Source organism: Oncorhynchus nerka, linkage group LG21 (assembly GCF_034236695.1).
Source record: "Oncorhynchus nerka isolate Pitt River linkage group LG21, Oner_Uvic_2.0, whole genome shotgun sequence".
NCBI lineage: Eukaryota > Metazoa > Chordata > Actinopteri > Salmoniformes > Salmonidae > Oncorhynchus > Oncorhynchus nerka.
The window spans coordinates 19,900,151-20,188,508 of NC_088416.1; the positions used below are offsets into that span (position 1 = coordinate 19,900,151).

The 288,358-nt window shown below is 45.3% G+C and overlaps 4 protein-coding genes across 8 annotated transcripts; all 4 read left to right on the forward strand.

Moving 5' to 3' along the window:
* Positions 1-24,257: 24,257 nt before the first annotated feature.
* LOC115104038 (retinoic acid receptor alpha-like) lies at positions 24,258-202,654 on the forward strand. 2 transcript variants are annotated; one of them, XM_029625188.2, is made up of 10 exons: positions 24,258-24,506; positions 65,982-66,079; positions 100,437-101,314; positions 180,235-180,383; positions 195,049-195,190; positions 197,107-197,270; positions 197,468-197,644; positions 198,082-198,286; positions 198,653-198,811; positions 199,367-202,654. In XM_029625188.2, exons 3-10 carry the CDS (start codon positions 101,128-101,130, stop codon positions 199,570-199,572), a joined length of 1,389 nt encoding a protein of 462 aa, XP_029481048.1. In that variant the 5' UTR covers positions 24,258-24,506; positions 65,982-66,079; positions 100,437-101,127; the 3' UTR covers positions 199,573-202,654. The 2 variants fall into 2 exon arrangements, with proteins under 2 accessions (XP_029481048.1, XP_029481049.1); XM_029625189.2 differs by lacking the exons at positions 24,258-24,506; positions 65,982-66,079; positions 100,437-101,314 and adding an exon at positions 148,865-149,964.
* Positions 202,655-210,678: 8,024 nt separating this feature from the next.
* On the forward strand, positions 210,679-222,906 carry LOC115104040 (deleted in malignant brain tumors 1 protein-like). 4 transcript variants are annotated; one of them, XM_029625194.2, is made up of 8 exons: positions 210,679-210,962; positions 216,418-216,447; positions 216,659-216,976; positions 217,117-217,431; positions 217,716-218,012; positions 221,731-222,051; positions 222,325-222,377; positions 222,509-222,650. In XM_029625194.2, the coding sequence occupies exons 1-8, from the start codon at positions 210,926-210,928 to the stop codon at positions 222,560-222,562; spliced, it is 1,425 nt and encodes a 474-aa protein (XP_029481054.1). In that variant the 5' UTR covers positions 210,679-210,925; the 3' UTR covers positions 222,563-222,650. The 4 variants fall into 4 exon arrangements, with proteins under 4 accessions (XP_029481054.1, XP_029481055.1, XP_029481052.1 ...); XM_029625195.2 differs by having other exon boundaries at positions 222,328-222,377; XM_029625192.2 differs by having other exon boundaries at positions 210,680-210,962; positions 222,240-222,377; positions 222,509-222,906.
* Positions 222,907-244,038: 21,132 nt separating this feature from the next.
* LOC115104039 (uncharacterized) lies at positions 244,039-257,434 on the forward strand. Its single transcript, XM_029625191.2, has 8 exons — positions 244,039-244,263; positions 251,115-251,144; positions 252,810-253,130; positions 253,271-253,585; positions 255,400-255,696; positions 255,872-256,192; positions 256,403-256,534; positions 256,737-257,434. The coding sequence occupies exons 1-8, from the start codon at positions 244,233-244,235 to the stop codon at positions 256,931-256,933; spliced, it is 1,644 nt and encodes a 547-aa protein (XP_029481051.2). The 5' UTR covers positions 244,039-244,232; the 3' UTR covers positions 256,934-257,434.
* A 13,161-nt stretch (positions 257,435-270,595) lies between these two features.
* On the forward strand, positions 270,596-276,287 carry LOC115103597 (leucine-rich repeat-containing protein 3B-like). The gene is made up of 2 exons (XM_029624437.2): positions 270,596-271,000; positions 273,576-276,287. The coding sequence occupies exon 2, from the start codon at positions 273,623-273,625 to the stop codon at positions 274,475-274,477; it is 855 nt and encodes a 284-aa protein (XP_029480297.1). The 5' UTR covers positions 270,596-271,000; positions 273,576-273,622; the 3' UTR covers positions 274,478-276,287.
* The last annotated feature ends 12,071 nt before the right edge of the window (positions 276,288-288,358 follow it).

Here is a 288,358-nt window from a genome sequence, read left to right on the forward strand (position 1 = left end):
TCTATGATTGGGGTGGCAGGGGTCTTTGACCATTTTCAGGGCCTTCCTCTGACACCGCCTGGTATAGAGGTCCTGGGTGGCTGGCAGCTTAGCCCCAGCGATGTACTCGACCGTACACAAAACCCTCTGTAGTGCCTTGCGGTCGGAGGCTGAGTGGTTGCCGTACCAGGCAGTGATGCAACCGGTCAGGATGCTCTCGAATTTGCAGCTGTAGAACCTTTTCAGGATCTGAGGACCCATGCCATATCTTTTTAGTTTCATGAGGGGGAATAGGCTTTGTCGTGCCCTCTTCACGTTGGTTTGTTGGTCAAACTAGAATGGTCCAAACGACACCAAGGAACTTGAAGCTCCCAACCTTCTCCACTACAGCCCCGTTGATGAGAATGGGGGCGTGCTCAGTCCTCCTTTTCCTGTAGTCCACAATCATCTCCTTAGTCTTGGTTACGTTGAGTGATAGGTTGTTATTCTGGCACCACCCGCCCAGGTCTCTGACCTCCTCTCTATAGGCTGTCTCATCATTGTCAGAGATCAGGCCTACCACTGTTGTGTCGTCTGCAAACTTAATGATGGTGTTGGAGTCGTGCCTGGCCATGCAGTCGTGGGTGAACAGGGAGTACAGGAGGGGACTGAACACGCACCCTGAAGGTTCCAGTGTTGAGGATCAGCATGGCAGATGTGTTGCTACCTACCATCACCACCTGGGGATGGCACATCAGGAAGTCCAGGATCCAGTTGCAGAGGGAGGTGTTTAGTCCCAGGATCCATAGCTTAGTGATGAGCATTGAGGGCACTATGGTGTGAATGCTGAGCTGTAGTCAATGAATAGCATTCTCACGTAGGTGTTCCTTTTGTCCAAGTGGGAAAGGGCAGTGTGGAGTGAAATAGAGATTACATCATCTGTGAATCTGTTTGGGGAGTATGCAAATTGGAGTGGGTCTAGGGTTTCTGGGATAATGGTGTTGTGAGACATTACCAGCCTTTCAAAGCACTTCATGGCTACGGACGTGAGGGCTACGGGTCTGTAGTCATTTAGGCAGGTTGCTTTAGTATTCTTGGGCACCGGCACTATGGTGGTCTGCTTGAAACATGTTGGTATTACAGACTCAATCAGGGACATGTTGAAAATGTCAGTGAAGACACCTGCCAGTTGGTCAGCACATGACCGGAGCACACATCCTGGTAATCTGTCTGATCCCACGGCCTTGTGGATGTTGACCTGTTTAAAGGTCTACTCACGTCGGCTACGGAGAGCGTGATCACCCAGTCATATGGAACAGCTGGTGCTCCCATGCATGCCTCAGTGTTGCTTGCCTCGAAGTGAGCATATAAGTTATTTAGCTCGTCTGGTAGGCTTGTGTCACTGGGCAGCTTGTGGCTTTGATTCCCTTTGTAGTCTGTAATAGTTTGCAAGCCCTGCCACATAAGACGAGCGTTGGAGCCGGTGTAGTACGAATCAATTGTAGCCCTGTATTGGTGCTTTACCTGTTTGATGGTTCGTCGGAGGGCATAGCAGGATTTCTTTTAAGCTTCTGGTTAGAGTCCCGCACCTTGAAAGCGGCAGCACTACCCTTTAGCTTAGTGCGAATGTTGCCTGTAATCCATGGCTTCTGTTTGGGGTATGTACGGTCAATGTGGGGACAACGTCCTCGATGCACTTATTGAGAAAGCCAGTGACTGATGTGGTGTACTCCTCAATGCAATCGGAAGAATCCCAGAACATCCCAGTCTTTGATAGCAAAACAGTCCTGTAGTTTAACATCTGCTTCATCTGACCACTTTTTTTCACTGGTGCTTCCTGCTTTAGTTTTTGCTTGTAATCAGGAATCAGGAGGATAGAATTGTGGTCAGATTTACCAAATGGAGGATGAGGGAGAGCTTTGTACTCGTCTCTGTGTGTGGAGATTCTTTTGGTTGCACATTTAACATGCTGATAGAGATTAGGTAGAACTGATTTAAGTTTCCCTGCATTAAAGTCTCCGGCCACTAGGAGCGCCGCCTCTGGGTGAGCGGTTTCCTGTTTACTTATTTCCTTGTACAGCTGACTGAGTGTGGTCTTAGTACCAGCATCCGTCTGTGGTGGTAAATAAACAACCGCGAAAAGTATAGATGAAAACTCTCTAGGCAAGTAGTGTGGTCTACAGTTTATCATAAGATACTCTACTTCAGGCGAGCAAAATCTAGAGACTTAGATTTCGTGCACCAGCTGTTATTTACAAATATGCACAGACCGCCCCCCCCCTCGTCTTACTAGAGTGTGCTGTTCTATCTAGCCGGTGCAGCGTATATCCTGCTAGCTGAAAATCCATGTCATCATTCAGCCACGATCCCGTGAAACATAAGGTGTTACAGTTTTTGATGTTCCGTTGGTAGGATATCCGTGATCGTACCTCGTCTTATTTATTGTCTAATGATCGTACGTTGGCGAGTGATATTGACGGTAACGGCAGCTTTCCCACTCGCTGTCTGCGGATCCTTATGAGGCACCCCGCTCTGTGTCCTCTGTACCTACATCTCTTTCTCTTGCCAATAACGGAGATGTTGGCCTTGTCGGGTGTTAGCAGTATATTCCGTGCGTCCTGCTTGTTGAATAAAAAATCTTTGTCTAATCCGAGGTGAGTGATCGCTGTCCTGATATCCAGAAGCTTTTTTCCCCCTGTAAAATACGGTGGCAGAAACATTATGTACAAAATAAGTTACAAATAACGCGGGAAAAAAACACATAATAGCACAATTGGTTAGGAGCCCGTAAAACTGCTGCCATTTCTTCCTGCACCATTTTATTATGTGTGGTTGTTTGGGTTGTGTAGTCAATAAGAGGGTAATTTGTGCCCACAGTGAGGCTGACAGGTGTATTTGGAGCATCATTGAAAATACTGTACATACTGTAGGTGGTCCCACACAAAACTGGGTGTATTATAGGCTAAAGGTATGATCAATTTGCCTATAAACTCCCAACACACACACACAAACATAAGCCACCCCCTCTCCCCGACACACACTGCATCAAACTTTCACTCCTCTTCGTTTTACAAGCTGTAGTTTCCACCTAATTAGTGCCCAGGGTTTTAATTGTGGTTTACTGAGCTGTTGGCTTTTATAGGGCTTGTGAAAGGGATCTCTGAGGCTACATTCCAAATAGCACCTTATAGGGCCCTGGTCAGAAGTAAGGCACTATGTAGGGTATAGGTTGCCATTTTGGACACAACCAGAGTGCACTAACATGCCAAGTAGCTCCCACAGTCTCATGTCAGAACGGGACGTGTTTCTCCATGTTTCTCAAAGTGGTTAATTTTAAGTTTAGTCATTAACTAAGATTAGGGTTAAGTTTAGTCATTAACTAAGATTAGAGTTAAGTTTAGGCATTAACTCGGAAATCTTAAGGTTAGGTGTTAACTCCAAATGGTTAGGGTAAAGGTTAAGGATTGGGACAGGCTTAAAACCAAAATCTCAAAAACAAATTTCTATCGCTGGATTCAAACTGGCAACCTTGGAATCAGAGGCAGATGTTTACGCCCATCCACAATCCCCATCCACAACAGCACAGCAAAACCGAAACCTACTTGAAGGTAAGAGCTCTGACAATTGACCCTGGTGGCCGCTTTCCACATCATCCCACATCATCCCACATCATCCCACATCATCTCCCGTCCTCAGACGTGGATGGACGTCGAATACTGACTTATATCACCTGGATGGACATGCAGCACAGCACACTGGCTTGTTGCTCATTTACCCTCGTTTACACACCCTGTGCAACTGTTGTGTTTCCCTTTGAGAAGACTTTGGTGGTGCTCATCTGTCTGTGTGTCTGACTCAGCATACTTGTTCATTTTCCAGCTCCGTGTGGACACACACACACACCACTCCAGTCACATGACCTAATACACACACACACACACACACACACACACACACACACACACACACACACACTGACTGTTAGATGCCAGTCAGTCCTATTCAATGGCAGCAGAGCCTCCAGTATGTTTCCATGGAGTCTGAGTGATCAGGTTAGTCATTGTTATTGGTTCTTTCCACAATGTGGGTCAGCAGACAGCAAGCAAAGCAAGACAGAGAGATGAACGAAAGACAGAATAAATGAAAGAGAGACACGAGGAAAACGAGGAAGAGCGGTGCCAGGTGTCCTCAATTATTCATCACTACCCCCTCTCCCCTCTACTTTCCTCCTTCTTCTATCCAGCCCCTCGCTCCATCCCTCCATCCATCCACCTCTCCGTATTTCAGCACCCTCATTATCTCTGTCATCACCCTCCTCTCTGCTTCCTCTAATGGATGACGTGGTGCTTCTCTCTGTGACACGGCGATATACTCCATTCTAAGGGCTCCAGTTTCACCAGATTAGGTTCTCATCAGAGCAACTATGCAATGTGGGACAGAATGGAGGACTGAGGGGGAGCAGATAGACACAAGATGACAAAAGGATTTTGTGTCTCGAATGGAGTTGGTTTCACTTGCTGGGGATGGTGCCCACAATGCACAACATTGCATGCTGTGCCACCTGAGCTACAGAGGACCACACAAGATGTCGGGGACACCTCACGTCCTTCCTGTTAGATGGCTATTGTGTGATGTGCTGTCTTCTCGTGATCGGGTGACATGCCAACTGTGAGAATCGAATTTCTAAAGCAAGAGTTTACTGCTTTTTCAGCATTTCATAATCATTCATTGCGGTTTTCATTCCAAAATACTGAAATAGAAGTCCTTTATTCATCTTAGAAATACATTCAGAGCGTAAATGCTATGGGCGTGGCTCACCCTAGTCCCAGCCCCAGCCTCAGCCAAAGCCCCAGCTCCAATCCACCACGTGAGTCCAGTCTGTCTGGATAGATGTCCGGTGTCTGGGCTGAGGTGTCTGGGATCTCAGGAGGCAACGGGGTGGAGGCGTTACATTACACCACTACACTGCAGTACCGTACTGTACAGTTGGGTACGTTAAATATCTTCCTCCTCTCCCCCTCTCGAACTAAAGGGGCTTCTTTGGCATGGGAAACATATGTTAACATTGCCAAATCAAGTGACGTAGATAATATACAAAAGTGAAATAAGCGATAAAAATGAACAGGGAAACATTACACTCACAGAAGTTCCATCTCTCTCCCTTTCGCTCTTTGTTTTTATATATCTCTGTTTCTATGCCCCTTACACCAAATAGTGTTTATCTTTCTCCTGCTCCCTCTCACTTTCACTCCCCTCATTCTCCTTTGCTCCCCTCACTACATCCCTCTCTCACACTCCTTCCCTATCTTACTGCCTGAGCTCCCAAAAACTCCCTCAACCCTCCTACCCAGCAGCTCTCATTCCCTGCCCCTCTCTGATTCAGAGGGGTCGGGTTAATTGCAGAATTGCACATTTCAGTTGAAGGCATTCAGTTGTACAACTGACCAGGATTCCCCCTTTCCCTTTCTTTTCACTCTCTCTCTCTCTCTCTCTCTCTATCGCTCTGTCTCTCTTCCTCCCTCTCTCCATATCCCTCCCTCCCTTCCTCCCTCCATATGTCTTTCTCTCCCTGTCTTATTCTGTCATTCCCTCTTCCTCTTCTCCTCCTGCTTACTTGTTTCTGTCCATTGTTATTAGGCAGGGTAATGGGCCTCGATCCAGGGCTTTGTTCTGGCAGGCAGACCAGCGCTGCAGCTTCCAACTAGTACAGAGAGAGAGAGGAAGAGGAAGGAGGGAGAGGAAGAGGAAGGACGGATAGAGAGGGAGAAGGAGGGGGGACACAGAGAAAGGGAAAGAGAGAGATTGAGATGAAATGAGTGAGTGAGTGAGTGAATGAGTGAGCACAAAAGAGCGAGAGAGTGCGATAGGAGCAGAGAGCGAGTGAGTGAGAGAGAGAGAGAGAGAGGGCACTTGAGTTCATAGCTCAAGGGGAAATCAATCAGCTCATTGTGTCCGCCCTCTGTGCAGTCGACTCACTCGCATTCTGCTCCCTCTTTCCCACTCTCCCTCTCTCCTCTCCTTCCTCACTCCCTTTGGCGTCCCTTATGACTGTAATAAAACAGCATTGTGTTTGTTATTACGCCCATAAAAGAACAATATGTGTGTTATCATGCCACTAAATCATGCTAATAAAACCACCACAACAAAACAAGCTACAATGCCTACGGCAGTAAAGTTAGGTTAACTCTCAGGGATTTATAAGCGGCATTTATCCCACTTCAAATCCCTGCCAATATCTGCTACAGAGGGAAACCTTCCAACCGCAGGCGGTATTAGGTGACATTTCACTGCAACCATGCGATGTACATGCGCATTGAGCATGGGAAATGCGCTCTACAAATTAAATATCATTAGGGTTCACTACAAAGCTATTGTTTTTCTCTGAATTCTTATATTAAAAAAAGAAATCCTTAAGAAGGTCAAATAACTCAAGCATATATTGGTAACTTTTTTCTGATTCGGCACACAGAAACTGGAGGCCATGAGTGACTTGGTCAAAAAGAATGGCCCCAATTGGCCTATAGGGGGCGCTGTTATTTAAGCAGAAACTCAAACCCTCATACCCATATCTGTCGCAGCGTTTGACCTAGAGACTTGAAACTGTGTATGTATAAGACACACACTTGACTTCAGTTGTTCACATGCATTCAATATAGAATCCTCGTGTTAACGCCACCTTTTCGCACGTGTGGAGAATAACATGCTTTCACCTGACGTGTGAAATAGCATTTTCACATCTGAGAAACCTTCACGTGTAAAAAAAAAAAAATCGAATTTGCACGTTCACGTGGCAATTTCATATCACGTGTTGAAATTTGGCATCCACATGTTGTCACGTTTATTTTAACATGAGATCAGGTTTTCACGTGTAGTTTCATGTTATCGCATGTAACCGCATTAACTTCAAACGAGATCACAAAATTGTTGCTGCGTTCAAACATTTGCCCCACTGTAACTATCAATGTACGTCGATACATGCTAATACTTGAAAATGCTTTGAAAAATCTCCTTCTCATGAACCATACATTCGATTGACTCTAGATGTGGCATGTACATTCAATGAATTAGCCTCCAATTCCTTTGAGAATGATGAGTTGCTGCATTTAAAGTCGCCACGCTACACCCCTATAAGAACTGGACCAATGGACATGACATTTGGTATGTAAAACCTTGTGTTTGTGTCATTAGCTGTGTAAACATAAAGTCACTGCAACCTTAGATGGCTGCACCAGGCTAGTTGGTGGCACTATTGACGTCATTGGCACCAGTGGCATAATAAATTGACATCCTATAAGAGTTGAACCATAATGTGTCTTATTTTCACCTTTGTCACACCTGCTCCCGCTCCCCCTCTCCGGCACTCGAGGGTGCCGGGCTGCCCTTCAATACGCACACCTGTCACCATCATTACGCGCATCCGCGCTTCATTGGACTCCCCTGGACTCCATCACTGCCTCCTCTATATCTGTCTATTCCTCAGTTTCACCCCCGTGTCAGCGTTAACGTCGTTATGTTTGCCTTGTCCAGACGTCGTCCGGGTTTTGTTTCATGTCTGTTATTGATTAGATATTCACTCCCTGTGCTTGCTTCTCGTCTCCCGGCGTCTGTCCTCACAACCTTGTTGTGTCTGCACAAATTGGCTTGAGAAACTCTGGAGAATCCCAGTTGCCTTATTAACTAATGGTGTAGGTCCGTGGTGGCTGCTGAGGGGAGAACGGCTCATAATAATGGCCGAAACGGAGCAAATGGAATGGCATCAAACACCTGGAAAGCATGGAAACCATGTGTTTGATACCATTTCACCCATTCCGCTCCAGCCGTTACCACGAGCCCGTCCTCCCCAATTAAGCTGCCACCAACCTCCTGTGGTGTACGTACTTACCTGTAGTGTATTTCAATGTGCATATTACAATCAATACAAATCCTAATCCTTACCAAATTCCCACCATAACACAGGTAACTACACAATGGACACGCTCAAAAGGATTCACAAGGAGTCAAGAACAAAACATTTAAGAGACGAATTCTAAAAACCACAAATCATATTCAAACCATATTTGGTATGTAGACATAACAAATTCATCTCTAATGACGTTAACAAAGTACAGTCCCAGAATTCAAAGATGACCGCAATTTACCAATACACGAACGCTGAAATTATTTCACAAATCTTAACTTAAACCATAAGTCAAATTGACCCCAGAATTGCTATACCATTACATTAAGTCAGGACCTTAAAGATGATTTCCTGCTGCATTCAAAGATAACCAACATACAGCACTAGATGAAACTTCTCTTGCGTCATGCTTAGTATTGAGAGATAAATGGTGATGATTTTGCTGATTGGACGTAAAGGAAAATGGTTATATCATGTAGGAACTATCTTTGTTTTGCTTTGTTATCCAACTGATCTTGTGTCTTTTCTGTCATCCTGTGAACCCCCGTTAATCGCAGCTATATATTTTATTATTATTATTATAATTTCATCGCTTTACCAGCTATTTGCAGGTGCTCAATTCCTTACCTACTACTGAAGAGATTGATGGCTACAACTAGTCAGTTAATTTAGTTTCAGTCATTTATCTCATACTGTTGCAGTATTTGCATAATTACCGTAATTGCAACATGTGACAACCAATGGCAACCGACGAGGGACCATGTGAACCTACATGCTACTGCCAAGCAAACAGAAATAATCCACAAGGTCAGTGAGGCTGAATAGGGAATACATGTTCCTGTTCAGGTTGTGGAAAGGTACAGTCTGTATCTAAAAACATTCCCCTTTTCTCTCTCTCTCTCTCTCTCTCTCTCTCTCTCTCTCTCTCTCTCTCTCTCTCTCTCTCTCTCTCTCTCTCCCTCCCTCCCTCTCCCTCTACCTCTCCCTCTCCCTATCTCTCTCTTTCTTCAGGTCTGGTTCACTCTGATGTATGATGCCCACTCAGGTAGAAAGAGACACAATTCCTCCATGGCCCTCCCTCTCTCTGAAGTGCACATGGAACACCACACGCACACACACACACGCACGCACACACACACACACACACACACACACACACACACACACACACACACACACACACACACACACACACACACACACACACACCAGACATACCTCACCTTTTCTCGTTCAGCTGACAAGGGAGAGTGAGGGAGACAGAGAAATAACGATAAAAACAATAAACAGAGGGAAAAGACCCACATGCTTCCCTCCAAATCTCCCACTAACTTCCCCTCTTCTCCTAACTGAAGCACCTTCTCTGGGTTACATCCCAAATAGCAACCTGTTAAGTGCACTACTTTTGATCAGGGCACATAGGGCTCTGATCAAAAGTAGTATGGGCCCTGGTCAAAAGAATGCACTAAATAGGGCATAGGGTGCCATTGACATTGGAGCTGAGGGGTTAACTGTGTCAGCGCTAGCTTCCACATCTGGGAGTGATTTGAAACATTCCACATGGCTTACCACATGCTTTCAGATGGGCTCAACCCCACCAAGCGGCTTGCACTGCGCTGCACTGTCCAGAAATGCTGGAAAAATGATGTATCTTTCTCAACGTGTGTTAAAGAAAATTAAATGGCATAATGGCCTCTGGCTATGTGTGTGTGTGTGTGTGTGTGTGTGTGTGTGTGTGTGTGTGTGTGTGTGTGTGTGTGTGTGTGTGTGTGTGTGTGTGTGTGTGTGTGTGTGTGTGTGTGTGTGTGTGTGTGTGTGTGTGTGTGTGTGGGTGTGTGTGTGTGTGTGTGCGGGTGTGTGTGTGTGTGTGTGTGCGGGTGTGTGTGTGTGTGTGTGCGGGTGTGTGTGCGTGTGTGTGTGTGTGTGTGTGTGTGTGTGTGTGTGTGTGTGTGTGTGTGTGTGTGTGTGTGTGTGTGTGTGTGTGTGTGTGTGTGTGCGAGAGAGAAGCAGTGAGAGAGGCGTAGATTTGTGAGCCTGTTTTCTTTTATGTGGATTCCCACTTCAGAAGGGGAGTCTAAACTATGCCTGTTTTAATCCCCCAAAAGCAGATAGGATCTCGACCAGCCTGTTATTTCCTAAGGCCAAGTGGTGTGACCTTTCACAAACACACATGAATAGAGGCTCAGCCGCACACACTCACACTCACACAAACACACACATTTCTCATTAAAAAACTCCACACAATACAGACAGTTCATGCACATACACTGAGTGTACAAAATGGATCTTTCTATGACAGACTGACCGGGTGAATCCAGGTGAAAGCTATGGTCTCATATTGACGTCACGTGTTAAATCCACTTCGATCAGTGTAGATGAAGGGGAGGAGACAGGTTGAAGACGGATTTTTAAGCCTTGAAACAAGTAAGACGTTGATTGTGGTATGTGTGCCGTTCAGAGGGTGAATGGGCAAGACGGAAAATATTTAAGTGCCATTGAACGGGGTATGGTAGTAGGTGCCAGGCGCACCGGTTTGAGTGTGTCAAGAACTTCAGCACAGCTAGGTTTTTCCCGCTAAACAGTCTCCCGTGTGTATCAGGAATGGTCCACCACCCAAAGGACACCCAGCCAACTTGACACAACTGTGGGAATAATTGGAGTCAACATGGGCCAGCATCCCTGTGGAACGCTTTTGACACCTTGTAGAGTTGATGCCCTGACCTTTTGAGGCTGTTCTGATGGCAAAAGGGGGTGCAACTCAATATTGGGAAGTTGTTCCTAAGAATTTGTGAAGACTGTGAAGAAAAATTGCGCCAGAGGGTGTGGCTGCCGTCTTATCGGCTTTTAACCAACCATGCTATTTTGTTTGGTTTTTTGCGTTGTTCGGAACTTGTTTTGTACATGATGTTGCTGCTACCGTCTCTTATGACCGAAAATAGCTTCTGGACATCAGAACTGCGATTACTCACCTCAGATTAGACAAATAATTTTTCTTCAACGAGTCGAACGGGAGGGAGATACTACAGACACCCGACCAGGTCCAGATCCCGGGCATTCGCTGGAGAAGGAAACTGAGATTTCGCTGAAAAAGATCAGGGTGCCTTGTGAGGATCAGGCGATGAGTGGCTAATCTGCCTTTGCCTTCCGTCCTGCTAGCTAATGTTCCATCGCTGGCAAGTAAATGGGACGAAATGAAAGCACGTATATCCTACCAACGGGACATTAAGAACTGTAATATCTTATGTTTCACAGAGTCGTGGCTGAATGACGACATTAAGAACATAAACTGGCGGGTTATACACTCTTTCGTCAGAATAGAACAGCAGCCTCTGGCAAGACACAGGGCAGTGGCCTATATGTAAACAACAGCTGGTGCACGATATCTAAGGAAGCCTCAAGGTTTTGCTCGCCTGAGGTAGAGTATCTCATGACAAGCTTTAGACCGCACTATCTACCTAGAGAGCTTTCATCTGTATTTTTCGTAGCTGTCCGCACTCAATGAGCTGTATACCGTCATAAGCAAACAGGAAAACGCTCATCCAGAGGTGGCACTCCTAGTGGCCGGGGACTTTAATGCAGGGAAACTTAAATTAGTTTAACCTCAATTTTATCAGCATGTTAAATGTGCAACCAGAGGGAAAACATTTCTAGACCACCTTTACACCACACACAGAGACGCATACAAAGATCTCCCTCGCCCTCCATTTGGCAAATCTGACCATAATTCTATCCTCCTGATTCCTGCTTACAAGCAAAAATTAAAGCAGGAAGCACCAGTGACTCGGTCAATCAAAAAAGTGGTCAGATGAAGCAGATGCTAAACTGCAGGACTGTTTTGCTAGCATAGACTGGAATATGTACCGGGATTCCTCTGATGGCATTGAGGAGTACTTGAAAATAAAAGAGAGCCGCACACTCTAGGAGCTCAGATGCAAAAATGTAATTACCAAACGTTTCGACAGCCAAGCTGTCTTTATCAGGGAGGAGTACACCACATCAGTAACTGGCTTTATCAATAAGTGCATCGAGGACCTCGTTCCCACAGTGACAGTACATGCATACCCCACCCAGAAGGCATGGATTACAGGCAACATTCACACTGAACTAAAGGGTAGAGCTGCCACATTCAAGGTGCGGGACTCTAACCCGGAAGCTTATAAGAAATCCTGCTATGCCCTCCGACGAACTATCAAACAGGCAAAGCTTCAATACAGGACTAAGATCGAATCGTACTACACCGGCTCCGACGCTTGTCGGATGTGGCATGGCTTGCAAACTATTACAGACTACAAAGGACGCACAGCCATGATCCGCCCAGTGACACGAGCCTACCAGACGAGCTAAATAACCTCTTTGCTCACTTCGAGGCAAGTAACATAGAAACATGCATGAGAGCATCAGCTGTTCTGGACGACTGTTTGATCACCCTCTCCCCAGCCGATGTGAGTAAGACGTTTAAACGGGTCAACATTCACAAGGCCACAGGGCCAGACGGATTACTAGGACGTGTACTCCGAGCATGTGCTGACCAACTAGCAAGTGTCTTCACTGACATTTTCAACCTCTCCCTGTCTGAGTCTGTAATACCAACATGTTTCAAGCAGACCACCATTGTCCCTGTGCCCAAGAACGTGAAAGTAACCTGCCTAAATGACCAGCACTCACATCTGTAGCCATGAAATGTTTTGCATGGTTGGTCATGGTTGGTTCACATCAACACTATAATCAAAGAAACCCTAGACCCACTCCAATTTACATACCGCACCAACAGATCCACAGATAATGCAATCTCTATTGCACTCCACATTGCCCTTTTACACCTGGACAAAAGGAACACCTATGTGAGAATGCTATTCATTGACTACAGCTCAGCATTCAACATAATAGTGCCCTCAAAGCTCATCACTAAGCTAAGGACCCTGGGACTAAACTCCTCCCTCTGCAACTGGATCCTGGACTTCCTGACAGGCTGCCCCCAGGCGGTAAGTGTAGGTAACAACACATCCGCCACGCTGATCCTCAACACGGGGGCCCCTCAGGGGAGCGTGCTCAGTCCCCTCCTGTACTCCCTTTCCACTAATGACTGCATGGCCATGCAAGACTCCAAGACCATCATTAAGTTTGCTGATGACACATCAGTGGTAGGCCAGATCACCGACAACATTGAGACGATCTGACCGTGTGGTGCAAGGACAACAACCTCTCCGTCAATGTGATCAAGACAAATGAGATGATTGTGGACTACAGGAAAAGGAGGACTGAGCACGCCCCCATTCTCATCGACAAGGCTGTCGTGGAGCAGGTTGAGAGGTTCAAGTTCCTTGACGTCCACATCACCATCAAACTAGAATGGTCCAAGCACACCAAGACATTTGTGAAGAGGGCACGACATAACCTATTCCCCCTCAGGAGACTGACAAGATTTGGCATGGGTCCTCAGATCCTCAAAAGGTTTTACAGCTGCACCATCAAGAGCATTCTGAAGGGTTGCATCACTGCCTGGTATGGCAACCGCTCAACCTCCGATCGCAAGGTACTACAGAGGGTAGTGTGTACGGCCCAGTACATCACTGGGGCCAAGCTTCCTGCCATCCAGGACCCATATACCAGGCGAAGTCAGGCTCTAAAAATTGTCAAAGATTCCAGCCATCGTAGTCATAGACTGTTCTCTTTGCTACCGCACGACAAGTGGTATCGGAGAGCCAAGTCTAGGTCCAAGAGGCTTCTCAACAGCTTTTACCCACAAGCCATAAGACTCCTGAACAGCTAATCAAATGGCTACCCAGATTATTTTCAACGCCCCCCCCCCCCCTTCTACACTGCTGCTACTCTCTGTTATTATCTATGCATAGTCACTTTAATAACTCTACCTACATGTGCATATTACCAGAATTACCTCGACACCGGTGCCCCCCACACATTGACTCTGTACCGGTACCCCCTGTATAGAGCCCCGCTATTGTTATTTACAGCTGCTCTTTAATTATTTGTTATTCTTCTCTTGAACAGATTCTATCCCCAAGCAATAAGACTGATAAATAGCTAACAAAATAGCTACACGGACTATCTGAGTTAACTTTGTATCCTCACCCAAACATAATATGCACACACATTTATGCTGACTCACACATGCACACCCACTTATGCTGACTCACACATGCACACCCACTTATGCTGACTCACACATGCACACCCACTCGCATACAAGCTGCTGCTGCTACTCTGTTTATCTTATATCTGATACCTAGTCACCTTACCCCTATGCATACAGTGCATTTGGAAAGTATTCAGACCCCTTACGTTTTTTTTTTTTTTTTTTTACATTGTAGCCTTATTTTAAAATGGATAAATACACATATATATATATATATATATATATATATATATATATGCAACGTATAAAAAAAAATATATATATATATTTGCCTTTTCTGTGATATCCAATTGGTAGTTGCAGTCTTGTCCCATCCCTGCAACTCCCGTATGGACTCGGGAGAGGCGAAGGTCGAGAGTCATGTGTCCTCCGAAACACGACCCCGTCAAGCCGCACTGCTTCTTGATACACTGCTCGCTTAACCTGGAAGCCAGCCGCATCAATGTGTCAGAGCAAACGGCGTACAGCTGCGACCGAAGTCAGCTTGCATGCGCCCGATCCGCCACAAGGAGTCACAAGAGAGCAATGAGACATCCCAGCCAGCCAAATCCTCCCCTAACCCGGACTGGGCCAATTGTGCAACGCCACATGGGTCTCCCGGTCATGGCTGGCAGCGACACAGCCTGGGATCGATCCCGGGTCTGTAGTGTGAAGTGCCTTAAACCACTGCGCCACTTGGGAACCCCTTTGTTACAGCCTTATTCTAAAATTTATTAAATAAATTAAAATATCATCAATCTACACACAACACCACACATTATGACAAAGCAAAAACAGATTTTTATAAAAAGCTTGAAATTGAACTCAGGTGCATCCTGTTTCCATTGATCATCCTTGAGATGTTTCAACAACTTGATTGGAGTTTATTTGTGGTAAATTCAATTGATTGGACATGATTTGGAAAGGCACACAACTGTCTATATAAGGTCACTCAGTTGACAGTGCATGTCAGAGCAAAAACCAACCCATGAGGTCGAAGGAATTGTCTGTAGAGCTTCGAGACAGGATTGTGTCGAGTCACAGATCTGGGAAAGGGTACCAACAAATGTCTGCAGCAGACGGAAGCAACTCTTCAGTAAATGGCACATGACTGCCATCTTGGAGTTTGCCAAAAGGCACCTAAAGGACTCTCAAACCATGAGAAATAAGATTGTCTGGTCTGATGAAACCAAGATTAAACTCTTTGGCCTGAATGCCAAGCATCAAGTCTGGAGGAAACCTGGCAACATCCCTAAAGAGTAGCATGCGGGTGGCAGCATCATGCCGTGGGGATGTTTTTAGCTGCAGGGACTGGGAGACTAGTCAGGATCAAGGGAAAGATGAACGGAGCAAAGTACAGAGAGTTCCTTGATGACAACCTGCTCCAAAGTGCTCAGGACCTCAGACTCAAGCGAAGGTTCACCTTCCAACAGGACAACGAGCATAAGCACACAGCCAAGACAATGTAGGAGTGGCTTCGGGACAAGTCTCTGAATATCCTTGAGTGGCCCAGCCAGAGCCCGGACTTGAACCTGATCGAACATCTGTGGAGAGACCTGAAAATAGCTGTGCAGTGATGCTCCCCATCCAACCTGACAGAGCTTGAGAGGATCTGCAGAGAAGAATGGGAGAAACTCCCCAAATACAGGTGTGCCAAGCTTGTAGTGTCATACCCAAGAAGACTCGCGGCTGTAATCGCTGCCAAAGGTGCTTCAACAAAGTATTGAGTAAAGTGTCTGAATACTTATGTAAATGTAATATTTCAGGTTTTTATTTTTAATACATTCAAAGATGCAGTCGTCCTTCTGAACTGAGATGCAGGACTGGAAGGAAACTGGTTAGGGATGTCACCATGATTGTAAGGGTTGCGGAACTGTTGGCAGTGAAGTCAGACACAGGAGAGCAGAGATAGGTAATAGCCGGAGCAGTTTAATTACAAAACCCACGGCAATACAAAAAGAACCTACATGGGTACAAACAAACAATTCCACACAAGGACATGGGGGGAACAGAGGGTTAAATACACAACAATTAATGATGGAACTGGAAACCAGGTGTGTAAGAAAACAAGACAAAACAAATGGAAAATGAAAAGTGGATCGACTATGGCTAGAAGACCAGTGACGCCGACCGCCGAACACCGCCCGAACAAGGAGGGGAAACGACTTTGGTGGAAGTCGTGACAATGATGCCATTGATGATTTTAAAACAGCTCAATGGCTGTTATGCGAGAAAACTGAGGATGGATCAACAACATTGTAGTAATTCCACAATAATGACCTAAACGACAGAGTGAAAAGAATAATACAAAATGTTATATACACAATAAAAAATATTCCAAAAACATGCATATGTATGCAACAAGGCACTAAAGTAATTTTGCAAAAAAACACAGCAAATTAATATACCTTTTGGCCTAAACACAAAGGCTTATGTTTGGGGAAAATCCAACACATCACTGAATAATTTCCTCCTTATTTTCAAGGATCATGGTGGCTGCATCATGGTATAGGCCTACTTGACATCGGAAAAGACTGCAGAGTTTTTAATTATGAAAAGAATGGGATGTAGCTAAGCACAGGCAAAATCATAGAAGAAAACCTGCATCAGCCTGCTTTACACCTGACACTGGGAGAGGAATTCACCTTTTAGCAGGAGTAAAACACAAGGCCAAATCTACACTGGAGTCGCTTACCAAGAAGACAGTGAAAGTTCCTGAGTGGCCAAGTTACAGTTTTGACTTAAATCTGCTTACAAATCTATGGTAATACTTGAACATTTCTGTCTAGTCATGATCCCCAACAGGATAGAGCTTATATTGCATAATACAGGTGTGCAAAGCTCTTATGAGACGTACCCAAGAAGACTCAGATGTAATCGCTGCCAAAGGTGATTCTAACAGGTATTGACTCAGTGGGTGAATACGTATTGTCACGCCCTGGCCATAGAGAGGCTTTTATTCTCTATTTTGGTTAGGCCAGGGTGTGACTAGGGTGCGCATTCTATGCTCTTTTTTCTATGTTTGTATTTCTTTGTTTTTGGCCGGGTATGGTTCTCAATCAGGGACAGCTGTCTGTCGTTGTCTCTGATTGAGAACCATACTTACAGTGGGGCAAACAAGTATTTAGTCAGCCACCAATTGTGCAAGTTCTCCCACTTTAAAAGTTGAGAGTGGCCTGTAATTTTCATCATAGGCACACTTCAACTATGACAGACAAAATTAGAAAATAAAATCCAGAAAATCACATTGTAGGATTTTTTATGAATTTATTTGCAAATTATGGTGGGAAATAAGTATTTGGTCAATAACAAAAGTTTATCTCAATACTTTGTTATATACCCTTTGTTGGCAATGACAGAGGTCAAACGTTTTCTGTAAGTCTTCACAAGGTTTTCACACACTGTTGCTGGTATTTTGGCCCATTCCTCCATGCAGATCTCCTCTAGAGCAGTGATGTTTTGGGGCTGTTGCTGGGCAACACGGACTTTCAACTCCCTCCAAAGATTATCTATGGGGTTGAGATCTGGAGACTGGCTAGGCCACTCCAGGACCTTGAAATGCTTCTTACGAAGCCACTCCTTCGTTGCTCGGGCGGTGTGTTTGGGATCATTGTCATGCTGAAAGACCCAGCCACGTTTCATCTTCAATGCCCTTGCTGATGGAAGGAGGTTTTCACTCAAAATCTCACGATACATGGCCCCATTCATTCTTTCCTTGACACGGATCAGTCGTCCTGGTCCCTTTGCAGAACAACAGCCCCAAAGCATGATGTTTCCACCCCCATGCTTCACAGTAGGTATGTTTTTCTTTGGATGCAACTCAGCAATCTTTGTCCTCCAAACGCGACGAGTTGAGTTTTTACCAAAAAGTTCTATTTTGGTTTCATCTGACCATATGACATTCTCCCAATCTTCTTCTGGATCATCCAAATGCTCTCTAGCAAACTTCAGACGGGCCTGGACATATACTGGCTTAGGCAGGGGGACACGTCTGGCACTGCAGGATTTGAGTCCCTGGCGGCGTAGTGTGTTACTGATGGTAGGCTTTGTTACTTTGGTCCCAGCTCTCTGCAGGTCATTCACTAGGTCCCCCCGAGTGGTTCTGGGATTTTTGCTCACCGTTCTTGTGATCATTTTGACCCCACGGGGTGAGATCTTGCGTGGAGCCCCAGATCGAGGGAGATTATCAGTGGTCTTGTATGTCTTCCATTTCCTAATATTTGCTCCCACAGTTGATTTCTTCAAACCAAGCTGCTTACCTATTGCAGATTCAGTCTTCCCAACCTGGTGCAGGTCTACAATTTTGTTTCTGGTGTCCTTTGACAGCTCTTTGGTCTTGGCTATAGTGGAGTTTGGAGTGTGACTGTTTGAGGTTGTGGACAGGTGTCTTTTATACTGATAACAAGTTCAAACAGGTGCCATTAATACAGGTAACGAGTGGAGGACAGAGGAGCCTCTTAAAGAAGAAGTTACAGGACTGTGAGAGCCAGAAATCTTGCTTGTTTGTTATTGACCAAATACTTATTTTCCACCATAATTTGCAAATAAATTCATAAAAAATCCTACAATGTGATTTTCTGGATTTTTTCCCCCTCGTATTGTCTGTCATAGTTGAAGTGTACCTATGATGAAAATTACAGGCCTCTCTCATCTTTTTAAGTGGGAGAACTTGCACAATTGGTGACTGACTAAATACTTTTTTGCCCCACTTTAGGCAGCCTTTTCCCATCTGTGTTTTGTGGGTAATTATTTTTCCATGTGTGTTTGTGTGCACCTCGGTTGGGTCACGTTCTTTGCTGTTTACCTGTTTGTTATTTGGTTGTTTCGGTTTCACTTTCGTTAAAGGATGTGGAACTACATGCACGCTGCGCCTTGGTCGATTTATGACATTGAGTTTGAGGATAGCGAGCGTGACACTTATCTAATCAAGGTAAGTGTTTGATTTTTCATTAATCACATTTTTTCAATTACAGAGTATTTTGTGTAGATCGTTGACAAAATAATGACAATTAAATCCAATTAATACCACTTTGTAACACAATAAAATGTGGGGGGGTTGTAGTAGACTTTCTGTGGGCATTGTACATACACAATCCTAATATACCTACAACTGTACATATCATTATATTTCCAAATAATATACTGTCTGAGGTGTGGACTTGAGTCACATGACTTGGACTCGAGTCAGAATCGAGTCACAAATATGATGACTTGCAACTCGACTTTGACTTTAACACCAATGACTCGTGACTTGACTTGGACTTGAGCCTTTATGACTCGACCTGACTTGATACCCTCCCCAAGCCCAAATATGTAAAATTATGCTATTAAAAAAGTGTGCAACGCATCAACTCTTCATTTAATGGATTACAGTTTGAATCGGACAGCAGCCAATCAAATTGTGCCAGCTGAGAAAAAGTTGTGCGTGGCAGTGCAGAGGAACGTCGGCGGGTGAATTCAGATGGAGCCCTTGGAAAGATGATACCCCAAATTATTATTTTCGGATATAAAGATGATGCTGTATCAACAAAAAACAGATTGCAACTTGCAAAACATGCGGGAAGAAAATTACAGACGGAGGCGCAACAATTTACAACTTTGTTTGACATTTGAAGCTGCACAAAGAACGGTAAGTCGTGGCTAATATAGCCGACAGCTATATATTTTATTACTTTACTAGTGTATCAATGTAGGCTAACGTAATGTTAAATCAAAGAGCCTCCACACAGTCAGTCAGTGTGGGAACGTGATCATTGCAGCCTAGATTGAGCTACAACTGGCTAGGCAGGGCTCTGTTCTAGGCCCTCTCCTATTCTCGCTATACACCAAGTCACTTGGCTCTGTCATAACCTCACATGGTCTCTCCTATCATTGCTATGCAGACGACACACAATTAATCTTCTCCTTTCCCCCCTCTGATGGCCAGGTGGCGAATCGCATCTCTGCATGTCTGGCAGACATATCAGTGTGGATGACGGATCACCACCTCAAGCTGAACCTCGGCAAGACGGAGCTGCTCTTCCTCCCGGGGAAGGACTGCCCGTTCCATGATCTCGCCATCACGGTTGACAACTCCATCGTGTCCTCCTCCCAGAGCGCTAAGAACCTTGGCGTGATCCTGGACAACACCCTGTCGTTCTCAACTAACATCAAGGCGGTGGCCCGTTCCTGTAGGTTCATGCTCTACAACATCCGCAGAGTACGACCCTGCCTCACACAGGAAGCGGCGCAGGTCCTAATCCAGGCACTTGTCATCTCCCGTCTGGATTACTGCAACTCGCTGTTGGCTGGGCTCCCTGCCTGTGCCATTAAACCCCTACAACTCATCCAGAACGCCGCAGCCCGTCTGGTGTTCAACCTTCCCAAGTTCTCTCACGTCACCCCGCTCCTCCGCTCTCTCCACTGGCTTCCAGTTGAAGCTCGCATCCGCTACAAGACCATGGTGCTTGCCTACGGAGCTGTGAGGGGAACGGCACCTCAGTACCTCCAGGCTCTGATCAGGCCCTACACCCAAACAAGGGCACTGCGTTCATCCACCTCTGGCCTGCTCGTCTCCCTACCACTGAGGAAGTACAGTTCCCGCTCAGCCCAGTCAAAACTGTTCGCTGCTCTGGCCCCCCAATGGTGGAACAAACTCCCTCACGACGCCAGGACAGCGGAGTCAATCACCACCTTCCGGAGACACCTGAAACCCCACCTCTTTAAGGAATACCTAGGATAGGATAAAGTAATCCTTCTCACCCCCCTTAAAAGACTTAGATGCACTATTGTAAAGTGGCTGTTCCACTGGATGTCATAAGGTGAAAGCACCAATTTGTAAGTCGCTCTGGATAAGAGCGTCTGCTAAATGAGTTAAATGTAATGTAAATGGTAGCCTAAATCCTTTCTGATGTTACTGCTGTTCCTAAAACCATTGATATGTTAAGGTTGGGCGATTGTCTACAAGCCTACATCGCCCGATTGCGCCCCATGGTGATTGTTGATAGTCGATCACAATTGGGGGGGGGGCTCTTTCACATGGCTACCCATGTATTTCTATGGAAATATAACGTTTATTTGGAAAGTAATAAATATATAGATATTTTTAAAAGCATTCATGATTTGCGTAAATGTAATATACTAACTATTACTCTTGTTAAAATATGAAATGGTATTACATTTGGTGAAGAGCACATTATGATTTGTTTCGAACTCGTAACTCAAAAGTATAGGACTTGAGACTTGACTTGATACTTGCCTCTCTTGACTTGATACTTACTTGGGACTTGTAAAACAATGACTTGGTCCCACCTCTGCTGTCTATACACACCATGTATTTATATTCTGGATCCTAACATTTCTACTCTGGTTTGTTTAATTGGACCCGTTCTGTAATTTCTTGATTTCTTGTTTAAATTTCTTGTTTAGACTTTTAGAATATTTGTGTATTTCCGAGACATTCCACTGCACTGTTGGAGCTAGAAACAAGCATTTTGCTGCACCTGCTATAACACCTGGATATCTGTGTATACGACTAATATACTAATATATTCAAAAGTTTGGGGTCACTTAGAAATGTCCTTGTTTTTGAAAGAAAAGCAATTTTGTTGTCTGTTAAAATTACATCAAATTGATCAGAAATACAGTGTAGACATTGTTAATGTTGTAAATGACTATTCTAGCTGGAAACGGCTGATTTTTATGGAATATCTACATAGGCCCATTATCAGCAACCATCACTCCTGTGTTACAGTGGCACGTTGTGTTAGCTAATCCAAGTTTATCATTTTAAAAGGCTAATTGATTATTAAAAAAACCTTTTGCAATTATGTTAGCACAGCTGAAAACTGTTGTGCTGATTAGAGTAGAAATTAAACTGGCCTTCTTTAGACTAGTTGAGTATCTGGAGCATCAGCATTTGTGGGTTCGATTACAGGCTCAAAATAGCCGGAAACAACGTCAACAGTGAAGAGGCGACTCCGAGAATGCTGGCTTTCTAGGCAGAGTTGCAAAGAAAAACCATATCTCTGTCAAGTGTCTGTGTTCCTTTGCCCATCTTAATATTTTATTTTTATTGGCCAGTCTGAGATATGTTTTTTTCTTTGCAACTCTGCCTAGAAGGCCAGGATACAGAGGGTCGCCACTTCACTATTGACGTTGAGACTGGTGTTTTGCGGGTACTATTTAATGAAGCTGCCAGTTGTGAGGCGTCTGTTTCTCAAACTAGACACTCTAATGTACTTGTCCTCTTGCTCACACACACACACACACACACACACAAAGACACACACACACAAATAAGCAGAAATACACACACACACAAATAAGCACAAATACACATGCATTTGCTTACGGCCACATCTGTGCTCAAGCCTGTGCTCCTGCAGTCCCAGACAGATTAAGGAGAGGAAGGCTTAGACCAGGCAAAGACACCCATCTGCTAGTTTAGTCTCCGTGGCCCATAAACCTCCTATCTTTCTGCCCTGGGATGCTCAGTTTCCTGTCCCAGGAGACACAAACACACACTCTGGATCCACTAGACCTAGGCTGAAATACTATTTGAAAATCATTCCAAATACTAGTTGGGCTTGTTTGAGCTTATCCTGGCATGATTGAGCCAATAGAAGCGTCTCCAATGTGCAAATGACGCCCACATGACACTCCAGGTTCAAAGTCTTCCACAGTTCAAATAGTATTTGTACCCAGGTCTGTAGACACTCTCCCTGGAACCTGCGCCGGCCAGCCAGGCCATAGTGCTGTGTGGATAAAAGGTCCTGGCAGTCTCCTGCTGTCGCTCTCCTCATACATCTTGGCAAAGGGAGAGGAGAGGAGAGTAGGGAGAGATGAGAGAGGACACCCAGCCAGGGATGCCTGCCCAATGGCACACCCTGTCCGGCAGTAACAAGTGCGGACTGGACGGGCCCGTTGCGCTCACTTCCATTTCAGGAATAGATTGGATTGTAGCCCACTACAGTCTGCCATAAACAGAGGAGAGGGAGACCAGGCGAGGCCAGGAGAGGAGAGAGGAAGACACTAGCCAGGATGAGTGTCAGAGGAATCATCTTTGAAAGCCCCTTTGAAAGATTACATTGTGGGCGAAAGAAACAAGGAGAGAGAGAGAGAGACGTCTAGCAGGAATATTGTAACGTAGTCCCTTAAAATGAATGGCGTCAGGGATTCCTGAGAGCATGTGCTGTATAAGCCCTAGCTGGATCAGGGTCGTATCCCTTCACTTGTCAGTCAAAGCGTTGGACTGGGAGAGAGAGTGGGGGATGTGAAGATGATAGCAGTGAGGCGACATGTTACCGACCCAGCACGGGACAGTTCCCAGGAGCCCCTCCTGGTTGGCAGCCAGGCCCCATAAAAAATGCCTGTTTTCCATCCTTGCTGAGAAAAATGGATTTTACAGGCATGTTTGATCAGGGGGAATGGGGGGGCGCGGTCCTCAGTGATACATACAAGTAGGCCTATATGCTTCGGTCTGCTAGTCAGGGCATGCCAAAATCAGGCTTAGACAAATGGAAACCGATTGCCCTACCGCAAAGTAACCAAATCATCATCACAATATACTTCTAGTATCACCAACAAAATGAAGTTAGGAGCGAGCTTGTTCACAACGGGCAAAAAATGTTTTACGCGCCTCACGCTGGTTTGTCACAAAACCCGGTACTGCTGTTCTGCAGGATCTTGTACACGCTACTCACGCAGATCCACGATTCGTTTCAGCCAGGGTTTGTTTGCGTTTCACACGTGCTTTATAGCGTGGATTAGGGTACAAACGCTCCAGGGTCTGGAGCATACAGTGACATGTGAAAGCGCCCTTAGATTGTACACTAAGAATTTGGTTCATTGACAGTTGACACAGATAGGATTCATTCTTGATGAGAAAAAAAACTAAACCAATCTAATATAGATAGTGACATTGATGCCACATTTATATTCAAAACAGCAGTACACGTAATGTATTCGTTTGATTATGAAAGGAATATTATAAACATTTGATGCATGTTGCACTTCCAATGTCCTAGTTAGAAGAGCAATAGTAGGCTTCTTAGCAGGATGGAGTTTTGATGTACAGTACAGCTGATTCAAATAACCAACTCATCATCAAGTTTAGATTATTTGAATAGCTGCGCGGTGCTAGGGCTAGGGCATAAACCAAAAAAAGTGCACCCCAGGGGGGCCTCCGGGACCGATTTTTGCGAAACCCTGTTGTAGATGACATAATTGACATGGTAGATATGAAACGTGGGAGTGGACTTCTCTAGGCTGGCCAGTGTTGGGTTTCCCGAAAATGCACGTGACCGCAATGGCTGCTGCTCTCTAAGCCTTGCATCCATTTGCGCGGCTCCGTGAACACCAGTTTCTTTGCAGAAAACTCGCAGAGCTCTTGTCAGACTCACACCGTCTGACGAAGCAGACCGTCCTATACCGGGCCACTCCTCGTCTAAGGACTTCGGAAAAGAAGCACAGGACAAAACATAAACGGCTCGGTTCGGGACTTCCACCAACCAACACGTCGGTAGGAGGAGTCAACAGGTATTGACTGGCTATTTATTTAGGCTACTGACAATGCGGTTGATCGGACGTGTGACAGGTAGACCAGATTCGGTAGAAGCCTCTACACCGACTAAAATCCGTCTGGTAGTCGGTTAGTTCGAGGGGAGAATTTAACGTGGTCTTTCAATCTGTGTGCTGTCACGACTCCGTTTTCCTGTTCTGTTGTGCAGAAATATCAAACCGAAGCTTTAGCCAGCCACATCCCGCCATTGTGTAAACTGTTAAAATGTCATTTGTTGCGAGCCTTGACAGTTTTATATAGGCTGCCGCTACAATGTAACAAGCTTTGTCGATAGATGGAATCGTTGCACAGTGTGTGCTTGTTCAGCCAACACCTGTCTACAAGGTTTTGTGCAATTTTGTTTCAAAATTGAACGATTTAAAAGCTTGAAAGACATTTTTGAATGTTTAGATGGCACATTTGATGGCCACTCGAAACAGTTCTCAAACAAATTCACTGTCAACGGCTGTCATGGGGTGACGTCCGCTTTTTCTCGGGAGTCAGGTAAATTATGTCAGTTAAAAATAAAACAAGGACAACCCCGACGTCCAGTCACAAAGCTCTCACAGATTGATCAGATTTGTTGAAATATTTCCGTGTTGGCCGTCATGTGAGACTGGTCCAACCTACTAGACATCAACCTACTCCATGGTCTGTGAGTTGTGCTGCTTTCGTAACAAAGTGGGAAATGGGAATTTACTACATTGTGAAGTGGTGAATACCAGTTGGATGCATTCATATGCATTGTACTCCTTGATAAGAGCAGGTTTGCTAATGGCCAACAAACTGCATAAACTAAAAGTACAGCTAGCATGCTTGCAAACTAATTATAGTGTTCAAATACCACATTACCAGATAGCTTTTTATGACTAATGTTTTGCTGCATTTAACTGCAGAAAATGTTATCAAAGTCATTTCCTTAGTAGGTGACGTCAGAGCATGTGAGAGGAGTGAGCGCTCTGGATGATGAGTTTCTCACTAGTAATCACCAGTTGGAGGCTTTTCAAGTGGATTTTCCCCCGTCGTATGTGGTACATTTCCACTTCCCACTTTGTTACGAATGCAGCATAAAGGGTTTCTTTGTAGTCCTAAACGTGTATGCATATGCACAGCAGTGTTGTAGAATATTGGACCGTTGGCATTCATAATTCTCAGCGCAGCTCAAGCAATTTCTCCACCTGTCAGCACATTCAAATAAATAGAGGAAGTGGAGAGGTGCGCGTTCGGGCTGTGCGTCCACGGTGGATGGAGGTCTCGAGAGACGAGTATCAATGTAGCAATGGGACGCTGGACTATCGCGTCTGTGGACTATGATTTATGCTTTAGGCTGCCTGATACAGCCTACTTATGTGTCGGGGTAGGTTTTTATCTGCCTTTCAATAAGCATGTCACGATGGGTTGACTTGATAGGTTGACTAGACTATGGGACTTGGCAGTAGTGCACTCCCCTTTCGACCAAAAAATGTGCAGCACCTCCAAACATCTTCCTGCTGCTATGGGACTTGGGCCATTTGACCTTTTTTATATTATGGAATTTAGCCTAATTCTTATATACTCTCACTGTGAGTCAATGAATTCTGGGAAGTTACACTGCATGACACAACATTATGTTTGTATGTTAACTACTGAGTGTGTAAAAGAGCTGATTTTTTTGTGTTCATTCAACACTCTAAAGGTACTTTTTGGGGTTCCTCATATTGCAACACCGGTGGAATCCTTAAAGGTGCCTCAAGGAACCTTTTCCCTAAATAACTTTTTCAAACGGTTCCTCAAATAACTTTCTAGGGATCGATACCCTGAGCTGACAAGATAAAAAATCTACCGTCCTGCCCCTGAACAAGGCAGTTAACACACTGTTCCTAGGCCGTCATTGTAAATAAGCATTTGTTTGTTCTTAAATGACTTGCCTAGTTAAATGAAATAATTCTAAAACTCACAGGCATGTAGAGACACATTGAACAACAGCGTTGTACGTGGTTTCTAGTTTGAGTAATGTGGCTGTTACAACTGACCTCGCATTACTTTGCTCTAGTCTCCCCTGTCCTTCTCTCTGCAGCAAACACTTTGCCATTCAACATTTGTTGGTCATTTACCCCCCTCATCAATTCCCAGAACATATTTCTGAATGCAAAGGCATAGTGCTTTTCACTGATGCTGCATACTAAATATAAAAAAGGAAATGGACCCCCATTGCTACTCCCAATCCCATGGAGATGTCCTCAGGCTCTTTAGTGAGTAGCTCCTCTCCATCCAGGAAGAGTTGGACGGGGCTCTCATCCGCAAAGGGATTCCCATCTCTTCTTATGGTAGGCGATGGGAGCTTCACACAAAAATGTGTCCGATTTTTAGGGTTACCCAAGTCATATTTCCAACAGTAAGTTAACAACTGAGTACACCTTACACAGTATGACTTCTAACTTTGCATTTACCTTTTTTAAATTGGAGGGTGTTTAGTGAGAAGACGGGATTAGAATGAGTAGAACTAGAGCAGCTGCATACTGTCAAGGGTACATGACAAATGTCATGATGGATTATTGGGACCGAGGTCAGAGGGGCAGACTAAGTCAATTACGTAACTAGCGATTGTCTCGTTTATGCTGCTACAAATGTGATGGAATAAACCACGTGAGAGGAAACTATCCAAGCCAGCACATGGTCTGGATAGGCGCAATCTGGTGTAAAAAAAAAGAAGAAAAAAAGGTTATTAGTGTGTGAATTAATGTGAGTAGGAAAATGTCATAATTCTTACATATTTCTTCCCCCGTGTGGTCTCTCAACGAGGAGTACTTCTGAATGAGCGCTGTGCACGCATCCATGTATTTCTGGGTAGTGGAGAGAAGACAAACATACAAGATTACATTTAGACTAGCAATTCTGTTTGGTATACAAATGATATTGATTGATGGTGTTGATTTATCAAGTACAAGTTGAGTATGTGCCATCAGCTGCGGTGATTATGACAAGACGGTATGGAGGACAGAGACGGGAGAAACAGAACACACGCTAATCACACTGCAACGACATCCTTAAGACTTTGTAGAGGCCAAAATGTTGGTAGATCCATAGTGAGCTTTTAAACACAGTCTTGCTTTGGTCTGAATTGGAGAGGACAGAGCACGCCACCCCGATACACCAACATGAAAGACATCAATTAGAAACATAAACATCATGAGTATTCAATGTCAAATGATTCTGAATTGTTTTATTTTATTCTTCTTTTTGTCAAGTTGAACATAACATACATTGGGTCATCTCTCTCTCTCTCTCTGTGTGTGTCTCTTACCTGTTTGTGGAGGTTGACACATTTCTCTATCACACCTCCTGAACTCTCCACCACTTAACTGGACAGGGGCAGGATAAGACAGGCACTAAAGGGAGGAGGATGGAAAGCGCGAAAGTGTATCGTGGGTTTTAATCTTTTTTTTGTCAAGTTTTACAACCCAGTATCCTGGGTTGCAAGTTTAACAACCTCGATTGGGTCGTCTATGTGTGTCTTACCTGTTGGGAGTGTCTCTATCAAAGCAGGCCACCCTGACACAACAGCCTGAAAGACACACTCCCGTTCAAAAGTTTGGGGGTCACTTAGAAATGTCCTTGTTTTCGATCGTCCTTTAGCTCAGACCTCCACTGCCGTCTCAAAGCCTTGTAGGCAGAGAACACAATACCAATTGAATTAAGGCATGGCCTTGTGATGCAATCCCTGCCAGTTAGGAACACTGTCCTGTGAGTGTTCCAGAGCTGGTGTGGCATCTGCAGCTCAGGGCCGTGTGTGGGTGGGTGGGTGGTATGGATCTTTTTTTCAGACTAACACGTAGGCTACAAGTGCACATATTGATGTTCCCGTGTGCATGCATGTGTGTGCGTGTGTTTGTTGACTAGTGTATACATAGATTTCTGTCCTGTTTTTCCCGGTGCTTTAAGGCCTGTGTGTTCAAAAGCTTTTGATCAGTTATTAATTAGGTTTTCGTTGCTTGGTTTCCATATAATGCATCTCGTCTGAATGATAAACAAGGCCAAGCTTTTGTTTTGTTTGTTACAGAGAGCCCACATGCATTGCTGTCCTGAATATTATAAACTCGGTGATCCAAATTCAAGCCGCATAGCTTCTTGAAAACTGAGTGTGAATCATTTGAGGCTAATTTTAAAAGCAGCGGTGGGAGAAGTTCCCAAGTGTCATACTTGAGTAAAAGTAAAGATACCTTTTTAATAGAAAATGACTCAAGTAAAAGTGAAAGTCAGCAGGTAAAATACTACTTAAGTAAGTCTGTGTTTAGTGAGTCCGTCAGATCAGATGCAGTAGGGATGACCGGGGATTTACTCTTGATAAGTGAGTGAATCGGACAATTTTCCTGACCTGCTAAGCATTCAAAATGTAACAGGTACTTCTGGGTGTCACGGAAAATGTATGGAGTTAGAAAGTAAATTGTTTTCTTAAGGAATGCGTTGGAGTAAAGTGAAAGTTGTCAAAAAAAAATCAAATCAAATCACAAATACCCCAGAAAACTACTTAAGTAGTACTGTTTTAGTATTTGTACTTAAGTAGTTTACACCACTGTTTAAAAAGGCTTCTCAAAACACTTTGGCTCGACTAATGAGACCACGAAACTAATTAAAATGGCGAATTGTATCAATCATAAAAAAATGATGTAGTACACACAGTATCTTGCAACGAGTAAAGAAATCTATGTATTAGCAAAGGAGAGGAAACAACTAAGTTTTGTATTTGTTCCTACTCTGTGAGTATCCCCAGGTCCCCGTCCCCGTCAATGTAATCTTATTCATTATGATCTAAAGGGGACAACTGATCCTTGAACAGCACTCCTACTCTGTGACCCTTTGTGAATACTGGCCTGATTGATAGATAAAACATGAGGCACGCTTGTACTTGCACCGTTCTAAATGTGTCCCTGCCTGGCAGCAGAGAGCATCAGCAAGACGCTCTTCTCCTACTGTATGTGTGATGCTGACTGATGAGATGAGACCCAGGTGATGACAGGGACCCGTCTGCACTGTGTGTGCATGGTGGGGAGGCATGTGTACTCGCAAGAAGACACTGTAGCGCGCGCGCACACCAACCATAGCATATTGTAGGCTACCGATACGTGTGCACATCTACTGTATGCAAAGAAACGTAACGTTGACTCCAAGCTGTACGTAATTGTTTTCCTTGCTAACTTGCTCAAATCCAACTTTACTTGTCACATGCGTCGAATACAACCAGTTTAGATCGTACTGTGAAATGCTTACTTACAAGCCCTTTTAACCAACAGTGCAGTTTTAAGAAAATACCTAAAAAAAAGTAAAATAAGAATAACAAATAATTAAAGAGCAGCTGTAAATAACAATGGCAGGGCTCTATACAGGGGGTACCGGTACAGAGTTAATGGGCGGGGCACCGTTGTCAAAGTAATTGAGGTAATATGTACATGTATGTAGAGTTCTTAAAGTGACTATGCATGGATAATAAAAGAGAATAGCATTGCAAATAGTCTGGGTAGCGATTTGATTAGATGTTCAGCAGTCTTATGGCTTAGAGGTAGAAGCTGTTTAGAAGCATCTCGGACCTAGACTTGGCTCTCCGGTAACGCTTGCCGCGCGGTAAGCAGAGAGAACAGTCTATGACTAGGATGGCTGGAGTCTTGGCCTTCCTCTGACACCGCCTGGTATAGAGGTCCTGGATGGCAGGAAGCTTGGCCCCGGTGATGTACTGGGCCATACGCACTACCTTCTGTAGCGCCTTGGGGGCTTAGGCCGAACAGTTGCCATACCAGGCAGTGATGCAACCCATCAGGAGGCTAGTGAACAGGGAGTACAGGAGGGGACTGAGCACGCACCCCTGAGGGGCCTCCGTGTCGAGGATCAGTGTGGCGGATGTGTTGTTACTTACCTTTACAACCTGGGGGCGGCCCGTCAGAATGTCCAGTATCCAGTTGCACAGGGAGGTGTTTAGTCCCAGGGTCCTTAGCTTAGTGATGACATTTGAGGGCACTATGGTGTTGAATGCTGAGCTGTAGTCAATGAATAGCATTCTCACATATGTGATCCTTTTGTCCAGGTGTGAAAGGGCAGTGTGGATCTGTTGGAGCGGTATGCAAATGAAATTGGTCTAGGGTTTCTGGGGTAATGGTATTGATGTGATCCATGACCAGCCTTTCTAAGCATTTTATGGCTATAGACATTTAGTGCTACGTGTAGTCATTTTAAGCAGGTTACCTTAGTGTTCTTGGGCACAGGGACTATGGTGGTTTGCTTTAAACATGTTGATATGTCAGACAGGGAGAGGTTGAAAATGTCAGTGTAGACACTTGCCAGTTGGTCTGCGCATGCTTTGAGTAAATGTCCTGGTAATCCCTCTGGCCCCACGGCTTTGTGAATGTTGACCTGTTTAAAGGTCTTGCTCACATCGGCTACCATGAGCGTTATCACACAGTCACAGAACAGCTGGTGCTCTCCTGCATGCTACAGTATAGCTTGCCTCGAAGAAAGAATAAAAGGCATTTAGCTCGTCTGGTAGGCTCGCATTATTGGGAAGCTCGCGTCTGGGTTTCTCTTTGTAGTCAGTAATAGTTTGCAAGCCCTGCCACATCCGACGATCGTATGAGCCGGTGTAGTAGGATTCAATCTTAATCCTGTATTGACGCTTTGCTTGTTTGATGGTACGTCTGAGTGCATTGTGGGATTTCTTATAAGCGTTCGGGTTAGTGCCCCGCTCCTCGAAAGCGGCAGCTCTAGCCTTTAGCTCGATGCGGATGTTGCCTGTAATCAAATCAAATCAAATGTTATTTGTCACATACACATGGTTAGCAGATGTTAATGCGAGTGTAGCGAAATGCTTGTGCTTCTAGTTCCGACAATGCAGTAATAACCAACAAGTAATCTAACTAACAATTCCAAAACTACTGTCTTATACACAGTGTAAGGGGATAAAGAATATGTACATAAAGATATATGAATGAGTGATGGTACAGAGCAGCATAGGCAAGATACAGTAGATGGTATCGAGTACAGTATATACATATGAGATGAGTATGTAAACAAAGTGGCATAGTTAGTGGCTAGTGATACATGTATTACATAGGATGCAGTAGATGATATAGAGTACAGTATATATGTATGCATATGAGATGAATAATGTAGGGTATGTAACATTATATTAGGTAGCATTGTTTAGAGTGGCTAGTGATATATTTTATATCATTTCCCATCAATTCCCATTATTAAAGTGGCTGGAGTTGAGTCAGTGTCAGTGTGTTGGCAGCAGCCACTCAATGTTAGTGGTGGCTGTTTAACAGTCTGATGGCCTTGAGATAGAAGCTGTTTTTCAGTCTCTCGGTCCCAGCTTTGATGCACCTGTACTGACCTCGCCTTCTGGATGATAGCGGGGTGAACAGGCAGTGGCTCGGGTGGTTGTTGTCCTTGATGATCTTTATGGCCTTCCTGTAACATCGGGTGGTGTAGGTGTCCTGGAGGGCAGGTAGTTTGCCCCCGGTGATGCGTTGTGCAGACCTCACTACCCTCTGGAGAGCCTTACGGTTGTGGGCGGAGCAGTTGCCGTACCAGGCGGTGATACAGCCCGCCAGGATGCTCTCGATTTTGCATCTGTAGAAGTTTGAGAGTGCTTTTGGTGACAAGCTGAATTTCTTCAGCCTCCTGAGGTTGAAGAGGCGCTGCTGCGCCTTCTTCACGATGCTGTCTCTGTGAGTGGACCAATTCAGTTTGTCTGTGATGTGTATGCCGAGGAACTTAAAACTTACTACCTTCTCCACTACTGTTCCATCGATGTGGATAGGGGGGTGTTCCCTCTGCTGTTTCCTGAAGTCCACAATCATCTCCTTAGTTTTGTGGTTGTATGTAAGGTCAATGTGGGGACGTCGTCGTCGATGCACTTATTGATGAAGCCGATGACTAAAATGGTATACTCCTCAACACCATTGGATGAATCCCGGAACATATTCCAGTCTGTGTTAGCAAAACAGTCCTGTAGCGTAGCATTCGCGTCATATGACCACTTCCATATCGAGCTGTTACTTCCTGCTTTTAGTTTTTGATTGTAAGTAGGAATCAGGAGGATAGAATTGCGGTCAGATTTGCCAAATGGAGGGCGGGGGAGAGCTTTGTATGCATCTCTGTCTCTAGAGTAAAGGTGGTCTAGAGTTTTTTTCCCCCTCTGGTTTCACATGTGATATACTGTTAAAAAATGTGGTAAAACAGATTTAAGTTTGCCTGCATTAAAGTCCCCGGCCACTAGGAGCGCCTCTTCTGGATCAGCATTTTCTTTTTCCTTATGGCCTTAGAGTTGGCTGAGTGCAGTCTTAGTGCCACCATCGGTCTATGGTGGTCAATAGACGGCTACGAATAATATAGATAGTGTGGTCTACAGCTTATCATAAGGTACTCTACCTCAGGCGAGCAGTAGCTCAAGACTTCTTTAATATTAGACATCGCGCACCAGCTGTTATTGACAAATAGACACACATCCCCACCCTCGTCTTACCATATGTTGCTTCTCTGTCTTAAATCAAAATATATTTTCTATTTGAGATTCTTCAAAGTAGCCGCCCTTTGCCTTCATGACAGCTTTGCACACTCTTGGCATTCTCTCAACCAGCTTCATCAGGTGACTACCTAGAATGCATTTCAATTAACAGTTAAAAAATGTATTTGAGCCAATCAGTTGTGTTGTGACAAGGTAGGGATGTTTTACAGAAGATAGCCCTAGTTGGTAAAAGACCAAGTCCATATTATGGCAAGAACAGCTCAAATAAGCAAAGAGAAACGACAGTCCAACATTACTTTAAGACATGAAGGTCAGTCAATCTGGAACATTTCAAAAAGGTTGAAGGTTTCTTCAAGTGCAGTCGCAAAAACCATTAAGCTCTTATGAGGACCGCCACAGGAAAGGAAAACCCAGAGTTACCTCTGCTGCAGAGAATAAATTCATTAGTACCAGCCTCAGAAATTGCAGCCCAAATAAGTTCAAGTAATAGACACATCTCAACATCAGCTGTTCAGAGGAGACTGCGTGAATAAAGCCTTCATGGTTGAATTTCTGCAAAGAAACAACTACTAAAGGAAGGCTATAAGAAGAAGAGACTTGCTTGGGCCAAGAAACACGAGCAATGGACATTAGTACCTGTGGAAATCTGTCCTTTTGAGATTTTTGGTTCCAACCGCCGTGTCTTCGTGAGACAGAGTAGGTGAACGGATCACCGCATTTGTAGGTCCCATTGTGAAGCATGAGGTGTGATGGTGTGGGGGTGCTTTGCTGGTGACACTGTGATTTATTTAGAATTCAAGGCACACTCAGCCATGCTGGCTACCACAGCATTCTGCAGCGATACACCATCCCATCTGGTTTGCTCTTAGTGGGACTATCATTTGTTTTTCAACAGGACAATGACCCAACCCACCTCCAGGCTGTGGAAGCGCTATTTGACCAAGAAGGAGAGTGATGGAGTGCTGCCTCAGATAACCTGGCCTCCACAATCACCCGACTTTAACCCGATTGAAATGTTTTGGGATGAGTTGGACCGCAGAGTGAAGGAAAAGCAGCCAACAAGTGCTCAGCATATGTGGGAACTCCTTCAAGACTGTTGAAACATAATTCCAGGTGAAACTGGTTGAGAGAATGCCAAGGGTGTTCAAAGCTGTCATCAAGGCTACTTTGGGGAATCTAAAGAAAATGTGTTCAACACTTTTTTTTGGTTCCTATATGATTCCATGTGTGTTATTTCATTGTTTTGATGTCTTCACTATTATTCTACAATGTAGAAAATAGTGTAAATAAAGAAAAACCCTTGAATGAGTAGGTGTGTCCAAACTTTTGACTCGTACTGAATGTGTCATTTAACCTTATAGAAAGCAAAGTGTCATTCGTTTTCAATTGTTACATTATTACCGTTTTAACAACTCATTTCTAATTGACTACCTGGTAAATAGCAGGCTGTTACCCCGTCGTTTGGACATTTAGTCTAGATTCTAGCCTTTTAGATGTTTTACTTATGGCTCCGGGGAGACTTGACACTTGGCCATTTCCATTCGTGACTGCTCTATTGTGGCGCTAGCCTTGTGTTCCCCAATTATGTAAACTGGATCGAAAGGGTCTCTTTTGAGTCTAGTCAGTTGGCCCAAGGCATTGGGGTTCAGTTTGTGTGGGAACACTCTGTCCGTCTCATTAACCATGTTTCCATCCAGCGAGGTAAAGTCACACCATCCAAATTGAAATCACAACAGGTGTGATGGAAACGGGTAGTTTCGGTAAAATGTTATAAACGCCGACAGATAATTAGTTCGTTTGACATGGTGGGATCTTTTTGTGCCGGTAAAGTTAATTATGTGAGAAATGGTGTTGGAAAACGTCTTTATGCTCAAATGTTGATATAACAACCATCCTATCGAAGTGAACTTGGGAGTCATGCGATGATGATATGGTGTGTGGTCCTCCCACTATGACTCGGGAAACCAGGTAGTTTATTAGGTTACAGATGAAATCAACTATGATTAACTTCACATGGTGGTGAAAGTGCACAGTGATCTTGACTTTTGTTTCCAACACATATTGAGGGTCTTATTCTGGTGACAGGATGATTGATGCTTGACTGCCGTTTGATAAATAAAGAATATTCTCGCTCTTATCCATAATAATCTCATCAAGTAGACTAGCCGACATTGTAGCCTATCTGCGGACGATGGAAACACATTGAACTTTTAGAATTGTATTTTTAAGCAAAGAAGCACATTTCGTGTGCACTACGTCATCAGGCACTGAATTTTTATCTGCAACAAATCCATTTGGTGGAAACACAACTGATGGGAAAATGCACATTTTCTTTATGCAGATTCTTGTATATTTGCTTGAAGATCTGTCACCAATTGGATGGAATCCTAACTAGTGATCGCTCATCTGCTCTACGTGGTCCAAATTTTCGTGAGGTTAACAAATCCACTGCCCCTCATCCAGTCGCATTTCGGTCTGCCATTGTCTGAATATCTGCCTTTCCATATGATAGAATGCGTCCTTTGCTTAGCTGTCTGACTGAATGATTATCTGTCTATTGTCTGCTTATGTTTATCCATCTAGCCATTATTCTAGTTTCCTTGCCTATATTTCTACCAGCCCTTTGTCTCTACTTTTTTATTTCCTCATCTGATCCCTTTGTTGATATTCTCTGCGTGTGTTTGTTTCGCTGTCTGTTAGCTTGTCTGTCCATTTACCTCGTTCACCTTTTTGCCTATTTACTTCTGTCAGTTGGCATCTTTTTGTCTTTTAAGCTTCTTGGTCAGTTAGCTTCTATGTCAGTCAGCATCTTTGCCTTTGAGCTTCTTTTGTCAGCCCATTGTGTCCATGTTTTGGGACCAGATGTAGGTGGAGACGTTTCCTGTCACTTGAGACTTCATCGCTTGACAACTGTTTCGGGAGCCAAACAACTCATGAGCCAATATCAACTTCATCATCAATTGTCTTCAGATTTTTTTGTTCCCGGCACATGCAAAAACTTGAGGAGTTGGCATCTTACTTGATTGTCTTCAAGTCCATATGGAAAAACAGAGGCATGAAAACGGTGGCAAAAATCTAATATAAATTGTGATGACTTGCTGCAAATAAAAACAGGAAGTGAACAACAGGAAATATATGTGGGTGTTATGAACTAATGCCCGTGGTCGATGCCAAAAAAACATAGGGCACACTTTGTGCGTGACTGTAGGTGACGAGCTGAACTCACAGTAACGTAGTTATCTACCTGTTCATTTTTCAAATAACGTTACATCTCCCAGTGTTTAGGATTTAACAAACCTAATTTGTAGAATGGACTTCACAAAAGAACCCCAACTCTATACTGTAGGTCTATTTGCACATTATACAACGGTTGGGTCTAATCCAGGCAAAATTGTGTCTCATTAGCTCATCGTTATGGATGTATCCAAATAAATGTCACGAGAAAACAGCTTGAACAAATGCAGCTACTGTTGTTATTCTGGCTGCACTGTTTGCCGTTACTGTAAATTAGCCCTAGTTGGCTAGCTAGCAAGCAAGGGATAAGAACGTTGCCAGCCATTATGGCAATGGAACATTTAGAACGAACGACTGGGTCGCATCCATAGATACAGAACAAAAAGACTGAACGACTGGGTTGCATCTATGGCAGCCAAACCAATAGAACAAACCACCAGCCGGCTTGGGTAGCAACCCTAGATTTGTTTCGGAACTATATCTGTGGAAGGATGAAATAGTATTAATACATTCATCAAAACAACGTTTTTAAAGAAAATATGTCAATCATTATTTGAATATGTTTGTAACCCGTTGTATAAAAGTGATAGTACCCTCGAAGCCGGTGTTTGGAGGATATATTGGCATGCTTAACCCGGAAGCCGCTGTTAACCCGCAGAGCAGCGAACAGCGGGAACTGTACTTCCTCAGTGGTAGGGAGGCGAGCAGGCCAGAGGTGGATGAACGCAGTGCCCTTGTTTGGGTGTAGGGCCTGATCAGAGCCTGGAGGTACTGAGGTGCCGTTCCCCTCACAGCTCCGTAGGCAAGCACCATGGTCTTGTAGCGGATGCGAGCTTCAACTGGAAGCCAGTGGAGAGAGCGGAGGAGCGGGGTGACGTGAGAGAACTTGGGAAGGTTGAACACCAGACGGGCTGCGGCGTTCTGGATGAGTTGTAGGGGTTTAATGGCACAGGCAGGGAGCCCAGCCAACAGCGAGTTTCAGTAATCCAGACGGGAGATGACAAGACAAAACTGTTCGCTGCTCTGGCCCCCAATGGTGGAACAAACTCCCTCACGACGCCAGGACAGCGGAGTCAATCACCACCTTCCGGAGACACCTGAAACCCCACCTCTTTCAGGAATACCTAGGATAGGATAAAGTAATCCTTCTCACCCCCCCCCCCCCCCTTAAATGTAAATGTAAATGTAAGTGCCTGGATTAGGACCTGCGCTGCTTCCTGTGTGAGGCAGGGTCGTACTCTGCGGATGTTGTAGAGCATGAACCTACAAGAACGGGCCACCGCCTTGATGTTAGTTGAGAACGACAGGGTGTTGTCCAGGATCACGCCAAGGTTCTTAGCGCTCTGGGAGGAGGACACAATGGAGTTGTCAACCGTGATGGCGAGATCATGGAACGGGCAGTCCTTCCCCGGGAGGAAGAGCAGCTCCGTCTTTCCGAGGTTCAGCTTGAGGTGGTGATCCGTCATCCACACTGATATGTCTGCCAGACATGCAGAGATGCGATTCGCCACCTGGTCATCAGAAGGGGGAAAGGAGAAGATTAATTGTGTGTCGTCTGCATAGCAATGATAGGAGAGACCATGTGAGGTTATGACAGAGCCAAGTGACTTGGTGTATAGCGAGAATAGGAGAGGGCCTAGAACAGAGCCCTGGGGGACGCCAGTGGTGAGAGCGCGTGGTGAGGAGACAGATTCTCGCCACGCCACCTGGTAGGAGCGACCTGTCAGGTAGGACGCAATCCAAGCGTGGGCCGCGCCGGAGATGCCCAACTCGGAGAGGGTGGAGAGGAGGATCTGATGGTTCACAGTATCGAAGGCAGCCGATAGGTCTAGAAGGATGAGAGCAGAGGTCACAAAACTGTGACTCTCCTACTCAGGAACATTCATTGTCTTCTTGGTAAGCAACTCCAGTGGAGATTTGGCATTGTGTTTTAGTTCATTGTCCTGCTGAAAGGCAAATTCCTCTCCCAGTGTCTTTTGGAAAGCATATACCCATAACATCATGCAGCCACCACTATGCTTGAACATTTTGAAGAGTGGTACTCAGTAATGTATTGGATTTGCTCCAAACATAACACTTTGTATTCAGGACAAAAAGCGAATTGCTTTGGCACATTTTTTGCAGTATTACTTTAGTGCCTTGTTGCAAACATGATGTATGGTTTAGAATATTTATATTCTGTACAGGCTTACTTCTTTTCACTCTGTCAATTAGGCTAACATTTTGTGAAGTAACAATGTTGTTGTTCCATCCTCAGTTTTCTCCTGTCACAGCCATTCAACTCTGTAACTGTTTTAAAGTCACCATTGGCCTCATGGTGAAATCCCTGAGTGGTTTCCATCCTCTCCGGCAACTGATTTAGGAAGGACGCCTGTATCTTTGTAGTGACTGGGTGCATTGCTACACCATCCAAAGTGTAATGAATAACTTCACCATGCTCAAAGGGATATTCAATATATGCTTTTTTTAAAATATTTAATTTTACTTTGACCCATCTACCTAGAAGGTGCCCTTCGTTGTGAGGCGTTGGAAAACCTCTCTGGTCTTTGTGGTTGAATCCGTGTTTAAAATTCACTGCTCGACTGGGGGACCTTACAATTATCTGTATGTGTGGGGTACAGAGACGAGGTAGTCATTCAAAAATCATGTTAAAAACAATTATTGCACATATTGTGACTTGTTAAGCACATTTGTACTCCCGAACGTATTTAAGCATGCCATAACAAAGGGCTTGAATACCTATTGACCCCAGACATTTCAGCTCTTCATTTTTTATTAATTTGTAATAATGTCTAAAAACATAATTCCACTTTTAACATTATGGGGTTATTTTGAAACGAGGCTTTTACTACAATGTGTACAATGTCAAAGGGGTGTCAATAGTTTCTGAAGGCACTGTAGTTCACACGACACTTTGGAGTACTCCACAGTGTTCAATACCGGCGGAGGTATTTGCAATTGAAGCCGTGCAGGCCTGGCTAAATTGCATGTGGAATAGAACAGCGTGTCCATTCTACACAGTCCATTACTATGGAACTAATGTCTCAGCCTGCTCACATACATGCGTACTAACGGGCAGGCGGAGCGGCGCAGGACAGGCTCCTGGGAGCTGCAGTGCGAGACAGATGGGCTGCAGTAAATTAAACAAGCCATCTCCTCCTCTCGCTCTCTTCGTCCTCCTCTCCGTGTCGGAGCGGGGGGCGCTGGGAGAGTTCTCGTCATTATTTAACGGCGCTGTTAGTGGTGTCTTTTGTGCCTGCTGGCGGGCGTGTAATGGATGTGTATGTGTGTGTGTGTGTGTGTGTGTGTGTGTGTGTGTGTGTGTGCAGTAGATGTTTGGTTTTAATGCATGTGTCCTTGGTGCTAGTGTGTTTGTACGCCATTGTACTTAGTCAATGTGGCTTGAAGGAGACCGGAAAGTGTGTGTGTGGTGTAAATCTTTCCTCTTCAGGAGTCACATGCTCACGTTAATGGTGTTTATTTAGATTTTTTTTTTAAAATGTTACCCCTTTTTTTTCTCCCCAATTTCGTGGTATCTAATTGCTAGTTAGTCTTGTCTCATCGCTGCGGCGAAGGTCGAGAGCCCTGCGTCCTCCGAAACACAACCCAACCAAGCCGCACTGCTTCTTGACACAATGCCCACTTGTCAGAGGGAACACAGTACACCTGGCGACCGTGTCAGCGTGCAATGCGCCTGGCCCACCACAGGAGTCTCTAGTGCACGATGGGACAAGGACATCCCTGCTGGCCAAACCCTCCCCTAACCCGGACGGCGCTGGTCCAATTGTGCTTCGCCCCATGGGCCTCCCGGTCGCGGCCGGCTGCGCCAGAGCCTGGACTCGAACCCAGGATCTCTAGTGGCACAGCTAGCACGTAGACCACTGCGCCGCTCGGGGGGCCCTGCGTTAATGATATTGAGGTAGATCTGGGATACATGGAGTGTTATGAAGATTCAAATTAAAAAGCTTGCTCTAATTTAGCGTACAATCACACACACACACGTTTTACTCATCGCCCCATTTTCTGTTGGGACCAGTTTATCACTTTAGTTCCATGGTCTACAGCCGTATGTGCCGAGATCAACTTTGATGGTATCGTTAATCTATGCGATCCCAATGCTGGATAAAGACACAGGGCCGTCCCAGATTAAAGCGGCACGGGGAGCGGAAAGGAGTGGGAGATTAACAAGTCTACGAGAGGGATGGGAGAAGGAAGAGACTGGAAAAAAAACAAAAACGTGAAAGCTTGATGCCTGAGTAGAGGCATTTTTCTCTCTCTCTCTTTCTTTCTCTCTCTCTCTTTCTTTCTCTCTCTCTCTCTTTCTTTCTCTCTCTCTTTCTTTCTCTCTCTATCTCTCTCTCGCTCTCGCTCTCGCTCTCTTTCTTTCTCTCTTTCTTTCTCTCTTTCTCTCTCTCTCTCTCTCTCTCTTTCTCTCTTTCTTTCTCTTTCTTTCTCTCTCTCTTTCTTTCTCTCTCTCTATCTCTCTCTCTCTTTCTTTCTCTCTCTCTTTCTTTCTCTCTCTTTCTTTCTCTCTCTTTCTTTCTCTCTCTCTTTCTTTCTCTCTCTCTTTCTTTCTCTCTTTCTTTCTCTCTCTCTTTCTTTCTCTCTCTCTATCTCTCTTTCTTTCTTTCTCTCTCTCTCTCTTTCTTTCTCTTTCTTTCTCTATCTCTCTCTTTCTTTCTCTCTCTCTTTCTTTCTCTCTCTCTTTCTTTCTCTCTCTCTTTCTTTCTCTCTCTCTTTCTCTCTCTCTTTCTTTCTCTCTCTCTATTTCTCTCTCTCTATCTCTCTTTCTTTCTCTCTCTCTTTCTTTCTCTCTCTCTTTCTATCTCTCTCTCTCTCTCTTTCTTTCTCTCTCTCTTTCTTTCTCTCTCTATCTCTCGCTCTCTCTCTCTTTCTTTCTCTCTCTCTCTCGCTCTATCTCTCTCTCTTTCTTTCTCTCTCTCTCTCGCTCTCTCTCTCTCTCGCTCTCTCTCTCTCTCATATTTAGTGGTGCTAAGGCCTGCTGTATCAAAGATCCATTCCCCCTGGACACTTTTCAATGCCTGCTGGAACACAGACAGCTGTGAGAAACCCACTACCATGATCCTATTCAGACGAGAGAGAGACAGAGAGGGAGGGGGGGCAAGCGTTTGTTTGTCTTATCTCAAATGATTTCTGATTTAAGATCTGAAGTATTGAGTTGTGTAGTTCCAGGGTGTAGTGTGTGAATCAGCCTGACTAACCGGTGTCTATATGTAGCCTCGCTACCATATACAGCCTCGCAACTGTTTTTCACTGTCTTTATGCTGTTGTTTTTATTTCTTTACTTCCCTATTGTTCACTTAATACCTTTTTTGCACTGTTGGTTAGAGCCTGTAAGTCTACACCTGTTGTAGTCCACGCACATGACAAATAAACTTTGATTTGAATCTGTACTTCACTGGAGATCTTTACTGTTTTGAATGAGTTTGTGTTGACGTGGGTGTTTGAGGGTACAGACTACAGTACGTGTGTGTGTGTGTGTGTGTAAGCACACCGGTGTGATTTACTTCTTTGTTTAACAATGTCCTCAAAGGTATGTATGTACAGTACGACGAGTACATACAAGGTGAGTAGGGTAGCCATCATCATTTTTAGGCTAAGTACAAAGGTTTACATTGTGTGTGTGTGCGTGGGTAGGTGTGCGCACGCCGCATACACATCTCTGTGTGTGTTTCTGAGGGTCGACTGCAGCCAGGAACATACCGAGGCCACTTTTACAGGGACAAATCTTCAGGGTGGCTTCTCAGTGCGCCTCGTCCTTCTCATCTCCGCCCTGTGTCTCTGAACAGGGACACGGTGTTGCGTTCAAAGGCTCCTCCACTTGTTCAACCTGGTCGTGAAAGCCTGGTTACTGCGTGTACATTTCCACCCTATAGCGACACCGGTGGCCTCAAACCTTCCAACGTGATTTACCTTTCGGGAATTATGGCGTACAGCGTTTCTAACTTCTAACCCACCGTGGTCGGAGTTTTCCCCTTCCTCTTGCATGGAGGACCGTACAACACTTAAAAAAATAAAATCACTTTTGAAAGGGATTAAATACTTTATAGGTGTCATTCCTTTCCTAGGCTCGTTCTTTTTGAAGGTCTTGTCATTATTGGAACGGTTATCCATTTTAGTCTGACTGCAGCAGTTTCGGTCTCTCTCACGTCTCGTTCGTTTAGCTCGGAAGCCATGCCTACGATAGACACAATGTCGGAAAAATCGATGGCAGACTGTAAAATGATACACTGAAGAGATTCTTAATTCCATCAGCACTGTTCCATTTAAAATCCTGGATGATAATAAGAAGTTAATTTTTTGACTCGCCTCAACCCTTCACTCTAACCGTGTGTTCCTATCCTCTTAATGAGATGCAATTTCTGCCGTCAAATCAACCCGTCTGTAATATTCATCCTTTTTGCCGAGTAACCCGTCGTGATTTACCTCCCTTCCCCTTTAAGCACCCACCTTCAGACAGGTCGCAACGAGAGGAGAGTCTTAACCACACTCGTAAAGCGCTGCTTTATTGTTGTGATTGGCAGGTGTTTAAACGGCTTGATGTGATCCAGACCTGAGTACTTAAAGTGAGCGTTGCCTGCGGGACACAGTTTTTCCACACAGCCATCCCAGGGCTCATCCCTCACTCATTAGCGCCTGGCATACAGTACTACTGTGTGTATGTGCTGGCAGCTTTCGTTGCGTGCGTGCTACTGATTGTTAGCGCTTGAAATCGCAGCTTCCTGTGATGAAGTTGAAGCTGCACACCGTGGGCGTGCATGGGTGCTTATTCACGCGGGAAATCTACATTGTAGAAGGGCAATTCTACGGCAACGCTTTGACTCAGTTTTTCACCTTTTTTAAATTGAATGCCAAAACAAAAACTATATCGATGTAAAAAGTCGACCAGAACATACAAATCTATACACAAGGCCTACTTTGAAGAATTTCAACGGGAAAATGTACAAAAAACTAATTTGGTTGAAGAACTGTGCAGCTGCAAACTTTGGTAACTTTGGTGTACTCTACTGAGTATTGTACTCTACTCACTGTACTGTATTCAGTACTACTGTGATCTACTCAGTTTACAGTGCTGTACTTTAATGTACTGTACTCCACTGTTCTCTACAAACTGTGCTATTTAAACTTGTAAAACACACGTCTATGATAGGTTCATATTTGCTCCAGTCCGGTCCGTCTGTGGTCGTTAACATCAAGGCCAAATTTCAACTACTTTTCAACATCTGCGGACATCCGGTGTCAGTCGGTGCTCAGTGGGTGCTGGTTAAAGTGAATGGAAGGTGAGGGGGCTTATGGGTAGGTATCAGTAAGAGCTGGGAGAGGTGACATTAAGTGGAGAGAGAGAGGGGTTGTCCAGACTCTGACTGTTTTAACCATTAGGAAGCTGCTGACGGGAGGCTCATAATGGAATGGCATCAAACACCAGGAAACCATGTACTTTCAAAAACAAGGACATTTCTAAGTGACCCCCAATTTTTTAAACTTGTACTGTGTGTATATATTTAATGTTTTTTTATAATTATTTTTTAAATGTTTATCCATGTGACCTCTGCCCTGTTGCGTCACTAGCACTGTGTTTTGGGTCAATTCACAGGAAGTAGGTTTTATGGGAAACTATGAGTCCTAGAGAGTAATCTGCTGTCTAAGCGTGGGAGGGGATAGAGAGGAAATGGGTTGGTTATAGGATAGGGCATTGGAATGGTCTGATAAGTACTTCAAACTCCAGAACAGATAATGGACGAGATGCTGTTTTGTCAGACTTTTTGAGGCTCAAAGCGGCAGTCCTTAATGGCGAAACGGCTACAACCCATTTGCGATGTTACAGCCCAAAAAGTTAAGGAAAAACAACGCACTGTTTTCTTCTCCGATATGCGTGCGTTAGAGCACAATACGTGTTGTAATTTAAAAAAATGTTCCCCCATGCTGCATGGCGCTCCTCTGCTCAGCTAACAACGTTGGTGGGGTGGCCATGACACTCTTTCCCGCTACTGCGGATCTCGCCTTTTTAATAAAGGAATCACAATTCCAAGTATTCAAATCCTTCTTCATATGGTTTTAAACTCCCTATTTAGAGATGTTCCTGGGACCACATTTTGTGTCTTTAAACTCTTCTAGCCCAGCCTAGAACTAAGAAAAGAAATGTTGATCCTAGTACCTCATGAGCTTCGGGTTAAAGTTGGACTTCCCAAGTCTGCATGGGAATAGATTTGCAAAGTCGTTGTCGTCGTCATCATCATCACCTAGCAACGGAGTAGAGAGAGGAATGCCCTTAGTGGGCGAGTTCTCCAACAGGTGGCTGAGGGGGGCGGGAGGACGATTTATGATTCCCCTCAACAACTAAAGATGAAGGGTACAATAGTTCTCCCCCCTTCCTCTCCCATCTCCTCCCAAGCCTCACCAGCCCTTGGGGAACAGAGTCATTAGGGATATTATCATGACAATGGGGAGGACGGGGAGAAGAGCCATAGATGGAGGGAGTTTGACAAACTATCCACCATGATGGCACCAAATATTTCTTAATAATAACAGTGAATTTTGCATTCTAACTAAAACAATGTATTTGTTTTGGAGCTTTTGGCGCCAACATAGTCTTTGCATAGTGTCCATGGAGCAATGTCATAGTGCAACCACAAACAGAAGTATTTTATCACCGTGTTATGGGTGTACATGTTTATCTGTGTGTCAGATGCTTTTGAGGAATCTTTGCTGACTCTTGTAGTGTCCTGTTTGCCTTGGCTGCAGCCTGCAGTCTTGTGCTGCCGTTTCTGTGCTCAGTCCCTGTTGTCATTCCAACTGGAGGAGCTTGGCCTCACGTGCACCCGTCATCACGGCGTTGCGTGCCACGCTGACTGGCGCCGTCAAGGGTAGCGTGTACCATTTGAGCGCTGCAGCTTCCACTGATATGAGGGAGTAACTAAGGACTCCTGAAGTTGAGTGTGTGTGTGTAATGTGTGGGTCACAGAGCTAGAGGGCTTGAGGTTGCCTGTTCAAGTTGGTGTGCATATTTCTTGCTGTGCCACTCTCCTGTCTGATGTGTTATTAATGCAAGTCTGAGTGTATGGTTGTATGCATGTCTGAGTGTATGGAATGTGTGTTTAGTATGCATGCTTGATTGTGTCTCCCTCTGCATTACAGACTGTGTGTGTGTGTATATGCATGTCTGAGTGTGTCTACCTCTGTGTGTGTATGTATGTGTGTGTGTGCTCATGTACACTCGACTCGTGACTCGTATCCCACAGGGGATGCCTGATTTCCAGACGCAGGCCAGGGCCTGTATTCGCGCCTGACTACATCGCCCGCAGTACTCTGCCTCATTACCCGTACGGCCAGGCAGAGACGAATACAGCCACATAGCCAACGTGGGCTCAGCCACATAGCCAACATGGGCTCCTTCCCTCTCGAAGTCCTCAGTTGACTCAGTTGACTCACCTCGTCTCGCTGCTCTTTCATCAAATCCATTTCCTCATGTCCTGTCACATCTCTATGGACTCATGTGACTCCCACATACCAAAGAACATCACCGAAGGGAAATTGGGGGGGGTGGTGATGATAAGTTTCTCTTCTCCTCACGTGTCCTCCTCCCTCTCCTTGCATTTCTATGTCTAATGGCACTCTCTCTGTACATCCAATCCTGGGCAACTGCCGATGCTGTAGGTGGGTGAGCGACTCAATGAGAGCGAGGGTCGGCTTGGGTCACATGAGCCCAGCCCACTGACTGCACTTCCAGTCATTGTCAACATGCTCGGTGCTCTATCTTTAGCTCGGGGTGGAGATGAGTGAGAGGATCCACTGGGATCTCCTTCTCACGGGAGTCCAGCCAAGCGAAACCCATCTATAACCCATCTACCTCGAATGGCACTTAGTACATACAGTCCACTGTGCTGTACTTGTGGAAGACGTTGGCTTGCATACACGATGAGTGTGAGGGTCTGCCCGGGGTTATTTTCTTCACCTATCCCCAGCCAAGAGGAAGGAGAATGTAGCAGCAGAGGTCCTTAAAGGACCGGAGACGCAGGATATCCTCGGAGGCGGAGCTGCCGGCAGTGGTGACAGGAAGTCCCATGAGCTGAAGAGGCCTCTGGGAGTGTTCTGTTCTTAGGGACAATATCTTAGGAACTCCGCTGGGTCGGGCGATCCTCTCCCCTCTTTGTTTAAACAGGGACTTCCCCAGTCAGACACTCAGGAAAGGAGAGGCTTCCCCCTCCCTCAGCAGGACCATCCCAGCCCTAGCATACAGCTAAGATGACTTTTAGCTCATCTAGTGCCACTTTTTGTAATATCTTTCATTAATTAGCCATTACAGTACAAGACTCTTGTAAACAAAAGTTTATTAGAATGTGTTTACCTCTTCTGACCCTTCGCGCCTCTCTACTCGGCTGGAGTACAGCCCCGATTGATGACTTAAGTAGCCAGACACACACACACACACACACACACACACACACACACACACAGTCACTGCCACCCCAGAAAGGGTTACACAGCAAAGTGATTCCACAACAACTGGTTCTCAGGGAACAAAAAAAATACTTCCTGGAGGTCAGAGTGAAGGTGACCCGGCTGTGACAATTTCCTCTCCGAGCTGAGGAAGGCCTAATTACCAGGCACACGTTTAGAGTTATGGACGTCATTGGGGGCAACTGGGTACACACACACACACACACACACACACACATGCATGAACAAATATTTTGGCTACTACTTTGTTTTGGCTCTCTGTTCAGCGCCTGTCAGGAAAGGTGGAGCAGAGGAGGTTCTCAACAGTGGAGGATGCCATTTTATAAACACACAAATGTGTGTGTTGTGGGGGTTCACTCTGAGAAAATCATTCACAGCATTCTTTGATGTGTGTTGTGTTACTGATACTCTCTCTCTCACACGCACACACACTGACTCACTCACACACATATTTATTGGCAGCTAGCGAACTAGATAATAAACAATTACAAATGAACACTTAACATTCTACTCACAAAAGTTCCAAAAGAATAAAGACATTACAAATGTCATGTGCAAATAGTTAAAGTACTAAAGTGAACCCCCTTTCCTCTGTCTACTGTTTTGGCCACCCTCTTCCACCTCTTCTCCCCCTCTCTTACTTAGCTCTGCCATTTTGTGTCGACCCCACAGTAGGTCTAACGGTGGCAGCGCGATCCTATTGTCCAGTGTGACCGTTTCGAGTATTGTGTCAAGTATACCTTTTCAGCACACCCTTTCGTATGCAGCTGTTGTATCATGTCAAGGTACAGTACTTAGCAGATACTCCGAGCTCTATAACAAACATTTATTCAAGTTTTGTGAACCACATTCTTGAATCGCAATGTATTTTTTTGGCACCTACTCTGCACCTGATCTGCTATTGGCCTCGGAAGGGTTGGATTAAGACCGTAGAGAACACGGCGAGAGGAACATCAAGTACTGATGGACACGGCAACGACGGCTGTTTCAGTGGCTCTTTTTGTTGTTGTCATGTCTGCTTGTGTGTTTTATTTCGGTGTATTGGAGATGAGTGGGTGTGCGTTTTTTTAATTGCGATTGTCTGCCTTTTTTTGTGTGCTTTGTGTACTTGTGTCCTTGGTTACATTTGCGATGCATTTGGATAACTTGATGAATAGAAGATACTGTCCGTGTGTGACAGTTGATACAGTAGTAGGTATTCTGGGTCGTTAGCCTGCTTTAGCAACGATTTCCTAATTTGACATCTAATTAAGTTTTGAAGTCAGGGACAGTCATTACACACACACACACACACACATTGGTTGGGTAAATACTAGACTTTCTGGTCAGTCAGCCTTTGTCGTAATCCGTTGTGGGAGAGGGGCTCAGAGAGCAGAAAAGCTGGGAAACTCCTCAGACACACATGCTCACACACACACACACACACCAGGCAGATCACTAGAAGTAGACTTCGATTTCGGACGTTTGAAAAGGTCCTGAAAATGTTCTCGGTGGTTAAATTTTTTTTTTTTTTTTTAAACTTGCCCAGCACTGGCGTGAACTCATGATGCTCGGAGGCAAAGCGTGCTGCTTAGACCACTGACCAGCAGCAGTTCACAAAGCTCCAGCAAGCCAGGAGAATACCTGATGAAAACAGCACATTATTTTATTACCTAGTTTTAAGCCTTACTCATAACCTTAACCACTCGGGAACTAATACCTAAACTTAACCCATTGAGTTGTGTCTGTTTGAGCCCTTGTACCCAGGTGGAATTAACTGCGTAGCCACGCAGAATTATTCTCTCAAAAATGCATTCATCCATAATAGGTCAAATTGTGAAGTGAAACTATGAGATCTTGGTGCAGGCCGCGCACACACCCCTCGCTCCACTTTCACCGAAGTGTGGAAAATCCAAGTTGGTGCCCAGCTTGGCTAGTTACCTTGGTGGAGAGGTGATTTGAATCAGTGTGACCACTAGAAGACGAAGAGGAGAAGGAAGGGGCTGCATGGTGTGTGTGGTTACAGCCTGGAGAGGACAGAGGACTCTGGTTTGGTTCAATAAACAGTCCTCCCCTGATCTGCTTTGTCCCCCTTGCCCCAGAGATTACACACACTGTTGAATTAGTGACACATCCTTCTGGAGAACACTTCACCACAATTTGGTGGTGTGTGTGATTGGTCAGTTGTATTTGTTTTGGATTGTGCATCTGTGTTCGTCCTTCCGTCTGAATGTGCATAGTTGCTTGTGCGCGTGCCTGCGACTGTGTGCCTAGCACATCAACGTCCCCCCACTACTCCTTGAAAGCAGTGGGGTTATCTTGTGACCGCGAGCACAGCTTGCAGTGTGCGCTCGACATTCTCTGCCGTGGTTTTCAGACATGATGCAATGCAGCTGCTGTAGCAACATCTGCCCATCAGACCTGGCTTGTATCAGTCCTGTCTGCCAGTCGTGCTGCAGATAGGTTAGATAATGATCACTTAGTGAGGCTCCCGCCCAGCGCTGACAATCACTGACACACACATACTACTGCCATCCTCTCACACTTCCTTTTTTTGGTCTAGTTTCTGGGGTGACTTGGGGTCAGAGTGTGTGGGCCTGGATCCTGGATCTTCCCAGTCCTACACCCTCCTCAGTCCTCGTCGAACTGAAGACATATTCCAAATAACAATGGGGGGAGAGCGAGTGTGGTTATTTCAACGGTCGTGTTTGCAGAAGTAAGAAGTCTGCAGTTCCTCTTTCTTCTGAGTCCGTCCCTCTCCCCGCGCGGACGGATTTTGGCGTAGGGAAATTAAAACAAACTCCCACCCGTCCCGACCCTCCTTTCCTCCCTCCTTCAAGTCTTCCCGGCCAGTCTCGGCACAGCAACACAGCCCAGCCTGTCGCCAAGTATACGGTAACTGGGTCTCCCGGTAACTGCTTTGCTATGCCGTTGGTCTTAAAGGGCCAGTGTTCCAGGAAGATTAGCTGATGTTGTGGGTATCCTAATATACAGCCTTTATTCCCAAGTCTCATAACAAAGGGTCTGAATACTCATGTAAATAAGGTCAGTCATTATTGGGTGCTGTGTGTAGATCGCTGAGGATTTTCAATTGATTTAAGAACATTTTAGATTAAGGCTGCAACGTAACACAATGTGGAAAAAAGTCTAGGGCATCTGAATACATTCCAAAGGCACTATATATACTGTATTTATATACCCCCCCCCCATTTATCCCTAAGGACCTGCCTCACTCTGTTACACCCCTCCCATTTCCCAAGACCAACTCAAGCAGTCCCAGTTGAGCTCGAATGAAGCCTTTGTTTAACACCGTGTGGATGAAAGCCATGTTGTGACGGCAACTCCATCAGGCTGGTCCTTGGAGCTGGACAGTTGGGACAGCTGGGTGGATGGCTGCCCTGCTCTGTCCTAGGCTAGGCCTGGCTAGTACTGAAGGTTCCGGATTGATTTGATTCGGCTGGTCTGAGAAAGATGTCTCGTCTTCAGCTGCGTTTTTGGTTGTCATTTGCCAAAACGCGCTGGCAGTCATGCTCCGTTTGCCAGCTGTATAATTGGAAAACACTCATTGCCAGTGGTGTTGAACAAAGGGGAGGTAATTGTCACTGTAGAAATGAGTGGAAACCCAATCCTCTCTTGATGGGTTGCCCTTTAGGAATGGTGCACGCAATGGTGCCTGGGTGTAGAATGATTTCAAACCGGTGTCAAGGAGCAGTAGTATGGAGAAGATCCAGGAAATGTTTTACATGGACTAGCAATTCAGAGCTGCAACAGAGTGGTAATATTAAGCAGATGTATGGGGGAGGTAGTATCTAGTCCTTTTTTATAGTATTGAAACCAGTGTCGTGCAATGATATCTAGCAGAGCAGTTGTAATGGAGCGATAACACTCTTGTGTCCTTGGCAATGGATATAGCACATCTATTGGGTGGCATCGGTACGTAGCACTAGCATCTCGGAAGGTATACAGAGTATTTAGTGAAAGACGAGCTCTTGCTTAATAAAATAACTGATCAAATATTTTCCAACGGGCTGTGGGCGCTGCCTTTTGATCAGGCTGCAGGTTTGGAAGCGAACGTGGAACCACCGCTCACCGCAACTCCACTTTATTACCACTGCTAAATGCATTGGCCTTTTTTCCTTTTTAACAGGCCTGGCTTCTCCTGGGCCCAAACCTGGCATCCCCTACTCATCTGTCACTTAATGATGGAGAGAGCAGGTACTCCACTGCCAGGAACCTGAAACTTGATGACTCTGTATGGGCTTGAAGTGATTCCAGGCCAACCACGCCTGGGCTTGCCGAGCCTGGCCTCTTCTCCTCTTCTCTCCCCGTTTTGGTTGGCTCTGGTAAGAAGCCCTGTGGTGCTTGTTCTGATGTGTTCTGGTCGGGATGAGTTGGTTGGATAACTGGTCTGGTTGTGGTTTGCGGCGCAGCCAAGCTCCTAATTGAGTGCTGTGTGGGAAAGAACTGGACTGGGTCTGTAGTTTGTAACCCGAATGACCCATTTTTATATATATGATCATTTAGCAGACTTTTTTTTTAATCCAATGCCAGTTCGCTCATAACTCACAACATTTTCAGTATGTGGCCATTGCCAAAATACAACCATAAATGTTGTGTGGCCAGCGCCGTGCTCCAATCAGCCATGGAAATTGGTGTAACCGTGATGAACTTTTACAGTATTGCCCTTGGTATAAAGCAACTCTTACCTAAAGAATCTACAGACACAATTTCCAATATTCCCGCTTTAACAGACCAAAACTCTGAAGACTATCTCCCCCTTCCTGTGACTGTCATAACGTCAGTTGTGGGTAATCTCTTTCTGCTCTCCTATTAGTTGCAGCAATGCGCACAGACAGTCAAATGAGCCAGAAGCTCCATTTGTTCCATTCCATTCAGTTAATGTGACTTTTTGTAATTATTCCCATAATGCCCTACATTTACTGCTATTACACTATCTCATCCATCAGCTACTCTCTAATGGAACCGTGGATGTTATGGTCTGACGGGCCCTAACGGGCCACGGGGGGGGGGGTTTAACCTTGTGGGTTGTGTCAGTGTGAGCGAGCACTTGCTGTTAGGTTTCATCATGCGTGATTCTGGCACCCTGTGGAGAGAGACTGAGAGTTAGTTCCTGCTTCCGCTAGGAAGGATCTGCCCTGAATCCACAAAACCCTGGACACGCACGCATGCATGCACACGTTCAGAATACCGATCCCATCTACCCTTCACCATAGGCCAGCATCATCACCTCCCCTCACCTTTAACACATTAGACCTGATAGCAGGGTTACATGAGACGTCTACATTGGTTGTGTGAGATCGCCATCTCCTCCCTGCCAGTAGTACATAACATTCTCGGAAGGAGAGGAGAGGAGAGGGAGGGAGGGAGGGGAAGGGGGTTATTCTCGATGAAGTCCTCAGTATTTATATTCCTGGGTGCCAGAGGGGGCTTACATTTTTCATTGCGGTTGATTCAATCGCTGCCCCACTTTTAGGAGTTTAGACAATACAGTTGGAGCTAAAATGAGGAGATTAGTCATGCCTTCAGTTTGCTGCTCTCGTCTGTCTCTCTCTGGGTTCCCACATAATGACCATAAGCAAGATGGCAGCCGAACTGAACCAATGCTCAAGTTACTGTAGACGGAACTAAACTGGCTTGAGCTGTCTAAGAAATGATTTCAACATCCCCTATAACTGTTATTACATGTTGTTTACAATGTTTATGGGTGTTGTAGGTTATTGACTACGCCTGCCTGACATGTATACATTTTCAATTGATCCTTCATTTAACTAGGCAAGTCAGTTAAATAACAAATTCTTATTTTCAATGACGGCCTAGGAACGGTGGGTTAACTGCCTTGTTCAGGGGCAGAACAGCTGATATCTTTACCTCGTCAGCTCGGGGATTCGATCTAGCAACCTTTCGGTTACTGGCCCAACACTCTAACCACTAGGCTACATGTGAGCTACTTACTGCCTACCCACTTTGACTTTCTGTACACAAATATTTCATATTTTCCCAGATATGCATGTAGAAGGAAGAATAAATGCATTTGGTTGTAATTTTCATGTTTGAGTTGAGTAATTTTTTGGAGAGGAGACCTTGTATCATTTGTAGAGAGGTAGCACGCATTGAATGTGTATATAGCAGCATGGCAGTATATTAGCCATAAGGGCTAGCTAGTGTATCAAGTGTCTGCCGACAATCGGTGCCATTGCATTTGAGTCAAGTAGGTGCTGAGGTGAGGGGTACTGTGTATTTGACGAGTGTCACTGTGTTCGATCACCTTCACACACAACAGGCGGAGACGCCGAGCGGAGAGTAGCAAACAGACGAGCAACGCAGACCACGCTCGACTCCACTCCAAATGCTTTGCCTCGCAACTTGACACTTTGAAATGTCAACCGCTGTAAACATTTTAGTCGATTGACTCGTGGGAGATATCTGTACATGTTTTTCTCCTGGCTGTTCTCCAGTCAACTTCTTTAAAGTGAGCGCGCTCACACACACACACACACACCGCCCTCCGCACACACACACACACACACAGACACCTCCTCCCTCCCTCCCCCCACACACACCTCCCTCTTTCCAACTGTCTCCCCTGCTTTTGTCTGTTCTCTTTCTCAGCCTGGGTCTGTTGATTAATGAACGGCCCAGACAAAGGCTCCAGTCAGTGCCAGATAAATACAAACACATGTTCCTCGACTACCACCCAGCTCAGCAGAGCGGAGCAGAGGGGGGGAAGGAAAGGAGCGATAGGGACAATGGAAGGTAGTGGGGATGGGATTCCCCCCCATTCCATTCCTTAGTAAAGCACCACCCACATTGATGTGCTGTAGGTGATGGAGTGTGTATGGAAACACACAAGCACAAGCTTGTGCACAGACACACACACACAAGCACACATTTGAAACTGGCACGCACTCTCTCACACACACACACACACACACACACACACTTCAAGCTGCATGTGTCTTGTGACCCACCACCACAGAAACAAGAGGCATGTTTCGAGTCACAACTCTTCAGTCGTAACCCATGACCCAGCAGGATTTGGCTCCGGCCCACCGCTTGGTAAAAACAACTCTGAACAATGGAAAGCAGTTTTTTTATTTTTTTATTTGAAGGATTAGACTGATTTAGCAAGGTGTTATAATGCCTGGATAGGCCTTGCTTTATACTGGCCGAGCATGGGTTCTGTCATTCATAGGCCTTTCAACTGTATGGCCACTTATTCATGGACAGGCTACTTGCAGTATTCATTTCCTCAGGCGTGCTGCAGATGCTTTTTTGAATGGCATGTGTACTTACATATGAAGAAGGAAAATGATTGTTATACCCAATGCTTACTTCAGTCAGATGATGTACTTCATTTCTGGCCATCAAGTGGGATTCTTTCCAGATTTCTCTTGACATTTTCTCACTATTTGACATCTAGGATTGATCTAAGTGTTAAATCGACAGCAGAGGAGATTCTGTGACACTGACACTACTCAAATACGTAAGGGCAACCAGATGTCAACTCGCCATGTTGCACCCACATGTTCCCAAAAAACGCCACAGTGTTCCCGTACCCCAAGTGTAGGAGTAGCTCCTAGGATGCTCGGGACAAGCCCATAGTGGAGGCTGGAGGAGGAGGCGATGGTGGAAACACTCTGGAGGACAGGACGGTGGATGGCACGGTGTCTGGACTTTCTCAGCAGTGATATGAAAGCAGCCTTGGAGGAAGGCCTAGTCTCCCGCGTCAGTCAACAGGCTGTAGGCGGGGAGATGGAGTGGAACGCACACACACACACACACACACGCGCATTCTGGTGCAGATGTACGCACCAACTTATACTCATTTGCAAAAACACACACATGCCAGTTAAAAGGCAAGAACTTTGGGCATCGTACACACATGCGCACGCATGCAGTTGAAGTCGGAAGTTTACATACACCTTAGCCAAATACATTTAAACTCCGTTTTTCCTAGTACAAATTCCCTGTCTTAGGTCAGTTAGGATCACCACTTTATTTTAAGAATGTGAAATGTCAGAATAATAGTAGAGAGAATCATTTATTTCAGCTTTTATTTCTTTCATCACATTCCCAGTGGGTCAGAAGTTTACATACACTCCATTAGTATTTGCTAGCATTGCCTTCAAATTGTTTAACTTGGGTCAAACGTTTCAGGCGGCCTTCCACAAGCTTCCCACAATAGGTTGGGAGAATTGGCCCATTCCTCCTGACAGAGCTGGTGTAACTGAGTCAGGTTTGTAGGCCTCCTTGCTCAGACACTTTTTTTTCAGTTCTGCCCACAAATGTTCAATAGGTTTAGGTCAGGGCTTTGTGATGACCACTCCAATACCTTGGCTTTGTTGTCCTTTGTTGTCCATTTTGCCACAACTTTGGGATCATGTCCATTTAGAAAACCCATTTGCGACCAAGCTTTAACTTCCTGAATGATGTCTTGAGATGTTGCTTCAATATAGCCACATCATTTTCCTACCTCATGATGCCATCTATTTTGTGAAGTGCACCAGTCCCTCCTGCAGCAAAGCACCCCCACAACATGATGCTGCCACCCCCGTGCTTACATTTAACATTTACATTTAAGTCATTTAGCAGACGCTCTTATCCAGAGCGACTTACAAATTGGTGCGTTCACCTTAAGACATCCAGTGGAACAGCCACTTTACAATAGTGCATCTAAATCTTTTAAGGGGGGGGGGTGAGAAGGATTACTTTATCCTATCCTAGGTATTCCTGAAAGAGGTGGGGTTTCAGGTGTCTCCGGAAGGTGGTGATTGACTCCGCTGTCCTGGCGTCGTGAGGGAGTTTGTTCCACCATTGGGGGGCCAGAGCAGCGAACAGATTGCTTCACGGTTGGGATGGTGTTCTTCAGCTTGCAAGCCTCCCCCTTTTTCCTCCAAACATAATGATGGTCATTATGGCCAAACAGTTTTATTTTTGTTTCATCAGACCAGAGGACATTTCTCGAAAAAGTACGATCTTTGCCCCCATGTGCAGTTGCAAACCGTGGTCTGGCTTTTTTATGGCGGTTTTGGAGCAGTGGCTTCTTCCTTGCTGAGCGGCCTTTCAGGTTATGTTGATATAGGACTCGTTTTACTGTGGATATAGATACTTCTGTACCCGTTTCCTCCAGCATCTTTACAAGGTCCTTTGCTGTTGTTCTGGGATTGATTATCACTTTTCGCACCAAAGTACGTTCATCTCTAGGAGACAGAACGCATCTTGACACTTTGACTATGAGGAAAGCTGTGTGGGTGGAGAGGATTAAAGACATGGGGAGAAGGAGGGATTGAGAAAATGTTGAGGAGGAGGGTGCAGGTGTGTGTATTTGTGTGTGTGTGTGTGTGTGTGTGTGTGGTTTTTATCACTCTAATTCCCATCAATCGTGCTGTTCCCAAGGACGACGTGTCCTGAGTGCCTGGCTCTCCCTCTAGGGGCCTGCCTTACCCTTTCAACATCGCTCATCATCTTTCTATCGATACGTACCCCTCTCCTCTGAGCTCCTCCTCATCCCCAAAATCTGTGACGTCCCGTTTCGTTACCAACTCCATCCCTCGTGCGCCACCCTTCCAACCCCTCCCTCCCCTTCACTCACTCCTTCCTCTGTTCCCTCCCCCAAGGCGTCTCTCTATCCCTCCCTTGCCACCCGTTCTCGCGGGTTGCCCTGATCTGTTTAGGTCTGGTGTCGGGAGCTATCACTGTCACTGGCGGGTGCACTCTTCCCGCTGTGTCTGTCCGTCCATCTGTTTCTTGCTGTCTGTTTGTCTGTCTCTATGGTGATGTACTAGTTATACTGAGTACAGCCGCCTGCTCCACCCTTTTCCCTAGATGCCATGCAGAGCGTGACAGCCTTTTGTCCGTGCTTGTCCCATGTTGACAATGTGTGCACGCACGCACAAACACTCACTCACACACAGACACAGTCACATACAGCTATAGACGTTAGACCGGTGGTCACCAACCTTTTCTGCGCCAAGAACACTTTCTGCGTCCAGATCACTCTCTGTGTCAACATGCAAGCCGAGCTCAATTAAAAACATTACTTTATCAGTGAGTTTGTGCAGTAGGCTATAAGCCCAATACATTATCACTGCATATAGTCTTTGCTTGAATTGCCCTGCCAATGCACTGTTGTTTGGACTCAGATAGCAAAATTATCACCCGACCACTCAAATTAATTTGGGAGATTTCTCACTTAACCCAAAAAATATACATTCGTCTTCACCCCCGCTTCCCCCCTTTAATTTGGGACTATACTCTGGAACCCTCCATAATCCTCTCCTTCACCCACCCTCCTCCATTCTACTGTGGGACCCCCATGGAGTCCAGACCGATAAGACAGGAATGTTCCTGGGGAGAGCTCCTCTTCCATCTTCTGTCACGGGGGGGTTGAGGTCTGGGAGAGCTGTTTGGATAGGCTGGGGTTACAGAGGGAGTAGGCTAGGCTGAACAGCCCACTGTCAGCCCCCCCGGGGCCTGGTTACCCCTGACCCCTGGGGGTCAATGCTCATTAGGGCCTTATGCATGAATGTCAGTGAGCAGCCCAACCGGCTGGATGGCCCTCCTGCTGCAACCATTAGTCTTCCCTAGGCCAGGCAGGGTCAACTGACCACAGGAACAACCCCCCACTACCCTCCTACACCCCCCACAATAACACACTGCCTCCACAATGGGGTCCAAGCCCTCCCTCCTAGTAGAGGCATCAAAAAGTTTCCAATTGTATTTCTTTGTGGTGTGTGTGTGTGTCTTTCTTTCTTTTCACTGTCTCCCTTCATTGAATTTTGTCTTTATACTTGGATGATATCATTAACCGCCCCCTCTCCCTCCTCTCTCTCTCTCTCAGCAGACGATGCCTCAGAGTGAGTGATGCACTCCCGACATCCCTCATAACCGAGGTTGGCATTTAGAGCTTTAAATGTTACCCTCTGCTTTCTTCTCATGCATCACCGTTATGAGCCCATAATACCAGCCGCTCCCCATCCCACATCATATTCCCAGCCCAATGTTACCGCACCGCTCAGGCTTCAAATGCCAACCAGGTCAGTCACGTACTGTATAACCCTCTCCTTCCTCTCCATAAAAAAAAAATGCCTGCATTGCCTCAAAGCTGCATGGAGAGTTGGTGAACTGATATAAGGGGCTTGCATAATGTGTGTGTGTGTGTGTGTGTGTGCGCGTGTTTATCCAGGTATCTTTACATTAGAGAGGATGAGTAAGCATGTTGTTAGGGAGAAATTCACATTGATTCTTCGAAACGCCATTACCTTGAAACATCAAGTCGCGCTCTTATGGGGAAACATATTTTAAAAGGCTTTGAAAGTGACGAGTGCTATGTTGATGTCTCTGTCAGCGAATGGTGTTTATGTTGTCTTCGTCCTCTTGGCCCGTTAGTGGAACATAGCCTACAACATTTCCTCATGTTGCCCTTCCTCGCCTCAGTGAGGGTCATATGGTGGCCTGATGGTGAATCTGACGGGCCTTAGGTGATCTGCTGACACAAGCCTCTCCTTCGTGATCTGATCTGCCGCTGAGTAGAGCTAGAGACTCCATGGGTAGCCCACAGGACTGCTGGGAATAGCCCTGTAGATAGCCAATGAGAGGCCTGCTCAGAGTCGCACCACCATGGGTCTGGGTGACCTCTCGTCTGGTCTGTTGCGCGGTGCACAGTCAGCAGGAGACACAGTGGGTTTCAGCGCTAACTGGCTGGCCAGTTTTGGGGTCATGACTTTATGACATTATAGAGGAGGGATTTTCTAAAAGAGAACAGCGTGTCCACACACAGTGTTCAGAAGGGGCGCCATGTTCCATGGTTGCCTTTTACAATTTCTCATTGTTTTCATTGGTGTACAGTTGAAGTCGGAAGTTATGTAAACCTCCGACTTCAACTGTAAGTGTTACGTACACTTAGGTTGGAGTCATTAACTCGTTTTTTCAACCACTCTACAAATTTCTTGTTAACAAACTATAGCTTTGGCAAGTCGGTTAGGATATCTACTTTGTGCATGACACAAGTCATTTTTCCAACAATTGTTTACAGACAGATTATTTCACTGATATTCATTTCACATGAATATCACAATTCCAGTGGGTCAAAAGTTTACATGACTGTGCCTTTAAACAGCTTGGAAAATTCCAGAAAATAATGTCATGGCTTTAGAAGCTTCTGATAGGCTAATTGACATAATTTGAGTCAATTGTAGGTGTACCTGTAGATGTATTTCAAGGCCTGCCTTCAAACTCAGTGCCTCTTTGCTTGACATCATGGGAAAATCAAAAGAAATCATTCAGACCTCAGAAAAAAAGTGTAGACCTCCACAAGTCTGGTTCATCCTTGGGAGCAATTTCCAAACGCCTGAAGGTACCACCACGTTCATCTATACAAACAATAGTATGCAAGTATAAACACCATGGGACCACGCAGCCGTCATACCGCTCAGGAAGGAGACGCGTTCTGTCTCCTAGAGATGAACACACTTTGGTGCAAAGCAGTCCCAGGACAACAGCAAAGGACCTTGTGAAGATGCTGGAGGAAACGGGTACAGAAGTATCTATATCCACAGTAAAACGAGTCCTATATCGACATAACCTGAAAGGCTGCTCAGCAAGGAAGAAGCCACTGCTCCAAAACCGCCATAAAAAAATCCAGACTATGGTTTGCAACTGCACATGGGGACAAAGATCATACTTTTTGGAGAAATGTTCTCTGGTCTAATGAAACAAAAATAGAACTGTTTGGCATAATGACCATCGTTATGTTTGGAGGAAAAAAGGGGGAGGCTTGCAAGCCGAAGAACACCAACCATGAAGCACGGGGGTGGCAGCATCATGTTGTGGGGGTGCTTTGCTGCAGGAGGGACTGGTGCACTTCACAAAATAGATCATAGATTCCGACTTCAACTGTACATTTAAGGGCTAACTTGGGGATGTTTCACAGCCTCGGAGGCATGTGCTGTACTGTGGTTTAACAGGAGAGGTCCTAGCCTTCACCCCTTTGGCGACCATGAGGAGACTTAACCTGCTGATAGCTTGAATTAGTTAATTGTTTTCCTAACCAGCTAATCAAATGTTTCTCTTGCCCTGAGGGGGGACATCATTTGGGATTCTGAGGCGTCTCGGTGGGGACTGTGTGGTGAGGGGTGAATTGTCTTCAATTTTTCTTCTCCGTCATCAATCTGCTTAGGGAGATAGCCAAGAGGGGAGTTAGAAGTCAATGAATCGATGGCCAGTGGAACGGAGGTACAGCACACTCATTATCTGACTCAACGAGATCATCGTTTACCACATCAAGTAGTGAGGGGGGAGAGAAGAGAGAGGGATAATATAAATAGAGATATTGGAGAGGGCTTGGAAAAGGGGGACTATGAAAGGAGGAGAAGTTTAAAACAGAGGGATGTGGGAAGAGGAGTGGGCCTATCGGGGGAAGACGGAGGATTCTGACAGATATCGAGGAAAAAATTGAGCGAAAAGAGTAGAAAGATGTATGGCAGGATAGAGGGGAAGGGGTGTTAGTTTGCCCATTCAGCAAATCAGTCTAGCGGTATCACACCGCTGAGGTTGAGGGTCTGTGTAGAGAACACCAGTCGGCTGATAACCCTGAACTGTGGTCTCTTTGTTTCTGTGTCTGTGTTTGCGATAAAGTTCATATAAATGTGTTGCGTTGTTCAGGTTTTATGGTTGGCAACCAGAGGTAGCCTTGCCAACTTGGCCTCTAGCTTTCAAGACTGGTGACAAATAGTTTATAGTGTGACATTTCTATTCTAAGATGTTCATTTGAGATGTTCAAATGTAATTGTCACCCAGGAAGCTCCATTTATACACTATATATACAAAAGTATGTGGACACCCCTTCAAATGAGTGGATTCAGCTATTTCTGCCACACCCCTTGCTGACAGGTGTATAACATTAAGCACACAGCCATAGACAAACATTGGCAGTAGAATAGCCTTACTGAAGAGCTCCGTGACATTCAACATGACACTGTCATAGGATGCCACCTTTCCAACAAGTTAGTTTCCAACAAGTTAGTTCGTCAAATTGCTTCCAAACTGCCTCTGGAAGCAACATCAGCACAATAACTGTTCATCTGGAGCTTCATGGAATGGGTTTCCATGGCCGAGCAGCCGCACACAAGCCTAAGATCACCATGCGCAATGTCAAGCGTCGGTTGGAACGGTGTAAAGCTTGCCGCCATTGGACTCTGGAGCAGTGGAAACGTGTTCTCTGGAGTGATGAATCACTCTTCATCATCTGGCAGTCCGACGGGCAAATCTGTGTTTGGCAGATGCCAGGAGAACGCTACCTGCCCGACTGCACAGTGCCAAGTCTAAAGTTTGGTGGAGGAGGAATAATGTTTTGGGGCTGTCTTTCATGGTTCGGGCTAGGCTCCTTAGTTTGAGTAAAGGGGAATCTTAACGCTACAGCATACAATGACATTCTAAACGAGAAAATGTTTGACGAGATTATTATCGATGAGCTTGACTGGCCTGCATGGAGCCCTGTCCTCAACTCCATCAAACACCTTTGGGACGAATTGGAATGCCGACTGTGAGTCTGGCCTAATCGCGCAATGTCAGTCCCCGACCTCACTAATGCTCTTGTGGCAAGTCCCAGCAGCAATGTTCCAACATTTTAGTGGAAAGCCTTCCATGAAGAGTGGAGGCTGTTATAGCAGCAATGGGGGGACCGACTCCATATTAATGCCCATGATTTTGAAATGAGACGTTCGACGGGTGTCCACATACTTTTGGCCGCGCAGTGTATCTGTGACAGGAACCGTGTATAAAGAATCTCTTCTCCCAAAGGCGGACGACCTTTCCGATGTCCACTGGCCCTTGCGGACTCGAGAAAAGGATGCTCCGTTAACTACATTCGCAGACAACAGACTGCTTTTTCACTTTGAACAGACTACAATCGAGGGGCCTTGTCTCGTGTCACTCGCCTCTCTCCTCCTATTCCTTTGATGTGTCATCATGCGCTCCACTGTGTGGCTGACTTCAAAGCCTCCATCGTTTCAAAGCAGCCAAAGCGAGAAACACTTAAGACACCAATCAGACACTTTAATCAAGCCCAATTTGACCGAATTTCCCCGACCAAAAATAAGTTCACGACACAGGTCATGTCTTTCATGTCTGTTGTTGAGCGAAATTAACTGGTATGCTAAATGTAGCCTTTAGCAGCGATAGACAAGTAGTGTTTCTGAAACTTGGAGGTGAGTGTGGCTATAGAAAGGCAGTTTATCGCTCTTGTGATTTCCAAATGAAATTTCCAAATGTCTGTTGAGTGGACTAATTGTTATGCTTTGTAAATATGTAGCTTTTCAAGATATTAGCGAGGCTACGGGAAGGCTAAACTCTCAGTAAATGTATTTGGCGCGGTTGCAAACACATTTATTTGCTTACCCATGCTTACCTGGTCTACGACAAAACATTTGGCATCACTATGTCTGCAGGCTTGACCGTTGTATGTTGTGGTGGAGGTTGTGGTGGAGGTTAACGGGGCTAAATGGCTGGTCTGGCCAACACTGTGTTCCTTTCAAGAGCCTAACTCACTTTCTTGCCAATTGTCTGGCTGAGGAGAAATGAAAAGAAAAGCGGGGTGCTGAAACCAGACCTAGAGGCTATCCCTCCGTTTGTTGTCCCAGGACACTCCACGACATGACCATCTCTGAAATAGAAAGAGGAGCACTCCGATGTCTGCAATGGGATTTGGGTTTAGTCTCTGTTTATTTGTGTTATTGACTGTATGTTTGTTTATTTTATGTGTAACTCTGTGTTGTTGTTTTTGTCTCACTGCTTTGCTTTATCTTGGCCAGGTTGAAGTTGCGAATGAGAACTTGCTCTCATCTGGCCTACCCGGTTAAATAAAGGTGAAATATACATAAATAAATAATAAAAAATGTGGCTTTTTAGCCACATAGCTCTTGGGCGACAGGTAGCCTAATGGTTAAGGGGGTTGTTCCAGTAACAGAAAGGTCGCTGGTTTGAATCCCTGAGCCAACTAGGTGAAACTTCTGTTGATGTGCCCTTGAGCAAGGCACTTAACCCTAACTGCTCCTGTAAGTCGCTCTGGATAAGAGCATCTGCTAAATGCTTACAAATGTAAATGTAAGCTTGTGGGCCGGCGGTACTGTTTGTTAGCTATGGTCCGGCGGGCTGGACATTGACCTCGACCAGCGGCATCATTAGTCGTGGACGGGCCGTCGGCGGCTGTCATTGCCCACTTGACAGAGTGATTCGCAGTAATTGCCCTGACCGCCGCGGGCTTGTTTGGGGGATTGGAAAGGCGGATGGATGGAGGGGGGAGGAGTGGTGATGCGATGTGTTTTTGTGTTTTTTTGTTGGTGGATTGGACAGGGGGGAAATGGATGGATGAAGGGAGGGGGAGCAGGGTTGCTATGGAGGTAGGGCGGTAGGGCGGTGGTGGGTTGTCAGTGAACTGACAGAGAAATTACTTTCTCTCTTTTCGCATCTGTATAATGGAGCTGGAGAGGGGGAAGGGAGGGCGAGTATGTAGCTGATGAGACCGACCCACGAGACCCATTCTCTGTCTGTACATGTCATGTACTCGTTCATTGAGTCACAGCCCCTAGGCCTGCTCATGATGCCATGTATATGCGTATGAAGACTACATGTTGTGTGTATTCTGTGCTTGTCATGTAAGAGGCTTTTCACTTGCCGGCACGTTCAACAACGAAAATGAATGCATTCAAGTACTTCTATAGGATATGATTATGTGTGTGTGGGGGGCGGGTTATGATATGTGTGTCGGTGTTCTTTGTATTTACTACATATTTGTCGTTACTAGAGGTCGACCGAATATGATTTTTCAACGCCGATACCGATTATTGGAGGACCAAAAAAGCCGATACCAATTAATCGGCCGATTTTTTTTTTAGAATTTATTTGTATTATTATTTTTTTTTTTTAACATGTATTTTTTATTTTTTTATATATTTTTTTAACATGTTTTATTTTTTATTTGTAGTAACGACAATTACAACAATACTGAATTAACACTTATTTTAACTTAATATAATACATCAATAAAATCAATTTAGCCTCAAGTAAATAATGAAACATGTTCAAGTTGGTTTAAATAATGCAAAAACAAAGTGTTGGAGAAGAAAGTAAAAGTGCAGTATGTGCTATGAAAGAAAGCTAACGTTTAAGTTCCTTGCTCAGAACATGAGAACATATGAAAGCTGGTGGTTCCTTTTAACATGAGTCTTCAATTTTCCCAGGTAAGAAGTTTTAGATGGTAGTTATTATAGGAATTATAGGACTATTTCCCTCTATACCATTTGTATTTCATTAACCTTTGACTATTAGATGTTCTTATAGGCACTTTAGTATTGCCAGTGCAACAGTATAGCTTCCGTCCCTCTCCTCGCCCCTACCTGGGCTCGAACCAGGAACACATCGACAATAGCGATGTGCTGTTGAGAGCAAGGGGAATAACTACTCAAGTCTCAGAGCGAGTGACGTTTGAAACGCTATTAGCGCGCACCCTGCTAACTAGCTAGCCATTCCACATCGGTTACACCAGCCATTAGGCTGATGTGCTTGCAAAGAGCTGCTGGCAAAACGCACAAAAATGCTGTTTGAATGAATGCTTACGAGCCTGCTGCTGCCTACCATCGCTCAGTTAGACTGCTCTATCAAATTATAGACTTAATGATAACATAACACACAGAAATACGAGCCTTTGGTGATTAATATGGTCGAATCCGGAAACTATCACTTCGAAAACAAAACATTTATTATTTCAATGAAATACGGAACCGTTCGGTATTTTATCTAATGGGTGGCATCCCTAAGTCTAAATATTCTTGTTACATTGCACAACCTTCAATGTTATGTCATAATTACGTAAAATTCTGGCAAATGAGTTCGCAATGAGCCAGGCTGACCAAACTGTTGCATATACCCTGACTCTGCGTGCAATGAACACAAGAGAAGTGACACAATTTCACCTGGTTAATATTGCCTGCTAACCTGGATTTCTTTTAGTTAAATATGCAGGTTTAAAAATACACTGCTCAAAAAAATAAAGGGAACACTTAAACAACACAATGTAACTCCAAGTCAAATTTCCATTGATTATTTTTGTTTGATTTTGTTGTCAGCACATTCAACTATGCAAAGAAAAAGTATTTAATAAGAATATTTCATTCATTCAGATCTAGGATGTGTTATTTTAGTGTTCCCTTTATTTTTTTGAGCAGTGTAATTACTTCTGTGTATTGATTTTAAGAATGGCATTGGTGTTTATGGTTAGGTACAGTCGTCCAACGATTGTGCTTTTTTCGCAAATGCGCTTTTGTTAAATCTTCCCCCAGCGTTGATTATATGCAACGCCGGACACGCTAGATAAACTAGTAATATCATCAACCATAAATAGTGATTATGATTGATTGTTTTTTTATACGATAAGTTTAATGCTAGCTAGCAACTTACCTTGGCTTCGACTGCATTTGCGTAACAGGCTTGCTCCTCGTGGAGTGCAATGAGAGGCAGGTGGTTAGAGCACTGGACAAGTTTACTGTAAGGTTGCAAGTTTGGATCCCCCGAGCTGACAAGGTGAAAATCTGTCGTTCTGCCTCTGAACAAGGCAGTTAACCCACCGTTCCTAAGCTGTCACTGAAAATAAGAATGTGTTCTTAACTGACTTGCCGAGTTAAATAAAGGTATAACAAAACAAAAAAAAGGCAAAAAATTTGTTAGGAAAACTTGAAATTGGCCGATTAATCGGTCGACCTCTACTATGGATCGATGTGTACGACAGCGTGTTCCAGTTCACGCCAATATCCGGAAACTTCGCACAGCCATTGAGGGGTGAAACAACAGTCCATAGACCACAATCAACAGCCTGATCAACTCTATGCGAAGGAGACGTGTTGCGCTGCATGAGGCAAATGGTGGTCACCCCTACCTTTTTTTAACGGTGTCTGTGACCAACAGATGCATGTCTGGATTCCCAGTGATGTCAAATTCATAGATTGGGGCATAATGAATTTATTTCAATTGACTGATTTCCGTATATGAACTGTTAACTCAGTAAAATCTTTGAAATTGTTGCATTTATATGAGAGAGACTGTGTGAGAGAGAGAGAGAGAGACTGTGAGAGAGAGAGAGAGAGAGAGACTGTGAGAGAGAGAGAGACAGAGAGAGAGACTGTGAGATACTGACTCTCGTGGAGAGCTATGCGTACTAAAGCTAATATCTTCTCTCTCTTTCTTATTATAGATGCCTATGTCACTGCCATGGCAGACCACTGCTTTTGGAGGTTAATAGCAGCCTGACACAGCTGTTTCTTCGGGGTTAGGGCTTCGCCACGGTGCAAGGTAAGCCTCTTCCATGGTGCTTGGCTGTATGCCAACGATATGCTCTAATCTATGCCAAATAATCAGTCCGCTTTTAGAGTCAGGTGTGGCATTGGGAATGGGTGTGTGTGTACACTATGTGAACAGGTGTGTGTTCTCATGCATATAAAACACGTTTTTGTCTTTCTGTTTGTGGAAGGAGTGCATGAGTGAACTCCTATGTAGTGTGTGTGTGTGCGCAAGCATGTGGTACTTGTGTGTGTTTATCCTCAAATAACCTCTCTGGATGTCGTTTCGCCACACCAAAATATGTTTAGTTGCCTGGGAATGCCAGGGGGGGAGAGCGGAGACGAGGAAGAGGGGGGAACGAGAGGAAAGCATGAAAAAGACCGTTGGAAAAGGAACGAGAGTGGGAGAAAAAGAGGGAGTCCCTCTATCCCTTGGCTGTGTAGTCCAGCCTGTTCTAGCCGGATTTCCAGCCTGTTCTAATTTCAACTTTGTTCTAATTTCCACTCTCCCAGGAACACACACACACACGATCCCAATCACGATCCCAATCGCGGACTCACACAGACGAATCCAGACTCGAACGGACACGTGGATACAGGAACACACCAAAAATACACTGTCACCCTGCACTCACAGGGACCAATTCATACAGGCCGCGTCAATGCATTTTTCCAAACCCATTCAACCTACAGTGTAGTGTACCCACAGGCAACCAGACATATTCATTCACATGTATCGGTCTTTCACTGGCCGACCTTGCACCAGCAGGAACAACTCAACTGACTAGAGCTGCAAGGCTTCTACAGCTACGGCCAGCGACGGCTAGCGCAGCCGTTCTCTCATTCTCATGCCCCCGTCCCCCCCCGTCCCCCGTCCCCCCCCCCCGTCGTGTATAAAGGTGAGCTCAGCGCTATCCCTCATCTCGCTGTCCCCATCCTATGTTTATCACTACACACACACACACTGGCAAACTCTGGTGTTATCATCTAGGCTTCCTCCCCAGCCCCACTGGGACTCGTGCCCAGCTTTTGATGTTGCTCAGCTCAAAAAGAGCTCTCTCACACTGACGACGACACACTGCTGTTAGACTTGAGGCCCTGTTCCCCGCCTACAAGAGGAGGGGAATCTGAGGAGCGGAGTGATGAAAGAGATCTACTTTTCAATTCATACTACATCCTTGCCTTACCGTTCGTTGTGGCAGGCAACGCGCCGGTCGTGGTCCGCAGCTCCAGTTGACAAACGCTTAAACAACCTGAGTGACTTTTCTCCTGAAACGTCTTAGCACTCTTGAACACTGCAAAAAAAAATCACAAGGATGTCCAGACAAAGGGTTTCTTTTCTTGTCCGTACACGTTCGGTTAGCTGACAATACACAGCCGACTCTTGCTAGCTAGCTAGCTAGCTAGCTAACGTCATGCTTCATGATCAAGTAACGTTAGCAAATCAATAATGACCGTTTACCCCTCCCGTTCGAATAAAAAAAGGAAAAGTTGAGTAAAATGTCTTTCTCTCTTCAATTTACTCTCTTCATTCTCTCTCTTCATTTAGCCCCCCTCTCTCTCTTTCTATACCTAAATTACTAACCCTTTCCCTCCACTCTTCTCTCTCTCTCTAACCCTTTCCCTCCACTCTTCTCTCTCTCTAACCCCAACCCTTTCCCTCCACTCTTCTCTCTCTCTAACCCCAACCCTTTCCCTCCACTCTTCTCAATCTCTAACCCCAACCCTTTCCCTCCACTCTTCTCTCTCTTACCCCAACCCTTTCCCTCCACTCTTCTCTCTCTCTAACCCCAACCCTTTCCCTCCACTCTTCTCTCTCTCTTACCCCAACCCTTTCCCTCCACTCTTCTCAATCTCTAACCCCAACCCTTTCCCTCCACTCTTCTCAATCTCTAACCCCAACCCTTTCCCTCCACTCTTCTCTCTCTCTTACCCCAACCCTTTCCCTCCACTCTTCTCTCTCTTACCCCAACCCTTTCCCTCCACTCTTCTCTCTCTCTAACCCCAACCCTTTCCCTCCACTCTTCTCTCTCTCTTACCCCAACCCTTTCCCTCCACTCTTCTCTCTCTCTACCCCAACCCTTTCCCTCCACTCTTCTCAATCTCTAACCCCAACCCTTTCCCTCCACTCTTCTCTCTCTCTCTAACCCTAACCCTTTCCCTCCACTCTTCTCTCTCTCTCCAACCCTTTCCCTCCACTCTTCTCTCTCTCTTACCCCAACCCTTTCCCTCCACTCTTCTCTCTCTCTTACCCCAACCCTTTCCCTCCACTCTTCTCAATCTCTAACCCCAACCCTTTCCCTCCACTCTTCTCTCTCTCTTACCCCAACCCTTTCCCTCCACTCTTCTCTCTCTCTAACCCCAACCCTTTCCCTCCACTCTTCTCTCTCTCTTACCCCAACCCTTTCCCTCCACTCTTCTCTCTCTCTAACCCCAACCCTTTCCCTCCACTCTTCTCTCTCTCTTACCCCAACCCTTTCCCTCCACTCTTCTCTCTCTCTAACCCCAACCCTTTCCCTCCACTCCACTTCTCTCTCTCTTACCCCAACCCTTTCCTCCACTCTTCTCTCTCTCTAACCCCAACCCTTTCCCTCCACTCTTCTCAATCTCTAACCCCAACCCTTTCCTCCACTCTTCTCTCTCTCTCTAACCCTAACCCTTTCCCCACTCTTCAACCCTTTCCATCCACTCTTCTCTCTCTCTAACCCCAACCCTTTCCCTCCACTCTTCTCTCTCTCTCTCTCTCTCTCTCTCTCTAACCCTAATCTTTTCTCTCTCAAATCAAAGTTTATTTGTCACGTGCGCAGAATACAACCGGTGTAGACCTTACAGTGAAATGCTTACTTAAAAATGTGTGTGTGTGTGTGTGTGTGTGTGTGTGTGTGTGTGTAGGTAAGTAAAGAAATAAAACACAAAAAAAGAGCAGCAAGGCTATATACAGACACCTGTTAGTCAGGTTTATTGAGGTAGTATGTACATGTAGGTATCGTTAATGTGACTATGCATATATAATGAACAGAGAGTAGCAGAAGCGTAAAAAGAGGGGTTGGCGGGTGGTGGGACACAATGCAGATCGCCCGGTTAGCCAATGTGCGGGAGCACTGGTTGGTCTGGCCAATTTATGTAGTATGTACAGGAATGTATAGTTAAAGTGACTATGCATATAAGATAAACAGAGAGTAGCAGCAGCGTACAAGAGGGGTTGGGGGGCACACAATGCAAATAGTCCGGGTAACCATTTGGTTACCTGTTCAGGAGTCTTATGGCTTGGGGGTAAAAACTGTTGAGAAGCCTTTTTGTCCTAGACTTGGCACTCCGGTACCTCTTGCCATGCGGTAGTAGAGAGAACAGTCTATTTAATTTTTTAAATTTGACCTTTATTTTACTAGGCAAGTCAGTTAAGAACAAATTCTTATTTTCAATGACGGCCTAGGAACAGTGGGTTAACTGCCTGTTCAGGGGCAGAACGACAGATTTGTACCTTGTCAGCTCGGGGATTCGAACTTGCAACCTTTCGGTTACTAGTTCAACGCTCTAACCACTAGGCTATCCTGCCGCCCCGATTGGGGAGGCTGGGGTCTTTGACAATTTTTATGGCCTTCCTCTGACACCGCCTGGTGTAGAGGTCCTGGATGGCAGGCAGCTTTGCCCCAGTGATGTACTGGACCGTACGCACTACCCTCTGAAGGGCCTTGGGGTCGGAGGCCGAGCAATTGCCGTACCAGGCAGTGATGCAACCGGTCAGGATGCTCTCGATGTTGCAGCTGTAGAACCTTTTGAGGATCTCAGGACCCATGCTAAATCTTTTTAGTTTCCTGAGGGGGAATAGGCTTTGTCGTGCCCTCTTCACGACTATCTTGGTGTGTTTGGACCATTCTAGTTTGTTGTTGATGTGGACACCAAGGAATTTGAAGCTCTCAACATGCTCCACTACAGCCCCGTCGATGTGAATGGGGACATACTCGGTGCTCCTTTTCCTGTAGTCCACAATCATCTCCTTAGTCTTGGTTACGAAGTTATTCTGGCACCAAACGGCCAGGTCTCTGACCTCCTCCCTATAGGCTGTCTCGTCGTTGTCGGTGATCAGGCCTACCACTGTTGTCGTCAGAAAACGTAATGATGGTGTTGGAGTCATGCCTGGCCATGCAGTCGTGGGTGAACAGGGAGTACAGGAGGGGACTGAGCACGAACCCCTGGGGAGCTCCAATGTTGAGGATCAGCGTGGCAGATGTGTTGCTACCTACCCTCACCATCTGGGGGCGGCCTGTCAGGAAGTCCAGGATCCATTTGCGGAGGGAGGTGTTTAGTCCCAGGTTCCTTAGCTTGGTGATGAGCTTTGAGGGTACTATGGTGTTGAACGCTGAGCTGTAGTCAATGAACAGCATTCTCACATAGGTGTTCAGGTTGGAGTCCATTAGAGAATGCATCATATGTCGATCTGTTTGGGCGGTATGCAAATTAGGGTGGGTCTAGGGTTTCTGGGATAATGGTGTTGATATGAGCCATTACCAGCCTTTCAAAGCACTCCATGGCTACGGACGTGACTGCTACGGGTCTGTAGTCATTTAGGCAGGTTGCCTTTGTGTTCTTGGGCACAGTGACTATGGTGGTCTGCTTGAAGGATGTTGGTATTACAGACTCAATCAGGGACATGTTAAAAATGTCAGTGAAGACACCTGCCAGTTGGTCAGCACATGCCCGGAGCACATGTCCTGTTAATCCTTCTGGCCCCGCAGCCTTGTATATGTTGACCTGTTTAAAGGTCTTACTCACGTCTGCTACGGAGAGTGTGATCACAGTCGTCCGGAACAACTGATGCTCTCATGCATGCCTCAGTGTTGCTTGCCTCGAAGCGAGCATTGAAGTGATTTAGCTCGTCTGGTATTCTTGTATCACTGGGCAGCTCGCGGCTGTGCTTCCTTGTGTAGTCTGTAATAGCTTGCAAGCCCTGCCACATCCTACGAGCGTCGGAGCCGGTGTAGTATGATTCAATCTTAGTCCTGTATTGATGCTTTGCCTGTTTGATGGTTCGTCACAGGGCATAGCGGGATTTCTTGTAAGCTTCCGGGTTACCCTTTAGCTCAGTGTGAATGTTGCCTGTAATCCATGGCTTCTGGATGGGGTATGTACGTACAGTCACTGTGGGGACGACGTCCTCAGTGCACTTATTGATAAAGCCAGTGACTGATGTGGTGTATTCCTCAATGTCATCGGAAGAATCCCGGAAAATGTTCCAGTCTGTGATAGCAAAACAGTCCTGTAGTTTAGCATCTGTTTCATCTGACCATTTTTTTAATAGACCGAGTCACTGGTGCTTCATGCTTTACTTTTTGCTTGTAAGCAGGAATCAGGAGGATAGAGTTGTGGTCGGATTTACCAGGGAGGGAGAACTCTGTACGCGTCTCTGTGTGTGGAGTAAAGGTGGTCTAGAATTGTTTTCCCTCTGGTTGCACATTTAACATGTTGATAGAGATTAGGTAGAACTGATTTAAGTTTCCCTGCATTAAAGTCTCCGGCCACTAGTAGCGCCGCCTCTGGGTGAGTGGTTTCCTGTTTGCTTATTTCCTTATACAGCTGACTGAGTGCGGTCTTAGTGTCTGCATCTGTCTGTGGAGGTAAATAAACAGCCACGAAAAGTATAGCTGAGAACTCTCCAGGCAAGTAGTGTGGCCTCTCTCTCTCTAATTTTTTTCATTTTTATACTGTGTTATTGACTTGTTTATTGTTTACTCCATGTGTAACTCTGTGTTGTTGTCTGTGTCACACTGCTTTGCTTTATTTTGGCCAGGTCGCAGTTGTAAATGAGAACTTGTTATCAACTAGCCTACCTGGATTAAATAAAGGTGAAATAAATCAAATTAAAACCTTAACCCTTTCTCTCTCTCTCGCTCGCTCTCTCTCCCTCTCTCTCGCTCTCTCTCCTCTCTCTCCTTTCTCTTTCTCTCTCGCTCTCTCTCTCTCGCTCCACCTGTCTTTCTACGAAGTGTACAGATCAGATCTTTCCTAGAAAATCCTTGTCCTAACTATTATGTATGGAGTGCATTTTAATGGTACTGTGTGCTAATGGTACAGGGTTCTAATGGTTCTCTTCAAGGACAGTCTATTATGGTTTGTTCTAATTGGTATGCACTCAGTTGGAGTTTTCCTTTCAGGTGCATATAGCCTTTTACTGCCTGCATGTAGATTGAATTTACATTAGTGCGGTGTGTTCCCATTGCATTAGCATTCAAATACACTCACATATGGAAGGATGTGCCTGTATGCATGGTAACGCAATGCCCAGAACAATGCCATGGTGGCACAGTGTAGTACCACACTTTGTTTGTTTACACACACGCACGCACATGCATTCGGTACAGACAGGCAGACAGAGACAGACAGACAGGCATGCAGGCAGACAGACAGACAGGCAAACAGGCAGACAGGCAAGCAGGCAGACAGACAGAGAGACAGACAGACAGACAGGCAGACAGGCAGGCAGACAGGCAGGCAGGCAGACAGACAGACAGACAGGACAGACAGACAGACAGACAGACAGACAGACAGACAGACAGACAGACAGACAGACAGACAGACAGACAGACAGACACTGCTTGAGCGCGAAGCTGTGGCCATTACGTTACTGTAGGATGTTGAAGGGGGTCTGTTTTAATAAGACGTCTCTAATGACAGTGTAAACCCTCCCGGGCAGAATCTCTCCACTTCTCCCTCAGTCAGAACACACACACACACACACACACACACAGCCTGCACTGTTTTGGCTCTTCACACCACACATCCAGCTTCTGTTTTGGGTTTTCTCTGTACTCTTAGCTTTAATCCGACCATGACACACACACACACACACACACCCACGTCGTACACACAGCAGTTCTCTCTCTGCGGGGCTTATCACACCACCCCTACCCTGTGTTTACAGTGTGTTTGAGGTATTTGCTGTGTAAGCCAAGACAGGTTGACCTTGAGTTAGAATGTCACCGTGTAATGTAGTTCCCTGACTGCTCCACGTGGCTTTGCTGGGTCGTGTTCAGGTGGGCCTTTTTTGTGTCTGGTCCTTCTATACACACATTCACCATCAAGCCATATACGATGCTGTGTGAATTCGGGAGGTATTTTCTGGCCTGTGTTCAAAAAAGGGGAAAGTCCTCTCTTCTCCAGCCGTCCCTCGAGGTGACAACCACGAGTGGGATGGCTTAGGGTGAGGTTCTCTTCACCCTCATCTCCCCCTCCCTCCCTCCCTCCGTCCCCCACCCTCTAATCTCTTATGTCTATCCAAGACTGATTGTTGTGTGGGAATCCCGGGGTTGTCGCGGAAACCGTGGTCACATGACGCGGCGGTTGGTGACGAATGATCCAATAACCCTCCTCACCCCCCCCGCCTCCACTCCTAAAAAGCGCCACGGGCACTGCTCTGATTTAAACTTCACCCTTTCTATCTATCATCAGCTCCCTCCCCCCTTCCCTTTCTCTCCTGGTCCTCCCTTTCTCCATCTCACTTCCTCGCTCCGCTCCTCGCCTCTCGTCCCTCCCTCTCTTCACATAATGGATACCATTTCCAAAGTGCAATATCGAGAGCTGGGGGTGGAGGGGACGGCAGGAAGGATGGAGGGAAAGGGGGAAGGATGGGGAGAAAGGGGGAAGGATGGGGAGAAAGCGGGATTTGCCTTAAGCCATCATCCTCCTTCAATGTCAGACAGAAGAGGCAGAAGGGTCTTCTCTCTCTTTCTCGCTCTTGCTTTCTCTTTATCTCTGTCTCTCTCTCCTCTATTCTCTCTCTCTCTCTGTGCATGTGCGTGCATGTGTGTGTGTGTGTGTGTGTGTGTGTCATAGCAAAGTGAGTTGGGCTCTCTGTTCAATTTCAGGTCCTCTCAACTCAATTAGACATGGCATTTCCAAATGGGTGGCATTTCAATGCCTGAATTGAAATGGAACGCAGCCCAGTGCTGAAACTGAATTTAGCTCAATTCTGAAATTAAACGGAGGCCGCAGCTCCTATTATTTCCCTGGGTGAATGAGGTCTCGGTGGCTCTGCTAGCTTGGCTTAGTTTGGGTTGGCTTGGTGTGATCTGACAGGGTCCTAAAGATATGGGGGAGAGGAGCAGAGTAGACAGACCCTGTAACAGGATTATCTGTGTGTGAGCTGGGTGACACTCTAAAAGAGATGTCTGCACTCTGCACACACTGTTCTGGTTTCTTTCTGGCTCTGCTCAGGCACTAACTGGAGGGGAGAGATTTCAGGAGAAAGATGTGAGGACACACAGGCTTGTACATACTCAGGTGATCACATACAGCGTCAGACACACAGGCTGCGTTTAGACAGGCAGCCCAATTCTGATCTTTTTTTTTTCTTCCACTGACTGGTCTTTTGACCAATCAGATCAGCTCTGAAAAGGGGCTGGTGTGAAAAGATCTGATGTGATTGATCTGTGCAGTCACATACACACAGTTTACTCACACAAATTCAAATTATGGAAGATTACACACACACAGTGTGTCTCTATTCAGAACCAATAATTACATCTGAAGCTCAGTTATCTCTCGCCCCCAACCTCTCTGCCCCCCCCCCTCCACTCCGCCCCCTTCACAAACAAATTGTGTAACAGGCTTTGAAGTGAAGGATGGCTTTTTTGTCCCTCTCCCCCCATCCTGCATTCCCATGTTATATAATGTGCCCAAATGCTTTATTTCATTGTGCTGCTCATTGCCGCTTCTCTCTTCTCTCTCTCTTCCTCTCTCTTCTCTCTCGTTTTCCTCTCTTCTCTCTCTCTTCCTCTCTCTTATCTCTCGTTCCCCTCTCTCTTCTCTCTCGTTCCCCTCTCTCTTCTCTCTCGTTCCCCTCTCTCTTCTCTCTCGTTTCCCTCTCTCTTCTCTCTCGCTCATCTCTCCTTTCTCTTCTTTCTCTCTCTCTCTCTCTCTCTCTCTCTCTCTCTCTGCCTCTCTCGCTTTGCCTCTCTCTGCCTGTCTCTCTCTCTCTGCCTGTCTCTCTCTCTCTCTCTCTCTCTCTCTCTGCCTCTCTCGCTTTGCCTCTCTCTGCCTGTCTCTCTCTCTCTGCCTGTCTCTCTCTCTCTGCCTGTCTCTCTCTCTGCCTCTCTGCCTCTCTCTGCCTCTCTGCCTCTCTCTCTCTCTCTGCCTGTCTCTCTCTCTCTCTGCCTGTCTCTCTCTCTGCCTGTCTCTCTCTGCCTCTCTGCCTCTGTCTCTCTCTCCTCTCTCTCTGCCTCTCTCTCTCTCTCTCTCTGCCTGTCTCTCTCTCTCTGCCTGTCTCCTCTCTGCCTCTCTCTCTGCCTGTCTCTCTCTCTCTCTCTCTGCCTCTCTCTCTCTCTCTCTCTGCCTCTCTCTCTCTCTGCCTCTCTCTCTCTCTCTCTCTGCCTCTCTCTCTCTGCCTGTCTCTCTCTCTCTCTGCCTGTCTCTCTCTCTCTCTGCCTCTCTCTCTCTCTCTCTCTGCCTCTCTCTCTCTCTCTCTCTGCCTCTCTGCCTCTCTCTCTCTCTCTCTCTCTCTCTGCCTCTCTCTCTCTCTCTCTCTCTGCCTCTCTCTCTCTCTCTCTCTCTCTCTCTCTGCCTCTCTCTCTCTCTCTCTCTCTGCCTCTCTCTCTCTCTCTCTCTCTGCTGCTCTCTCTCTCTCTCTCTGCCTCTCTCTCTCTCTCTCTCTGCCTCTCTCTCTCTGCCTGTCTCTCTCTCTCTCTCTCTGCCTGTCTCTCTCTCTCTCTGCCTGTCTCTCTCTCTCTCTGCCTGTCTCTCTCTCTCTCTGCCTCTCTCTCTCTCTCTCTCTGCCTCTCTCTCTCTCTCTCTCTCTCTCTCTCTGCCTCTCTCTCTCTCTCTGCCTCTCTGCCTCTCTCTCTGCCTCTCTCTCTCTCTCTCTCTCTCTCTCTCTCTCTCTCTCTCTCCTGTCTCTCTCTCTCTGCCTGTCTCTCTCTCTCTCTCTCTCTGCCTAATTAGGTCAGAGACTGTTCTGTCTGCACAGCCCCTGTTCCCGTTGTTGTTTTATTTGCCTGTTCTCTATCTCCCCCCCTTTCTTCTTTTTGGGACATTGGAATGTTTTGCTTTTAACCCTTAGTCGGCCATTTTGTTGCTCAAAGACAGACATATTATACTGTCTTATAATACGATTCAAAACAGTACAAATGTGTTATCCCTTCAGGCGATATTCACCCATTTTTACACCGAGGTCTTCAATGGGCGCACGCTGCAATAGAGAGTAACCCTGCAAAACATTTTCCCTTGGTTTCCTATGTAATATGTTCACAACATGAACCTCTTCCCTATCTTTTGTTCCCAGTTGTAATTCCGGGTTTAATATTCCCTGAGTAGGTTCAGTCTTGGCTGGAACGTGTATTTTTTTGGGGGGGGCGATTGTTTGTCATTTCCCGTCCACTGTTTAATTATCCTTATTAGCAACTTGGCACTTTCATAGTAAGCAGAAAGAGGAAGATGCCCGGCGGTGTCAATCACATGACATGAAGGAATGTAGGCCATGCAAAGCGTTTCATCGGTTGTCCTCTTGTTCACCGTTTGTACCATGAGGATGATCGAGACCTCGCTCCTGTGTTTCACGCAATCTATTGCTTTTTACCACGTCAAATTGATGCCTTCTGGAATTGTCTCGAGACCTGTGTGATTAAAGGCATACACACACACACATACACACACACACGCATAGTAGTACATGCATGATATTGTGCTCCGACTGTTTAAAAAAAAAAAAAAAAAAAAAAAATGTAATTGCTCTGAGTTATTATGAATCATATTGAATTGAATTTGATTGAAAACCCACTGCTGCAGTATGTTTGACTGTCGCTATTCATCCTCTGTCATTCACACCGATTGGATGTCACCACATGTGGGTGGTGCGTAATGTCCTCCGCCCGATCATCTACATCGGGTGTACAAAACGTGAGACACACCTTCCCTAGGATAGAGTTGCACTCCCTTCTGCCCTCAGAACAGCCTCGATGTGTCGGGACATGGACTCTACAGGCCGTCGAAAGCATTCTACAGGGGACGCTGGCCCATGTTGACTCCAGTGCTTCCCACAGTTGTGTCAACTTGGCTGGTAGTAGATCTCGACCCTGAAAAGCCCGTTCCCATCTCATCCCACAGATGTTCAATTGAATTGAGATCTGGTGGCTGGGCAGGCCACTGCAGTAAGCTGAATTTACTGTCCTGTCCGCGGGACCGTACCTGGACAGTCCTAGCCTTGTGGCGTGGGGCATTATTCTGCAGGAGAAAAATCTATTCGCAAATGGGTACACTGCTGCCATGAAGGGGTACACTGCTGCCATGAAGGGGTGCACTGCTGCCATGAAGGGGTGCACTGCTGCCATGAAGGGGTACACTGCTGCCATGAAGGGGTACACTGCTGCCATGAAGGGGTGCACTGCTGCCATGAAGGGTGCACTGCTGCCATGAAGGGGCACACTGCTGCCAAAGGGTGCACTGCTGCCATGAAGGGGTACAAGGGGTACTGCTGCCATGAAGGGTGCACTGCTGCCATGAAGGGTGCACTGCTGCCATGAAGGGGTACACTGCTGCCATGAAGGGGTACACTGCTGCCATGAAGGGGTGCACTGCTGCCATGAAGGGGTGCACTGCTGCCATGAAGGGGTGCACTGCTGCCATGAAGGGGTACACTGCTGCCATGAAGGGGTGCACTGCTGCCATGAAGGGGTGCACTGCTGCCATGAAGGGGTACACTGCTGCCATGAAGGGGTACACTGCTGCCATGAAGGGGCACTATGAAGGGGTACACTGCTGCCATGAAGGGGTGCACTGCTGCCATGAAGGGTGCACTGCTGCCATGAAGGGGTACACTGCTGCCATGAAGGGGTGCACTGCTGCCATGAAGGGGTGCACTGCTGCCATGAAGGGGCTGCCATACACTGCTGCCATGAAGGGGTGCACTGCTGCCATGAAGGGGTACACTGCTGCCATGAAGGGGTACACTGCTGCCATGAAGGGGTACACTGCTGCCATGAAGGGGTGCACTGCTGCCATGAAGGGGTACACTGCTGCCATGAAGGGGTACACTGCTGCCATGAAGGGGTACACTGCTGCCATGAAGGGGTACACTGCTGCCATGAAGGGGTGCACTGCTGCCATGAAGGGGTGAAGGGGTACACTGCTGCCATGAAGGGCTGCCATGAAGGGGTACACTGCTGCCATGAAGGGGTACACTGCTGCCATGAAGGGGTACACTGCTGCCATGAAGGGGTACACTGCTGCCATGAAGGGGTGCACTGCTGCCATGAAGGGGTGCACTGCTGTCATGAAGGGGTGCACCTGATTGGCCATGACGTTCAGATATTCTGCTCCATACAGAGATAGTGCGGCCAGTGACCGAGACGATGCCCTATGGACGGAGTTCTGTTCTATGTTGTTGGAACTGTGCGGCCAGTGACAGACAGACACACACACAAATTATGTATTCTATTTCCATAGCGCTTTTCGTAGAATCTCAAGTCTTTGAAAGCTGCATGCTCCGAGAGTCAGTTCATGACTTGAGTGGAGGGAGCTGGACAGAGGATGGTGATGGAGTCTGCTGATGATCTTGTAGAGGGCAAGTCTGGGAACCAGCCTGAGTCTTATAGCCTCTTCCAGTCTGTGTAGCACCACTTGGCTGATGCCTCAGCAGCTCTGGATGCCAGAAAGCTCGTCACGCAAAGTTCAGAATAGTAGCCAGTCGTCCTCACTACGAGCCCTCTGCCTCGGCGCTGCTGTATTCCACTGTCTCCCGTTACTCTCAAGCTTCGGGCGACTCCTCAAATGATGTGGAATCGGCAGCCCAGGTGAGACCATGGTACTGCGTCCAGATGTATTTTTCAAACAAAAGCTTACTAGCCAAGCCAAAAGGTGTTAACCAGTCGGGTCAATCTGGAGAATCCATGGCTCAGAAACACCAGATATATGAAATTAAAACTCAACCTTATCATAAACAAAGGAGCTGACACACACACACTCACACACACTCACACACACTCGCATACTCCGTTGCATCCACATTCACATTACATGCATTGCCATTGACTCACTTTTGTGCTCACTCATCCACTTAATCTGCGCTCTCTCTCTCTCGCTCACACACACACACACACACACACACACACACACACACACACACACACTAGGGAACATGCTGTTCCTCAGCAATGGCACAGTAGGGATCAGCGGTGTGCGGTGGGACCTGGTTTTAGGGGCGGAGGAGTCGTACTTGGGTGGCTACGTCAAATCACATTTGTGTCTAAATGAAGAGTAGCTCTTCCTTTTATCTCCGTCCCTCTCTTTCGCTCCCTCTTTCTGTGTGTCCCCCCTCCCCTCCCGTACACTAGCTCTCTCAGCAACCGTCTTACATTGGTGTCTGGTTATGAGTTGTGAATACCACTGCGGGGAGGTGAGCTCCAGAGTCTTGTCGGTTTACGACATTGTGTGAGTGTGTGAAGGAGAGAGAGAGGCGGGAGTGTCTCCTTCTTCCCTTTTCTCCATTGGTCACCCATGTCCTTCTCTCACCCTTTCCTTTGCTGTCCTCCCCCACTCTCTCGCTCGATCTATCCATTTCCCGGTCTTTCCGTTTGCCTCTCCCCCTCTACTTTCCCTGTTGTCTAACCCTTTCTCTCTGGCATGCCTCTGTGTTCTGTGTGAGACAGGAAAACACTGGGTCACAAACTAAATCGCACTGGGACCCGAATCCTATCACCGATACACTGCATGACCAAAAGTATGTGGACATCTGCTCGTCGAACCAGTTTGGCACTGGTTTCGGGCGGATAGGCCTGGCTCGCAGTTGGTGTTCCAATTCATCCCAAAGGTGTACAATGGGGTTGAGGTCAGGGCTTTTTAATTTTTTAAACATTTAACTAGGCAAGTCAGTTAAGAAGAAATTCTTATTTTCAATGACGGCCTAGGAACAGTGGGTGAACTGCCTGTCCAGGGGCAGAACGACAGGTTTGTACCTTGTCAGCTCGGGGGTTTGAACTTGCAGCCTTCCTGTTACTGGTCCAACGCTCTAACCACTAGGCTACCCTGCCGCCCCGGCTTTGAGCAGGCCAGTTCTTCCACACCGATCTCGGCTAACCATTTCTGAATGGACCTCGCTTTGTGCACGGGGGCATTGTCATGCTGATGAAACAGGCCCTTCTCCAAACTGTTTCCCTTCACTGGAACTAAGGGTAGCTAGAGTTTCCCTTCACTGGAACTAAGGGTAGCTAGAGTTTCCCTTCACTGGAACTAAGGGTAGCTAGAGTTTCCCTTCACTGGAACTAAGGGCAGCTAGAGTTTCCCTTCACTGGAACTAAGGGTAGCTAGAGTTTCCCTTCACTGGAACTAAGGGCAGCTAGAGTTTCCCTTCACTGGAACTAAGGGTAAGGTTTCCCTTCAGCTAGAGTTTCCCTTCACTGGAACTAAGGGTAGCTAGAGTTTCCCTTCACTGGAACTAAGGGCAGCTAGAGTTTCCCTTCACTGGAACTAAGGGTAGCTAGAGTTTCCCTTCACTGGAACTAAGGGTAGCTAGAGTTTCCCTTCACTGGAACTAAGGGTAGCTAGAGTTTCCCTTGGCATTCGTAAAAAACAGATTTGTCCATCGGACTGCCAGATGGTGAAGCGTGATTCATCACTCCAGAGAACGTGTTTCCACTGCTCCAGACTCCAATGACAGCGAGCTTTACACCCCTCCAGCTGACGCTTGGAATTGCGCATGGTGATCTGACGCTTGTGTGCGGCTGCTTTGCCATGGAAACCAATTTCATGAAGCTCCCGACGAACAGTTATTGTGCTGACGTTGTTTTTGTCTGTGTGTGTGTTTGTGTTTGTGTGTGTATATAATATATATATATAGGGTATATCAACGAAGTTAACCCACTGTTCCGTTCAATGATGGCCGGTTCCTAGGCCGTCATTGAAAATAAGAATTTGTTCTCAACTGACTTGCCTAGTTAAGTAAAGGTAAAATAAATAAAATAAAATCTGATCGTACCCCAGATCTGGTTAGTGTGGGTGTGTGTGTATCCGCCCCTCTGCCACTATGCAGTGGTATGCCGACGTTATAGAGTTAGATTATGACTGTGTTTATTTATATGTCAATAGCTATGCACTGGTGTATATTCTGTATATTCTGTATATTCTGTATATTCTGTCTGTCTGTCTGTCTGTCTGTCTGTCTGTCTGTCTGTCTGTCTGTCTCAACCTATATGTGCAATGTCAGCTTCGTCATCATCATTCATCTCCAGTGTATATGGTGTTTGGTCCATACAGTCTCCTCCATGGTGGGGATCTTATAGCTTTATTACTGAGATTTACAGCCTCTTTATGGAGCATACTCCCACTAGAAGTGCCCCTCTGCTCTTAAACCAATGGCTCCTCATACTCAGTCTTTCCCACTGGAGGGGGGTGTGTGTGTGTGTGTGTCGTCATCCTTTAGGGCCTCTTTCTCAGCCCCAGCCCTCCTGGCCTCACTTCATTCCATTTGATTTCATTTCCTCCTTTAATGGCTGCCGAGCTTGGGAATGGACCATTACCCTCCCTCTACCTCCATCAACGCTACCTCTACCTCTCTCTACCTCCATCAACGCTACCTCTACCTCTCTCTACCTCCATCAACGCTACCTCTACCTCTCTCTACCTCCATCAACGCTACCTCTACCTCTCTCTACCTCCATCAACGCTACCTCTACCTCCATCAAAGCTACCTTTACCTCTCTCTACCTCCATCAACGCTACCTCTCTCTACCTCCATCAACGCTACCTCCCTCTACCTCCATCAACGCTACCTCTCTCTACCTCCATCAACGCTACCTCTCTCTACCTCCATCAACGCTACCCCTCTCTACCTCCATCAACGCTACCCCTCTCTACCTCCATCAACGCTACCTCTCTCTACCTCCATCAACGCTACCTCTCTCTACCTCCATCAACTCTACCTCTCTCTACCTCGCTCTACCTCCAACGCTACCGCTACCTCTCTCTACCTCCATCAACGCTACCTCTACCTCTCTCTACCTCCGTCAACGCTACCTCTACCTCTCTCTACCTCCATCAACGCTACCTCTACCTCCATCAAAGCTACCTTTACCACTCTCTACCTCCGTCAACGCTACCTCTACCTCTCTCTACCTCCATCAACGCTACCTCTACCTCTCTCTACCTCCATCAACGCTACCTCTACCTCTCTCTACCTCCATCAACGCTACCTCTACCTCTCTCTACCTCCAACGCTACCGCTACCTCTCTCTACCTCCATCAACGCTACCTCTACCTCTCTCTACTTCCATCAACGCTACCTCTACCTCTCTCTACCTCCATCAACTCTACCTCTCTCTACCTCCATCAACGCTACCTCTACCTCTCTCTACCTCCGTCAACGCTACCTCTACCTCTCTCTACCTCCATCAACGCTACCTCTACCTCCATCAAAGCTACCTTTACCTCTCTCTACCTCCATCAACGCTACCTCTACCTCTCTCTACCTCCATCAACGCTACCTCGCTCTACCTCCATCAACGCTACCTCTACCTCTCTCTACCTCCGTCAACGCTACCTCTACCTCTCTCTACCTCCATCAACGCTACCTCTACCTCCATCAAAGCTACCTTTACCTCTCTCTACCTCCGTCAACGCTACCTCTACCTCTCTCTACCTCCATCAACGCTACCTCTACCTCTCTCTACCTCCATCAACGCTACCTCTACCTCTCTCTACCTCCATCAACGCTACCTCTACCTCTCTCTACCTCCAACGCTACCGCTACCTCTCTCTACCTCCATCAACGCTACCTCTACCTCTCTCTACCTCCATCAACGCTACCTCTACCTCTCTCTACCTCCATCAACGCTACCTCTACCTCCATCAAAGCTACCTTTACCTCTCTCTACCTCCATCAACGCTACCTCTACCTCTCTCTACCTCCATCAACGCTACCTCCCTCTACCTCCATCAACGCTACCTCCCTCTTCCTCCATCAACGCTACCTCTCTCTACCTCCATCAACGCTACCTCTCTCTACCTCCATCAACGCTACCTCTCTCTACCTCCATCAACGCTACCTCTCTCTACCTCCATCAACGCTACCTCTCTCTATCTCCATCAACGCTACCTCTCTCTACCTCCATCAACGCTACCTCTCTCTACCTCCATCAACGCTACCTCTCTCTACCTCCATCAACGCTACCTCTCTCTACCTCCATCAACGCTACCTCTCTCTCTACCTCCATCAACGCTACCTCTCTCTACCTCCATCAACGCTACCTCTCGCTGCCTCCATCAACGCTACCTCGCTCTACCTCCATCAACGCTACCTCTACCTCTCTCTACCTCCATCAACGCTACCTCTACCTCCATCAAAGCTACCTTTACCTCTCTCTACCTCCGTCAACCTCCGTCAACTCTACCTCTCTCTCTACCTCCATCAACGCTACCTCTACCTCTCTCTACCTCCATCAACGCTACCTCTACCTCTCTCTACCTCCATCAACGCTACCTCTACCTCTCTCTACCTCCAACGCTACCGCTACCTCTCTCTACCTCCATCAACGCTACCTCTACCTCTCTCTACCTCCATCAACGCTACCTCTATCTCTCTCTACCTCCATCAACTCTACCTCTCTCTACCTCCATCAACACTACCTCTACCTCTCTCTACCTCCGTCAACGCTACCTCTACCTCTCTCTACCTCCATCAACGCTACCTCTACCTCCATCAAAGCTACCTTTACCTCTCTCTACCTCCATCAACGCTACCTCTACCTCTCTCTACCTCCATCAACGCTACCTCCCTCTACCTCCATCAACGCTACCTCCCTCTTCTTCCATCAACGCTACCTCTCTCTACCTCCATCAACGCTACCTCTCTCTACCTCCATCAACGCTACCTCTCTCTACCTCCATCAACGCTACCTCTCTCTATCTCCATCAACGCTACCTCTCTCTACCTCCATCAACGCTACCTCTCTCTACCTCCATCAACGCTACCTCTCTCTACCTCCATCAACGCTACCTCTCTCTACCTCCATTAACGCTACCTCTCTCTACCTCCATCAACGCTACCTCTCTCTACCTCCATCAACGCTACCTCTCTCTACCTCCATCAACGCTACCTCTCGCTGCCTCCGTCAACGCTACCTCGCTCTACCTCCATCAACGCTACCTCTACCTCGCTCTACCTCCATCAACGCTACCGCTACCTCTCTCTACCTCCATCAACGATACCTCTACCTCTCTCTACCTCCATCAACTCTACCTCTCTCTACCTCCATCAACTCTACCTCTCTCTACCTCCATCAACTCTACCTCTCTCTACCTCCATCAACTCTACCTCTCTCTACCTCCATCAACGCTACCTCTACCTCTCTCTACCTCCATCAACGCTACCTCTCTCTACCTACATCAACGCTGCCTCTACCTCTCTCTACCTCCATCAACGCTACCTCTACCACTCTCTACCTCCATCAACGCTACCTCTACCACTCTCTACCTCCATCAACGCTACCTCTACCTCTCTCTACCTCCATCAACGCTGCCTCTACCTCTCTCTACCTCCATCAACGCTGCCTCTACCTCTCTCTACCCCCATCAACGCTACCTCTACCACTCTCTACCTCCATCAACGCTGCCTCTACCTCTCTCTACCTCCATCAACGCTACCTCTACCTCTCTCTACCTCCTTCAACGCTGCCTCTACCTCTCTCTACCTCCATCAACGCTGCCTCTACCTCTCTCTACCTCCATCAACGCTACCTCTCTACCTCCATCAACGCTACCTCTCTACCTCTATCAACGCTACCTCTCTACCTCCATCAACGCTACCTCCCTCTTCCTCCATCAACGCTACCTCTACCTCTCTCTACCTCCATCAACGCTACCTCTCTACCTCCATCAACGCTACCTCCCTCTTCCTCCATCAACGCTGCCTCTACCTCTCTCTACCTCCATCAACGCTACCTCTCTCTACCTCCATCAACGCTACCTCTCTCTGCCTCCATCAACGCTACCTCTCTCTGCCTCCATCAACGCTACCTCGCTCTACCTCCATCAACGCTACCTCTACCTCACTCTACCTCCATCAACGCTACCGCTACCTCTCTCTACCTCCATCAATGCTACCTCTACCTCTCTCTACCTCCATCAACTCTACCTCTCTCTACCTCCATCAACTCTACCTCTCTCTACCTCCATCAACTCTACCTCTCTCTACCTCCATCAACGCTACCTCTCTCTACCTCCATCAACGCTACCTCTCTCTACCATCAACGCTACCTCTCTCTACCATCAACGCTACCTCTACCTCTCTCTACCTCCATCAACGCTACCTCTACCTCTCTCTACCTCCATCAACTCTACCTCTCTCTAACTCCATCAACGCTACCTCTCTCTAACTCCATCAACTCTACCTCGCTCTACCTCCATCAACGCTACCTCTACCTCTCTCTACCTCCATCAACTCTAACTCTCTCTACCTCCATCAACTCTACCTCTCTCTACCTCCATCAACTCTACCTCTCTCTACCTCCATCAACTCTACCTCTCTCTACCTCCATCAACACTACCTATACCTCTCTCTACCTCCATCAACGCTACCTCTACCTCTCTCTACCTCCATCAACGCTGCCTCTACCTCCATCAACACTACCTATACCTCTCTCTACCTCCATCAACGCTACCTATACCTCTCTCTACCTCCATCAACGCTACCTCTACCTCTCTCTACCTCCATCAACGCTGCCTCTACCTCCATCAACACTACCTCTACCACTCTCTACCTCCATCAACGCTGCCTCTACCTCTCTCTACCTCCATCAACGCTGCCTCTACCTCTCTCTACCTCCATCAACGCTGCCTCTATCTCTCTTTCTCTCTCTCTGTCCATCGGCGAGGGTTGCTAATGAATCGGGACATATTTGTTTAATGGCAAATTGCGGAGGCGAATGAGGGGAGAGAGATTTTTATTTTATTTTCACCCCCTCTTTCTTTCTCTCCTCTTTTTCTCTCTCTTTTCTATGGTTGAATGGTGTGTGTGTGTGTGTGTGTGTGTGTGTGTGTGTGTGTGTGTGTGTGTGTGTGTGTGGGTGTGTGTGTGTTTTTAAGCATGGGTCTGCTTATATGTGTCTATGTCACCGCAATAGGGCTGTTGCGGTGAACATATTATCGCCACACCGGCAGGCATGAGTCATTACCAATTCCACGTGACCGTTGAGTTTACGGTAAACTTTTTTATGCACTCGGGACATGCGTTGGTAGTACCCAACTCGCTAACGACCATCAGGTCGCTACTGGCCTGGTACTCAGGGCTCTGTTGTCCCTCTAACCACTCTGGCGTCAATCCAAATGCAAACAAAAAATCAAACACTTCTCATCATGACGGTGCTTTTAAATCTCACCTCACTGTGATTGAGCAGTTTGAAGGAAACTTCAACGACAGGTTGAAACTGAGTGGAAAACATGGTACTTGTGGATGTTGTTTCAAAGCCTAACAGAATGAAATGGACAGCGCTTTCTAAGGTGAGGATTCATTCAAAACAGCCGTAGGCATATTAGAGCTTATGCAAGCGCATACCAAACAAACGGAACTCAAATAATGATTGTGCCTTTAAACAACACATTGCCCTACCACATGTTACGCATGTTACGCATTGTTGTTAATCCACCTGGCGTGTCAGATTTTAAAAAAGCTTTTCGGCGAAAACTATCCAAGCGTTTATGTAAAGACATCTCTCTCAGTAGACAAAACATTACAAACAGCTAGCAGCCAAGTAGATTGGTCATGAAAGTCAGAAAAGCAATAAAATGAATTGCTTACCTTTGATGATCTTCGGATGTTTGCACTCACGAGACTCCCAGTTACACAATAAATGTCACAGTAAATGTCACCAGTGTCCACCATATCAGCGAAGGCTGCGAATTGCCAGGGACCTAACAATACGATATTATCACGATACTTTGGTGCCGATTCGAAATGTATTGAGATTCTCACGATTCTACATGTTTTGCGATTCCATACTGTGATTTTATTGCGTGTCGGTGTTCCAAACATATTGCTCACCATATATCTGCTACAGAGAGACGAGAGGACATGAGAAAACAAGTTTTGATCAGTCAGGGTAATAAAAGTGTGAAAACAAATGGTCTCCCTATTTTAAAAAGCAGAACAAGCTATGAAGGACAAATACTGGAGTTTTGGTGCAGGTATAGCCAACAATAAAAATATTGTACTGAAATGTAACTGAATCGATTTGTTGGCTTCAATCTCTTTTTTATTTGATGTGTTTGTGCATGTACTGTATATTGATAAATTAATCGTATGCTATACAAACATAAATAACATACATTATTCTTAACAAATCCAATCTGTTAGTTGGACTTATTACAGCCATTACTGAAATGGTTGATCCAGTTTAGATGGTTTGGGTAATGTAATTTATTCTTAATTCTAACCCATTCTGAATGCATATTGTGGGCGAAGACCAGTTCCAATTTGTGGATATCCCCACTCTGGCTGGATTCCAATAGAAACTGACATTGTTTTGCAAGCCAGCATGATGTGACTTGATGCTGGTGTTGTTGGTGACCAGCTTATGATGGTTACCAGTGTCCAAAACAGTGAATGCTGGTCACCAACAAAAAAAACATACACTTTGCTTATGTATGTATGTGTATGTGTTAGTGATGGGGGGGGGTCGATATAGTTACATATCGGGGTATTCTTTTTGACTATAGCAATATTGTTTTTGCGCTAGTTGGCTGTACTGGCACCAAAACTCCTTTTACAAATTTCTCTCCATCCCCTTTTTAAAAAGGGAGCCTATTTGATTTCAGCACAGTTATTTCCATGACTGATCAAAACTTGTTTTCTCATGTCTCTCTCTTGTCCCTCTGGTGTGGACATATGGAGAACAATATGTTCGGAACATCGATTTGGATTAAAATCATAGGGTCAAATCGCAATATATATATACATAATATATATATATATATAGTATTGTGATAATATCTTCAGGTCCCCTGGCAATTCCCGGCCCTAGTATGTGTGCGTGCATGTGTTAGCATGCGTGTGAGCGTGTGCACGGCTTTCTCATTTGTGGTCTTGCCCTGAGGAAACGGCTCCATGAAGACCAATTATGTCCCTCCGCCTTTACCTCCCACAGATGCCAATCAATCAATTAACCAATCGATACTCATCTGCTAAGCTCATCTGGCCCACGAGCCAGATCCATTGAGCACTGCAATCAATTACTTTTCACCTTGCAGTTCACTGGAGGGTTGCCAGATCTTCATCGTTTATTCCTTCCCCCCCCTCCCCCTCCTCTCCTCCTTCCATCAAGACCCCTCCCTCCTGTGTATGATGACCACAAATGTTTATTTTCTTCCTCCCAAGGTTCTGGGCTTGGAACAGCTACACCGCAGTGCAGCCAAGGCTAACTATAGCTGTGGGAATAGTGTGAGAGGGAAAGGAATAGCGTTTTCCTCCCCCAGTTCCCTTTCGACTCCCTGGCTGAATTTACAATCTACAGTTAGGCCACCCACTTTGATGGAGTGTTTATTTATGTGTGTGTATGTGTGTTTGTTCAGGTGTGTTTTTTTTTCCAGAGGTGGGGACGGTGAGGGTAAATGACAGCTTTCTTTATCGATGGTGGCAGGATTACCCGGTGTGTTTTACAGTCTTGCTGTTTCTCATCTTACACACACACACACACACACAAGCGGGAACGGGGCCATATGGGTCGTTTGTCATCAGCGTATCGATTGGCTTAGTTTGATGTTATTCCGCTTTGTCACAGAAATGAGTGGACACTGTAGAACGGAGGGTGGAGGACGTGTGTGTTTTGGGGAGTCAGTGAGTTTGTTTGTGGGTGTCTTTGTTATGAGTTCAGGTAGGCCTCCGCGCTACAGCAAACAAATAATAGTACAAGGGGTTCTCGACAACGGTGACAAAAATCCAACAAAAGGGCTTTTTTAAAAATATATATATTTTGGGGTTGGTTGGTAAGCCCTCTTGTTGTCTGTGGTTACCTGAGGGTTAGCAGGGTCAGTAACAACATCAGGGTATCATCGTCACCATCGCCACCACCATTATCATTACCTTTTCAGTATCACTACCTCACACCACCTTGAAATTATCACAGCTGTCTGCACTTCATGTTGCACCGTCCGTCAGCAATGTACTACCAACGTTACTATCATCGCCGTGTTCCCGTCATCATCATCATCATCATCATCTCTCACAAAAGGCATACATACTCATTTCCCCCTTTTATTTCACCCTTTTTCTCCAGGATTTTTTTTTTTGCCTTTTTACCCTCTACTACAGAAACATATTCTCACTCTTTCAGGATATCAGAGCCCCTTCTAAAGCCTAAGATGTCTTTATCAAAGATGGCGCCTCAGGGTGAGAATGTGAAGACATCCTCAGTCTCACCTCTGCCTCCCTGTGATCTCACATCTGAGGGAAGAAGGAAATGCCTGGAGAATGAGAAGCCTAGCTAGCTCTCCCCTTTACCCTTTTAGCACTACTGTTTCTTCCCTTCTCCCTGTTAGCACTAGCTAGCGCATCTGAAGCTTTTTTCCCCCTGTTTCTTTGTTAGCCTCCATTAGCCTGCTAATATTGCTAGCACTGATGGCCCATTGTCAACCCCAACCAGGCGCATTAGCCTTGTAATGTAAGCCCACAATACGCCTAGCCTTGATACATTAGCCAACGAAGCTCCTTCAGCCTGCTAGGCATTGAGGAGCCTTGGGGAGAGCCCTCGGCCACATTACCAGGTAGTAGCGGCTGGCAGCAGGGATCCTCTCCATCTCGCCCTCCACTAGGCCTGACTTTCAGGACCGTTAGTGGGTTGTACTGTACTGTAGGTGATACCGCGACCAACAGCTGCATTGGCTTGTAGATTATAGTACAGCAACGGAGGAAGTGGGAGGATGACGTACTGCATAGTGGATATTACAGGATAGTAATGGAGGGAAATGGAGGAGTGGGTGGACGACCCACAGGGGGACGTACTGTACAGCAGGATAGGGATAGTGGTGCCAATGTGTCTGCGTACATATGCATGAAAGCGTGAGAGCGTCTGTGTGCACATCCATGTGTATGTAATATAGGCATACTGAATTATGTATGTGTGAAAAGGGCTCTGTGTTTTTGTGTGTGAGAGAGAGAGAGAGAGAGATTGTGTGTGTGTGTGTTAGCTGTTGATTGCTGCAGTGACTGATAGGAACAGCCAAGGGTGTGTCTGGCGGTCTGTGAGGGATCATGGGGGGGGGGGGGGGGTCAACGTCTTCTAACCTATGACCTCTAACCCCCATGGCTTTGCCAGTTTCAGGGACAGATGGTGCCTCCCCACTCTCAGGCCCTATGAAGGGCCCCTACATAGTCACCTCATAAATCACAACTAACACTATAGGCCACTTCCTTTACACTGAAGATTTGACTAAGGCTTTTCTTCCGAGAGGGAGGGAGACTTACTTACTTTTTCTACAGTGGTTCCCAAACCAATGTTTCCAAGTGTCCATTGTAAGAAACATTGCTACTACGACTGGCACTAGATCAGTCGTTATAGGTGGGATATAAGTGACTAGTGAAGACCTGGACTAATTCACCTCGTCATCACCATTCCTCTCCACTTCCTCGTTCCTATAGAGGAGTTTTACGCTGGCAAACCCCATCATGCTGGCAAACCCCAAAATGCGCACGCGCAGACATGTTACTCAATCCACCATGCTTTAGGGAACACCGTGCTGACTCATTTCAATTGACTCCAAAACACTGCTGTTTGTGTTTTTTTCCTTGATACCTCAGCTGACGAGCCCTATGCATGCTGACTGTCATGTGCGTGTGTTAAATCTGTGTGTGTTCGTGAGTGAGTTTATACTATTTACATGCCTCACAGATGTTTCATGCATGCGCAATATGTTCTCTAAATGTGTATGACTGTTGAATGTGTTTAGTTGTCTATGCATACAGACTGTTAATGGTTGGGGCTTTTGTGATTTTGTATGCTAGGACGGTCATATCTTATTTATGTGTTTTATGTAATGTTTGTGTTTGTAAACATGTTGGTGAACGTGTTTGTGTGCGTATACATGGTAGATATCCAGCACTCACTGGGATCTCTGTCCTCAGTCACTAGTCAGAGGAAGGGGAAGGGTTACAGCCTACTGTAGCTAGAGGAGCACTAGCTAACCCGCCTAGCTGTCCTTGGATGTTAATAACCCACCACTCTGCCACTGCACACACACATCATTATGTACACTCACACATATAAAAACATACACACACACACATCATTATGTACACTCACACATATAAAAACATACACACACACATCATTATGTACACTCACACATATACAAACATACACACACACACATCATTATGTACACTCACACATATAAAAACATACACACACACACACATCATTATGTACACTTACACATATAAAAACATACACACACACACACACATCATTATGTACACTCACACATATAAAAACATACACACACAAATCATTATGTACACTCACACTTATAAAAACACACACACACACATCATTATGTACACTCACACATATACAAACATATACACACACACACATCATTATGTACACTCACACATATAAAAACATACACACACACACACACACACATCATTATGTACACTCACACATATAAAAACATACACACACAGTTACGCAAGCACACATGCATACATTCAATGACCCCTCTCTTCCCATGGATGACTCAATTTCAGCACACCACACATTTCATACAGCGGAGGCACTTATGGAAGCCATGTCGACTGAGGGTAGAAGAGATGCTGCAGCGAGAGGCTATATACACTGAACAAACGTATGGACACAACGTGTAACGTGTTGCTCCCATGTTTCATGAGCTGAAATAAAAGAATCCAGAAATGTTCCATACGCACGTAAAGCTTATTTCTCTCAAATGTTGTGCAACAAATTGATGCCAAAACAATCCATGACAGGTGTGGCATATCGAGAAGCTGATTTAAACAGCATGGTCATTACACAGGTGCACCTTGTGCTGGGGACAATAAAAAGGACACTCTAGCGCATGCAATTGGCATGTTGACTGCAGGAATGTCCACCAGAGCTGTGCCAGAGAATTGAATGTTCATTTCTCTTCCATAAGCCGCCTCCAACATCGTTTTAGAGAATTTGACTGTACGTCCAACAGGACTCACATCCACAGACCACGTGCATGGCGTTGTATGGGCGAGAGGTTTGCTGATGTCAACGTTGTGAACAAAGTGCTTCATGATGGTGGTGGTGGGGTTATGGTGTGGGCAGGCATAAGCTACGGAAACGAACACAATTACATTTTATCGATGGCAATTTGAATGCACAGAGATACCATGACGAGATCCTGAGACACATTGTTGTGCCATTCATCCACTGCCATCACCTCAATGTTTCAGCATGATAATGCACCACCCCATGCCGCAAGGATATGTACACAATTCCTGGGAGCTGAAAATATCCCAGTTCTTCCATGGCCTGCATACTCACCAGACATGTCACCCATTGAGCATGTTTGGGATGCTCTGGATGGACATGTATGCACTGGATCGACGTCAGCGTGTTCCAGTTCCCGCGATATCCAGCAACTTCGCACAGCCATTGAAGAGGTGTGGGACAACATTCCACAGGCCACAATCATCAGCCTGATCAACTCTATGCGAAAAAGATGTGTAGCGCTGCATGAGGCAAATGGTGGTCACACCAGATACGGACTAGTTTTCTGATCCACGCCCCTACCTTTATTTTAGGTATCTGTGACCAACAGATGCATATCTGATTTCCAGTCATGTGAAATCCATAGATTAGGGCCTAATTTAATACATTTCAATTGACTGATTTCCTTATATGTACTGTGACTCAGTAAAACCTTTGAAATGGTTGCACGTTGGGCTTTATATTATACAGTATTATTCAGACATACACTGGGGCAGGCCCGATAGGTTAAAGAAACATTGGGTAAGAAATGGTCAGAGATGCACAAGAACTTTGGGTCTGAGATGCAGCGCAAAACTTGTCCTACCCCTGTGATTGCATATTTATTATAGGTTGCTAGTCACCGGCTACCGGTGTGCAACCAACAGCTCGATGTCACATGCGTCAAATACAACAGGTGTATAATTTAACATGAAATGTTTACCTTTCCCAACAATGCAGAGTTCATTCAAAAAATGTAAATAGATTTTATTTTTTGGGGGGCAAAAAATGTAATTGTGTTACTATTTCCTAACATTAAGGAGATTACATACAAGGAGATGTGAATTAACGAGGAGGCGGAACACACCTCAATTCAAACTGTTGTTAGAAAATCATTTGAAATTGACAAATTGAAATAGCCTATAGATAATTAGCAGGTTTGCCTTGGTTAGAGGGCAGCGCGGGTAACTGTCTTGTTGCGTAACAATCACAGTTTGGAACAGTGAGAGCATTCTGACGTCACGCCTATGACAAAACGCACGCAAGGGGCTACGGTTAGAGATATTTGCAACTCGCGCGTGAAAAGGTTAAATAGGCTATTCAACAAGTGTTTTTCTTTCACTCTGTTGAGCCATTTTCTTTTGCCAAATTGAAGTTCATGTTGTGTTTGCCACAATATAATAAAATGACCGTTAGGCCTATAGGGCTGCTCGCAGTCAAACCATGAAAAGGAAAAACCAAGGAGGGCGAGATGCAAAACGTCATTTAATGCGGCAACATCATAACCTGTTCGTATTTTCCATATGAACAATGACTTGACTTAGGCCTACTTTTGATATTACCCTAATAAAGTTAAGACACTTTTGTGAAGGTGTGGTATGGGTATTCGAATTAGCTATGTAGGCCTGTAAAGGCAAAATGTACGAATTAGCCTCCTTCTGTACGTCAATATTTGTACAGCGGTAGTAGCCTATTTGACAAGTATAAAGCAATGCGTGTCGGGAACATAGCTCTGTGTTTTTCTCGGTCACTCTAGGACTAGGCCGAATCTTCTCTTCCATTTTATGGAATTTTAGTGGAAATTCATTCCAGTCCCGTATAGTCCGGTCAAAAAAAAATTCCCCGTACTGTCCTTAATCCCGATAACAGTTCTGTAATCCCAGAACTTCTCACCTGTCTGTTCCCGCTCTGCGCGGGAGTAGCCATAGCGACTGCTCCGTTTTGCCTGCTGCTCAGCGCTCACGAGACAGTCGCCTGCATCGTGCACACCGCTGATAACAACCACATTACCACATTTTGGCAATGAAGGCAGCCCTTCTAGTGACCCAGAGTCGGATGAATTTATGGACATGTGCAAATGTGTATATCTCTGCGTGCATCTGAGGTAAAGTAGTGACTGGCTACAACTGGAGCAAGGTACGAGAGAGAGCCGACGGACGGGGGAGGGGATCATTTATTTGTATTAAGGAAACTATTTTAGGCCTACTGCCAGTTCCTGTGGAATGTCAACCCTGTCCTGTCCCGAATTTGACTCTAGAACTTCATTCCCATTCCTGCCGGAATCCAGCGGACCCCACTAGACCCGCAGGAGTCTTGTTCCTGTGTCAATCTCTGGTGTGTGCGTGTGTTTTGCAGTGTGTGAGTGGTTTGCATGTACAGTGGGGTCTGAAATGATTCACACCCTTGATAAAGATGCGCAGAAATGACTGTATAAAACACATCGTTCAAATACTGAGCTATGTTGTATGCTCAAAAAGCATGTACTACATATTTTTTCTCCTGAAAGATGAGGGTCAAACTGATTTGACACCCTTTGTTTTCAACACCTCACCTTGCGAGGATTATGGCACTGAGCCTTTTTCTCTAATGTTTTATGAGTTCATCCAAACAGAGTCCTTTCAGATCCTTTGTCTGCACTTACGGTATGGACTTGGATTCAAAGCACAGGCTTTTCAAAGGATTTTAAGTCCGGAGACCGAGATGGCCAAAGAGCTCTATTTTCATGTCATCCTACAAATGTAAATGTAAACAACATTGGCACTTGGATTGGAACCGGTGCTTTGGTTAGATAACATGAAAATAGAGCTCTTTGGTTACGCACGCCAGTGGTGGGTTTGGCGTCAAAATGAGAACGCATGAGCAGAAAAGAACCCCATACCTACTGTAAAATATGGTGGTGGGTCATTGATATTATGGGATTATTTTCCTTCCACTGGTCCTGGGGCCTTTTATTAAGGTCAACAGCATTAAGAACTTTCCCCAGTACCAGTATTTTAGCCAAATGCCTGTTTGTCTCTGACAGGAGGTTGACACTTGGCAGCCGGTGGATCTTCCAGCAAGACGATTCACCCCAAACACACATCAAAATCCTTTTTGCAATGGCATCTCGTTCTCCAAACTTGATACCCATTGAAAACCTGTGGATTGAATTGAGGAAAAGGATAGGAGGGCAGTCCATAAGTGCAGACAAAGGATTTAATTTCAATTTTTACATTTATTTCACCAGGTAGGCCAGTTGAGAACACGTTCTCATTTACAACTGCGACCTGGCCAAGATAAAGCAAAGCAGTGTGACACAAACAACAACAACACAGAGTTACACATGGGATGAACAAATGTCAATAACACAATAGAGAAGTCTATATACAGTGTGTGCAAGGGAGGTTAGGATAAGGGAGGTAAAGGCAATAAATAGGCCGTAGTGGCGAAGTAATTACAATTTAGCAATTAAACATTGGAGTGATAGATGTGCAGAAGATGAATGTGCAAGTAGAGATACTGGGGTGCAAAGGAGCAAAAAATAATAACAATATGGGGATGAGGTAGTTGGATGGGCTATTTACGGGTGGGCTATGTACAGGTACAATGATCTGTAAGCTGCTCTGACAGCTGATGCTTAAAGTTAGTGAGGGAGATATGAATCTCCAGCTTCAGTGATTTTTGCAATTCGTTCCAGTCATTGGCAGCAGAGAACTGGAAGGAGAGGCGGCCAAAGGAGGAATTGGCTTTGGGGGTGACCAGTGAAATATACCTGCTGGAGCGCGTGCTAAGGTTCATCCCAATGTGTTTTCCAATTCATAAAATATTTTCCAAAAAAGCTCAGTGCCGTTATCCTTGCAAGGTGAGATACTGAAAACATGGGTGTCACTAATTTTGACCCCTAACTTTGAGGAAAAATGTATTACTTGTTAAGCAAAATCTATGTCTTTGAGTAATTATTAGTACAAAATAATCGAATTTCCTATTTTTATTGAGCACACAAAATAGCTCAGTATTTGAATTATTTGATACATATTTGCTCATCTTTATCAAGTGTGTCACCCCACTATATGTGTGAGTAGGTGCCTGCGCATGCATGTGTCTGGGTTAACACATATAGTTGAAGTCAGAAGTTTACATACACATTAGCCAAATACATTTAAACTCAGTTTTTCACAATTCCTGACATTTAATCCCAGTAACAATTCCCTGTTTTTAGGTCAGTTAAGATCACCACTTTTTATTTTAAGAATGTGAGATGTCAGAATAATAGTAGAGAGAATGATTGATTTATTTCAGCTTTTATTTCTTTCATCACATTCCCAGTGGGTCAGAAGTTTACATACACTCAATTAGTATTTGGTAGCATTGCCTTTTAAATAGTTTAACTTGGGTCAAATGTTTCGGGTGGCCTTCCACAAGCTTCCCACAATAAGTTGGGTGAATTGTGGCCAATTCCTCCTGACAGAGCCGGTGTAACTGAGTCAGGTTTGTAGGCCTCCTTGCTCGCACACGCTTTTTCAGTTCTGCCCACACATTTTCTATAGGATTGAGGTCAGGGCTTTGTGATGGCCACTCCAATACATTGACTTTGTCGTCCTTAAGCCATTTTGCCACAACTTTGGAAGTATGCTTGGGGTCATGTCCATTTGGAAGACCCATTTGCGACCAAGCTTTTTACAAGCCTTCCCTTTTCCTCCAAACATAACGGTGGTCATTATGGCCAAACAGTTCTATTTTTGTTTTATCAGACCAGAGGATGTTTCTCCAAAAAGTACCATCTTTGTCCCCATGTGCAGTTACAAACCGTAGTCTGACTTGTTTATGGCGGTTTTGGAGCAGTGGCTTCTTCCTTGCTGAGCGGCCTTTCAGGTTAAGTCGATATAGGACTGTGGATACTGATAATTTTGTACCTGTTTCCTCCAGCATCTTCACAAGGTCCTTTGCTGTTGTTCTGGGATTGCGTTGCACTTTTTTGCACCAAAGTATGTTCATCTCTAGGAGCGGTATGACGGCTGCGTGGCTCCATGGTCTTTATACTTGCATACAGATAAACATGGTACCTTCAGGCGTTTCGTAATTGCTCCAAGGATGAACCAGACTTGTGGAGGTCTACAATTCTTTTTCTGAGCTCTTGGTTGAGTTCTTTTGATTTTCCCATGATGTCAAGCAAAGAGGCACTGAGTTTGAAGGTAGGCCTTGATATACATCCACAGATACACCTCGAATTGACTCAAATGATGTCAATTAGCCTATCAGAAGCTTCTAAAGCCATGACATCATTTTCTGGAATTTTCCAAGCTGTTTAAAGACAGTCAACTTAGTGTATGTAAACTTTTGACCAACTGGAATTGTGCTACAGTGAATTATAAGTGAAATAATCTGTCTAAACAATTGTTGGAAAAATTACTTGTGTCATGCACAAAGTAAATGTCCTAACCAAAACTATAGTTTGTTAACAAGACATTTATGTAGTGGTTGAAAAATGAGTTTTAATAATTCCAAGCTAAGTGGATGTAAACTTCCGACTTCAACTGTAGATGCATGTCCCTGGTGTGTTGTCAAATATGTACATTCATGCTTATATGAGAGAATGAATGAGTTCGATACATATTTGACATGTGTACATCCAGTGTAATTTTCCGTTTGTTTCCCGATAATTCTACGTATTATCAGGAATATCTATGAATCTTCACCGATTCGTGGACAAAGCGGGTGATTTAAATGCTTCTTGTCCTTACATTCCATTTTCCATTTTATTCCGCACAACCCCCCACCACCACCGTTCTATGTTGCCTCTCCTCTGTGATTGGCTGTGAAGTAACTGACAGTCTGATCAAAGGATTTGGTCACAAAATGTAATATATTCCCACTGGAAAGATCAAGTAGTTTGTCGAGGATGTGCAGACACACGCTCTTCTCCTCTTCTCTTTTCCTACTACTGTCAGGTGCACGTATTCTGAAGCAGACAGTGTTGGTTACATACTGTACATGTATAGAGATGGATGTATTTATGAACTCCCACTTCTTTATGGATGGACTGGCTTATGCCGCTTGTGTGGGCACGCCTTCTTTTCCTCTCTCAGTATAGTTGTCTCTTTTCTCTCTCTCTCCTTTCTTTCTCTCTCTCTCTCTCTTTCAGTATAGCTGTCTCTTTTCTCTCTCTCTCTCTCTCTCTCTCTCTCTCTCTCTCTCTCTCTCAGTATAGCTGTCTCTTTTCTCTCTCTCTCCTTTCTTTCTTTCTCTCTCTCTCAGTATAGCTGTCTCTTTTCTCTCTCTCTCTCTCTCTCTCTCTCTCTCTCTCAGTATAGCTGTCTCTTTTCTCTCTCTCTCCTTTCTTTCTTTCTCTCTCTCTCAATATAGCTGTCTCTGTTTTGTCTCTCTCTTCTCTCACACACTGATACAGATACATCGATACGCACACACTGATGCACTGGTACACAAGCCCCATGATTCAATGAACGAGTGTATGGCTATGTAAAGGGGACCTCTGGGGTGTAACCTACTTAGTAGGGCGTTTTTCATAATGTATGAGCGAGATGGAAAGCGGCGAGCGCCGACGAGGCATCTTCATCCGCTTCCTCTCGCTTTGATCTAGCCCCCCTCCTCCCCCCCGCGCTCCCTGTCTCTCTTTCCCCCTTTCTCGCCATCACTCTCTCTCTCCCTCTGTATCATTTGAACGTGTTCTACCCAGTGCATTGTGCTAAAGCTCAGGGTAGAGACCGCTGAAAGCTCATATTCCCAGGTGGGATCTGTGAGCGGCACGGCGGATGTAGCCAGGCCTTTATGCAAGTTACTCCTTCTCAAGAACGGACAGATGGGTGGGTTGGTATATGGATGGATGGAGGGCTGAATGGATGTATTTGAATCATTTCAGCACGACAGCCATATGTACCAAATACAGGAGCTGCTGGAAAGCAATGCGTGGTCTGAATCCACTTGTTCTGTTTTCCTGTTCTGTTCCTGTAAGGGTACTTCATCATGTTTTAGAGGTTTGATAATAATGCTCTGGTGCACTGATCACGTCAGTCTTGTTCTTATCCCAGACCTTCACCAAGTCTCTCTAAAAGGCCTCTTCATCTCTCCCCCTCCTCTCCTCTCGCCCTTCTAACACAAACATGTCTGAAAGCCCAGTGGTGTCTGGCTGTTTTACGACGGGGGCTAGCCGACCTGTGTGTGTGTGTGTGTGTGTGGGGCCGACTTCACAACGGGGAGGGGGGCTAGCGGCGGTGGAGCACTATGCAGGAGATCGCACATACGCACGCAAACACGCACGCACACACACCCCTGTCGGCGGAGGGCTTCACAAGGTGAGGCCTGTCGGCGGAGGGCTTCACAAGGTGAGGCCTGACGTCGGAGGGAGCAGCACTTTGCGGGAGATCTAGAAAAGTCCCATGACCCTGTAAAAACGGGCCCTCGTGCACCCAACGCCCTCCTCGCTGGGGCCAGGGCAGAAGAAATGCCTCTCAGACGGCTACAGACATGACAGACCGGGAAGGAGAAAAAGGCACTCAAATGATGTTTTCAACGTTCAGACCGTTCCGGTCCAGACTCAGAACAGTAAACGGTTCACTCCTTTGGCATGTCAATGTCAGATGGGGGAAAGAGATGGAAGCAAAGCTGTCAGTTGTGAACTACAATTACAGTGCAAAGTAGTGGATGGTCTTACAGACATTATAGCTAGTTGCTACGGTGTGTAGCAAAGCAAGGGGTTTTGGGTTTATATAAGGCATGTTGTACAACATCAGCATTGAAAGGCAGAACTAGGTTACTCTTCCTCCCTCCCTCCCTCCCTCTCTTGGAAGGTTGCGTAAGCTCGTCTCCTGTTTATTGAGGAGCAGAGAGAGAGGTTCAGACGGACTCCGTTAATGAGCCTCAGCATCTCTGATGATGATTCACCCCACAACGTGGGGGGGGCTAACTAGAGAGGACCCGGGCTCTGTTTTTCCCACGCTGTCTATGTAGAGATGAGCCCTGGCAAAAATCAACGCCACCCCACTGAATATGCATTTGCACCCCCGTCTCTCTGTCTCTGAATATGCGCCAGTGAGTGAATCTCTATCTAACCCATGCCTCTGTTTCTCGCTGTCTGTCTGTCTCTCTCTCTCTCTCTCTCTCTCTCTGTCTCTGTCTGTCTGTCTCTCTGTCTGTCTCTCTCTCTCCGTCTATCTGTCTCTGTTTCTGAAGGAGGAAGGTTGCCAGTCCGCTACAGGTGCGTTGCCGAGACTGAAAGTGAGTCCACCACGGCGATTAGGGGCTGACCTGGGGCAAACCGGGCTACGGTGAGAACTAAAACCAGACGTCGTCATAACGATCCTCCTCCTCCACTCCGTCGTGTTGTTGTATGAGCTCTGCTGAGTCACTGGAGAGAGAGAGAGAGAGAGAGAGAGAGAGAGAGAGAGAGAGAGAGAGAAGCTGTCATCATCCAATCCTCCCAAGGCCTGAGAAGTCTATCCAATCCTGGACAAGGTGTCTGGAGTCCATTGGTGCCAGATGATTCTGCCTAGCGACCTCCCTTAGTATTTATGTAATTGGGTGTTTCATTCATGGTATAAAGCTTAGTGGCCTAGTCTACCTCTATCTATCTCAGTGGGACGCTCTTCACAACAAGGCAGAGGACCAGCCTTTTGGAAGAGAATAGCCTATAAGTTTCTCTGAAGTGTCCACCTGGAACATCAGCGTACCCGAGCAGCTCTATTTCACACACCTACCCAAATCCCTGTTGTTGTCCACCGTCACCCACCACCACCCACCTCTTCTTAATTCATTGGATTACGTCGTCACCGGCGGTTGAGGTTGGGGGGGGATGTAGACCGACATCGCCACGGATACCTACAGGAGACTCTTTGGACTCGGCTCAAGGTCCGCCGAGCAGAACATGGCGGGCAAGGGTAACCCCCGCCACCCCCCGGGGGGGCCAGGGAGTGCGGGGGGCCCCACTGTCTCTGTGGGGGGATTCCCCATGCCTCACTACTCCTACTTCTTCCCCCACATGCTGGGGGGGCTGTCCCCTCCCACCCTCTCCGGACTGCCCGTCAACGGATACAGCACCCCGTCGCCAGCCAGTAAGTACCCAATCACATTCTGTTGGTGTATGTTGACATTAGTGAGTGATTAGAAAGGTTGTCAGGTACTGCTGATTGGCGTTTGGTTGGTTGGTTGATGCCTTTTGGCCCAATGACTGACTTGATCCATCTTATATTTATACCAAAAATCAGCTTTTGAAGTTTGACAAAGTTCGATCAATTCAGGGGGGAAAACGCAGAAAGTAAAAAATGAGCCACACAAGTTTTAACTTGGCTGCTTTAACTTTCCAGTTAACTTTAACTTTCCAGCGTCTCCTGTGTTACGTACATATGGCTGTGATGCTGTATGACTTAATCAGATCAAAGTGGAGTGGAGTCTATATAGAACTGAGAACCGATATAGAACTGATGTGTAAAAGGTCTATTACACCAATTACATAGAACTGACCACATTAGAGGTTTGGTTGGTGTGGAACATAGCCTTGACTAGTTGCTCCTGGCAATCTGGATCCCGGCCAGTTGTCATGCGGCGATGTGTCGAACTGAGCGAGCGGATTGGTCTGATCTCAATGAGGCAGCTCGAATAACCAACAGAATGTTCCTGGGCACAATGCCTCAGGAGGTGTGTGTCCTCGCTTGAACTGGCGGGTGGGCGCTCTCTCTGTGTGTACATGCATTAATGGAGGAAGTGTGTGTCTGTCTGATTTTGTGAAAATAAGGTGTTGTTCTGACTGTAAGCAGGACTCTTGAAGCAGTTGTGATGGTAGTTTTTTAAAGTTGTTTTATTTTTTATTTCACCTTTATTTAACTAGGCAAGTCAGTTAAGAACAAATTCTGATTTTCAATGATGGCCTAGGAACAGTGGGTTAACTGCCTTGTTCAGGGGAAGAACGACAGATTTTTACATCGTCAGCTCGGGGATTCGATCTAGCAACCTTTCGGTTATTGGCCCAACGCTCTAACCACTAGGCTACCTGCCCCCCCACCTGGAGTAATATTCATTTAATATTCAATATTCATTTCAGTTAATATTCATTTAGCAAGTATAGTGTAGGTCCATCACTACCACAGTACCCATTCTACCAATAAACTGCCCAATCACAGCCAAGATTACATCCGCTTATGCCTTGCTGGGTGGCATCCCGGCCCCCTCTCCTTTCCTCTTCCTCTCCTCCCTCTCTTCCCATGTATGTATGGGGAAAGCAGCTAATGTCTCTGTCCATCTACCCACCATGTCCCACCCCTTGTGGCTTCCATTCCCCAGATCCAGGCTGGAGCTCAGTCGGCAGGCTGCCGCAGAGACACGGACAGAGACGGACAGAGACGGACAGAGACGGACAGAGACGGACAGAGACGGACAGAGACGGACAGAGACGGACAGACAGAGACAGACATTGACAGACGGACAGAGACGGACAGAGACAGAGACAGACAGACAGACAGACAGACAGACAGAGACAGACAGACAGACAGACAGACACAGACAGACAGACAGAGACAGACAGAGACAGACAGACAGAGACAGACAGACAGACAGAGACAGACAGACAGAGACAGACAGACAGAGACAGACAGACACAGACAGAGAGAGACAGACAGACAGACAGACAGACAGACAGACAGACAGACAGACAGACAGACAGCAGAGCCTAGAGTACAACAGCCTCTCAGAGCAGAGGGGTTCCCTGCTTTCCTGTGTGTGTGTGTGTGTGTGTGTGTGTGTGTGTGTGTGTGTGTGTGTGTGTGTGTGTGTGTGTGTGTGTGTGTGTGTGTGCAGAGATGGAGTGTGTTCTTCTGCCTGCCTGTCTGGCTGGCTGGCTGGCTGATGAGCGTGCTCCTCTCTTGGTGCTGAGAGACTAATCCATAGCTCCTGCATAGTGTTAGCTGACGAACAGCCCTCCCTCGCTGCCAGGGGCTAATTATTACACAGCCCCCCGCCACGCTAGGAGATGGCCTGGGTGAGCTGTCATGCGGGACGGGGACTCTCCGGAGATGAGAGGAGCTGGCGGGGGATAGGGGGGGGGGGACTGCGATATACACAGCCCACATGCTGTGTTTGAGGAAGCACTGAGGGGGAGAGGGGGTGAGAAGCAGCAGTGGCATGTCCTACATAGAGACGTGAATTATCATTTGAAGAGGTAGCATGAGGCAAAGCTGTGTGAGTGAGTGAGAAGATGGAGTAAGTAAAAAAAATATATATATACATGTTACCTTTTATTTATCCGGGTAGGCTAGTTCCGAACAAGTTCTCATTTACAACTGCGACCTGGCCAAGATAAAGCAAAGCAGTGCGACACAAACAACAACACAGAGGTACACATGGAATAAACAAACGTACAGTCAATAACACAATAGAAAAAGTCTATATACAGTGTGTGCAAATGGCGTAAGGAGGTAAGGCAATAAATAGGCCATAGTAGCAAGTAATTACAATTTAGCAAATTAACACTGGAGGGATAGATGTGCAGATGATGATGTGCAAGTAGAAATACTGGTGTGCAAAAAAGTAAATAAAAACAATATGAGGATGATGTAGGTAGATTGGATGGGATATTTACAGATGGGCTATGTACAGCTGCAGTGATCGTTTAGCTGCTCAGATAGCTGATGCTTAAAGTTAGCGAGGGAATAATATATCGCTAACTTCAGAGATTTTTGCAATTCTGGAAGGAAAGGCGGCCAAAGAAGGTGTTGGCTTTGGGGATGACCAGTGAGATATACCTGCTGGAGCGTGTGCTACGGGTGGGTGTTGCAATGGTGACCAGTGAGCTGAGATAAGGCGGGGCTTTACCTAGCAGAGACTTATAGATGACCTGGAGCCAGTGGGTTTGGCGACAAATATGTAGCGAGGGCCAGCCAACAAGAGCATGCAGGTTGCAGTGGTGGGTAGTATATGGGGCTTTAGTGACAAAACGGATGGCACTGTGATAGACTGCATCCAGTTTGCTGAGTAGAGTGTTGGAGGTTATTTTGTAAATGACATCGCTGAAGTCGAGGATTGGTAGGATAGTCAGCTTTTCGATGGTATGTTTGGCAGCGTGAGTGAAGGAGGCTTTGTTGCAAAATAGAAAGCCGATTCTAGATTTAATTTTGGATTGGAGATGTTTAATATGAGTCTGGAAGGAGAGCTAAAGGCTATCAAAACTGGTCTTCTAGTGCATTGGGGACAGAGAATAAAAGGAGCAGATTTCTGGGTGTGGTAGGATAGATTCAGGGTATAATGTACAGACGGGTATAGTAGGGTGTGGGTACAGTGGAGGTAAACCTAGGCATTGAGTGATGAAAGGAGAGGTTGCATCTCTGGACGCACTAGTTATGCTGGGTGAGGTCACCGCATGTGTAGGAGGTGGGACAACAGAAGTATCTGAGGCATGTTGAGTGGGACTAGGGGCTCCGCCGTGAACTAAAACAATGATAACTACCCTAAACAGTATACAAGGCATATTGACATTAGAAAGAGACATAACGCAAGGCATAAAGCAATCACAGGTGTTGATTGGGAGAGCTAGCTAAGACAACAACAGGTAAGACATAACAACAGCTAATCAGCTAAGACAACAACAACAACATGTAAAAATGAATGGGCAGAGAGGGTCAGTTAATTACACACAGGGCCTGAGTTCGAGGCTGGGGCCGACAGATAAACAAACAAAATGTAGTACCACGATTAGTGAACAGTCCAGCAGGCATCAGCTATGTAGCCACGTGATCATAGGGTCCAGTGAACAGCAATCGACGGAACCTGGAAGCCGTTAGGTAGTCATTACTTCGCTAGCAAGCGGGAGACACGGCGTTAAAAAATAAATAATAATTTGCAGGTTGGGGCTAGTAGAAGCGTCTGCTCCGACGTCCGGCAAAGGCCGGTAGAGGGCACAACTGATGGAATAATGTCGGCAGACCAGTCGTGATGGAACGGCGGGGCTCTGTGTCGATTAAGGGTCCAGGCCAGTTGGCAAAAGAGTTATTGTAGCTGGAGAAATGTAGTTTGCTAGTTGGCAGATGCGCCTGGCTCGCAGCTAACTGGTGCTAGCTTCGGGACAAGGGCGTTAGCCACTATAGCCACTCGGTAGCAGCTAGCCAGCAGCGATGACCCGATGCAAAAGTCCAGAGCTTACGGCAAGAATCCGGTGGTGTAGTGGATTCTAGTCGTGTTAGTGAAGAGTCCGGGAGGCATCAGCTGTGTAGCCGAGTGATCATAGGGTCCACTGAGCAGGCCGGGAGATGGTCCTGGCTCAAGGCTAGCTTCGGGGCTGGGCCTCTCGGTGGCAGCTAGCTAGATGCGATGACCAGGAATAATGGTTCAGGGCTTACGGCAAGAATCCGGTGTTGTAGCGGATAAAACAGACCGATATGATCAGGATTGATAACGCGCTGTGCAGGCTGGCAAGTATTATCCATGCTAAAAGCGGCTGGTGTCTGTGCTAGCTAGTCTGTGCTTGCTAGTAGCTAATTAGCTGGTTAGCTACTGATGGCTAGCTTCTGATGGCGTTTCTGGCTATAAGGTCTAAAAATAGCAGATCCGTATCACATTGGGTGAGACGGGTTGCCGGAAGGTATATTTAATTTAAAAAATGGAAAAAGATATATACATATAGAAAAAGATGGAGAAAAAAAAACACATTTACACGGGAGAACGACAAACAACGTCTGCACTGCTACGCCATCTTGGAAAGTCTTGGAAAGAATGTTCTTCCCCTATTTTGCCTCTTCTTGACATGTTGTTGAAAAGACCCTGTCAGTCAAAGCCTCTACTCTGTCCCTAGAAAGTTGGTTCCACGTGCTAATTGTATTTTCCACAGGTATGGAAATATCACAGATTCACACCCTCTGCATAAACCACACCTAAAACATGTTACTCAAGAATATGTGAAATTGTGGACTTGCCGCTCCTCCTCATCCTCTTCCTCCTGTCATACCACCCCATATTATCTATTCTAACCTTGACCCGAGTTATGTCCTGTATATTGCGCTAAGGTATACAATTTCCTGCCAGCATTATTGGTTAAAGCAGGGATTAAGGTCTTATTTCCCAATAAACTGGGATAAAAATCTACAATTCCAGGGATATGCCAGCCGAGCGGAGGTCGTTTTCATCACATCAAACCCCCCTCTCTCTCTCCTGTTCAGTCTCCCCCTCGTAACCGTGGAGATCATCCCAGATTCGCCTCGACAGGGCAAGGAGTGTTAACGCGACCCCGCAAAACACTCCATGACAAAAACCCACACCTCCTACTCCCCCCCCCCCCCCAAATAAAAACCTCACACCCTCAGCAGGCTGTATAACACCCTCAGCCTCTGAAATGTCAGACTGTTTCCCTCCTGTTTCTCCTGTTTCTCAACTCCCGCTGCCTCCTCTTCACCCCCTCCCGCCATTGCCAGCCCTGCGGGTTATGGCACGCACTTTAAAGTGGGCTAATTGAATGCAAGGGAAGGGCTGGCTGGCTGTGGAGGCTGTGTTCTCCAGGTCCAGACCCCAGTGGGACTGGGGAATGGTTAGCGTGCTAATTACTGATAAGACCTAGCTGATGTGCTCAGGCTGGGATTAGTTGGAGCAGTAAGCAGTGGCAGAGCTGGATCAGCTAGCCCCAGGGTACTCCCTCTTTCAACACAGCTCATCTTCTCTCTCTCTCTCTCTCTCTCTCTCTCTCTCTCTCTCTCATCACTCCTACCCTCTTCCACATGGCTCATATTCTCTCTCTCTCTCTCCCTCTCTTTCTTTCATCACCTCTTTCCTTCGACTTCTTTTTCCTCACTTCTTTCGTTCTACTCTGTATTTCTCTGTGATCCCAGTGTAAGGCTCAGCCGGGAGCCAGGTGTAGCGAACACCACGCAGCTGTGGTGGCGCCAAATGCCCTGTGGTTACTACGGTGGTTCTGTGTTCTCTGAGTGATGTCAGGAGATATGAGCTGTGTGTGTGTGTGTGTGTGTCTGTCAGATAGGAAGCTGCTAGAGCAACAACAAACACTGCCTGATGCCTCCAGACAGCCCTGTGAGGTTAAACAGGCTTTGTTTTTGAGCCCGTGGTGCTGTTGCCCAACGTGTGATCCGCCTTCTAGTCTTTTACTGTCAATGTCAATATGCTTTTGGAACTACACGTGTTTCCCAGAAAGTTTGTTTGAACAAATCCAAGATCTGATGCGGAGAGACTTTGATCGCAGCCATTAGACTTTTCACCTAGTCATGCAGTGGTGGTCTCCGATGGTGGTGTGACGCCACTGCCGGTACAGCCGACCACACGCGATAGCAGGCGTGAAGTCAGCCAGCTCTGCCTCCCGGAGGGATCTTCCACCACCGTGGTAAAACGGGACCCAGGGGCAGTTGGCTAAGGCCGGGTGGGTGCATCATCTCCACCGTCACCACGACCAGCTTGGCACGGTCCACATGGATGACACTGCACCCTCCCCCATCAGCGACTGTATACCACCCCAGACGGAGCTTTTATCCCGATTCAGACTGGCAGGCGATGCGCCTTTCTGTACGCAGCTCTCGGTTTATGCTGATCAGCTCTCCCTCCAGTTTTCAAAGGAGGGACTTGTCCCTATAATCCGGGATGGCTCCATTTCGATTTCGTCACCCCCCCCATCATCCCCTCCAGAAATAACAGAGTTAAATATAGACCGCCACATTATTTAGCCACAAAGTATCCCATGTTGAGTACTATAACACCCCCCCACATCCACCAGCTTCCTCTCCTCAAACACTGTATCCTCTCGCCGTCCCTCCTCTCCTCTCTCCACTGCCACCACACACACCCTCTCCTCTCCTCTCCTCTCCACTGCCACCACACACACCGTCTCCTCTCCTCTCCTCTCATTCCTCCACTACCACCACACACACCCTCTCCTCTCCTCTCCTCTCCTCTCCCCTCTCCTCTCTCCACTGCCACCACACACACCGTCTCTCCTCTCCTCTCCTCTCCTCTCCTCTCCTCTCTCCTCTCCTCTCCACTCCCTCCTCTCCTCACCTCTCCTCTCCTCTCCTCTCCTCTCCTCTCCTCTCTCCACTGCCACCACACACACACACCCTCTCCTCTCCCCTCCCCTCCTCTCCTCTCTCCACTGCCACCACACACACCCTCTCCTCTCCTCTCATTCCTCTCCTCTCCTCTCCTCTCTCCACTGCCACCACACACACTGTCTCGTCTCGTCTCGTCTCCTCTCTCCTCTCCTCTCCCTCTCCTCTCCTCTCCTCTCCTCTCCTCTCCTCTCCTCTCTCCACTGCCACCACACACACCCTCTCCTCTCCCCTCCTCTCCTCTCCCGTCCTCTCCTCTCTCCACTGTCACCACACACACCCTCTCCTCTCCTCTCCTCTCCTCTCTTCGCTCCACTGCCACCACACACACCGTCTCCTCTCCTCTCCTCTCCTCTCTCCACTGCCACCACACACACCCTCTCTTCTCCTCTCCTCTCCTCTCCTCCTCTCCTCTCCTCTCCTCTCCTCTCCTCTCCTCTCTCCACTGCCACCACACACATGCCTGCAGCAAAGAGTCAGAAGTACCGTTCACTTTCTTTGGGTCGGTTCATTTGGATGTCTCTCTCTTTCGCCACACACAAAAACAACACAAAGCCTGGTTACTAACACAGACAAGCTTGTTGTTGACAGGCTGACCTGCCACGTGACATGGTACGTTATAAATGTAAATATGAAAGAGGACGGATGACCACGATGCAAATGCAGGTGTGCCTTTTTTTTCTTGTTTAGCATGTTTTTGCCATGTTTAAATTAGGTTTAATGTCTACTGCCAAAAATATAATAATAGTAATGTATTTAAACCATCTCAAAGTGCTACAGTGAGTGCATGAAAAGTAAAGACAAAACAATGACACAACTAGACTGACATAAAGAACACAGCTGACTCTCCAAGTGTCCCATCCGAACAATGACCCAACTTTGTGTCGTGTATCCTAACCACTCCCCAGCTGCATTCGCTAACACTTTACATTATGAAATGCGTATGTGCTGAATGCAGTTTAGTGTGGGTTAAATAGGACTCTGACACTGTTGACCTTGCCGTGTCTACATCCATCTCTTTCTCTCCTCCCCTCCCTCTTCTCCTCTCTGCTCACCCCGGTGTGAAGGGAGACGGTTTGTTATCGCTGGTAATGACTGTGCTGCCTCCACAGGTCCCGCTGATACAGACACCTACTTAACATGCACGCATACACACATACACACACATATTCAAACACACACACCCTGCCTCGGAGGTCCCGCTGATCCTAACACCTACTTAACGCAGCAAGCACTTCGTTAACCCCCCCCGGTCATTCAATTCAACTTCCCTCTTCCATTCCCCTTTAATCTGCTCGGGGCGTTCAATGTATCGACGCTCCCGCGTGCAGCTAGATTACAGCACAGCCCTACGGGCCCTGGTCAAAAGTAGTGCACTACTAGCGGGTGCCATTTGGGCCGCATTTCTCTCACAAGTGTGTCGCAGCCCCGACACTTGACAGAGTGTCAAGCTAGGAGCATGCTTATTGTTTTTCACATGATTCAAGCAGTGTTAGGATTTGATGACTTCTTTTGTAGTTCGTGCTAGTGTGACCAATGGGGTTCAACCCTAGAACCACCTCTGTAACAGTCGGTATTGGCGTAATGTGTTTTATTATTTTATTTATCAAGATTGCTGGGAAGAAGATGAGGACAGGTGTATAGCAACTCTTGGAGGACGATGAAAGTCGTCTCGTTTTGATACAATTAAAACCAACGCTGGAATTGTTTTTTTTTGTAACAATGACAACGGTCCTCCGAGAGCTGCTGAATCCCCACTCTACTTCAGTTTGCTCCTCAGTGCATGCACCTTGGCTGGTGGCAGCGGTGCTCCCTTTCCTTTACACGTACAAACAGACATTATTGAAAGTAACGACGCCAAGTGGTTGTCGAGGCCTGTTCCTTAGTCTGGACAGGCATGTTTTCAACCCTGTCCTCAGCCTCGCTCTCCGACAGGCCTGATGTACATCTGCAAACAGTTTCCTTCACGCTCCTTCTGAAGGTGTGAGTTGGCTCTGGCATTGCAGCTCCACCCGAGCCCAGTCAATGTCTGGCACAACAGAGGTGTTGGAGAGCTGTCGACCCGCACGCACGTACGCTCTCTGTCTCTCTCTCTCTCTCTCTGCCTGTGTCTCTCTCTCTCTCTCTCTCTGTCTCTCTGTGTCTGTCTCTCTGTGTCTGTCTCTCTCTCTGTGTCTGTTTCTCTGTCTGTCTGTCTGTCTGTCTGTCTGTCTGTCTGTCTGTCTGTCTGTTTCTGTCTGTCTGTCTGTTTCTGTCTGTCTGTCTGTCTCTGTCTGTTTCTCTGTCTGTCTGTCTCTGTTTCTCTGTCTGTATGTCTCTGTCTCTCTGTCTGTCTCTCTGTCTGTCTCTCTGTCTGTCTCTCTGTCTGTCTCTCTGTCTGTCTCTCTGTCTGTTTCTCTGTCTGTCTGTTTCTCTGTCTGTCTGTCTGTCTGTCTGTCTGTCTGTCTGTCTGTCTGTCTGTCTGTCTGTCTGTCTGTTTCTCTGTCTGTTTCTCTGTCTGTTTCTCTGTCTGTTTCTCTGTCTGTGTCTGTCTGTCTGTCTGTCTGTCTGTCTGTCTGTGTCTGTCTGTCTGTCTGTCTGTCTGTCTGTCTGTCTGTCTGTCTGTCTGTCTGTCTGTCTGTCTGTCTCTGTCTGTTTCTCTGTCTGTCTGTCTCTGTCTGTTTCTCTGTTTCTCTGTCTGTCTGTCTGTCTGTCTGTCTGTCTGTCTGTCTGTTTCTCTGTCTGTTTCTCTGTCTGTTTCTCTGTCTGTTTCTCTGTCTGTCTCTGTCTGTCTCTGTTTCTCTGTCTGTTTCTCTGTCTGTTTCTCTGTCTCTGTCTGTCTGTTTCTCTGTCTGTTTCTCTGTTTCTCTGTCTTTCTGTCTGCCTGTCTCTGTCTGTCTGTTTCTCTGTCTGTCTGTCTGTCTCTGTCTGTCTGTTTCTCTGTCTGTTTCTCTGTCTGTCTCTGTTTCTCTGTCTCGGTCTCCGTGGCTGCCGTGGCTGCCTGCATGTCTCGTATCACCATGGTGTTTTACATTGTTGCGTTGCGTGTTGGGAGCTGCCAGTCCCTGTGTTCCTGTCCACATCACCACAGTGATCGTCTCTGACTGAGCTCCATTTTGATTATTCCACGTTTGGCAGGCACCAACTGGGACATGCCCAACCGGTGTTTTGTCTTCTGGAGGGTTGCTCTGATGTCTACGTCGACTCGCAGACCGCTCACCTCTACTCGCTGCCAAGGGCTGCGTGGCGCATGTTGAGGACAACGAAAAGGGTTTCAATTGGAGGGGAATAACTCTGACAAGTGAGATTGTCAAATTTGGGGATTTTCTCCATCACAGTTTAAACAGTGTTAGTTAAATATGCTGACCACACCGCTCGCGTTGCAAAACACATTTACACACGCATGTTATTCAATCATTTAATCTAAACTGCTTGCGCGCGTCAACGAGCGTCTGCTTAGCCAGGCGCTAGAATACAACTTAGTTCCATTTTTTACGCTTGACGCGCAACAAGTCCCGCCTCTCCTATCTCCTCTTTTTAGGAGCTTATACCCATGTGTGGGGATTGAAAGATGAACTGAGGTCCACACTCCAGTCCAGTTGGTGGTGGTAATGCACCTTAAAGTTGGTTGCCAAGCGACATATAAAGTCCGCAGAAGAAGACTACTACTACTAATACCACTACTAATACTACTACTAATACCACTACTAATACTACTACTAATACTACTACTAATACCACTACTAATACTACTACTAATATCACTACTAATACTACTACCACTGGAGGAGAGATTACTAGAAACTAACTAGGTTTCCCCTTTTATCTGTGGATTACATTTCATTTCATTTTGACTCAAAATGGGTCAAAATTCTACAAAGGTCCAGAAAAAAATGACCTTTTTTTTCATTTCCGGTAAAATAACAACCCAGTGTTTTTTATCCCAGGACAAATTAGCTAGCAACAGCAAGCTAGCTAGCTAAATGTCCATGAATGTTTCACGTTGTTTCGACCTGTCCCCAAAATGAATAGAGTTGGTTCGGAGTTCATTTTTTTAAATATTTCAACCTGCGTGTCTGGATCGCGTCTGGTACGGATGGACAAAATCCACACGCGGGCGACGGCGGACGCAAGCGCGTTCCCGGTTGAGACAGCATGTCAGTTCTTCTTCACCATCTTAAAGGCATCTTCTCTTTCCTAGACCCCGAGTTCTCGTAGCGTGAGCACATTGGATGATATTCGCTCTGTCGTTGTCCGTGGCTCTGACAGAATCCACGCTCATCCCGAATGCGTCTGACAACATTCACCGTGCCGTCGTTTGCTGAGGTCTGACCTTATCGCCTCTGTTATCTCTGTCACAGGTCTGACAATATCAGACCTGACATCTGTTAAACTTGTCTGATGGTGTTCTAAAGAACATGGGCTTGTTGCTTACCACCCTATTCCCTGAATAGTGCACTACTTTTGCACCGAAAGTGCACAAAATAGGTAATAGGGTGCCATTTGAGACGCACACCTGTCTGCTTGTTGACAGAGCTGATATAGGTCGTTGTGACTCGCTGTTGCTCATTGGGTAGGGATGACGATGGTTGCTATGGAGCAGATACAGGTTGTTATGGTGACTGTTGCACCACTGGTTAACTGATTCAGGTTGTTGTGGCTGTTCTTGTGTTGTGACTGGTTTAGGTTAGTCATTGTGATGACTGCTCTTTCCATAGCGCTGGTGTTTACTTGACTTTGTTAGCGCTTTTGTGGAGGACCGTGTGAAAGGTCACTTGGCAAACTCGACTGACATTTTGCGAAGGTGTGTGGGATGGAGCTTCATCCATTATGGTCCTATCTAATTTCAGATAGGCCTGTCATTTAATAATAATGCTTGACAGTAATGACAGTAATTTCAGAATAAGTAAGTACTGTGAACTTCAAACAGACTGATGCTCGTCACATGACTGTCTGACTGAGACTTTAAAGCCAACCACGCCCAATGGTGGAATGACCGCAGCCGCTGACATATACGTACCTATTGCCAACTGATATATGGATCATAGACAGACAGACAGACAGACAGACAGACAGACAGACAGACAGACAGACAGACAGACAGACAGACAGACAGACAGACAGACAGAGAGACAGACAGACAGACAGACTGCCTTTGCATTGTGCGGCAGCCTGCTGTCCCGGGGTGGAACGGTGGAGGGGTGCAGGAGAGGCCCCTGGAAGGAGACAAGGAGGCGACCTTGGAGCCCCGAGGCATCTTAAATCAACCTGGGTCAGGCGTACCCTTCACACAAGATTCTTTCCTTTGGGTCTTAAATTTCGCCTCCTCTACCTTTTTATTCTGTTCAGCTTTTCTTGTTTTACTGTCTTGCAGACAGATGGCTCGGTCCTCTTGCGTTGCAAGGCCCCAGATCTATCTGTCTGTGTAGGCCTACGTCCTGTGGCCCTGCCGGTTTTTATCTGGACTGCCCTAGCGGGCGAGCGCTCTGTGCGACATGTCAGCACGTCAAGTTGACCTTTTTAAGAAGTTCCGTTTGACGGTGGCGTCGCCACGCCTACAGCAAAACAAAAGAATAAATGCTCCCTCATAATCCCCCATATCCTGACAGAGATCTCTCTCGTCTGCGGAGGGATGGGCGGATGGTAGTCAAAGGGAGACGGGCACTGACAGCAGGCCAGAAGGCAGGACAGTCACTTGGAAAGACCCCCAAAGCGTATGGTGAAGAATCTAAAACAGACACAGTTGTGGTGTGGGTCATCATCTGGGCAGAATCTCTGTTGTCTCAGAGCTGTGTCACGCCCAAGGAAAAAGAGGAGGAGGGCCGTTAGTTCCCATCCACAACCCAGAGAGGGAGAAAGGGAGGGGGATTGAGGAAGAGAAATAGGGTAGGAGGGGGGGGTTGAAGGAGGGATGGAGGACACAGAGGGAGGGAGGGGGTAAATGGAACAAATGATGGGGAAGGCGGAGGGAGGGGGGGGGGTCAGTGATGGAGAGAATGAAGGGAGTGATGGTTGTCTTGAAGGAGGGACTGAGGGAGGGGGTAGGATGAGGTGATGAGGGTGAGCCTGTTAAAGTATGCTATGATGGTAGTGTGGCTGCTTTGGCGGGTGCTAAAAGCCTGTTAAAGGGACTTGACTGCTTTTACTGCCTGACTGCCTCTCCTCTGATCACTTAAACGCACGACCTTCAGGACTCTATCTGATGAGAAACGCTTAAGACCACTCTGCATTAGAGGTGTGTGTGTGTTTTTGTGTGAGCGCCTTTGAAAAACTGTGTGTGTGTTTGACCCTTGGGGGAAGTGTGTGTGTGTGTGTGTGTGTTGCCTCTGTCTGTCTATACAGATACGGTCCAATATATTGGTACACTTGCATGATTCTAACTTTTTTTCCCCACTATAATATAAGTTGAAATTCAAAACACATTTGGTCTTTACGCTTGTTTTTGTTTGATTTACAACTACACAGGACCAATTCGCTTTTTCTTTTTTTTTAATCAAAAGTGAAAGTAAAGATTTTTCACTTCAAAGTAATAAAAAAAATGGCCGGAACTAAATCCTTCAGAATTCTAATTAATTTGGTTGGATGCAGTGATTCTCGTTTACTGTGTAATTTATCTCACCTATGGTAAATTGCAGGTGCCTACAGGGTAAAAACCCGTTTTGAAAATAAAAATGTAACACTCCATTCTAAAGTGCAAGTTTGCCAATATATTTGACAGCATCTGTACAGTTTGTGTGTGTGTGTGTCTTTCAGTGCATGTATGTCTATGGAACAGTAGTGTGTGTGCGTGTGTGTGTGTGTCTTCCAGTGCATGTATGTCTATGGAACTGTGTGTGTGTGTGTGTGTGTGTGTGTGTGTGTCTTCCAGTGCATGTATGTCTATGGAACAGTAGTGTGTGTGTCTTCCAGTGCATGTATGTCTATGGAACAGTTGTGTGTGTGTGTGTCTTCCAGTGCATGTATGTCTATGGAACAGTTGTGTGTGTGTGTGTGTGTGTGTCTTCCAGTGCATGTATGTCTATGGAACAGTAGTGTGTGTGTGCACCTTGCCAGTGGGGAGACACCCTTCCAGTGTCACGGTGTGCAAAGCCCAGCTGTTTCATAGAGGGAGAGATGGATGAAGAAAGAGAACAATGGAGAGACAGAGAGAGAGATCCCAAGGGATTTTGGCTGAGGGACAAACGCTGCTTTCCTTTCATAATGGCTTGTCAAGTCCAAGACTCCTAATTGGTCTGTTTAGACGGCACGCGCCAGAAGGCTGGTCAGCTGGTTTGATTTAACCAGAATTGTCTTCGTTTGAATGTCGGTACGACAAGGTGTTCTGTCAGTCTGTCTTTAAACAGGCGAGGACAGGTGTGTATATCCAAGTCCTCGTTTGTCTTTCACGTTGAGGTATCCACCGCGATGTCACACAGCGCCACCTTATCTGTGAGTGTGTTTTTTTGTTCATTGCGAACTGGCTGGACAGTTGCTGTGGTGTGGCTTCGCGCTATTCGCCTCTGGTGTTTTGGGATGTAGAAGTTTGCTTTCAACCATTTATCGACCTATGAAACACGGAGGGAGCAGAGAGAGAACATTCAACAAGTCCCCTCTCGATTTCTCTCTCTCTCTCTCTCTCTTGTGAAATACCAGTTTTTTTTTCTATCACCATGGTTATGGTTATTCATAACTCTCCTTGTTATTGGACCTAGTTTGTGCGTAGTTTAGTTTTCATATTGAAATATAACAACCTTCAAAGTGGAGCCTAGTTATTCAACGGCAACACTGACGCACTTTGGCGAGAATGATTGAATTTCCACGAAAATTGTAAGATGCTGGCGCTCTGGTTTTATATACCCTCTTCTGTCTGCTTTCAAGGAGAATCCTACGAAGCGGTTCTATCATATGAACCTCAAGGGGCCATGTTAAAAAAAGGCCTAAGGACTCTTTCTTCCCTGTTCCATCCTCTCTAGAATTTTTTATTTTATTTTTTTGTATAGTTTTTATCTCGCAAGGCCACTTTGGGAATGCAGGTCTGAGTGTTCATTTCCTCTGCCTCTCTCCCTTCGGTCTGTCGTTCTTTCTGAAAGCTAATTACTGAGAGAGGTCTCTGAGTGGTGCTTGTCTGCCTGTGGTTGACGTGCTTCCTGGGCTTATTTAAGGTGTTGGTTTGTCACGGTTTAGTGTGAGAACGTGTTTGTTTGCGTGGATGTAGTGTTCCTTACTACAACCTGCGGGGTTGTTCAGTGCCCCTCCGTCCCATTCCAGACCATCCCGACTATGCCGATCAGACACACTCTTCCTCCTCCTCTCTCCGCTCTTTCAACCCCTCCAAACACCACCACACCTCTACCCCTCCCCCCCCCGCCCCCACACTGACAATAAATAACTTAACAAGCAGAGTGAACCATAAAGTTTATTTTTATTTTTATCAGTGGTGCAGGTAGCAGAAAAGAGGAGGACGGAGGGAGGAGGTGAAGGAATCGGGGAGAGAGAGGAGGAGGAAGAGTGTGTCTGATCGTCATAGTCGGGATAGTCTGGAATGGGACAGAGGGGCACTAAACAATCCCCCATTTTCAAACATACACACACGCATGTACAACCTAAGAGTTAACGATCACGTCTGTTACAGTAGCAAACACACACCCCTCTACCTCTCTCAATCAGGGCTCCTCAGGGAGCCTGGTCTGTTATCTCCGTTGTGTGTTTTGTAGTCATGTTTGCCCTTTATTTATAGGATCATTTATTGAACACTGGGACTGGTAGATTTTGAACTATTGTTTATCTATTATTTGAAGGTTCGGGGGAAGGGCATGTCTGTGACATGACTTTTCCAGGGTCGTCTATGGTTTAGGAAACATACACAAAACAAAAATTGAAATGCAGCATGCAAAAATGTCAGTTCATGTACGGAGTCTATGGATTTCACAGATTTTGCATCTGTTGGTCACAGATACATTTAAATATGGGCCTCACAATGGGCCTCACAATGGGCCTCAGGATCTCATCACGGTATCTCTGTGCATTCAAATTGCTATCGATAAAATGCAATTCATTGTCCGTAGCTTATGCCTGCCCATATTATAACCCCACCGTCACCATGGGGCACTCTGTTCACAACGTTGACATCAGCAAACCGCTCGCCCACACAATGCCATACAAGTGGTCTGCGGTTGTGAGGCCGATTGGACGTACTGCTAAATTCTCTAAAACAACGATGTAGGCGACTTATGGTAGAGAAATGAACATTCAATTCTCTGGCAACAGCTCTGGTGGACGTTCCTGTGGTCACCATGACAATTGCACACTCAACTTGAGACATCTGTGGCATTGTGTTGTGTGACAAAACTGCGCATTTTTAGAGTGTCCTTTCATTGTCCCCAGCACAAGGTGCACCTGTGTAATGAGCATGCTGTTTAATCAGCTTCTTGATATGCCACACCTGTCAGGTGGATGGATTATCTTGGCGAAGGAGAAATGCTCACTAACAGGGATGTCAACACATTTGTGCACAAAACTTTTGAGAAATAAGCTTTTTGTGCGAATGGAAAATTGACTGACTGGCTGACTAGATGACTGATTGGCTGACTGGCCTCTTGCTATTCCTGTTCCAGAGACTAAAACAGCCTGGACGTCCTGCTACAAACACAGGGACGCACAAACAGAGCGAGAGAGAGACACACAAACAGAGAAGCAAGGAATGCAAATTGGTGGTATGCACACACATGTACAATGCACACGCGCACACAGTCCGATACATTCTTTGTAGTTAAATGTATGGCCGAACACACACACACACACACACACACACACACACTCATTCACTGTTTCCCAGCGGTGAGATTGAGAAAATTGTCTAGTCTTTTCTTCCAAAGTTCCAGACCAATAGGTCTCCCTCTCCTCCCACAGCCAACATCAAATCTCTCAACCCCTCCTGCTACTTCAGACTGGGCAGACGTGTCACAGCACACACTCTCCTTTTCTCCCAGGTAATGACTTCTTTGATTGACAAAAATGAGACCAAAAACCCAAATCACTTACCAGAGAACAGAAATTGCTACCAGGTGTGTTTTTACTAAGGCAGCCATCTCTCTTTTTTTTCTCTTGCTCTCTCACTTTCTTTCCCTCTCTTGAAGTCGTTAATTCTCCACAGTGGAGGAACTCCAATCAGAGGGGTGTGTGTGTGTGTGTGTGTGTGTGTGTGTGTGTGTGTGTGTGTCCGTGTGCAGAAGTGTGTGCTGACAGCCAGTCTCAATCCAGATGTGACACTACCCCCTTCGTCCCTCATCCCCGATCATCAATTCTCATTCCTCCTCCCATCTCTCTCTAAAGTCCTGGAGGAAAACAAAGGTGGCGGTATAGAGGGAGGGAAAGCGAGATGGATGGCTGAAGTAGGCTTTAGTTTTAAAGCCTCCTCCTGTACACTCTCTTCACTCTGGATTTAAACGCATAGAATACATACTGCACAGTACACACACACACACACACACAAACACACAGGCGACGGTCTGTGGATGAGTCCGACTCAGTCTGGGTCTACTAGTGGTGCTGTCCTGATGGAAAGGATGTGTGAACGAGGAGAGGAGAGGAGGAGAGGAGAGGAGAGGAGACGAGAGGAGGAGAGGAGAGGCTGGCTAGGTGTTTTGAGGCTCATGGCGGCACGATAACTCACTGGAGCAGCTGTCAGTGAAGCGAGCGGCGACACGCGGAGGAGTGGGGTGAACGGTGAGGAGAGGCGCTACTAGCCCCATTAACACTAGCTAGCTAGCCCCATTAACGCTAGCTAACAGTTACCCCACTCAAGTGGGACTGGGGGGGGGCTAGCTTAAAGTGAGGTGCCTCGTGTCACTCTTTTTAATTAAAGCAATGAAAGTGACAGCCAGCCGAGGTTAGGCGCTCAATTAGGGAGACAGAGCGAGGGAGGGAGGATTCAGATGAGATAGCAGGGAGAGGTGTGTGTGCGTCCGTCCGTCCGTGCGTGCGCTCGTGCATTTGCGTGTGTGCATGCGTCTGTGTGTGTGTATACCCCGTGTGTGTGTGTTTGCATGATCTCACTTCCTATGGGCCTCCAGACCAAAGGCAGTTTCTGTGGGAGAGAGTGGAGTGTTTTATAGAGGCCCTGTCAGCCTGCCTCAGGCCCCAGCCTGGATTTACTGGCCACAGACAATGTTTATCACTCAACAGAGAGTAATGTGAGCAGGAGGGAAGGGGGAGAGCGAAAACGAGGGAAAGAATGAGTTGGGCAGAGAGAACTGGAGACGGAGAAACAAGAGAGAGTACGGGAGACCGAGGAACCAGAGACGAGAGTCTGGTGAAAAGGAGGGGGGAGAAGAGAGAGGGTTATTGGCGGCTTTTTTCTCTGTCTTCTCTGTCCATTCCTCGGTGCTCCCTATAAATCCATGCAGAGATAGATGTACCTAGAGAGCGAGAGAAAGAGGGGGATGGGGGGTGGGAGGGAATGAGAGAACGATGGGGGAGGACAGAGAGCGACAGACTTCAAAGATTTCCAAAAGCCCTGAAGTGATTTAAAAAAAAAACTGAAACTGAAGATGTTCAAGCTCCGCCCTGGTTGCTTTAGAGCAGAAGGGACTCTTCCCATACTTCTTCAGTATTTATTTTAAGCACCTAGCTTTTTTTGTCTTCAGTCTTCTATCGTCTTCACGTGGTCTTTTACAGAGTCTTTGCTGAGCTAACTTGGTAGCGAATAATATGTTTTGCAACTGCAATACCCTCCACGCGTACGGCATCTTTTGTATAGTGTCTTTTATAGAGTATCCGTCACAGTGTATTTGCGGTATCGTCGCTGTGTGCCCACAGTACCTCCGTAGGATTTTCACGGTGTCTTAGCTGTGTGCCCACAGTACCTCCGTAGGATTTTCACGGTGTCTTAGCTGTGTGCCCACAGTACCTCCGTAGGATTTTCACGGTGTCTTAGCTGTGTGCCCACAGTACCTCCGTAGGATTTTCACGGTGTCTTAGCTGTGTGCCCACAGTACCTCCGTAGGATTTTCACGGTGTCTTAGCTGTGTGCCCACAGTACCTCCGTAGGATTTTCACGGTGTCTTAGCTGTGTGCCCACAGTACCTCCGTAGGATTTTCACAGTGTCTTAACTGTGTGCCCACAGTACCTCCGTAGGATTTTCACGGTGTCTTAACTGTGTGCCCACGGCGCTGTCTGGCACCTGGCATCCAGCGGAGAAGCCTCTGATTGGAGGTGTGAAAACTCCCTGGTCCAAACCCCTCGCCTCGCCGCTCCCTCCCTCCTCCCTTTCACACGTTCACACACACCCCGTCACGGCACACACCATGCCCGCTGACATTTAGCCACAGCACATCGCTGAGTTCACTGAGGTTGGATGAGATGGAAGGGACGGGCAATGTGTGTGTGGAGGGGAGGGGGGGGGGGATAGGGTTGACTGCCTCTGTATGCTCAACAGAGAGGGTCCCATTTGGGTGGTTGGTTCAGGGGAAAGACCACAAGGGACGGCTTGTTCTCCCAGGAAGGTCCATGTAGAGGGGGAAGGTTACCTTGACAAGGAGAGCGAGTTTGACACCAAGACCACTTTTACCCTCGGGAACTTTGTGCATGTCACCATCCAAGTCTCTCCTTCCTTCTGTACTTCAGACAGCTGACATGATTGGATAAGCATAGGCAGTAAGTACTGCCCATCCAGATCTTTTAAATCCAAAAAGGTTAGCAGGGGAAAGGAGGCTGAAGTATTGGACTGGAGTCCTTCCTTAACCGTCAGCAGCTGGGCTGAGAGAGATGAGGGTTCCACAACTTACTCCTCGGGCCTACATGTGGGGTGCCCACTTTCTCCTGCTTCCCACCTCTCCTCTTCCTCCCACACTCTCTCTCTGTCTTCTTGTACACCTCTGTATTCTTCCTCCCACACACCCTCTCTGTCTTCTTGTACACCTGTCCTCTTCCTCCCACACACCCTCTCTGTCCTCTTGTACACCTCTGTATTCTTCCTCCCACACACCCTCTCTGTCTGCTTGTACACCTCTGTCCTCTTCCTCCCACACACCCTCTCTGTCTTCTTGTATACCTCTCTCCTCCTCCTCCATCTTGTACAACTCCTCAGCAGGCGCTCCTCCTCTTCCCCCCCCATGCTTCCCGTGTGCCAAGGTGTTGAATAATGAATGGAGGCAGGCTGGGTTGATTAAAACAACACTTCCGTCCAACCTCATTTAGTAAAGGTCTGACTCAGTGAGAGGGGCCAGCAGTGTCCTCACCAAGACTGATTACTCCTGACAGCGACACGCACACGCATCATCGCTAGCATCCCAAATTAGGCACTCAACACATTACAGTACCAACAGAAAGGTGCCTTGCCCCGCCCGTGCTTGCCTGACACGAGAGTAGACGTGTGCTCCTCCACACGTGCGCAGACACACACGCCTCCCTCGTTCGCGCCAGTTGCCGGCTCCCGCCCCCGTGAACAAAGCATCGATCCTGTCCTCTTTAACATGCCCCAGCCCATTCCCTTACAATATGAACATCAATCACACTCCAGTGGGCAACTACTACTTCTACACTGCTGGAGAATGTTGGGGGGGAGGCAAAAAACCTGCCTCCTTCATCTATTTCAGGGGGGAAAATCTCATTCGCTAATCGCTTGTGGCACATGGTGCGAGTTCCCTTTCGCTAATTATGTCTGTGAGATGCTATTAATGTCTGCTTTGATTCCTGCTCCGCCGTATCCACAGCAGCTGCCAGACAGGCTTTTTTTAAAGGTCCGCGTGAGAGTAGAGAGAGCCTGCTTTTGAAGAACAAAAGTGTGTGTGTGTGTGTGTGTGTGTCTAGTAAAATATGTCCAGTGTGTTGAGGGGTGGCGTCTCATTAGAGGAGGGGAAATAGCCGTCACAGCTTGACAGACCGGCGTTAGCCTAGCGCTCCTTCGCTAGCGCACAGCTCACCGCTTGCCTCTGCGGGGGGCCTCCCCGAGACGGAGAGGTGGAGGGAGAGAGAGAGAGAGAGAGAGAGGTAATTTTCTTTGACGTGACCTCTCTTGATGGGCCTGCCTGTGTGGGTGGGAGGGAGGAAGGAAGGGAGCGAAGGATGGGCAGACAGATGGAGGGAGTCCTGGTGTGTGTGCGCTAGAGTGTATGACGGGGTTAAACGATGCCTCACCATACTCCCAGACTTTCAGTGCCCTGCTCTCCGTGAGGTGGAGAAGCTAGCTGCTAGCGCATCGCTTAGCGTACTAAGAGAAGAGCGTACCCGGGCCTGGTGGGGAAGGAAGAGGAGGGCTACGACAATAAGACTGGAGGAACTCTTGTCAGATAACCAAAACGCCTTATGACCTTTGACATGAGCAGTGCGGAGTGGCTAGAACGGTGAAACAGGTCAATGGCGGGTTAGGGCTCTGTGAACCTAGATTACTGCACTAGACAAGGCTATATCACACTGTCTCCAGTACTACCAATATACACACACTCTGTCATACAATACCATGATACCAAAAGCACATTGACACCATAACATTCATAGCAACATTATGCCACGTGATCTGACGTTCTGCGTTATGTCCTCCATTGACGTCCTACATGCAACTTTGCCCAATAGACCAGATGCCTTATTTTGTCTGAATGAATCACAGGATGAACCGGTCTGGAAACTAAAGCAGCTGACGAGAGAGAGAAGAGAGAGAGAATAGAGAGAGAGAAAGGTTGCCGCGCACACACAGAGACTGGTACATGACACACACACACACGCTCAGTTAGGAATGCAGCTGCGGCGGCCTCGTTCTGCTCGCTAGTGCAATTTCTTAGCATGAAGTGGCTCTGCCGCCATAACAGGGCTGCTGTTTAATCAGCTGGACACACAAACAGTTTAGTGAAGTGTGCAGTGGAGGGTTACTGAGTGTTTAGTGCAGTCGGGAACGGAGCACAGTGCCACACGTTCTTGGTGTGTGTGTGTGTGTGTGTGTGTGTGTGTGTGTGTGTGTGTGTGTGTGTGTGTGTGTGCGTGTGTGCGTGTGCGCGTGCGCGTGTGTGCGCGTAGTGTTGTGTTTACTGTTCATCGTTCACCTTTTGCCTGAAACTTCTCTGGCAGTGGGCATCATCTCGGGGGACGGTAGGGATGCCAGATATTGGAGTGTAGCGGTCTAGGTGGTTTTGCTGTGTCGATGATTTGAGCTCTGAGACTGTTCGAGCAGCCAGAGAGGAGTGATCAGCTTGATCAGCTCGTGGCAAACGGCTTCATGGACTGGCAGGATGAGTGCCGGGGTGAATGCTTGGTGACGTTTACACCAGGTTGGACCAACTCCGCGTCCCAAAGGGCAGCCTGTTCCCCCTGTTTTCATGGAGCGCTACGTTTGACCAGGGCCCGTAGGTTTCTGGTCCAAAGCAGTGCACTATATAGGGAGTGGGGTGCCAATTGGGACGCACCATTATACTGGAGGCCAAATGAAGATGAAATACTTTTGTATAACTTGTGTTTGTTTCCGTAAGAGGATAGACCTCTGTCATCCTTAGATCTCGACCCATAGGCCGTTTCTTTGTGATGATTTGCGTGAAAACAACTGTAATAATTTGGACATCTCGTGTGCCTTTCCATGTGCTCATTCAAAGAGCAGAAATGGCTCAGATTAGAGGGGGGGGGGTGTACGGGGCGGAAATAAAACTGCACACCTTTTGTGTATATTTTGCTGAGCTCGGCTGCTCTGGTCCAGTGTTTTGGCTGCAGCCCTAAGCATTCTGGGTATTACTATCAGCCAACAGAAGCGTCTGGCCACTCTGCCATGTGTCTGTGTCTGTACGAGTGTTACTGGAATGTCTATCTCGCTGATAGCTTTTATATGGAGAGGCGATAGTAATTCAACATGTTAATGCAGTACTTTTATGCATGATGCATATTTTATAGTCCTTTCATTGTGGCTGTGGTATCTCTGATGGTATCTTATCGGAGTGTGTGTGCGCATGGCTGCGTCGGCCTATGTGTCTATTGGCCCTGTGTGTGTGTGTATTGGCGTGTGCATTAATCTGAGCGTCGCAGTGACATAATCACCTATCAGATGGGGCTGTTGTCTGCCCCGTTGTTCCCGTGGGCATTGTCAATATGTCGCTTCTGTTTTACAAGACCTTGACTATCTTCTCTGTCTCTCTCTCTCTTCAAGGGGCTTTACTGGCATAGGAAGCATATGTCAAGTGAAGTAGACAATAAAGAATATAAAATGAACAGTAAACATTACACTCACAGAAGTTCAAAAAGATAAAAGACATGACGAATGTCATGTTATGTGTATATATAAAGTGTTGTGACGATGTGCCAAAACACTGGATCTCTCACACACACACACACACACACACACACACACACACACACACACACACGGCCTGATTTGCACACAGTGTTGGCAACATGCACTTGACCCCCCGACCTCCTAGATGTTGGTCTCTATTAAGGGATGTGACGGAGGGAAGGATGGGGCATTCTGTCTTTCCAAAGCCCAAACGCCCGCACCTCCATCCACACAGCACTGGTAGAATCGGCACAGGAGGGAAAAGAGACTGCTTAAAAGGCTGTAGTAAAAGTCAATATTGGGCCAGGCTGGTAAACTGTCTGGTAAATAGTCAACATTATAGTCCAGACTCGGGTCAACTGATGTGAACCAACCAACAATGGTACTGTAGTGCTTCAGTGTTGTGTCTATGGAGCCGTGTTGTAGTGCAGCTGGTTATTACTCCAAGTTTAACGAGAAAGGAAGCTTTGCTATTGGTAGAGTGGTCTGCACTTCAGTCTCTGGGCCCAGCTGGTCACAGGAGCTTTACCGCTGGTGAACTTTGGCTAAAATATGCACCTTAAAAGCCCATTAAAAGAATGTGGAGCTGGTGCTACAGCATGGCTCTTTCAGAGTGGTCAGCTGCCCACTCTGCTGTCCAGGGTGGTTCTAGGTCAGTTTCCTCCGTTGTGGCTCAGAGCATGGTGTTTTGCAACGCTAGGGTTGTGGGTTCGATTCCCACGGGGGACCAGTACGAAAAAAAGTATGAAAATGTCTGAGCTCTGGATAAGAGCATCTGCTAAACGACTAAAATGTCAATGTGAAACGAGGACGTGGATGGAAGGCAAACTATAGTGGCTCTCCTAGTGGGAACTGACCCGGTGCGGAACGAGCCAAGTAGGCCAGGGGTCACGCTGTTTGTTCCTGTCCTCCACAGACACGCGCACATGTACGCAAGAACACACACACTTCTCCCCCCTGGTCTGCAGCTGCTAGGCTGGCGGGAAGTGACCCGCCGAAGAGGTGACTGGACGTGTGTGTGTGTGTGTGTGTGTGGGGGGGGACTGAAACAGGCAGGATGCCATGTGCTGTGGGGATTCCCCATCCAGCACTAATGCATTTCTCAATACACACATGTTACATGAGTCTGCCAAATTAAATGTGCCCTTTTGTCGAAACACCCACTGCATGCTTTTGCTACGAAACCCTTCCGTGCTGGACAACCTTAGTGTCTAGTTATTCCACTCACAATGACTTCACGGTTGGTTTGATTGTAGGGCAAGATAAGGACCTGCAGAATGTCTGTTTTCATTTCAATTTTTTGTCAACTTCACCTATAGGTGAGAATTGTTTTGAGGCAGCTGGCTTTGTGTTAAGGGTTGAAATTGTGAATGAATAGAAGAGAGAGAGAGAGGAGGGAGTGAGAGATTTCAAGCGGCTGGCTGGCTGGCTGGCTGGCTGGCTGGCTGGCTGGCTGGCTGGCTGGCTGGCTGGCTGGCTGGCTGGCTGGCTGGCTGGCTGGCTGGCTGGCTGGCTGGCTGGCTGGCTGGCTGGCTGGCTGGCTGGCTGGCTGGCTGGCTGGCTGGCTGTGTGTGTGTGTGTGTGTGTGTGTGTGTGTGTGTGTGTGTGTGTGTGTGTGTGTGTGTGGCTGTGTGGTGTGTGTGTGTGTGTGTGGCTGGCTGTGTGGCTGGCTGTGTGTGTGGCTGGCTGTGTGGCTGGCTGTGTGTGTGTGTGTGTGGCTGGCTGGCTGGCTGTGTGTGTGAAATGGCTGGCTGTGGCTGGCTGGCTGGCTGGCTGGCTGGCAGGGTCTGGCTGTGCTGGATAGTGTGTGTGTGTGTGTGTGAGGCCTACAGCCAGGAAACGTGGGGTAGTGTTGTCCTGTGAGGCCTACAGCCAGGGAACGTGGGGTAGTGTTGTCCTGTGAGGCCTACAGCCAGGAAACGTGGGGTGGTGTTGTCCTGTGAGGCCTACAGCCAGGAAACGTGGGGTGTGTTGTCCTGTGAGGCCTACAGCCAGGAACGTGGGGTGGTGTTGTCCTGTGAGGCCTACAGCCAGGAAACGTGGGGTGGTGTTGTCCTGTGAGGCCTACAGCCAGGAAACGTGGGGTGGTGTTGTCCTGTGAGGTCTACAGCCAGGGAACGTGGGGTAGTGTTGTCCTGTACAGGTCTACAGCCAGGAAACGTGGGGTAGTGTTGTCCTGTGAGGCCTACAGCCAGGGAACGTGGGGTGGTGTTGTCCTGTGAGGCCTACAGCCAGGAACAGCGTGGGGTAGTGTTGTCCTGTGCGGTCTACAGCCAGGAAACGTGGGGTGGTGTTGTCCTGTGAGGCCTACAGCCAGGAACGTGGGGTGGTGTTGTCCTGTGAGGCCTACAGCCAGGGAACGTGGGGTGGTGTTGTCCTGTGAGGCCTACAGCCAGGGAACGTGGGGTGGTGTTGTCCTGTGAGGTCTACAGCCAGGGAACGTGGGGTGGTGTTGTCCTGTGAGGTCTACAGCCAGGGAACGTGGGGTGGTGTTGTCCTGTGAGGCCTACAGCCAGGAAACGTGGGGTGGTGTTGTCCTGTGAGGCCTACAGCCAGGGAACGTGGGGTGGTGTTGTCCTGTGAGGCCTACAGCCAGGAAACGTGGGGTGGTGTTGTCCTGTGAGGCCTACAGCCAGGAAACGTGGGGTGGTGTTGTCCTGTGAGGTCTACAGCCAGGGAACGTGGGGTGGTGTTGTCCTGTGCGGCCTACAGCCAGGGAACGTGGGGTGGTGTTGTCCTGTGAGGCCTACAGCCAGGAAACGTGGGGTGGTGTTGTCCTGTGCGGCCTACAGCCAGGAAACGTGGGGTGGTGTTGTCCTGTGAGGTCTACAGCCAGGGAACGTGGGGTGGTGTTGTCCTGTGAGGCCTACAGCCAGGAAACGTGGGGTGGTGTTGTCCTGTGAGGCCTACAGCCAGGAAACGTGGGGTGGTGTTGTCCTGTGAGGCCTACAGCCAGGGAACGTGGGGTGGTGTTGTCCTGTGAGGTCTACAGCCAGGGAACGTGGGGTGGTGTTGTCCTGTGAGGTCTACAGCCAGGGAACGTGGGGTGGTGTTGTCCTGTGCGGCCTACAGCCAGGGAACGTGGGGTGGTGTTGTCCTGTGAGGCCTACAGCCAGGGAACGTGGGGTGGTGTTGTCCTGTGAGGTCTACAGCCAGGGAACGTGGGGTAGTGTTGTCCTGTGCGGCCTACAGCCAGGGAACGTGGGGTAGTGTTGTCCTGTGAGGCCTACAGCCAGGAAACGTGGGGTAGTGTTGTCCTGTGAGGCCTACAGCCAGGGAACGTGGGGTAGTGTTGTCCTGTGAGGCCTACAGCCAGGGAACGTGGGGTAGTGTTGTCCTGACAGTAATATATGGCGTTGGAAGGAAGTCAACAGGAGAAAGATGGAGGAGCTGTGTGGGAGGGGAGTTGATGTAGACTTGAACAAAAGCCTAAAGTTGAAATATTGAACCGGGGAGGGGTGAGCCAGTGAAAGGGTTGGAAGCCACAATGGGCAGGCCCAGATGTGTATTGAGAGGGGGGTGAAGGGAAGGGAAGGGAAGGAAAGAGACTGAGTGAAGAAGGGAGGGAAGGAGGGGAGTTTTGTGTTGTGTTTTCAGATGGTCTGGTTAAACATTAGCAGGCTAGTGAATGTGTCAGGGTCCACCACCACAGAGGCAGGACTAGGGAGGTATGGGATAGGTGGTTTCCTCCCATCTCTGTCCCTCTGTTTTGTAGTATAGGCCTGCTAATGCTGCTTCATCGTCAATCAACCTTCTCTCCTCTACCCCTCTGTCATCACTCCTTCTGTTCTGATCTCTCCCTCAGTCTTTGAAACACTTTGCAAACGTGAAAAGCCACTAAAGTCAAATGAAATACACTAAGAAAAGTATTTGCCGTGTTTCACAGTTATTCACCTCTTGCTGCGGTTACTGTTGCCGGAGCCGCTCATGTAATTCTGCCTTCTACTTGGCATTGAGGTTATTCACGATTAGGAGAGTATCGTCTCGACCCGGCAAAGTGGCCATTTTGAGACGCCGTAGCCTCAAAATAGTCCGAGTTAATATAAATGAACTAATGAAATCTGTCATTATTTTTTAAAACATTTTTGCAGAGGAAATCTCAGTCACACAATTGTACATCTAACTAAGTTGTTTGGTGCAGTGTTTCTCATCCAGGCTGTATGACGACCGGCCGTGACACGGAGTCCCGTGGGGGCGGCGCACAATTGGCCCAGCACCGTCCGGGTTGGGCCGGTGTAGGCCGTCATTGTAAATATGAATTTGTTCTTAACTGACTTGCCTAGTTAAATTAAACCATTTTCTTTATTTTTTTAATTAAAGACTTAGGCTGCCGACTTCTGCTTGTTTTTGTGCCCGGACAGTCGGGAAAGAAAACCTGTACCGAAGTCCAAAAACGCCACGGTGTCGTCATAATATATGCGCAAACTCTCCCCAACAGTTTTGACTGGGAAGCTTGCGGACGCCTTAAATCCACAGACGTTAGGAGCTCGGGTGAGAATCAATGAGATGATACCTTCCGTGTCTGAATGCAAATCGCGAGCTACTGAGCTCAGCTCCTATTGATATGCACGGCTCTGAGGGGTTAACCAATGCTGCTGCTCACTTTCTCTCTTCTCTCACTGGCCCTGGCTGGGTTGTGTATTGTCCCCCGTGGTGGGCCCCGAGGCTCTGGGCCAGGGCCCCCCGCTGATGCTGTTGTTGACAGAGATCAGGGGCTTTATGGGAGGTTGTTGTCCTTTTGATAAAGGATGACCTCTCAATCCCCTGGCCAGCGTCCTCTATTGACCCGTACTCTAAACCACCACTGACACGTACTGCTGAGAAATATAGGTATAGGAATATATTGTATCTGCGTAGAGAGGGACGTTATCAGTGTGGTCCTCTATAAATCTTGACACGCCAGGGTTGTGGGTTCGATTCCCAGGACCACCCACATTCAAAATGTATGCACGCGGGACTGTAAATCGTTTTTGGATAAAAGCGTCTGTTAAATAGCATATTCTCTTATTCTGTTCCATTTTGTGACAGGGTAACAGAAAAGCCTCTAGCTATGAAAAGCCTCTGGCATGCTGTCATCTAATAGACCTAGAGCTCATAGTCCTGCAGCGCACATGTGTAACTAATGAATATCTTATACCGGAATCTGCACTGCTTTGCTAGTCACCAGAGAGCTGCAACAATTTCCTGGGTCAGTCTGGTACAGGGTATATGTGGAGTTGAGGTCTGTGTTTTTGTGGATGTGCCCCCCCCCCCAGTGTGATGTCCATAATGAGTGATTTAACGGTCTCTTCCTGCTCGGGCCCCCATTACAAAGCCTCCCCACAGGGCCTTTCTCTCCTCTCCGGGCCTGCTGGCCCAGCTCTAGGGGGGCACTGTACTACCGACAGGGGTGAGGTGGGGGTCAGGCTAGCAGGTCTGTTTGTGGATTTTAAAAAAACATATAAAATCCCTCCTGGTTTCTCTCTCCTTGCTCACCGGCTCTTTTTTTCTTTTCTTGCGCTGTCTTTCCCTTGTCTCTCCTCCCTCCTCATCTTCTCTGTGTCCAGCGGGAGATGATGTGGGGGTGTCGTTTTCATATCCATCCACAGAGGTGGATTAGTCCAGCGGGACCCTGGAGGTAGAGGAAGGGACAGGGAGAAAGAGGAGAGGGGAAAGGGAGTTCACCCCCTATACTCCCCCCTGACTTTGAAATGGTGATGATATGACTCCCTCCACTCTAATCCCCCTCCCCACCCCATATCAATATCTCCAGGCCTTCATGGGTTTGGGGGGGGTCCTCTTCCCCCCGCCCCAGCGTTGGGTCCCAGCAGCATTTGTCATGTTCAGGGCCTGGAAGGCTGCAGCTCTATGGGGCTTTTGTTCCTCGACCTGCTGGCTAAGCAGGGGATTTCACATGTCCCATTACCATTTGAACTGGCTCGGCACATTTCCACATTTCTAAATCGCTTGCCGGGGCCATTACCAGTGAAAAAGCCCACCATCCATAACACCCGGCGCAGGAGGTGGTCGTTTCTAAAGTTTTGCTCTCTCTCCCTCTAAATATATATATATATATATATATATATATATATATATATATATGTGTGTGTGTGTGTGGGCAATTCTACAGTAACAGAATTAGGCTTTTGACTCAATGTTTCACTTTAAAATGTATTTTATTTATTTAACTTTTTTTATTTAACCTTTATTTAACTAGGCAAGTCAGTCACGAACAAATTCGTATTTACAATGGCGGCCTAGGAACAGTGGGTTAACTGCCTTGTTCAGGGGCAGAACGACAGATTTTTACCTCGTCAGCTCAGGGATTCGATCTAGCAACATTTCGGTTACTGGCCCAACGCTCTAACCACGAGGCTACCTGCCGCCCCATGTATGCCAAATAAAAAACATTGATTTCAAAGTTTACTAAACCATACAACTCAATTTACACAGAAAACACATTTATTGGAAGAACTGTGCAACGTTTGGTAACAGAATTACAGTACAATATGCTTCAGATTCTTTCTCTCCCAAAATCGGCTCCGAATTAACATTCAAAGATGTTGGCAGAAAAAGATGGAGTGTCGGCTATGACATGACACCTTGAGTTTAAAGAAAAGTGGATTTGCATCCGGTAAAGGATTTACGGTAACGGAATTACATCACGGGAGCCTGGTCTGTACTGTACAGAAATGCGTAATTATACACAATTAATATCATTCTCTTCATGTTGATGTATCCTGAATAGGTACCCAAAGGTAGAAATATGCAGTATCCTTCTTTTGCATATTTGGGTATGATTCTACACACCGGCTATTATTGTAATGAGCTCCGTCTCCAAACAAGACCACATTTGGTTGGTCCGGACCGGACCAAATCTGAGCCAGTCATAGCCATCTATGTCTCACAAGTTTGGACAGCACAGTAGAATACAGGGCAGCACAGCACACTCGAGTGCAGTAGATATGTACTGTACAGAAGAGTACAGTCATGTACTGGTTTCTTACTGTGCTCTACTGTATTGTACTGTGCTGTTCAAACTTGTGAAACATAGACGTCTACGATTGGTTCAGATTTAGTCTGACCAGGGTGGACTGCTTTCCAACGTCCGCGGATGTCCGGTCTCGGTCGGTGCTCAGTGGGTAAGGATGCGTGCTACAGTACATGGAAAGAGGGTAGGAGTCATGGTTGGCGTCCGTAAAATTAAGGAGAGGTGACATTAACTGGATAGAGTTTAATTTAGCTTATTAATTCGACCAGTTGAGAAGAAACAAGCACATATAACACTTGAAAAAGCCATACACGCACATGAATAAAATCATGGCGGACAACACACAATAAAGTCTGGGACTTGTTTCCATTGTGGTCCTCTTGAGACAAGATGGCTAGACAAGATCCAACACAGTATGGCTGTGAAATAATACAACAACAACAGAGAAGAAGAACATCTATCTCCTCATTCCAGTTACATCATAGGGGTTATTCATATGGGCACAGAAGACATCAAACATATTTTGACTTTATTTTTTAAAAGTTGCCCAGAGAGGACGTTGTTTTTATAGACAGAGGCAACTCATTCCATTCTGAGGCTCCAGTTTACAAGAAAGTACCTTTCCCAGCATTACTCCTGAACCTGTATAAGCACACATCAGCAACACCTGATCTGGTGCTGTGATTGTGTGCATCCCTAACACGAGGAAAGTCATCACTTAGATATCTGGGCGCAGGACCATAAATACTCCTGTAAACCAAACCTAGTCTAAACCGGGACACCCTAGCCTCAACAGGCAGCCAGTTTAGTTCCTGAAAGCAGCGAGAGAGAAGAGCGAGGAGTGGTAAGTCCAAACTGTTTTCACAGTCTCGCTTTGACCACCAGATGACAGAAAAAAAAGTATTGAGCTGAACTTAACAGTATGCCAGAGGAAGGGAGGACTGTAGCAGGTGACCCAACTGTGGTTTGTGACTAATATGATTTCCCATTGTGGCCAATTCAACTGCAGTAGTTCCATTACAGATTTTCTGGAAAATTCTGTTACCAAGAACTAATTGGTAGGTCTACCTTGACTTATTACTTCTGTGAACTTTCATTATCCTCTCTTCTCATGAGGAAGGGAAATGTAGAAAATATCTTAAAGTTATGTGGGTTTTTTGGTAACGGAATTACAAGGCACAAGGCAATGTTTCTTAAAATTTCAGAAGGTAAACAATTTCTCCAAAACAAAAAATACAAGTGTTTAGTTGGCAGGGGACTTTACGTTATTGTGTTTTTATGTATTTTTGATACCTTTCAATACTTTTTCTTGTAGACGTTGTCTAAGACCCCTTTGACATCGGTTTTATAAGAAATCAAAGCCTTTGCTTCTTTGTAATTTTTAGAATGGAAAAGGGTTAAAAAATGTATTATGTCTTACTTTCTCAAAAATATATATCCGTGTGTATTGTGCCGTTACAGCGCATTTTGCAGACAGACACACAAGTACACTTGCACACACACACACTTATACACATACTCCTACACACCTGCTGCCATGTAGCACGACTCATTGTAATCTGTCAGTACAAAGACTATTTGCAGACACACATAAACACACACAATCCTACAAGCATGCTCATATGTACAAAGGGTCATTGTGTGTGTGTAGCCTAATCCGGCAGCAGAAGCCCCCCCCCCCCCCCCCACACACACACACACACAGGGGTATGATCAGGCTTTAAAGGCGTCAGGACGGAGGATACATCTGGTGTTTGGGGTCAGTACTGTAGGTCATCAGGGTGTTATAAAGCCCTGGCCTTGGAGCACGTGGTGCACATCCACTTACACACACTGCACTCTATGCCCTTTCCCTCCCTCCCTCCATCTCTCTCTTATCAATCTCTCTCCATCCCTCCCTCCACTTCTCTCTCCCACAATCGCTCTCGCAATCTCCCTCCTTTTCATCCGTCCTTCCCTCTATCCCTCCCTCTATCCTTCCACAACACTCTCTCTGGGCTCCATCAATCAATCAAATATATTTATAAAGCCCTTTTTTACATCAGCAGATGTCACAAAGTGCTGTACAGAAACCCAGCCTAAAACCCCAAACAGCAAGAAATGCAGATGTAGAAGCACAGTGGATAGGAAAACTCCCTAGAAAGGCAGGAACCTAGGAAAAAAACCTAGAGAAGAACCAGGCTCTGAGGGGTGGCCAGTCCTCTTCTGGCTGTGCCGGATGGAGATTATAAGAGTACATGGCCATTTAAGGCAAGATGTTCTCCACAACTCGCACCAAACCAGAAACCAAATGCATATTTTATAATGCTGTAACTACACTATCTTACTTGAACATTTTACGCCCCTCTATACCCTCTCCCTCATCTCTCCCTTCCCACCCTTTTTACCACACTCTCTCTGGGCTCCACAACAAGTAACAAATCGGAAACCAAGATCATATTTTGTGGAGATCTGTTTTGAATTCAGCGGCGAGGATAGAAGAATATCCACCTCTCAACTATCCTTGAAAAATGAATCACTGAGAAACGGGATACTCCAGAGATATTTTTTTTATAGAGCTCTATCATCCAAAGACACACAAAAGTCCACATATAACACTCAGAAATGGGGAATGCAATTTGAATTAAATCACTTTTTGACAGCATCCCTTTTCATTTTAACAAAACCTTCATGTTTGCCCGCGGAAGAAGTGGTCATAAAGTGACTTTTTGGACGTGAGTGCCAAAACATTCAGGAGATAAAGGTGCTCAAATGTGACCCATTTTGCATACCCCAGTATACCATGAAACATGCCTCCACCACTGGAAGATGCTGGAGGAAACGGGTACAGAAGTATCTATATCCACAGTAAAATGAGTCCTAAATCGACATAACCTGAAAGGCCGCTCAGCAAGGAAGAAGCCACGGCTCCAAAACCGCCATAAGAAAGCCAGACTACGGTTTGCAACTGCACATGGGGACAAAGATTGTCCTTTTTTGAGAAATGTCCTCTGGTCTACCTAAGCAAAAATAGAACTGTTTGGCTATAATGACCATCGTTATGTTAGGAGGGAAAAGGGGGAGAGGCTTGCTAGCCGAAGAACACCAGCCCATCCGTGAAGCACAGGAGGGACTGGTGCACTTCACAAAATAGATGGCATCATGAGGTAGGAAAATTAAGTGGATATATTGAAGCAACATCTCAAGACATCAGTCAGGAAGTTAACGCTTGGTTGCAAATGGGTCTTCCAAATGGACAATGACCCCAAGCATACTTCCAAAGTTGTGGCAAAATGGCTTAAGGACAACAAAGTCAAGGTATTGGAGTGGCCATCACAAAGCCCTGACCTCAATCCTATATAAAATTTGTGGGCCGTACTGAAAAAAGCAAGAAGGCCTACAAACCTTACTCAGTTACACCAGCTCTGTCAGGAGGAATGGGCCAAAGTTCACCCAATTTATTGTAGGAAGCTTGTGGAAGGCTACCAGAAACATTTGACCCAAGTTAAACAATTTAAAGGCAATGCTACCAAATATGAATTGAGTGTACGTAAACTTCTGACCCACTGGGAATGTGATAAAAGAAATAAAAGCTGAAATAAATCATTCTCTCTAATATTATTCTGACATTTTCACATTCTGAAAATAAAGTGGTGATCCTAACTGACCTAAGACAGGGAGTTTGTGCTCGGATTAAAAGTCAGGAATTGTGAAAAACTGAGAATAAATGTATTTGGCTAAGGTGTATGTAAACTTCTGACTTCAACTGTACAGTATGTGAATATGAACAAAAAAAAAGTAACTTCCGTTAAAAAAAAGTATTATACAGTTTGACAGCCCTGTTTGTAAGCTTTTAAACAATCTCAACCGTTTCTCTTTCCCAATGATGAAGACATGGATGTCTCATGGTCTGGTGGGGTATGTAAAATGGGTCAACTTTGAGCATCTTTATCTCTTGAATGTTTTTACATTCAGGCCCAAAACGTCACTTTTTGAGCACTTCTGCAATGGGCAAATACGTATGGAAGGTTTCGTTCAAATCAAAAGTGGTTCTGTCAAGAAGTGATTGAATTCAAACGTTTTTACCCAAATACAAGTTTGAGAAGAAAGAAAAATAAGAAAATACATTTGAACAACTTGGGCCAATTGACACAAACCAAGGATCTTCTCATTCAGAGATTTTTCTCTTTCAGAGGGTCAGTCATTTGCTCTCAGAAACAGTGAGCCATGATGACCTTGGCTTCCATCTGAGAATGGAAAGGCATGTTTGGAAAGGCATGTGGAGGCCAGGATAAGAAATTATAACCAAGCGATTTTCCTTCCAAAGAGAGCCTTTTTGTAAAGCATTTCTCTCTCTCGCTCTTTCTCCTTGTAAGAATGACTTTTCAAGCACTTTACAGTTGCTGAAGTTCATCTTTTTAACAGGTCATTTTAACAACCAGTTAATTATTTCTGTACATTCGGCTCTTTTTCTCCATTTCATAAGAGATGGCCAGGGTTACTCTAGCTAGGTTTCTTCTAAGTGCTATAGGAACAAGGTCATTTATCTCTCGTATCACGAAAATAACCTGTAATTCAGCTGATATTTGCATCCCCCTTACTTTCACACAACACACTGACCCCAGTTGGCCCACCGGTAAACGAGTCGAGCATGAAAGCGTGTGTCAAAACAAAGATAAACAAACACGTACAGACGTTAAGATTACAAGACAGCTCTGGCCTCTTCCACACGTCCTCTGGCCCATTACGGAGATAATGAGACTAGGCTTTCACGGGCTCGAAACCTCCCAACGTAGTGTGTGCATGTACGTGTGTGTACTACCCTTCCTCATCATGCCTGCAGTGTGTACTCGGTACACCCTCATAGCCGCTGCCTGGCTCCTCCAGATGTGCAGAGGCTAACAGTAGCTAATCCACGCCACATGCTAACAGCTAACTCAAGCCATCACCATTACCCTTGGCCTAGCTACAGAGTTCTCCGACGGAGATGTCACGTAACCACTTTTCTCGCAGGTAAAAGCTCTTGTTATCATTCGGAGGTGTTTGGACAAGGGGTTTGGGGGGATTTGCTTGTAAAAATATATATATATATATTTGATTTCACGCAATGCAATATGGTCACGGATTTAGAAATGTACACACACACCCAATTCACACACGTACATGAATATATACTGAAGCTGTCTTTCCCATACAGCTATGTAGCTTATAACAGGTCACACACCCCCCTCTCTTCTTTCACCCTTGCCCTCAGCCACATGTGCACAGACTGAGTGATGAGCAGGGTGATAAGGGAGGTGTGAGGCAAGCGATTGAGCAACATGTCAAACCCACTCTGCTGTCAGATAGGGGAGGCTCTTCCACTGCATCTCAAATGGCTCCCTATATAGTGCACTAATTTTGACCTATCCCTAAATACAGAATAACATGCCATTTGGGACTAGGGCTGTGCGGTAAACTGTATTTTACGATATACCGGTATTGATGCACGGACTGGTGTGTGTTTTTTACGTTACATTTTATAACGGTATTTGAATGTTTAGGTGTGTTAAATGTTATACGCTGTGTGTAACATCCATTTTTGTTAGTTTACTTCGCTACTTGAGTCATCTCTCTCCACTCTTTCTCTCCGTGCCACTTTCCACACAGACCTAGCCACGCCCCCTGTCACTCAAGGAGCGCTTTTGATGTTCCTCAACCAAGAGACACTTGCGTTCAGTCTGCATGGTCAATGCAGCACATGCAACAATGTTGATGCTGTTTTCAATTCATACTACTTAATATGAATCCACTAGCGTAATATATTGACACTATTGGTTTGTGTTTCTTACATCTGCAAACGGCAAGTTGGGTCTGAATCGTGTTAGCCGCAAATGCTAATCGCTAGCTAGCTAGCTAATAAATGTACTGAGTCAGAGCAAGCGTAACGAACTACACAGCCTGATAATACCAGTGATGGTGTAGACTTAAAATCAGTATGTTGTTTGCGCAACAGTATCTTCTAAATCAAAGAGAAACACGTGAAGCATGAATATGTTAGCTACGTTAAGTTGCTATGAGAAAACATGAAATGTAGCCAAAGAGTATAGGGTCCTCTAGGAAACACTTGTCAACAACACTCTGGTTCCTAACCTGTCACAATAACTCCTGGCATTTTCACTCATTGTCATGTCAAATAACACTGTATTCAAAGAGCCCACTATTATATTCTAACTATAGAATTAGAATTGCCATAATGCCAACAGTTCACCCAAGTGTTTTTCTCTAAATCGCAAGTCAAATCACAATTGCAACATTTGGTTACAAATAAGGCCTAGATTGTTTGCCGATATCTTGCAGCCCTATGTGGCAGTGTGGAAATGACCCCAAATGAGTGCAGGAAATTGATGAAAATGCTGAACATGATTTTTGGTTGAATTGAACAGTATAAAACAATCAGGATGGAGAAGACCCATTGAAATCACTTAGAATGTATGTTGCCTCTGTAGGGTCATGTGCTACTCATGAAGCACATTTTGAACTTTTATTATTAAAAAACATAAAATACTGTCATACCGTAATTGTTTTTTGAAATACCATCCTAGGATATTTTGGCCTTATCGCACAGGCCAGCTCTTCAAAGTGGAACTCTTTAATGTGTTCGTTACACCACCGAGAGGAGTGTGTGGTGTAATGAACCCATAGCCGAGCTGCAATGCATGCTGGGAGTCCGACATCCTACATACCCATGCACATAACCATGATAAGCAGCTAACCCTTCACTGCTGTTTGTAAGGACAGGGAGAGAAACGCACACAGGGACACGTTCGTTCTTTTCTCTCCTCTCAGCTAGTTGATGTTCTGAAGTGTATTATATTAATGGAAGTGACAGAAATGTCACAAGTTGACTCCTCCGACTGTCTTGTGTGAAAAACACGATACTGGGCAGCTTCTTCCTGTGGCTATCAATCTATGTCATTAGTGGTTAGGCTAATCCGCTAATGAGCTTGTGTGTGTGTGTGTGTTGTGCTGCAGCAGAGAGCTAGATAGCCCATCCTCCATTTGTGGAGGAGAAGGTAATTACTGTAACGGAGTTGACCTAACGCTAATGACTTGTATTCTGTCACCTCGAAGCAACTGATCTCATAAAGGAAATAACGTAACATAATGACGGCTGGTGTGAGATTCACAATGATACTTAATTGGTAGAAACACCATGAGACCAATGTCTCTGGTAATCCTCAGTTAAAAAAGGGGTGGGGGGTGGGTGGGGGGCTGCTATGTCTATGTTGAAGTGGGAAGGGGGGGGGTCAGAGATGAAAGGGAAATACATAGTTTAGTGCTTTGAAGTTACAGTCAGGTTTTCCCACGCATTTCCTCCCATCACATCATAAACCTCTTCAACCCCCCCCAAAATCCCCCATCCCATCTCCCTCCCTACATCTCAACTCCCCCATCCCTCCCAGCACCACTTGGACTCCAAAGACCAATGCTAATTGCTCTTATCAAGGACACCATGTAATCTCCTCTCATTAACTCAAGTTCATCGGGCCGCAATTCATTTGAGGGTTGTAAAAGTAGCTTAGAAGTCAATTTCTTCAATATCTACTCAATTTTTCATCAGAACACTACAATTATCTCTTTGTATGTGAATGATAAGGTGTATTGCCCTAAACTTGCCATATCAATGTGCAACTGCATTTCACTTGTACAAAATAGCCAATTCTTTCTCACTTCTCCTTAAAGCCATAGTGGTGAAACTGCCATGTCCGTTTGCGATATTACAAAGATGTTACTTCAAACAATTAACACCCCCCCCCCACACATCATTGCACACACGATAGCACAGCATTGTATGTACTACGATTACATTTTTACCACGATGTGGGATGCTCATTTCCTCAAAACAAAACTGACCGCCCCGTGCCTGGGGTGCTGTTTCACCTATCGCGGATCTCATTTTTAACCGAAGCCAATTTGAGGGTTGACCTTTTTAAGGTGGTTTAAAAAACGTGTAAGTGTTCCTAATTGGCATCATCAGGTCCAATATGTTGGGATATGTATCACTGTTTCCCCTACCCATGCCCAGGAAGAGCCCGGGCCGCTCTCAAAGTGGGCATCGGTTCAGACGTTTTAGCTCTTAAGAGCAAGAAGAATTACCGCCTGGTCTACACCCAGCAAAAAGCCCTCGTCCTTCACAGCCTTCCTTCACAGCCTTCCTTCACAGGTTCCAGAAAGTGATTAGTGGCGTTTTAATGTTTAAAAGTGTCAGTGCGTTTCTCAAAGTCAGATCCAGCCAGGACGTATTCCGCAAGATGAGAAATTAGCAAGAATAATGGCTTCAGTTCCATGCCTTTCTCTGTAGAACTCCATGAGTCATTGGGTTGTCCAGGGCTCGTGTTCAAAAGGTAGGAGCGCTAATCTAGGATCAGTTCCCACCTTCTGTGTAATCTTACTCATTCGGATCAGTTTGGCCTTTTAGATCTTATCTGAGCACTCCTACTGGGAGGCTATTTGTGAACACAGGCCCTGGCTTCATCATCTAGTTCTTGGTGTGCTGTTTCTTGCCAATTGACACACATTCCATGAAGGGTTATCTGTAGGAGTAAAGAGTACTGGCCCATATGTTGAAATAGTGTCACTGAACAGGCAGCTTAAGGTTACTGACCTGATTTGACATTTTAGGTTGATAACGAGACCCTTTAGAACTCCCGTGCACCTCATCCATTGGAAAGCAGTGTTTTTATGCTTATAGTGCGAAACCTGTGAGACTGACTCCGAGCCAACAGTCGAAAGGGCACATTCTCAAAGCAAGCGCAGGCCAGCTGGAAAGTGTCTTCACGGACATTTTCAATCTCTCATTGTCCCAGTCCGTCATCCCAACATGTTTCAAAGCTGACCACCATTGTCCCTGTTCCCAAGAGCTCCGAGGAAACCTGCCTGAGTGACTTATCGCCCTGTAGCACTCACATCTGTAATTATGAAGTGCTTTGAAAGGCTGGTCATGACACACATCAACACCATCATCCCAGACACCCTAGACCTCCCTAGACACTCCAATTCACGTACCGCCCCAACACATTCACAGAGGATGCAATGTCAGTTACACTTCACACTGCCCTCTCCCACCTGGAGGGGAAATAAATGAGAATGCTATTTATAGACTGCAACTCAGTGTTCAACACCATAGTCCCTTCCAAGCTCATCATCAAGCTAAGGACCCTTGGAGTGAACCACTCCCTCTGCAACTGGATCCTGGACTTCCTGACGGGCTGGCCCCAGGTGGTGAGGGTAGGCAGCAACACCTCCTCCCCGCTGACCCTCAACACGAGGGCTCCTCTGGGGTGTGTGCTTAGTCCCCTCCTGTACTCCCTGTTCACCCACGACAGGGGTAAACCAACGACGACTCCTGATCACCGACGGCGATGAGACAGACTACAGGGAGGAGGTCAGACACTTAGCAGTGTGGTGTCCGGACAACAACCTCTCCCTCAACGTCAATAAGACCAAGGAGCTGATTGTGGACTGTCGGAGAGAGGGGGGAGAGCACGCTACCATCCTTATCGACAGGGCTGTTGTGGAGCATGTCGAGAGCTTCAGGTTCCTTGGCATCCACATCACTAAGGACTTAACATGGTCCACACACATCTGCACAGTCGTGAAAAAGGCATGGCAGCACTTCTTCCCCCTCAGGAGGCTCAAAATATTTGGCATGTGCCCTTGTATCCTCAAAAGGTTATACAGATGCACCATCGAGAGCATCTTGACTGACTGCATCATCTCTTGGTATGGCAAATGCACCGCACTTGACTGCAAAGCTCTACAGACAGTGGTGCGGACAGCCTAGTGCATCACTGGGGCCCGAGTTCCCTGCCATCCAGGACCTCTATCATGCTGTGTCAGAGGAAGGCCCGAAAAATTGTCAGACTCCATCCACCCAAGCTATAGACTGTTCACTCTGCTACCGTCAGGCAAACAGTACCAGGGCATCGGCTCTCGTACCAACAAGCTTAGGGACAGCTTCTACCCCAAGCCATAATTCTGCTAAATAGCCAGACTGCTAAATAGTCAATGAATGGTACCTAAACTATCTGCACTGACTCTATCTGTGATTGACCCTACGCACACTCACTAGACTATACATATACACCATATACACACTCACTCACACACAACTACATTGACACTCCCGCAGAAAAACCACGCACGCACGCACGCACACACACACACACACCAACACGACACAAACATACATATGCATTACGCGCGCACACGCACACAGACACACTTTTACACTCATCCTTTGCTGCGGCTACTCTGTTCTTTATTTTAATCATATTATTATCTATCCTGATGTCTAGTCACTTTACCCTGCCTTCATGTACATACAGTGCCTTGCGAAAGTATTCGGCCCCCTTGAACTTTGCGACCTTTTGCCACATTTCAGGCTTCAAACATAAAGATATAAAACTGTATTGTTTTGTGAAGAATCAACAACAAGTGGGACACAATCATGAAGTGGAACGACATTTATTGTATATTTCAAACTTTTTTAACAAATCAAAAACGGAAAAATTGGGCGTGCAAAATTATTCAGCCCCTTTACTTTCAGTGCAGCAAACTCTCTCCAGAAGTTCAGTGAGGATCTCTGAATGATCCAATGTTGACCTAAATGACTAATGATGATAAATACAATCCACCTGTGTGTAATCAAGTCTCCGTATAAATGCACCTGCACTGTGATAGTCTCAGAGGTCCGTTAAAAGCGCAGACAGCATCATGAAGAACAAGGAACACACCAGGCAGGTCCGAGATACTGTTGTGAAGAAGTTTAAAGCCGGATTTGGATACAAAAAGATTTCCCAAGCTTTAAACATCCCAAGGAGCACTGTGCAAGCGATAATATTGAAATGGAAGGAGTATCAGACCACTGCAAATCTACCAAGACCTGGCCATCCCTCTAAACTTTCAGCTCATACAAGGAGAAGACTGATCAGAGATGCAGCCAAGAGGCCCATGATCACTCTGGATGAACTGCAGAGATCTACAGCTGAGGTGGGAGACTCTGTCCATAGGACAACAATCAGTCGTATATTGCACAAATCTGGCTTTTATGGAAGAGTGGCAAGAAGAAAGCCATTTCTTAAAGATATCCATAAAAAGTGTCGTTTAAAGTTTGCCACAAGCCACCTGGGAGACACACCAAACATGTGGAAGAAGGTGCTCTGGTCAGATGAAACCAAAATTGAACTTTTTGGCAACAATGCAAAATGTTATGTTTGGCGTAAAAGCAACACAGCTCATCACCCTGAACACACCATCCCCACTGTCAAACATGGTGGTGGCAGCATCATGGTTTGGGCCTGCTTTTCTTCAGCAGGGACAGGGAAGATGGTTCAAATTGATGGGAAGATGGATGGAACCAAATACAGGACCATTCTGGAAGAAAACCTCATGGAGTCTGCAAAAGACCTGAGACTGGGACAGAGATTTGTCTTCCAACAAGACAATGATCCAAAACATAAAGCAAAATCTACAATGGAATGGTTCAAAAATAAACATATCCAGGTGTTAGAATGGCCAAGTCAAAGTCCAGACCTGAATCCAATTGAGAATCTGTGGAAAGAACTGAAAACTGCTGTTCACAAATGCTCTCCATCCAACCTCACTGAGCTCGAGCTGTTTTGCAAGGAGGAATGGGAAAAAATGTCAGTCTCTCGATGTGCAAAACTGATAGAGACATACCCCAAGCGACTTACAGCTGTAATCGCAGCAAAAGGTGGCGCTACAAAGTATTAACTTAAGGGGGCTGAATAATTTTGCACGCCCAATTTTTCAGTTTTTGATTTGTTAAAAAAGTTTGAAATATCCAATAAATGTCGTTCCACTTCATGATTGTGTCCCACTTGTTGTTGATTCTTCACAAAAAAATACAGTTTTTTATCTTTATGTTTGAAGCCTGAAATGTGGCAAAAGGTCGCAAAGTTCAAGGGGGAATACTTTCGCAAGGCACTGTATCTACCTCAAATAACTTGTATGTCTGCACATTGATTTGGTACTGGTACTCCCGTATATTGCTCCAGTCTTGTGTTTTATTTGATTTCTCTTGTGTTACTAGTTTTATTATTTTTAAACATTGCATCATTGGGAAGGGCTCATAAAGCAAGCATTTCACGGTATAGTCTACACCAGTTATATTCAGCGCAGGTGACAAATAACATGTGATTTGAATCTGTCAAAGGTCAGACAGACTGTGTGCACATGTGACTGTTACATTGTAGGCCTTCACCTCGACCCTATGAGAGCTCTGAGCAGTGTCTCAGAAACAAAGGCAATATTTGGCTGTTCCACTTTCCTGAATTTCTTGTTGTGCAAGACGTGTTTCTATACTTAATCATCAACTGACCTCGAACGAAATGATGTTGTGAAATGGTAACAGGAAAACTGGGCTAAAGCCAAAGGCAATGATGTAAGTGTAAATAATAGCAAATTGCTTTGTCGTACATTTACAATGAAGTCAATTTTCATTTCGCAACTTGCCAGGCACTGCTCGCTCGCTTACATACCCATCAGGAAATTGTAATATCCTATGAAAGGGCCCATATCTGTGGCTAGCACCCCTGCCGCCACTCTCAATGGATTTAATGCCTCCTATCAATTAACAAATGTGTATTTATTTGATGTGTGGTCTTTTATCCCGAGCAGCTAATATTTTAAACTGACGAAAATCAATACCCAGGCACTTTCACGTCAAGGGAAAAAATGGGATCAGCCAAGGCATTAAAGAATAGGTTGATACATTGTTCTGCTTACGAATGTGGCCATCTTTCACTCGCTGACAGCAACCTTGGTTTAGCTCGTTGACTGATGCAGAGTGGCGCCACGACTTGACTATTCATTGCCTTATGTGTACACTGCTCTACCCCCTAGCAAGTGTGTGTGCAACCTGCCCAGTGAAAGTGAAACCAAGGAGGAGGGGGGGACTTCCTACCGGATTACAGGAGAACATTGGGGTGATTCTAGTTGCAAGGTGCAGAGGAGCGAAGTGAGAAGTTGAGCGTGTGTTGGGCCAGCACGAGGTGAGGCTTTTGCCTGGTTTGTTGGGTTCACAGAGAGTTCAGCTGCACTGTGAAAGGTGTGTGTGTGTAATTGGTGGGCAGTCAATGGGCGTATTTACGGTACAGGGACAGGGATGGATGGAAAGGTTGAACAATATTGACAAGTGTCTTGTTTTGTCTCAGAACAACAGCCGCCACACTTGTTTTCAGTAAATAAATGATTTTGCATTCAGGCTTAACACTACTGATTTGTCACTCATATTTTAAACTGTTCAAACCTTTTTTTGTTTTTGAATAGAATTAAACTTTATTAAAGCTGCAATATGAATTTTTTTGGGGCGACCTGACCAAATTCACATAGAAATATAAGTTCAGGCTCTGTAATTCTCATTTAAAGCAAGTCTAAAAAGTGGTAAATCTGTTCTCTGTGTGCTATTTCTATGCTTAATGTTCTTACGTTTTGTTTTTGCGTCTCGGGGCCCCGAGTAGCGCAGGGGTCTAAGGCACTGCATCTCAGTGTTTGAGGCGACACTACAGACACCCTGGTTCGATTCCAGGCTGTATCACAACCGACCGGGATTGGGAGGCCCATAGGGCGGCACACAATTGGCCCAGCGTTGTCCGGGTTTGGCCGGTGTAGGCCGTCATTGTAAATAAGATTTTGTTCTTAATTAACTGACTTGCCTAGTTAAATTTAAAATAAAAAAATTACCCCCGGTTTTGTAGACCAGCTTCAAACAGCTGAAAATATACTGAACAAAAATAGAAATGCAACAAATTCAAAGTTTTTACTTAGATACAGTTCATATAAGGAATTTCACATGACTGTGAATACAGATATGCATCTTTTGGCCACAAATACCTTTAAAAACAAATAGAAAGGTCATAAATCAGAAAACCAGTCAGTAACTGGTGTGACCACCAATATTCTTTAAAAAATAAATATTTTTAAATAAATGTAACCTTTATTTATCTTGCCTCATATAGCGTGACACATCTCCTTATCAGGCTGTTGATTGTGGCCTGTGGAATATTGACCCTCTCCTCTTCAATGGCTGGGCGAAGTTGCTGGATATTGGCGGCAAGTGGAACACGCTGTCGTACACGTCAATCCAGAGCATCCCAAACATGCTCAATGGGTGACATGTCTTGTGAGCATGCAGACCATGGAAGAACTGGGACATTTTTAGCTTCCATGTATTGTGTACAGATCCTTGCGACATGGGGCCGTGCATTATCATGCTGATACATGAGGTGACGGCAGCAGATGAATGGCACGACAATGGGCCTCGAGATCTTGTCACGGTATCTCTGTGCATCCAAATTGCCATCGATAAAATGCAATTGTGTTTGTTGTCCATAGCTTATGCCTGCCCATGTCATAACCCCAACTCCACCATGGGGCATTCTGTTCACAACGTTGACATCAGCAAACAGATCGCCCACACGACGCCATATACGTGGTCAACAACATCAAATACCCCCTATATTATATGTATGTACTCTTATTCCATTCCTTTACTTAGATTTATGTGTTTTGGGTAGTTGTTGGGAAATTGTTAGATTACATGTTAGATATTAGCTGCGGTCATCCCTCTCTTCAAAGGGGAGGGACACTCTTGACCCAAACTGCTTCAGACCTATATCTATCCTACCCTGCCTTTCTAAGGTCTTCGAAAGCCAAGTTAACAAACAGATTACCGACCATTTCGTATCCCACCGTACCTTCTCCGCTATGCAATCTGATTTCAGAGCTGGTCATGGGTGCACCTCAGCTACGCTCAAGGTTGTAAACGATATCTTAACCGCCATCGATAAGAAACAATACTGTGTAGCCGTATTCATTGACCTGGCCAAGGCTTTCGACTCTGTCAATCACTACATCCTCAGCGGCAGACTCAGTCTTGGTTTCTCAAATGATTGCCTCGCCTGGTTCACCAACTACTTCTCCGACAGAGTTCACTGTGTCAAATCTGAGGGTCTGTTGTCCGGACCTCTGGCAGTCTCTATGGGGGTGCCACAGGGTTAAATTCTTGGGCCGACTCTCTTCTCTGTATATATCAATGATGTCGCTCTTGCTGCTGGTGAGTCTCTGATCCACCTCTATGCAGACAACACCATTCTGTATACATCTGGCCCTTCTTTGGACAGTGTGTTAACAACCCTCCAGACGAGCTTCAATGCCATACAACTCTCCTTCCGTGGCCTCCAACTGCTTTTAAATGCAAGTAAAACTAAATGCATGCTCTTCAACCGGTTGCTGCCTGCACCTGCCTGCCCGTCCAGCATCACTACTCTGGACGGTTCTAACTAGAATATGTGGACAACTACAAATACCTAGGTGTCTGGTTAGACTGTAAACTCTCCTTCCAGACTCAAACAAAACATCTCCAATCCAAAGTTAAATCTAGAATTGGCTTCCTATTTCGCAACAAAGCCTCCTTCACTCACGCTGCCAAACATACCCTCGTAAAACTGACCATCTTACCGATCCTCGACTTTGGCGATGTCATTTACAAAATAGCCTCCAACACCCTACTCAACAAATTGGATGCAGTCTATCACAGTGCCATTCGTTTTGTCACCAAAGCCCCATATACTTACCCACCACTGCGACCTGTACACTCTCGTTGGCTGGCCCTCGCTTCATACTCGTCGCCAAACCCACTGGCTCCAGGTCATCTACAAGACCCTGCTAGGTAAAGTCCCGCCTTATCTCTGCTCGCTGGTCACCATAGCTGCACCCACCCGTAGCAAGCGTTCCATCAGGTATATCTCACTTGTCACCCCCAAAGCCAATTGCTGCTTTGGCTGCCTCTCCTTCCAGTTCTCTGCTGCCAATGACTGGAACGAACTACAAAAATCTCTGAAACTGGAAACACTTATCTCCCCCACTAGCTTTAAGCACCAGCTGTCAGAGCAGCTCACAGATCACTGCACCTGTACATAGCCCATTATAAATAGCCAAAACAACTACCTCTTCCCCTACTGTATTTATTTAATTATTTTGCTCCTTTGCACACCAGTATTTCTACTTTGCACACTCGTCTACTGTCAAATCTACCATTCCAGTGTTTTAATTGCTATATTTTATTTACTTCGCCACCATGTCCTATTTAAATAAAGGTGAAATTAAAAATTAAAAATTGCTGCACTGTCGGAACTAGAAGCACAAGCATTTCGCTACACTCGCAATAACATCTGCTAACCATGTGTATGTGACCAATAACATTTTATTTTATTTGCTCTGGGGTTGTGAGGCCAGTTGGACGTACTGCCAAATTCTCGAAAACGATATTGGAAGCGGCTTATGGTAGAGAAATTAACATCAAATTATCTGGCAACAGCTCTGGTGGACATTCCTGCAGCCAGCATGCCAATTGCATGCTCCATGAAAACTTCTGTGGCATTGTGTTGTGTGACAAAACTGCACATTTTAGTGGTCTTTTATTGTCCCCATTTACAAACTGAGAACATTTTGAAACCTTCATTAAACTAGGCAAGTCAGTTAAGAACAAGTTCTTATTTTCAATGAGGAACAACTGCCTGTTCGGGGGCAGAATGGCAGATTTGTACTTTGTCAGCTCGGGGATCTGAACTTGCAACCTTTCGGTTACTAGTTCAACGCTAGGCTACCCTGCCGCCCCGTGTAATGATCATGCTGATTAAATCAGCTTCGTGATATGCCACACCTGTCAGGTGGATGGGTTATCTTGGCAAAGGAGAGATGATCTCTAACAGGGATGTATACTAATTTGTGCACTGAATTGGAGAGAAATACGTTTTTTGAGTGTATGGAACATTTCTGGGGTATTTTATTTCAACTCATGAAACATGGCACCAACACTTTACATGTTGCGTTTATATTTTTGTTCAGTGTACAATATTTTTGGTTATGGAAAATATATTTCAAAGCTGTTTAGATGGCACAACGATTTCGGCATAGTGCACTTTTAAAGGGCCATTGGCCGACTTCAGTCATTATATTATTTTTATTTTTTTAAATACCACCCAGTTGCTGTCAAGTCCCACTACAGTCATTAGATCAATTAGGGCTGTTAGTATCATGTAATTGTCATGTTCCACTTCAAATCTCATGCAGAATAGATACTTGGTATAGATCTGGTGAACACCTTCAACAACATCAAATACCTCCCTCCCCTCCCCTCTATGATTTACAAACTGAGAACGTTACATTTGGCCATAGCCAGAGGAAGGATAACCTAAGGTAGCAGGCGTCGTTTTACGGGCTTCGTCTCTTCTGTTATCCTTTCCCCCTAAACGGGATGCTTCCGGTTTTAGACACCCAACTGAGGATTTAAGGACGGAAAAGTGAGGCTGGGTAGGTGGAGCTAAAACGCAGCTGCTGAAACTCGTCACACAAAAAAAAACACAAAAAAAATTGCAGGGCAGGATTTGGAAACCGAATGAACTGTGAGCAGAGGTCTCTTCACAAGACATGGACGCCGGCCGTCAAGTGTCCTTATGTAACGCAGCGATCACGAAAACAACAGGATGCTCAACATATTCTCGACGAATTTTAAGCCTGTTGTATTTGAGATGAACTTAGTATAGCGCTCTCCGTCGTCTATCGAAGAGATCGGATATTACTCCTGGACATGTTATCCGTTCTGGTGTTGCCGTGGTAGGGGTGATTTGGAATTGATATACATATTTCTACTTGATTCGGTTGTTGAGGCAACATACGGTACTGTATCTCTAAATATGAGATTGGGGGGGACACGTAACTGACGGTGGGAGCGTGATGGACAAGAAGTTGTCATAGACGACTTTTCTATGGGACTTGTATTCCACACATGCTTGCATTGGAAGGACAAGGCAGATCGACGGGGGATAGCGTGGTCCACTTGAATCCATGTGTCGCCCGAGTTGGTCTACAGCTTTGGAAACACCATTCAACAACAGTGAATCGTGGACTCATATTCCCAAAACGAGCCGAGCAAATAACAGACGAAATCATTTGTTTTAACATTTATAATTTTTTGGGTGTAGTTCTTTTTTTCATAATCACAACAGTTTGTGCCCACTGAATTAAACCACAATATAGGTCGGTTGCGTCACTTTATCGCGCGGGCTGGAGAACAAGAAGTTGTTACGTTGTTGTAATGTTGTTACAACTCTGTTGGGGAGGACACCCTCTGATGCGTTCTTTCCCTGCGACATGTGATGACATCCCTCGTTGCGCTCGGTGTTTTTGAAAACCCCTCTCTCGTCTTCTTTATTCGAACCGGAGGAGATCAGAGGACAGTTGCTGTCTATTTCGGGCTTGCAGCTCGTTTTGCGTGATGTACGACAGTGAGGATGTGGTGGGACTCACCCCTAGTCCGAACCGTTTTTTAACTATGGATTACTTCCACCAGAACCGAGGATGTCTAATCCCCGATAAGAGCCTCGTACCTGCGGCGCACCGTCCCTTCAGTTCGTCCATCAGAAATCAACACTGGAATGGATCAAACCACTGTATGTTACTTTCCACTTTACTTGTTCTTGACCAAGCAGTAATTGATTGTCGTAAGAAATCATGCATGTACCAAAGGCGCATACATAATGTAATCCGTAGATATTGATTGTTGGGCGATATGAGCAAAAGCATTACTCCAAGTTGTTATGTTTCACTCTTCCGTAGGCTTCATGCTCTGTCTCTGTTTGAAGTTATTGCATGTAGGCCAAATTTACCTTTGTCGACAGTTTTTACTTGATTTAATTCATCTGAATTGGTATTCTCAGCCAACTCGTCACGTTATGTCGCCCTGCAACAGTTTATCTTTGCAAAAACATGTAGAATCTATTTGCAACATCACAGGTAACGTTGTGGCAAATCCATTCTCGCCGCCGTATTACATTGCTTGCAAAAACGTAAACCATGCCATGCTTGAGGCCCCGTGTGACTCATTACGATGTGGCCATGTCTGTGTTGCTATACTAGTGTTTATGTATACAACGACGTGCTATATAAAGCTTAGGCCTACTTTCTCACGTGGGAGAAAAATGTAGACTTGACTGTATCGCGTAACTTTGCCAAACAAGTACATTTTCAATGATCTTTAATGATCAGTATGACCAAATAGATACACAATCCTTGCAGTTCTTTGCTTGCATTTTTTTTTTACAGCCTTCAGTGGAGTCTAATGTCCAATGACCATATGTAGGATAGTAAGGTAATGTATTGGTAACATGCTGAATCATTCATCTTTTTTTTTTTTTTTTATCGTAGCCAACAAGTCAGTGTCTGTGACTTATGAGGAGAAACTAGGTTTATATTTAGAACATGTCTGCTCCAAATTCACAAGAAGTGTGATGATGGAACAATTTTGCCCAAATTCACGCTTCAGCGCTTTTAGAGGTCACCTATCACAATGGTTGATGATGTTTTGCCCTTGATACACTACTTTTCCATCCTAACATTCAATTAGATTGTCAATTCGAAAACAACGCCAGGCTATCAATGGTAAATGTGGAATGAGTCGTGCTTGAGTCACCCATGTAACACAAAATCCCTGCTATGGGCTCACAGTGCAACGTGTGTGACGTTTTGATGGTCATAGTCTGCCTGGAAACTCGGTCCTCCGGCGATTGTTCGGACATGTCAACAATGCTAAGCTTGTGTAAGCCCGTCGGAGGGATCATTTGTTCACTGGCTCAGCTCTGCTTTCTAATGGAGATGGCTACAATTGACCAAAGTATTTATGCCCCTCGGATGGGGGTGCAAAGAGGTTCAGGAAGACACGGAGAGAGGTTAGGATTTAGCCCTAAGCTCAAAGATAATGTGGTGGCGCCCACAGTAAAAAAGTATATACAGTTGAAGTCGGGAAGTTTACATACACCTTAGCCAAATACATTTAAACTCGGTTTTTCACATTTAATCTTAGTATTTAAAAAAATCCCTGTTTTAGGTCAGTTAGGATCACCACTTTTTATATTCAGAATGTGGAATGTCAGAATAATAGTAGAGAGAGTGTTTTATTTCTTTCATCACATTCCCAGTGGGTCAGAAGTTTACATACACTCAGTTCATATTTGGTAGCATTGCCTTTAAATTGTTTAACCTGGGTCAAATATTTTGTGTAGCCTTCCACAAGCTTCCCACAATAAGTTGGGTGAATTTTGGCCCATTCTTCCTGACTGAGCTGATGTAACTAAGTCAGGTTTGTAGGACTCCTTGCTCGCACACGCTTTTTCAGTTCTGCCCACACATTGTCTATAGGATTGAGGTCAGGGCTTTGTGATGGCCACTCCAATACCTTGACTTTGTTGTCCTTATGCCATTTTTGCCACAACTTTGGAAGTGTGCTTGGGGTCATTGTCCATTTGGAAGACCAAGCTTTAACTTCCTGAGATGTTGCCATCTAGATGATGCCATCTATTTTGTGAAGTGCACCAGTCCCTCCTGCAGCAATGCACCCCCACAACATGATGCTGCCACCCCCGTGCTTCATGGTTGGGATGGTGTTCTTCGGCTTGCAAAGCTCCCTCTTTTTCCTCCAAACATAACGATGGTCATTGTGGCCAAACAGTTCTATTTTTGTTTCATCAGACCAGAGGACATTTCTCCAAAAAGTACAATATTTTGTCCCCATGTGCAGTTGCAAACCGTAGTCTGGCTTTTTGTATGGCGGTTTTGGAGCAGTGACTTCTTTCTTGCTGAGCAGCCTTTCAGGTTATGTTGATATAGGACTGGATAATTTTGTACCGGTCTGCTCCAGCATCTTCACAAGGTCCTTTACTGTTGTTCTGGGATTGATTTGCACTTTTCACACCAAAGTACGTTCATCTCTAGGGGACAGAACGCATCTCCTTCCTGAGCAGTATGACAGCTGAGTGCTCCCATGGTGTTTATACTTGCGTACTATTGTTTGTACAGATGAACGTGGTACCTTCAAGCGTTTGGAAATTGCTCCCAAGGATAAACAAGACTTGTGAAGGTCTACAATTTCCTTTCTGAAGCCTTGGCTGATTTCTTTTGGTTGTCCCATGATATCAAGCAAAGAAACACTGAGTTTGAAGGTAGGCATTGAAATACATCCACAGGTACATCTCTTATGTCAATTAGCCTATCGGAAGCTTCTGAAGCCATGACATAATTTTCTGGAATTTTCCAAGCTGTTTAAAGGCACAGTCAACTTAGTGTATGTAAACTTCTGACCCACTGGAATTGTGATACTGTGAATTATAAGTGAAATAATCTGTCTGTAAACAATTGTTGGAAAAATGACTTGTGTGTCATTCACAAAGTAGATGTCCTAACCGACTTGCCAAAGCTATAGTTTGTTAACAAGAAATTTGTGGAGTGGTTGAAAAATGAGTTTTAATAACTCCAACCTAAGTGTATGTAAACGTCTGACTTCAACTGTATATATATATGTGTATATATATATATTCTACTATATATATTCTACAATCTGAAAAAAGCTTGTTCTTAACTTGGGTATCTTTCATTTTAAACTCCGAGAGATATTTTTGTAGCATGCTCATCCCTACACTTTTAGGTCTATTTTGATATTGATAGTTGCTTGTTGTGGTCATGGAGAGTGAAAGTTGACCAGAGCCCTTTCTCAGTTTCAGCTGAGTCAGTCAGACAGTCAGAGCCGCTCTTTGAAGGTCTCCCATAATAGCAATGTCCCCATGAGAGAACAACACTGCTGGGATCCCAACAGGGTGTTGCGTTGAGTCACAAACCAGGGTCCTGTTCAGTAGAGACAAAACGTTTTGGAAATGAATGGAACAGGGGAGTTCTTGCAGACGTGAACTTGTCCGACAAGTAGATGACTGTTTTGCGTTGCAAAACGTTGGGCGACTATGGCCTAAAAGATGAGCCTTTCACCTCATAATCACTGATCTGGATTTCAAGTCTCTTTATGAAAATGCCCCTTTTTGTTTAAACAACCTGAACCACTCATAATCATTTCTTTCAGTGGGCATTATAGAACATGAACGCAGGTCTCATAAACAACCTCTCAAGCCCACATGCTCGTGAGTAGCCAGCTAATATTAGTGCTTTATGCTTATTGCACATTTATACGAGCTGTGTAGTCTGTTTTAGAAGTCTTTGGCTATAATGCTGCTAGCGGTAGTAGGCACCGCACTGCCGCGTGTGACAAACTGAGCATACGTTTTCCAGAATCAATGTTCATTGATACTCTCGTTTTGGTAGCGTCTGCTCTGCTTGCCATTCCAGGAGTTGAGGCATAAAAAGGGGTATCTTTAGAAAGGATAACTTCTCTGTTATTACAGTAAAATAGTGTTTCAATCTGCTTCGGTGGCCATATGAGCAACGACTCCGTTGGACCAAAACTCAAATGCAAATAGTGAGTTGTATCCGCTTGTCAGAGAGGAAGGAGGGATTTTTAATCTTTGTTGTTGTGAGTGGCAGGTGGAGGGGCTTTGTGTGTGTGTGTGTGTGTGTGTGTGTGTGTGTGTGTGTGTGTGTGTGTGTGTGTGAGAATTGGAAGGTGCACAGCCTATAAGCCATTGCACGCAGCACAGAAGGAGCACAGGAGACGAGACCAAAAAGACAGGAGAACAAGAGGACATAAACACTCATATGAACGAGAAAAAATTTGAACGTTGATTCTTGCCAATATAGGTATTTGGAATATCGCACAAAAACACAAATTAGATGGTGTATGACCCAGCCCTACTATACGTGTGCCCTTCTGAACAAGACCCAGGGATATCAGCCTCCCAGTCTTATGTGACTTTTTGGACGATCCGACCAAATTCACATAGAATTTATTTAACCTTTATTTATCTAGGCAAGTCAGTTAAGAACAAATGATTATTTACAATGACGCCCTAACCCGGACGAAGCTGGGCCAATTGTGCTCCGCCCTATGGGACTCTCAATCACAGCCTACTATGATACAGCCTGGAATCGAACCAAGGTCTGTAGTGATGCCTCTAGCACTGAAATGCAGTGCCTTAGAATGCTGCGCCACTCAAAATGTGAGTTGTCGATCTGTTCTATGTGCACTATTTCTTCCCGTTCTTAAGTTTTGTTTTTGTGTCTTATTTTGGTTTTGTACACCAGCTTCAAACAACTTAAAAAAGATATAGTTCATAACAGTTTTTATGGTACAATGCTTCTCTACACAATACTAGCTTATATTGTCAAATGAACTGAAACTATTAGAGTATTAGGAACCAGGAAATCGCAGAGCGATTTCTGCATAGTGCAACTTTAAAAACAGCTCAGAGATCCAGACAAACTTTGATGTGGAGACGGGCCCAGTGCAAAGTTGCTTTGCCCCCACCATCTCTCTCGCTCTCGCTCATATTGTGCTCTGTGTGAAGGCTGAGGATGACTAACTATGTTGTTTTGTGCGCACAGCAACACTCACCAAATATGCAGCAGCCACCTTGCTAAATTGAACTATAGCCCCAGCTTTTGCCAGACTTTTTGAAAGGAAGAGAAGCCCCCATTCGATTCAGGAATGTTTGCCGGGCACCCTGCCGCCGACCATTTCATGCCAAAACAAACCTGTGGCAATCGCAGCTCACAAAGAGGTAGACAGCCATTCAGTCCCGGCAGTAAAGTGCTATTGAGTGAAGTGCCATTTACTTCAGCCCTCCTCGGGATAATCCCCCAGAGCACTCGAGTCAGAAAGCATGGTTATTTTGAGCTTAAGTCTCCCCCCCAAGCCGTTCCCACGTCAGTGTAGGTCACTTTGGCGTAGAATGGAAGTCGTTGGGTTGACAGACACTTTAGTGTCTTTTGTTTAAAACAACGTCTATTTGGGATGGGTTTTATTAAAGCAAGACTTAACTATTATTATTGAATTGAGTGATATTGTTTGTCTTAGGATAGGACGGGGAGGGGAATAAGCCACCAAGTCTGTCTGTTTTATCAGTGTTCTCCTTGAGGTAGTGACTGACACCTGTGATTGGATAGCCTCGATGCCTGAGCGAGCTCAGACACTTTCCCTGGCATGAATGCGCTCCCCTTTAAAAAAAGAAAATGAAAAATCCTTGTTGGAGTGTGTGAGCAACGCCTAGTAAAAGTGGGTACTCAACTCAAGCACCCTTGCCTCCACTGTTGGCAAAGTCCCCACACCTCATCCGGGCAGCGAGAGGCACCACCCAGCACAACGGAACTCGGGGCACGGCACGTCAATCACAGGCTGTTTGAAATGTCCTCCATCATGCCCGACTGCTGCTGCTGCCCAGAGAAGAGTCTTGCAGGCAGGGGAGGAGACTGGAGCCTGGAATGAGACGGCCCTTTAGAGCCTGGAGTATAACCACAGACCAGGACGTTGATAGCCTGGTCCCATATCTGTGTGTGTGCTTTTGCTTACTCCATTGGCAAGGTAAACATTTTGTCATGACAATTCCATTGGGAGTTGAGCAGAAACAAAACGGGCACCCAGGCTTCAATAATTATTACACTGTTGTTCTTCACTCTGTTGGCCAAAGGAAATGAGTTTGTTAGACTTTCAGCCCATCTCCTCAATTCCTGGACTAAGTCTACCTTTATGTCCACGTCTTCACCGTAAGTTATATTTAGCTTTTACATTGCATTAGCGAGCATGCGGAAAGACAAGCACAGTCAAGTCTGGTTTGGTGGCGTGTCATTCATCTTTAAAAAGTCCTGGCATCCAAAGAGGAAACCGTGTCACTTTGAATTTCCCTCTCCAGCTGCCTGCCTAGATTCCTCCAGCTGCCTCTGGTCTAGGGGCTCTAGGTGTGTGTGTGTGTGTGTGTGGCTGGCTGCTGGGAGCCTGATGGCCGTCACAGCACTCCTGTGCCGCCTCAGAAAGGAAGTCCGTACTAAGGAAGACCATGTGGCGTTTAATTGTTTCCCATGGACAGCGCCGCGCCGGCAGGGAACGATCACCCGGCAAGGAGGAAGTGGAGAGAAGGAAAGACAGAGGGGGGGGATGAAAAGCGTGGTAAGTGAAAGACGACAAGAGAGGAAGCGAGAGAGGGTGCAAGGGACAGCCAGAAAACGAGGAAGCAGGGAGTGAGAAGAAAAGGAAGGGGTCGTAAAAAGAATGTTCCGGTCTACTTGGCCTACTGTGGCTTTTCGGGGGTTGCAGTTTGCGTGGCAGAGACCCGCTGTCAAATGCAGATCTCGCGGACAGTCAGGCGGGCGGCCTCTCTGAACCTGCCAACAGCCCAACATGGCTGGCAGCGTCTGCTCGGTGTTTCCGTGGTTTGGCCGACCAGTAGTAGCCTGGCTCTGCATTTTTAAGAGACGCGAGGAATAAGCAGTCTGGCAGCAGACACTCGGTGCAGTCAACAAAAGCGGTAGCTCACTCTCCTCTTGGCCACAGTGTGTCAATAAAGCCGCCGTGTGGCCCTACTCCCCCTCCCACGTCTTTGTCATGCAGTGTGTGACGTCTGAGACGGGGGTGCAGTGCTTTCTTAAGGGATTGCCAGCTGGTATAGGATCTAGCTGTGTTTTTTTTAAAGCGAGGGCCTCCTCTACTGTTGCTGCTGCAGCTCTGTGTTTCGGGGGCCTCCCCTCTTACCATGAGTAATAAGCCTGTTGTGTAGAGCTGGGCTCCACACTCAGAAGTGGCTACTCGAACTTCAACGGTCTGTGTCCAAAACAAAGGAGATACTGTTGTGTGAAGTGTCCGAGCGCGCAACTTTCTTGTGTTGCGGAACGCTCAAACTCTTGCACTTTCGAGGATTGGAAAAGTTCCTCGCGTAAAGTGCGTTTTGGAAACGTAATTGATTTCCGTCTCGTTCACTTCCCTCTTGTGCTCATGGTTCTTACACCCATCTCACATTTCAGCCGAAAACGTATGATCCCATCTTTAGTACGACTCAACTTTATTTACCACACGCACACACGCTCGCACACGCACACACACACGCTCACACACCACACACACACACAGTTCCCTCTGTGGCGGCGACAGACACTCCCGTACCTGCAGGCTAACCATTAGCCTAGCTCCTCTGTAATCGGGGGAAGGCTGACAGACACTCCCGTACCTGCAGGCTAACCATTAGCCTAGCTCCTCTGTAATCGGGGGAAGGCTGACAGACACTCCCGTACCTGCAGGCTAACCATTAGCCTAGCTCCTCTGTAATCGGGGGAAGGCTGACAGACACTCCCGTACCTGCAGGCTAACCATTAGCCTAGCTCCTCTGTAATCGGGGGAAGGCTGACAGACACTCCCGTACCTGCAGGCTAACCATTAGCCTAGCTCCTCTGTAATCGGGGGAAGGCTGACAGACACTCCCTCCTCTGTAATCGGGGACCTGCAGGCTAACCATTAGCCTAGCTCCTCTGTAATCGGGGGAAGGCTGACAGACACTCCCGTACCTGCAGGCTAACCATTAGCCTAGCTCCTCTGTAATCGGGGGAAGGCTGACAGACACTCCCGTACCTGCAGGCTAACCATTAGCCTAGCTCCTCTGTAATCGGGGGAAGGCTGACAGACACTCCCGTACCTGCAGGCTAACCATTAGCCTAGCTCCTCTGTAATCGGGGGAAGGCTGACAGACACTCCCGTACCTGCAGGCTAACCATTAGTCTAGCTCCTCTGTAATCGGGGGAAGGCTGACAGACACTAGCGGTCATTATCACATCATATACCTCACCCGCACAGAGACAGAGAGAGAGGACCAGAGGGCAGGATTTCGTAACCCATCGGGCGGCTTATCTTCCACCCTAGAGCCCAGGCCCTGTGCCAGCCAGTATGCTCCACAATCACGCCTGCTTCTTTTAACATGCCGCCTCTTTTAAAGAGGGGGGGGGGAAACTAATTGCAGCGAAACCACAAACTCCCATTTTAAACTCCCACTGAACAGGCTGTTGGTAGTGCTAAGTCTACTTACTAGCAGACGGTTGTTGCACAACTTAATGATTTAATGGCCTGACAGCCCTGTTGTTGTGCTGCCTGGTACAGGATATGGCGCGGTGTGTTTGGTATTATAGAGTGGAGATTGGGAATTGTTCTGTGTCTGTTTTAGTGAAGGGAGTTTGGGAGTGTTGCGTCTGGTGCTTGGGCTGGTTGGCCCGTGATTCTGTTAGTCCTCAGCTGTGTGGTCTAGACAGTGTTCGAATGGAACTACGGGGGTCCTTCACTTGAAATGAAATATTATAGCATATTATTTGTGGTATACTTTAGTAAGGATTTGTAAAGGGTTTATAAGTCCAGTTTGGTTGTAGTCTATATGCAAAAGTATACCTACGTTTGTTAAAGTTTTATGAAAGACTTGTGCAAGTGTACTTACTTTTCTATTTTGTCCATAAGTTTGTATTATAAGGTTTGTACGGTCATGGAAAGTCAATGGAATTTAAAAATGGTGTTTTCCAGGCTTGGAAAAGTTTAGAAAAATGATCAAATCCAAAATGTTTTAGGAAAGTCGTGGAAATGAATTTCTGGTAATGTACTATTTTAGCAGTCAAATAAAAATCGACACACCAGCCAGGATGGGAATGACACGGGTGCATCTCCGTTTGTGCGCATCCCCTGCACGTTCCACCGACGGTCACCTTGAGAATCTGGCTCTGACGTGTTTTGAGTAGGGCTGTATCAAAAGCCTGCACACCCAGTAGCTCTCCAGATTGAGGGTTGACCACATGTGTTTTATACAGTTGCCTAACAGGTGTTCTACTTTGCGGGAGGTTAAGTGTCTTGCTCAGTGACAGGAGATGGTACATGGGTTCAGAGAGCAGCCTCCCCGTGTCCATAACATATAACCTGACTTTCTTTGTGCGTACAGTTGTTGGTCATGGAAATCTGGTTGAAAGTCACGGAGAAGTCATGAAATTCCATCTGTCAAAATGTCTATGAACCCTGGTATTAGGATCGGTCCACTCCAAGTTAGTGTTTGGGTTGCAGCGAGCTTAGCTTGTGGTGGAATGTAGGTCTATAGCATTTGGCCTAGAATAAGCCCTAAAGTGTCTGATGTCTGTTTTGGTCTGAGGGTTTGTTTTTCCTCTCAATAATCCACTCCTCTCTGTCCTCTGTCTCCTTTTCTTGATCGGGACTTTACTCAGAAGTGGGAGAGCTAAGGGAAGGGAGCTGGAGCGAGATGGATGTCTATTTGTGCTGTGCTAAGGCGGATTTGAAGAACGCTGTGCCCAAGCTCACTGACAGTTTCTGGGCTGTGGATAAACCTGCCTAAGCCACTCTCAGCCTGTGGGCTTGGTCTGCTCGCATACCCCTAAACCACCGACTTCCATTCTATCTTTCTCTCTTCTGTGTGGATTGCGCTGAGTAAGGAAGGTAGGAAGGAAGGAGGGAAGGATATGGTATAAGTGATCGGATAGAATGAAGGAAGTGAAGGTAAATAAGGGTGATGCAACAGTCTTATATAAAAAAAGAATCTCCAAAAAATGTAGGCTATAGCGAAAAGGTTAGCAAATTACAAATGTATAGGTTACAATAAATGTAGGTGCAGCCAAGACTGTACACTTAGCCAGCTATCAATCCATATGATATTCCTTCCCTCCCATGGAATTCCCCTGGCTGTACTTAGTGGCTTCCCTCAACACCACCACTAAGTAATATACATGTGCTGCTAATGCTAAGCGCTAACTAATGTGATTTGGACATGAGGCTTGAATTCCACACAGGCATAACTTGCGTGGTTGGAGCAGCACTTAGAAAGAGCAGACCAGACGGTGGGTGGGGGGGGGGGGTCTTCTCTTCTGTTTACACGCCGTTAAAACACCAAGGAAAAGAGGGCAAGAAAGAGAAACCGAAGAGCGCTTGTAAAATGCGGCTGTAAAAATAGGGGAGGGAGAACAGCCTGCCGGCCAAAACCTGGACTGGCAGGAGGCCCAGGGGGGAATGAAGATGGGTGGTGGTGGGGGTGGTGTCTGCTCAGTGGGGAAGAGGGCATCAGGAGTGAGCAAAGGGAGATATATGGGGGCAAAGGGGGGTGGAAAGGAAGGGTGGCTGCCCATCATGGATATAATGTCAAACAGGAATCCCAGAGAGGGTCAAAGGTCAGAGGATTCAGCCTGTAACCACTGCTTATCACCTCGACTAACCTGAACCCCCGGCACATTGACTTGGTACCGGTACCCCCTGTATATAGCCTCGGTATTGTTATTTTATTGTGTTATTTTTTTAATAGTATTTTTACTTTATTTAGTCAATATTTTCTTAACTATTTCTTGAACTGTATTGTTGGTTCAGGGCTTGTAAGAATTTCACGGTAAGGTCTACTACACCTGTTGTATTCGGCACATGTGACAAATACAATTTGATTTGATATAGTCAAATCACCAAACTTCGATGTCGAGTCCCAAGTCCCCAGTGTTTGAGTCCGAGTCCTTTAGACTTGAGTCACAAGTCCCTTGGTTCTGCTAAAAGCTACGGTCCAACCATTTAAAAAGAAATCTAAATTCTGTTACGTTGTTGCACATTTTAAGGGATGACTAGATAACACAGCTCTATAACATTTGCTGCTGTATTTAGTCTATTAACTTATGCTACATTCAGAGATTTTCTGATTCCAAGCCTGAGTCACGAGTCATGTTCGAGTCCTCGACTCGAGTACTACAACACCACTGGTTATCCGCACACAGACCAAAAACTCCATTCCAAACTCACTAACACATGTAACCACACACACTCAATCCCAAACACACATACACACACACACACGCACTCTGTGCCAACCCGATCCCATGAAAGCACCCGTCGCCCTCTCACCTGCCAGTTAATGAATTATGCAGATGAGCTCCGTAGGGTACTTCAAATTAGCACATTAGCCTAATGAGCCGACAACCTCCATCGAGTTACCGCAACAACCCATCGACCCGGGGAGTCGTTTGAACACCACTGTCTGAACCGATGCGGTAATGAACAGGAGACTGTGTGGCTCAGTTGGTAAGAGCACGGCGCTAGCAACGCCAAGGTCGTGGGTTCAGTTCACACAGGGATCCCATGCACATACTCAAGTGTCTTCGCGAACAGTAGCCTGTACACCGCTGATTGGAGTATCAGTCCCCGGAAGGAGAATGCACTAATACGTGTGTGTCCTTCTCTTGTTCCTGTTGTTGTGTTGACAGACATCTGTCAGGGTGATTCTGAATGGCATCGGTATCGAGGTGTCTCTCTACCTGGCCCTTGTAGGTAAGAGGAGCTAGTGTAAACATGTAGCGTACTGTTATTGACCAGAGGCCTTCGGAAAATATTCAGACCCCTTGACTTTTTCCACATTTTGTTATTTTAAAATGTATTAAATAAAAAGAAAACAAAAACAATGTAATACATTTTTGAATAAGGCTGTAACCTAACAGAATGTGGGAAATGTCAAGGGGTCTGAATACCTTCTGAAGTTACAGTAGGTCGGTGTGGTCCCTATAACCACAACGCGATATAAAGACGTACTTTTGATTGAAAAGACGCCGTTCAACCAATATAGCTCACTGGGGTGGTGCTACTTGTCCTGATCAAGTATAGACACAAGTTTATCTGTTAAGGGGGAACAGCGTTTTTTTTGTGTCAGATCTGCAAACGTGTGAACATGGAGAATGCCATTAGTCACCAGCGGCGATGAAAACGCAGCGTGAGTTAGGCGCTCATTCGAGCGAGGACTCGGGTGAGCGTTTGTAAGCACTTCAAACTTTGGATTAAGGAGCCAGAGAAACAACTCGTGACAAATGTAATAGTGGCTGGTGTCACCTCCCAAAGACAGAATCATATAATACTATTTCTGCTGTTTTGATAAAGCTCATCTTCACATGTTTATTCTACTTATAATCTCTCACACACACACACACACACACACACTACTTACCGTATACTAACAGAGGCACAGACACTTCACCTTGGGGTCGTGGTTGCCTTAGGTTAAAGCTGTGTGGCAGTTGTTGGTGACTAAGAAAGTTGTTTCTTAACTTCCCGCTTTGGGCTGGATGTGTCTGTGTAGTTCATGCATGCATAATCTATGAGCAGAATTATTGCCAGTTTTTCTTTAAACTGTGCCGTGCCAACCCCCCCCCCCACACACACACACGTGGGCCATTCCCTAGCAATTTGAGTTCTAGCCAATGAGCTTCAGCCGCTCGCATTTGAGTGACGTCTATCAAGAGGCCTGCCCAGCGTTATCCTTTGAGGTTGCAGGGCAGGCCCAACGGCTCAGTGAACACAGCCAATATCGAAAGGGAGAGAAGTGATGCGGTGCACATATCTGCACCAATGTGAACGTAGTATGCAATTATCCGTGACCACTTGGCTAAAAAGTGGTCCGCCGGCTAAAACCTAAACAAAAGTACAGGAGTATCTCTTTAAATGAAGAGCTAATTAAAGGGATTGTAGGTTTTAAGCCACACTAAAGACAGTGTAAACAGACCAAGCCGGTCGGCCTGCCAGCCGGACACCCAACCCCCCCTGCTCTCCCCAGACCCGTCTCCCCACACTGAGGAAGTTGACCTTTGCACCACTTTGATTCTATCCCTCTTTCTCCCTCCCTCCCCTCATCCTTCTTTTTTTTCACCCCAAAAATATTTTTGGGAGTTTACGGCACCTGGTGTCGGAGGAAACTCCGTTCGACTAACGACCAGGGTCAGCTTCATGGCGCCCGGCCAAGGAATGATGAGCCAAGGAAAACCCCTACCCCCGGACAGGGCTGGGCCAATTGAGCGCCGTCCTATGGTTGTGACACAGCCTGGGATCTAACCCCACTGTGGTGCAGGGCTTTTGACCGTTGTGCCACCCAGGACCCCTTCTCCTCTTTCTTTGTCTCTCTCATCCAACTCCCCTCTGTGTCTCCCATCTTCCAACATCCAACTTCCCTCGGTGTCTCCCATCTTCCAACATCCAACCCCCCTCGGTGTCTCCCATCTTCCAACATCCAACCCCCCTCGGTGTCTCCCATCTTCCAACATCCAACTACCCTCTGTGTCTCCCATCTTCCAACATCCAACTCCCCTCGGTGTCTCCCATCTTCCAACATCCAACCCCCCTCGGTGTCTCCCATCTTCCGACATCCAACCCCCCTCGGTGTCTCCCATCTTCCAACATCCAACCCCCCTCGGTGTCTTCCATCTTCCAACATCCAACCCCCCTCGGTGTCTCCCATCTTCCAACATCCAACCCCCCTCGGTGTCTCCCATCTTCCAACATCCAACTCCCCTCGGTGTCTTCCTGGCCCCCTCTTCTCGCAGTCCCAACCCCTTTCTTCCACCTCTGTTCTGTCTCTCTCTCACTCACTCGTCCCCTCTTTCCACCTCTCCTGTCATACCCTTCTCTTCCTCCCTTTCCCCTTTTCCCCCTCCTCTCCTTTATGCCCTGCAGAAAGCCACTGTCCCCGTTTGGGTGTCAGGCTCAGTAGCCCCACCCTCCCACTGGGTTTTTGAATGTGATCATTCCCGTCTATCCCAGGAGGGGTGGGGTGAGGGGGGTGTAGGTGAACGGTCGGTTCTCGTTCGTTATGACAAACCAACCCACACTTCTTCCTTCCACACGCTCAGATACACACATTCGCTCTCTGTCTGTCCTTTACGAATGAACACTCTCATTGACATTAGAGGCGTTTCAACATGCCCCTTTTTAAACAGAAGAATAACAACGCCGTACCCTTTGGGAGGGAGACGTTTGCAGACTTATTTACAGTTGATACACACAGTGATGCACATGACTGTATACACATGACACAGCGCTTGTAGGAGAGTCAAGCTGCGCTGAAGATGCTTCGGGGAATTGAAAGGGTGTTGCCGTTGAAGCGGGTTCTGAGTCTCACACGCATGCTTACTTATAGAGGCACACACACATTTGCTAAAAGACTCAAACACATTCCTATATCCATTCAGTCTCTCTCTCTCTCTCACACACACACACACCCCTACCTCTGGAGAAATCCCCCAGTGCTGCCTCCCTCTCTCAGACACTGCAGCTGAATGTAGGTCAGTGGCTGTCGCTGAGAGATTGCAGATCTCCTCAACTGTGACTGGGCTGTTTTAACATTACCACTGATCCTAGGTCAGTCGCCTCAGCCGTGGCTGTACTGTTTCTTCATTAATACAAACTGTGAGACTGGCCCTAGGTCAGTTATGTTAGTAGTGACTGGGCTGTTCTAACATTACTACTGATCCTAGCTCAGTTTTGTTAGTTGTGACTGGGCTGTTCTAACATTACTACTGATCCTAGCTCAGCTATGTTAGTAGTGACTGAACTGTCATTGCTAGTCTCAGACTTATCCAAGGTCAGTTCCCTCAGCTGCAACTGCTCCCGAGTGGCTCAGCGGTCTAAGGCACTGCATCTCAGGGCAAGAGGCGTCACTGCAGTCCCTGGTTCGAACCCAGGCTGCATCACATCCGGCCGTGATTGGGAGTCCCGTAGGGCGGCGCACAATTGTCCCAGCGTCGTCCGGGTCTGGCCGGGGTAGGCCGCCTTTGTAAATAAGAATTCTGTTCTTAACCGGCTTGCCGAGTTAAATGCACAAATTAAAAAAGAGACTGGTCCTAGGTCAGTACTGTTAGTCGTGACTGTGCTGTTTCCTCTTTACTGTGAGACTGATTCTAGGTCAACTCCCTGAACTGGGACTAAGCTCTTCCCTCTTCACTAGAGCCCATTGCTCTGTTTCAGGGTCAGCCATCTAAAAACATGCAGAAAGCCAAGCAACGCTTGTATGTTAAGAGAGGCGCTGAAAATGCCTTCTCTGGATCAGTTTCAGACTCGGAACAGATTAGTGTTTGTTTATTAGTTTCCTCTGTGTATTTTCGGGCTAAGATCTATATCAAGCTATCACGTTTATTCTATTAAGGGGACAGGGCGTTACCATTGAACTCCAGGCCCGGGTCCCTGGGTCAGCCCTCGTGGTGGTTTTTACCACACGTACGCTCACACACACACTCACACACGCTTGACACACATACTCGACATACACAGGGCTAATCTCATTACTAATCTTGATCTAATTAAACCATTTCCCCGTTTGGCTCCTATTTCCTCCTCTCAGCTTGGTTGTGGAGGAGGAGACAAAGTTGTCTCTGTTTTTAGCAACTGTTCTGTTTTGGTTTCAGCCTTTAATAGACAGACAGATATAGACTGATCCCATCTCACGTGTTCCTTCTCCACACTTATCTGTTTGTTTTCTTGTCTTGGCTTCTCTTCTCTCCTCGTTCAAAACAAAAAAAATGTGCCTCAGTTGGGAATTTGGTGCTGGTCGGTTTTGGCTGAGGAGTGGACGAGCCACTGGCAGTCACTTGAGTCTTACCCAGCTGAGCTTGGCCACGCGATGATATTGGCTATTTCTGCCCACGGCGGCTGGCCTCTGTACATGCCTGAGTAAAAACCATTACACAGCCACACTGAGGCCTCCAAGGCTTTGCAGAAAATGAAGAAAAAGCATAACAGTTTTCTCCCATTCAGTTACTTTAGTCCCTGAATGATTTCAATATACTCTTGTATGTTCTAGACATTTGAAGTGATTTGTTTTGCGAACATATGTTTTTTTAGTTAAAGGTCTGTCCTGATTTGTTTTGGGAAATGGGAACGCTGTTTCTGTTGATTGTAAAAAATATATATATATATATATATAAAAAATATGCCCAGCCTATTGCTCCAGACCCTTGTTTTTGAAAAGTATGGACACATTTTCTGAAACAATTAGCAACGATCGCTAGTATTCTTGTTTGAATGTTCAACTTTTTTGTGGTTACCACGTTTGTCTGTTGCAAGCAGGGAATTAATTTCCCTATTTGCCCCATAGCTACCGACCATTGCTTTTTCCAGACACAATCGAGAACACAAGTGGCCAGTCACAGTTTCCCCCCTCAGAGAAGATGGCGTGTTAAAGACACAAGCCAGCAACCAGCCCCTTGGTGCACGTTCCACTCTGCAGTCATGCATGAAACGATGTGAGTGCTCTGGCATTTCACCAGGCCTCGTGGGGGTCTCTTCTTCTCCAGTCAGACTCCGAGAAATGCCCTCTAGCCCAGCCCTGAGCCTTGCTCCGAGGCAGATGGTACACTCACGGCTGGAAGGAAGGATGTCGATCTAGCCCAGCTTTGGGGTACAACACGCTGCTGGCTGTGAGAAGTTGTAACCCACCTCCTGAGGCACATGGCATGGTACACTGCTGGGTGGGTGGAAGTAGAGGGGGGTTGGTTGAAACCATGCTGTTATCTCCAAGCGCCACGGCTCAGACGCTAACTTATGTCCCCGAGTCCAAAATCCCAACTGAGTCGTAGAAATGGGTTAAAGTGTTAACAACAGAAATAAAACTGTTTCAAAAATGTAGTGTAACTCAAGATGTTGTTGATGGTCACTGATGGTCATTTTTTTGCAGCAAAAGGAGCGTCTGTGCTGTTTGTGGTTACAGACCTGATGATTGTTGTCATGGCTTTAAGTTCTGTAATGACAGTTGTAGCTTAAGTATAGTAGTAAAAGCATTGGTTGTAATTATTGGTTGTTGTTGTGATTGGAAGTAGATGTACCGAAAGAGAGAACATCGCCATTTATTCTCTTCTAAAACACAGGACAGTCTTTCCCTCTCCTTATCACACACACACACACACACACACACACACACACACACACACACACACACACACACACACAGGTGAGTCAGCCAGCACCAATAGCTCCAAGCAACACCCCCACTCTCCTCCCCTCCTCCTCTTCTCTCCCTATATCTCTTAATTCTGGCTCTGAAGAGGGGCCCTGGAGAGGCTGGCTGGGGCGATCAGTGGAGGGGAAGAAAAAGGCGAGGGGGGGAGAGATGGCCGACTTAAAGTGGAAGATGGGAGATACTAGAGAGCTGAGTAGGGCAGGTCTGAGGAAATCATTGAGCCCATTGTTCCCTGAGCTCCTCTAGGAGAGAGGGGGAGCGCACGCGAGAGAGAGAAGAGGGAGACACTGGCGTGTCACAGCAGCAGAAATGGGAGCATCACTGGGGTTTCCTTCTGTCCCCCTGAGGCTGGCTAGCTAGTGTAGCATCTGCTATACTTAGCTGGTATTGCTAGGCTTCCATAGCTTCAGTTTATGAACTCTGAACTCGATGACCAGGGTCAAATATGAAATTGTACAAATTTACAAAAACATTTTGAACAGTTAAAAAAAATGTATCTAGATTAAAGGTCGACCGATTATGATTTTTCAACGCCGATAGCAATTATTGGAGGGCCAAAAAAAGCCGATACCGATTAATCGGCCGATTTAAAAAAATGTAAAAACATTTAAAAAATGTATTTGTAATAATGACAATTGCAACAATACTGGACGAACACTTATTTTAACTTAATATAATACATAATTAATGAAACATGTTCAATTTGGTTTAAATAATGCAAAAACAAAGTGTTCGAGAAGAAAGTAAAATTTCAATATGTGCCATGTAAGAAAGCTAACGTTTAAGTTCCTTGCTCAAAACATGAGAATGTATGAAAGCTGGTGGTTCCTTTTAACATGAGTATTATAGGAATTATAGGACTATTTCTCTCTATACCATTTGTATTTCATTAACCTTTGACTACTGGATGTTCTTATAGGCACTTTAGTACTGCCAGTGTAACAGTATAGCTTCCGTCCCTCTCCTCGCTCCTCCCTGGTCTCGAACCAGGAACACAATGACAACAGCCACTCTCGAAGCAGTGTCGCCCATGCAGAGCAAGGGGAACAACCACTCCAAGTATCAGAGCGAGTGACGTTTGAAATGCTATTAGCGCGCACCCCGCTAACTAGCTAGCCATTTCACATTGGTTACACCAGGCTAATCTCGGGAGTTGATAGGCTTGAAGTCATAAACAGCTGCTGGCAAACGCACGAAAGTGCTGTTTGAATGAATGCTTACGAGCCTGCTGCTGCCTACCATCGCTCAGTCAGACTGCTCTATCAAATCATAGACTTAGTTATAACATGATAACACACAGAAATACAAGCCTTAGGTCATTTAATATTTCAGTGAAATACGGTGGCATCCATAAGTCTAAATATTCCTGTTACATTGCACAACCTTCAATGTTATGTCATAATTACGTAAAATACTGGCAAATTAGACTGCCCAAACTGTTGCATATACACTGACTCTGCATGCAATGAACGCACGAGAAGTGACACAATTTCACCTGGTTAATATTGCCTGCTAACCTGGATTTCTTTTAGCTAAATATGCAGGTTTAAAAATATATACTTCTGTATATTGATTTTAAGAAAGGCATTGATGTTCATGGTTAGGTACACATTGGAGCAACGATACGCACCGCGTTGATTATATGCAACGCAGGACACGCTAGATAAACTAGTAATATCATTAACCATGTGTAGTTAACTAGTGATTATGATTGATTGTTTTTTATAAGATAAATTTAATGCTAGCTAGCAACTTACCTTGGCTTACTGCATTCGCGTAACAGGCAGGCTCCTCATGACGTGCAATGTAATCAGGTGGTTGGACTAGTTAACTGTAAGGTTGCAAGATTGAATCCCCCGAGCTGACAAGATAAAAATCTGTCGTTCTGCCCCTGAACGAGGCAATTAACCCACCGTTCCTAGGCCGTCATTGAAATTAAGATTGTGTTCTTTAACTGACTTGCCTAGTTAAATAAAGAATTAAAAAATAAATAATAATAATACAATCGGCCAAATCGTTGTCCAGAAATATGGATTTCCGATTGTTATGAAAACTTGAAAACGGCCCTAATTAATTGGTCATTCCGATTTAATCGGTCGACCTCTAATCTAGATACATTGTTAAATGACTGAAACCCAGTATTTTGAAAAGTACAGGATGGCAACAGACATTTCAGTTAAATATAACCCACCAATCCTTACTAGGAAATTGAATTTATTCACAAAAACCAAGTAGGCTAATTGCCCCAAAACCTCTATACTTTGGGATTGGACCAATACCCAGGTTACTCTAATTCGCAGAAACAGAGTTCCACTCTGTCATGCAAGGTGATTAATCCTGATTACCTCTGTCCAATATCCTACCACTCAACACAGCACCACAGATAACAGCTCAAATGTTACGCAACAAAAAAACAACGCACAAATATCCAAGAACGAGGTCCTAACCTCCCGAGCCAACAGCCCGAATCAGCCCAGACTGGCCCTAACCCAGCCTGGCCTAATGGACCAGAGTACTGACCCCTGGTACTCCCTCTGGTCGATATGCTGGGCTCAGATGGTGGGATTACCATGCCATTGTCTGCTGGGGCGCAAAGCCCAGAGATGACATGGTTGTTAACCACCCGGTTCCCCCCAGTGGACTATGGACTGGTGCCAGGCTTAACCCTTGTCCCAATGGCTTCGCTGCCAGGCTTAACCCTTGTCCCAATGGTTTCGCTGCCAGGCGTTAGCCCCGGTCCCTATTGTTTCGCTGCCAAGCTTTAGCCCCGGTCCCTCTTGTTTTGCTGCCAAGCTTTAGCCCCGGTCCCTGTTGTTTCGCTGCCAGGCTTTAGCCCCGGTCCCTGTTGTTTCGCTGCCAGGCTTTAGCCCCGGTCCCTATTGTTTCACTGCCAAGCTTTAGCCCCGGTCCCTGTTGTTTCGCTGCCAAGCTTTAGCCCCGGTCCCTGTTGTTTCGCTGCCAGGCTTTAGCCCCGGTCCCTGTTGTTCCGCTGCCAGGCTTTAGCCCTAGTCCCAATGGTTTCACTGCCACTCCTCTCCCCTACTGCTAGCACGAAAGGGGGAGGCACTGATTGCTCACTCTGGTGGGGGGGTCAAGGTGAGGAAGAAGGGAAGAGATGCACAACGGGCAGAAATAACTGCAGATGCAGGACAGTGCAGGAGAAGGCAATTGCGCATTAAAACATGCCTACTGTTTTTTTCACCAGTCATTGCAATCAACCCCTCTGGCATATTCACACTTTGAGCCATGACCTTGGTTGCATACTGTAACCCTTTTGGTCTGTTTACATACAGTGTAATGCTCTGCAAAACAAAAGGATGTCTCTCTCCCCGTTTTCCCTCCAACAGAAAGTGTTCTCTGCCAATAGTACGAGCCCTGGGGACCATTCAGGGTTATCTCATGTACTTTTTCTGCCATGTAAACAGTCCTCCGGCCCACCAATCAGAGGCTGGGGGCCAGAGGCTGGAGCTTGGAGCGATGAGTCACCCTGTGTGTTTGTGTGTATCTGTAAATTGGGGGTTTGTTGGGTTGGATCCAGGCCTGTGACTCACACAGAACTGACAGTCTAGATCTGGAGTTGGCCTGGCTGCCTCATTGAATGACCTAAATCCTGGCTGCCTGCCTGCCTGCCTTTTTTTCTCTCTATCTCTCTTTCGCTCTCCCTCTGCCTTGCGCTCTGCCTCTCTTTCTCTCCCTCTGCCTCTCTCTCACGCTGCCTCGCTCTCTCTGCCTGCCCATATGAGCTGCACTCTGTGCTGTCACCTCATTGACCCCCTTTCTCATTCCCTTTTAGCTAGTTCTCTCTTTTTCCCCTCCGCTCTCTCACATACGGTCACACGCGTTCTTATACACTTAAGCAAGCACACCTACGTCAATGTACACGGGCGCCTCTACCCAGGTCTAACGTGACGAGGACAGCAATGAGGAACTCTGATGAACGTTTCAACCGTGACGAGACCGTTTAGATTCTGACAGCCATCGCTGTCCAAGACTAGCCTTCATCTGACACCGCCCAGTTAGCTGAGATGCACAGTATATAGTGTTGTCACGGTACCAGGATGTTGACTTCGGTACCAGGTTCAGTATCACGATTCGCAATACCGTCACGATAGTCAATTCCACAACGATACCACTGCAAGAACAACAAGGCATATTAGACAAAGTCACAGAATGGCACTTGATCCAGACAGATACACTCAGCTTCTGCTCTGTTCAATCGTTGGGAATCTTTTGAGTTAAATATCACCACGTTTGACGTTTTTCAGAGACCGTCATTTATGCATTAATGAATCATCTATACAGTCAGACACTCAGTTTGTTTTTACCAATCTAACTCCATGACAACATCATGGTAATAATGTATTTGAATTATCAATCTTTATTGATAAACTGGGTAAATCAATAGGCCTATTGACGATAGAGGTAAATTAATATGTGTGCATGACCTTTGTTGTTGAGCTTACTTTTGGCTGATTTCATGGGGCCACAGATGATAAGCAATCTCTTACCCTTCCATTTGGGACCAATTTTATTGTACTGATCAACAACATTTACATAGAAGCTTATTTTACAAAAGTGCTCGCTGTCTCTTTAGGAGTGGCAGGTAGCCTAGTGGTTGGAGCGTTGGACTAGTTAACCGAAAGGTTGCTAGATCGTATCCCCCGAGCGGACGAGGTAAAAAATATGTTGTTCTGAAGAAGGCAGTTAATCCACTGTTTCTAGGCCATCGTTGTAAATAAGAATTTGTTCTGAACTGACTTGCCTAGTTAAATAAAGGTTTAATTATTATTATTTATTTTTTAAGCAGCAATGACGTCATTCACGAGGCAAGAGGGGGGCAGCCCGGAGTCAGTTGGCGGAGGCAATAGAGATAAATAGTAATGGTGTCTTTTTGTAGGTACCAACTCCACCATGGTTCATTGGACAAAGCCTATGGTGAAATGAATGGCCGGTGGTGAAATGAATGAAGGTCTGTGGTAAACACGGGCTTAGGAGATAATGTTTTGTTCTATGAGCTCATTTTCTTCATCTAGCGTCGCTTTTTGTGAAATTTTTAAGCATTTATGTAATAAAAAAACACACAATAATAATAATAATAATTCATAAAGTTCATGTTAACTGACTGATATTATCTCATAGAACAAAACATATAAGATTTTCTAAGCCGGTGTTATCCCCAGACCTTATATCCGGCCTTTATCCCGAAACCCTATTCTTTCCCCATTAATTGTCTCCATAGGAAGGGCTGAATGAACCAGAGGTAACTCATTTCCGTTTTTTTAGAACTACAAACTGACGATCTCTATAGATCATCTTTGGGAGAAGCGTGAGAAAGAGACCAATTTTAAGTGAATTAAAAAAAGTTTTGGTGGCAATCAGCTTTGAAATCAATTGATAGCTTCAGCTACACGCTAGAAGAAAATTTTGCCTACAAAGCTGGAATCGACCGGTATCTTCTTGCATTGTAAAGTGTTCTAGCCTGTATGGGACATTGTTTTGCGAACAGTAATGAACAGTTTCAACATTCCCGCATGCATTATATATCGCATTATTCAAGTGTGTTAACTTCTGTGCAGCATGAGTAGGGCGCTAACATGATACCGTATTGAGAAAGTAACAAAGTTCCGATATACTGTGCAACACGAGGCGTTATGTTTAAAAAAAAAAAAATGTTTTGCATCATCCTTGTTTTTAGTTTCCTCACTCCGTGAGTTAGTCTTGATATCTGTCCCGTGTCTGTCCCGGGTTCCCCGCTTGCATGACAAGACTGAGAGAAGAGCCGAATGTTGTCTGCGAGAGAAGAAGAGTGTATAGTACAGTCACAGTGAGTCTTTTGAAAGGAGAGAAGAGAGAGAGGCTTAACAACTGTACCAGGATCCTCTTTCTCCCCCAGGGACTACCGCCAACGCTGCTGCTGCTGCGAGGTATGCAGCCGCTTCTCTTTCATGCTCTGCCCTATTTTTTTCTCTCTTTATCTCACTCTCACACACACACACATACACACACACCCCTCTGATTGACACGTTCACTTGTACACACACACACACTCGCAGACAAACTCACAGACAATCCCTCTTCTTCCTCTGCTTTTTTCCACTTTCCCCTTCTACTTTTCTACTCTACAACACAGACACCCCCGCCCCCTCACCAACTCCTCTGCTGGCCTCATCCATTTACCTTGTAGCACTACAATTATTGGGGCGTTTAAATATTTCAGAGGGAACAGCGGCCTCTATCCCATCCAGGCTGTTCTCTGGCGAGAGGGTAAATGGCGGGAGTGTAGCACTGGGAGACGTACGTTCACTAATTCATAGCTCCCTCCGGGTGATCTAATGGCCCATATTCTCCCTCCGGGTGATCTAATGCCCATATTCTCCCTCCGGATGATCTAATGGCCCATAGACTGCCTCCGGGTGATCTAATGGCCCAGATGGGTGTGTGGATATCAGTAGTATATGGTACTGTGGGTTAACTCCACAATGTATCAGTTTGTTTGCCATTTTCTTCAACTTCAACGTGTGTGTGTATTGTGTGTACGTGGTTAAAAAAACAGTTGAAGTCGGAAGTTTACATACACTTAGGTTGGAGTCATTAAAACTCGTTTTTCAACCACTCCACAAATTTCTTGTCAACAAACTATAGGTTTGGCAAGTCGGCTAGGACCTCTACGTTGTGCATGACACAAGTCATTTTTCCAACAATTGTTTACAGACAGATTATTTCACTTATAATCCACTGTATCACAATTCCAGTGGGCCAGAAGTTTACATACACTAAGTTGACTGTGCCTTTAAACTGCTTGGAAAATTCCAGAAAATTATATCATGGCTTTAAAAGCTTCTGATGGGCTAATTGACATCATTTGAGTCAATTGTAGGTTTACCTGTGGATGGATTTCAAGGCCTACCTTCAAACTCAGTGACTCTTTGCTTGACATCATGGGAAAATCAAAAGAAATCAGCCAGACCCCAGAAAAGAATTGTAGACCTCGACAAGTCTGGTTCATCCTTGGGAGCAATTTCCAAACGCCTGAAGGTACCACGTTCATCTGTACAAACAATAGTACGCAAGTATAAACACCATGGGACCACGCAGCCGTCATACTGCTCAGGAAGGAGATGAGTTCTGTCTCCTAGAGATGAACTTACTTTGGTGCAAAAAGTGCAAATCTATTCCAGAACAGCATCAAAGGCCCTTGTGAAGATGCTGGATGAAACAGGTACAAAAGTATCTATATCCACAGTAAAACAAGTCCTACCTATATCGACATAATCTGAAAGGCCGCTCAGCAAGGAAGAAGCCACTGCTCCAAAACCGCCATCAAAAATCCAGACTACAGTTTGCAACTGCACATGGGGACAAAGATCATACTTTTTGGAGAAATGTCCTCTGGTCTGATGAAACAAATTTGAACTGTTTGGCCATAATGACCATAGTTATGTTTGGAGGAAAAAGAGGGAGGCTTGCAAGCCGAAAAACACCATCCCAACCATGAAGCACGAGGGTGGCAGCATCATGTTGTGGGGGTGCTTTGCTGCAGGGGCGACTGGTGCACTTGACAAAATAGATGGCATCATGAGGTAGGAAAATGATGTGGATATATTGAAGCAACATCTCAAGACATTAGTCAGGAAGTTAAAGCTTTGTCACAAATGGGTCTTCAGAATGGACAATGACCCAAGCATACTTCCAAAGTTGTGGCAAAATGGCTTAACAAAGTCAAGATATTGGAGTAGCCATCACAAAGCCCTGACCTCAATCCCATAGAAAATTTGTGGGCAGAACTGTTAGAGCAAGGAGGCCTACAAACCTGACTCAGTTACACCAGCTCTGTCAAGAGGAATGGCTACCAAATAGTAATTGAGTGTATGTAAACTTCTGACCCACTGGGAATGTGATGAAAGAAGTAAAAGCTGAAATAAATAATTCTCTCTACCATTATTCTGACATTTCACATTCTTAAAATAAAGTGGTGATCCTAACTGACCTAAAACAGGGGATTTTTACTAGGATTAAATGTCAGGAATTGTGAAAAGCGGGGTTCAAATGTACTTGGCTAAGGTGTATATAAACGTCCGACTTCAACCTTATACATGATTGTTTTTTTGTCTGTACTCTGTCTCTCTGACGCGACCCTCAGATCCGACACTAACACTAATGGCCCTCTCAGCCAGCCAAACAGGCCCATCTGTCAGCTAGGGGTCAAATGGTGCAAGCACAAGGTCACGCCAGGCAGACAGACCGGTCAACAGGGCCCAGGGGGGTTAAGGGAAATATGAGAGCCCTCTGCCACTCGCCGTCCCTCTCCCTCTGACCCCTCCCCCTCTCTACCATATAACCCCCGCACCGTCACAGTCTGGTCAGGTGATCAGCACTCCGTGTGATCGGCTCTTACAATGAGCAGCTAAGGAAGCGGCAAAAACACGTTTTAACCTATATTTAACCCTTAAATGAACAATATGTAGAAATCGCTCCGCCATTACATGGTTGATCAAATTCTTGTGCGCCTAATTTGGGTTTATGTAGCAAAACAAGCAGTGTATAGTGTGGAGGGTCACTGCGCAATCTAAACCGCTGTGAAATGTATTTTCAACAACCAAAGATATCATATTTTTAGCTGTTTTGAAGCCGGTGTACAAAACGGAAACAAAAAATATGCAAAAGCTAAACTTAGCAACGGGAAGCATAGAAATGGAGCACAAACAACAGATCTGCTGCTTGTCAGACATGCTTTCAAAGAGAATGAAAGATCTATAACTAATATTTCTATGTGAATTTGGTCCGGTCACCCGGAATGCGCCGTACTGGACCTTTTTAACAATCGCTCTTTTGGTCAGTGTTGTGCTGACATCACCAGGGTTGCTGCTTATTATCTATGCATAGTCACTTTACCCCTACCTACATGTCCAGATTATCTCAATTACCTCGACGGGGTACCGCTACCCCCTTAGCAAATATTTGCGCACTTTGAAAAATAATAATTCTGCATTGTTGGTTAGGGGTTTGTAAGTAAGCAATTTCACGGTAATGTTTAGACCTGTTGTATTCGGCGCTTACGACAAATACAAATTGATACGATTTGTTAAAGTAGACGTCAGTTTGACTGAGTGGGGAGATCTCTCTGAGATCCAGGTCAAGATGCACTTTGGAGCCATTCATTAGAGTCCAGCCATGTCCTTGATCAGGGGGAACTGCCATAGGCATCTTGTCGGCCTCTTCTCAAATGTCTCCATTTTAGCTGAGATGACCAGAAAGCTCGCGGAGGCTAGTCGTTAGCGACACTGGCTCACTGTAGCCGGTGGTCATCGCCTACCTGGGAGGATTGATTAGTGATGAGCTGATCGGTTTGTCTTTCATCTCGTAAAATCCTGGGTTTTGTTGTTGCACATGGTTTAATTCAACCCATTGGTGTCTGGGACCAGTTTGGGTGGCGCACAGCCCCCAGGCGTGCAGGTCGAGGTCCATGCGAGGACGAGGACGTCCCGATTTCACCCTCTTAATGTGCCACTCCTACACGAGTCAGGATTCACACAAGGACAGCTTGGCAGAAAAAAGAGGTCAGACCAGGGAACAGGGGGCTGGCGAGCACACAAAAAGACTGAGTGCGAAGGCAGGAGAGGGAAGGAGAGAAAGCGAAGAAGTGTGAGAGGAACAGCGAAGGCAGGAGAGGGTGAGAAAATGGACTGAGTGTGTTGTGAAATAAACAAGGGGAAAGAGGAGGAAAATGTCTTACTTGTTTGAAATGTCTTACTTCCTGTGTTTTTTGTTGTTGTTGTTCTTTACCTTGAAACGTGTTGGTTTGATACCGTATAGCAGCACAGCATCAGCGTGTGTCCCCCCACCCTCCCCCTCCCTTTTCTTGTCACCTACATCGTATCTCTCACCACAGCTCTCTTTCATCTAGTTTCTGAGCCCGCGTTCTCTGTCGCCCCTTTTTTGCCTGTGTGTCTACCTGCCCAAAATACCTCCCTTAGCTGGCACAAAGACGGCACTGAAGCCTCAACCGTCACTCGCTTCCTGTGCTGTGTGTGTGTGTGTGTGTGTGTGTGTGTGTGTGTGTGTGTGTGCACGTGCGCACGCACGCCTGGAGAGGAGATAAAGACTTCACATCCTCCTCTCTCTAGTCTTCTTTCTGTCTCGGTTAGGGCTGGTGTATTTTCAGTGACACCCTGGTTTATTTTGAACCCAGGAAACACCGGCTGGTTTAGGCGGTGGATATACTTGGAAAGATGCAGCTGGGCATCGACCGGAAAAGTAGATGAGGCTCAGGTTCAAATGGGATATAGAACTGGTACCATTCATCATAGTGATCGACTAGTATCTAGACATCCTATAAAAGGTTTAGTAGACTAGTATCTAGACATCCTATAAAAAGTTTAGTAGACTAGTATCTAGACATCCTATAAAAAGTTTAGTAGACTAGTATCTAGACATCCTATTAAAAAGTTTAGTAGACTATTATCTAGACATCCTATAAAAAGTTTAGTAGACTAGTATCTAGACATCCTATAAAAAGTTTTAACTAGATCCCACACAGTAAATCCTCAGTTGTTCCCGGGAAATCAATTGGCAAATTGACCTGCAAGGAAAATGCATTCACTCTCCCCCCCCCACACACCTGAACCACTGTTCTCGGTGTCCAAAACTGAACGGAATCCTCCAGTTAGCATCGTAGAGACGCTGTCGTTACCTCTGATTCAGGATCTGTGCTAAATGACAAAGAGTGATGGGGTGATCTGGTAGCATTTGGGCTAGTCTGAATTCCAGCATCCCGAGACTCAGAGAGCCAGACCTTTTCCATTGTATATTTGTCGAGTTTTATTCCTTTTCTTGTTTTTCTATGTTTTGTATTTGAGCTATTCAGGGCGACCGAGGACACTAGAGGAAGTGCCTTGGCAGGACAACAACAGGCAGTGAATGCATTGTTTTCTCATCTATTTTTTTTTGCTTCTCTCCCCTGTCTTTATGCTCCCGAGTGGCTCAGTGGTCTAAGACACTGCATCTCAGTGCAAGAGGTGTCACTGCAGTACCTGGTTCAAATCCAGGCTGCATCACATCCGGCCGTGATTGGAAGTCCTATAGGGCGGCGCACAATTGGACCAAAGCGAATATAATGGTGCTTTGGCGTGCAATGTTTTCTAGTGGTCCTGTTCTTCGTCTGTTCCCGAACCCAGCGAGTGATCCTAGATGGTCTCTATCGTTTTTCGTCATCCTCGGTTTTGCTCTCTTTCTCTTTGTCTCTCTCTCATGTTCTTCCGGACTCTCCGCGTCTCCCCCCCCCCCCCCCCCCCTCCTCAACTTTCTCCTCTCGTTTCATTCTCACACACAGCGAAAACGTTGTCTGTTTTGAAAATAATACTTTGTAGACCTAGGATGATGTACCGTAAGTATGGACGCCCACTCCCCAACTGACTCTATCACCACACACACACGCATTCCCACACACACACATTCCCACACACACACACGTGCGCACGCACACACCCCCACACGCGCGCGCGCACACACACACACCATTTTTTTATGGTTTTGGAATCCCCCCCAGCCCCTATACCGGTGTTATTGTTGGCACCTATCCAGCACTTATGGACTGAGCTTGCAGAAAAAAGAGGGGGGGGGATGCAGACACTGGAATGTGTGTTATGTCAGGAGATATAGAGGGGAAGCCGGTAAGGGCGGGGACCGGAGATGACTGGGGGAAAGGTCAAAGGGGAAAGGGCAGGGGATTGGAGGACAGAAGGACAGGGGGGAATAGCAAATGTGGGGGGCAGGGTGTTAGGTATGTAGAGAGAGAATGGAAAGGATCTGGAGAGGGGGAGAGAAAAGGAGAGATGCAGGGGGAGTTTAACGTAGCGAGAGGGAAGGAGATGAGAGTGGAAGGTAGAAGAATGTGTGGGAGTTTAGTGTGGTAATGATGGAAACAAGTACGATTGTACGCTGAGAAGTCTCTCACAAACACACACACATACTAGAACATGTAGGACAGATTCATGCATCAACTTTCACATGGTGGGTTAGGGCCAGAAATATGTGTGTTATTGGGTTGTGTGTGTGTGTGTGTGTGCACGCGTGTTCCTTTCCCTTTTTGTTCTCTCATGCTGCCTTGCAGGTTCTTTGAGTCCTGGGGTAAAAGTAGAGCACTTACTGACACTCCAGTGTTCAGTCTGACCCCTAAGCATAACACACACATACTAGGAGAGCTCTGAAAGATTGAAGGTGTGTTGTGTGTACATGAATGTAACCTGTATGTGAGCCTGCGTGTCTGTGTGTGCGTTCAGGGTCTGCCTCTCACATTCTTCCACGTGATGTAAGCCCCTCTTCCAAGAAGTGGAGGAGATTACACGATGGACTGTGAATACAAAGATGACTGTTTCTCATCACACTGAAGGCATGTTCCCCCTTTTATAACGCATACAGTCGCTAGTGAAAGTCTACACGCCTTAAAGTCTTCACATTTTGCTGCCTTAAAATGTCATCTAAAAAAGGGATTCATTTAGATTTTTCCTAATGATCTACGCGACCTACTCCACATTTTCAAAGGGAAAGAAAAATGATAGAAATATTTATAAAAAATAAAATAAATAAAAAATGGAGAAAAAAATGAAATGAGGAAGTATTGATTGCCTTCCCACCCCAGAGTTAATATTTGATGGAAACACCTTTTGGTAGCCATTACATGAAAGGGAAGTGGCTCTTATTGTCTTTCACTCTCTTTCATCCTAATTCTCTTTTGATCTATTTAAATCTCTCACTTAAACTCCGTCTCCCTCCTCTTTCTCTCTCTCTCTTTCTTTCACTCTCTTCTCTCTCTCTTTCTTTCTCTCTCCCTCTCTGCCTCTCTCCCTCCCTCTCTGCCTCTCTCCCCTCTCTCTGTCTCTATCTCTCCCTCTCTCTCTGCAGTTACATCAGAAAGTGTGGCAATGATTTAAGTGAGCTGTGTTACAAGTGACCTACCAATTACCAACTGTGGTTCCACTGAATCTTTCATACGGTCCACTTGTTGCAATGTGCCGTTGTCACTCATTTCCACCATGTCTTAATCGGTGATTAGGCTAAGTAATAGCATAGTTGCATGTCTTTAAGATCATCCAGCCCTATAGATTAAGCTAACCTAATCTCCCGCTCCTCTCTTGTCTCTCTGTCTCGCTCTCTCTGTCTCTCTCTCTGTCTCTCTCTGTCTTTCTCTCTGTCTCTGTCTCTCTCACTCTCTGTCTGTCTCTCTCTTTTTCTCTCTCTGTGCAGCCATAGAGACCCAGAGCACCAGCTCGGAGGAGATAGTCCCCAGTCCTCCCTCGCCGCCTCCTCCCCCGCGAATCTACAAACCCTGCTTCGTTTGTGCGGACAAGTCCTCGGGATACCACTACGGGGTCAGCGCCTGCGAGGGCTGCAAGGTGAGACACTTGGCCGTGCTCTTTTTCTTTCCATCCATCTCACGCTGTATCTCTCTGTCTTCACCTACCTCCCTATTTGCCCCGCTCGCTCGTTCTCACTCTTCCCTCACCTCTCTCTCGCCCTCGCCCTCTCTCTGTCTCTCTTTCTCTCTCTCTCTTTCTCTCACTCTCACTCTCTCACTCTCTCTCTCTCTCTCTCTCTCTCACCCTCTCTCTCTCTCACCCCCTCTCTCTCTCTCTCTCTCTCTCTCTCTCTCTCACCCTCTCTCTCTCTCACCCTCTCTCTCTCTCACCCTCTCTCTCTCTCTCTTTCTCTCTCTCTTTCTCTCACCCTCTCTCTCTCTCACCCTCTCTCTCTCTCTCTCACCCTCTCTCTCTCTCTCTCTCTCACCCTCTCTCTCTCTCTCTCTCTCACCCTCTCTCTCTCTCTCTCTCTCTCTCTCTCTCTCTCTCCCTCTCTCACCCTCTCTCTCTCTCTCTCTCTCTCTCTCTCTCTCTCTCTCTCTCTCTCTCTCTCTCTCTCTCACCCTCTCTCTCTCTCACCCTCTCTCTCTCTCTTTATCTCTCTCTCTCTCACCCTCTCTCTCTCTCTCTCTCTCACCCTCTCTCTCTCACCCTCTCTCTCTCTCCCCTCTCTCTCTCTCACCCTCTCTCTCTCTCACCCTCTCTCTCTCTCACCCTCTCTCTCTCCCTCTCTCTCTCCTTCTCTCTCTCCCCTCTCTCTCTCTCTCACCCCCTCTCTCTCTCTCTCGACCGAGATGCGCTTTGTGCCCCAGGACTTGGGGAACCTGGACTCTCAGGCCAGTGAATTACTTTAAATATCAGTCAAGTGCTGAGGAGAGATTCAAGCATATACCAGAGATATACACCACTGCCATAACTGTGTTGACTGCCTAATCTATACTATATTGCCTGGAAAAGCCTCCCGCTACCAGATTGAGCACCAGCTTGCTATCTAAAGTATCCTCAATAATTGAAGTCTGCCAGCATCTACATGTATATTGGCCTTCCACTGGGACTGTGGGAAAGCACAGGTTGGTGCTCGCCTAACTAGTGCGACGACACAGTTCCCCCTCCCATGTGTGTGCGTGTTTGATGGTTAGGTAGGCGCACAGTCCTCTCCTGTTCCCACGCAAACCCTTCTTCTGTCTCTCCTGGAAGAAAACGCACGTCTTCATTAAATTTGCATGGTTGTTTTTTTCCCCCTTTTTTCCTTTCCTTGGTTGTTTCTCTCTTTTGGGTCCCGGGAGGACGTGTATCTGTGGTCTACTTTTCATTTTTCTATTTTTTTGTTTTGTTGCTGGAGGCTTCTATCTCTCTTTTTCCATTTTTTGTTGTTGTTGCAAATTGGAACGCTCATTCCCCCCACACACACTCATGCCCTTCCCCCATATTTAGGGAAATTGGCTGTCTGCAAATGTGCAGTCGTTAGTTGTCATCCCTCATAATAGAGCTGTCAAAACAGCAGAGGGACACGAATCAGCATACACAACCAGTCTATTGATGTACACAGGCATCCAGACCTGATGAGTACGTCCACAGGCATCCAGACCTGATGAGTACGTCCACAGGCATCCAGACCTGATGAGTACGTACACAGGCATCCAGACCTGATGAGTACGTCCACAGGCATCCAGACCTGATGAGTACGTCCACAGGCATCCAGACCTGATGAGTACGTCCACAGGCATCCAGACCTGATGAGTACGTCCACAGGCATCCAGACCTGATGAGTACGTCCACAGGCATCCAGACCTGATGAGTACGTCCACAGGCATCCAGACCTGATGAGTACGTCCACAGGCATCCAGACCTGATGAGTACGTCCACAGGCATTAAACATTTTATACGAACACAACAGATTTTGTTTAACAGCTGGTCATTTTTCTTCTCAAAAAGGTAGGGGTCAAAATGATTGACACCCATAAAGATTGTTGTATGTAAAGTAGTCAAAAGTTGAGTATTTGGTCCCCTATTCCTAACATGCAATGACTACGTCATCGTTGTGACTCTACAAGCTTGTTGGATGCATTTGCAGTTAGTTTTGGTTGTGTTTCAGATGACTTTGTGTCCGATTTAGAAATGAATGGTGAATAATGTTTTGTGTCATTTTGGAGTCACTTATATTATACATCAGAATGTTTCTGAACACTTCTACATGAATGTGGATGCTACCATGATTATGGATAATGAATTGTGAATAATGATGAGTGAGAAAGTCACAGAGGGTCAAAGATCATACCCCCAGGACATGCCAAATAACAGGGGAGGTTAGCATGTATACAGCCCACTCCAAAATGACACTACATTATTTACCATTCATTTATTTTGGACACAAATTAATCTGAAACAAAACCAAAAACGAATTGCAAATGCATCCAACAAGCATGAACAAAACATAGACCATAGAAAATAAAAGCCTATTTGTATTATTTAACCTTTATTTAACTAGGCAAGTCAGTTGAGAACAAATTCTTATTTACAATGACGGTCCTATGGGACTCCCAATACAGCCTGGAATCGAACCAGGGTCTGTAGTGACGCCTCTAGCACTGAGGTGCAGTGCCTAAGACCGCTGCGCCACTCGGGAATCCTAAAAGAGAGAAGCGTTTTCATAAATCCCTTTCGCAATGGCAGGAGAAGAGCAAACAACAGACCTTCATTCCATTTCTACCAGATCTGACTTGTTTGTGTTGAAAATCAATGTTTGACCAATCCACAGATTTAGGTAATAAAACTAAGATATCCAATCAGATGGAACCAGCCGACATCTTAAAGAAAGGGGGTCACCTCGACGTGTGAAGACCTGAGGTGGTGGGCTGGGTACAATAGAGATAAGACCGCATTCCTGAGAAGGCACAAAGGACATCCTTGCATACCGTGTCATCAGAGTTCACTCTGAACCACGACAGATAACCACAGAGATCATACACGCGTGTAGATGGCATCACATTCCAATAGTCAGTCCGCTAGATACTGTGCGAGAGAGAGCCAAGATTTTGGCCCCTCAACAGGGGGAAGGGCTGACTGGCCCTTGAGTATTTCACTTGTGTTCCTTGGCCATTTGCCATGCAGACCCAGAGGTGACAGAGAGCACATAGATTAGGGTAGAAGATTTAGCCATGTTACATACACACAACATACTGTGACCCCTGTGCATATACACATGTAATCTGTTTTGTACACATGCACACACACACGCGCACCCCCCCCCCCCCCCCCCCCCCAGGCTGTTACCGGGGGCTAGGATTAGTGGTGCAGCTAAAGAAGCTTACAGGATGGGGAAGGCAGGACACGGTGTGATGTATGGAGTGGAATGGTGTACGGGTGTTGACCCCCCCCACGGTAAAAGGTCACCGTAACGTGAGTTGATCCCCTGTCCCAGGTCGCACGAGGGTCAATCGCAGGCTCCCGTGGGTCGGCCGGTGGCCAGGAAGAGATCAAGGATCCCATATTCCCATGTTCTCTCTCTCCTCTCCTCTGTCTCACCCTTCTCTGCATCTCTCTTTTTCTATCTCTCTCTGATACTCTTTCTCTCTGTATTTTCATCTTTCTTCTGCTCTTTATCTACCTGAACACTTCCCCATGTCTCTCTTCATTCTATCTCGCTCGCGCTTTCTGTCTCTCTCTCTCTCTCTTGCTCGCTCTCTGTCTCTCTCTTCCTATCTCTCTCTTTCTGTCCTCCCCTCTTTATTTATAGACCCTTAGCCCATGGGTTCCACTGGGAATTCTGCCTGGCTGTAACCGGTGTGTGTGTTTTAGGTGTGTTTATGGACTGTGTCGTTTGTGTTCCCGACATATGTATGTGTACTTTCATCCCTCACCAAACGTAGACCTTCGATCTTCCTCCCCCTTTCTTAAATTCGCACACTAGACGCTCTGGCAGAGGAGTAGGGTTGATCCGAGCGCTCTGACCATCACAACGGTAGTCAAGCACCCAAGCTAACTGGCTAATGTTGGCTAGCTACTTTCAGACACAAATGAGAGAACACCTCACTCCGACCATTTTACTCGCTGTAACAGAGCCGGTTGGGCTGTTTTCATGTTATCCAGAGCGTTGGTGACTGTAACTGTTCTGCTGGCAACAATTTAATTAGGCTTTTTTTTGCCGACGTTCATCGGGTGTTGAGCGTTCGTAAATGTAGCACTTATTCTGCTCTCTGGCACTCAGACCAGAGTGCTCTGAAATCGGAGTAGATGGACAGAATTAACCATGTCCATTGAGAACGCACAATGACTGTACATCTTAGCTAAGAATGATGTGAATAATCAAGTCAATACATGTTGGGTAGTTAGATAGCATATAGTTAAAATACTGCCTGGCAAGTTCGATGTATTAGTAGCCAACAAACTTTAGGTAACTAGCTAACATTTTTTATTTCACCTTTATTTAACCAGATAGGCCAGTTGAGAACAAGTTCTCATTTACAACTGCGACCTGGCCAAGATAAAGCAAAGCAAAGCAGTGAGACACAAACAACACACAGAGTTACACATGGAATAAACAAATGTACAGTCAATAACACAATAGAAAAGTCTATATACAGTGTGTGCAAATGAGGTAGGATAAGGGAGGTAAGGCAATAAATAGGCCGTAGTGGCGAAATAATTACAATTTAGCAATTAAACACTGGAGTGATAGATGTGCAGAAGATGAATGTGCAAGTAGAGATAATGGGGTGCAAAAGAGCAAAAAATATGGGGATGAGGTAGATGGATGGGCTATGTACAGGTGCAATGATCTGTACGCTGCTCTGACAGCTGATGCTTAAAGTTAGTGAGGGAGATAAGAGTCTCCAGCTTCAGGGATTTTTGTAATTCGTTCCAGTCATTGGCAGCAGAGAACTGGAAGTAAAGGCGGCCAAAGGAGGTTTTGGGGGTGACCATCCAATTTTGGATTGGATATGCTTAATGTGAGTCTGGAAGGAGAGTGTGCAGTCTAACCAGACACCTAGGTATTTGTAGTTGTCCACATATTCTAAGTCAGAACTGTCCAGAGTAGCGATGCTAGATGGGCGGGCAGGTCCGGCAGCGATCGGTTGAAGAGGATGCATTTAGTTTTACTTGCGTTTAAGAGCAGTTGGAGGCCTCTGAAGGAGAGTTGTATGGCATTGAAGCTCGCCTGGAGGGCAGTGTCTGAAGAAGGGCCAGAATTATACAGAATGGTGTCGTCTGCATAGAGGAGGAGCAGAGAATCACCAGCAGCAAGAGCGACATCATTGATGTATACAGAGAAAAGAGTCGGCCCGAGAATTGAACCATGTGGTACACCCATAGAGACTGCCAGAGGTCCGGACAACAGACCCAGATTTGACACACTGAACTCTCTGAGAAGTAGTTGGTGAACCAGGCGAGGCAATCATTTGAGAAACCAAGGCTGTTGAGTCTGCCGATAAGAATTTGGTGATTGACAGAGTCGAAAGCCTTGGTCAGGTCGATGAATATGGCTGCACAGTATTGTCTTTTATCGATGGCGGTAATGATATTGATTAGGACCTTGAGCATGGCTAAGGTGCACCCATGACCAGCTCAGTTCATACCGGTACATACTGCTGAAATGCTATGCGGCTCGTAAGGATAGCGTAGCTAACAAATTGTCAGCCAACATAATGTGTAACGTAACTTATTTGAAAGGTCATTACTTTATTACCATTGCTCAACATTTTATTAACATTTGTCATAATTAGATAACGCAATGAGTTTGTATCCGCTCTCGTCGGACTTCGGCAGCATATTTTCCGCCGTTTTCTTCAAATCTGAAAACATTGCGAAGCCACGCCCATTTTCTGAAGAATAGCGTTATGGGCCTTAAAAGCACGGAAATAGTGTCGACCGCATGTATACTTCGTATTATGGCGAATTTAATATGACATCCGGGAACTATTGGCATACTAACTATATCCATACTATGACCAATAAGCGTACTACGTACTCAATTTATTTCACAAATAGTGTGGTTAGTGCGGTTAGTGTGAGTATCCAACACCGCTTTAGGCCTCGTATTAGCATACGCACTTATCTCCTGTAAAGTGCTAATTTCCCCTCTCTTTTATATTGCTGTAGCTCCAGTATTTTAAAGTCCAGCTCCTGTAGTTTAGCCACAGTGTATTGTTTAATTCCAGAGCTGTAAGGTCTAGCTCCTGTAGTTGTTTACCTGTGGTTGTAGGTCCAGTGCTGTAAGGTCTAGCTCCTGTAGTTGTTTACCTGTGGTTGTAGTTCCAGTGCTCTAGGCCGGTCTTCGACCACGGTACCAGCCCTCTGCTGACAGAACATTCTTCACACCTTGTAATTACTGAGCTTCAGTCCAGGGGGGATTTCAGGCCACTAACATCTGTAGCTGTCAAAAGACAAGAGAGAGGAAACAGACTATTTCGGACATACTATTTAGTGGGTGCATGTGCATTTGTGTGTGTGCGCCTAGTACACCTCTCAACAGAGGTCCATATGTATCATAGGGACTCCCATGTGCACAGAAGTGCTCTCCACTCAACCTATCCCTGTCTTCTATACCATTTTATCCCTTCTCCTCTTTCTCCTTTCACATCTGCAAATGCACCCTCTGTGGCTTGGCGGCTTGGAGCCGTCAGAGGTCACTAAGAGGGCTTTTCCACTGAAGGGCCGTGCTGTGAATATCACGGTTCCCATTTAATTTCCGTTTGCCTGTGGCCCACTTGATTCCTTGGAACCAAGCGGGATATTCAGCTTCGTTTGATATCTGGTACTGTCCTCGAACCAAGTAGGCTGGTGGGTGGGGTTACAAATGCCTGTATTCAATGATTGATCTCACGCAATGATGTCACAGTGTGTGTCTCGTATGTTGTTAATACTCATGCACGAGTCAATGGTTCGAGTAAAGAGAAGGAAAATCTGACTACGAACGGTACAGCGACACGGACGAATAACTCTAGAGCAAAAACAGAATAATGGAAGGGCTTTTGAGCATCTAGGCAGAGCCTTTCGACACTGGTCTTTCAACAAGCTGAAACTATTCCCTCTTCGCATGACGATACATTGTGAATTTCTCAGGCTCATTTCAGCTGTCTCTTCTATTCTGTTCACTCTCCATTGCTGGCCACAAACAAAAATGTAAAAGGATGGCACAAAATAGCCAGGATAACGCCTCCACTACATCTCTCTCCTCCATACATAAAAATGGCAGTCCCCAAGGATCACAACATTGTCGCTGTCGAATTGCGTCAACGGTCGCTCTCCTAAAATCGTCACTAGCAGTTTTTCCAGCAAATTATACCTAGTCCTGTTTCTCGTTCCACTGCAAATGTAAAACAACCAAGAACAAACAAGGCTAGTTCTAGCTGCTTCCGGCAAGGCCCATCGCGATCTGGTTCTTCTAGTACAGATTTCCCAAACTGGAAATACCGCAATGGCGTCCGGGGGTACGCTGAATAAAAATGTGATTCACATACTTATTTTCCACCATAATTTGCAAATAAATTAATTAGAAATCCTACAATGTGATTTTCTGGATTTTTTTCCCCCTCATTTTGTCTGTCATAGTTGAAGTGTACCTATGGTGAAAATTACAGGCCTCTCATCTTTTTAAGTGGGAGAACTTGCACAATTGGTGGCTGACTAAATACTTTTTCTGGGAGACATAATGGATTGTTAACTCGCGTGTAGTTGCTCCCGATGCCAGTTGGGTACACTGCAGCATCCACCGAGAGGCTCTTGCTGCCAAGGGAATGCCTGACCGCTTGAAATGCATTTTGGACACTACAGTGAAAATGGTTAACTTTGTTAAAGCAAGGCCCCTGAGCTCTCATGTATTTTCTGCATTATACAATGATATGGGCAGAGACCATGTAACGCTTTTACAACATACCGAAGTGCGCTGGTTATCAAGGGGAAAAGTATTGACACGTTTTTTTTTTAATTGAGAGACCAGCTTAAAGTTCTCTTTTACTGACCATCATTTTCACTTGTCTGACCGCTTGCATGATGATGACATTTCTCACACGACTGGCCTATCTGGGTGATATTTTTTTTTACGGCTGAATGATCTGAATCTAGGATTACAGGGACTCTCCGCAAACTATATTCAATGTGCGGGACACAATTGAGGTTATGATTAAGAAGTTGGAGCTCTTTTCTGTCTGCATTAACAAGGACAACACACAGGTATTCCAGGTTCCATTGTATGATTTCTTTTGTGCGCAAATTAACTCAAGCTTACAGACAATGTCAAATGTGATATAGCGAAGCCCCTGAGTGAGCTGGGTGCGCAATTACGCAGGTAATTTGCCGAAACGGACGACACAAACAACTGGATTCGTTAGGCTGTGCTCAGAGTTTCTTTCCTTGGCAAGTCGCGCTGTTAAAACACTGATGCCCTTAGCAACCACGTACCTATGTGAGAGTGGATTTTCGGCCCTCACTAGCATGAAAACTAAATACAGGCACAGACCGTGTGAGGAAAATGATTGAAGATGGAGACTCTCTCCAATACATCCCAACATTGCAGAGTTATGTGCATCCTTTCAAGCACACCCTTCTCATTAACCTGTGGTGAGTTATTCACCATTTTTGCTGAACAAATAGTTTTATATGTAAGATGGTTAAATAAAGAGCAAAATTATTGATTATTATTATTTGTGCCCTGGTCCTATAAGAGCTCTTTGTCACTTCCTACGAGCTGGGTTGTGACAAAAACTCACTCCCATTCTTATGTTTAATAAATGTTTCGTATAATGTGTGTGTGGCAGGCTTACAACGATGGCATAAAAACGTAATTTGAGAGTGTTCTGACCCTGGTGCTAGAGGGGGTACGCAGCTGGATGTTTAATGTTTGAAGGGGTACGGGACTATAAAAAGTTTGGGAACCACTGCTCAAGTGGAATTGTGCCGCCGAGGTATCCTGAGGTGTCCTTCCTCTCTGACTTCAAACCCAGGACCTCTCTAGTAAGAGTGTCAATAAGGCAACAGCAAACCACCCAGCTGAATGCGAGATGGCCACGTACAGGTTAGAACCCTCATTCCGGCTAGAACCCTCACCCTCATTCCGGTTAGAACCCTCACTTATTGAGACACCATAATAAAACCACAGCCCCGGACTGCATGAAGAGTGGTAGGGGGAGTTTCACGGCCATGGCGTTTCCAGCGGGGCGAAGTCACCTGAGAGGGTATCACTCTCGCACTCTCTTTGTAGGGAGTGTTGACCTGCGCTAGTCTTTCTAGATCAGTCCCCAGATACAGTTGAAGTCAGATGTTTACATACACATTAGCCCAATACATTTCAAACTCAGTTTTTCACAATTCCCAACATTTAATCCTCGTAAAAATTCCCTGTCTTAGGTCAGTTAAGATCACCACTTTATTTTCAGAATGCGAAATGTCAGAATAATAGTAGTGATTTATTCCAGCGTTTATTTCTTTCATCACATTCCCAGTGTGTCAGAAGTTTACATACACTCAATTAGTATTTGGTAGCCGTTAAATTGTTTAACTTGGGTCAAATGTTTCTGGTAGCCTTCCACAAGCATCCCACAATAAATTGGGTGAATTTTAGTCCATTCCTCCTGACAGAGCTGGTGTAACTGAGTCAGGTTTGTAGGCCTCCTTGCTCGCACACGCTTTTTCAGTTCTGCCCACAAATGTTCTATGGGATTGAGGTCAGGGCTTTGTGATGGCCACTCCAATACCTTGACTTTGTTGTCCTTAAGCCATTGTGCCACAACTTTGGAAGTATGCTTGGGGTCATTGTCTATTTGGAAGACCGATTTGCAACCAAGTTTTAACTTCCTGACTGATGTTTTGAGATGTTGCTTCAACATATCCACATCATTTTCCTACCTCATGATGCCATCTATTTTGTGAAGTGCACCAGTCCCTCCTGCAGCAAAGCACCCCCACAACATGGTGCTGCCACCCCCGTGCTTCATGGTTGGGATGGTGTTCTTCGGCTTGCAAGCCTCCCGCTTTTTCCTCCAAACATAACAATGGTCATCATGTCCAAACAGTTCTATGGAGGATGTTTCTCCAAAAAGTACGATCTTTGTCTCCATGTGCAGTTGCAAACCGTGGTCTGGCTTTTTTACGGTGGTTTTGGAGCAGTGGCTTCTTCCTTGCTGAGCGGCCTTTCAGGTTATGTCGATATAGGACTCTTTACTGTGGATATAGATACTTTTGTACCTGTTTCCTCAAGCATCTTCACAAGGTCCTTTTGCTGCTATTCTGGGATTGATTTGCACTTTTCGAACCAAAGTACGTTAATCTCTAGGAGACAGAACGTATCTCCTTCCTGAGCGGTATGACGGCTGCGCGGTCCCATGGTGTTTGTACTTGCGTACCATTGTTTGTACAGATGAATGTGGTACCTTCAGGAGTTTGGAAATTGCACCCAAGGATGATCCAGACATTTGGAGGTCTAAAAATGTTTTTTTTTTCTGAGGCCTTGGCTGATTTCTTTGATTTTCCCATGATGTCAAGCAAAGAGGCACTGAGTTTGAAGGTTGAAATGCATCCACAGGTACATCTCCAATTGACTCAAATGATGTCAATTAGCCAGAAGCTAATTAATTAATCAGAAGCTTCTAAAGCCATGACATAATTTTCTGGAATTTTCCAAGCTGTTTAAAGGGACAGTCAACTTAGTCTATGTAAACTTCTGACCTACTGGAATTGTGATACTGTGAATTATAAGTGAAGTAATCTTCTGTAAACAATTGTTGGAAAAATGACTTGTGTCATGCACAAAGTAGATGTCCTAACCGACTTGCCAAACCTATAATTTGTAAACAAGTGTGTGGAGTGGTTGAAATAAACTAGTTTTAATGACTCCAACCTAAGTGGACGTAAACTTCCGACTTCAACCGTATCTGTAGCTCGAGGAGTCGGGTCTCGCTCTACTGTTGTATCTGTGCCTTGTGTTTGATGCTGATTGGCCCTGTGTTTGATGCTGATTGGCCTGTGTAGCGCAGCATGATCCCATAAAGCATCAAACACACACCACTAGCACAACAATAGAGACCTTTCTGTTTTACTTAGTACTTATACTGCTAGTTTTCCATGGATTCCAAGTTGGCCTGATACCAATGCCAGATGTTATGAAGAATTTTGCTGTTCGAATCAGTGGGAGTTGAGTCTATATAAATGTGATAGCACGGAGACTTACCCAGTAAAAGGGCTTAACTGGAATGGAGAGATTTTCATGGTTGTGCCACCTGCCATGCCAAGCAGTGCCGTTGCCAAACTGGGCACAGGAATCTCCTCTGGCATGTGGAGAGGGCATCACCCACCACATTGGCAGTGCCCCTGTCGTGACATGACTAACTTCTGCTGGGAGGGTAGGCTTACATACAGTATGTTCACTATGTGACCGCACCCAGTGAAGCGGGGCTAGATTCACGCCCCATCATGTCCACGCGGACTCCATCCCCGGCTGCATTCAGTTGCTTTTCTCTGCCTTCACAAAGCCCACAAGTCAACGAAACCAGGGCCATTTGGCTCAAAATCGGATGTGCTATGTTTGCTAATGTATGGTACATTTCGAGTCATCCATGTTGGCTCTGCTGATCCTGGTTGAGGGCGAAGGGAGGTCAGGGAGGGGCTCGACAGGTCACCTGACCTTCATACAGGGCTCCGAGCAGAGGAGTGTTTGGCCTGGCCTGTGCACACTGCCGAAGCCATACCAACTCTGCTCTGCCACCACACACACACACACACACACACCAGCTCTGGTCTGCCGACATTAGGGGCTGTCGCCACTTAATCTCCCCCACAATTGTGTGTGGGCGTGCGCGCTGGAGTGGATTAGTGATATTGCTGGGCAAAGCGCAGCACCAGAGGGGCACACAAATCGCCGCCACGAGCAGTACTCTTAGTTGCTGCAGGGCGTCAGTTCATTATCCTGTGCATCTGGCTGCAAATCTGGCCGTGTTTTGCTCTCCGTTTCTCTTTCTTTACAGCCCGTTTACTCGTCCCTTTCTGTCCGTTTGTAATTTGCCCTCTGTTTACGTTTGATATGTTGTTTTGTCGGCTTGCCTGTCTTGTCTATTACCCTCTACTCGTCTGTCTGTCTGTCTGTCCGTCCGTCCGTCCGTCCGTCCGTCCTTTTTTAACGGTGTTTTGTCCATCTGTATGTTTTCGTTCTTTTCCTGCCTTTTCAGATATTCATCTGTGTTTTCTGTACAAATCTGTTTTCCTATTTATTTCACATATCACCGTATCCTCTGAGTGTACAAAACATTAGGACCACCTGCTCTTTCCAGGGCATAGACTGACCAGGCGAATCCGGGTGAAAACTATGATCCCTTATTGATGTCACTTGTTAAATCCACGTCAAATCAGTGTAGACGAAGGGGAGGAGATGGGTTAAAGAATGCTTTTTAAGCCTTGAGACAATTGAGACATGGATTGTGTGTGTGTGCCATTCAGAGGGTGAATGGGCAAGACAGGTTGTCGGTGCCAGGCGCACTGATTGGTGTCCAAAAGTTTTTTCATGCTCAAACAGTTTCCCGTTGTGTATGAAGAACATTCCACCACCCAAAACACATCCAGCCAACTTGACACAACTGTGGGAAGCATTGGAGTCAACGTGGGCCAGCATCCCCGTGGAGTCCACTGTGTTCTGTGGCTGTCCTGAGGGCAAAACGGGGTGCAACTCTATATTAGGAAGGTGTTCCTAATGTTTGGTATGCTCCGTGTGTTTCTGTCCAGCACCCTCTACCTCTCTGGATGCCACCACTGACTCACCCCGTCACGATGACAGGTTCATAGGTCAGCAACAAAGGCTCTCCACTTCTGTTGGTCTCTGTATGAATGACTCCAACACACAAACGCTATGAAATCGGCACTATTCATTGTCAATGTTCTGATCGGTAAACCTTGATCAAGACATTTACAACATGCCTTGTGTTTAACGAACATGCGTTGTATTTGCCAAACGTCTCGCGCGCACACGTACCGCACTTCAACACAACAGGCTGAAAGCTTCCCACACGACCTGCCTGTCAGTCTCTCGCCGTCATCGTCTCTGTGGGCGAGGAGGGCAGCAGCTGGAGCTTCGTCTTCCCTTTAGAGAGTGATTAAGAGGAATGGGAGTTAATTTGAAGCTCCCGCAATGCCACCAGGCCCTGCCTACCCATAAGCCCCTTAAGGGATTAACCAAGGGGAGCTCATTGGCGCTTAGGCTGGTGAGTTAATGCCCACCCAGTGTGGCACAACTAACCTGGCCAAGCTAGGCCCACACAGCCGCATAGACACACACAGACACATGCGCAAACACATTTAATGGTCCCATGTAGCTCAGTTGGTAGAGCTTGCAACGCCAGGTTTGTGGGTTGGATTTCCCACAGGGGACCAATACAACAAAAAGAAGGTACGAAAATGTGTGCACTTAGAGCGTAAGTCGCTCTGAATAGAAACATCTGTTAAATGACTAAACTGCCAACTGTTAATGCCCCGCGAACGTTCTCGTACAAACACTTTTCCCCTTCAAATTGCGCTATTGGCACCTAAAGTGTGCACGCGCTGCCAAAGCTTGCACATGGTCCCTCAGCTTAGTGGGTTGTAAAAGTCAAGTCCTGAAATATGTTAACAGCCTCGTTTTAAAATGCCCAAATAGCAGAGTGTGATCGGGCATGATTCAGAGTGGAGCGTAGCACGTGCGGCGGTGGTGCCACGGTTAGTCACTGTGGAGAAACACGTGGCTGGACAATACGCTCCGTGACACAGACACACAGAACGGGAAGTTGAACACTGTGCGGGCACTCATTTTAAGGAAGTCGTGTGTGTGCGTGTGTGCGTTACATATTAAGGCTGGGAATTGCAAAGGACCTCTCTTTACGATATCACAATACTTAGGTGCCGATATGATACGTATCAAGATTCTCACACTTCTATATGTATTGCCACTCGATACCGCGATTTTTATTGAGACTCGAACGTATTGCTCATCGTATGTCCGCTGCAGAGAGACGAGAGGGAGAGAGAGAGAGACATGAGAAAACGGGTTTTGGCCAGTCGTGGAAATAAATGTGCCCGAAAACAAATTGGCTCCCTGTTTAAAAAGGAAGAAGATGGGAGGACTGAGCTATGAAGGAGAAATACTGGGTGCAGGTACAGCCGACCTGGAGCATAAAGAGTATTGCGGTATTGTTAAAACGATACGACATATCGTCAAAAATAATATCCTGATATGTAACTAATCACTATTACCTACGTACCAATGTTATTGTCACTCGCCCTCCATAGGTCAACATGAGAGCTTTGGGCCAATACACTCCCACAGGTTTGGACGTCACTCACCAGCACGTTGAGCGCCGTTGGATGTTGTCGCCGATGCGGGTGTCCTTTGTCATGTGACTTGTTGACACCGTTGGTCGTTTTATCCTTCCGTCTTCCACACATAAGCTGGCCTACTCTCGTTGTACTATCTCAATGACGCCGCTGCTATCAAAAAACGAGCCTTTTAGGTCAGTAACCTATTATTGCTGCTCTCTCTCTCTTTCAGTTCCGCGACGCTACGTTGGGCATCGAAGCATGTCATTCGTAGGCGTATATTGTCTAAGCAAAACCAGAACATAACAGCAATCTTTCTCCCCTTCTCTCCCACTTATTATTATTATATATTTTTTTTATTTACAATTATCATTTTTTTTTACGAGCAAATAAAGCAAATGTTAACACCCGACCTCTCTTCTCCCCGCAGGGTTTCTTCCGGCGAAGCATCCAGAAGAACATGGTGTACACCTGTCATCGAGAGAAAGGCTGCATCATCAACAAGGTCACCCGCAACCGCTGCCAGTACTGCCGCCTGCAGAAGTGTTTAGAAGTGGGCATGTCCAAGGAGTGTGAGTACTAGTACCTGTCTCTCTCTCTCTTTCTCACCCCAATCCCCACTATTCAATTTAAGGGGCTTTATTAGCATTGGAAACATGTTTCTCTCTCTCGTGTCTCTCTCTCTCTCTCTCTCTCTGTGTGTGTGTGTGTGTGTGTCTCTCTCTCTCTCGTGTGTTTCTCTCTCTCTCTCTCTCTCTCTCTCTCTCTCTCTCTCTCTCTCTCTCTCGTGTCTCTCTCTCTCTCGTGTCTCTCTCTCTCTCGTGTCTCTCTCTCTCTCGTGTGCCTCTCTCTCTCGTGTCTCTCTCTCTCTCTCTCTCGTGTCTCTCTCTCTCGTGTGTCTCTCTCTGTGTGTCTCTCTCTCTCTCTCGTGTGTCTCTCTCTCTCTCTCTCTCGTGTGTCTCTCTCTCTCTCATGTGTCTCTCTCTCTCTCGTGTGTCTCTCTCTCTCTTGCGTTGCTCTCTCTCTCGTGTTTCTCTCTCTCATGTGTCTTTTCTCTCGTGTGTCTCTCTCTCTCTCTCTCTCGTGTGTCTCTTCTCTCGTCTCTCTCTCTCTCTCGTGTGTCTCTCTCGTCTCTCTCTCGTGTGTCTCTCTTCTCTCTCTCTCTCGTGTGTCTCTCTTCTCTCTCTCTCTCGTGTCTCTCTCTCTCGTGTCTCTCTCTCTCTCGTGTCTCTCTCTCTCGTGGGTCTCTCTCTCTCGTGGGTCTCTCTCTCTCTCGTGGGTCTCTCTCTCTCTCGTGGGTCTCTCTCTCTCTCGTGGGTCTCTCTCTCTCTCGTGGGTCTCTCACTCTCTCGTGGGTCTCTCACTCTCTCGTGGGTCTCTCTCTCTCGTGGGTCTCTCTCTCTCTCGTGGGTCTCTCTCTCTCTCGTGGGTCTCTCTCTCTCTCGTGGGTCTCTCTCTCTCTCTCGTGGGTCTCTCTCTCTCTCTCGTGTGTCTCTCTCTCGTGTCTCTCTCTCTCGTGTGTCTCTGTCTCTCGTGTCTCTGTCTCTGTGTGTGTCCGTCCCATGTGTGTCGGTCTCTTCTGAGTGAAATACTGTCTCCCATGAAATGTCTTCCCGAAGTAGGTGTTCAAAGCACCACACACTGACGTGACAAAAAGTGATGGTTCCAACCCATTTCAAGACATTTTCATATCAAGGAGCTATAATGCACAACCCACCATGATGGCTTCCCTCCCTTAGTCCACGTCTACACTTCCACCACACACACGCTCACACGCACTGTATATCTATCTCCCTATAGGTTTCCATGAGGCTAAGCGCCAAAACAATCTCCTAGCACTTCATCCTCTTTGCCCCCCTGTAAGTGAGTTATCCTCCTCAGTGCTCCGAGCCGCTGGTTTACAGCAACATTCATCCCAGTCAAGGCCGCTAGGGAAATCAACCACTGCCATCTAGTGGTGGGGAGCATGTTACTACACCTGGGAAGTAGCACTGTGTTGTTGTTGTTGTTGTTTTTCATGTATTAATTTGACAGAATCAGATGTGTGTGTTTGCTCTTAAACTGGGATCTATATCGAGTTGTGTAGCTGGGCTGTGCGTGTGTCCAGGACTGTCTTAAATCCTCTTGACTGACCTTTGTGCCCTGACCTTGACATCCCGGTCAACCTGTCATCCTTTTAGACATAGAACCACGGACACGAAGACTCTCTGAAGGGGGTTGACACACTGACGCTATTTACTCCGTCCTGCCCCCCTGGGTGCATGTTTTGGTTTTTGACATAGCACTACACAGCTGATGGGGGGCGGGGCATCTCCGTTTTCCTGTGTGTGTGTGTCAGGACTGATTGGAGCGCCAGGCTAATAGTTATTTAATGGCTTCATTAGGTCGCTCTCTCTCTCTTCTCTCTCTCTCTGAGCCTAGAGGATAACTCTCTCCGTCTCTCCCTCTCTCTCTCTCTCCATCTCTTCATCTCCTCTCTCGCTCTCAGCGGTGAGGAACGACAGGAACAAGAAGAAGAAGAAGGAGGAGAAGAAGCCAGAGTGTACGGAGATCTACGTGCTGAGTACCGAGACGGAGCAGATGATTGAACGCGTTCGCAAGGCCCATAAGGAGACTTTTCCCTCGCTCTGTCAGCTGGGCAAATACACCACGGTGAGTTATATATACACACACAAGCACATGCACACACACCGACAAGTTACACGTACACAAACATTACCCTCACTCTGCCAATATGTTTTGGGTACACCAAGCGCTGACAAACATACACTCCTTTCACTCTCAACATGCCAACCGGTGTATTTGTAGAATCACAGAATAAAATGCAATCCTCTTTCCCCCCCCTATAGAATAACAGTGCAGAGCACCGCGTGGCTCTAGACGTAAACCTGTGGGATAAGTTCAGTGAGCTGTCCACTAAGTGTATCATCAAGACGGTGGAGTTTGCCAAACATCTGCCAGGCTTCACCACCCTCACTATCGCTGACCAGATCACCCTGCTCAAGGCTGCCTGTCTGGACATACTGGTGAGGAGACGCATCAGGACACACACACACACATGTAGGACATACATATATTTATTACAAACAGCAAAACATCTACAAAAAGGGAACACCAATATACAATATCTTTGTGCTCCACCTCCCTTTCCAACTAACTCCGTGGCCTTGTGGTTAGTGTCCGTCCTGAGACTGGACGGTTGGGAGTGTGATCCCCGGCCGAGTCATAAAAAAAATGGGACCCGATGCGTCTCTGCTTGGCACTCAACATTAAGGAGATAGATTGAGGATAAGGCCCTGCGGTAGTCCAGCATCCTGTCCAGGGGGTGTACTTGCACATCAAGCTTCCTCACGCCACGGAATCAGGAGATCTACTCCGATGGGCCAAGGCTCGTCGCAAGACTGACTAACTTCCTCCTTTTCCCCTCCTTCCCTCCCTCTACATCTCAATCCCTCCATCTCAGATTCTGAGGATCTGCACGCGCTACACTCCAGACCAGGACACCATGACCTTCTCAGACGGGCTGACCCTGAACAGGACCCAGATGCACAACGCAGGCTTCGGCCCGCTCACAGACCTGGTGTTCGCCTTCGCCCAGACACTCCTCCCCCTGGAGATGGACGACGCCGAGACCGGCCTGCTCAGCGGCATCTGTCTGCTGTGTGGAGGTACTGCACCTCTGCCCGGATCCCAACCCAGCGCTGCACTCCTGTCAGGGTCCGGGAGTTGAGCTCAAAAGAGGCCGATTTGTCATTGTTTTTCCAGCAAATTAGTACAAACAAGTCTCGGCAACTAGTGTGTTTTGTCAGCTGTGTGTATTACTGGTGTGAAGACGTGAGTTTGCCTAATACTGCATGTGGGTAATGCTACTGTTATCATGCCACTGTGTGAATCATGCCACGGTTGGGCGTGCTCTTTGAGTGTAAAGATTGGGTAATAAGGACATGTTTTTCATTGTTTGTGTGTGTGTGTGCGTGCGTGTGTGTGTGTGTTTATGCGCGTGTTTGTGTTTGTGCGCGTGCTTGTGTGTGTAGACCGTCAGGATCTGGAGCAGGCAGACAAGGTGGACTTGCTACAGGAGCCCCTACTGGAGGCTCTGAAGATCTACGTGAGGAAGAGGAGGCCTCACAAACCGCACATGTTCCCCAAGATGCTGATGAAGATCACGGACCTCAGGAGCATCAGCGCCAAGGGTGAGAGAACACGCCTGTACACTGCGTTGTTTTTTTGTATATAGGGTAGCTTTAGTGTAGCTTAAACTTCTTCCAGTGTGAAGTCATCGGTAGCTTGGGAAACGGTATTGTTTTATGTTGGTGTTGACTTGATATTTTGGCAGTTACCTGTATGTGCTTGTTATACAACTTAATCCACAGTTATTTTTTTATTTTTTTTATAAACTATTGATCCTCTGTGGCTAAATTATGTTATTTTGGTGTATTTTAAACTTTGAAAGTTGGCTCCTGTGATTGTATATTTGTTATTTTTTGCCTCTTGGGCACCCTGCGGGGTTGGGCCCAGGGAATTCAGCCTCTGTAAACCCCTGCGTTAGTCCAGCCCTAGTCTCAGTGCAGCAATACTGCCGTTTATAGCTACATCATGCGTCATTTATTTGAAGATAAATGTTTATGGTCTTACATACGACATTTTGCTGTAGTGGCCGAACCTTGTGGAACACATAACACATGACCCTCTCTCTCTGCCTCTCTCTCTTCTCCCTCCCTCCCTCCCTCCCTCCCTCCCTCCTCCAGGAGCGGAGCGAGTGATCACTCTGAAGATGGAGATCCCAGGCTCCATGCCCCCTCTCATCCAGGAGATGCTGGAGAACTCAGAGGGTCTGGAGGGCCAGGGGGCCAGCGGGGGCCGCTCCAGCGGAGGAGGGGCCCCACCAGGCAGCTGCAGCCCCAGCCTGTCCCCCAGTTCAGCTCGCAGCAGCCCCCCTGCACCCTCCCCTTAGACGGGGGTCCACCACCACCCCCCAGACAGGGACAGCCAGAAGGCGTGACTACAGACTCCCACACTGTGACAAACCAGGCCAGAGTGGAGTGGGGTTAGGAAGAGGGCCAAGCCTGGGCCCAACCAATATGGACTTTGACACTTTGGGGGCAAACGTAGGCCTCGATGGACAGCCGTCCCCCCCACTCCCCCTATCTCAGACCCAGACCGGGCACCGAAACGGGGCCGAAACCGACCCCATCATACTTGACTGAACAATACGGGGGGCGGGCGGGCAGGCGGGCATCTCACTTGGATGGCACTATCCCCATCACCCCCCCCACCACAACTATAGACATGCCTCAGAACCAACACCAGGGAACGGCTGCCCCGCCACGCAAGGAGTTTAATCTGAGATGTTCTGTTTACTCTCCTCAGTGACGACTCTGTGTTCCTCCTCTCTCCCCCTTAAGGCATTGGAGAGGAATTCAGGCTCGGTGCCCGTCAGACCTGGGGTGAAGGGGTCGACAAGACACACGTCTTTCTGCAGGGAACTAGACAGACAGACGGACAGCTTGACATTGGGCACGAGTCATCCCTAAATGTTGTCAGGGACAGCAAACGGGGGGGCCCGAAGGGGTGCCTGCCTCACCTTCTCCTATACAAAAGACAGATTTTTTTCTTCTTACAAAAGATATATGGAAATATAAATATATATATTGAAAAAGTAATGATTGCAATTTGAATTGTCCTAGGTGGAATGATGCATAAAAGAGGAGTTGCTATCTTTTTTCCAAATGTTTTCCCTCACTGTTCTTTCGAACTTGTGATCCCCCACCTCCCCAGACCTAGTGTTTTGTTCTCTCCGTTTCACCCAGGAATATCGGCACACTAAGTAGTCACAGTGGAAATGTGTTTTTTTTCTCTCTCCTCTATCAAATCAATAGATAAGTAGAACAAAAATGATTTTCAGATGCAATTCACTTTATGCACTAGACCTCTTGCACTGTCACGTTCACAGGTTGGATCAAATTGATACACAAAACACAAATTGGACCAGGTTGGGTTGGCATCTCTCTGTTCTGTTCCGTTTACAGTATTTCGTTTTTTTTCGTGGGTGGAAAATAAAAGAAAACATAGTGGCTCTAATGATCGAGAGTCAAGTCGTTGTGGAGTTATGAAGATGCTCTGTGAGATAATAGCAGCCGCGACAAAATGTACATAAGATGTATTCCTTCTTTTTAAAAGTACACGGAGTCTAGACCTTTTTTTGACATTGTCAAAGCCTTTTATGTTCAGCTTTTTTGTTCTCGTTTTGGTTTCTGCAGTAAAGGCATTGATCACTAAATCGACTGTTTGGACCACCTAAGGAAGGGGCTGACTTCTAAGGACCACTACGGCCGTTGACAACCAGTAAAGAGTTACATTTCGAGTTACACCTGAAATAAAATGGAAAGATTTATGACAATTTGTTGACCGACAGCTCCGTGATCCCCTTCTCCCCCTCTTTTCCCAAGGTGGTCCCTCCCTCATTCCACGTCTGGATAGTGTATGTGTTACCCCCCCCTAACACCACTGCCTCTGTGCACATTCTCAATATCTATGCCCCCCCCACCCATCAGTCCAAAAATGTCCCACGTTACCAGTATGCTCACAACACCACTGCCTCTGTGCACGTTCTCAATATCTATGCCCCCCCATCCGTCAGTCCCAAAATGTCCCACGTTACCAGTATGCTCACAACACCACTGCCTACATGTTCCCCATCTCTCTCTAGTCCCCCACCCCCCCACCACCACACAACACAACAGCACTGCCTCTCTAAGTCTGTTTCACAGTATCAGCACCTCTCTCTTTATCTATCATGACAACGCAACTGCCTCTGTTTTACACACTATCAGTATTTATCTGCCTGTCATCCCGGACTCTTGTGACACATCCGAGTACCTAGCTGTTCCCTAGCCTGGCCTTGGATCAGTTTGTGCCGTCTTGCCGATGCATGACAACAAAACAGGAGTGGGCAAGACCGTACAAACTGTTCTGGTATCAGGCGAGCTATTCGCCCCGCTCTCTACCGCTGTTTACACACTAGTGTGACTTACACTTACCCATCTCCTTTCCCCCCACGACGCCACTGCCTCTGCTGTTCAGTAGCAGTGGACCTGTCCTTCACAACGGATCGAACGGGGCCAACCTCACTGCAGCCAGTATGACAACGCACAACTGCCCCCCCCTGCACTCTCACTTGTAATGCAATCGGATGCACAACCAGCATTTGCGGATAAAATAAATAAATAACTGTTTTGATTATGCCAGATCATTGGACGAAGAGAATAATGTTTAATAAAGAACCATGTCTGTGTGTTTTTTAAAAATGTTTCTTAATTAACTCCACCATTTATACGTTTGTGTATAGCAGCATTTTGGTGGACCTGGGACTATAGCAGGTCTCGTTGCAAAAAACAATACAAGATCCAGACACCCTTTAATGGTTATACTACAGTTTTCTTCCCTTATTGGCCCCTCGATTTAGTTCAGACAATACACGGAGTGTGCAAAACATTAGGATCAACTATTTCCCTGACAGACTGCCCTATGTGAATGTTAGGATTTCTTACAGATGTCACTTGTTAAATCCACTTCAATCAGTGTAGATGAAGGGGAGGAGACGGGTTCTAAGAAGGATTTTTGTGCCATTTGAGGGTGAATGGACAAGACAAAATATTTAAGTGCCGTTGGGTTATGAGAATAAGAAATACACTTCTTCGTGTCACTGGGGGAGACTAGGGGAATAATGTTCACCTTCTGTCCGGATATGTTATGGTTGGCTATCAGGGATGCTATGGGAGCAGAAAAGAGTCTGGTACGAGTCAACACGACCCCCCGTGAGTTGAGGAGGAGTGAGCACTTTGGGGCAGAGGAAGTGAGGAAGAACAGATATCACGAAGGTTCTGCCTAGCAACAGCGATGCATTGGCTGTTCAGATGTGTAGGAGGAGACTCGGCATAGGAGAAAGGGTTCAACATCGGTGCTGGTGGGAATGTGTATTTTGTCTTACGCAGCTGTATTGACCCAATGGGTGAATAAACTTGGTTTAAGCTTTACCGATCGTCCATGAGTTTTAATAGGTTCATTTAGAACCCAACAGGGCCTTTTGAACGGGTTATGGTAGCAGACGCCAGGCGTAGCGGTTTGTGTCAAGAACTGCAATGCTGCTGGGTTTTTCACGCTCAACAGTTTCCCCCGTGTATCAAGAATGGTCCAACACCCAAAGGACATCCGACCAACTTGACACATCTGTTGGGCGCATTCTTGGGGGGTGCAACTCAATATTAGGAAGGAGTTTTTTTTAACATTTTGTACACTCAGTATCTATGCGTATATACACTGCTCAAAAAAACAAAGGGAACATTAAAATAACACATCCTAGATCTGAATGAATGAAATATTCTTATTAAATACTTTTTTCTTTACATAGTTGAATGTGCTGACAACAAAATCACACCAAACTTATCAATGGAAATCAAATGTATCAACCCATGGAGGTCTGGATTTGGAGTCACACTCAAAATTAAAGTGGATAACCACACTACAGGCTGATCCAACTTTGATGTAATGTCCTTAAAACAAGTCAAAATGAGGCTCAGTAGTGTGTGTGGCCTCCACGTGCCTGTATGACCTCCCTACAACGCCTGGGCATGTTCCTGATGAGGTGGCGGATGGTCTCCTGAGGGATCTCCTCCCAGACCTGGACTAAAGCATCCGCCAACTCCTGGACAGTCTGTGGTGCAACGTGGTGTTGGTGGATGGAGACATGATGTCCCAGATGTGCTCAATTGGATTCAGGTCTGGGGAACGGGCGGGCCAGTCCATAACATCAATGCCTTCCTCTTGCAGGAACTGCTGACACACTCCAGCCATATGAGGTCTAGCATTGTCTTGTATTAGGAGGAACCCAGGGCCAACCGCACCAGCATATGGTCTCACAAGGGGTCTGAGGATCTCATCTCGGTACCTAATGGCAGTCAGGCTACCTCTGGCGAGCACATGGAGGGCTGTGCGGCCCCCCAAAGAAATGCCATCCCACACCATGACTGACCCACCGCCAAACCGGTCATGCTGGAGGATGTTGCAGGCAGCAGAACGTTCTCCACGGCGTCTCCAGACTCTGTCACGTGCCCCGTGTGAACCTGCTTTCATCTGTGAAGAGCACAGGGCGCCAGTGGCGAATTTGCCAATCTTGGTGTTCTCTGGCAAATGCCAAACGTCCTGCACAGTGTTGGGCTGTAAAGCACAACCCCCACCTGTGGATGTCGGGCCCTCATACCACCCTCATGGAGTCTGTTTCTGACCGTTTGAGCAGACACATGCACATTTGTGGCCTGCTGGAGGTCATTTTGCAGGGCTCTGGCAGTGCTCCTCCTGCTCCTCCTTGCACAAAGGCGGAGGTAGCGGTCCTGCTGCTGGGTTGTCTCCTGATGTACTGGCCTGTCTCCTGGTAGCGCCTCCATGCTCTGGACACTACGCTGACAGACACAGCAAACTTTCTTGCCACAGCTCGCATTGATGTGCCACCCTGGATGAGCTGCACTACCTGAGCCACTTGTGTGGGTTGTAGACTCCGTCTCATGCTACCACTAGAGTGAAAGCACCGCCAGCATTCAAAAGTGACCAAAACATTAGCCAGGAAGCATAGGAACTGAGAAGTGTCTGCTGAACCACTCCTTTATTGGGGGTGTCTTGCTAATTGCCTATACTTTCCACCTGTTGTCTATTCCATTTGCACAGCAGCATGTGAAATGTATTGTCAATCAGTGTTGCTTCCTAAGTGGACAGTTTGATTTCACAGAAGTGTGATTGACTTGAAGTTACGTTGTGTTGTTTCCCTTTATTTTTTGAGCAGTGTATATACAGTACCAGTCCAAAGTTTGGACACACCTACTCATTTCAGGGGTTTTCTTTATTTTTACCATTTTCTACATTTTAGAATAATAGTGAAGACATCAAAACTATGAAATAACACATATAGAATCATGTAGTAACCAAAAAAGTGTTAATCAAATCAAATGTATTTATATAGCCCTTGGTACATCAGTTGATATCTCAAAGTGCTGTACAGAAACCCAGCCTAAAACCCCAAACAGCAAGCAATGCAGGTGTAGAAGCACGGTGGCTGGAAAAACTCCCTAGAAAGGCCAAAACCTAGGAAGAAACATAGAGAGGAACCAGGCTATGTGGGGTGGCCAGTCCTCTTCTTGCTGTGCCGGGTGGAGATGTTAAAATGTTCATAAATGACCAGCATGGTCAAATAATAATAATCACAGGCAGAACAGTTGAAACTGGAGCAGCAGCACGGCCAGGTGGACTGGGGACAGCAAGGAGTCATCATGTCAGGTAGTCCTGAGGCATGGTCCTAGGGCTCAGGTCCTCCGAGAGAGAGAAAGAAAGAGAGAATTAGAGAGAGCATACTTAAATTCACACAGGACACCGGATAGGACAGGAGAAGTACTCCAGATATAACAAACTGACCCTAGCCCCCCGACACATAAACTACTGCAGCATAAATACTGGAGGCTGAGACAGGAGAGGTCGGGAGACACTGTGGCCCCATCCGATGACACCCCCGGACAGGGCCAAACAGGAAAGATATAACCCCACCCACTTTGCCAAAGCACAGCCCCCACACCACTAGAGGGATATCTTCAACCACCAACTTACCATCCTGAGACAAGGCCGAGTATAGCCCACAAAGATCTCCGCCACGGCACAACCCAAGGGGGGGCGCCAACCCAGACAGGAAGATCACATCAGTGACTCAACCCACTCAAGTGACGCACCCCTCCAAGGGACGGTATGAAAGAGCCCTAGTAAGCCAGTGACTCAGCCCCTGTAATAGGGTTAGAGGCAGAGAATCCCAGTGGAAAGAGGGGAACCGGCCAGGCAGAGACAGCAAGGGCGGTTCGTTGCTCCAGAGCCTTTCCGTTCACCTTCACACTCCTGGGCCAGACTACACTCAATCATATGACCCACTGAAGAGATGAGTCTTCAGTAAAGACTTAAAGGTTGAGACCGAGTTTGCGTCTCTCACATGGGTAGGCAGACCATTCCATAAAAATGGAGCTCTATAGGAGAAAGCCCTGCCTCCAGCTGTTTGCTTAGAAATTCTAGGGACAATTGGGAGGCCTGCGTCTTGTGACCGTAGCGTACGTGTAGGTATGTACGGCAGGACCAAATCAGAGAGATAGGTAGGAGCAAGCCCATGTAATGCTTTGTAGATTAGCAGTACAACCTTGAAATCAGCCCTTGCCCTGACAGGAAGCCAGTGTAGGGAGGCTAGCACTGGAGTAGTATGATCAAATTTTTTGGTTCTAGTCAGGATTCTAGCAGCCGTATTTAGCACTAACTGAAGTTTATTTAGTGCATTATCCGGGTAGCCGGAAAGTAGAGCATTGCAGTAGTCGAACCTAGAAGTGACAAAAGCATGGATACATTTTTCTGCATCATTTTTGGACAGAAAGTTTCTGATTTTTGCAATGTTACGTAGATGGCCGAGTTTTGTCCGAATTTAAAAGTAGAACGTTTGCAGCCATCCACTTCCTTATGTCTGAAACACATGCCTCTATCGAGGGCAATTTTGGGGCTTCACCATGTTTCATTGAAATGTACAGCTGTGTGTCATCCGCATAGCAGTGAAAGTTAACATTATGTTTTCGAATTACATCCCCAAGAGGTAAAATATATAGTGAAAACAATAGTGGTCCTAAAAAGGAACCTTGAGGAACACTGAAATTTACAGTTGATTTGTCAGAGGACAAACCATTCACAGAGACAAACTGATATCTTTCCGACAGATAAGATCTAAACCAGGCCAGAACTTGTCCGTGTAGACCAATTTGGGTTTCCAATCTCTCCAAAAGAATGTGGTGATCGATGGTATCAAAAGCAGCACTAAGGTCTAGGAGCACGAGGACAGATGCAGAGCCTCGGTCTGATGCCATTAAAAGGTCATTTACCAACATTCACAAGTGCAGTCTCAGTGCTATGATGGGGTCTAAAACCAGACTGAAGCATTTCGTATACATTGTTTGTCTTCAGGAAGGCAGTGAGTTGCTGCGTAACAGCCTTTTCAAAAAAAAATTGAGAGGAATAGAAGATTCGATATAGGCCGATAGTTTTTTATATTTTCTGGGTCAAGGTTTGGCTTTTTCAAGAGAGGCTTTATTACTGCCACTTTTAGTGAGTTTGGTACACATCCGGTGGATAGAGAGCCGTTTATTATGTTCAACACAGGAGGGCCAAGCACAGGAAGCAGCTCTTTCAGTAGTTTAGTTGGAATAGGGTCCAGTATGCAGCTTGAAGGTTTAGAGGCCATGATTATTTTCATCATTGTGTCAAGAGATATAGTACTAAAACACTTGAGTGTCTCTCTTGATCCTAGGTCCTGACAGAGTTGTGCAGACTCAGAACAACTGAGCTTTGAAGGAATACGCAGATTTAAAGAGGGGTCCGTAATTTGCTTTCTAATAATCATGATCTTTTCTTCAAAGAAGTTCATGAATTTATTACTGCTGAAGTGAAAGCCATCCTCTCTTGGGTAATGCTGCTTTTTAGTTAGCTTTGCGACAGTATCAAAAAGGAATTTCGGATTGTTCTTATTTTCATCAATTAAGTTGGAGAAATAGGATGATCGAGCAGCAGTAAGGGCTCTTCGATACTGCACGGTACTGTCTTTCCAAGCTAGTCGGAAGACTTCCAGTTTCGTGTGGCGCCATTTCCGTTCCAATTTTCTGGAAGCTTGCTTCAGAGCTCGGGTGTTTTCTGTGTACCAGGGAGCTAGTTTCTTATGAGAAATGTTTTTAGTTTTTAGGGGTGCAACTGCACCTAGGGTATTGCACAAGGTTAAATTGAGTTCCCCAGTTAGGTGGTTAACTGATTTTTGTCCTCTGGCGTCCTTGGGTAGACAGAGGGAGTCTGGAAGGACATCAATGAATCTTTGTGTTGTCTGTGAATTTATAGCACGACTTTTGATGTTTCTTGGTTGGGGTCTGAGCAGATTATTTGTTACAATTGCAAACGTAATAAAATGGTGGTCCAGGATTATGAGGAAAAACATTAAGATCCACAACATTTATTCCATGGGACAAAACTAGGTCCAGAGTATGACTGTGACAGGTCCAGAGACATGTTGGACAAAACCCACTGAGTCGATGATGGCTCCGAAATACTTTTGGAGTGGGTCTGTGGACTTTTCCATGTGAATATTAAAGTCACCAAAGATTAGAATATTATCTGCTATGACTACAAAGTCCGATAGGAATTCAGGGAACTCAATGAGGAACGCTGTATGTGGCCCAGGAGGCCTGTAAACAGTAGCTATAAAAAGTGATTGAGTAGGCTGCATAGATTTCATGACTAGAAGCTCAAAAGACGAAAACGTCATTTTTGTTTTTGTAAATTGAAATTTGCTATCGTAAATGTTAGCAACACCTCCGCCTTTGCGGGATGCACGGGGGATATGGTCACTAGTGTAGCCAGGAGGTGAGGCCTCATTTAACACAGTAAAATCATCAGGCTTAAGCCATGATTCAGTCAGGCCAATCACATCAAGATTATGATCAGTGATTAGTTCATTGACTATAATTGCATTTGAAGTAAGGGATCCAACATTAAGTAGCCCTATTTTGAGATGTGAGGTATCATGATCTCTTTCAATAATGACAGGAATGGAGGAGGTCTTTATCCTAGTGAGAGTGCTAAGGCGAACACCACCATGTTTAGTTTTGCCCAACCTAGGTCGAGGCACAGACACGGTCTCAATGGGGATAGCTGAGCTGACTACACTGACTGTGCTAGTTGCAGACTCCACTATGCTGGCAGGCTGGCTAACAGCCTGCTGCCTGACCTGCACCCTATTTCATTGTGGAGCTAGAGGAGTTAGAGCCCTGTCTATGTTGGTAGATAAGATGAGAGCACCCCTCCAGGTAGGAGGGAGTCCGTCACTCCTCAGCAGGTCAGGCTTGGTCCTGTTTGTGGGTGAGTCCCAGAAAGAGGGCCAATTATCTACAAATTCTATCTTTTGGGAGGGGCAGAAAACAGTTTTCAACCAGCGATTGAATTGTGAGACTCTGCTGTAGAGCTCATCACTCCCCCTAACTGGGGGGGGGGGGGGGGGCAGAGACAATTACTCGATGCCGACACATCTTTCTAACTGATTTACACGCTGAAGCTATGTTGCGCTTGGTGATCTCTGACTGTTCCATCCTAACATCGTTGGTGCCGACGTGGATAACAATATCTCTATACTCTCTACACTCGCCAGTTTTAGCTTTAGCCAGCATCATCTTCAGATTAGCCTTAACGTCGGTAGCCTTGCCCCCTGGTAAACAGTGTATGATCGCTGGATGATTCGTTTTAAGTCTAATACTGCGGGTAATGGAGTCGCCAATGACTAGAGTTTTCAATTTGTCAGAGCTAATGGTGGTAAGCTTCGGCGTCTCAGACCCCGTAATGGGAGGAGTAGAGACCAGAGAAGGCTCTATACTTTATATTTGAGATTCTTCAAAGTAGCCACCCATCGCCTTGATGACAGCTTTGCACACTCTTGGCATCCTCTCAACCAGCTTCATGAGGTAGTCACCTGGAATGCTTGTCAATTAACAGGTGTGCCTTGTTAAAAGTTCATTTGTGGAATTTCTTTCCTTAATGCGTTTGAGACTATCAGTTATGTTGTGACAAGGTACGGGTGGTATACAGAAGAGGGCCCTGTTTGGTAAAAGACCAAGTCTCTTTGATAAATAAGCAAAGAGAAACGATAGTCCATCATTACTTCAAGAAATGAATGTCAGTCAATCTGGAAAATGTCAAGAACTTTGAAGTTTCTTCAAGTGCAGTAGCAAAAACCATGAAACGCTATGATGAAACTGGCTCTCATGAGGACCGCCACAGGAATGGAAGACCCAGAGTTCCCTCTGCTGCAGAGGAAAAGTTCATTAGAGTTACCAGCCTCAGAAATTGCAGCCTAAATAAATGCTTCACGGAGTTCAAGTAACAGACACATCTCAACATCAACTGTTCAGAGGAGACTCCGTGAATCAGGCATTCATGGTTGAATTGTTGCAAAAAAAAACACAACTAAAGGACACCAATAAGATGAAGAGACTTGCTTGGGCCAAGACACATGAGCAATGGACATTAGACCGGTGGAAATCTGTCCTTTGGTCTGAGTCCAAATGTGGTATTTTTGGTTCCAATTGCCGTGTCTTTGTGAGACGCAGAGCAGACGAACGAATGATCTCTGCATGTGTGGTTCCTACCATGGAGGAGGAGGTGTGTGGGTGTGCGTTGCTGGTGACACTGACTGATTTATTTTTAATTCAAGGCACACAACTAGCATGGCTACCACAGCCTTCTGCTGTGATACGCCATCCTATATGGTTTGCGCTTAGTGGGTCTATCATTTGTTTTTTAACAGGACAATGACCCAACACACCTTCAAGCTGTGTAAGGCTATTTGACCAAGAAGAAGAGTAATGGAGTGCTGCATCAGATGACCTAGCCTCCACAATTACCTGACCTGAGCCCAATTGATATGGTTTGGGATGAGGTAGACCGCAGAGAGAAGGAAAAGCAGCCAAGTGCTCAGCATATGTAGGAACTCCTTCAAGACTGTTGGAAAAGCATTCCAGGTGAAATTGGTTGAGAGAATATAAAGAGAGCAAAGCTGTAATCAAGGCAAAGGATGGCTACTTTGAAGAATCTGAAGTATGTTTTGATTTCTTTACCACTTTTTTGGTTACTACATGGTTCCATATGTGTAGTCCATAGTTTTGATGTCTTCACTATTATTCTACAATGTAGAAAATAGTAAAAATAAAGAAAAACCCTGAAATGAGTTGGTGTGTCCAAACTTTTGACTGGTACCCTATAAATATGTGTATGTATAGCTCAATTGTCGTGTTTTATGGGTCTCATGTTCTTGGTTTAAAAAATGAAGCAAGTGGGGTTTGTTATGTTGAGCTCAGTGATGTGTGCGGGCGCAGTTCAGTGGAATTAGTGACTTGACCAGCGACCAACCACATTTTTGCTCAGTTGAATGGGATTTCCTGTTTTGTGACAGTTTACTTCTCTTCTCTGTCATGGAAATGCTGATACCAGAAAGTGTCTAGAGAAGATCACACATTGATTGACCTTTTCTACGTGGAGTTATTATTGCCAGAAAATTGTAATTTAACTCTCAATTTTGGTTCATCAGAATTTTGTTTTGCTCATCCATCATATTGTAACTTAAAAACAGTTAAATTTGGTGGTAAATATTGCAATAGTTTACTACCAAGTGTTGGTGAGAATCCTAGCTGACATTGGTGGACATTACAAGGATGAAGATGGTGACAACTCTACTCTTTATGGCATTAGGTGAGTATTACAGTAACACAGTTTTCATAAAGGAAGGTATTTCAAGTGCCTTACATCAACACCAATCATCATCACAGCTATAGCTGGGTATCCGTTGTCTCTGTGCATTCTGCTTTATACAAGTACTGTATGTTATTGTCTCTGTCTAGCCTTGTTTCAATAGGCTATTTATATATTGGATAAATTAATATCTGCAATGCAATTTTAACAGGCTAATTTGGATCTCCATGAATATTGCTCACGAGCGACTTGGTAGACAGTGGCAAATTCAAACTGACCTATAACAAAGGACTTGTTTCCAGTTCTCATGTCTGCGTTCTAGTCTCACACAACTGCGACGTCAAAGTTAAAAGTTTATGTGCTTTGTATACATATCCCGGAAAAGTTTAGCAAAATAGGATCTTAAAGCCGCGGAGAGGATAACACCGGTCCATCTACGTGAAAATTACAATGATTCATCCTCTAGTGATGTCGCAGTTGACATATTATTCAGGTATAGCATCCTCTTTCAAGACACGCAAGAAAAAATGTCCTTTTATTTGGAATAGCAAACCAGATAGTTAAACGGGCATATTTATATAACAAACATGAGTTTGGAGGGTTTAAACCAGGGTCGGAGTCAATTATAAATGATGGAATTCACTCATAAAGTGGAGTATTTAAGTTGAATTGAATTCAAAATTTCAACGATCTTCAAGTTTTGGAATTTAACCGTTTGGTCTGTTTTGAATTGGAATTCAATTCAAATTCAATATTTGTACATTTCCCAGTTAGTGCACTTACAGTGCATTCCTAAAGTATTCATACCCCTTTTCCACATTTTGTTATGTTAGTGTTATTCTAAAATAGTTTTTTTTAAATCCTCATCAATCTGCACCCAATACCGTGCAAATGTATTAAAAGTAAAAAACAGATACCTTATTTACATTAGTATTCAGACCCTTTGCTACGAGACTTGAAATTGAGCTCAGGTGCATCCTGTTTCCATTTCTACAACTTGATTGGAGTCCACCTGTGGTAAATTCAATTGATTGGACATGATTTGGAAAGGCACACACCTGTCTATATAAAGTCCCACAGTTAACAGTGCATGTCAGAGCAAAAATAAAGCCTAGACATGATTGTGTCGAGGCACAGATCTGGGAAAGGGTACCAACATATTTCTGTAGCATTGAAAGTCCACAAGAACACAGTGGCCTCCATCATTCTTAAATGGAAGAAATTTGGAACCACCAAGACTTTTCCTAGAGCTGGCCACCTAGCGAAAATGAGCAACCGGTGGAGAAGGGCCTTGTTCAGGGAGGTGACCAAGAACCCGATGGTCACTCTGACAGAACTCCAGAGTTCCTCTGTGGAGATGGGAGAACTTTCCAGAAGGACAACCATCTCTGCAGCACTCCACCAATCAGGCCTTTATGGTAAAGTGGCCAGATGGAAACTACTCCTCAGTAAAAGGCACATGAAAGCCCACGTGGAGTTTGCCAAAAGGGATCTAAAGGACTCCCAGACCATGAGAAACAAGATTCTCTGGTCTGATGAAATGAAGATTTAACTCTTTGGCCTGAATGCCAATTGTCATGTCTGAAGGAAACCTGGCACCATCCTTACGGTTAAGCATGGTGGTGGCAGCATCATGGGGTGGGGATGTTCTTCAGCAGCAGTGACTGGGAGACTCATCAGGATTGAGGAAAAGATGAACTGAGCAAAGAACAGAGAGTTCCTTGATGAAAACCTGCTCCAGAGCGCTCAGGACCTCAGACCGGACAATGACCCTAAACACACAGCCAAGACAACGCAGGAGTGGCTTCAGGGCAAGTCTCTGAATGTCCTTCAGTGGTCCAGCCAGAGCCCGGACTTGAACCCAATCGATCATCTCTGGAAAGATCTGAAAATAGCTGTGCAGCAACGCTCCCCAACCAATTTGCAAACATTTCTAAAAACCTGTTTTTGCTTTGTATTTATGGGGTATTGTGTATAGATTGATGAGGGGGAAAAAATGATTTCATCCGTTTTAGGCTGTAATCAAACAAAATGTGGAAAAAGTCAAGAACACAGTAGGGCTCTATTTTAACAAACCTAACGCAATGGTATCTTTAATCGCAGGCGATATCGCTATGGGTTCAGGGCTGTGTCACATATTTGAGTCACTTTCATTATCACAATTGTCGTGCGTTTCCTGGCGCCGCGACGAAAGGGCTGGATTCTGATAAATGAACAAGTTGTGGCTGTGCCGAGGCTTGGCCCCTCACCGGCCAATCAGAATGTGCTCCATGCCGAAATGTGTGGTTGCTTCAAGTTGTGCATTTACAGTCTTTTATGAATTGCCTTGGAATCAACTCCAATTCCAATGTTAGTCCATTATAGTTTGTTAAATGGCTTACAGAAACGAAGTAACAAAATGTAGACTTATCTTTGCTAAATATGTTAACTTGAACCCATTTGCAGTCCACATTGTTCTAAGTACTTGCATGGCTTCAATACCATTCACACGGATATAGGGGCTAGGCCTAGTGCACATTACATTATGGCTGAGCATGAACACGCCAAACATTGTCAATAAGCATTATGAAAGTAATTATTCAGAAGTCCTAAAAAGAGAAATAATAATTTTAATCAAAACCAAAACAACTTGTTTTAAATAGGCTTTGTCACACTTACAGGCACCATCATTTCTCCCCATGGGCATATAAAATTAAAACAACGCAGACTATGGAGGGTTTTACGCACATCCACATTTTTCACAGTAGCTGGACATAGATCCATTGCAGAACATTGATGTAAAATTGACCCTAGAAATAGTACTGTTGGGAGCTGTAACGGTCTGAGTGTAGTGGGTGAGGAGTCAGGCGCAGGAAGCAGAGAGTTCAGGGGAGTGCTATTTTAATGCACTGAGAAACGGCGAACATAAGCCAACCCTCACGAAAACACAGGGCATAATGAACAAACAAATGCCCCAAACAGGGGGACTTAAACTGTCCAGAAAAAACCCACAAAATGGGAAAACACAAAACCCATAGACAAGCACACACGTACACCAAACAGACGGTCACAATAATTTAGCCCGCACAAGGAACCCTGCGGGCCGGCTGACTAATAAAGCCTTACTACTAACTACCTAACTCAAAACAGGTGCACTCAATAAACACATAAGGAGGGGGAGGAAATAATCAGTGGCAGCTAGTAGGCCGGCGACGTGACAGTACCCCCCCCCCCCCCCTTGACGCGTGGCTCCCGCAGCACGCCTACACCGGCCTCGAGGTCGACCCGGAGGCGATGGAAATCCCTCAACATTGACGGATCCAAAATGTCCCTGGTGGGTACCCAGCACCTCTCCTCCGGACCGTACCCCTCCCAGTCCACGAGGTACTGCAGGCCCCTCACCCGGCGTCTCGAGTCCAGAATGGCCCGTATCGTATACGCCGGGGACCCCTCGATGTCCAGGGGGGAGGAGGGACCTCCAGCACCTCACCGTCCTGTAGGGGACCAGCTACCACCGGCCTGAGGAGAGACATGAAACGAGGGGTTAATACGATTAATAGGAAGGGAGTTGTAATCGATAACACACCTCGTTTATTCTCCTCAGGACTTTGAACGGCCCTACACACTGAGGCCCAAGCTTCCGGCAGGGCACGCGGAGGGGCAGGTTTCGGGTCGAGAGCCAGACCCTGTCCCCTGGTACAAACACGGGGGCCTCACTGCGGTGGCGGTCAGCACTCCTTTTCTGCCGTCCACTAGCCTGTTGAAGGGATTCCTGGACAGCCCTCCAGGTTTCTTTGGAGCGCTGCACCCATTCCTCCACCGCAGGAGCCTCGGTCTGACTCGGATGCCACGGTGCCAGGACCGGCTGGTACCCCAACACACACTGAAAGGGGGACACATTAGTAGAGGAGTGGCGTAATGAGTTCTGGGCCATTTCAGCCCAGGGGATGTATCTCGCCCACTCCCCTGGCCGGTCCTGGCAGTACGACCGCAGAAACCTACCCACCTCCTGGTTTACTCTCTCCACCTGCCCATTACTTTCGGGGTGATAGGCTGACCGAGACCCCCAGACGCTCCATGAACGCCCTCCATACTCGGGACGTGAACTGGGGGCCCCGATCAGAAACGATGTCCTCCGGCACCCTGTAGTGCCGGAAGACGTGGGTGAATAATGCCTCCGCAGTCTGTAGGGCTGTTGGGATACCGGGCAATGGGAGGAGACGGTAGGACTTAGAGAACCGATCCACAATCACCAGAACCGTGGTGTTGCCCTGAGACGGGGGAAGGTCGGTCAGGAAATCTACGGATAGATGTGACCATGGCCGTTGTGGAACGGGGAGGGGTTGTGACTTCCCTCTAGGAAGGTGCCTAGGAGCCTTACTCTGGGCGCATACCGAACAGGAGGAGACATAAACCTTAACGTCCCTAGCCAAGGTAGGCCACCAATACCTCCCCAAAGGCTCCCCACTGTCCTCCTCACCCCAGGGGTAGGACGTGAGCCCACCGAATCAGTTGGTCCCGAACACCAAGCGGCACGTACCTCCGCCCCGCCGGACACTGAGGAGGCGCGGGTTCAGCACATAACGCCCACTCGATGTCCAAGTCCACCTCCCATACCACCGGTGCCATCAGCTTTGAGGCCGGAAGGATGGGAGTAGGTTCGGTGGACCTATCCTCCGTGTCGTAAAGGCGGGACAGTGCGTCCGCCTTCACGTTCTGGGAGCCCGGTCTATATGATAAAGTGAACCGGAATCGAGTGAAAAACATGGCCCACCTTGCCAGCCGCGGGTTCAGTCTCCTAGCTGCCCGAATAAAGTGATGAGAGTCATTCATAGATTTTTGCAGAAAGCAGGATTATCTGATTTTAGAAGAGGGCTATAATGTGAGAAATAGATTATTTTTTAAAAATGAAGCTTAATCTGTATACTAAGCAGCTGGTCTGTGAGAGTCTGGCAAATGTTAACCACAATAGTTAACTATGGTACATGACACATACATCTCTCACAGGGCAGTTTCACAAAGGAAATCCTTGAGCTCAATATAGACATAACCATCCGGCTTTACAAATAGTTTAAATACCACAACAGCATATGCAAATTAAGTTTGCTTGCTGGGATTACATTTCAAGTTGTTTTATAAATGTGTCAATAACTATCTACAAATAGCTTACTAACATATCTAAATGTAACAATAACATTTATTAAATGGTGAGCAAACGTATATTAAAAAAATTTATGATTTTTTTGTACTGGACATTATAGTAAGGTGTTATCCATTTAGAAATGGAAACTTCAGTAAATGTTTGTTTAAATTGTAATATTTTGGTTGTCTGTGTTTATTGATATTTATTATGGATCCCCATTAGCTGCTGCCAAGGATACTCTTCCTGGGGGTCCAGCAGAATTAAGGTAGTTCTACATTTTTTAAAACATTACAAAACATTCATAACAGATTTCACTGTGTTTCTCTCCAACAGCTCATCGAATGATGTTATCTTCATTGGCAGGTAAGTATTCATTTACATGTGAACACAAGTCTCAAAAATGTTTTAAAATGCTGTTTAAATGCTGTTAAAGTCCATAAAAGGTTAAGCAACACATTTGTTTTAACTTTTAATAGAACAACTTTGACAATACTGACGGTGTTAAATTGCTTATTTGATTATTAATCATTATTAATTATTTTTCCCGATCATCTCTTTTCCTCTTTGTGAGCAGGTGAAGAGATCAGGCTGGTCGATGGCACTAGTCGCTGCTCGGGGACAGTAGAGATTCTTTACAAGGGCCAGTGGGGACGAGTGTGTGGCCAGAAGTGGGACGTAAAAGATGCCAATGTGGTGTGTGGCCAGCTGGGCTGTGGGAGAGCTGTGAGTGCCCAAGGTAGTGCCCACATAGGTCAGGGTAGTGGTGGCAGGCCTACTTGGCTGGATGATGTTGGGTGTAAAGGCACTGAGAGCTCCCTCACAGAATGCTCACATGGAGGATTGAAACACCATGACTGTTTACAGGCTCAAGATGCCAGAGTTGTCTGCTCAGGTAAGAAAAGTCCCTCTGTTGCTATAGTGGTTGATAAAAGTTGAAATACCTTGATTTTCGTTGTGTCAACTTGGCATCGATTTAGTTGATAAAAATGATACTGAAATGCATTTAATTGTCAAATGTTCTTTCATGCCTAGTTAAACCTAATATCAGACTGGTCAATGGGAGTGACCTCTGCTCTGGGAGGGTGGAGGTCTATCAAACTGGTCACTGGCGGACCGTGTGTGACGACGTGTGGGACTTGAATGATGCTGCTGTGGTTTGCAGACAGCTTGGCTGTGGGAGAGCTGATAGTGCCCCAGAGAGGGCCTACTTTGGTCAGGGAAGTGGGCCCATCTGGCAGAATGATATTGGCTGCTCTGGCACAGAGTGCTCCATCACACAGTGCCCACACACAGGAGAAGGAACACATAACTGTAATCATGGTAACGACGCAGGTGTTATTTGTTCAGGTAAGGGAGTCTCTTTGCCTTGTCTATACATTTGGTTTGAATTGTGCAGAAAGGTCTCGTCATAGAGAAAATCCTAAAAAAAGCATATTACTGCAGTATTGTAGCCTGCTCTGCCACCTAGTGGAGAGTTGACCGTTGCGCAAAGAAACTTAACCCAGGCCTGACTTGGTGCTATATGACCAGATGGGGGAAACCTAGAACAGAGCATGTGGCTTATATAGTATGAAGACCAGATAGGTTGTGATTATTGTTTCCTCACTAAACTACATCTCTTTGACCAACAGGGGTTGTCTTGCAGAAGCCTTCACTCTCCACAGACCCGTCCTACTCTGCCTTCTTGCATGGAGAGGAGGTCCAACTCACCTGCACTCTTCCATCCCGTATCCTCTGTAATGCTGTGGAGTTCATCTTCTATCTGAATGGAGACTCCGTCATGACCGTGACCGTTGGATCCTCACAGCCCAGAGCTACTTTAACAAAGTTTAAGACGGACGCTTCACACCAGGGCAGTTACAGCTGTCTCTACAGAACCCACTCCAACGGCAAAGCCATCAGCTCCCCTTACAGCAACGTTACTAAAGGTGAGGTGGTAGTTGGGAAACAAGTGTTGCTTAATCTACAGTGAGCTCCAAAAATATTGGGACAGTGACAAATATTTTGTTTTGGCTCTGTACTCCAGCACTTTGGATTTGAAATGATACAATGACTGAGGTCAAAGTGCAGACTGTCAGCTTTAATTTGAGAGTATGTTCATTCTAAACGGTCGAACCGTTTAGAAATGACAGCACTTTTTGTATCTAGTCCCCCCATTTTAGGGGACCAAAAGTATTGAGACAAATTCACTTATACAGTATGTGTAATAAAGTAATCAAACGTTTAGTATTTGGTCCCATATTCCTAGCATGCAATGATCACATCACGTTTGTGACTCGACGCACTTGGATGCATTTGCTGTTTGTTTTGGTAGTGTTTCAGATTATTTTGTGGGCTATGAAATTTGTGCATCTCACCATCATTGTTCACGAATATATTCAGGACTATCCGTAATCACGGTTAAACATTCATGTAGAAGTTTTTAGAAACATATTATACACTGCTCAAAAAAATAAAGGGAACACTAAAATAACACATCCTAGATCTGAATGAATGAAATATTCTTAATAAATACTTTTTTCTTTAGATAGTTGAATGTGCTGACAACAAAATCACACAAAAATGATCAATGGAAATCAAATTTATCAACCCATGGAGGTCTGGATTTGGAGTCACACTCAAAATTAAAATGGAAAACCACACTACAGGCTGATCCAACTTTGATGTAATGTCCTTAAAACAAGTCAAAATGAGGCTCAGTAGTGTGTGTGGCCTCCACGTGCCTGTATGACCTCCCTACAATGCCTGGGCATGCTCCTGATAAGGTGGCGGATGGTCTCCTGAGGGATCTCCTCCCAGACCTGGACTAAAGCATCCGCCAACTCCTGGACAGTCTATGGTGCAACATGGCGTTGGTGGATGGAGCGAGACATGATGTCCCAGATGTGCTCAATTGGATTCAGGTCTGGGGAACGGGCGGGCCAGTCCATAGCATCAATGCCTTCCTCTTGCAGGAACTGCTGACACACTCCAGGCACATGAGGTCTAGCATTGTCTTGCATTAGGAGGAACCCAGGGCCAACCGCACCAGCATATGGTCTCACGAAGGGTCTGAGGATCTCATCTCGGTACCTAATGGCAGTCAGGCTACCTCTGGCGAGCACATGGAGGGCTGTGCGGCCCCCCAAAGAAATGCCACCCCACACCATGACTGACCCACTGCCAAACCGGTCATGCTGGAGGATGTTGCAGGCAGAAGAACGTTCTCCACTGCGTCTCCAGACTCTGTCACGTCTGTCACGAGCTCAGTGTGAACCTGCTTTCATCTGTGAAGAGCACAGGGCGCCAGTGGCGAATGCCAAACGTCCTGTAAACACAACCCCCACCTGTGGACGTCGGGCCCCATACCACCCGCATGGAGTCTGTTTCTGACCGTTTGAGCAGACACATGTACATTTGTGGCCTGCTGGAGGTCATTTTGCAGGGCTCTGGCAGTGCTCCTCCTGCTCCTCCTTGCACAAAGGCGGAGGTAGCGGTCCTGCTGCTGGGTTGTCTCCTGATGTACTGGCCTGTCTCCTGGTAGCGCCTCCATGCTCTGGACACTACGCTGACAGACACAGCAAACTTTCTTGCCACAGCTCGCATTGATGTTCCATCCTGGATGAGCTGCACTACCTGAGCCACTTGTGTGGGTTGTAGACTCCGTCTCATGCTACCACTAGAGTGAAAGCACCGCCAGCATTCAAAAGTGACCAAAACATCAACCAGGAAGCATAGGAACTGAGAAGTGGTCTGTGGTACCACCTGCAGAACCACTCCTTTATTGGGGGTGTCTTGCTAATTGCCTATAATTTCCACCTGTTGTCTATTCCATTTGCACAACAGCATGTGAAATGTATTGTCAATCAGTGTTGCTTCCTAGGTGGACAGTTTGATTTCACCGAAGTGTGATTGACTTGGAGTTCCATTGTGTTGTTTAAGTGTTCCCTTTATTTTTTTGAGCAGCGTATTTTTTATTTACAGTAAAAGTACATTGAAAATGATCTGAAAAGGTTTTCTTTATTTTTCCTATTACCTACATTGCAGTATAATAGTAAAGATATCAGAACTATGAAATAACACATAGGGAATCATGTAGTAACCAAAAAAAGTGTTCAACAAATCAAAATATATTTTATATTTGAGATTCTTTGCACAATCTTGGCATTCCCTCAACCAGCTTCATGAGGTAGTCACTTGGAATGCATTTCAATTAATATGTTTACCCTGTTAATTTGTGAAATGTGTTTCCTTCTTAATGCGTATCAGCCAATCAGTTGTGCTGTGACAAGGTAGGATTGGTATACAGAAGATAGCCTATTTGGTAAAAGACCAAGTCCATATTATTGCAAGAATAGCTCAAATAAGCAATAAGAAATTACATTTCAAGAACTTTGAAAGTTTCTTCGAGTGCAGTTGCAAAAACCATCAAGTTCTATGATGAAACTGGCTCTCACGAGGACCACCGCAGGACATCAAGTCCCAGAGTTACCACTGCTGTAGAAGACACATTCATTAGAGTTAACTGCACCTCAGATTGCAGCCCAAATAAATTCTTCAGAGTTCAAGTAACAGACACATCTCAACATCAATTGTTCAGAGGAGAATGCGTGAATCAGGCCTTCATGGTCAAATTGCTGCAAAGAAACCACTACTAAAGGACATCAATAAGAAGAAGAGACTTGCTTGGACCATGAAACACGAGCAATGGACATTAGACCAGGGTAAATCTGTCCTTTGGTCTGATGAGTCCAAATTTGAGATTTTTGGTTCCAACCGCCATGTCGTTGTGAGACGCAGAGTAGGTGAACGGAAGATCTCCGCACGTGTGGTTCCCACCGTGAAGCATGAAGGAGGATGTGTAACTGTGTGGGGGTGCTTTGCTGGTGACACTGTTGGTGATTTATTTAGAATCCAAGGCACACTTGTCCAGCATGTGGCTACCACAGCATTTTGCAGCGATACGCCATCCCAACTGGTTTGCGCTTAGTGGGACTATCATTTGTTTTTCAACAGGACAATGACCCAACACACCTCCAGGCTATTTGAACAAGAAGGAGAGTGATGGAGTGCTGCATCAGATGGCCTGGCCTCCACAATCACCTGACCTCAACCCAATTGAGATGGTTTAGGATGAGTTGGACTGCAGAGTGAAGGAAAAGCATCCAACAAGTGCTCAGCATATGTGGGAACTCCTTTAAGACTGTTGGAAAAGCATTCCAGGTGAAGCTGGTTGAGAGAATGCCAAGAGTGTGCAAAGCTGACATCAAGTCAAAGGATGGCAACTTTGAAGAATCTCAAATCTCAAATATATTTTGATTTGTTTAAAACTTTTGGTTACTACATGATTTCTTATATGTTGTTTTATAGTTTTGATGTCTTCACTATCATTCTTCAATGTAGAGAATAGTGAAAATAAAGAAAAACCCTTGAATGGTACTGTACGTGAATTTGTCCCAATACTTTTGGTCCCCTAAAATGGGACTATGTACAAAAAGTACTGTAATTTCTAAACGGTTCACCCGATACGGATGAAAATACCCTCAAATTAAAGCGGACCGTCTGCACTTTAACCTCATATTCATTGTGTCACACACATATTTCTCAGTTACAAGGTGTGAATATGGAATCACATTACAGTCATATTGCTGTTTACTTTCTTCCAAGTGGTCCTGCTACAGCCCAACATCTCTCTTAGTCCCCCAAATGGAGGGATGTTTTGGGAACCTCATGGGCCAGAGGTGACCAGGGGCCACAGCTTCTCCATCATCTGCTCCATTCAGCCACATTATCCCGGAGGCCTCTTCTATCTGGACTTCTCTGGTTCCAACAGAACAGAGACTACGCCAGCAGTCAACCACTCTGCCTGCTTCCACTTCCCTGTTGCAGAGTATAAAGACCAGGGGAAATACAGCTGCAGCTATGGAGTCAACATCTCCACGCGGTCATTCAGGTCGGCTAATAGTGAACTAGCTGTCACCATTAGAGGTAAAATAACACATGCTTTAAATGTTTTAATTTAAAATAGCATTTACGTGAGAGAAAAATCATAGTATTGTAAAATGATTCATAATCCTTCATATCACTTTTTATTTTATTTTGTATATCCTATGAATTGGCCATCTACAAGTCTTGATCTGTAGGTCTAAACCTTGAAATACCTACCTTTTCCTCAGCCTCTATGGTCCCCATCATTGCCTCTGGAGGGACTGGTGGGCTAGCACTCCTGTTTCTGCTTCTGCTTATCATCTGTCTCGTCAGCAGGAGGACCAGGAGGAGCAGCAAGCCATCTACAGAGACTGACCAGAGAGAATGTAAGTGATATCATCACTTAAACTCAAATTTGTCCCAAAGACTTTTGTTGATATCATTTTGTTTGTAAGGCTTTTTTATTCCCTTGAGTTTGTTCTTGCGAATATTCATGAGCAAACGTTTAATGCAACAGGTACTGACAACAGACACAGAGGGGAGGACAACGAAGAGGGAGAGGACTATGTGACTTTTGAAAACGTCTGTTACGAGAGAGGTCTGGAGAGAGGGAAGAGGGAAAAGAAGAATGAGGAGGAGAAAGGGCACAGCTGTGGGAAATCAGAGGATGTCTATGACAACGGGGAGGGAAACACTCAAAGAAAGGGTGTTTGTGGGGGGTCTCATGAAAAAATGAACAGTGACGATGATGAAGAAGATTACGTTAATGTCTCCGCTCAGGACAACGCTGTAACACAGGCAGGCGCGTGAGCTGGGTACAGCTCAAGATAAAAATGTAATAAAAGTAGGCTGCAAAAAATTGTTTGGCTAAAATCGTTCCAATCCCGCATTAAAATGCAACAGCTGTTTAGCGTATCGATTGGCTAGCTTTGGGAACATGCAGACATTTGCTTGGCGAGAAGCTGCCAGCCTGTGTACGTTTCTCTCAGCATTGAGCAGAGACAGAACCTGACAGTTTGCTTGGGGTCAGCTATCTAGGCTATTTTGATGTTGTCATTTGAACTTGGCCTTGTAAGCCTCGCAGCCAGCTCTTTTATACACCGGCTACTCATACATTGATGTTGACATGGGCGGCGCATCCAGTCGGCTAGGGGAAGATAAGCTTACCCTAAAGTAAATTGAATGACATTTGCCAAAATTAGGTATCTTTTTAAAAATGTATTTGACCTTTATTTAACTAGGTCAATTAATAAGAACAAATTCTTATTTACAATGACGGCCTAATAATGACTTGTGTCTTGTACAGAAATTAACAACATCATTACAAATACTACACCAGAGAATATGATTTGACCACAGAGGATCCTTAGCTTCTTTAAAAAAACGAGCTGTTGATTGTTTTAACACTTTTCTCACTTACCAGCAAACGGGTGTGGTCATTCTAAAGTATGGTCCCTGGAGCTACGATCAAACCGGTTTGATTAGAGCGCTTATTTAGAACGTCCAGTTTCGACTGACGCAACAGTCAGCATTTGAGCGAGCCACACTGTTTTTTTTCACAGATTTTTTTTTCCAAAAGCACAGTCCTTACAAAGTTAATGTCCTGAATGTGACCATTTTTTTATTTTTTTATTTCACCTTTATTTAACCAGAAGGGCTAGTTGAGAACAAGTTCTCATTTGCAACTGCGACCTGGCCAAGATAAAGCATAGCTGTGTGAACAGACAACACAGAGTTACACATGGAGTAAACAATTAACAAGTCAATAACACAGTAGAAAAAAAAGAGAGTCTATATACATTGTGTGCAAAAGGCATGAGGAGGTAGGCGAATAATTACAATTTTGCAGATTAACACTGGAGTGATAAATGATCAGATGGTCATGTACAGGTAGATATATTGGTGTGCAAAAGAGCAGAAAAGTAAATAAATAAAAATAGAATGGGGAAGAGGTAGGTAAAATTGGGTGGGCTATTTACCGATAGACTATGTACAGCTGCAGCGATCGGTTAGCTGTTCAGATAGCAGATGTTAGAAGTTGGTGAGGGAGATAAAAGTCTCCAACTTCAGCGATTTTTGCAATTCGTTCCAGTCACAGGCAGCAGAGAACTGGAACGAAAGGCGGCCAAATGAGGCGTTGGCTTTAGGGATGGATGATCAGTGAGATACACCTGCTGGAGCGCGTGCTACGGGAAAATCGATTTTGTCCCCCCACACCCAACGCGATCACGACACGCAGGTTGAAATATCAAAACAAACTCTGAATCATTATATTAATTTGGGGACAGGTCAAAAGCATTAAACATTTATGGCAATTTGGCTAGCATGCAGTTGCTATTTAGATAGCTAGCTTGCTGTTGCTAGCTAATTTGTCCTGGGATATACACATTGTTATTTTTCCTGAAATGCACAAGGTCCTCTACAACGGTCAACCGAATCGTTTCTAGTCATCTCTCCTCTTTCCAGGCTTTTTCTTCTTTGGAATTTATATGGCAATTGGCAACTAACTTTCATAAGGTGCATTACCACAACCGACCTCCGTTAATCTTTCAATCACCCACGTGGGTATAACCAATGAGGAGATGGCACGTGGCATATGCTTCTAAAAGCCAATGAGGAGATGGGAGAGGCAGGACTTGCAGCGCGTTCTGCACCACAAATAGGAACAACTACTATTTTACATTTACATTTACATTTAAGTCATTTAGCAGACGCTCTTATCCAGAGCGACTTACAAATTGGTGCGTTCACCTTAAGACATCCAGTGGAACAGCCACTTTACAATAGTGCATCTAAATCTTTTAAGGGGGGTGAGAAGGATTACTTTATCCTATCCTAGGTATTCCTGAAAGAGGTGGGGTTTCAGGTGTCTCCGGAAGGTGGTGATTGACTCCGCTGTCCTGGCGTCGTGAGGGAGTTTGTTCCACCATTGGGGGGCCAGAGCAGCGAACAGTTTTGACTGGGCTGCGTGGGAACTGTACTTCCTCAGTGGTAGGGAGGCGAGCAGGCCAGAGGTGGATGAACGCAGTGCCCTTGTTTGGGTGTAGGGCCTGATCAGAGCCTGGAGGTACTGAGGTGCCGTTCCCCTCACAGCTCCGTAGGCAAGCACCATGGTCTTGTAGCAGATGCGAGCTTCAACTGGAAGCCAGTGGAGAGAGCGGAGGAGCGGGGTGATGTGAGAGAACTTGGGAAGGTTGAACACCAGACGGGCTGCGGCGTTCTGGATGAGTTGTAGGGGTTTAATGGCACAGGCAGGGAGCCCAGCCAACAGCGAGTTGCAGTAATCCAGACGGGAGATGACAAGTGCCTGGATTAGGACCTGCGCTGCTTCCTGTGTGAGGCAGGGTCGTACTCTGCGGATGTTGTAGAGCATGAACCTACAAGAACGGGCCACCGCCTTGATGTTAGTTGAGAACGACAGGGTGTTGTCCAGGATCACGCCAAGGTTCTTAGCGCTCTGGGAGGAGGACACAATGGAGTTGTCAACCGTGATGGCGAGATCATGGAACGGGCAGTCCTTCCCCGGGAGGAAGAGCAGCTCCGTCTTGCCGAGGTTCAGCTTGAGGTGGTGATCCGTCATCCACACTGATATGTCTGCCAGACATGCAGAGATGCGATTCGTCACCTGGTCATCAGAAGGGGGAAAGGAGAAGATTAATTGTGTGTCGTCTGCATAGCAATGATAGGAGAGACCATGTGAGGTTATGACAGAGCCAAGTGACTTGGTGTATAGCGAGAATAGGAGAGGGCCTAGAACAGAGCCCTGGGGACGCCAGTGGTGAGAGCGTGGTGAGGAGACAGATTCTCGCCACGCCACCTGGTAGGAGCGACCTGTCAGGTAGGACGCAATCCAAGCGTGGGCCGCGCCGGAGATGCCCAACTCGGAGAGGGTGGAGAGGAGGATCTGATGGTTCACAGTATCGAAGGCAGCCGATAGGTCTAGAAGGATGAGAGCAGAGGAGAGAGAGTTAGCTTTAGCAGTGCGGAGGGCCTCCGTGATACAGAGAAGAGTAGTCTCAGTTGAATGACTAGTCTTGAAACCTGACTGATTTGGATCAAGAAGGTCATTCTGAGAGAGATAGCGGGAGAGCTGGCCAAGGACGGCACGTTCAAGAGTTTTGGAGAGAAAAGAAAGAAGGGATACTGGTCTGTAGTTGTTGACATCGGAGGGATCGAGTGTACGTTTTTCAGAAGGGGTGCAACTCTCGCTCTCTTGAAGACAGAAGGGACGTAGCCAGCGGTCAGGGATGAGTTGATGAGCGAGGTGAGGTAAGGGAGAAGGTCTCCGGAAATGGTCTGGAGAAGAGAGGAGGGAATAGGGTCAAGCGGGCAGGTTGTTGGGCGGCCGGCCGTCACAAGACGCAAGATTTCATCTGGAGAGAGAGGGGAGAAAGAGGTCAGAGCACAGGGTAGGGCAGTGTGAGCAGAACCAGCGGTGTCGTTTGACTTAGCAAACGAGGATCGGATGTCGTCGACCTTCTTTTCAAAATGGTTGACGAAGTCATCTGCAGAGAGGGAGGAGGAGGGGGGAGGAGGATTCAGGAGGGAGGAGAAGGTGGCAAAGAGCTTCCTAGGGTTAGAGGCAGATGCTTGGACTTTAGAGTGGTAGAAAGTGGCTTTAGCAGCAGAGACAGAAGAGGAAAATGTAGAGAGGAGGGAGTGAAAGGATGCCAGGTCCGCAGGGAGGCGAGTTTTCCTCCATTTCCGCTCGGCTGCCCGGAGCCCTGTTCTGTGAGCTCGCAATGAGTCGTCGAGCCACGGAGCAGGAGGGGAGGACCGAGCCGGCCTGGAGGATAGGGGACATAGAGAATCAAGGGATGCAGAAAGGGAGGAGAGGAGGGTTGAGGAGGCAGAATCAGGAGATAGGTTGGAGAAGGTTTGAGCAGAGGGAAGAGATGATAGGATGGAAGAGGAGAGAGTAGCTGGGGAGAGAGAGCGAAGATCGGGATTGCGCGATACCATCCGAGTAGGGGCAGTGTGGGAAGTGTTGGATGAGAGTGCGATGAGATTTTAGTGCCTGGCAACGCAGACGCTCATTGCCGCTTGCGAGCAGTGTGGGTACAATGACTGAATAACATGTATGTATACATTTACATTCATCTGCATGTAACTGAGGAAATATTGACGCAACAAAGCGGTCATATTTAGATAACTCTCGGGTGACAAAAACCACAATATGTATTACCTAATAGCAAATACTATTTATAATTCATCACATGACAGGTCAGCTCAACACTGATCTAAATAATTTTGTAAAACTCTTTCTAGAAATGGAAAGCAATCCGATGATGGGTAGTTTGTGCGCACCGCCACATTTGTTTTCACATCAACCAAAGATAAGAGGAAACAAGATGTTTAGTCTGTTTTGCTGTACGCATGTTGACGGGGGTGTGTCGTCTACGATCATTCACATCCCCTCATTCGCTTCCAGAAGTTTACCTGAAAGATGAGTGAACCATTACTTCAGCTCATTATAACATCTTTGGTCTGTCAGACCAGAATGAATTGTATAATGTCAACAAGCATGGCGCCGCAAATAGCTTAGCATTAGCTCATTATAATCAGTACAACCTTAAAAAGTATTCTACACACATCATAGGTGTCCATTACAATCTATGCAATAATCGGAATGCATTATTTGTCAGCAGAACCTGACAACATGAATAAAACTGTAAATACATTATGTCCATACATACATACATACATACATACATACATACTGTATGCTACAGTGGAAACGAAAAAACATGATATACAGAAAATAAGGCACTTACTTTGATAGGAACGTACACATGTCCAAAGTTATGATTTATAAGGAAAACAATAAGGAAGGCCATGCGAGTGTCAGCCAGAAAAGGTGCCAATTTGTGCAAAACTGCACACATCTATCTGCATACTTGATCTGCGGAAACTTGTGAAGTGTGTGGGATCCTCGAAATGTAAAGCCTCAAACATAAATTGCCCGCAACGCTGAAAGGAGCTACTTCTATGCAAATTAATGAGGAGGCTGTTGTTAGAAAATACAACTTGTTAGAAAATATTTTGAAATTTACAAGTTGAAACATAGCCTATAGATAATTAACAGGTAGCGCGTGTTAACTGTCCTATTGCGTGACAATCACATTTTGAAACAGTGAGTGCATTCTGACATCACATGCATAAAACGATTCATGTTGGGTCGACGGTTAGAGATATTCAGAACTCATGTATGAAAAGGTTAAATGAGCTATTTTGGCAGTACGGCTATTTGGCCGGGGGTGCGGCAAATAGCCTACAAAATAGCTGATTGTTGAGTTGCAGCAGTCAGTGAAAATAAGTTTAATTGGTCTAGGCCTACATCAATACTTCAAAATACAATCATAGGAAAAACATAGTTTAGAAAGCAAATGGCTATTGCTGAAAAGAGAAGACAAAGAAAATACTCTGATATGTCTCCAGTTATCAACATTCTCAACTCCCAATTGAGCAAACAGTATCTTATTGGCACCAGAGGAGAGCACAGGGATACAAACTGGTGAGGGCCCAAAAAGGTGACACTTTTGTTTGTTGCACAAACATGCAAAAAACATGCAAAAAATCCCTGCTAGGGGGAAATGCAGGTTTTAACTAATTAAACAACAAGGAATATGATCTACGCGATCAGTCTCTGTGTGTAAAATAAAAAGTAGTTAATGTGAACCAAACTCTAAAAAAGAAACCAATCCAATGTTACAGTTGAAGTCGGAAGTTTACATACACCTTAGCCAAGTACATTTAAACTCAGTTTTTCACAATTCTTGACATGTAATCCTAATAAAAATTCCCTGTCTTAGGTCAGTTAGGATCAACACTTTCTTTTAAGAATGTGAAATGTCAGACTAATAGTAGAGAGAATTATGTATTTCAGCTTTTATTTCTTTCATCACATTCCCAGTGGGTCAGAAGTTTACATACACTCAATTAGTATTTGGTAGCATTGCCTTTGAATTGTTTAACTTGGGTCAAACGTTTCGGGTAGCCTTCCACAAGCTTCCCACAATAAGTTCGATGAATTTTGGCCCATTCCTCCTGACAGAGCTGGTGTAACTGACTCAGGTTGGTAGGCATCTTTGCTCCTACAGGCTTTTTCAGTTCTGCCCACAAATGCTTTGTGATGGCCACTCCAATACCTTGGCTTTTTTGTCCTTAGCCATTTTGCAACAACTTTGGAAGTATGCTTGGGGTCATTGTCCATTTGGAAGACCCATTTGCGACCAAGCTTTAACTTCCTGACTGATGTCTTGAGATGATCGTTCAATATAGCCACATAATTTTCCTACCTCATGATGCCATCTATTTTGTGAAGTGCACCAGTCCCTCCTGCAGCAAAGCACCCCCACAACATGATGCTGCCACCCCCGTGTTTACCGGTTGGGATGGTGTTCTTCGGCTTGCAAGCCTCCCCCTTTTTCCTCCAAACGTAACGATGGTCATTATGGCCAAACAGTTCTATGGAGGACGTTTCTCCAAAAAGTACGATCTTTGTCCCCATGTGCAGTTGCAAACCGTAATCTGGCTTTTTTATTGCGGTTTTGTAGCAGTGGCTTCTTCCTTGCTCAGCGTTCTTTCAGGTTATGTCGATATGACTTCTTTTACTGTGGATATAGATACTTTTGTACCTGTTTCCTCCAGCATCTTCACAAGGTCCTTTACTGTTGTTCTGGGATTGATTTGCACTTTTCGCACCAAAGTAAGTTCATATCTAGGAGACAAAATGCATCTCCTTCCTGAGCGGTATGATGGCTATGTGGTCCCATGGTGTTTATACTTGCATACTATTGTTTGTACAGATGAACTTGGTTCCTTCAGGCATTTGGAAATTGTTCCCAAGGATGAACCAGACTTGTGGAGGCCTACAATTTTTTTATGAGGTCTTGGCTGATTTCTTTTAATTTTCCCATGATGTCAAGCAATGAGGCACTGAGTTTGAAGGTTGGCATTGAAACCTACAATTGACTCAAATGACGTCAATTAGCCTATCAGAAGCTTCTAAAGCCATGACATCATTTTTTGGAATTTTCCAAGCTGTTTAAAGGCACAGTAAATTTAGTGTATGTAAACTTCTGACCCACTGGAATTGTGATACAGTGGATTATAAGTAAAATAATCTGTCTGAACAATTGTTGGAAAATTACTTCTGTCATGCACAAAGTAGATGTCCTAATCGACTTGCCAAAACTATAGTTTGTTAACTCTAGTTTGTGGTTGAAAAACGAGTTTTAATGACTCCAACCCAAGTGTATGTACATTTCCGACTTCAACTGTAAATATTGCACTTGGGAAAAAAACATGTTAAAGTGGAAATAGAATGAAACAAACAGGCATTCTATTTTTGCTCTATTTTTGGGGCCAATATTGACATTGATCAAGTGCACAAGGCTACATGTGTGCAAAAAATAACGTTCACTGAGTAAAAAATATATAGAATCCCCCCTCACTCACTCACTCACTCACACACACACACACACCTGTTACTGTCAAGTTCAACACAACAAAAACAATATCTTTGGGCTACACTGCACATTATTACCAGTGGCGGAACTACAGTTTTATACATGGGGTGGCCAAGGCTACTTCGGGGGGTTCATAGACCATGACAGAAAATGAGTGTGTAACCCTAACCTGGCATCTAAGGAGCATGAATGAATCCTATGATTGCTGATTAGTTGTAGGTAGCTAAAGAAGTCCCTGTTAGGCAAGTGGTATTTCTGTTTCAGCTGATCAAAAGACATAAGAACTCCCTCCTCGTAACAATGTTCCAGGGTAGTGATCCCCTTATCAGACCATGGTCTAAAGTTACTATTCTGGAAAAACATGGGGATCAATCTATTGTTCCATAAAGGGGTTTTAGGGGAAAGGAATCCCCCTCGTCTGAACAGCTCATGCAGTTTGCACCATGCCAGGACAGAATGTATGATTAAAGGGTTGTCTGTGATGGTTTTTATAGATTTTCTGTCCCATTTGTAAAACAATTCTGACCCAGTGTCATCATTTACCTCAAGCTTTTCAATGTTGCTTTTCAATGTTCAACCATGAGGGAGAGGGACCATTGAGGTTTAATCACTGTAATCAAGGGTCAGTTTATCCAGGCCAACCCTAGGGGTTTTGCCGTGCCAGATAAACCCTCTGGTCAGCTTGTCGAGAGAGGAAAAAAATTCTGCGGGAACAGGGATAGGGAGAGATTGAAACAGATATAGAAATCTGGGCAGGGCATTCATTTTAATTACATTGATTCTACCCAGTAGAGTGAGAGGTAAGTCCGTCCATTTACAAAGGTCAACCTCCACCTTTTGCAACAAACTGGCCAGATTGAGTTTATAGAGGTTGTTCAGATTATCATCCACCATTATGCCCAAATATGTGAAGCCCATAGGCGACCATCTAAAAGGAAACTTGTGCTTGATGGTATGATGATCAAAGACAGACAACGGTAAGATTTTGCTTTTATCAAAATTGACCTTATATCCAGAGAGGGAACTATAACACTGTAGTAGGATCTGCAAGTGAGAGAGGGAGTGTTCTGGGTTTGTTAGAAATAAGATAAGGTCGTCCGCAAAGAGTGATAATTTATGGGTATGGGGGCCCACCTCGAAGCCATGTATGTCAGGGCACGTTCTAATAGCCTCAGCCAACGTTTCGATGGCGAGGGCAAAGAGGTGGGGACTAATTGGGCAACCTTGTCTGTTCCCCTTATAAAGAGGGAAAGAGGAGGAAGTAATCCCATTGGTAGCAATCCTAGCTTTAGGAGATTTGTAGAGTGATTTTATCAAATTTACAAACACGGTACCTATAAACCGAACTTTTCCAAGACGCGAAAGAGGTATGGCCATTCAACCCTATCAAAGGCCTATTCAGCGTCGAGGGAGACTGCGACACTAGGTATTTTGTTTTTGTTAGCAAGGTGAATTAAATCAAAGAACCTTCTGAGATTATTGGAGGACAATCTATTAATTATGAAGCCAGTCTGATCTGGGGAAGACATGACTCCAGTCTCTTAGATAGCATCTTGGTGACAAGTTTACAATCTATGTTAAGGAGAGAGATTGGTCTATAGGAGACGCACTTTAGCGGGGTTTTCCCTTTCTTGTGGATTACAGTAATCACTGCTTGAGAGAAGGACTCTGGAAAGCAGTTATCTTCTCTGGCTTTTTTAAGTACCTCCATAAGGTAGGGGACCAACAGCTCCCTAAATTCTTTATAGAACTCTGGAGGGAAGCCATCCTCCCCAGGAGATTTATTAGAAGGTAAGGATTTAATGGCCTCCAACAATTCAGGAACTGAGAAGTGTTCACTCAGGCGCTCGCTGTCTTCCCCTGACAGGTATGGGAGGTTGAGAGAGGAGAGAAAGGAGTCGATCTCTGATAGATCATCGCTTGATTGGGAAGTGTAGAGGTCTTCATAGTATTTCTTAAAAGTATTATTAATTTCAGTAGGGTCGAAAGATATCTCTTTAGTAAGAGTTTCTATGGCATTAATTGTCCTCTTACTTTCCTCTGCTTTCAGTTGCCATGCCAATACTTTGTGAGCTTTCTCTCCAAGCTCGTAATAACGCTGAAGCTGTCAAGAGCGGAGGGTTTGTTTGTCAAAGTAAAAATATTGATCTGCTCTTTGATGAATGCACAAAATTCAGGTTGCTTTAGGAGTGTAGAATTTAGTCTCCATCTATATGCTCCATTTACCTTGGTAGGAATGGAGATTGATAATACCAGAGGAGAATGGTCACTAAGCAATCTGGGGAGATACTCGACATCTAACACTCTATGAAACAGTTGTGTCGAAAGTAAAAAGTTATCTATGCGTGTTTGTGTCTTGTATGGGTGTGAATAAAAAAGAGTAGTCCCTATCCTGTGGGTGCAACTGTCTCCAGATGTCTAGTAAATTGAGATCTTTCATGAATGACATGGTGAGCTTGCCGGCTTTGGTAAGAAGTGAGGGTTTATCAGAAGACCGATCATGAACTGTATCTAAGCAAAAATTAAAATCTACTCCAACCAGTAGCCATCCTGGTGGTGCTTGAGCGACCTGAAGGAAGACATTCTGAATAAACATATGGTCATCGAAGTTAGGAGCATAAATATTCAATAGGGTCCAAGACTCTGAAAACATATGCCCCTGCACCAAAACAAACCAGCCCGAGGGATCAGAGATGGTGTTGTTGACTCTGAAAACATGCCCCTGCACCAAAACAAACCTGCCCGAGGGATCAGAGATGGTGTTGTTGACTCTGAAAACATATGCCCCTGCACCAAAACAAACCTGCCCGAGGGATCAGAGATGGTGTTGTTGACTCTGAAAACATATGCCCCTGCACCAAAACAAACCAGCCCGAGGGATCAGAGATGGTGTTGTTGACTCTGAAAACATATGCCCCTGCACCAAAACAAACCTGCCCGAGGGATCAGAGATGGTGTTGTTAACACAGAAGGGGATGTGTCTACTTATCAAAATTGCAGCTCCTCTTGCTTTGTAGTTAAAAGAGGATGCAAAAACTTTCCCATTCCCTCTTCAATTTCTTGTGTTCACTGGCTGTAAGATGTGTTTTTTGTAAAAACACAACGTCAGCCTTTAATTTCTTAAGGTATGTATAGACTCTTTTCCTTTTAATCGGGCTGTTAAGACCTTTTACGTTGAATGTGACATATTTTAATGGATTAAGCATAGGTTGGGTTTCAAATATGTAACTGAATGGAAACGTTTCAACTTTGGATTGAGCACAAAAGTGACCTGTGTGTCTCTTTAGGAAGGAAACAATAAACATAGAAAAAAGGAAGAAAAAAAATAATAATAATCCCACCCACCCCGATTGTCAGACTAAAACAACAATCCCAACAATCAAACATGAATACACTTGTAGAGATACGTTGCTGCTCGCTTTCCATCTTGCTCTTACTAGCTAAACCTTGGCGTAAACTAAAACCTGCGAGCTCTCTAAGTTGAAAACAAACGTTGTGAATAGATATTTATGGCTGAATATTTACTACCCAAGGTAAAAGGGCTGCTTGAGTCTCTTTTCGAAAGATTAACATAAATGAGGGGGTAAGCAGTGGGCCTAAGCCCACTTATTGCTTCGCCCAGTGGATATGGACTAAACCAAAATATACTCTCCTGTAAATGTAATAGAACTCACCCCGGAAAGATACGGTTAGTTGAAAATGTACAAATCAATTATAGTGACCGGGAGATACCAGCAGTTCAGTCCGGATAAGAGAAAACAAACTAACTGCATCTTATCCCCCAGAGAGACCGTCCTGGCTCAGACGTTGCATTTTATCCCCCAGAGAGACCGTCCTGGTTCAGACGTTGCATCTTATCCCCCAGAGAGACCGCCCTGGCTCAGACGTTGCTCAGTTCTTTGAGAAAAGTGTACACTTCTCCCGATGTGTTGAAGAGATGGCTTCGGCCTTTGTACTGAACTTTCATCTGCGCAGGGTGGATGAGGTAGCGGGTGATGTTCTTCTCCTTCGGTGCTTTGGCGGCAGGTCTGGCGAGAGCCGCGCTCATATCTGGGAAAAGGCTGACCCTCTTTCCATCGATGGTGATGTCCCCTTTGGCTCTTGCGAGTTGCAGTATCTTCTCTCTGTCTTGGAAACGGAGGAACAGGGGGCTCATCTGGCCGGGGTTTCGGCGCTGATGTTCTGTGGGCGCGTTCGATTTCCAGCGGCTTGGTGAAGTTGATTATGCCTAGGACCTCCGGGATCCATTGAGTGAAGAAACGGACCGGGTCACGGCCCTCGCTGTCCTCTTTCAATACCACCACACGGATATTACAACGTCTACTCTGGGTCTTCATCTGATCTACCTTGTTTTTGAGGTAGGCATGGCCCTTTTGCAGTTGTTTCAAGACCTGGTCATGTCGAGCGATGGTATCTTCAACTGTGCTAATGCGCAACTCTGCCTCAGTCGTTCTCAAAAGGAGATGATTCATGGAGGATTTCAGGTCGTCAATGGAAGAATGGAGTTCAGACGATTTCTTATCAATTTTCATAGAAAGATTTCTGTTACCATCCTGAATTTCCCGGAGGAGAGTAGCCAGCATGTCGGCAGGCTCGCAAGAGGCTGCTGAGAGCAACAGTCTGGAACTGTCGTCTGAGTTATGAGGGCTAATGCTAATCTTGCTAGCTGTAGCGTTATCGTTATCTTAGGAATCAACAACATTTTGGTCATCCTTCTTGCCTCTCGGTCGGAGGTCCATGGCTCTTTGGGAAGGTAAGTACTTGACAATTTATCAGCCGATGTTAGAATATTGTTTCAACGTTGTTATTTAGGTAAAAAGAGAATAACTTTGAAGAGCTCAGTTTGTCAACGTCTGCTCAGCTCCGCGGCATCACGTGCTCCCCCGTCATCTCTAAACTTGAGGAGAAATTTGATTATTATGAAAATGTCCAAAGGCGTTCGAATTTGAGACTTCAAGGTTTCCCGGAGGCCATGGAGGGAAGATACGCAATCTCCTTTCTATAGGAATGGATTCCCAAAATTCTGGATCTACCCCCTCCCACGCACCCACTGGAGATTGAGACGGCCCATTGCACCCTACGGAGGCAGCTGCCTGGCCAGGTTGCACCCAGGGCATTTGTCATTACATTTCTACAGTACCAGGACACTGTTCGCATCCTCTCTGCTGCTCGAGCAAAGGGAGAGCTCAAGTACGGAGATGCCAGAATCATGATCTTTCCCGCTCTTTCTCCCACACTACACAAGAGGAGGATGTCTTTCTCCCCACTGAAGAGACTTCTGCGTCAGGCTGGCTTGGCATACGGCCTGTGCTATCCAGCGACTTTGTGGATTGAAGCCAAGAATGGTAGCTTCGATCCACATTTGACTCTGTGAAGATGGCTGAAACATACATGAGGAAAGAACTTCCTGACTTGTTTATGTCTACTACACCCCGAGGAACTGTCTTTTGAACTTGGATACAGTAGAGAGTGAACTGTTAGCACATGAGAAAACAACAAAATTACTCATATGATCGACTGGCTGGCTGGCTGGCTGGCTGGCTGGCTGGCTGACTGGCTGGCTAGATGGCTAGCGTGATAATGACTGGCAAGGTAAAGTTTGATCATAGCTAATGTTGTCTGTGCTATTTAGCCAGCTCGCTAGGTTTACAAGGGTGTGTTTATAGCTACTATACAGCCACACTATGCCAGGTAGTTACACTTTTGCTGTATACTTTTATTTTAAAAAGTCGGGTTTGGTTAAATAGTTACGTGGCTTTTGACTGGGTATCAAGCCTAACTATCTTGTTTATAGTACTTCAGTGAATTTGAGCTACTTTGCTGGCTTGTTTATTGTTAGAGATGTATGCTAGCGTTAGTGATACCGAGGCAGGGATAAGCTGCACACTGGCTGGCCACCTAATTGCCAGATGGCTGATAGCTTTACACTTGTGTATGTGCGTACATGTGTGTATATATAATATTTTTTGGGGGGGAGGGTGAACTTAGGAGGATGGTGATCGTTTAACTACTTGTCCCTATTTTATATTTGAGAGATGATAGTTATCGTCTGGTAAAGGTTTTTGTTTATTCATCCTAGCTTGATGTCTTTTTGCCTGACCTGCTGGGGTGCTTTTGTGGTCATCGCTTTTGTCGCTGCGCAGCACAGGTTTCAGGGCGCATTGGGGAATGCCGATTGGTTGACATTTGGGTGTGCGGGTAGGCTCTGTTGGTGACTATGAACGCCCCCGAGGTTTTTGTTGTTGTTGTTGAGACATGCTCAAGTGGGGATAAATAGTCTGGTCAATATTTGTTGTAATCAAATTGTATTTTGTTACTTGATGAACAATATTTTCATGCTACAAGGAACAGTCAATGTACTTCTAATCCCATCTACATGTAATTTAGAATTAACCTAATTAGAGCGATGCTATGCATAGCAGGTACATCTAGCTTTAAGACTAGCGTCTAAGGGTATGGGTTCTTTAACTCCCTCAGTTGGGGAGGAGGTTGGGTAGGTTTGTGGTAGGGTCAGGGTATTAGCTCACAAGATGTTTACTACTTTATACTTTCATCATTTCATTTTGTACAAGTTGTAGACACTCAACGCAATTTGGTTTCTTTCTTTTTCCCTATTTCTTATTTTCTTTAAAGATGTCGGCACCTAATATCCATACATTTATTGCACTTAACATTAGGAGTACTAAATGCCCAGTCACTTAACATTAGGGGTACTAAATGCCCAGTCACTTAACATTAGGGGTACTAAATGCCCAGTCACTTAACATTATGGGTACTAAATGCCCAGTGACTTAACATTAGGGGTACTAAATGCCCAGTCACTTAGATGAGAGTGCAAACACATTCTGTATTATCTAATGAAGCATAAGGTTAATATAGCTCTTCTTCAGGAGACACGCCTAACTGACTCTGAGCATGATAAACTGAAGAGAGAATGGGTGGGTCAAGTGTACTATTCATCTTTCACCTCTCGGGCAAGAGGGGTGGCCATACTCATAAATAAGCATTGCCCCTTTCATATACAATCTCAGATGAAAGACAAAGGGGGTAGGTTTGTGATCATTCAAGGTTTCATTAACACTGAGCCCATTACCATTGTGAATGTTTATGGGCCTAACCATGATGATCCTAAATTGTTACCAAGACATCTTTTTGAAGTTAATGTGCCCATCATCAGAGATCATAATGGCAGGGGAATTTAACTTGGTACTGGACCCTTCCAGTGATAGATATTCCTCTAATAGTATCAACCTCACACAGGCAGCTAAAATGTTAAAGGCAGAAATGAAACATTTTGGACTTGTAGACTTATGGAGATTTCACAACCAAAAGGTTAAAGAATACTCATTTTACTCCCCTGTCCATAACAGTTACTTTAATTGACGTATTTCTTATTCCTGCAGCCAGGGGAAGTTTAACTACTGGGTGTAAGTACTTACCAAGATGCATATCAGATCATTCTGCCCTGCTGGCTTCAGTACCACTCAGTAAAACACAACCACCCTAAAGACGATGGAGGTTTGGCACATACTTACTAAATAATCCCACATTTGTAATGTTTCTGAACACTCATATAGACATATCTGAGGGGCAAATCATAGCCTTTAGTTCAGGTGCTCGTAAGATGTATAAGGCTCAAGTAGATTTGTTGGAGAATGAAATGAGTGATCTGGAAAGTTGCTTGCTTGGCAGATAAGACGAGAGGATCCTAGTAGAGTTATTAGCTCTAATAAGCTGCCCAATAACACAGTTGTTCAGTCCTGAGGAAATTAATCTAGTCTTCAGGAAGTTTTATAAAACATTGTACAAGTCTGAAGGGGATGTCCCTGCCACAATGCATGAGCTTTTGTACAGACGGATTCCCTATTGATTTCTATCGATTCTTTTTACCCAAACTAATTGAGCCTTTTTGCAGTATGTTTAATTATGCCATAGAGACAGAAAAGCTCCCAGACACATTTGAACAGGCACTGATCACAGTTTTGTTAAACTCTGGGAAAGATCCTCTGCTTTGTGGGTCATAAAGACCAATATCTCTATTGAACACATCATACAAGAATCTTACGAAACTCATAGCTCTTAGACTGGATGAGGTTCTTCCGGACTTGGTTGACCAAACAGGCTTTGTAAGAAACCGCTCATCTCCTAATAATATCAGAAGATTATTTAATATTATGCATTATGCAAAGAATGACTAAGAACCTGTAGTGGCGGCTTCATTAGATGCGGAAAAGGCTTTTGACTGTATAGAGTTGAACGACCTGTTTGAAGTTTTACAGAGGATGAATATATTACCAAAATTCTTGTACCTTTTTCAAACCTTGCCCTTTCCTATTCCCAAAGTTATTTTCAAACAACTTAATATGGTTTCTTCATTTCTGTGGAAAGGGAAACCCCCCCAGAGTGAAACGCACAACTTTATTGTAAACCATACTCAGAAGGAGGACTTACTCTACCTGACATCCAGTTGTATTACTGGGCATCTCAGTTAAAAGCTGTGTGGGTATGACAAGATACAACATCAAGTTCACCCTCTTGGAGACAGATAGAGGAGGAGTGTCTGGCCCCTGCTACATTGGCATCTATACCTTCTATTAGCCCACCTAAAGCTTTGCTAGGTCTCATAAACAACCCGTTCCTTAAAAACACTTTGAATAGATGGAATGAAGTTTGTAAACAAACAGAAGGGCAAGCAGAGGTGGCTAAAATAACTAACTTCTTATATTCTATCTGAAAAAAATAACATACAGTTGACGTAATGAACCCTTTGAATTTACTGATGTCTGGGGGGACTTTCAGTAGTTTCCAGAGACGTCACCCTAGCTGCCTCATTACTTCTTTCTTCATTAATATAATATTATTATTTGTTTTTGTGTTGAATGATTTATTTTCTAGCATGGAATGTGAAGGTCATTCTGTTTCTTTTTGTTGTTGTTAATGAGTGAAGCTAATACCGGTAGAGGGGAGGGAGGGGGGTGTTCCTGTGTTGGGGAGGGAAGGGTTTTGCACGATGTGCCCCCATGTAGCATGGCGTTTTGTGTAGGTGGAAGGAATAACCAGGCTTTATCTTGTGTCATATTGTGATGATTGTTAAATTGTAAGAAAATAAATGCCAATAAATATATTGTACAAAAAAAAATAAAAGATAGTTTAGCCCGCAGGTGCATCTAATGTCCTGTTAAGAAGCGTTACAAGAAATCCAATGATAAACTGCAACAGGGCATTACATATATTCTGCCTGTTGGTTGCAATGAGCCAGGGTTGTGTTCTTGCAGTTGAACATTCTTTGCCAACCCATTTTTCCTTAGGTATTTTATTTCTTTATTTTCACATTTTTTTTTTTAAGATGTCGCACACATTTAAATGTCTCGATCTGAGTGGAAAATTTCCCTTTCTGTCTTTAGCCAAATGTATGTATTTATTTTTCTCTCTGCTGTGGTATAATTTGAAAGATCTTCTTTACAACAGATTATAATCCCTCCTAAATCTCTGCCACATGTTGCATGTGTTTCCTGAAGGGACACGACATGACCAAAAGTATGTGGACACCTGCACGTCAAACATCTCATTCCAAAGTCCTATGCATTAATATAGAGATGGTCCCCCCTTTGCTGCCACAACAGCCTCCACTCTTCTGGGAAGGCTTTCCACTCGATATTGCTGTGGGGACAAAAGCATTTATGAGGTTGGGCACTGATATTGGGCGGTTAGGCCTGGCTTGCGGTCGGTGTTCCAATTCATCCTCAAGGTGTTCGATGGGGTTGAGGTCAAGTCTCTGTGCAGGTCAGTCAAGTTCTTCCCCAGCGATCTCAGTAAACCATTTCTGTATGGACCTCGCTTTATGCACGGGGGCATTGTCATGCTGAAACAGGACAGGGCCCTCCCCAAAGTGTTTTTCTATGTCTCCCTCATTTCCTAAATTGTCTTGTGTTCCGTTTGATTTCACCTCTGTAATCAAGTTCACTGATTGCTTCCAATTTCAATCTCCAGCTTTGAATGATATTATAGTTAATCTAACAAAAGAGAAAAAACAATTATTCTCTCCGGAAGGAACTGTGGGAGTTGTAAAGGGGCTCCATGCTTGATGCAGCATTATCTATTTCTTCAGATGCATTCCTAAAGCCCCTTGTTTTACCAATGGCTAGTTCCTCATATGATTTTCCTACTAGCTAGCTAGCAGGGTGAACACCTGCGTCCAGTCAGTGTGGTGCAGTCAGTGGGGCTGCTAACCACTGTGCGAGTGTGTGTAGTGTGTGTGTGTGTGTGTGTGTGTGTGTGTGTGTGTGTGTGTAGACCGTCGGGGGGGGTTTTGAAATTGATCAATTTTAGAATAAGGCTGTGATGTAACAAAATGTTGAAAAAGTCAAGGCGTCCGAATGCACTGTATGTCTATTTCATGGATTGGAAGATAGATATTTAGGGTCTTACATATGACATTTTGTTGTAGTGGCAGAACCTTTTGGAACACAACGGATGGCCTGTCCTGATCCTCTCTCTCTCTTTCTCCCTTCAATCAATCAATCAATCAAATGTATTTATAAAGCCCTTTTTACATCAGCTGATGTCACAAAGTGCTATCCCGCCCTCCTTCTCCTCCTCCAGGAGTGGAGCGAGAGATCACTCTGAAGATGGAGGTCCCAGGCTCCATGCCTCCTCTCATCTAGGAGATGGGGGGAAACTCAAGAGGGTCTGGAGGGCCAGGTGGCCGATTCCAGCGGAGGAGGCAGCTGTGCAGCCTGTCCCGCAGCTCAGCCCGTAGCAGCCCCCTTGCATCCTCCCCTTAGACGGGGGTCCACTGCCACCCCTCAGGCATGGACAGCCAGAAGTCATGACTACAGACGGAGCCAGCACAGAATAGAATAACATTTTATAAAGAACCCTATCTGTGCGTGTTTTTAAATGTTTCTTAACTGGTCCACCATTAGGCTGAAAATAAGATTGTGGTGGGACTTTAAGAGCAGCATTTCAGTGGACCTGGGACTATAGCAGGTCGTGTTTCAAAAACTTTCATATTTGTTATTAAGAGACCCTTTAATTTGTATTTTGTTTAAATTTTATTTAACCAGGTAGGCCAGTTGAGAACAAGTTCTCATTTACAACTGCGACTTGGCCAAGATAAAGCAAAGCAGTGCGACAAAAACAACACAGAGTTACACATAAACAAACGTACGGTCAATAACACAATAGAACAAATCTATGTACAATGTGTGCAAATGTAGAAGAGTAGGGATGTAAGGCAATAAATAGGCCATAGAGGCGAAATTAGCATAGCATAGACTTATAGATGACCTGGAGTCAGTGGGTTTGGCGACGAATATATGGTGAGGGCCAGCCAACGAGAGTGTACAGGTAGCAGTGGTGGGTAGTATATGGGGCTTTGGTGACAAAACTGATGAAACTGTGATAGACTACATCCAATTTTCTGAGGAGAGTGTTGGAGGCTATTTTGTAAATGACATCGCCAAAGTCCAGGATTGGTATGATAATCAGTTTTACGAGGGTATGTTTGGCAGCATGAGTGAAGGAGGCTTTGTTGCGAAACAGGAGGCCGTTTCTAGATTTAATTTTGGATTGGAGATGCTTAATGTGAGTCTGGAAGGAGAGTTTACAGTCTAACCAGACACCTAGGTATTTGTAGTTGTCCACATATTCTAAGTCAGAACCGTCCAGAGTAGTGATGCTAGTCGGGCAGGAGGGTGTGGGCAGAAATCGGTTGAAGAGCATGCACTTAGTTTTACTTGCATTTAAAAGCAGTTGGATGTCTCGGAAGGAGTGTTGTATGGCATTGAAGCTCGTTTGGAGGTTTGTTAGCACAGTGTCCAAAGAAGGGCCAGATGTATACAGATGTATACAGAATGGTGTCGTCTGCGTAGAGGTGGATCAGAGAATCACCTGCAGAAAGAGCGACATCATTGATATGTACAGAGAAAAGAGTCGGCCCAAAGATCTAACCCTGTGGCACCTCCATAGAGACTGCCAGAGGTCCGGACAACAGGCCCTCCGATTTGACACACTGAACTGAGACGTGATTGGTGAGGCAGTCATTTGAGAAGCCAAGGCTATGGAGTCGCCAATAAGACTGATCTGTTTGTTAACTTGACTTTTGAAGATTTTAGAAAGGTAGGGCAGAATGGATATACTGTAGGTCTATAACAGTTTGGGTCTAGAGTGTCTCCCCCTTTGAAGCGGCAGCTTTCAAATCTTTGGGGATCTCAGATGATACGAGAGGTTGAATAAATCAAATCAAATCAAATGTATTTATAGAGCCCTTCGTACATCAGCTGATATCTCAAAGTGCTGTACAGAAACCCAGCCTAAAACCCCAAGCAGCAAGCAATGCAGGTGTAGAAGCACGGTGGCTAGGAAAAACTCGATAGAAAGGCCAAAACCTAGGAAGAAACCTAGAGAGGAACCAGGCTATGTGGGGTGGCCAGTCCTCTTCTGGCTGTGCCGTGTGGAGATTATAACAGAACATGGCCAAGATGTTCAAATGTTCATAAATGACCAGCATGGTCGAATAATAATAAGGCAGAACAGTTGAAACTGGAGCAGCAGCACGGCCAGGTGGACTGGGGACAGCAAGGAGTCATCATGTCAGGTAGTCCTGGGGCATGGTCCTAGGGCTCAGGTCCTCCGAGAGAGAGAAAGAAAGAGAGAAGGAGAGAATTAGAGAACGCACACTTAGATTCACACAGGACACCGAATAGGACAGGAGAAGTACTCCAGATATAACAAACAACCCAGACAGGATGACCACATCAGTGAATCAACCCACTCAGGTGACGCACCCCTTCCAGGGACGGCATGAGAGAGCCCCAGTAAGCCAGTGACTCAGCCCCTGTAATAGGGTTAGAGGCAGAGAATCCCAGTGGGAAGAGGGGAACCGGCCAGGCAGAGACAGGCCGGAATAGGCTAGTAATAGGGGTTGCAACAATTTCGGGCAGATCATTTTAGAAAGAGAGGGTCCAGATTGTCTAGCCTGGCTGATTTGTTGGGAACCAACTTGGACAAGTTGCTACAGGGGGTAATGAGACCGTGGGTGCTGAGATGTAGGCCGGGGTAGGGGTAGCCAGGTGGAAAGCATTGCCAGCCGTAGAAAAATGCTTATTGAAATGATCAATTATCAAAGATTTATCGGTGGTGACAACATTTGAAGGGTTTTATTAAAATATTTTTTTAGGGGGGAGGGTTTCTGTACATTTCTTTGGCCCCTCAGTCTAGTTTAAAGCATATACATAGATCAATCATTGTGCTTTATACATCTCATATTCTTGGTTTAAAAAGTCCAACAAATGGGGTTATTGCCGTTGAGCTCACCTGCATTGCTTGCTGTTTGGGGTTTTAGGCTGGGTTTCTGTACAGCACTTTGAGATATCAGCTGATGTACGAAGGGCTATATAAATACATTTGATTTGATTTGATTTGTTGTGTGCAGGCGCAAGATGGGTGGTATCGGTGACCAAACCAGAGAATAAACCACATTAGTGGGCCAGGATTTCCTGTGCTGTGACAGTATATGCCCTTCAATGTCATTGTAACTCTAACACAGGAAACTTGTAGAAGATCACACATCAGTCTCTTGTACACGGAGAGAACTTTGTCAGAGCCTGGTAATTTAACTCTCAATTTTGGTTCATCAGAATTTTGGTTTTGCTCATCATTTGTATTTTTAACTTCAAACAGTTCAATCTGGGGTAAATATTGTAATAATTTACGGCAAAGTGTTGGCAATAATCATACCTGATATTGGAGGACATTACAAGGATCAAGATGGTGACAACTCTACTCTTTGTGGTATTAGGTGAGTATTACAGTATCTCAGTTTTCATAAAGGACGGTCTTTCAAGTGCCTTACATGAACAACAATATACTATACTGTATATAGATTGGTATCTGTGACTTCTGCTTTATCCAAGTACAGTATAATATTGTCTCTGTCTAGCGTAATATCTGCAACGCAATTTTAATAGGAAAATTTGCGAATTCTGGTATCCATGAACATTGCTAACGAATGACTTGTTAACGAGAGTCACAAAATAAAACCAACCTAGAACAAAGGACTCATTCCGATTTCTGGTCTCACACAGCCGTGACTTACAAGTTAGAAGTTGATGTGCTTGGTGTACATATCCCAGAAAGGTTGTGCAATCTTGCAATTATTAACTTTGATAGAAAATCTATCAAAAGAAACAGGATCTTGAAACCATGGAGAGGGAGACACCTGTCCGTCTGCGGGAAAATTTCACGGAATAATTCTCTAGTGATATCGCAGTTTACATATTTATTCATGGCCCTCCCGAATGGAGGAGTCTGTTTTTCCAGCAGGCTACTAAAAGAGGCACATCCAGTGTTCAAAAGGGGTCTTTTTGCTTTTATACAGAATAAAACTAATCATTTTCGGTGGATTGACAATGGAACCCTGTTTAAAGTATCCTCCTTTTTAAACGAAGAGGCAGAACAAATATTACAGCAAATAATATGGCTAAACTCCAATGTACTGAAAACAATTTATTGGACAAAATGTACAAGAAAGGTATCATGTTTACGAATCAGATTGTGAATGAGGATGGTAAAATTCTCACACAAGCAATTAACATTCGCATATTGAGAAGTATCAATACAAAAGTATATGTAGCGTTGTGTGCTGAGAGTCGGGAAGCAAAGTTTGGTGAGTGAGTGTTTAAATAAATTAACACAACATAATACAAGAATAAGAAACACGAACAACGCACAGAACTGACACAGAAACACATGAGAAAGGAACCAAAGGAAGTGACATACAGTTGAAGTCGGAACTTTACATACACCTGAGACAAATACATTTAAACTCAGTTTTCACAATTCCTGACATTTAATCCTAGTTAACATCCACTGTTTTAGGTCAGTTAGGATCACCACTTTATTTTATGAATGTGAAATGTCAGAATAGAGAGAATGATTTATTTCAGCTTTTATTTCTTTCATCACATTCTCAGTGGGTCAGAAGTTTACATACACTCAATTAGTATTTGGTAGCATTGCCTTTAAATTGTTTAACTCGGGATGTAAATTGTTTAACTCTGGATTTGGCCAATTGCCCCTCACAGAACTGCTGTAACTGAGTCAGGTTTGTAGGCCTCCTTGCTCGCATAAGCTTTTTCAGTTCTGCCCACAAATGTTCTATAGGATTGAGGTCAGGGCTTTGTGATGGCTACTCCAATACCTTGACTTTGTTGTACTTAAGCCATTTTGCCACAACTTTGGAAGTATGCTTGGGGTCATTGTCCATTTGGAAGACCCATTTGCGAACAAGCTTTAACTTCCTGACTGATGTCTCGAGATGTTGCTTAAATATATCCTCATGATGCCATCTATTTTGTGAAGTGCACCAGTCCCTCCTGAAGCAAAGCACCCCCACAACATGATGCTGCCACCCCCTTTTTCCTCCAAACATAATGATGGTCATTATGGCCAAACAGTTCTATTTTTGTTTCATCAGACCAGAGGACATTTCTCCAAAAAAGTACGATCTTTGTCCCCATGTGCAGTTTCAAGCCGTAGTCTGGCTTTTTATGGCAGTTTTGTAGCAGTGGCTTCTTCCATGCTGAGCGGCCTTTCAGGTTATGTCGATGAAGGACTAGTTTTACTGTGGATATACAGTTGAAGTCGGAAGTTTACATACACTTAGGTTGGAGTCATTAAAACTCGTTTTTCAACCACTCCACACATTTCTTGTTAACAAACTATAGTTTTGGCAAGTCTATTAGGACATCTACTTTGTGCATGACAAGTCATTTTTCCAACAATTGTTTACAGAAAGATTATTTCACTTATAATTCACTGTATCACAATTCCAGTCGGTCAGAAGTTCACATACACTATGTTGACTGTGCCTTTAAACAGCTTGGAAAATTCCAGAAAATGATGGCATGGCTTTAGAAGCTTCTGATAGGCTAATTGACATAAATTTGAGTCAATTGGAGGTGTACCTGTGGATGCATTTCAAGGCCAACCTTCAAACTCAGTGCCTCTTTGCTTGACATCATGGGAAAATCAAAATAAATCATCCAAGACCTCAGCAAAATAATTGTAGACCTCCACTAGTCTGGTTCATCCTTGGAAGCAATTTTCAAATGCCTAAAGGTACTACGTTCATCTGTACAAACAATAGTACGCAAGTGTAAACACCATGGGAAAAAGATAAATGAATGAAGTAGATTTTCGTCCTCCAATTAAAAACCACAAATGTCTTAAAATCGAAAGGTTTGACATCTCTCAATCGCATATATTTCAAGAAGTTGGGAACAGATTTTTTGTCCCAATGCAATAGCAATCGGGTTCATGAACTGAAATACGAAACAACAATTGACGCATTAGTCTGTACTTTTCAATTTAAACTATTATATACAATTCCGCCACAGAAGTAATGTTACAAATAATGCTATTTGACCAAGAAGGAGAGTGGTGGAGTGCTGCATCAGATGACCTGGCCTCCATAGTCACCCAACCTACACTTAGTTTGAAATGTTTTTACGACCTGTAATATAACTTTGTGAACTTCTCGTCCGACGTTCGGCTAGACCTGCATGAGCGTTTGGATTTGTGTACCTAACGCCCTAACAAAAGTAGCTACTTGGACATAAATAATGGACATTATCGAACAAATCAAACATTTATTGTGAAACTAGGATTCCTGGGATGCATTCTGATGAAGAACATCAAAGGTAAGGGAATATTTATAATGTTATTTCTGATTTCTGTTGACTCCAACTCAACAACAAAAATATATTCTGAGCGGCGTTCTCAGATTATAGCATGGTTTGCATTTTTCCGGAAAGTTTCTTTGAAATCTGACACAGCGGTTGCATTAAGGAGAGGTATATCTATAATTCCATGTGTAACACTTGTATTTTCATCTACATTTATGAGGAGTATTTCTGTAAAATTGATGTGGCTATGCAAAATCACTGGATGTTTTTGGAACTAGTGAACGTAACGTGCCAATGTAACCTCAGATTTTTTTAGATAAATATGAACTTTATCAAACAAAACATACATGAACTGTGTAACATGAAGTCCTATGTGTGTCATCTGATGAAGATCATCAAAGGTTAGTGATTCAATTTCTCTATTTGTGCTTTTTGTGACTCTTCTCTTTGGCTGGAAAAATGGCTGTGTTTTTCTGTGAGTTAGTGGTGACCTAGCATAATCGTATGTGGTGCTTTCGCTGTAAAGCTTATTTGAAATCGGACACTGTGGTGGGATTAACAACAAGATTACCTTTAAAATGGTATAAAATACATCTATGTTTGAGGAATTTACTGGCTGTTGTCATATCGATTCCGTTAACGGGATTGCAGCCCTAAATGAAGTCATACCACAGATTCTAAATTGGATTGAGTTCTGGGCTTTGTCTAGGCCATTCCAAGACATTTAATGTTTTCACTTAAACCACTTGAGTGTTGCTTTAGCAGTATGCTTAGGGTCAATGTCCTGCTGGAAGATCCATCCCAGTCTCAAATCTCTGGAAGACTGAAACAGGTTTCCCTCAATAATTTCCCTGTATTTAGTGCCATCAGTCATTCCTTCAATTATGACCAGTTTCCCAGTCCCTGACGATGAAAAACATCCCCACAGCATGATCCTGCCACCACCATGCTTGGATGGTGTTCTCAGGGTGATGAAAGGTGTTGGGTTTGTGCCAGAAATAGCATTTTCCTTGATGGCCAAAAAGCTCAATTGTAGTCAGAGTACCTTCTTCCATATGTTTGGGGAGTCTCCCACATGCCTTTTGGCGAACACCAAACGTGTTTGCTTATTGTTTTCTTTAAGCAATGGCTTTTTTCTGGCCACTCTTCCATAAAGCCCAGCTCTGTGGAGTGTACGGCTTAAAGTGGTCCTATGGACAGATACTCCAATCTCTGCTGTGGAGCTTTGTAGCTCCTTCAGGGTTATCTTTGGTCTCTTTGTTGCCTCTCTGATTAATGCCCTCCTTGCCTGATTTGTGATTTTTAGTGGGCGGCCCTCTTTTGCCAGGTTTGTTGCGGTGCCATATTCTTTAAATTGTTTAATAATGGATTTAATGGATTTAATGGTGCTCCATGGGATGTTCAAAGTTTTGGATATTTTTTTTTATAACCCAAACCTGAGCTGTACTTCTCCACAACTTTGTCCCTGACCTGTTTGTTGAGCTCCTTGGTCTTCGTGGTGCCGCTTGCTTGGTGGTGCCGCTTGCTTAGTGGTGTTGCAGACACTGGGGCCTTCTAGAATAGGTGTATATATAGACTGAGATCATGTGACACTTAGATTGCACACAGGTGGACTTTATTTAATGTATTATGTGACTTCTGAAGGTAATTGGTTGCACCAGATCTCATTAAGGGGTTTCATAGCAAATGGGGTGAATACATATGCACACACCACTTTTCTGTTTTTTATTTTGTTAAATTTTTTTGAAACAATTACTTTTTTTCATTTCACTTCACCAATTTTGACTCTTCCATTACATGAAATCCAAATACAAATCGATTTAAATTACAGGTTATAATGCAACAAAATAGGAAAATGCCAAGGTGTTGCGTTTACGCACTGAAGGGTAGGTAAGGAGTCAAACGCAGGAGAGCAGAGATGTCAGTGTAGTGTATATTTTAATAAGGGCAAGTCCAAAAAAAACGGTACAGTACAATACCCCAAAACAACGCCCAAGACAATGGGCACTAACAGTACTCCCGTAAGGCGCAAAAACACAACGCACCTTACTATAATAAACACACGCGAAATACACTGAGGAAAGCCGAGGAGGAAAAATAATCCTGCACAAACCTAAGCGGGGAAACAGGGGTAAATATGCACACAGAAATTAAAGCAGGTGTGAATGAACCAAAGACAAAACAAACGGAAAAGGAAACATGGATCGGTGCTGGCTAGTAGGCCGGCGACGCCAACCGCAGAGCACCGCCTGAACAGGGAAAGGAACCACCTTCGGTGGAAGTCTTGACACAAGGGGGTGAATTTTTTGCAAGGCACTGTATAGAATTTTTTATATTTTCCACCAAGTCCTCCAACTAGAATCTAGAACTCGAAACTAGAATCTGAGTAACTGTAACACAAGCTATATCTGACATACGTTTTACATTAGCTCAGTGGTAGTTTATCCAAATTAAAATCGTATTTTCAGTAGTTATTTACCCTTTTGACATGTAGCGGTGTAGCTAACTACTGAAACTACCCACTGTATTTTTTTATTTCCTGAACCACTGGGCTAAGCCGATGCACTCTCCTATCTGGCTCACATAGATCTCCGTACCCTGTTAACATTTGACTCTAGAGTTAAGTATTCTCCCAGTCATGTTTTTTTTAAACATTTTGTATTATATGACATTTCAGATTTACATATGATAATTTTTCAGGAGGACGTTGTGCTGTAGTGAATTACTTTTTCAAAGTAACTTTAGTTACGCAAACAATATTTCTCTCAACGGCAGCTTCACAGTAGCTCAACTTCGTCCTCCAGTGTGACATTGGTAGCTTCATAAACTATATTTTCAGAGTAGTTCCCCAACACTGCTGACATATTACAAAAGGAAATAACATTAGTCAACATCAAGTGGAGAAACTTTTTAGCAAAGTAAAGAGTTGAGAGTCATTTAATAGCATTTTGCAGAAAGCAGGATTAAGCCAATTTTAAACAAAGAAAGAGTGCCATATTGTAACGGTTTTCCTCCTCTTCTTCTTCTGAGGAGGAGGAGAGATCGGACCAATGCGCAGCATGGTAAGTGTCCATATTTTAATGAAATATAACCGGACACTGAATACAAAAGAACAATAGAAATAAATAAAAACCGAAACAGTCCTGTATGGTAAACACAGACACAGAAAACAACTACCCACAAATCATAGTGGGAAAACAGGCTGCCTAAGTATGGTTCTCAATCAGAGACAACGATTGCCAGCTGCCTCTGATTGGGAACCATACCAGGCCAAACACATAGAAATAGAAAACATAGAATGCCCACCCCAACTCATGCCCTGATCAAACTAAAACAGAGACATAAAAAAGGAACTAAGGACGTGACACATATTGTGTGAAACTGATTCTAAAAATGTAACTTTCACTTGTATACCAAACTGTTGATCTGTGAGAGTATGGCAAATGTTAACCACAACAAGTTAACTCCTCTACATGAGAAGTGCATCTCTAACAGAGCAGTTTCACAAAGGAAATGATTGAGCTTGACATACTGTGCATTCGGAAAGTATTCAGACCACTTCACCTTTTCCACATTTTCCGACCTTGGCACACCTGTACTTGGGGAGTTTCTCACGTTCTTCTCTCCAGATCGTTTCAAGCTGTGTCAGGATAAATGGACGCTGCACAGCTATTTTCAGGTCTCTCCAGAGATGCTCGATCAGGTTCAAGTCCGAGCTCTGGCTGGGCCACTCAAGGACATTCAGAGAAATATCCCGAAGCAGCTCCTGCATTGTCTTGGTTGTGGTCATTGTCTTGGTCATTTACAAATGTAACAATAACAGTTCATGAGTTAAAACATTAAAACCTTGTGATTCTTTTTTACTGGACGTTATATAGTAAGGTGTTACCCATTTAGAAATGGCAACTTCAGTAAATGTGTATTCAATTGTAATGTTTTGGTTGTCTGTGTTTCTCCCCAACAGCTCATCAAATGGTGTTGTGTTCATCAGCAGGTAAGTGTTAATTTACACTGAACTAAAATATAAAACGCAACATGCAACAATTTCAACGATTTTATTGAGTTGCAGTTCATACAAGGAAATCAGTCAATTGAAATGCATTCATTAGCCCCTAATCTATGGATTTCACATGACTGGGAATACAAATATGCATCTGTTGGTCACAGATACCTTAAAAATAAAAGGTAGGGGCGTGGATCAGAAAACCAGTCAGTATCTGGTGTTAACACCACTTGCCTCATGCAGCGCGACACATTTCTTTCGCATAGAGTTGTTCAGGCTGTTGATTGTGGCCTATGGAATATTGTCCGACTCCTCTTCAGTGAATGTGCAAAGTTGCTGGATATTGGCAGGCACTGGAACACGCTGCCGTACACATAGATCCAGAGCATCCCAAACATGCTCAATGGATGACATGTCTGGTGAGTATGCAGACCATGGAAGAACTGTGACATTTTCAGCTTCCAGGAATTGTGTACTGAGCCTTGCGACATGGTGCATCATCATGCTGACATATGAGCTGATGGCGGCGGATGAATGGAACAACAATGAGGATCTCGTCATGGTATCTCTGTGCATTCAAATTGCCATCGATAAAATGATATTGTGTTCATTGTCCGTAGCTTATGCCTGCCCGTACCATAACCCCACCGCCACCATGGGGCACTCTGTTCACAACGTTGACATCAGCAAACCGCTCGCCCACACAATGCCATAAACGCTGTCTGCCATCTTCCTGGTACAGTCGAAACCGGGATTCATCCGTGAAGAGCACACATCTCCCGTGTGCCAGCGGCCATGGAAGGTGAGCATTTGCCCACTGAAGACGTTTACGACACCGAACTGCAGTCAGGTCAAGGACCATGTGGAGGACGACGGACATTCATACAAGCTTCCCTGTGACGGTTTCTGACAAACCTATTTTCATCAGCTGTCTGGGTGGCTGGTCTCAGATGATCCCACTGGTGAAGAAGCCAGATGTGGAGGTCCTGGACAGTGTGGTTACATGTGGTCTGCGGTTGTGAGGCCGGTTGGCCGTACTGCCAAATTCTCTAAAACGAAGTTGGAGACGGTTTATGGCAGAGAAATTAACATTTAAGTCTCTGGCAACAGCTCTGGTGGACATTCATGCAGTCAGCATGACAATTGCACGCTCCCTCAAAACTTGAGGCATCTGTGGCATTGTGTTTTGTGACAAAACTACATATTTTAGAGTGGCCTTGTACTCTCTCCAGCACAAGGGGCACTTGTGTAATAATCATGCTGTTTAATCAGCTTCTTGATATGACACACCTGTCATGTGTATGGATTATCTTGGTGAAGGAGAAATGCTCAGAAGGATGTAAACAAATTTGCGTACAAAAATTTGAAAGAAAAGGCTTTTTGTGCACATGGAACATTTCTGGGAGGAAACATGGGACCAAAACATGACATTTTTGTTCAGCGTACATGTGAACACAAGTCCCCAAAAGGTTTTAAGTAGCATGTTTGAATATAATTTAAATACATTTAAAAGTACACATGAAATAAGTCCAAAAAGATTGAGTAGCACGTTTGTAACAAAACTTTGAATAGAACATCTTTCACCATACTGACAGTGTTAATTTGCTTATTGATCATTAATTAATTTTCCCGATTATCTCTTTTCCTCTTTGTGAGCTGGTGAAGAGATCAGGCTGGTCGATGGCACTAGTCGCTGCTCGGGGACAGTAGAGATTCTTTACAAGGGCCAGTGGGGACGAGTGTGTGGCCAGAAGTGGGACGTAAACGATGCCAATGTGGTGTGTGGCCAGCTGGGCTGTGGGAGAGCTGTGAGTGCCCAAGGTAGTGCCCACATAGGTCAGGGTAGTGGTGGCAGGCCTACTTGGCTGGATGATGTTGGGTGTAAAGGCACTGAGAGCTCCCTCACAGAATGCTCACATGGAGGATTGAAACACCATGACTGTTTACAGGCTCAAGATGCCAGAGTTGTCTGCTCAGGTAAGAAAAGTCCCTCTGTTGCCATTGTGGTTGCTAAAAGTCGAAATACCTTGATTTTAGTTGTGTCAACTTGGCATTGATTTAGTTGATAAAAATGATACTGAAATGCATTTTATTGTCAAATGTTCTTTCATGCCTAGTTAAACCTAATATCAGACTGGTCAATGGGAGTGACCTCTGCTCTGGGAGGGTGGAGGTCTATCAAACTGGTCACTGGCGGACCGTGTGTGACGACGTGTGGGACTTGAATGATGCTGCTGTGGTTTGCAGACAGCTTGGCTGTGGGAGAGCTGATAGTGCCCCAGAGAGGGCCTACTTTGGTCAGGGAAGTGGGCCCATCTGGCAGGATGATATTGGCTGCTCTGGCACAGAGTGCTCCATCACACAGTGCCAACACACAGGAGAAGGAACACATAACTGTAATCATGGTAACGACGCAGGTGTTATTTGTTCAGGTAAGGGAGTCTCTTTGCCTTGTCTATACATTTGGTTTGAATGGTTTGAATTGTGCAGAAAGGTCTCGTTATAGAGAAAATCCTAAAAAGCATATTACTGCAGTATTGTAGCCTGCTCGGCCACCTAGTTGAGAGTTGACCGTTGCACAAAGAATCTTAACCCAGGCCTGATTTGGTGCTATATGACCAGATGAGGGCAGCCTAGAACAGAGCATGTGTTTAAGACAGTATGAAGATGAGCAGAAACATTTATTAATCTATTAAATAGATTATTTCTCTCCCCCATCTACACACAATAGCCCATAATGACAAAGGGGAACATGTTTTTAGAAATGTTTCAAATATATTGAAAATTAAATACAGAAATATCTAATTTACTTCAGTATTCACCCCCCTGGCAGTGATTACAGCTGTAAGTCTTTCTGGGTAAATCTCAAAGAGTTTTGCACACCTGGATTGTACAATTTTTGCATATTACATTCAATGTCGTCTTGGTAAGTAACTCCTGTGTATATTTGGCTTTGTGTTTTAGGTTATTGTTCTGTTGAAAGATGAATTTGTCTCCCAGTGTCTGTTGGAAAGCAGACTGAACCAGGTTTTCCTCTAAGATTTCCCCTGTGCTTAGCACTATTTTGTTTATTATTCTTCCCTAAAAAACTCCCTAGTCCTTACCGATGACAAGCATACCCATAACACACTGGAGGTTGGTGGCACCTTAATGGGGAGGACGGGTTCATGGTAATGGCTGGAGTGGAATTAGTGGAATGGTATCAAATACATCAAACACATGGTTTCAATGCCATTCCATTCGCTCGGTTCCAACCATTATAATGAACCGTCCCCCGTCCCCCCAGTGGTACTCAGTGATGTGTTTGTTGTGTTGGATTTGCCCCAAACATAACACTTCGCAGTCAAGAAATAAAGTTAATTTATTTGCCACATTTTTTTGCAGTTTTACTTTAGTGCCTTATTGCAAACAAGATGAATGTTTTAGAATATTTGTATTCAATACAGTCTTCATTCTTTTCACTCTGTCATTTAGGTTAGTATTGTGGAGTAACTACAATGTTGTTGTTCCATCATCAGTTTTCTCCTATTACAGCCATTAAACAATGTAACTGTTTCAAAGTCTCATGGTGAAATCGTTGAGCGGTTTCCTTCCTCTCCAGCAACTGAGTTAGGAAGGACGCTTGTATCTTTTTAGTGACTGGGTGTATTGATAAACCATCCAGAGTGTAATTAATAACTGCATCGTGCTCAAAGGGATATTCAGTGCCTGCTTTTTTCTTTTTTTTTTACCCATCTAACAATAGGTGCCCTTCTTTGCGAGGCGTTGGAAAACCTCCCTGGAATTTGTGGTTGAATCTGTGTATGAAGTTCACTGCTCGACTGAGGGACCTTACAGATAGTTTTATGTGCAGGGTACAGAGAGATGAAGTAGTCATCCAAAAATCATGTTGAATAAGCCTAAATAAGTTCAGTAGTAAAAATTTGCTTATTAACAAGTCACTTGTTAAGCAAATTATTACTACTGAACTTATTTAGGCTTGCCAAAACAAAGGGGATGGATACTTATTGACTCAAGACACTTCAGCTTTTCATTATATGGTCATTTGGGTTTTTTAAAACTCAGAAAACATAATTAAACGGTATTGTTTGTAGTCCAGTGACACAAAATGTCAATTGAATCTATTTTAAAATCAGGCTAAAACACAACAACATTTGGAAAAAGACCAGGAGTGTAAATACTTTCTGAAGGCACCCCAGGTTGTGGTTACTGTTGCCTGACTAAACTACATCTTTTTGTCCAACAGGGGTTGTCTTGCAGAAGCCTTCACTCTCCACAGACCCGTCCTACTCTGCCTTCTTGCATGGAGAGGAGGTCCAACTCACCTGCACTCTTCCATCCCGTATCCTCTGTAATGCTGTGGAGTTCATCTTCTATCTGAATGGAGACTCCGTCATGACCGTGACCGTTGGATCCTCACAGCCCAGAGGTACATTAACAAAGTTTAAGACGGACGCTTCACACCAGGGCAGTTACAGCTGTCTCTACAGAACCCACTCCAACGGCAAAGCCATCAGCTCCCCTTACAGCAACGTTACTAAAGGTGAGGTGGTAGTTGGGAAACAAGTGCTGCCTAATCTATATCTATATATTTAAGATTCATAGCCTTGATAGAGATGAGAGACTGATTACCTTGTCCATCACACACATATTTCTCAGTTACAAGGTGTGAATATGGAATCACATTACTGTCATATTGCTGTTTACTTTCTTCCAAGTGGTCCTGCTTCAGCCCAACATCTCTCTCAGTCCTCCAAATGGAGGGATGTTCTGGGGACTTCAGGGGCCAGAGGTGACTAGGGGCCACAGCTTCTCCATCATCTGCTCCATTCAGCCACATTATCCCGGAGGCCTCTTCTATCTGGACTTCTCTGGTTCCAACAGAACAGAGACTACGCCAGCAGTCAACCACTCTGCCTGCTTCCACTTCCCTGTTGCAGAGTATACAGACCAGGGGAAATACAGCTGCAGCTATGGAGTCAACATCTCCACCCGGTCATTCAGGTCGGCTTATAGTGAACTAGCTGTCACCATTAGAGGTAAAATAACACGTATTTTAAAATAAAAAGTTTTTCAAAATGGCTTTTACATGATATTCACCCCTAAGAGAGAAGAATCACAACGTCATAACATGACTTATCATCCTTTTTTTTTCATCACTTTCTTTTTGTTTTTATGTCATATGAATTGGCCATCTTACAAGTCTTGATCTGTAGGTCTCAGCCTTGCAATATCTACCTTTTCCTCAGCCTCTATGGTCCCCATCATTGCCTCTGGAGGGACTGGTGGGCTAGTACTCCTGTTTCTGCTCGTCATCTGTCTCGTCAGCAGGAGGACCAGGAGGAGCAGCAAGCCATCTACAGAGACTGACCAGAGAGAATGTAAGTGCTATGACTGTACTGCAAACAAAGGCTGAATCTGAACTTAATTTACACCTTGAGCTTGAAAAGTTGAGTAAGCAGTATCTCAAAATTCACTTCAAAGACTTTTGTCGACATCATTTCGTTCGGATGTTTAAAAAAAAGTGTTTAATCCCCAGCGTTTCCTGTGGCTAATATTAATGAGCAAATTGTTACGCAACAGGTATTGACAACAGACACAACAGAGGCAAGGACAACAAAGTAGAAGAGGAGGAGGACTACGTGAATGTTGAAAACGTCGGTGGCGAGAGAAGTCTGGAGAGCGGGAAGGGTGAAAAGAAGAATGGGAAGAAAAAAGGGTGCCGCTCTGGGAAAACGGAGGATGTCTGTTTCAACGAGGAGGAGGGTGAAAGGGAGTGAAACGTTCACAGAAAGCGTGTTTGTGGTGGGCCTCGTGAGAAAGTGAATAGTGCAGACGACGATGAAGATTATGGCAATGTCTCTGTCTATGACGATGTTGTAGCGCATGACGTGAACGAAGACATTTATCAAAACTATTAGGAGGAGTAACAGTGGACTGCGTGTCACGAAAGTAACTCATTGGCATCAACACATCGATGTGTAAATAAAGTTAAGTAATAATAAGTCAGATGCAATAGTATAGCAACTACGGTTGCTATAGTTGACACTTAAACGAGACATATGACATAATAGTATTGCTCTATTTTATTTAGCTTTTTGTAACCAATTGAAATGTTCAGCATATTTGATCCATTGGGTCAAACCCGAACTGTCGTTTTTTGTATGCGTCGGTGGGGTGTCACTTTCTGTGTCTTTGATCAGTTCCAGTGTTGTTGAGGAACTAGCATTATGTATAAACTGTTGGTTGATTGCACTAAAATAAACAGGATTCTCATTGCATGCTTTTGAGTTGAACTTTTATGTCTCCACTTTTTCTTTGAAGAGGAGTAGAAGGTGTTCAACCAAGTGAGAAAGGTCTAACCATAAAAGATAATATGAACATTTGGAAGTAAAAGATGTGACTCTCGACTCACTGTTTTGAGCCTTTGCCTTCCTAATCCACTTCCGTAGGTCAAGACCATCAAGCTCTCACTTTTGATTCTCCCTGGTTTATCTATCAATCATACAGGGCACATGGGCTTTACGGAGAACACAACCGTCTACCCTAGATGCAACAGCACAAATGAGGGAGTGACAGAGGAGCTGTGCACAGGAAATGCGTCCTCGTATAGAGTCAAATCTTACATTTACCAGACGGTCTGCGACAAGAGACTGGTCATCACACGTTTTACCAGAAAGCTTGTTCGGTTCTACCAGAGAAAATAGCTTCCATTATTTCTGACATGAAGACCAATATAGTGAGAAGTCTCCTTTATCTGACAATGGGTGAGTTTAACTTGCAAAACGTGCAATTCAATTTCATATCTGTCAACAAAGGGGGAACACTGCTTTGCTTGAAATTAATGTTTTCAACGGCTGCTTATCGGATGAAAGTACTCAGGGATGAATCCTACATTCAGTTGAGAAATATGTATCAAATGTTCATTGTCACCGTTTAAAAACTTAGTCAATAGTCAAATGACCTATCAATGGTTCAGTAAAGGGTGGGTTTTCTCAATCATATCATTGAGCAAAAAGGATAATTGATAAAGGCAATTCATTTAATATTGATTGTTTAATACATTTCTATTCAGAATAAAATATCCACCCAATCCATCCGGTAAAAAAAACTGAAGCACAGATTGGTCACTTTTTAAAAATAATTTTGCACACAGAAACTAGAGGCTATGAGTAACTTGGTCAAAAAGAATGGCACCGATGGCAACGATTGCCATATGGGGGCGCTTTAATAAGCAGTCTCACTTAAACCTTAATATCCATCACCCCATTTGACCTAGAGACTTGAAACGTTGTATGTAGTTGTCTTTCCTCATGCTGAACACATTTTCTCTGAAGGACCCATAAGGTCAGTCAGGATAGATTTTCATCAACCTTGAACATTTTGGAAAACCTTTGAAAAACGTATTCTCATGATGAACCATAAACCCAAATAACACCAAATGGTACAATGGTAAGTCTCTAAACTTAACTTGTGGTTGTCTTAGCTGATTAGCGGTTGTTGTCTTACCCGTTGTTGTCTTAGCTAGCTCTCCAAATCAACACCTGTGATCGCTTTATGCCTCGCTTTATGTCTCTCTCTAATGTCAATATGTCTTGTATACTGTTGTTTAGGATAATTATAATTGTTTTAGTTTACTGTGAAGCCCCTAGTCCCACTCAACATGCCCCAGATGCCTCTTTTGTCCCACCTCCTACACATATAGTTACCTCACCCAGCATAACTAGTGCGTCCAGAGATGGAACCTCTCTTATCGTCACTCAATGCCTAGGTTTACCTCCACTGTACCCTCATCCTAACATACCCCTGTCTGTACATTATGCCCTGAATTAATCCTACCACACCCAGAAATCTGCTCCTTTAATTCTCTGTCCCCGACGCACTAAACGACCAGTTTTGATAGCCTTTAGCCGTGCCCTCATCCTACTCCTCCTCTGTTCCTCGGGTGATGTAGAGGTTAATCCAGACACTGTGTGTCACCAGGTGCTTTCATTTGTTGACTTCTGTAACCGTAAAAGCCTTGGTTTCATGCAGGTTATATTCAGAAGCCTCCTCCCTAAGTTTGTTTTACTCATTGCTTTTTTTCCATCATCTATCTTCAGAGTTCGTTCTGTTAGGTAGCCTAAACTGGGATATGCTTAACACCCCGGCAGTCCTAAAATCTAAGCTAGATGCCCCCAATCTCACACAAATTAGGGCTAGACAATCTGGACCCACTCTATCCAAAATGATCTGCCACCATTGTTGCAACCCCTATTACCAGTCTGTTCAACCTCTCTTTCATATCGTCCGAGATTCCCAAAGATTGGAAAGCTGCCACAGTCATCCCCCTCTTCAAAGGGGGTGACACTCTAGACCCAAACTGTTACAGACCTATATCCATCCTGCCCTGCCTTTCTAAAGTTTTCGAAAGCCAAGTTAACAAACAGATCACGGACCATTTCGAATCTCACAATAACTTCTCCGCTGTGCAATCTGGTTTCCGAGCTGGTCACGGGTGCACCTCAGCCACGCTCAAGGTACTAAACGATATCATAACCGCCTTCGATAAAGGACAGTACTGTGCAGCCGTCTTCATTGATGGGGCCAAGGCTTTCGACTCTGTCAATCACCAGACTCTTATCGGAAGACTCAATAGCCTTGACTTCTCAAATGACTGCCTCGCCTGGTTCACCAACTACTTCTCAGATAGAGTTCAGTGTGTCAAATCGGAGGGCCTGTTGTCCGGACCTCTGGCAGTCTCTATGGGGGTACGACAGGGTTCAGTTCTCGGCCGACTCTTTTCTCTGTATATATCAACAATGTCGCTCTTGCTGCGGGTGATTCTTTGATCCACCTCTATGCAGACGACACCATTCCGTGGCCCTTCTTTGGACACTGTGTTAACAAGCGTCCAAATGAGCTTCAATGCCATTACAACACTCCTTCCGTGGCCTCCAACTGCTCTTAAACGCTAGTTAAACTGAATGCATGCTTTTCCATCGATCGCTGCCCGCACCCGCCTGCCCGACTAGCATCACTACTCTGGACTTAGAATATTGTGTTATTGACTGTACGCTTGTTTATTCCATGTGTAACTCTGTGTTGTTGTTTGTGTCGCACTGCTTTGCTTTATCTTGGCCAGGTCGCAGTTGTAAATGAGAACTTGTTCTCAACTGGCCTACCTGGTTAAATGAAGGTGAAAAAATATAGAAATTCAACAAACCTGGTCTTCCAGGTCAGTTAAAGCACATGTACATGTTAACTGTGAGCACAGATTTTTTTCAATTTAAACTTATTTTAGAAGAAGTAGTGAATTGGGCAAGGGTGCCAATACATCTGACCAAATCAAATCAAATCAAATTTATTTATATAGCCCTTCGTACATCAGCTGATATCTCAAAGTGCTGTACAGACACCCAGCCTAAAACCCCAAACAGCAAGCAATGCAGGTGTAGAAGCACAGTGGCTAGGAAAAACTCCATAGAAAGGCCAAAACCTAGGAAGAAACCTAGAGAGGAACCAGGCTATGTGGGGTGGCCAGTCCTCTTCTGGCTGTGCCGGGTGGAGATTATAACAGAACATGGCCAAGAAGTTCAAATGTTCATAAATGACCAGCATGGTCCAATAATAATAAGGCAGAACAGTTGAAACTGGAGCAGCAGCACGGCCAGGTGGACTGGGGACAACAAGTCATCATGTCAGATAGTCCTGAGGCATGGTCCTAGGGCTCAGGTCCTCTGAGAGAGAGAAAGAAAGAGAGAAAGAGAGAATTAGAGAGAGCACACTTAAATTCACACAGGACACCGAATAGGACATGAGAAGTACTCCAGATATAACAAACTGACCCTAGCCCCCTGACACATAAACTACTGCAGCATAAATACTGGAGGCTGAGACAGGAGGGGTCAGCAACTGTGGCCCCATCCGAGGACACCCCCGGACAGGGCCAAACAGGAAGGATATAACCCCATCCACTTTGCCAAAGCACAGCCCCCACACCACTAGAGGGATATCTTCAACCACCAACTTACCACCCAGAGATAAGGCTGAGTATAGCCCACAAAGATCTCCGCCACGGCACAACCCGGGGGGGCGCCAACCCAGACAGGATGATCACATCAGTGACTCAATCCACTCAGGTGACGCACCCCTCCCAGGGACGGTATGAAAGAGCCCCAGTAAGCCAGTCACTCAGCCCCTGTAATAGGGTTAGAGGCAGAGAATCCCAGTGGAAAGAGGGTACCATATCTGTACATGTCTGGAAAGACATGTACCATGTCTGTACATTCATCGCAACCCGTGCTGCTGTTTTCGCCAACCTTCACCCCAGCCCCGAACTGCTTAATGTTCTGCTCTTTTTTGATAGGGGGGGGGGGACCTCTGCCACAGAGGTAATATCATTGTTATGCTGCAGTCACAGGTCATACGTTAACACACATTAACAACCTGCCCTTGTCTTTTCCTAGTTGTCTTGCTACAGCCCAAAACATCTCTCTCAGTCCTCCAAATGGAGGGATGTTCTGGGGACTTCAGGGGCCAGAGGTGACCAGGGGCCACAGCTTCTCCATCACCTGCTCCATTCAGCCACAGTATCCCGGAGGCCTCTTCTACCTGTACTTCTCTGGGTCCAACAGGACTGAATGGAGCCATCAGTCAACGACTCTGCCTCCTTTTACTTCCCTGTTGCAGAGTATACAGACGAGGGCAACTACAGTTGTGTTTATGAGGTTAATGTCTCCACCCTGTCATTCCATTCTATCGACAGAGTTGCTGACAGTCAGCATTCAAGGTAAAATACGTTTTAGTTTCATGGTTCTCAAGTGAAAAAGAACATAGATATTATCAGTCCTTTTCAGTCATGCAATATTTTTTAAAGACCAATGTTTTACATTGCAGAAGAATTTGATAGCTTTACGAATTCAGAAATGAAGATGTTGAGTACGGTGTTGTTTCTCTCCATAGCATCCATAGTCCCAATTATTGCCTCTGGCGCAATAGGTGGGCTTCTGCTCCTGCTCCTGCTCCTGCTCCTGCTCCTGCTCCTGCTCCTGCTGCTGCTCATTCCCATTAATGTTTAGTCTTGGAGGAAGATAAGCAACAGAGAGCAGACTATTACGATAAACCCAAGAGAAAGTAAGTTCTAGCTCCTCTTATCAGAATTTGCAAGGTTTGCAAAATATCCAGGTTTTTAAGAACCTGGAAAATCCGGAAGGATTCATCAAGAAATTTGAAATCCTCCCAACTAGGATTTCTTGAAAACCTGGACATTTTGATTAGCGTCATTTTTCAACCCTCATTTTGTTATGATTTTGTACTGTTTATGATATCTATTCGCGCTTATATATACACTGATGTCATTTGTATGAATTAAACTGATAAATCCCTCAGCTGCCATTAACATTTACATTTACATTTACATTTAAGTCATTTAGCAGACGCTCTTATCCAGAGCGACTTACAAATTGGTGCGTTCACCTTAAGACATCCAGTGGAACAGCCACTTTACAATAGTGCATCTAAATCTTTTAAGGGGGGGGGGTGACATGAACACACATGGGAACACCGTGGGTGCAGCGAGTGAGGAAAACGATGAAGAGGACGATGTCAACGCAGAAGCCTTTGTCAAAGCAAAGACGAAGACTTGGAAAAAAAAGGATGCCGTGCAGGAATGTGTGTGAAAATAACGATTCAAAGAAATAATGTCTGCAGTTATGAAAGGATACCCTGTGCCAAGATCCTGAAATCCAGGCACGTAAACTCAAATGTTTGTATTCATCCTCGGGAATGCTCCAGGAGCCACGAACAAGTGTGGAAACAACCAAGGTGAAGGACCAGGTGAGGAAGATGAGGACGTCTATGAAAATCCAGATACCTTCACACCGGATGGATGATGCCGAAGACATGTACGATGAAGACAATGACCCTTTTGACCTGGAGCAGCTCGCTTCATGTGAAGGCGGAGGGGAGAATATGACCATGAAGAAGATGACAACATATAGGCAAACTAAGAGTGAAGGCCTTGTAATAGGCATGTTGATGCAGAGATATCGGTAACAGGAGAGGCTTGAAAGGTTAGCTTTGTGAGTTGAATTATCAGGGCTTAAAAAAAACACAGTTTTCATCAAAATGTTTCAGTTGGTCGATAAGAGTAAAGGCTTTGTTTCCATTTCAATGTACATTTTTTTGTGTGTCCGATTTCTAGTTGTATTCTTGCCAGGTAATTAAAATAGTTTTCTGACTTGACTAACACATCTATTTATCTTTTTTTGTTATATATATTTTTTAATACATGTTATTTACTTGAGATTCTAAAGAGTGATTTTCTTGATGCATTGGCTGAACTCATTGAACATAATGTTCGTTTTTAAAATGTTCCACATAAAAAAAATATAAAAATATTAATGCTTTAGACTAATTCTTCTATCATATTCTGTGTGCTGTCAAATAATAATCCAGGTAGAACGCTTTTGGGTTCCTTATAGAATCATCTGTGTAAAGGGTTCTATCTGGAACCAAAAAGGGTTCTTCAAAGGGTTCTCCTATGGGGTTTTTTTTCTGGCAAAATGCAAACACATTTGTACTGTATGTATAAAATCTATCAATAATTTGATTTCAGTGTACATTTTAGATTACTGTGTGTGTGGCTTTAAAGAACATGAAATCCAAGCTTAAAAGTTCTATTGTTGTTGTTGATGTGAGACTTCACAAGATGAACGGAAATAGTTTTGAATATATGTGGAGATTTAAATACTGTACAACTATATAGTCAACATTTAGAAATAGATCTCTGGACGCAGGAGGCCAAAACCGACCCTGACCGACAACTTTCATTTTGAATAAACCTATAAACCAGAGGACGTGATTAATGCAGGTCTTATTATATCCACTAGGGAGAAATGTTGTCACATCATTCATTATGTCAAACACACTACATACTGTACACACTGTGCAATCTCTCTCTCTCTCCCTCCCTCTCTCTCTCTCTCTCACACACACACACACACACACACACACACACACACACACACACACACACACACAGGGGTCCTCCAAATTAGCAACTAAGTCATCGGTGCAGTGGCCGACATGCAGCAGTGAGCAAGCCTCCGAGCGAAACCCATTCTTGACTGGTGTTAACATTTATTAATTTATTGAGGCTTCTCTCCTCCAGCCTGGCTGACACACACGGTCTGGAGCACAAGCGGCTTTACTAGGTTGAGAGAGAACAGCAGACAAGAAGAAAAGACGGCTGCCTAAAGACAAGGATCCCAACTGGAGCCACTACAGAGAGACAACCATATTCCTCTTCCATACTGTTTGCCAGGGACAAGAATTCGTCCTTGGCATTTTATCCACACCAGCCCCGACTACTGGTTTGGTGCCCAAACCCTATCAGCCACTGCCCTGACAAAATCACAAACCTACATCTTCACCAGGCTTGAGCCTTCTGTCTGATATTCAGCATCCACTCTGAGTTAGACGTATACACAGGCAGACACAGACATAACATTGGCAGCACAGTACAGTGTTTCTCAACCATTTCTGTACCAGTGACTGGCGAGACATGATCATCCTCTTTTTTAACAAGCTCATATTTAAAACAAATACAATATGTAAAAGCCCCACTGGAGATACAACTCACCACAATAACTGTGCCTCTGCACTGGCCGTTGTGTTTGCCTCCTTGTTATGCCGTCTGTCTGTCTCATTGTCTGCTGTCCCTCTGTGCTTTTTCTTGTTCACTGTCTGCCTGTCTGCTTAAACCTTATACTGTACGTTATAGAAGTCAAGCTAATGATTTAGAGCTCTATTCAATCAGATCTGCTTTAGCCAACCTCCTCATAGCGGTTGTTTTGGCGGTGTTGGGGTGGTACTGTGTTAGAGCTGTCAAATCCACAAGCGGCTCCTGGTATTATACCTAAAGCGGACATTGCCATTGGCTGCACAGAGTCGCATGAAGAGAAATCCCATGTGTACAATTTCAAACACTGGAATCTGAGATGTGTAAATCTACACCTCGATTAAGCTGATAGATTATTTTGCTGAATGATTTTGTATTTGAGCAAAACAATTTATATGTAGCCTACACTTTCTCGTTCTGAACTTCAAATGCGAGTGGGAGGGGTGTGGCTTTGTGACAATAATCAAGAGCAGCTGCTCCCCGATTTGACAGCTTCAGCGTTCACACCTCCGACACCGACAAAACATCAGCTATGAGGCCATCGCCAGTTAACACTTTATCTGATTGAATCTAGGCCTTAGGCTATATTGCAAATGAGTGCATATCATGTGTTCACCTGAATCAACACCTATCCTAAGTATTAATTACTATTCCAGGCCTCCAGACTATCATTTTCCACTGATGTCACTGGTGCAACTTACTTTTACAGTTGGTGGCACCAGCCCATGATTTGGTCGGACCCAAATCACAAGTAATTCTCTATATAGCAACTCATAGACTACTGAGGTATTCGTGAAATAAGTGGTTTCGTCATAACATGTCCAAGTAGGAATGCAAGTTTCAAGATATTTTGATGTGCAACATAACCCAGTGACTGCCATGATTTGTGAGTTCACAATTAGACTATAGTTGCTATATTTTACTGTCAAAATAGGTCTCCAGAATTTCCTGCTTTATTTTTGTTCAATAGAGATCAATTACATATGCACAGTGCATTCGGGAAAGTATTCCGACCCCTTCACTTTTTCCACATTTTGTTAGGTAACAGCCTTATTCTAAAATGAATGAAATTATCATTTTTTTCTCATCAATCTACACACAGTACCCCATAATGACAAAGTGAAAACAGTCTTTTAGAATTTTTGGCAAATTTATTCAAAATAATTTTTAAATGGAAGAAGTTTGGAACCGCCAAGACTCTTCCTAGAGCTGGCTGCTCAGCCAAACTGGGCAATCGGGGGAGAAGGGCCTTGGTCAGGGAGGTGACCAAGAACCCGATGGTCACTCTGACAGAGTTCCAGAGTTCCTCTGTGGAGATGGGAGAACTTTCCAGAAGGACACCAATCTCTGCAGCACTCAACCATGAGAAACAAGATTCTCTGGTCTGATAAAACCAAGATGGAACTCTTTGGCCTGAAATCCAAGCGTCACGTCTGGAGGAAATCTGGCGCCATCCCTACGGTGAAACATGTTTTTCAGCAGCAGGGAGACTAGTCAGGATTGAGGGTAAGATGAACGGAGCAAAGTACAGACAGATCCTTGATAAAAACCTGCTCCAGAGTGCTCAGGACCTCAGACTGGGGCGAATGTTCAACTTCCAACAGGACAAAGAACCTAAGCACACAGCCAAGACAATGCAGGAGTGGCGTCGGTTCAAGTCTCTGAATATCCTTGAGTGGCCCAGCCAGAGCCTTATCGAACACCTCTGAAGAGGCCTGAAAATAGCTGTGCAGTGACGCTCCCCATCCAACCTGACAGAGCTTGAGAGGATCTGCAGAGAAGAATGGGAGAAACTCACCAAATACAGGTGTGCCAAACTTGTAGCGTCACACTCAAAAATACTCGAGGCTGTAATCGCTGCCAAAGATGCTTCAACAAAGTACTGAGTAAAGGGTCTGAAATCTTAGTTAAATGTGATATTTCAGTTTTTTAAACCTGTTTTTGTTTTGTCATTATGGGGTATTGTGTGTAGATTGATGAGGGGGGAAAAGCATTTAGTCCATTTTAGAATACGGCTGTAAAGTAACACCATGTGGAAAAAGTCAAGTGTTCTCAGTCAACTTACCTGTTAAAATAAGGTTTAATTTAAATAAGATTATGTGCACTAACTAATAACATAGGCCAATTCATTTGGGTTTCAACATCTGAAGAACTAAAAACACATTGCTTCATTGCTGTCTCTAAGTATAGTACCCACTGCTAGTAGCCATGTATTCATCCAAGAGAAAATGAAATGTCCTAAAATAAACGTTGCAGTTGTAGGCTACTACCCATGACCTCCATATCTCAAATATCTTGGTTGTCAAATAGATGCTACTGAGATGAATATTGAGAGTTGAGAAATACATAATTATACCTACCGAAAACTGAGGCCCTCCTCTCTTCGACAAGGGGACAAATCTTGTTGTATGTTAAAGAATTTTTTTTTTTCTCTCTCTCGAGCGCATGGGGGGAGAGGAGAGTGGCTCGCTCATTGCAGCAACAGGCCCCAATGAGGGCACAGGCACATGGGGAGAGCGGACATTTTCGTTACAGGAACCGTGACGATAATGCACTTTACTGTTTGACCAAATACCGGTTTTAGACACACAAAACATAGAACATTTTGAGTGAGGTGACAATGTAGAATATGCTCTTCCGACGTTTACAGGCACCGTTTCTGGGGCTTTTCAGGCCATGATCTGTCTAACTGATGACAGAGTCGGAGCAGGTCTCTTTGCTGATGTAGAATTTGACTTTGAATGTAAATTTGCGCGACCTCAGCCTATGAGAAAACCCGGCCGGCCCACCTTGGTCCACTGATCATCCAGAAGGTCATTATAGATTAGTATAACAGAGAAATTGCATAAATGTCTTTTAAAAATACATTTTCTAAGGCCCGTGAGCTGCCGGCCATGTCATCCTTTTCATTATTACATTTTTATATATGAAACATATTTCTGTGTGTGTCAATTTCGATTGGAAATCAATTGTTTGGTCCCCACAAGGATAGTAAAACAAATGTGTGTGTGTGTGTGTGTCTTCTCCTGAGTGTCATTGATTATACCTGAGTGGGTGTATGTATGAGCCTGGCAACAGGTGTGTGGAACCTTTATGTGTGAGGGCACCTGTCAGCCAGCAGCACCCAGTAAAACTAGCTGTGCCTGGCTTAGAAGCTAACCAGGGCTGACAAGGGACAGGGGGCAAGGCATCAGGGCTGAAGACACACACACCAGGTGTGGAGACACCGTGCAGCTTTAATGAGCTTCCTTTATAAAACCATCACACTCCTCCTGCAGTCAGTGGCCTGACGAGGCATACTGAACACTGGACGCACACTAGTCAGGGAAAGTTGGGCAGACATGGAAAATGTAAACTGCAGCCTGGTCTGGTGTCTACTGTATATAGACAGACATGTACACACAAAGCCTCAGCCAAAACATAACGAACTTCACTTCAGAACATTTTCTCTTATTGCCTTGAACTTTCCTTTCCCAAGCATAAAAAAAAAAACTTAACATTATTGAGTACTGCATTCCATGCTGGCCCTCTAGCACAATGAACGGTAGATTACAAGAGAGATTACTTGCGGGCAAACTAGCGCCACGGCAGAAAGAAATTGATTGCTTTTGAGGAGTGTTGTGAGGACAATCAGAGCGTTGTGAGGACAATCAGAGCATTGTGAGGACAATCAGAGCGTTGTGAGGACAATCAGAGCGTTGCGAGGACAATCAGAGCGTTGTGAGGACAATCAGAGCGTTGCGAGGACACGGAGCGTTGCGAGGACAATCGGAGGGTTGCGAGGACAATCGGAGCGTTGCGAGGACAATCGGAGCGTTGTGAGGACAATCAGAGCGTTGTGAAAGTGTGTTCTTGAGGGGTGAGAGAGAGAGCATCGGTGTCCTCTCAAAGCAAACTTCCATCCTGACGACCTCTGTGACACTCGTTTGTCTTTAGCTCCCTTACGGCTCCCCATTGCAGCTGCAAACCCTGTCTGTGTCTCAAAACGTTACTCGCCAGCACATCCTTGCATTAGAGAAGAGGATTTAAGGTCCCTCCCCCATGCCTAAAAGGACATACCCAAATCTAACTGCCTGTAGCTCAGGCCCTGAAGCAAGGATATGCATATTCTTGGTACCATTTGAAAGGAAACACTTTGAAGTTTGTGGAAATGTGAATTGAATGTAGGAGAATATAACACAATAGATCTGGTAGAAGAAAATACAAAGAAAAACGTTTTTTTTCTTCTACCACCATCTTTGAAATGCAACAGAAAGGTCCCACATCTAGCCATCACTCTGGTTGTAATTCCGATGGTGTCCAAAAGATGGCACCAGTGTATGTGCAAAGGTTCAGACGGATAACTTAAAGTATGAGCAAACTACATTACATTTAGTGTGAAGTCATCCAGGTACATTTGGGCAAATCATGAACGAGACATTTGCATTCACATTATATTTTTCTGCAAGTATATTGTCAAATCGGTATACTTGGACTCACTTGCTGTTTTGCAGCAGCAGTCTTCCAACGACCTTCTCCCAGCGGGGGTTTCGATGCCAGCAGCCCAGCATAGGGCAACCTGTCATCAGCATCTTGTCACATCTGCTCCTGCTACGCCCTCTGGTGTTCATCCGGTGTCTTCTTGACCTGCAGTTACTCCCCCTGTACACTCTCTCTCTCTCCCTCTCTGTGTGGTTGGAGACAGATGTGCTGAAGTCAGAGCAGATCCCTACCAGCTGCAACTCGTTCCATAATCAAGACCTCTACAAATACTCAGTCCTGCCAATTCCACTCTGCCAAATTGTAATCTCTGCTCAGTCAGTTCATGATTCTAGCCATTTACGATTACGCAAGATCTTGTTACTCTGCTGTGCCTGTTTCCCTGCCTGACACTGTTTATTTTCTCATTGCAGTCTCTGGCTCCTGTTCCACATTACACCACCCAACTACCTTGCTGTGGATTTTACTCACCACCACTACCTTGGATTCCCCTCAAGACCTGTTTCCCCTGTTCTACTCAGCCAACTCCAACCTCAGTCTGGTTTTTCTGCAACTCATCCAAGATTCCCTGGATCTGCACTCCATATCTCTCGGTGTAACAATACATATTTGGGTTCATTCATCCCTGTTTCCTCATCTTGGTCTGCTCTTGGGTTCCCTTGTGTCGCTCCGCTTAACACATCTGGTTACAAGAACATTCCTTGGAGATGAGGCCTACCCCAAACTATTCATTACAATTGCATTTAGTCTCTGTTGTCATTCAGTTAATCCTGTAGTTCAAGTGAACTAGAGTTAGTGTCAAGAGTCAGAAGCACTCATTGCATATAGACGTAGGCCTACACTCGTAGAAAAAATGGGTTCAGAAACGTTTTTTCTGCTGTCGATATGGGAGAACCATTTTTGATTCCAGGTAGAACTATTTTGTGTTCCATGTAGAACTCTCTGTGGAATGGGTTCTACCTGGAACTATGGGACAAACGAATAACCCTTTTAGGTTCTAGGTATCACCGTTTTTCTACTTGGAAGCACTCAGAGATGGTCTATAATTTGAATAGTCAGCATTTTGTAGATTATTGTTACCTCTGAGATTGTATCTCTAACAATCCCCCATTAGCAAGTACTAGTCATTAGTAGCCTACTTCCCATGTGACCATAGGCTATTGTATTGCTCGGATAATTGTTCAGAAAACGTAATTCTGCGCAGGTCATTTTAGCATTCTCAGCCTTTACACACGTCCCTTGAAGGCTGCGCATGACATTAATCATGGAAAGGTTTCCAGCCTCTCAGAAGTCACGATGTGGGTTGACGCGCTCAGTAGAGCGCACAGCGCAGCAGTAACCATCTACTGTAAGCAGGGGGTGTATGTGTGGTGAGGAGATTGTATGCTTCAACGCTCCTGTGCCTGCGTATGACGGCTTGATATGACCATTTTAAGACAACAATAGATTACGTTTTGGTAACGGATCCTATTGTCTCTCTTTAGAATTACAGTCGTGTTTATTTCAACTAGATCGCGGGGAGCGGAGAGGCAACAACCATCGGTATTGAATGCTGGTAAGCAGGCTCCAGTCCATGGGGTTGTGACGCGGATTCTCCGGCTGCGCTGAATTGCAAGCGGATACTGTAAACGCATTTGAGATATGGACGCTGTTCTGTGAAGCATGCTGACAAATGTTCTTCTCACAGACAACAAAAGCTGAAGTGGTAAGAAAGCTCTTATGTTTGCCAGCCTTGCATTTGCATCTGATTTATAGAATTAATACATATGTCCTTTATATTGTTGGGGACCTTTTCATTTTCATTGTCATGTTGGAATATTGAGGTGTATTTTCCAAAAGCATATCTCAGGGGGATATGATATGCTTTTGTAAACTACACTTCAATATTCCATCATTAATAAGTTATGTAGGGTATCCCTAAAACACCTCCAATTTAGGTCAGTGGCCCAATGAATTCATAATAGCCTACTGTATGTGCCAAAGGTTCATACCTTGCAGAGGATTGTTGACGTCCTGCACTTTGCAGAGAATGCATCAATTTAGCCTGAATGTTGTGCAGTCGGAGAGTAATGGCATATTAATGTCGACCTACCTTTGTGTACATGAATATTTTCCAAATCAATATTTTATGTATTAAGTTCCCACCTTTTGAATGTTTGAATGTATTAGAACTGTGTCTGCAAGAGGGTTTTTGTGTGATTCCTGGCAGTCCGGCTGAAAGGAACTGTATATAAGAAACGATTCAGAGAAACTAATTCACATGCAAAACAAATGTTTAGAGTTACTTTAGCCAAAGTTGCTAACATCATGTACTAGGAACAAGCTGAATACGGGGTTTTCCCAGTATTCCTGCAATAACACTTCTATGCTGGGTCCACTGTGGAAAAGGGTTTTCTGTCTCGTGGCAAGCCTCGAGAGCCAGTTTCTTCTATTGCATGAACGCTCCGTCGCACAAAGGTTAACCGTGTGAACGTCAAACCAATGACTAGAGAATATCCATCGCTGTACCGAGGAGGAGGAGGGAGGAATCAGGATATAGGATAACAGCATGAGGCCTTCCTTTTTGCATGATAATTGCAAGTTCCCCCATATCACTTACTGGGAGGATAGTCTAATCTAATGCATTCAAATGTTCTTCTTGTAGTCAGACAGCCAGTGCACACTGTACACCAGGCCCTGTGGTATTTTTAATATACATTAACAGTTTATACAGTGGTACATCAGCTTTTCTTATTGCAGGACACAATAAGTAACTGAGAGAGTTTATATTCAATACTATCTTGGCCTATATAGTGCTAAGTCCTAAAACTGATGTAACTGAGCAAATGAAATACTGAGTCTACTCTCGCTCACACACTGTCACACACTGTAGTACACACACTATAGTACAGTCACACAGTATATCAATCCATTCCACTTAGATCATGGGGTTCTGTATTGTTTGGAATTAGTGGTTGTCAAGTTAAATGATGCTATGTTTAGCCTCTCGTCATTTTCTTTATTAGGTTGTACCCCTCTCCTCCTCACGCATTCAGCAGAACCCCAATAAACCATACTTTGACATGCTGTGACAGGCACCACTAATGCGGTTGTTATATGGTCCACTCAGGCCTCCCAGACACTTGGCCATCCCTCACCCTGGCTCTGAGGAGACTGTGTGCGAGACGCAGTCCTTCTTATTGAGCCGTGCTGCCTTTCGTAATGTGACTTTAAGAGCCGCTCTTAGATTATGTCATTTGTAAACCAGCCTAAGTGGAGCCCGTCTGGTCAGATAGAGCTAATTTCCCAGAAGCTGAACGAACGGCCAGATAGAGTACAGTTTCAGTACATTATGCCTGTATGCAACAGGCAGATCTGATGGAATGGGAGCCATGTTGGAAGTAAAGATACCAGTTACTGTTTTATTTATTTGAAGTTATCATTATATATATATATTTTTTTTTTACATTTTTGTACACTGGTGAATACTTTAGGAAGAATATGTTTACATTTTCTATGTGCAAGATTTACAATTATGAAGAGCATGAATCCATAAAACCAACCTAGCCTACAACCAAAAAAACTCTCCTAAGGTTCTTAGACCTTTTAGGCCAGGGTTTTCCTACCTGATATCTTAATATCCAACATGGCTCCCATCCCATCACATCTACCTGTTGCATACAGGCATAATGTACTGTAACTGTACTCAACAGGCTGTGATTATTTTATCCTACATCCAAACCGGGTTAGGTTAGGTACTGTAGGTTCCTAGAGACCCTAAGACTGAGTTTCAGAGATATTCACTCTGAATCCATTAGAGGCTGACAGTACTCTAAAATAACCATGACCATATATATATTTTGAGCGTCTGTCTCCCTAGTTACACTGGATCAGAGCAGGATTATGGTAATGAAAAGTCACTCCACGGCAATGTTGAAGTGGGTCGAGAGAGGAAAAAACATGCCAATCAACGAGAGTTCCATCACTGCACTGGCAGGAAGCACATTATCTGTCATCTGTACGCACGGATGACGCCGTCGCTGATCTCTATCCCACTCCTCCTCTACACTACAGCTGTGTTTTGTCATTTTCTGTTCTTCATGTCACAAGTGCCAATTCATTACAATTAGCCCAGTCAGGATCAAAGTGGGTTTAAAAATAACACCTGGCACTTGTATGGAAATTCGGATTACTCACACCGAGATGGTTAGGTGTTGCTTCTGCCACACTGATATTAGTGTCATTTGCAATCACTTGTTGTCCTCGTTCCTTTTCTTCATTATTTTCTCATTGTCTCTCAGGCCGGCTGGTTGGTGAAGCTGTGACCTATGCAGGGTTGTCTTGGCTGATGGTCCAGGGGCTGTGTCCTTCCAGGAGGGTATGCCTGTATCCCACCATGCCGCTGCTGGCAGAATGGCTGCTGTGCCACTCATTGGTGGCATGCCTGTTGCTGCACAGCCTGGCGCTCGGGGCCACCACCGCGGGCCTCCACGGGGCAAACACTGGCTGCTCCGAGAGCTGCTACTGCTCCGAGATGGCCGACGGCGGGAGGGTGGTGCGCTGCAGCAACAGGCACCTGGCGGAGGTGCCGCATGACCTGCCCAATGACACTCGCCGACTTTACCTGGACGGTAACCTCCTTACCACCATCCCCGCCGACGCCTTTGCAGGGCTTCCTTTACTCAACGAGCTGGACCTCTCCCACAATGAGCTAACTCAGATGGAGCCGGGGGCCTTCCGGGGTCTGGTCCCCTCTCTCAGGAGCCTGGACCTGTCCTCTAACAGACTGACCACCCTGGAGCCCGAGGTCCTGGGGGGCCTGAGGGCCCAGGCCAACCTCACCCACAACCCCTGGCACTGTGACTGCCGCCTCCAGGTGGCTATGCCCCGGCTGGATCTGGAACCGGTATCACTGGCTGGCGTGGTATGCCACACTTCGGAGCCCAAGGACGTTGGCATAGATACAGGGGTGCCCTTCATCATGGTGGCGGCCGACCTGGACCTGTGCGCAGGGCTCAAGAGGACCACGGACGTGGCCATGCTGGTGACCATGTTCGGCTGGTTCGCCATGGTCATCTCCTACCTGGTGTATTATGTCAGGCACAACCAGGAGGACGCACGGAGACACCTGGAGTACCTCAAGTCCCTTCCCAGCAAACTGGACAGGCCAGAGGAGTCCTCTAAACTCAGAACAGTGGTGTGAGAAGTAAATGACCAGACCTGGGTCAAAATGCATTTTGTCAGGTACTTTCAAATTCTGGAGAAGTGCTTGATTTAGCTTGATTGCTGTGCAAGGCGGTAGAGTTTGCACTTTTGGGACGATTCTTAGGTAGTAGGTAAGCAAAATCAAGCGCACCTGTAGTATCTGAAAGTATTTGACATATATTTACCTAGGTCAGGTAGAGACACAGGAAATAATAGCCAAACACCTCAAAGGGATCATAAAAGGAATTCACAAACTTGGAAATAGACCGGGATACTACTGTACTGTACAGGTTTTCACCAGTAATCCATTGGAAACGCAATACCTCACGGTAACATTTCATTCAAACAAATTCACACTCTTTGATGAATCGTCATGAAATGAAGATTCTTTTTCTTCCCCCACATAGCTGTTTATTATACGAATGAAGAAATTATTTGACACGTTTGTGAATATTCTAAATGTATTTCCAAATCAGTCTGTGTCTTTATGTAAGACACTCTGTATTTGAAAATGATTGAATTCCAACGAGGTATTGAAATGTTGTCAAATGCATAACTATTTCACAATGGACTGCCGAGGGCACCGTTTTGTTATTAATCAGGAATGCACGATGTCATCAAATGTCCCCATATTAGTGATGATACTGTGCTTGGCAGTGTAACAGAGACTGCATTGTTCGACCAGCATCTGCACTCATTGAATGTTGGATCTTTATTTTCTGGATGAGAAGCCCCATGTAATCATCAAACATTTTACCAGAAAGAATAAAATCCTGAAATGCTCCTTCCTTTTTTATTTTGGCCACAATACCATATTTTTTCCACAGTTGTATTGCATGTAATATTTCATTTCTCACAAAGTCCGCCTAAACATGTCACCTTTTCATTTATTTTAAATGAACAATGTGTTCATTATATTGAATTATGATATTTGACAGACTGTAGTGCACGATGGCAAAACTAGTTTAGAAATATGAATTGCGCAACTTCAATCAGTGGGTCCAACAAGTAATTGTAAAAAAACAACAACAAAAAAAAACGTTTGAAAGAGTTCACTGTCTGAAGTCTCATTTCAATTTCCTCCAAGCCTCATGAATTCCTTTGATCTCACTAATGGGTATGTCTTTTAGAACTATGAATCTGCTTTAGGGACAGACTGCACTGAAATGACTTCTGTCACACACGCACGCACACACACACACACACGACAGCCACAATGCACACGGTAAAACTCCACACCCTCAGGCTGAAATAAAAATGATATAGATTTGATCCTTGCTCACCGTTTGGAAACTGGGCCTGCCGATGGGATCCCCCCTGGCCTCCCACATCATGACGTAGGATGGGAATCAATACAGAATGGTGTTTCTCCTGTCCTACTGGAACTATTAAAACCCTGCCCCTTGACCGTGGTACAGTATCCAGCCACAGTCTGTCCGCTTTCTGTCTATCTTAAGTGCTCATTTGTGGAGGATTGTCACGTTCTGACCTTTATTTCCTTTGTTTTGTATTTATTTAGTATGGTCAGGGCGTGAGTTGGGTGGGCAGTCTATGTTTGTTTTTCTATGATTTGGGTATTTCTATGTTTCGGCCTATTATGGTTCTCAATCAGAGGCAGGTGTCATTAGTTGTCTCTGATTGAGAATCATACTTAGGTAGCCTGGGTGTCACTGTGTGTTTGTGGGTGATTGTTCCTGTCTCTGTGTTTTGCACCAGATAGGGCTGTTTTGGGTTTTCACGTTTCTTGTTTTTGTTAGTTTGTTAGTTTGTTCATGTGAAGTGATTTATTAAAACATGAATCAAAATAACCACGCTGCGCTTTGGTCCGCCTCTCCGTCAATGGAAGAAATCCCTTACAAGGATGGGAAAATGGGGGTAGCCTCTCTCTCCTCTCTCCCTTGCATTTATCTGTCATTGTGGAAATTGCAGCTGAGCTCTAATGGCCATGGTGACATACACACCACCAATCTGATACTGAGCCCTGAGGGTCAATCATGCACACGCACATGCACACACAAATAAATATAGTTGACATAATTATACAGTATAGCCTGTTCGGTCTTAAAAATGTCAGTCATGACATGGATACATTGCCCTACAGGCACGGATACATCGCCCTCATTAGCATGTGTTTATGTGCATGGACAAATGGACTCAGTCACATTACCATACACATTGCAGTAGGAGAATGTATGTTCATGAGTGCTATGTAAGCAATAAGCCACGGGGGGGGGGGGGGGGGGTATATGGCCAATATCCCACGGGTAAGGGCTGTTCTTACGCACGACGCAACACAGAGTGCCCGGACACAGCCCTTAGCTGTGGTATACTGGCCATATATCACATATGGTGTCTTATTGCTGTTATAAACTGGTTACAACGTAATTAAAGCAGTAAAATAAATGTTTTGTCACACCCGTATATGGTCTGATATACCACCGCTTTCAGCCAATCAGCATTTAGGGAACAGACTAGCCAGTTTATAAAAGAGTGAATAGCCTACAGCTAAACACTATCATATTGTTAGTCTGAGGTCTCCTCTTAGCTGAACGTCATTAAACACACTCACTCTCTCTCTCCTGGATGTAAGGCAGGCTTGATAGGTGACATTCAAACAGTGTCCTGGATGTAAGGCAGGCTTGATAGGTGACATTCAAACAGTGTCCTGGATGTAAGGCAGGCTTGATAGATGACATTCAAACAGTGTCCTGGATGTAAGGCAGGCTTGATATGTGACATTCAAATAGTGTCCTGGATGTAAGGCAGGCTTGATACGTGACATTCAAACAGTGTCCTGGATGTAAGGCAGGCTTGATACGTGACATTCAAGCAGTGTCCTGGATGTAAGGCAGGCTTGATTGGTGACATTCAAACAGTGTCCTGGATGTAAGGCAGGCTTGATAGATGACATTCAAACAGTGTCCTGGATGTAAGGCAGGCTTGATATGTGACATTCAAATAGTGTCCTGGATGTAAGGCAGGCTTGATAGGTGACATTCAAACAGTGTCCTGGATGTAAGGCAGGCTTGATAGGTGACATTCAAACAGTGTCCTGAATGTAAGGCAGGCTTGATAGGTGTCATTCAAACAGTGTACTGGATGTAAGGCAGGCTTGATATGTGACATTCAAACAGTGTCCAGGTGTCTGAGAACATCCCTGAGGTCTCCTCTTAGCTGAACGTCATTAAACACACTCACTCTCTCTCTCCTGGATGTAAGGCAGGCTTGATAGGTGACATTCAAACAGTGTCCTGGATGTAAGGCAGGCTTGATAGGTGACATTCAAACAGTGTCCTGGATGTAAGGCAGGCTTGATAGATGACATTCAAACAGTGTCCTGGATGTAAGGCAGGCTTGATATGTGACATTCAAATAGTGTCCTGGATGTAAGGCAGGCTTGATAGGTGACATTCAAAAAGTGTCCTGGATGTAAGGCAGGCTTGATAGGTGACATTCAAACAGTGTCCTGAATGTAAGGCAGGCTTGATAGGTGTCATTCAAACAGTGTACTGGATGTAAGGCAGGCTTGATATGTGACATTCAAACAGTGTCCAGGTGTCTGAGAACATCCCTGTTCTCAGACACCACTGTCACTCTGAAACCAGACTCATTGTTCTGCTCCTCAGTTACACTCTGTTGTAAGTGCAAGGGCTTTCTCTCAGGTGAAGGAAACACAAATCTCTCCCCTTCATTTTTAAATGCCGTGTCTTCTGGGAAATCGAATTGAGGACTCATTTGCGTTGTGTTAGGCGAATAGCTCATACTGCTGAAAGTAGAAGATGGGTATAGGAACACACACATTGCTTCTGAGCTCATATCCAACCCTTTCAGTTACTAAACTCTCTCCTCCCCATGTGTCAGCTGGTTAATTGCAGGTGGAGGGAACAAGTCCTCTCAGTCCATGTCCCTGAATGAGCTTTGGAGTTTCACTGATTACTTCTGCAATGCAACACTCGCTCCATTGTTTACAAAAGGTAGAGAATACGCAGCAGAGAGAATGAAGCTTTGGTTTCAGGCTCCTGATTAGATCTCAGAACAGTTGTTCTCTGTCTCCCTCATTTCCTAAATTGTCTTGTGTTTGCTTGATTTCACATCTGCAATCAAGTCCACTAATTGCTTCCAATTTCAATCTCCAGCTGTGTCTGATATTATAGTGCATCAAAGATATGATTTAAAAAAATATATATATATATATATAATTCTCTGAAAGGAACTGTCTCTGTGGGAGTTGTAAAGGGGCTCCATGCTTGATGCAACATATCTATTTCTTCAGATGCATTCAGATGTTATCTCACTGGCTAGCTCCTTGTTTGATTCTCCCACTGGCTAGCTAGTGTGGTGTAGTCAGTGGGGCTGCTAACCACTGTGTGTGTGCGTGTGTCTGTGTGCATACCCACCATCTAAATGGGTAACCTTGCCTGGGGCAGAGTCACCACTGGGAGCTTGGTCGACATCAGGAGCCAAATCATGTCCTGCTACAGCCGCCTGCAGAACAAAACCCACTCCAGCTGGTAAGCGAGTCCACTTTGTCCCCACATCACCAATGCCATGCTTTAACCCAGATGGATGCTATACTTACATTGTTGCCTAGCCAACCAAGAAGGAGCGAGTCTGTGAAAAACGGAATCAAGGTTAACACCCAGCCTTGGCTGAGGCCTCCCATAATCTATTCTGTCCACCTACACTTACTGAATGGAAGAGCACTCTGACCTCTCTCTCTCTCGCTCTTTCTCGCTCTCTCTCTCACTCTCTCTCGCTCTCTCTCTCAGCCTTTCATTTAGACAGAACGTTGTAGTTACTGCATGGTAGAACTGCAGATTCAAGGCTACAGCTCCTAGGTTTTGTGTGTGCTGGTATAATGACAGGCCTGTGTAGTAATGAGCTTGGTCCACACTTCCCACACACTGTGGTATCTGCTGTTCTAGACTGTGGCGTTCCATCCTCTTTGATAGATACAGGTAAAGTAGCTAAATGAACCAGAATGGCCAGTGTAGTGTAGGGCAAGCCAGACACTTAGCAGTTCAATTCTTATTTCACCTGAGGCAGCTGAATATCCTCAAATTGGTAGGGGATTTAATTTTGGTTCCACATACTTTTAAAATAATAATTTGTGTACTTGCAGCATTTTGCTTTCTGTGAAAGTGGCAGGATGGGGCCACCCGGGTGGCTCAGTGGTCTCATTGCAGTGCTAGCTGTGCCACCAGAGATTCTGGGTTCGAGACCAGGCTCTGTCGCAGCCGGCCGTGCCCGAGAGGTCCATGGGGCGAAGCACGATTGTCTCAGCGTCGTCCGGGTTAGGGAGAGTTTGGCTGGCAGGGATATCCTTGTCTCAACGCGCAATAGTGACTCCTGTGGTGGGCCGGGTGCAGCGCACACTGACCAGGTCGCCGGGTGTACGGTGTTTCCTCCGACACATTGGTGCCGAAATAGGGGAAATAGGGATAGCATGAAATAGGGGAGAAAAAAGGGCTAAAGAAAATAATAATAAAAAGAAAGTGGCAGGATTAGTAATAGCAATGGAAGGGTTGAATTGAACGAAGGATGTCACTCACTAAAGCATGAGCTGACACACACACAAAAATGTTTGTGGAGGGGCTGACTAACCATGAGTAAGCAGTAAAAAAATTAAAATAAGATATATAGAAAGGAAGTTGCACACTCTATATGCTCCCAACAATTGAATGGACAAACCTAATCTACTTTAAATGAGATGATTGTGGACTACAGGAAAAGGAGGACTGAGCACGCCCCCATTCTCATCGACGGGGCTGTGGTGGAGCAGGTTGTCCACATCACCAACAAACTAACATGGTCCAGGCACACCAAGACACTCGTGAAGAGGGCACAACAAAACCTATTCCCCCTCAGGAGACTGAACAGATTTGGCATGGGTCCTCAGATCCTCAAAAGGTTCTACAGCTGCACCATCAAGAGCATCCTGATTGGATGCATCACTGCCTGGTATAGAAACTGCTCTGCCTCCGACCACAAGGCACTACAGATAATAGTGCGTACAGTCCAGTACATCACGGGGGCCAAGCTTCCCGCCATCCATGACCTCTATACCAGGCGGTGTCAGAAGAAGGCCCTAAACATTGTCAAAGACTCAAAAGACTCCAGGTACAAGAGGCTTCTAAATAGCTTCTACCCCCAAGCCATAAGACTCCTGAACATCTAATCAAATGGCTACCCAGACTATTTGGAATACCCCCCCCCCCCCTTTACGTTGCTGCTACACTTTCGTCACTTTAATAGTCACTTTAATAACTACCTACATGTACATATTACCTCAATTACCTCGACTAACCGGTGCCCCGCTCATTGACACTGTTCATAGCCTCGCTATTGTTATTTTACTGCTGCTCTTGAATCCTTTGTCAAATTTTGGGGGGTATTTTTCTTAAAACTTGATTTTTGGTTAAGGGCTTGTAAGTAAGCGTTTCACTGTAAGGTCTACCTACACCTGTTGTATTCAGCGCACGTGACGAATACAATTTGATTTGATCATTGCAATGTCAAAAGAAAACACCACATCAGTGGTAATGTAGTAAGAATTGGCAACTTTGTTCCGTTAATGCTGCATGTAATTGTGCTTGTCATCCTTGCCAAAATCATCTCAAATACCAAATGTGCACATGTTGACTGACAATGTATTAATGCGTTGTTATTGTTCTCTTCATAGAGTTGATCTAAATGTCACATTTGTAGAGGGGGGAGCATTACCCCATCAGGTAATGAGACACAGGCCACTCCGGATAGGGTGTCACACATCCATCCAATCTAATGGAGCGTGCTCTGTCTCCACCAACTCTCTGCTCCTCTGGACTGCTCAGGATCAGGCGTATATCAGGTGTCAGGATGGGATGCTGCAAGGTGGTCCTGCCTTTGTAGAATGATGACTTGAATGATAACTGGATGTGCACGTGTTTGTGCTTTATTATACAACGGGTGGGTCTAATCCTGAACGCTAATTGGTTAAAACCGCAGTCCAGACAGTGTTTTTTTAAGCAATAAGGCCCGAATGGGTGTGGTATATGGCCAATATACCACGGCTCAGGGCTGTACTTTAAGAACTAATCAATGCGGCGTGCATGGATACAGCCCTTAGCCATGGTATATTGGCCATATACCACAAACCCCCAAGGTGCCTTATTGGTATTATAAACTGTTTACCAACATAATTAGAGAAGTAAAAATAAATGTTTGTCATACCCGTGGTATACGGTCTGGTAAACCATAACTGTCAGCCAATCAGCATTAAGGGCTTGAACCATCAAGTTAATAATCCACAAATTACCACCGGCTAAATCTATGATATGCCTATTTACTCTGTTCCATCTGACTGCGCAATCCACTGTCTCATCAGCCCAGTCAGGCAATTTATAAACTTAATCTCCACTATAAAAAGTGTCTAGACATTATCTCACATTTCTTTTTGTTATGCAGGTGAGTGAGGACCCAAAAGCGGTTTAACAGAAACAGAGTCTTTTAATGTCAAAACACAGGGAAGACATAGATCCTCTTCAGATGTATCGATTGACAAAATAGACAACCCGCAGAGAGGGCGACAAATAAATCATAAAGTCCTCTGATCTTTACAGGAGAGTCCCCTTCTAGCAGCAGAGGAGAATAGCAGGGTTAGCGGCAACAGACTGCTGGTCTCTCCGGGTAGGCGCGGGTTGTAGAGGACAGAGGTACCTGATCACACGTAGCATCTGATGAAGAGGCAGATAACGACAGGACGGGACAAGGGTGAAGCAAACGAGAATCTGACAAAGACAGAAGCAGAAACAGAGAGAGAAATAGAGACCTAATCAGAGGGAAAAAGGGAACAGGTGGGAGAGGGTAAACGAGGTAGTTAGAGGAGATGAGGAACAGCTGGGGGAAGGAAAGGAAGAGAAGGTAACCTAATACGACCAGCAGGGGGAAACGAAGTGAAGAGAAAGAACAGGAACAAGACATAACATGACAATACATGACACTTTTAGACTAACATTTTCAACAGTTGAGATTTGTATAAACCTTGCTGTTTGTCTCTCCAACATTTGCAACATTGTTTCAATATTCAAATTCTTTCTCCAGCTGTCCCATAGTAATGAACGTGTCGGGTGTCGGGACGAGGCAGACAGGCTGGCAGCGTTTCTCAGCCAGCAGAAGTCATGAATCAGCTGGCATAATTTTAATGGATATATACAAGGAAATATCAATTGAAAAAAGGTCAAAAGAAACTAAATGCAGTCTTTCCAGCTTCAGTTTGAAGTGATTGTGTTAGCAGTGTTGTTGGCTAGCTCCGCTGAACAACAGTGTCCTGACGAGAGCACATTTTCAATGCCAGGTGAAATCGCGCCTCATTAGCTCGTTGCTTTGGATGTATCCAAATAAACGTCACTAGAAAACAGTTTAAACAAATGCAAATGCAGCTAGCGTTGTTATTCTGGCTGCATTTATTTTGACGTGACTGTAAGTTAGCCGTAGTTGGCTAGCTAACAAGCAAGGGATAAGAACGTTGCCAGCCAGTATGGCAATGGAACATTGAACGACTGGGTCGCATCCATGGATACAGAACAAAAAGACTGAATGACTGGGTTGCGTCTCTGGCAATCAAACCGATAGAATGAACGATCAGCCGGCATAGTTAGCAACCCTAGTTCTGAGTCGGGACGATATCTTGTGGAAGGATGAAATAGTATGAATAAATTCATAAAAATAACATATTCTTCCTTCAAGTCTCATTAATATTCCTTGAGCAAACTTTTTCTTGATTAAGAATATTGTAGCTCATTGTTGAGACAACAGTATTTCAGTTGTACATTTCATGTTCGTTACACATTCCGGTGACATTGCTGATCTGAACACACAGGATACATACACTACATGACCAAAAGTATGTGGACACCTGCTTGTCAAACATCTCATTCCAAAATCATGGGCATTAATATGGAGTTGTTCTCCCCTGTGCTGCTATAACAGCCTCCACTCTTCTGGGAAGGCATTCCACTAGATGTTGGAACATTGCTGCAGGGGCTTGCTTCCATTCAGCCACAAGAACATTGGTGAGGTCGGACACTGATGTTGGGCAATTAGGCCTAGCTCGCAAAGGTGTTCGACGGGCTTAAGGTCGGGGTTCTGTGTAGGCCAGTCAAGTTCTTCCACAGTGATCTCGACAAACCATTTCTGTATGGACCTCGCTTTGTGCACGGGGGCATTGTCATGCTGAAACAGGAAAGGGCCATCCCAAACTGTTGCCACAAAGTTTGAAGCGCATAATCGTTTAGAATGTAATTGCATGTTGTAGCTTAGAGATTTCCCTTCACTGGAACTAAGGGGCCTAAATCAAACCATGAAAAACAGCCCCAGACCATTATTCCTCCTCCACCAAACTTTACAGTTAGCACTATGCATTCGGGCAGGTAGCGTTCTCCTGGCATCCGCCAAACCCACTTCGTGGCTAAGCCGTTGTTGCTCTTAGACGTTTCCATTTCACAAAATTAGGGGCGGAAGGTACTTATTTTCCACCATAATTTGCAAATAAATTCATGAAAAATCCTACAATGTGATTTTCTGGATTTTTTTTCTCATTTTGTCTGTCATAGTTGAAGTGTACCTATGATGAAAATTATAGGCCTCTCATCTTTTTAAGTGGGAGAACTTGCACAATTGGTGGCTGACTAAATACTTTTTTGCTCCACTGTATACAGTTGAAGTCGGAAGTTTACATACACCCTAGCCAAATACATTTAAACTCAATTTTTCACAATTCCTGGCATTTAATCCTAGTAAAAATTCCCTGTTTTATGTCAGTTAGGGTCACCACTTTATTTTAAGAATGTGAAATATCAGAATAATAGTAGAGAGAATGATTTATTTCAGCTTTTATTTCTTTCATCACACTCCCAGTGGGTCAGAAGTTTACATACACTCAATTAGTATTTGGTAGCATTGCCTTGAAATGGTTTAACTTGGGTCAAATGTTTTGGGTAGCCTTCCACAAGCTTCCCACAATAAGTTTGGTGAATTTTGGCCCATTCCTCCTGACAGCTGGCGTAACTGAGTCAGGTTTGTAGGCCTCCTTGCTTGCACATTCTGCCCACAATTTTTCTATGGGATTGAGGTCAGGGCTTTGTGATGGCCACTCCAATACCTTGACTTTGGTGTCCTTTGCCACAACTTTGGAAGTATGTTTGGGGTCATTGTCCATTTGGAAGACCCATTTGCGACTAAGCTTTAACTTCCTGACTGATGTCTTGAGATGTTGCTTCAATTTATCCACATAATTTTCCTACCTCATGATGCCATCTATTTTGTGAAGTGCAGCAGTCCCTCCTGCAGCCAAGCACCCCCACAACATGATGCTGCAACCCCATGCTTCACGGTTGGAATGGTGTTCTTCGGCTTGCAACCCACCCCCTTTTTCCTCCAATCATAACGATGGTTATTATGGCCAAAAGCTTATATTTTTGTTTCATCAGACCAGAGGACATTTCTCCAAAAAGTACAATCGTTGTCCCTATGTGCAGTTGTAAACCATAGTCTGGCTTTTTTATGGAGGTTTTGGAGCTCAGCTCCTTGCTGAGCGGCCTTTGAGGTTATGTCGATATAGGACTTGTTTCACTGTGGATATAGATACTTTTGTACCTGTTTCCTCCAGCATCTTCACAAGATCCTTTGCTGTTGTTCTGGGATTGATCTGCACTTTTCACATCAAAGTACATTCATCTCTAGGAGACAGAACGTGTCTCCTTCCTGAGTAGTATGACGGCTGCGTGGTCCCATGGTGTTTATACTTGCGTACTATTGTTTGTATAAACGAACGTAATAAAAAATGTATGTTTTTTTCTTGCCTGAATAGCCTCATTTTACTGACAAAATAAAATTAAACCATCTAGTGTACAGCGAAATAACAACACAATGTCAAATACAGGTAGCCTAGTCAAATAATTGCCATCCAATCACATTAGCCATTACTCGCTCACAGGAATTCCACTAACGGTCCGTATGTAGCCAAACGTAGCTGCTGCTCATGTTGGTATCTGTAGTGATGGGACAAAAGCAATGACAGGGAAACATAATTGCGTGGTAACACGCGTGCAATCATTTGTTCCCGACGCCACTTAGGCACACTGCAGCATCCACCAATAGGCTCTTGCTGTCAAGAAAATGCCTGACAGCTTGAAAGACGTTTTGGACACAACAGTGTAAATGGTTAACTTTGTTAAAGCAAGGCCCCTGAACGCTTGTGTATTTTCTGCACTATGCAATGATATGGGCAGCGATCATGTAACGCTTTTACAACATACAGAAGTGCGCTGGTTATCAAGAGACAAAGTATTGACGTGTTTTTTAAAATTGAGAGACAAGCTTAAAGTTTTCTTTATTGACCATAATTTTCACTTGTCTGAACGCTTGCATGATGACGAGTTTCTCACACGACTGGCCTATCTGGGTGATGTTTTTTCTCACCTGAATAACCTGAATCTAGGATTACAGGGACTCTCTGCAACTATATTCAATGTGCGGGACAAAATTGAGTTGGAGTTCTTCTCTGTCTGCATTAACAAGGACAACACACAGGTCTTTCCATCATTGTATGATTTTTTTGTGTGCAAATGACCTCAAACTTTACGGAAATTGTCAAATGTGATATAGCGAAGCACCTGAGTGAGTTGGATGCACAATTACACAGTTACTTTCCCGAAACGGATGACACAAACAACTGGATTTATTATCCCTTTCATGCCCTGCCTCCAGTCCACTTACCGATATCTGAACAAGAGACCCTAATCGAAATTGCAACAAGTGGTTCTGTGAAAATGTAATTTAATCAGAAGCCACTGCCAGATTCCTGGATAGGGCTGCGCTCAGAGTATCCTGCCTTGGCAAATCGGCTGTTAAGACACTGAAGCCCTTTGCAGCCATGTACCTATGTGAGAGTGGATTCTCTGCCCTCACTAGGATGAAAACTAAATACAGGCACAGACTATGTGAAGAAAATGATTTAATACTGAGACTCTCTCCAATACAACCCAACATTGCAGAGGTATGTGCATCCTTTCAAGCATACACTTCTCATTAACCTGTGGTGAGTTATTCACAATTCTCGATGAACAAATAAAGTTTTATATGTAAGATGGTTACATGAAGAGCAAAATTATTGATTATTATTATATTATTATTTGTGCCCTGTTCCTATAAGAGCTCTTTGTCACTTCCCACGAGTCGGGTTGTGACAAAAACTCACACTCATTCTTATGTTTAATACATTTATAGTGTAGTGTGTGTGTGTGGCAGGCTTACAATGATGGCAAAAAAAACTACATTTGAGAGTGCTCTGACTGGTGCTAGAGGGGGTACGCATCTGGAGGTTGCGTGTTTGAAGGGGTACAGGACTATAAAAAGTTTGGGAACCACTGCGTTAGATGACTGTGTTCTTCATTTCCCCGATCACATCACTTTTCATTATGAAGTTTACCGGTAGTCCCCAGTCACGTGGTGATTGTTTACCAGCACAACAACGAGAGTCCGGAGCCTTGTGAGTCACTCACTGATCCAAGATCAAGCTTTGCTTGGTAACAGCAGAGAATCCTCTCCTGGATCAAGATATTTGTTTTGTGTGTGCAACAAACTGTGAGTAGCATTTTTTCGTTACTTGTTATGAGCTGGGATGTTTGTCCTGCAAATACTTAAAACGTTTCCAATGCATTTAGTTAGCATTCTCTATTGGATTTTACATGTACTTGTTAGCATTGCTAAACTTTGAGTTACAAAGGCTCAGTGGGGTTTGTTCAGTGCCGGTATGGCACAAGGTCGGTATGAAGGTATGACAATCTGGAGACCGACAGTGGTGGAAAAAGTACCCAGTTATCGTACTTGAGTAAAAGTGAAGATACTTTAATAGAAAATAACTTAAGTAAAAGTGAAAGTCACTGATTAAAATACTACTTCAGTAAAAGTTTTAAAAAGTATTTGGTTATAATATACTTCACCCTTGTGTAGTCTTAACATTCTGCATACTCCCCTTGTCCTAAGGGTCAAAAATGAACCGCCTTCACTAAACCACTAAACCCCTAAACCACTAAACCCCTAAACCCCTAAAAGCAGCTTAATTGAATTTTAAACCCCAAATATATTTTGCATGAATAAACAACCTGTCACTTTTCTCAATGCAGAATGACTGCATTTCAATCACTGGACACTACACATTTTTTATTACAACACAAAAGTAGAGGCGTATTATTATTATTGCTAAAGGTACTGCATAGGTGTAAACATATTTTTTTTTGCAAGAGATAGCTCTTGTATAGCCTAAGAAAGTAGCAGAAATGTGCAGAAAGTAGTTTTGAATGCATTGTTATTGGCAACATAGTGATATATTCGTATATACTGTACAATGAGGAATTCAACTACAAAATAGTCGTCTTCCCCCATTTTTTGAACCATTGCCACCCCCCACAAGGTGTAATAACAACAACAATAAATAAGAATAAGATAAGATAATAGATACAAATCAAAAACGTGAAGAAAATAAATCAATCAACTCTAACTAGTACATGTAGGTCAGTATGCAAGTGTGTGTGCATGGACTTTGCAGATATATTTCTCACATGTGCAGCACATAGTATTTGTTTTACAGTCCTTCTTTGGGGGGCAGAATTGGCATCTCCAACTCTTGCCTGCCCCAGCTAAAGTCTCAGGTGGATCAGGACAAGATTCAGCCCCCTGAACAGCTTTCACAAGTGCTGCAGAGGCTGCTGTGCGTGGGAGGCGCTCCCTTCTTTCAATGTGTGGGTTTACAAGTGCCTTTCCCAGCTGCTCCAGGAACAGCCTCCTCTTGTTCCGCTTATCAGGCATCCAGGTAGGGTTGATCTTGTTCCATATCACA

Coding starts and splice junctions, on each gene's coding strand:
- LOC115104038 (XM_029625188.2), top strand. CDS start 101,128: ATGGCGGGCAAGGGTAACCCCCGCCACCCCCCGGGGGGGCCAGGGAGT. Junction 195,191..197,106: donor AGTGGGCATGTCCAAGGAGT/GTGAGTACTAGT, acceptor TCTCGCTCTCAG/CGGTGAGGAACGACAGGAAC. Junction 197,271..197,467: donor AGCTGGGCAAATACACCACG/GTGAGTTATATA, acceptor CCCCCCCTATAG/AATAACAGTGCAGAGCACCG.
- LOC115104040 (XM_029625192.2), top strand. CDS start 210,926: ATGAAGATGGTGACAACTCTACTCTTTATGGCATTAG. Junction 222,052..222,239: donor ACTAGCTGTCACCATTAGAG/GTAAAATAACAC, acceptor CCTTTTCCTCAG/CCTCTATGGTCCCCATCATT. Junction 222,378..222,508: donor AGAGACTGACCAGAGAGAAT/GTAAGTGATATC, acceptor TTAATGCAACAG/GTACTGACAACAGACACAGA.
- LOC115104039 (XM_029625191.2), top strand. CDS start 244,233: ATGGTGACAACTCTACTCTTTGTGGTATTAG. Junction 253,586..255,399: donor CGCAGGTGTTATTTGTTCAG/GTAAGGGAGTCT, acceptor TTTGTCCAACAG/GGGTTGTCTTGCAGAAGCCT. Junction 256,535..256,736: donor AGAGACTGACCAGAGAGAAT/GTAAGTGCTATG, acceptor GTTACGCAACAG/GTATTGACAACAGACACAAC.
- LOC115103597 (XM_029624437.2), top strand. CDS start 273,623: ATGGTCCAGGGGCTGTGTCCTTCCAGGAGGGTATGCCTGTATCCCACC.